At 34.7% G+C, this 251,461-nt stretch overlaps 5 protein-coding genes across 5 annotated transcripts; 4 read left to right on the top strand and 1 right to left on the bottom strand.

Moving 5' to 3' along the window:
* Positions 1-37,228: 37,228 nt before the first annotated feature.
* On the top strand, positions 37,229-62,405 carry LOC123525925 (uncharacterized). Its single transcript, XM_053537810.1, has 30 exons — positions 37,229-37,334; positions 37,962-38,012; positions 38,184-38,344; positions 38,785-39,024; positions 39,194-39,346; positions 39,507-39,705; positions 40,007-40,259; positions 40,433-40,598; positions 40,770-40,949; positions 41,610-41,759; positions 41,885-42,463; positions 42,584-42,915; positions 43,901-44,083; positions 44,258-44,522; positions 44,663-44,810; positions 45,116-45,373; positions 45,776-46,033; positions 46,376-46,616; positions 47,299-47,515; positions 47,790-57,296; positions 57,489-57,827; positions 58,137-58,302; positions 58,591-58,775; positions 58,940-59,169; positions 59,348-59,459; positions 59,604-59,679; positions 59,985-60,214; positions 60,353-60,686; positions 60,914-61,110; positions 61,825-62,405. Exons 1-30 carry the CDS (start codon positions 37,229-37,231, stop codon positions 62,119-62,121), a joined length of 15,813 nt encoding a protein of 5,270 aa, XP_053393785.1. The 3' UTR covers positions 62,122-62,405.
* Positions 62,406-66,762: 4,357 nt separating this feature from the next.
* Positions 66,763-79,736, bottom strand: LOC123525511 (iron-sulfur cluster assembly 1 homolog, mitochondrial-like). Its single transcript, XM_045304610.2, has 4 exons — positions 79,579-79,736; positions 71,554-71,607; positions 70,235-70,340; positions 66,763-68,774 (listed from the first exon to the last, which is right to left on the bottom strand). The coding sequence occupies exons 1-4, from the start codon at positions 79,660-79,662 to the stop codon at positions 68,626-68,628; spliced, it is 393 nt and encodes a 130-aa protein (XP_045160545.1). The 5' UTR covers positions 79,663-79,736; the 3' UTR covers positions 66,763-68,625.
* A 10,176-nt stretch (positions 79,737-89,912) lies between these two features.
* LOC123525513 (tetraspanin-11-like) lies at positions 89,913-125,443 on the top strand. The gene is made up of 9 exons (XM_045304611.2): positions 89,913-89,952; positions 97,956-98,090; positions 98,615-98,815; positions 99,441-99,515; positions 101,923-102,027; positions 103,461-103,557; positions 106,692-106,840; positions 107,742-107,825; positions 111,235-125,443. Exons 2-9 carry the CDS (start codon positions 97,980-97,982, stop codon positions 111,280-111,282), a joined length of 870 nt encoding a protein of 289 aa, XP_045160546.1. The 5' UTR covers positions 89,913-89,952; positions 97,956-97,979; the 3' UTR covers positions 111,283-125,443.
* A 10,435-nt stretch (positions 125,444-135,878) lies between these two features.
* LOC128555477 (rho-associated protein kinase 1-like) lies at positions 135,879-173,863 on the top strand. The gene is made up of 6 exons (XM_053537809.1): positions 135,879-135,946; positions 145,599-145,714; positions 169,755-169,839; positions 172,352-172,452; positions 173,348-173,407; positions 173,764-173,863. Exons 2-6 carry the CDS (start codon positions 145,622-145,624, stop codon positions 173,854-173,856), a joined length of 432 nt encoding a protein of 143 aa, XP_053393784.1. The 5' UTR covers positions 135,879-135,946; positions 145,599-145,621; the 3' UTR covers positions 173,857-173,863.
* Positions 173,864-182,261: 8,398 nt separating this feature from the next.
* On the top strand, positions 182,262-245,132 carry LOC123525514 (rho-associated protein kinase 2-like). The gene is made up of 26 exons (XM_053537807.1): positions 182,262-182,280; positions 189,510-189,533; positions 196,557-196,645; positions 197,203-197,311; positions 197,756-197,914; positions 199,705-199,785; positions 200,532-200,697; positions 201,620-201,726; positions 204,797-204,947; positions 209,273-209,433; positions 209,937-210,059; positions 210,856-210,917; positions 213,094-213,163; positions 213,730-213,833; positions 215,685-215,871; positions 216,379-216,472; positions 219,888-220,114; positions 220,560-220,809; positions 221,290-221,458; positions 222,324-222,402; positions 223,150-223,218; positions 223,925-224,057; positions 229,309-229,374; positions 233,213-233,348; positions 241,361-241,389; positions 244,220-245,132. Coding segments are annotated over exons 3-25 (2,727 nt in total). The 5' UTR covers positions 182,262-182,280; positions 189,510-189,533; positions 196,557-196,643; the 3' UTR covers positions 241,383-241,389; positions 244,220-245,132.
* The last annotated feature ends 6,329 nt before the right edge of the window (positions 245,133-251,461 follow it).

Genomic DNA, 251,461 nt, shown 5'->3' with positions numbered 1-251,461 from the left:
TAGTAAATACAATTCTATTGTGTATTGAGAGCTTGTCCTACTTGTAAGACACATACTTGTCCTTTATGTACCTGTTGTGTCAAAGGTAAATCAAGTGCATTTTTTAAAATGATTATGCGGGAAACCACAAATTCAACCAATCAAAAGCCTGCCATTTTTCTGCCAACTTGGCAGACACTGCCACATTCCTGCCACTTGGCAGAACTTTGGCAAAACTTTGGCAGATTATATTATATTATATTTATTAATAAAATGTAAAGGTGGGTCTACAACCCCCGGAGGCAAAGCCTCTGGTCTTTGATCTTATCTTCAATTAGTAAGTACATTATTAGGGTACACATAGTAATTAAACTTTTAATTAAGCTTTTAATTAAGCTTTTAATTAAACCTTTAATCCAAAAGTCTGTTTATACCATGGGATACAGGTTTATCCGATATGTAGAATCTGATGTGACTACCCATCAAAAGCATAAATGTTAATTCTGTAGATTCCGAATCGTCATAAGGGTGAATATCAAACATTGTTCCTTGTTTTAGATAAATTTTAATTTTTTTCTTATACATAGATATTAACTTATCAGTGTCAAAGTCCTCAGCTGCCTCAGCTGTTATATTTACATTATCAAATATATCAGAAAATAAAGCATCATCCTGGGGCCTTGGATTCCGCCACCTAAATATAAAATGTGATATTGGGCTTTTAGTCGGTTTATACGGTTCACCCGGGGAGCTCGCACCCTTTAATAAAATCTTAATATCTATTATATAAGTTCCGGTTTTTCCGACTATAAACACACCACTCAAAAGCATATCTAGTACATCTATTTTATATTCTTGGTTTGTGTTTATAAAATCTTTATAATCTACGATAATTCCAGGTCTTACTTCAAATTCATTTAAATAATTTAAACCGGCCATATTTTCATATGTTGAATGTATCCAGGCACCGCGGCGGTCAAAATACTTTTTCATTTGTATGTAATCAAAAGTATGATTATAATAGTATTCAAAGAGAAACGCTTCATGTCTCACTTCCTCTACCCTTTTTTTCTATTTTCCTGTCTTTCTTTTTAAGTTTAAGAATTATTTCAGCTAAATCATCAACTCGTTTTGTTGTAGCAACTTCAGAAGCAGATAAATTGTCAACAACGCCTTTTGTTCTAGCTAATTGTGTTTCTTGTTTTAAGAAAGCATCTTTTACTTCTATAATTTTTTCCCAATTATTTGAAATTTTTTCATCATTAGTAGCAATTTCTTCGACATTAGCGGTTATTGCTTTAGTATTAGCAGTAATTACTTGGGTATTAGCAGTGATTGATTCTCCTTGTTTAGCTGATATTTCAACTACAGAGTCCAAATCATTTATTATTTTTTTAATTTTATCATTAAATTTATCATTAAATTCATTAATATCTTTTTGTAATAAACCTTTAAGTTTACTTAACTCTTCGTACTTTATATTGTGACTTGCATCAACATTATTAATCAGGTCTACAAGTTGTTTCTTCAAATTTTCTATCTGATTATTAACTGTGTTAATTGCTTTAGTATTAGCAGTAATTGCTTCAGTATTAGCAGTAATTAACTCTCCTTGTTTAACTGATTTTTCAACTACAAAGTCCAGTTCATTTTTATGTTCTTCAACTTTAGCATTAAGCTGCGTCATATCTTCTTGTAATTTTTTTGTAATATTACTTAAGTCTGCATACTTTAAATTATGACGGTTGTCAACAATACTAATCCAATTTCGAATTTGTTTTTTAAAGTCATCTATTTTAGAATTAATTTCTTCTTTAAAATCCTCTAATGCTGTGTCATGATCATCACCTCTTTGTGAAGCTGCCTTTTCCAATTCAGATTTATATTCTGCAAGTTTATTTGAAATTAATTCTAATAAATCTTTATGCTTTTTTTCAGTTTCAGTATTTAGTTTATTTATTTCTGTTCTGATTTCTAACTGATACATATTTTGTAACTTTTTTTCAGCTTCAATAATCTTGTCTTTTAGTTCTTCATGTTTAATCATACTATCTTTTAATTCTTGAACTTGAGTGTATAACTTTTCAAAATTGGTTCTAAATACTTTTTTATATTGTCATCTGTCAAATCAGATTTCTCTTCAAGTTCTTTAATAGAATCAGTCATAGCTTTCATTTCTTCTTCAATTTTACCTTGTAATTCAACTATTAATAATGAATTCTTTTTAAAATCTTTTGTTAATTCTTCAATATTCTTTACTTCTGCTTCTAATGTCTGTTTTATACTTTTAATATCTTCAAGATTATAGTCATCTATTACACTTTGAACTTTTTTATACACAAACCGTCTTGAAACTACATCGGTGGATTATCTGGATTTCCTAAGTTGATTATTTTATTACCTCCCATATCTAATGCTCTGTTCATTGTGTTATCAAGTTCCTTATTTCTGTGAAGATATGATTCCATGTCCTTTCTAAGCTTTTTATATTGTTTTTTAGTAGCATAATCACTTAAATCAATATCAAATTTAACTTTACTTACACTTTCAGTTTCACTTATTTGTTTTGTATCATTAAAAACACCCATCTATATATTACCAGTAAAGTTTTTTCTTAAAAACTTCCTTGGTTTGTCAATATATAAGAAATCATATTTTTGATTTGTTGCATTAGCAAAAGTATCACGATCTATATTTTGTTCATCACAAATCATATTATTTTCTCGTTTACCTGGACTTTCAAATAAAATATAATGTGAACAGTTAATTCGAATATCTTTTGGTGTTTTATAGTAAGACTGACTTAAATAAATAACACAACAGTTTTTATGTCGTCCTTGAATAAAGTATTTTGTTATTTCATTTTGAACTTTTTTATCTTCACATACAAAATCATCAAATATTACTACTTTTTGTTTTTCTGATTCAAGATTCTCACAAGGTTCAATTTGGTTGGGATCAGCTGAATATTCAAGTATTTCATTTGGATCTACTTTAATTTTTTTTGCAGTTTGGCTTAAATGGTTAATTAAATCTTGATATTTAGATTGTTCTAGGTTTTTAGCATACAAGTATAATTTATCATAATATATAAGAGGTTTTCGAAGTATATGCATTAATGTATTTGTTTTTCCAGATCCAGAAGATCCACATATTAACATTCTAAAACATGAATCTGGCATAAAAGGATAAAATTGTTTAAAGTTATTGGATTTATCACTTTTTGTATCATAATTTGGAATTTCCATTTATATAATTAAAAACTAAAGTTTTAAAACTTTATATTACATTATTTTACATTATTTTACATTATCTTACATTATTTTACATTATTTTACAATATCTTACATTATTATATAAATGCAATCGAAACTTAATGAAATAAGAATAAGAAAAAAATTAGTTGGGCAAAAGATGAGAAATCTTAGAGAAGAAATAATGAGAGAAAAAATAAGAAAAGCTACAAATCGGGATATGTATACTGAAATTTATAAACCAATTACTGAAAAAATAGAAAGTCAAAAAGAACAATTATCAAGTCAGTTAAAAGCATTACCTGGAATTAAGGAGCAATTAGCGTTACTAGGTGATGAAATGAAAGACATACAAACATATCAGGGTTTCCAACAGCTATTCCAAGAACCACCCACCAATTACAGGGTCTCCTGAAGATCATGTGGGTTTGGATACGGATACGGATGATGGTGATGAGTTTGAAGACACTAAAGAATCTCTTGAAGAATCAGAAGAAAAAGAATTGGGAGCAAGACCAAAAGAATTTACAATTGATTTTAATAAAGAAATTGATTTAAAACTTATAGATAAAAAATATAACACACCACAAGAAGTGTTTAACTTTTTTCACAGCAAATCTAAAAATCCTGATAAAAGAATGACTAGAGAAGAAGTAGAGGGTATCATAGAACATGTATCGGATGAAATAAAAAAATTGGCTAGCAAATCTGGTGCAATAACTAGAAAGACAAACAAAACAGATCATGATCTGAAGCAACAGGAAGCAATTATAGCCGAGAAGGAAAATTTAAAAAAATATAGAGAAACGATCAATTATATTCTTAACACAGGTAAATATACAGGAAAAGGAATAAGATATCACAATCCATATAAAGTTTCACCAAATGGACAATATGGTAATTTAATTATTAACTTAAATAAACTTTATGGTCAAAACAAATTAATTGCTAAGGATAGAATAACTGGAAAGGAAGTAATTAACACTAAAGTAGATAATGATTTGATTGATTTGATTAATAAAAGATATAACAATAAGAAAAAGCATTCAATTCATTCAATAAAAATATTCAAAGAATTAACAGAAAAATCAGGATTACCTATCAATAAAAGATCTATGAAATTTAAAAAAGTAATTAGGGGACAAGGTTATGACGTTTGTCCATGTAATCCAAAAGAATTGGTTAATGACTTGGAGTTAATTTGTGGTTCAATTGATGCTGGAAATAATAATGAAGAACTAAAAAATGAAGGTATTAGAATAATTGATGAACTATTAAAAATGAAAACATTGTTACCAGAACAACATGAAATGTTATATAAAAATTATTTTTCTTGAATATATAAATGGAACAAAAAATAGTATTAAGTTCTGAAACAGTTAAAGATAATAAAAATAAACCGAGTGATTTTACAATCAGATTTAGTCGTTCTTTAATTTTAGATAAAAATAAAACTTATGTTGTTGGTTTGGATAGTATTAACACTATGACCTATTCTTGGCATAATATTAGTGATGAATACGACAATAAAAACATTCGTTACAATAATGGTAAAAGAATGGGAAAGATATTATATTTACAAATGGTTCTTACAGTTACACAGATATTAATAATTATATTAGGGAAACATTAATAAGTAATGATGATTTTGAATTTAATAAATCAGAAATTGCTCCAATAAGTTTGGAATTTGATTTAAGTAGTTTTAAGATTTTGATTTCAATTACAGATAATTTTATGTTGGATTTAAGAATGTCAAATTTTCATACATTGCTTGGATTTGAGAAAAAAGCATTGAGAAATACCGAATGGGGAACTACAACACCAAATATAACTAATTCTGTGGATACAATTTACATTCATTGTGATCTTATTGATAAATTCACTTGTTGATGGTAATTTCATGATATTATCTATGCTTTAAGTACTGCAGATTTAACAAGAGCTTATCCATTTACAAAAGAAACCACAAAGAGTTGGATATTCTGAAATTAATAAATATATTATAAATTCAATTAGAATATATATTACAGATGTATTTGTGAGAATAATTAATTTTAAAAGAAGTTGAAACAAGTTTTACACTAATTTTAAAAGAAATTAATTAAAAATAAAGTTTTAAAACTTTAATTATGAAATTATAAATTTTAGTTTTATATAATGTACAAAAAAGTTTATGACAAAAATAAAGGAATATTTATTTATGTTGATGCTCACACAGGAAAAGAAATCATACATGGAATACCTGTGGTCTCCGAGGACGCGGTCCTTGGAACAGGTATCTTTGATACTTTAACGAAATTGTTTTCAAGCGGAGTTGCATCTTCAATTAGCACAGCTGGAAAAAAAGCTTTGGAAACAGCAGGAAAAGCAGCACTTGAAAGTGGAACAAAAAAGGTTGGCACAGAAGTTGGAAATTTAGCTGCTGATAAAATTGTTGAAAAACTTAAAAAGAAACCTGCTCCGGCAGTTGGTAATTTAATTGCTAAGGAATTACAAGAAAAGAATAATAGTAAAAATAGTAAGGAGGAGGAGGATATTCATATGAGAATAAATAGAATATTGTCAGGATCTGGAACACGTAAACGTATTAACAAATTAATTTATAAAAAATAAAGATTTAACTTTAATAAAAAAATAAAATAAAAAATAGAATAAAAAATAAAATAATATATAATATATACATGTTTAGAACAAAACAATATTGTGAAAGATATGAATTAACTCCTATTCAATTAGATACAGCTTTAATATCTGTCCTGGGAAATAATGTTAAGCAACAAAAAAACGGATATCACTTTACAATTAATGATAGAAGCTCATATTTTGATTGGTTTAATGGTTATTTTGAAGTAAGTTTTAAAGTAAATAAGCTTGCTAATGGTAATAATTATGTTGGTGATGATCAAATTGCTCTAATTAATAATGCAGCTTCATTAATTGATCAATTAGTGGTTAAACAAAATGGAAAAATTGTTTATGATTGTAATAATTTATACAAAGTAATAAATGTAAAGGATTTAGTTGAACTATCTGAAGATTATGCAAAATCAACTGGAACAAACGAATATATTTATTTAGATATAAATGATAATGCTGAGAGCAGGAAGGATCAAGCTGGATATAATGAAGGTTTTGCTACTAGGAAGTTATTAATCCAAGGTGGTAAAGAAGTAAATGCTAAAATTCCATTAAATAATTATTCATTTTTTCAGGGTTTAGAAACTAATATTTTACCTCCAAGTCAAATTCAAATAACACTACAGCTGACAGATGATGATGAATTAATTTTTAGAGCTAATGCTGCTGATGCTGGTAGAGTAATTGTAACAAAATTAATTCTATGGGTTCCGCGTTTAATTTTTAATGAATTTGGGTTTGATCTAATTACTACTGAAAGATTTAAAAAAGCAAGATGGTCATACCTTAGGGAAATGGTGACACAATCAACTGATACACAACAAACTAATATAACCTTTAGAATAACAGCTGGTGTAACAAAACCACAACATGTATTTGTTTATTTACAACGACCTGATAAAAGTAATTCACAAGAACATAACCCACATTTATTAGATACATTTAAAATTAATGCAGCAAATAATAATTGCACTTTGAGCTCCTGTCGTCTTGAAGTTGGTAATGGTGTTTTTTATCCAGAAACAGAATACACAAGTATATCAGAATATATGATGATGTAATTAATTATTATTATAAACAAAATAATAAGACTACTGGAAGTCTTTTAAATAGATCAAATTTTCAAGAATTGTTTGGATTTATTCATTTTAACTTGGAATATAAAAAGGAAGTAACTACAGAAGATCCTAAGCATATTACATTAACAGCTAAATTAAATATTCCACCAGCAGCTAATATTCGTGTTTACGCAATTGTATTATATGAGGAAACAGTTGAAATAAATACTATTGGAAATGAACTTGTTATTGTTTAAATGAACTTGTCATTGTTTAAATGAACTTGTCATTGTCATTGTTTAAATAAAATAAATATAAATTAAATAAAATAAATATAAATTATATATAATGACATCAAATTATATTGAATATAAAAGTTAACCTTACAGATGGACAAAAGAAAAATTTAGCCCGAGCCTACAACAACAAAATTCCACATACTTTTAGATTAAAACATGAACAATTACATGGAAACTTCCCTTTACTATTAACAAAAACACAAATTAATCAAATTAAAAAAGCTGTTGCAAATAAGAAGGGATTAGAAATTACAATTTCAAAAAGTCAAATGTCCAGTCAAGGTCAAAATGGTGGATTTTTAGGATGTACTAGAACTACTAATCTTCATTTAAAATTTAAATGAATCTTGCCATAATGCAAACTACATTTAGGTAGCGTGGATATGAAAAAAGACACCCTCTTATACATTACAGGCCTTTTTCTGCCTAAATTTCAGTACCTTTTGCTGCATATTTTTAAATATGTACCTCGTGTTTATTTTTTTTAACAATAATTATAAAACGTGACTGACTCGAGTTGTTGGATTCGCTCATCGTTGATTGAAGGGCATAAATTCGATTCCCGGAACCGACCATGCTTCCTTAATTGAAAAAAAAGTCGGCAATTTCTTACGGAATATGTGAGTCTTTGTCTAACTAATTCGACGCGATCCTAGGAAACAGTTACGAGTAGTTTTTTCCACTCGAAAGAAATTGTCATTGCCAGATTTGGGTTTAAATGCTGATATTGTTGCGAATATAAGATAAATTCAAATAAAACTTACATGTATCAAAAGGTAGTCCAAATAATTTTACTCAAGAATTGAATATCGTTATATTTTTGACTGGTTGATAACAACTATCTATTTACGTCCGATACATTTCCATACACAGGTTTATTTTTAGGTTACACGCCACGCCTATGTCATCGACATTTTTTATTTACTCTTTGTACTTACTATTCGCATTATGGTTAACAATTTCGTTTTTTACTGTATGTTTTTAAATTGATGGCATTTTCTTCTTATTAAAGATTTTTCTATTCTGTTTCTGCCTTTTCTAGCCGGAAGTCCAATTTTATTTTTCGCATTGATTTCAATTTATTTACTTATCAGACATAATAGCTATTTGCGATCGCGCTGTATAAAATTTTACCGGTAAATTTATGAAAATCGGCCGTTTTTATGTAATTTTGATTAGTTTAGCTTGATCTTAATGAAAATGCCCTAATATTCTAGCTACATCTATCTTTTATCGACGTTAAAAGTTTGAAGCAAATCTGTTGGATATTAAAAGCTCCACACGCGTTTCCTGTGTACACACTGGTTATTCGGATACCTACTCGTGTGAGCGATACCGCCCTCGTGAGATTTATGTACATGTTGGTGAACAGGAAATTCGCACCTTTTACAGCTTATTATTCCGTATTTAACTGAAGATTTGAAAAGTTTTAGTATTGAATGTGTAACTTCATACATTAACTATATCCATGTCAAATATCTATCTAATATAATCTGAATAACTGTGAGAAAAGACGTTTTTGCTGCGAAAATGAAGATATTTTAAGGCGATAGTATATATTTTCACGATTGATGGTATTATTTCGGATTATATGAGGAATTTTTTGTTAGGAAAATGAAAAGCATTCATTCTTTGTGTTAACCGTTAACTTCATTTCACAAAAACTGGAATCACAATAAAATTAGATCGGTTTTTTCGAAGACAGTATGTAGAAAAACAGATACCTCTGACGATGTACCATGGTACCATCCTCGTTGTTTCTGTCAGTCGAGCGGATACCGTCCTCGTTATTGAAATGAGAATTACATTGAAGCAGACCCATTTTCTAATTTAGCGATAACATGCAATGACCAGCCAAGATAAAGATAAAACTTTGGTCTTATATGCCCGCCAGCTACTGGAAGCAGCTTATCCGGAGAAAAACTCACATCGCTTCAAATTCGCTATCAACTTAGTATCAAGATCCATCTACATAGACACATTCCTACGTGTATTTTCAGTTGAATATTGCTTCCGTACATTTTGTCTTGTTATTTAAGTTGTTACAGGGTATAAAATGTTCATAGCAAAAATAAAATTAAATTTGTTAAAAAATTCTATGATTTTTGTCAAATATTTTATTGCGATCGACCCATGTTTCTAAGCTTCGTTTTGAGGAATTAAGCCAGTAATTCGGTCGAAAATGTGCTTCGTCAAGAGTAGTCGAAAGAAGGCAGTAGTAAACAGATCCTTATTTCTCCATGTTTTGTTTTTCGAAAATTAGTATGGAACAAGTACTTTAATCACACATTTTACTGCAAAAATACATCATGCACAGGACCAGATCAAGAATTTTTGACTTGAAGACGGGGGGAGGGAGGGTAAGGTATTGGAGGGGGTGCCTTTGTCCATGTTAGACGTTAGGCAGGGTTTCCGGGGTCAGGGGGACTTTTTAGGTTTGTTAGGAAAAACAATTCTTCCAATGGCAGCAAAAATAGCTCCAAAAATATTAGCCCCTCTAGGCATTGGAGCCCTTTCTGGACTGGCCAGTACTGGTGTTAGTAAAATACTTGGAAATGGTATGATTTCAGTAGCTAATGATAAGAGAAATATGATATCACCATATCTTACACCTAATCAAAGAAAGCAACTAGTAGGATCTGGAGTGATTAAATTAACACAAAAACAAAAACAAGACGGTGGGTTTTTAGGTATGTTGGCTGCTAGTCTAGGAATACCTTTGATTACATCTTTGTTAAGTGGAAAAGGACTACAGATTGATTCACAACGGAGACCTTACAGACGAATTCCTATAGTAAAAAAAAATAAAATTTAGTAAAAAAAAAATAAAATTTAGTAAAAAGAAAATAAAATTTAGTAAAAAGAAAATAAAATTTATAAACAAACCTATTTCTAACTTTGAAATTGAACAATGGGTAAAACAATTAAAAATTAAAAACTTTAGGGGTGTATTTAGTAGAAATAATTTACTAAAATTAAAAGAAAAGGACGAGTGTGGAATTATAAATTTGGACGATTCTATTGGTCCTGGAACACATTGGGTTTGTTACTTAAATACTTTGTACTTTGACCCATTTGGACTTCCTCCACCAAAAGAAGTAATTAAGTATATACCAAATGTAAAATACAACAATGTTCAATATCAAGACAAAACAAGTATGCTTTGCGGATATTATTGTTTATTTTTCATTAAAATGTTACAAGACAAAGTACCATTGTATGATTTATTGTATAAAATACTAAAAATTCATAATCAAAGAGTAAATGAACAAACTATTATAAATTATTTTAACTAATAAGGACATTTATTTAACTGGAATAATTAATATAATGGGAATATTTAATAATATAAATGAAAAAGTAAATAAAATAGAAAGACAATTAATAAGAAAACCTCCATTGTTTTTAACATGTTATACTCAAGATACTGATAGTGGATTATTTCAATGGAAAACTGTAAATGCTAGGAACTCTTGTCACGTGACATGGTGTAAAACGACACGGCTAAATTGGCTCGGACAAAATTTGATTATTTTTCCAGTTCCGGAGATTATTTGGATATTTTAAATAACTTAAATCGTGAGATATTAGTAATACGTTGGTAGTGGACTACAGAAATGGAAAAACAATCAGAAAATGTGGAGTTCAATAGGCGTTTTGTGCATGTCCATTCGCGACCACAAGGAAACCATCATGGCGGCGGTGACGTGGACACTGGATTCAGCCCATATGATTGGAAAACTAAACAAAGTTCTAAAAGGCAGAGGCGTTCTACCGATGGGTCATATAATTATCAGGAAACATGTAAGTTCAATTCATTCTCAACCGAAGACTTCAAATCTCTGTCCACGGATGATAAACTTGTCACATTGTTCGAGATGTTAGCATGTACAAATAACTTAAGTGCGCGTGTTGCCAGCGTGGAAGGGAATGTTCAAACCCTAGCTTCAGCCCATGACCAGTTAAATGCGCGTGTGAAAACACTAGAATATAAGAGCATCGATGCTGAGGCTCGAAGCCGAAGGAACAATTTAGTTTTCCGTGGTATCGATGAAATTTACCTGTCGGAAGATTGTATTTCTCTTGTAAAAACATTCCTCCAAGATGAACTAGATATTGACCCCGACAGTATTTGTATACAGCGCGCCCACCGACTCGGAACAGTTAAAACGGACACAATACGACCAATTATAGTCTGTTTCAGAGACCACCAAGATGTTGAGAAGATTTTGTCATGCGCTTTTAAACTGAAAGGTAAATCGAACTTTGGCATAAATCGAGATTATCCCAACGAGATTATGGAGGCAAGGTCGCGCATCTGGCCTAAATACAAAGCGGAAAGATCGAAAAACCCTCCAAAAACTGTCCATATCGGCTATCCAGCGAAACTCATTGTGCAGAAAAAGGTAGTTCAAGACGAATTTCCACAATGGCGCACCGTTATGCAAGGATCGAGACAAGTTGATCGAACGACAGTAAGCTCTTCATATTCAGAAGCGGCGCATAATCACCAGACCCAATCGCACGTGCAGCGTCCGTTGACTCGCAACCACGTGACCACGAGTAACGCGTTCAGTGTTTTGGCGGAAACGCAAGCAAACGACAGTTCTGAAAGTGACACGGAGAGCGATATGTTGGCCGAATCTCCGGCTGATCACGTTGATGCCTACAGCCAGTCGATGCGTGAACTCGAATCCCGGAAGGGAGCAAATCAATTTGTATCAACGGCTTCACTGCGTGTCACACCGACGCGCGGTTCTGCTCCTATTACCACAGACAGTGTAGGAGTTGACCTTTCTACAACCAACAATACTTAGAGTGCTGGGGAGATGCCCTGAACATTTCATTCGAAAATAATACTCAAAAAACTGTTAAACCCAATACAAATGCCCAGAACAGTGCTTATGTGAATAAAAACCAGAAAAACTTCAAAACTGACAAACTCAAAGTAGGATCTCTGAACGTTTGTGGCCTGAAAAGGCGATCGAACTACACTGAATTTAACGATTTAGTTAACCAATATGATATTTTCTTAGTTATTGAAACTAAACTTGATATATATGACCATATTTGTCTAGATGGTTACTCATTTGTGAACATTCCAAGAAAACAAAAGGTTCTGAGGAAGTCAGGTGGACTTGGTGCATTCATTAAGAATGATATATTTCCGTTCATAGAAATTTTGAATACTCAGTGCGACTATTTATTTTGGTTAAAACTTAGCTCTAAATACACAGGTTTGAAAGATGATTTGGTAATTGGTACAGTTTATGTACCACCTATACAGTCACGTTTTTATACAAACGACGAATTTGAAATTTTTGAAAATGAAATATCTGATATGTGTAACAAGTTTGAATATGTATATATTTTTGGCGACTATAACGCCCAAATCGCAGAATTGCCAGAGTTTACTGTAAGCGATGATTTTTTTAATGATCTTTTTGGTCTCGATAGTGACGCAGTTCAATTTTTAGACCAAAAAGCCCGGATGGAATTTTATGGTATACCTGTTCATAGAAAATCTCAGGATAAGAAAAAGAATAATCACGGATATAAATTGATCGATATTTGCAAAAATAATAACCTTGTTGCACTTAATGGTAGATGTGGCCGGGACAGTATTGGAAAAATGACCTTTAGAAATGTATCGGTCATTGATTATGTTTTATCTACGCTGATAGGCTATACATTATTATATGATTTCAGTATTGTTGATTTAGATCCTCTATACTCGGATGGACATGCATTACTAGATTGCGTATTGAATATAAAAAGTAATATTGAAAACAAAAATGACCAACGTATATATAATACGCCCAAATGGGACAGTAGGCTAGATAATGATTTTGTTGTTAATATATCAGATACATGTATTAATGAAATATTGTCTCAAATCACAAATACCGAACAGGATACGTCGCAAAATAAACTAGATAATATAACCGAACAGTTAAATAAAACACTTATAAATAGTGCAAATAAAACATTTAAATCAAATACTCAAGGTCATAAACCGATAAAAGAAAATGGTAAACCATGGTACGGCGTAGAGTGCAAAAAGGCTAGAAAAAATTATAATAAATGTCGTAAAAAATGTAATAAATATCCTTCTGGAGAAAATAGGTTAATATTAAACAATGCAAGTAGAAAATATAAAAAAATAATGAATAAATATATGAATATCTTTAATAAAAGTAAAGAAACAAAACTTAGAGAAATGCAAAGTAAAAGTCCTAAGGACTACTGGAAATATTTAAATAAAATGAAAGTTAAGAAACTATGGAAATGCCAACATTAGATTCTATGCATGATTATTTTAAAGAAGCGAGTAATAATCACACTCACGATAATAATGAAGATGGTATTATTAAATATAGATTTAACGCAGGATAATATTTTAAATTCATGTATAACCAGTGAAGAAATTAAAAAATGCATTAAAACATTAAAAAATGGTAAAGCTGCAGGCATTGATGGTATTTTAAACGAATACATTAAATCATCGGCTGAAAAATTATTACCGTTGTATGTAGCGTTATTTAACCTGGTATTGGAAACTGGTGTTATACCAACTCAGTGGTCCATTGGTGCTATACTGCCAATTTATAAGAATAAAGGCGATTCCCTATTACCTGAGAATTATAGGCCGATAACCTTACTAAGCTGTGTAAGCAAGTTATTCACATCTGTCCTAAATAATAGACTAAATATCTTTCTAGAAGAAAACACTATACTTAAAGAAAACCAAGCAGGCTTTAGGAAACATTATTCTACTGTAGACCATATTTTTACACTAAATTCAATTATAGAGATTCTAAGAAAATCAAATAAGAAGATATTTTGTTTATTTGTAGACTTCTCTAAGGCCTTTGATTCCGTCTGGCGAGTTGGATTGTGGAAAAAACTGTTAGAAAATAACATAAATGGTAAATTTTTTAGATTAGTTAAAAATATGTACTCAATGTTAAGTCTTGTGTCTCACAAAATGGTATAAAATCACAATTCTTTAATGTAATTGCGGAGTTCGTCAAGGTGAAAATCTCTCACCAGTACTTTTTGCATTATTTCTTAATGATCTAGAAGATTATCTAGAACTTAAAGGTCATAATGGTATAGAATTCATGGACCCAGATAATGAATTTGTTAATTATTTGAAAATATTAATTTTACTTTACGCTGACGATACAGTCTTGGTATCTGAAGATCCCAAGAAGTTACAGGAATGCCTGAATGACTTTGTACAATACTGTAATACCTGGGATCTTAACATAAATATTAGTAAAACTAAGGTTCTAGTGCTAGGTTCAAGAAATGATAACAAATTCACATTCAAAATTGGTGATACTCCTCTAGAAATAGTGCGATCTTACAAGTATCTTGGAACATATTTTTCTAAATCTGGAAGTTTTTTAACAACCAGAAAGCATTTGGCTGAACAAGCAAGAAAGGCGTTACATCTAGTATATCAAAGAACTTACAATCTCAATCTACCAATTGACCTAGTGTTTAAGCTGTTTGATCATACCGTCCTGCCAATTCTAATGTACTCAGCTGAAATATGGGGATATGAAAGCACAGCAATAATTGAAAAAGTTCACTGTGAATTTTTAAGGAAAATTCTAAATTTAAAAAAGAGTACCCCATTATACATGTTATATGGTGAAACTGGAAGGTATCCTCTTGATATAATAGTAAAAAGTAGGATGATTGGATTTTGGAATAGGCTTGTAACTGGAAGCCAAAATAAACTTGCATTTAAATTGTATCAGTATATGAGAAGCAAACAAAATTTTGAATCTAAATGGATACTTAAAATTAAAGAAATATTAAATGAAGTAGGCAGATATGATATATGGCTTCAACAGGAAAATATAGAAAGCAAAACTATTAAAAACGCAGTAAAGCAAATTTTAATTGATCAAAATTCACAAAACTGGCATTCCTCTCTTGATAACTCAAGTAAGGGAAGAAATTACTCATTATTCAAAGATTCAATTAAACTTGAAAACTATCTCCTTCAACTTAATAAACAAGAATACTTAAGTCTCTTAAAGTTCAGGACTGGTAATCACTATTTCCCGGCAGAAACTGGTAGATGGATTGGTCAAGAAATACATGAACGTAAATGTTTAGTATGTGGTTCAAATGACATAGGAGATGAACTCCATTACTTGTTGAAATGCTCTTTTTTTGATAATGAACGAAAAAAGTATATCAAACGATACTATTACAATCGACCAAATATTCTGAAATACAAAGAACTATTGACAAGTACATCTCTTATGCAACTAAAGAAAACTTGCAAATTTATAACACTTCTGTTACAAATAATTAAGTAATTCAAAGATTTAAATTATCACATAGGTAGCTGAATTAACACAGAGTCAGTTATACCTATATCTCTTAAATGAATTAGGTGAGCAATTCAGGGTCACTATGACCTTCTTGTAAAATGTTCCTACTATAATACTATTTGTATTATTTAATTCCCTGTGTATATACATGTCAGCTTAGTAGAATGCTGTCTGTGCATTTATTCACTTTTTGAGAAGATATAGAGCTTACTTAGATATTGATATATAACATCATGTACAACATGTATTAGTGTAAACTCTAATTCCCGCCACCCGATTATTATTCTAATTTATAATACTCATACCTTATTTTGATTAGTATTCCATATTACTTTATAGCTTTAATGTATCCATCCAATAGTGTCACTGTATAACGAACGTAATTCCAGATTCGTTTTTTGTTTACAAATATAATATTTCATTCATAATATAGCACGTGTTTCATAATTCACACGCTCTCAAGTCCAGTTACTACACAGACGGTCACGTGACCCAAGATGTTGTGCTTATCCTAGCGTAAAAGGATATGTTTACAAACATTCGATCCGCCCACGCAATTATAAGGTGTCCATACCTATAATCCGTTTCAAAAAATGTTTGTTAGTACCAGTTAAACCTTAGGGCATTTACCCCCTCTCCCTCCTCCAACAACATAAATGAAGTAAAATCTCGTTTATTTATTTAAATAATAATTCAAAAAAAAAAAATAAAATAAAATAAAATTTAAAAAATGTTCTTCTTTATACTATGTCACGTGTAAAAGCATGCTTTGTTTCATTGTATTATGCATTGTATACTCTTGTGTTACTGTAATATGTAACTAGAGTTAATAAAGTGATGTTCTGTTCTGTTCTGTTCTGTTCTGCTAGTCCTGGTTTAGTTCAAAATGGTAATAATGTAACAATTAATTTTAATTGCATTTTAATTATTCTTGTTGATGCAATTAAATTAGATAAAGGAGAAGCTAAATTACAAATAAAAAATAAAGAAAATGTAATTCTTCAAAGTTACAATGCAAAAAATAACAGAAAAAATGAATCTATTTCTATTAATTATGCAAATGAATTTAAAATAAATGATGTTATTTATATTAATTCTTTAAACGTTATGAATATTCAGTTAACAATTTATGGTTCTATAATTTAAGAGTTAATTTAAGTTTTAATTTAAGAGTTAATTTAAGAATTAATTTAAGAATAAGCTAATGTATCAATACCATTATCAAGAATATATCTTTTATCGTCATAACATGATAAAGATGTTTTATTTATAACATAACTGGAAAGATTGTGTTTATTAGAACGAATAACTTTAAAAGTGTGATTACTTTGGGTTGAATTAAACAAAGTATCTTTATAATTTTTATGAACTATTGTTTTCTTAACAACAAGTTTTTTAATTCCTTTACATTTTTTAACATTAACTTCATTTTCTAATAAATATGAATACATTTTACTTCTTAATCCGACAAATTCAACAATTACTACACCGGCAGCTTCATCTTTAAATTTTCCAATTACTTTTTTATTATTATCAAAATAAAATTCTGATTTTGGGTTATAATCACTATTATCAAATAAATCTTTGTCCTTATAAAAATCCTCATATGCATCTTTGGTTTTTATTTCATAACATAATGAATCAGTGTCAGTAAACAATAATTTACAATTACTCTCGTACTTTTCCATAATATAATTATAATGAAAATCATACATTAAATATTTTGATAAATCTAGAATGCACATTCCAACATAACAAGGTCTGTTTAATAACAAACTTTCTTTTATTCTATGAATACCAAACAAATTCTTGTTAAACATCGTTGAACTAACAAATGAAGGTTTGGCTATGTATTTTAATAAAATATTTTCATCATGTGTTAATTTAATATTAACCCTCTTGCGTAAATTCTCCATCGTTTTACCGAATACAGAATTGTTCATTAACTTAAAAAAGTCCTTTTCAAATGAATTTTTTGCTTTAGATCTTTTTTGAGTATTAAAATCAATATATTTTTTTAACCAAGGACTTTCATCAAAAGTTAATATTTTATGTATTTTTGTTACTTTTAACCCTAATTGTGTATATAGTTCAAGATTTTTATAATGAACTACATAATTTTGTTTTTTCATTAAAGTTGGAACTAATTTTTTTACATTACTTTTTCCTATTTCAAATTCTGTTTTAATATTTTTACTATAATCAGAAAGCCATTGATCTGGTATAATAATTTTTTCAGGAGCTAAAGGATAATCATTGTGGGTTTTATGTAATTCTTTCGGATATTCAAGATCACATTCAACTATAAAGTTAGTTTTACCTTTTGCAATTAATTTCTTAAATTGTTTTTCGGATATAAATTTAAAGTTTCCAGAGGGTAAAGGTTGACACATAGCCCAACCGTAAAGGTTATTGGCGTCAAGGTACATAATGTATTTAGATTCTAATTTAGGATTATAATCTTTCATATATTTATTGTTTGCTTTACTGTATCTGTTTGAAATATAACTTATTCCTCCTCTCAGTCCCTTTTCAATAAAAAGATACATATCAATATCAGTTATTAAATCTAACTTAATTTCAAGTCATTTTTAACATTGCATCCCAAGCTAAACCAGGGCTACTAAAATAATGACAAGGATCTAATTTGTAGTACTCTAAACATAATTTTCTAAAATTTTCGAATACATCAGCTAAAAGTAATACATCAGTTTTTAAATATATATCATGATATTCTCCCATTGTTTTAATTTTAAATTTATTCCAAACATTTTTAGCATGTTCGTATTCATTATCAGATATGTGTGTTTCATTTAAAATTGAATAAAAATCTTCTTTAGGAGGTAATTTTGTTTCTTTGAATTTTTTAAATGAATCCATGTAATCATATGGATAAACACCTTTTGTTTTTAATAATTCAACATTTTCACAATTAAATTCAGTTGATGTGTATTTAAATTCTGGAATATTTTTTACTAAGTTATCCAATGATTGAGACATAAATTGGAATGAATCAATAAAGACCAAGTCAGAAATCATAAATGCCATATATCTTTCCATATTGTTAGGAATAACATTAATTTCTTTTTTAAATTTCCCTATTTGTTGCATAATAAAATGACCGTCATAACCTCTTAAATTATGAAAAATAACAGGAATTTTATGTGTTAGTTTAAAATTAATATTACATTCTGAGTGAGCACTTCCTCTAAATTTTCCTGTTATATGACAGTGATCTCGGACAGGATTTTCATTTTCCTTATATTCTTTTTCACAAATATGACAAAACTTTTGTTTTTTAAATTCGCTTTCATCTTTTTTAGACATTCTTAGTTCTTTGTTAAAATTATCTCTAAATATTTCTTTACAATATTCCTCTTCCTCAAACATTTTTTCAATAAACTTACAAACTGCATTAGGACCTCTATAAATCTGGGTTGGTTTAGTATATTTATCGTCATAACAACAAACAACTTTATAGCCGTAACCACAATCTATATGATTTTGATATGGTTCAGTAAATGAAGATTCAGTTGATGGTAAAGCAGTTAAAACTTTTTTAGTTATTGATTCAAAATCAGCATAAATTACAAAAGGTACTGCTAAACCTTTATGATAATTTTTAAATTGTACTTTACTTCCCTCTTTTGGCATTTTTACACCTTGGATACCATTAATAGCTAAACAGTTTGGTATGTGTTCATTTAATATTCTTTCTTGAGAAAAATGTTGTAGACAGCTTTTACAAAAGTGTTTTTTATGTTGATATTTTGTTTTTTGAAACATTAATCTATTAAAGTCTTTTATCCAAACATAATGTTGGACTACAGTTCTTGAGGGCTTACAGTCATCATCAGTTATTTTATCATTTATTTTATCATTTATTTTATCATTAGTAATTAACAACATGTCACAGTGTTCTTCGTATTGATATTTTGATATGTACAATGGATAAATACTATTTTCTTCATAACCAAATATATTAAATGATATTTCATTTAAAACTTCAATTTTAGGTATTTGATTTAATGTAACAGGAAACTTTATTCCAGTATAATCAAGATCGTTTATATGTTTTTTATATTTTGAAATATTTTGAGGATTTTTTTCAACAGGAAATTTGTAAGCTAAATGGCACCATCTAAAACATTCGTTATCATCATTCTTTATATTTATTAATCCTTTCATTGAATTTTGTAATGGTTTTGGTAATTCTAAATAACTTGAAGCAGCCAATGGACTATACTTATATCTATTTATATAATGAGCATCAACTGACTCTATTCTCCAGCCACTTCCTTCAGAAATCCAATTACCAATTCTATTTATTATTTCATCAAAAGCTTGATGTAAAGTTTTTTTTATTTCGTTTGTGTTAATAATTTCTAAAGCCTTTGATTGAAAATAAGCTGATTTATATATTGTATCAGTTTTATCCATTTTTGCAAAAGTTATTTTTAAAACAACGTTTATTTTTATACCTTTTAAAGTTTTAAGTTCAGATTTAAGTATTTCATAAGAGTCGTTTATAGTTAAATATAATTGATTCTTTGGATCTTGTCTATATGTAATTTTAATTTCAAATTTCTTATAATATTGTTTTGTAGATCTCTCGATTTCCATCTATATATTATATTTAGAAAATAAAATTCGTTAAGCAAAAAAGGATTAAAAAAATCATTAAAAAAATAATAAAATAAATAAAGTTTTAAATTATCTTTAAGAAGAAATAAAATATTTAAATTTATATCTTTTTCCATTAACTTTTGATATTCCACATTTTACTCGGTTTTCTCCTTTGCAGCACATTGTTATTAACCCAGAATTAATGCCAAGGTCTTTAGACGCTGCATAATTGCTTTTATATGTTTTTTCTTCATTAGTATCACAGTCGGTTACAATAACTTTTTTAGGATTGTTTCGAATATTATTTGGTCTGGGACAATCACATAACTTTTTAAAACTAGAGGTTTTAGTACTCGAGGGTACAGCATTTTCTTCTTCAGTTAATAGACAACCACAGTTCCATTCAAATAAAGTTCTTTTACGAAGATAAGGATCTATAACATTTTGTAATTTATCAATGACATGGTTTTTATATTCATCGCTAACTATTTGATCAAGTTTTGATTTAATAACATTTCTTCTTTTAAAAACTTTCTTATATGAATTTTTATCTGGATTCATTATTTCTCCTAAAGTGCTAGATAATTTTGGCATAATCATTCTATCTACCTTTCTATTAACCATCTATATAATATACTTATAGAAAAAAAATCTCTAAAAACACACGTAAAATTTAATACAGCTCTTCTTCTTTTTTACTTTTATATCCGTTAAGTTTAAATTCCTTCATATACGTTTCAAAAGGCATTGAATATTTTTTTTCTTTCTGCATTTCTAATAGTATTGTAAAAATATCCTGAATAACTTGTTTCTCTTCTTCTTTATTTACTTTTCCAATCCGTGCTTTTGTTATAAGTTGTTTTATTTTGTGATGATGTGCTTTTAAAATAAATTTCTTGTCGTCAAGTTTTAGTCTGTTAGTAAATATGGTAATTACTGATGGAACAGCGCCAGCAACTGCTACAAATATAGGAATAGCTGGAACAAGTGCTAATGCAGCTGAGCAACCAAAGATACCTGCTGTAATATATAATCCGGTACTTACTCTCCCACAAAATTTATAACTTTTTCTGTAAGCAGCAGCTAGTTTAGTTAAGTGAATAATTAATTGATCTATTGTTTCTATTCCATTATTAGAAATTAAATTTTTATGGACCATTTATATAATATATATTTTAAATTAAATTTCTTTCAATTCACTAAATGGTACCCAACTATTAAATTTTTCATTGTAACCTTTCCATTTTACTAAAGCTTGTTTTTTCTTATAGTCTCGTCTAATAACTTTTTCTATTCTAAAAACTTCTTGTGTAGTAGGTAAAAGTTCTTGTTCATAAAATGAACCTTGAATTATTTCATCATTTAAATCTTTAATAGAGTATGTTCTGGGATTTGTATTATTAATTTTATAAATTATAAATATTTCCTCTGTCCAGTTTGGTGTATATCCTTTTTCAAAATGTCTTTTAAGTTTGCTTAAGCGAACTCGATCACCAATTTTAAATTTTGTTTTACTCTTTGGTATCTTTAAATCACCATATAAATTAAAGTAAACAGTACCTTTATTTAAGTTTTTACTAGCTTCGGTTGGTGTCATTTTTATACTAGAATGTTTTGTTTTGTTATATTTATCAACCATATCCTGCAAATTATCTAAATAAGTATAAGTATTATTTGCTGTAAAATATTTCCACATTATTCTTTTTAAACTTCTATTAAATCTTTCTATTACTACAGCCTTTCCTTCATTAAATGTATGGTACATATTAATCTTATTTTTATTCAAAAATGATTCAAACTTTTTATTATAAAATTCTTTTCCTTCATCTACCCATAAATTTACTGGTAATCGTCCTTCTAATATTATTTTTTCAAATGCTTCAGTAACAGATTCTCCAGTTTTATTCTTTAATGGAATAACCCAAGCATATTTACTAAATATATCAATAACGGTTAACAAGTACTTTACTCCTTTATTATATTTTGAAAAAGCTTGCATGTCAACTAAATCAGCTGACCAAGTATCATCAATATCATTAACTATCACTCTTCGTTTCCTAAATTTTCTTTTAATTGGTTTGTGTAATTCTTCTGCTAATTCATCGCTCCATGTTATTTCGGGGGTATACTCTACCCCCTTTTCCCGTTTTTTGATTTTTGTCCCAACCCAAGTGTGTATTTCGTTTTAATTATAGGTTTCACAACTAAATGTTTTGCAATCTTTTCTCCAAATGTTTTTGATTTAGTTTTATTTAAATTGGAAAGCATTTGCTTATCACATGTACCCTTTTTTACACCACTGTCATAGCAAAAATCATGGTCCATACATACTGCATCCAGTTTATTGACAGGGGGTCCATTATCTAGGGGATTTCCTGGCCCACAATAATTATATCCTGGAAGTGTTAAACCTTTCTTAGGTAATAAAGGTAACATTGCTTTGTGAATATCTAAATTACCCCCTGTACTTTTAACAAACTTTGATTTCATTTTTCCACAAGATGAACAAGTAGCCTTTATCATTTTTCTCCCGTTTTTTGTTATAACATAATGAGGATTTATATTATCAGTAAATCTTCTTTCTTTCAAACAATATATTTTATTCTGTAAACTCATCTATATTATATGTATTTAAAACTTTTTAGTTGGTTTTTACTGGGTTTGAAACCTGTGGATTTTAAATTGTCCAGCATTGGTCAGTTCGGACTAAAGACTAAATCTTTTTTTGGTTAAACCAAAGGTTTTCATTCGGTTTAACTAAAGATTTAAAAGATTTTCAGGGTATCAAGGGTAGCAAGTTAGTATTTTAAGTTTAGGGTAAGATTAAAGTCCACTTATAGAATAGGGACAAGGGGTCAGGGGGGGGGGTTAAAATGCCAAAAACGCTATATTTAATACTACTTGCGTGTCTGCGACATTGCAGGAATACTACGTTAAGGAACGTGGCTTTTCTTGTTTAATATTGATTCTTGCTCCACCTTCCCCCAACATCCGACTTATAAAATCTACACCTTACCACCCAACCCCCATTTTCTGTATTTTGCATAATGTACCTGTTTGATTTTTTAAGCAACCCGTCTACAATATTTTTCCGTTACAGCTTCTTTTGTTGTGGGCCTACTTTGCGATGCATGGCTCTATGGCTGTGTTTTGGGTGCTCTGTGCTTCCGGGAAATCTACCCATTCCTTTTAACGTTTTTGTTTTGGTATAATTATTCATAATGATGTATATATCTGTACAGTTATTGTATGAGGATTAGGCGAATATTTATTGATTTATCTACTTTAGCTCAATTGTATGCCCCTAGCTATACTGGAGTATGTTTTTTATTTAAATGGGATAACTTTATTAGATACTACAGCTGGAGTTATAGTTCTTGGAGACCGCATCTCGTCTTGTACTTATCAGAATGAGTAAACATATTTCAACTGTCTTTGGTAGTCCAAATGCAATGCTCCATTTACGGAAGTAAGGCATCTGGCGGGTGAATGGACAAAGCAATATGCTCACGAGACATTTTCAGTGTAACTGTTCGTTTACGTGATTATACTATTCTAAGCTGTTTCCTTTCACGCGTGATGTTTTGAAACAAATTTCTTCTTTATTGTTGTACCACATATATACATGACTTATGAAAGTTACCACTGACTGAAATAGCCCGTCACATTCAGATATGCAGTGTTTTGATAAAACGGAAAATACAGTAACATTTTTTCACTTGCCTGCTGATACCAACTATCGAACGGTACCAACTCTCGAACTTTATTTTAAACAATTCCTCATCAAAGGCAGGCAGGTATAAGGAAATGCAGATCTTTCACCTACGTAGTGTTTCGGCTCGGTTTCAAAACAGTGGCCTCGCTTTGAATAATTTGGTAGCAGACGAACTTCCCAAACTAAACTGAGTGGCTATTTTCTGTAAGTAAGGTAAGTAAATAAATTCTCTTGATTAGATATTTGATAGAAATTCGAAAAACAAATATTTCTAACGCTTTCTATCCAGTAACAATATGCTTTCACTCTGTTTTCACTTTGTTTACATCGTATGACCTGTCAAAAAAGTTGGCCCTAATACTTGAGGAACTTCTCCGAATATTTAGATTTTACTCAAGCAGGGTGATTATTGTCTAGGTTGTGATAAATATTCCAATTAGTTCAGTTACCAGTGTCTTAACTTTTGATAATCACAGTGTTGTTACTTGGTATTAGTGGTCATGTGGCTTTTGTTTTTTGTGGGTTTAACGTCGCACCGACACAATTTAGGTCATATGACGACTTCCCAGCTTTGATGGTCGAGAAAGACCCCAGGTGCCCCTCCGTGCATTATTTCATCACGAGCGAGCACCTGGGTAGAACCACCGACCTTCCGTAAGCCAGCTGGATGGCTTCCTCACATGAAGAATTCAACGCCCCGAGTGAGACTCGAACTCACATCGATGAGGGGCAAGTGATTCGAAGTCAGCGACTTTAACCACTCGGCCACGGAGGCCCCCAGTGGCGTTTGTTTACTTAAGGTTAAGCTCCTTAAGGGCTTCTTTTCTCAATGAAATGAATTAAAGACATTGATTTCAATTCATTTGTACATTTTATGTGACTTAATGATTACTGGTTTAAAGTAAAAATATATACGTTTACGGCCACTTTTTATTTTTCAAGAGTTGGTTCAAACCAGTCAAATAATTTTCCTAATCAAGTACGAGTGCCACTTTAGGGTCAACTATAGAGGCCATCATGACAATAGATACAAAGTGATGACATAAGTTAATCAACAAACAAGGTATGAAAGTATTTGCTTAAACTGAAACTAACAACTAAATACTGATCGAAAATTTGTCTAACGAGGTTTATCTTAGTGTCAAACAGTATATTAAAAGCAAAAAAGACATTGGTGGAATCAAGCAATTATTTCATTTCTGAACAGTTTCTTGCGTTTTTTATTTTCAAAGTTGGTAAATCAATTGATTTCCATAAGGGATGATTTTTTTTTTTATCCACACTGAATGCTAATAAAGAGGAAAATAACTGAAAAACCTAATTTCTACGAGCTTTGCAACGTTATATGATTAATAACTGATCACATTTTCGCAAAATTTAGACTGATGCAGATGTGTAAAAGCGTCTGTTTGTTAATAGAAAAGAAGGGAGACCTACATATATCAAATAATTACAACCTTCATTAAATATGAACACAGTTTTTATCACCAAACGTCACGCTACAAGACGATCGTCCCTTCTGTTGTTGTTTGCGAACTGTTGACGGATAATAACTATATATGAAATATACCTGTAAAAATATGTCGAGATGAGGGGAAAAAACAGATCTCAGAGACAGGTTTTCATAATTTCAGAACATGATCAAGCATATAAAATAACATTGCATTTATGGGATTGTAACCAAGAACATGTTGCGTCAACATTATAAAAAAAAATTAGAAAATAAATCTGTAGAAGTTTTCATTTCATTTCTGCTAACATTTGACAGATATATAATTGCATTCATTGAGTTGTGTTTTATTGTATTCTCTTTCGATTGATTTTTGAACAATCCTTGCGACCATGTATCGACAATCTTTAAGCACTAAACAAGTTTGCAGACATGTCAATTCCCAACAGATAATATTCAAAGCAAAAACCACCCATCTAGCCGTGAAAATATACTTGGACTTCGTCATTGCGTCTACCATTCAATTACTGAGACAGCACACTATAGAAATACAGTTTATGCGTTTTTATCAGCGAGACGTGACTTGCATTGTAAAACAAGAAACATAATTCTTGTGTAATAGAGCGCTGCTATTTCAAAATCCACAAAATTTAGATTGTTTAAGTGACTGAAAGCACAATTTATTTAAAAGTTTTATTATGTTTAAGCATTACCTTGTGTGTGTAGTTGTAGCATTTGTTCCTTTAACCTTTAGCCTGCTGGCGGCAAGTGATTCTGCCTTTGCGATCAGTGCAGACCAAGATCAGCCTGATCATGGTCTGCATTGTTTGCTGTTCAATCAGTACTTTTCTGTGAACGCCCCTTCGAAAAATAAATGGTTCTGCCCAAATTGAATGATACACCAAACCATTTTAGAAATTAATCAGGGTAATGGTTAAAGAGAATTAGCTAAAGCATTTATGCCTAATTTAGAGTAAACTACTTACTTTACTACGGCTCTCGAACAAAGTTTTTGTACCCGTGGGTACGAAAACCTGATCAAACAACTCTATGGAGATGGCGACATTTCTCTGTCATTATTTCGTGTGAAGACTGTCGAGTTCTTGTGTTGTATAAATATAAATATAAAAAAAAAACAATGCAAACTTTATTTAGTAACATAAAACATGATCTAGAAGCAGCCAGATCGAGCAGCTAGATATCCAGTAAAACACTTTAACTGGGCTTATTTTACCTACAGGTACAACCCCTTTTAATACTTTATGCTTGCAAAGGGAGCTACAAGTACCATTTTTCACGTCTTCAGTAAAACACAGTTTTTGATCGAACCCCCGACCTCCTGCACCCAAAGCCGACTCTACCACTGAGATATTGAGACGGAAGTGTTCACCTTTTATCGTGTGGCCAGCACGTCAGCTCGAGAGGACAGAAACCCAGCCACGACAGCTTTTACACACATGATGAGAGAGGTGATAATTTTTTTTCTATTGAAAGATAATATAATAATAATTATTTCCATATATAGAGGTAAAAATCGACTAATGCACATTCTTCAGCTATGATAGTCTCTTGATGAAATATAATCATATGTAAGTAAGTCAATATGCAGATACCTACGTCTTTTATTCCCATGGCTTCCCTAACTTCATTTCGCCGACCATTTTCAGTCTACATAACATAGAATATAAATCACCAAATTTATTTCTCTAATTCCGACAATAAACTATTCTGTACAGGATATGAAATCTTGAAGTTTGCAATATGTTCCCTTATTTTCTATAAAATAAATAATTAAATTACGTAGCATGCCTACCTTTCTAAAATGCACCTATGCATACCTCTCCTGCCACATTTATGTGTAATGATGACCTCATCAAGATGTTGAAAAACGCGCGGGGCAAAAAGTCGAGATTAAAGCCTTAAAATGGCGGGGGCGCGGAGCGAGGTTGCGTGGAGAGAACTGGTATGTCGGGGGCGCGGGGCGAAAATGCGATAATTAGCGCTGCTTAAATATCGAGTTTTCGCCCGCTCTCCCCCCCCCCCCCCCCCCCCCCCAAACGCCCACTCCCCGACATTCCAGTTACTAAATCTCGACTTTTCGCCCCGCACAAAAGTCTGTAACCACACACCTGAAATAAAGATATTGCAATATTAACATGACTGTATGTCTATCATTGCAAACCATCTGCAAACATGTCTTTTATCTAGTTTTCTGTTTACAAGACCTGAATTCTGTGCACTCCCGGTCGCGAAATCTGATGACGAAGAAAGCTAAATTTGCCAATTTTCAAGCAAGTCGGTGCAAATGATAGCACCAACTGCTACACTGTTTCATACTCCGGTAACACTGTAAAATCTGAAAATAAGCTCAAATATATGTGCCATCCGTACCGTTTTTTCACTATTCCAATTTTCCTGAGGCCCCCGCTAAAATGACAACTCCACTTTAAGCTAGCTCAACGAAGGCATTTATTCGCATCTGCAAGTCACTGCGTCATAATTTCAAGATCAAGGCTACTCAACTAATTCTTTTATCAATAACTGAAACTCAATTCTTGCCACTGAAATTTCAATTCTAGCAATTATTATCATTTTAAAGTACAAATATACACTTCAATCCGTAAATTGTCTCTAATTTGTAAATTTGACCCTGGCCAATTCGGCACTAACAGCTGAAAGCCTCCTGGGGCGAAAACGCGAAATGGCAGAAATCAGCAAACATAAATTTGACACTTTGAGTTCCTCTTAATTGATATTTCACTATTTTAGCTGCTCACTTCTGTTGTAATATTTAATGAAATTTATCACAAATATGTTACAAGTTATTATGAAAATAAAAATTTGCGTTCCAAATGTAGATTAAAGCCGCCAATTGAGGCATGAATGAATCAAGAATGCTAGTCTTGGCTTGTTATCTCAACAGGCGGTGTTAAGGGCTGTGAACCGAGAGGTCTCGAGTTCGACATACGCTTAAGGCGATAAGTTTTCCAAGACGATTTGACATGAAGTAATTAGCCTATAACACCTTATTCATATGATGAAGTTACCAATATGTTGCGGAGAACAGGTCAGTACCGGCACCGGTACAAACTGATTACGTGAGCTAATCATTGTCAAATAGAGTGTGCGCGGCAGGGGAGATTATTATTGTGACAGAATCAATAAAACTTATAAAATCTTATGTATTATTCAGTTATTGTTATGTGTATTAAAATACGATATGAAAACAATATGTAGACGCAAGTTGTATTGCTTACTAAATTCAGTGATCAGGCATATGTTATAACCATTTGCGCTTTCTGTTAACAAATATTACAAATTATACACAGAAAAATAAAATCAGTAGTTCGGGCTTACCTTTGATTAATTGTACTGTTCGTTATGTTGAAAGGCTTACCGTGTGCTGTACGTACTAGACACACAAACAAACACGCACACACACACACACACACACACACACACACACACACACACACACACACACACACACGATGGAAAAAAGATTTGAATCTCCTAAGGCTCGTACCGTACGACAAGTTTCATGGTCAAAAGCTTTCAGAGAAGAAATAGGATTTTTTATTCGCATGATTCCTATTTTCACGAGGCAAATTACTTTCTTCTGTATTTTAAAAATGGCCGTTACAATACATTCGTTTTCCCGTCGTTTTCACTGGAGACTGTGCCAACTTAAAGCCTCGAAATTTGAACAAAATACTTCATGTTTTTGCCATAGCGTTAGTTTAATTCCACTTCAAAAAATTCCGAAAGTATCGTGTAACTTCCGAAAACCGGACCTTCTGAAAACCAGAAACCTTTGAAAACCGCACGAAACTCAAGGTCCCGTTTTTTCTGTTCTTATTTCTATATATTTTTAACCTCTGAAAACCGGAACTTCCGAATTCTGAAAACCGGACGATTTTTGTAGCACCGTTTATATTTTAACACTAAAATTGACTTCTGAAAGCCGAATATTTTGTAACCATGGTGATACTTACCCTAACATTTAGTCAGTATATTATATATATTTTACATTAAATGCATGCGAACATACAATAATTTGCGATTTTTTGCCGTACGCGACATTAGATAATCACTTCCGGGCATGCGCAGAAAACAGCTCCAACCCTGTAGTGAGCTACATCGATTAGAAACACAACCAAATTGGCACGGTGTTGGGGGTAAATATCGACCCGTCCGGAAAAACTGTAGCGAGTGCCTTTAACAAAGATTTCCTTCTGGCGTGTTGGTGCGTGTGCCAAGTAATAAAAATAAATAAAACTAAAAATCTTTCGTTCTGCCGCGTTGTATGTTTCCTTATATCGCTTTTTTAGTTTTATTTTGACAGTATCGTAATACAAGAAGCGTAACTATTGCAAGGCATGAGGTTTTGTACAGATTATATTATTTCGCCTGAATTTCAGTTTGAACAGAAACACGAGCTGTGACAAATTACATGTCCAGTAGCCATGGTGGTTGATTTAGGACCAACGCGACCAAACGAAACCAACAATGCGAAATACCGAAACATAGAACGCGAAAGAATGAAATATTTTATTTCGTGCTGGCGTGCACGTCATCAACAAAAGTTTCATGTTGGGTCGTTGTCGCGCACGCCAAGATGGGATGAAATGTTTCGTTGTTTCGCTATAGCGTTCGCGTTATTAACAAAGATTTCGTTTGGGCGTGTTGGTACGTGCGCCAAGTAATAAAGATGAATAAAAATTAAAAAAAAAAAACCTTCGTTCTGCCGCGTTGTATGTTTTGTTATGTCGCTTTGTTAGTTTCGTTTTGTTGCGTTGGCAAGCCCACAGCGCCAAATCGACACAAAGTTTTCAAATATCGTTTTGGTGCGTTGGTGCGGGCGCCAGAATGACACTACGAAATATGCTACAAAAACCGCGCGAACGCAAAAGCGACATAACTAAATGCCCTAAATCAGATAAGTAGTAGATACTACCTGTGTTTAGTTCATCTCCTGGTACAATCCTTTAAATTCTGAGTGCAAGGGAGCTGTAAGTTTCATTTTTTATGTCTTTGATATGACGCGACTCTTACCACCGAGCTATTGAGTCGGGCTTTACCGATTACCATTTAGTAGAGATGCAATTGAGTTAGAAGGTGACCAAATCATTTTACAGCTGTTCAAATGTTTATAAAGAGTACAGAACGATTCCGTTCAACCAGATACTGGGTAACATTATGTACAGTACTGTTAAATTTTCCTTTGTTTTGCCATCAATATGTATATATGCCAGCCTCCACTAGGTTTGTGAGGTGTAGGGATAGCAATTGGGAGTATCGTACTGGACCCATATATTCTCTGTTATTTTTTGTAGTGTCTTAACTATCAGCATCCAGTTACATTATTGTTCCGAAAAAGTAATTTTGCCTTACATATATGCATGTAACATATACATAATTCATATCTATGCCATTGATGCTAAAATAGTTTAAACTTGTTTACCATTTTTTGGGAGGGCTGATTACTAACGTTGAAACTTGGGTCCAATCTATTTGCTTTTGTTATTTCGAATGTTTTTTTTTTCTGTAAGGTATTTAACTGTATATAGCAATACAATATGATCACAGTGAATGCCGTTAAAATAATTTTTGAATTTTAGCATGCAAATCAGCAGATGGCTAAAATCTGAAAGTAGCGTACGCTACTGGCTTTTTCATCACGAGCGACAGCTGGGTACAACTACCGACCTTTTGTAAACCAGCTGGATGGCTTTCTCACATCGTACGCTACTGCAGCCGTCAGGTACGAACCCGTACGGATGTAAGTTCTCGTCTTGATCATGCATACTTTACTTAAAATACTTAAGCAGCGCTTTAGAAATCATGAACAACTATTGCTTGCGTGACCATCGTATTTTTCACATTAAAAGCAGCATCTGGACAACGATCTTAAGTTTAAAATCGATGAAGCTTTTCCGATGTTACGTAAAAAGAATATACATGTATGAGGAATAATGTTTTAACTTTTGTGATTTCAAATTCCACCAGATCCCCTTTTAAAATTTTTCTTCCTTTTTTATTAATCCTCTTTTAATATTGTTATGCTCTAATCTATTAAACATCTCTATTCTTTCGAAAAAAAAATAATAATAACGAACATCACTAAAAATATAGCCCAGGAATGAAAACTCTGGCAGTGGATTTCTTGAAACGACGTCACTCTTGAAGTAATTTTCTGGTATTAAAATATAACGAAGGTCTTCCACATTACTACAGTTTTTCACAGTAGTACAAACCCTGAAACTCCCCAGAAAAAAATATATATGGTATAGCACTGAATGTATAATAATGTATTATCAATATTTTTATCCAAACGTACACAACCTTACGGTGGTATGTTTAAGACATGCATATATGTTTTTTTAAGATTAAGTTATCTCGTGCACATGATATTTTATCTCGTGCGCACGACATCTTATCTAGAGCGCACGATATCTTATTTCGAGCGCTCGGCATCTTATCTCGTGAGCATGATATCTTATCTCAAGAGCACGATACCTTATCTCGAGAGCACGATATCTTATCTTGCGCGCACGACATCTTATCTTGCGCGCACGACATCTTATCTCGAGCGCACAACATCTTTTTTCGAGCGCTCTTCATCTTATGCGCTCGATATCTTATCTCGAGCGCACGACATCTTATCTACATATATTAAGGCACGCATCTTAAAGCCTTTTGTGTGTATTCAGGTCATCAGTATAAACATACGGCTCCCATAGTTTTTGCTTTTCTTTCGTTTATACTTATAACCGTTTCACGGGTTTGCAGGATAGTAAGTTAGATACACAAACCGATAAAAAAAGGCAGCGAAAATTCAATGTTGACGCAAAGGAATAAATTTAAGTCAAAATAAAGTAAGTATGTAGGCTTCCTCCATATATCAAAGAATTCATGCATTATATCTTTTCTGACAATGTGCGAATTGATACTATCAGTCGAACTGCGATTTGTTGCTATTCTAACAAGCAGTAAGCATCATTAACTATATTCGTTAAATTTAGAAGATAGGATGACCACTTACGTGCACTGCTCTCCCGAATGTTGTGATAAACTTGTACTGGCGGGACCCTAATTATCTACTCATCCTTATGTTTTTACTGATACACACAAAGAACCTTAATATATATAGATAAGATGTCGTGCGCTCGAGAAAAGATGTTGTGCGCTCGAGATAAGATGTCGTGCGCAAGAGATAGGATGTCGAGCGCACGAGATAATATGTTGTGCGCTCGAGATATTATGTCGAGCGCACGAGATAAGATGTCGTGCGCTCGAAATAAGATGGTGTGCGCTCGAGATAAGATGTCGTGCTCTCGAGATAAGGTGATATGCGCAAGAGATAAGATGTCGAGCGCACGAGATAAGATATCGTGCGCTCGAGATAAGATGTCGTGCATTTGAGATAACATGTCGTGCATATGAGATAAGACGTCGTGCGCTCGAGATAAGATGTTATGCGCTCGAGATAAGATGTCGGGCGCACGAAATGATTTAATCTTTAAAAAATTAATGCATGTCCTAAACATACCACCGTACAATCTGATAAAGTATCCTTTTTTGATTTTTTCTTCATTTTCCTTGCTTTTATAATAACATTATGCATTATTGCTTGCCATTAGACGATATAGTTATACATTGCAACTTTCTATATTACTCAGTGTTATTGTTTCGTATGTATACATGTAGTCCAACCCGTAATTATCACTTTAATTTCATTTCAGTCTAATATTACTTGGTCTTTAAAATTTCGTTAAATATTATCCGAAAAGTCCTATTTTTACCGGACGAACCGTCAAGGGAGGTAACTAGGGTCACGCATTGGGACTAGTATACATGCATCATGTAACAAAATGCTAAGTACTTGTACTTTTATATTCGCATTGAATCTCATTATTGATTTGTTATTTGTGAATGGTTACAGATATTTAACAGGAATATTTCTTGCCCCGATAAAGATTTTGAATCAAATCATAAATGACAAATACGACATGTGTCTTCTGTCCTGGTCATGTATTGTGTTTCTCTTGTTGCTCTGCCTTCGACAATGGCAATGAGTAAATGCATATATGTTTTTGATAGGTTTTTGATTTATGTTTACATTTTTTAGTTGTGTTAGATATTTAACTGGCTGAGATTACTTTTATTTACACTGTCGTATAATTTTGGGACACAACAGGCAGTAAGAGGAAAACGCCCAGGAGGGGTTTCTTACTTTTAACTTCCAGCGTTTTGCTTCTTTTTTCTAATTTCTTATTTGATACTCTAATCTCTTACGTTTATGTTGTCACTTGGGTCATAATACGCAACTCAGAAAGTTTCTTTTATTTTTTTATTGAAATAAAAGTTTGTGGTATTTAATCCTAACTATAGATTTAGATCTTGACTATACAGTAAGAGATATTACAACATAGTATAGTAAGTCGTCTTTTGTTTGTACAAGTCAAAAATTAGTCTAGAATATCTATTATTCTGACTAAATAGTTCCGTGAAAGCCGGTAAAATCCGTTATGTTGGACATTATTCCTTTCATTAACTTTTTGACATCTCACACTGTTCATTAAGTATTAACAATCTGTTTACTGTGAATTCTCCATGACAAATCTTTACGTTCTCTTTTATTAACGCTAGAAGAAAGAAGTTGGATGTAAAAGGTCCTTTCTCCGTTTTTCCTAGTTATCCAGTTTAACTCTAAAGTATTGTTGTCACTAGCTGTCCAAGGCGGGTCCCATTAAGTGCCGGCTTGCAATAATTTCACTTTGTCTATGTTTTGTGCATATTTTAATAGTGACACATCAAAACCTACTTACATTTAAACAAGAAATATCTTTAAAAAAGATGGTCGGCGTGATGTAACTGAAGCATAAGTTATATATGGGCAGAAACCTGTATTTTAAATCTTTTGGCAATGTTGAAAGGGGCCTCTGTGAAGTTTTGTATAAAGAGGACAGTAGTTCTGAAGAAGACTGTGTTTAGAAATTGCGGAGGGACACACGACACCAAACAATCACAAAAGCTCACTTTGAGCCTTTGATGCTTTAAAGATGGTAACAGTAAGCAAACAATATTGAAATACTACAAAAAGCTAAAAAAAATTCTATACTTTATTTCTGGAATTGTTGGAAGCAACATGAACCCTTGCCCTACTTCAGCTTATTATCAAATTTGTCTACCATTCAGAATATGTACAGTACTGTTTTCATCGGAAAGATTAATTTAAAATTTAGAGTTTAAAATTTAACAGTATCGGACATGTTGTTGCAGGTTAGTAATGATTTGCACTGGTTAGAAATTGTTGCTGTAATGCAGGGTAAAAGTTAATGACTGTATAAACAAATAACGTTTCTGTAAAAACAAAACTTAAGGAAAGGAAACTTAACGAAACAGAAAGAACTTAACAAGAAAACTTAACAAAACAGAAATATGTCCGTATGAGCAGATGAATATTTGGTTACGCACACCTGTTCAAGTGGTACGCATACAACCCGATGGTGCTGTACTTAGAGAGGTTATAGATGACGAACGCGTTGTCATTTCACTCAGTGTCACACATGACTCAAAGGGAAGCATTTTCAGCCTTTCCTCCAATCAGCGCCACTCTTACATAATCTCTCATTATGGCTGAAAATACCAAGAATACCTTACCAAGCAATCCGATTGGTACATTATTCAGGCGGCATAAGGTCATACGAGGTCATAAAATCGTGCTTAATACGGCACGCCGAAAAAAGGGACCCTAGTATAGGAACATACCTGTTTTCATATTTAGAACAATATGTTGTATTCCAAAAAATTTAAACGGAAAGGATAACTAAAACATAATTTCGTTATGAAGAGAACTTAGTTTTGTCTAATGAGTTAATATTCTAAAAATGTCTACCATAACAAAATCTTAATTTTTTTAAATGTTGACACATCGAAATATGTCTTGTACTTGATTAACGATGCCTTATGCGATTTTTGATTGTTATTTTGACGGGTAAAGATACGTCTTACTAAAATGAATTTAAATTTAAATGTTATAAATTTCGATATACATGCCATCATTCTGAAGTGGAGAAATGCACTATTTTTATCGGTTGAAATTTTATCAAAACGCACACCGTCTGATAACGTTTGAACGTTTTATCCCTGCTATCATATACATGTACTATTTAGACAATGACGTTATACATTGTAACTTTCTATATTGAATGAACAATGAACTTTCATTATTTCACAAAATTACGAAGCTCTCGTTTTTTTTAATTGTGCAATGAATATTGTTTACAACCGGTTAAAAATATCTAAAAGAAGAATGTCTCTAGCCAATACAGAGATAAAATATTTAGTCATAAAAAACAAATTATAACCAAAATAGTGTGCCTGCATGCTTAGAAAGTGCTAGATTCAAGTCTATTATTGCTACATTCTGCAATTTCTCTTTTAATTTTTACCTTAAGTTTAATACCGTTTAATTGGTTGGGAACACAATATTCACTTTTCAGTACCAAATAGCACAAGAAAACAAATTCAATTACAGTATATACATAAGGGTTTTGAAGAAATTAAACGCTGATGAGAAGATCATTAATTGTCATAACATGCATTATGTCTACACCAACATATATGATTTTGAATGAAACATTTTTAACAAAAAGTTTTAACAGTTCAAAAGTAATTATAAATAACGAAAATTTCCACATTATCGTTATCTCATATCTAACACAACATTGTGTTAAAATTTCATCTCTCTGTTATTATCTGTATCATATTTGTTTTGTTCATACTTTAATGTATTTCAAAATAGTAACGTTTTAATTACAGTTTTTAGTATTCAGCGAAACTCATTATAATATAGAACTGAATCAACTGAATTCCAAAGCATCAGAACTGAATCAACTGAATTCCAAAGCATCAGAACTGAATCAACTGAATCCCAAAGCATCAGAACTGAATCCAAGTACGAGGGACTATTATGATAGTCAATAAAATCGATAAAACGAATTTGTGAAAGTATACAGCGCAACCAAGTAGAGTATTTGCAGGCTTGGCTCACGAGTGGCGGTGAAATATATAATACCCCTCACACCATCTAGCACACTGGCTTAAGCGGAACTATTTTACAAAGCTTTTTTTGAAACAATATGTTAGACTAGATGGGGATTGTTGTGGAATTTAGAAATTTAACTGTTTTAAAATACCCTTTTACTTTTTATATCTCCATTCATCTGTTTCTGTTTCATTTGACCGTACCTAGATGTGTCCGAATAATCTCCGTTATCATCATTAAAGTTATAGATATGATATTTTATGACAGTAGATACTTAAAATAAATTTTGACCTCTTTCAATTTCAACGCAATTGCACAATTAAAAATTTGGTTGCAATTATGTTACCGTATCTGTTAAAATAAATCACGCGCAAGTGGGGAATAACTGAAGGACAATAGAAATTAATAAAAAAAAATGAAATTCAATAATCTTACACGTCTCATACGATTGTTAGCTGGGTCTTTGACACTTTTTTAAGACGTCTTGGTACCTGGATAAAACCTATGGTCTTCTAGTAAGGTGGATAGCTTCCTAACAGGATGAAACGGGTTTTCCAACCATAGTCTATGATAGGCCATTGAATTATTGAATGTTAGCAAACGTATAGATCTATATTGCATTTTGTTTCGTATAATATTAAGATCAAGTACAAAATTTGCCCATGGTATGTAAAACAAATTTATTAGTATAAGTATGATAGTGATGCTGAATCAGTAAAGTTTTAGTACAATAACTGGACTTTGTATTATCCATCGGTATATGTTTGATACTGAGATAACGTCGTGTATATAAAGAAATGAAAGGGCAGTTTTCCTCAAACACAACTAAGTTTTACACGCTTAAGCCCAAGATGGGGCTCACACTTATATTCGCCTTGTTACTTTTCACTGGGACGTTTGCAGGTAAGTTCATTTATCTTCATATTATTCAAAATATTTAAAAATCTATATGAAAAATGATTAATTATATCTCAAAACTTTAAATTATAGCGAAATCTGATTTAAAAAAAAAATACTTTCTAAAAAATGTTTGCACTGAAAAAAGTAGCCGCTATTCACAAACTGATTTTAGAATGTATTATTATAATAATAGTATATGGCTTTAATGGCTGTTATGAACATTTATGGAGTATGACGTTCGTTTATTTCTTTTCTTAACTTTAGTTGTAGATTTCTAAAAGATGAAGAAAATAAACACAATAAGTTGTTAAAAGTTTTCTTTTACATGTACATATTACATTTTGCACGACTCCTCCTTTGTGTTAAGTGAATTCTATAATTTAATGTTGAAGCAACTGTAATAGTGTCTAAAATACCGACAGTTCATAACGCATAATGAGCAGCTACCGTAATAAACATGTACTCGTATATTCAAAAGATTACAGATAGCTCCTTGATATCTACTTTAAAGATACCCAAAGGTTTATGTATTTATTTGAAATGTTACAATTTCATGCATTTCTCTCTGGAGATTTATTAACTTTCTCTTTTCTAGTGTCAAATATCTCTATTCAATAATATGAATTTTAGGTCCGATACAAGAAGTAGTTATTGCAGATCAATGCGCAAGACAATGTACAGGTAGGAAAATTAAATTTGATTTTTATCATTATATTAAATTGAAAGTGGATATAAAATGTCATAATTAAAAAGTATTACGAAAATATTATTATTAAGAGAACAGTCACATGTTGAGCATTAATCGAAAGATATATCCTGTCGCTTAATGCTGAGGTTTATATTATTATTCAGTATCAAGCAAATTCAACTATGAAACCGGACAAACCTATGAATTCAACTACGAAACGGAAATTCGAACAGCGATACAAGGTGCATCAGAAGACCAAGCCGGTGTGGATTTATCGGCAAAGGTGTACTTAGATTTCCTCTCAAAATGTGAAATGGTCATGCGGGTATGTTTTTCTTTTAAATACATATTCGTATTTTTTAGATTTTTCCATTTCGGTATTGTGAATATTGTCTCCTTTGGTGTTTCTCTTGCTGCTCTGTTTACTGCAAAGGCATTGGATGCGTATAAGGTTCTTTAGGGTTTCTTTAAAATATGGTAACACGACCATGTTTTGTCTTCTATTTACCTTGTCTTTTATTAATGTATTCATCCGACTGGTATAACTTAAAAAATGAGAGTCTATGTGCTGTCAATAGGTTCATGCTTCTCAGTGTAGTTCCCAGCTTTGTTTATTTGTTTGTTCAGTCCTTGTTTTTCCTAAAAGTTAGTAAAATTAATGCATCTGAAATAAATGAGCATCTTAAAGTGATATGATTTGATACATAATATATACATTAGTAACATTACTGATAAAGACACAATGAACTATTAACTTAATTACAGCTGAGTGATGTCAGACTGACAGAACAAGACCCAGAGACGTCTACCATGAAGTCAGTGACTTCTGACCTTATTTCTGGTCTGGAACAAAATCCTCTAACAGTCTCTTTCCAAGATGGCAACATTGAGGAACTTTGTCTGTCAAAACCAGAAAGTGACAAAATATTGAACATCAAGAGAGGTATACTGTCCCTCATCCAGAACAACATGGATGATATCAACAAAGACCAGAAAGTCACTGAAGTAAGTTTGAGTCTACACACATAAAGTAAAAACATAGAAATATTCAATAACGCCATATAAGTTATAACAATGTACTGTTTCATTATTCCTTAACCCTTGAAATTTTGTATTTTAAATTAATAGCAGATTTTATCTTAGTTAATTCTGATATCTGAATTTATTCTCACAGGTTGATGTGTCTGGTAAATGTGAAACCGAATACACATCTAAAGATAAGGGATGGTACAACAAATTGATCACGAAATCCAAGAATCTTCTGGGATGTACTGGTCGTCAAGGCAGCAACACAGCTATCCAAGGAATTCCTTACTCCTCTAATTCAGTAAGTATGGGATAAAAGAGAAAATTAATTGTTAATGCATTACTGTTACTAGTGTTATTTTTAACTGCTAATTTGGATGTACATACGCTGGAATTGAGTTTAAAACAATACTCATACCATAATATTTTGTTGCTCTGTATTTTGGTTTGGTCATTAATAGGATGTGCAGTCAGTCCCGCTTATCAAGAGCACACACGAGGTCCAACAGGAATTCGCAAAGTCAACCGGCCGACTTCAGTCTGCAACATGTCATGAGGAGCACACATTTGTCCCTTTCTCTAGATCAGGCAGTGGAGCTATCACACACAGTACCCAAACTCTGACATTCGTAAAGGAATACAAGTCTCGTTCTAAGCCAGGTACAGTGCAATTCCTTATAAATAAACAGATTTGTTCCCTGTTCTTTTTTTTTTCTTGTTAATTGACAACTAATCATGAGAATCCTATAATTATAATAATCACAAAAGAATTTCATTTATGGTTAATTTGTGTGACAAGTTTGTAACAATGAAATTTCAAAAGTCATTTTTGTTCATGTCTTTGAAACATAAAGTGCGACCAAGTAGAATAGTAACATACTCGGATTGACTGAGTATGTTCATGAAAGGTAATAACTCGTACAACGTTTGTATGAATCCGTTTTCTTCATTTATTCCACAGAACAAATTTCGGTAAGGGTACCAATCCAGTTCCAACACTCTAGTGGAAATAGCGCTGAGCAGACAAGAAAAGACATGGAACAAAAACTGATGGACATTTGCCGCAACACAAAAGACGGAGTTACACCAGAAACACCTAATCTTTTTACATCGTTGGTTCGCACCATGAAGGCGATGGAGTCGAAAGATCTTGTAGCTATTTACCAGAAAATTAAGAGCAAGGAGATATGCTCCGTAAACAACGACAGAGTAAGGTATAAAACAAAACAAGAACAATTTTAATCTGTGCAGTAAAAACTTAGTAAAGAAAAATATATTCAAATTTTAATATGTTTAAATAATAAATTCAGTTATTCATTTTTCTAAATTTTACAGACTATTCATAATGTAATGAACTAACAGTGACCAACACTTCACTTTTTTGCAGAAAATTCTTCCTCGATGCCATTCCTATGTCTGGAACCATAGAAAGCCTCAAACTCATGGTCAAACTCCTAACCAGCGGTCAGGTGACGGGTTTAGATGCCGACATGTGGATGACATCCCTTGCTTTCATACAGAACCCATCTATTGATATGTTAGCTGAAGCAAAGGTATTTTTCATGGGCTGTTGAGATATAGATAAAATATTTTATTCATGTTTCGTTCTGAAGTATATTTCGTAATTGTAAGATGTAAACATTTTTCACAGAGAGAAAACCACATGCAATATTTTCACGACTTACATAAATTAGTATACATGTATGATGTTTTGTTTTTTCAAGTCACTGCTGTCCATGACAACCAACCAGGAAAAGGCTATGCTGTCAGTTAGCTCTTTGGTACACACTGTTTGCAAGAACAACCCAAGCTGTGATAACTTCCTTGAAGTGAAGAAGATCATTTCCCTTCTGGAAAGCAAAATTGCCCCTTCATGCAAGATATCAGACGACACCTTCCGCACAGTAAGTCTTTTGATATTTTTTTATGAAAGGCATGGAACCAAAGATCATTCTTTACTGCTTAGTTTTTCAGTTTTGTTACAACTTGATATCATTCTGCAGCACAATGTTTGTAAATGGTAAATAATGTAAAAAAGATTGTAAGAATATTTCACTGGTTTTATGTAAGTATTGTTATATCCGGATTCAAGGTTCTTATTACTTCTTTACTATTTTGTATCAAGGCGTATTTTAAAACGAAGCGTGGGAAGTAAATAGAAGGAATCTTATGATGTTTCGAAATAAAGAAAAACATAGACTTCCTTTAAGCTTGTATTTATATAACATATCGCCATAAAGTTAAACATTTTTCTTATGTCTTGAACAGATTCACTCAAATAGAGTCTGCTATTTCTTAGTTTGCTTGCGTTCTATGCTTCCAAAGGATCGTCTGATATATTTTATCACAAATACATAAAATACAATACTAGAATCTATTGTATTACATTGTTTTTTATGTCATATACCGAGCGGGAGTCGCTTTCCCCGTGGTGCAAAACAGAGTATTTAAATCCAACTAAACACCGGAAACTCCTATCCGGTTGGCAAGTTTTGTTTTGTAAAAGAAATTTGAGTTAATGTAGTTTTAAATGAAATATATAAATACTTTTATTATTTCTTCAGAGCCTTTTGGCATTAAGAGCTATTGGTAATGCTGGATATGGTACAAGCGCCATTCCTACCTTGACAAAATGCTTCAAAAGAACTGAAAATCCTATCGAGATTAGACTTTCCGCCATAGAGACATTCCGACGCATTCCATGCAAAGCTGATGTGAGTACAACATAGTTATCATTACTCAGTGTGTAATTTCGAAATTTCTTGACTGATAAATATGTTTCTGTAGTACACTGATGTTAATACACAGTGAAATTACTTTTATTACTTTATATTTCTAGAAGTCGACGGTGTTATCTATTTTCGTCGATACCGAGGAAGATTCTGAAGTCAGAATCGCCGCCTACAAATCATTGATGGAATGTCCTTCTGATTACCTAATCAGCAAAGTAAAGGGTATGCTTGGAAAGGAAGAAGTCAACCAGGTTGGATCCTACGTATGGTCCCATCTAACCAACCTCATGGAAACCTCGAACCCACATAAGCAGGCAGTTAGATCAGTCCTAGAAGATGAAACTTTACAAAAGGAATTTAACATGGACAAAAGGAAATTCTCTAGGAACTATGAAAAATCCCTATTGATAGAAAGGATAAATACTGGAGCCGTTGCTGAGGGCGATATCATTTGGTCTTCAAAGTCTTTTATTCCTAGATCAGCGATGGTGAATCTCACAGTTGACCTGTTTGGAAACGCAATCAACCTCTTTGAGATTGGAGGCCGAATTGAAGGTCTTGAATACTTCATTGAATCTTACTTTGGGCCAAATGGTTACTTCAGTGAAAACGACGTTCAGCAAGCAGTGGAAGAAACGGCAGTAGACGTCGTCAAGTCGGACAAAGTCAAACGTATTGACAAGAGGGTAAGTGTACAAATAAAATGGTATCTTATTAATTTCATGTGTTTCATCCCTTCATCGAAATGGTATTATCATGCTCTAGGAAATGATCATTTTCTTACATAGACGTCTTATTCTTTTCAGAACAACCGTGTCATGGATGAACTTCGTGGATCCCTTTACATGAGAGTATTTGGCAACGAACTCCGGTACATGAATTTCCAGGGACTTGACTCATTATTTTCCCAGAACAGTTTTAACTTCCTCGATATGATGATGAAATTTAGCAAAGAAAACGACTATCAGTACACACACAGTTCAATGTTTATGGATAGTTCAATGATTGTTCCAACTAGCTCAGGTTTCCCATTGAACCTCACAGTTAACGGAACTGCCACCATGGACTTCAAAGCGTCCGGTAAAATGGATGTCATGAAATTCCCAACAATGGACATTCATGGAATAATCAAACCAAGGTATTATTACTATGATATAACTATTGCAAGGCATTGAAAGTTCTTGTAGTACTCTAAAACTGTTCAACTAATTCATTCAGATGTTTCACAATATAAATGCATTCGATATTTTGATAATTTACCTATCAATATCAGCAGTAAATGGATGTAAAATAAGGCGATTTGATTCAAGGCCTTGGCCAAAAGTAGCAGCTTGCAGTATTTTTAGATTGGGTAAAAATTTTATGTAGATTTTCCAACAATATATTAGCATGTTATTTTTTTTGCTAAATCATTTCTTATTATTCTAATTATATCTTTATGCCCCCGAAGGGAGGCATATAGTTTTTGAACCGTCTGTCAGTCTGTCGGTCTGTCCGGTCCATATCTTTGTCATCCATGGATGGATTTTCAAATAACTTGGCATGAATGTGTACCACAGTAAGACGACGTGTCGCGCGCAAGACCCAGGTCCGTAGCTCAAAGGTCAAGGTCACACTTAGACGTTAAAGGTCATTTTTCATGATAGTGCATTCGTGTCCGGTCCATATCTTTGTCATCCATGGATGGATTTTCAAATAACTTGGCACGAATGTGTACCACAGTAAGACGACGTGTCGCGCGCAAGACCCAGGTCCGTAGCTCAAAGGTCAAGGTCACACTTAGACGTTAAAGGTCATATTTCATGATAGTGCATTGATGGGCGTGTCCGGTCCATATCTTTGTCATTCATGCATGGATTTTAAAATTATTAGGCATGAATGTGTGGCACAGTAAGACGACGTGTCGCGCGCAAGACCCAGGGTCCCGTAGGTCAAAGGTCCTAAACTCTAACATCGGCCATAACTATTCATTCAAAGTGCCATCGGGGGCATGTGTCATCCTATGGAGACAGCTCTTGTTCGATTTAATTTCATGATATATTAACAAATTGGTACACTGCCTGTTAGTTTTACCTTAGTTATTACATGGATACATTCTAATGTTACATTGTTGTTATTTTCAGTGCTGCTGTAGTTGTGTCAAGTCAAATGGGAGTTGATGCTCTAGACACACAAGTTGGAATAAAAATGGTATCGACCCTCCATTCAAGTACTTCAGTCCAAGGAAAAGTTTCATTATCAGAAGGAAGCATTGTCAATGTCGAACTTGATCTTCCAGAAGAGAAACAAGAAATTATTAGTGTCAGGTGATAATTTGCTTTCTTTATAAATTCCCGCTAGTTTGGTAATACACAGACATAATTAATGTGTGGTGACTTTTTACCTTCTTTATAATATAGTATCAATTTTGTGGAAAATGTATAAAAAAATCATAGTAAAAACTTGAATTATCTATTCATAGTATCTTTTACAACTTACAGTTCTTCCTTTTACACCATACACCGTCATATGGAGAGAGAACAGAAAATGATAACAGAAAATCGCCAGGAACACAATGCCTGCACTGGAAATAAGCTAGCTAAGATAACTGGCCTGGAACTTTGCGGTGAACTAAGCTTCCCAAACGCATCACTGGTAGAAAATGCACCGTATTTCCCACTAACAGGACCGGTCAAAGCTGGAATTTCTCTCTACAAACGTGACACAAGAATGACTGGATACAAACTCGAGGCAAGGTCAACACATGTAAGTTATTCTTTCATAACTAAGTTAAAGTTCTTTATACTGTATACTAGTACGTCGTAATTCCTGTGAAAAAAAACGCATTCTTTAAATTGAGACAGATACTTTCAGATGTTTATATTAATTTGAAATCTGAATTTCAGAGTGCTGATGAAAACATTATTCGTCTAGCTTTCTCAACTCCAAACTCAAGAACTGATAGGAATTTCGCATTGGACCTAAATCTAAACAAAGTCCAAGGAGCTTTTGATGCAAGCTTCAGTTCACCTTGGAAGACAGCAGACTTTAAAGGTTTGATATATTTTGTATTACATTTAATTTCTCTTTCGTGAAAACCAACATATTTGTCTGCAAACATACTTAATACACGTTCCCTAAATATTAAATATACTTGGTTCGAGTTTCGCATCGGGCGTTTCTTCATGTGTGGAAGTCGTCCAGATGGCTTACGCTACCTAGATGCCCGCTCTTGCTGTAATAATGCACGGAGGGACGGCTCCAGGGCTCTTCCTCCGCCAATAAAAGCTGGAAAATTGTCATAGTACCTATGTGTGTCTGTGAAGTTAAACCCAAGTATTGTATATTATTTCCTTTAGGAACATTTATTAACGATAAAACAAACAAGGGAATCAGCGGGAAAATGAACTGGGATGGATCTGTCCGCTTTGATGTCAAGGCAAACTTACAGTCTGAAAAATCAGGTCCAGGAATGTTGTATTCACCAACCATACAAATTTCTATTCCCGGAATGAACAAAGTTGGTCTCAGTGGAACAATCAAATACGCAGCATGGAAGATCTTTGAAACAGATTTTTCTCTTACTGGAATCAAGTCCACCCCTATCTCTGTAAAAAGTAAGTAGTAATTATCTCTCATTTAGAAATAGAGATGCTTATATATCCAGTCAGATTCAAATGTGTATCAGTTACTGAAGGTTGTTCTGCATAATTATGACCATTCTACATAGCTTCATCTCTTGTGCGCTTTGGTATTCCAAGAGTTATTCTCGCTATAAACAATACAATCAATAAAAGATTTTTCTGTATGATTTAATACAAAAAACATGCTTGAATGATTAGGTTTTGAGAGGCAGCTTATACAGGTTACTGAGGGTTTTCAAACTCAAGAGATTAAATAATCTGTTTGTTGATATTCATATTCAGGGACAGTTTGTACTCAAAATAAATAATGTACTTGCATTATTAGTTTGATCCTGCGCATAATAAAAACGTTTATATTCATTTTCACTGTTCTAGGTTCTATTCAAAACAAAGCAAAGATAATGAGTGCAAGTGCCAGCCTGCAAGTGTCACCCAAACAAGTATATTCGGTAGATTCATCGGTACAGACGACTGAATACAAGCAAAAGATCGTATACAAGTCACAAATCTCCATCCGCTCTCCATCCCAAGAACTTTTAGCATTTGCTGGAACGTATACAAATGTTTATGGAAAGAACATTGAACTAGATATTGTTGTGGACAAACTTGTTGAAAAACCGGTCATGCTTAAGAGTAAGTCGTTATACTGTATCATCCTTTTGATGACTAAACTGCAAATGTTATATTAATCTATAATGTCTTCAAATAAATAAAGGAGAGCGGTTTTCTTGTGATTAAAGCGTCCGCCGCTCAGCCCGCGGGTATTGAGTTCGAGCCCTAATGGGGTCACGACTGTGCCTTTTCATATGACACCTGTACTGGTTTTCTCCTGGACGCTTTCATCACAATCAAGCAAAAATAATTAGTATGAACTAAATAAATAAAATGACACCTTTAAATTGGTTCATAATTTATTTAATTTCCTATGTTCCAAAAACTGATAAAAATTAATTACATTTTATTTGTGTGTTTTAGCAAACCTAATTACCAAATCATTCCGACGAGGACGTTTGCAAAAGATAGTCAGGGTCGATTTCAGATCAAAAGTTATGGATATAAAAATGAAGAACAAATTCGACAATAGAAATGGCAAAACCTTCGCTACAGATACGGATTTGACTTACGTTATCCGTAGATATGCAAGAGATAACATAAAACTGGTCACTAAGGTTATCAATCAGAGCAGCAAATCCCTTATGAAGGCAAGGGCTTCTATGTAAGTTACTGTTCACATTTGTTTCTATCATTTTTGTTGACAGTATTTACACAAATCCCTTTAAGAAAGTTCCACACCTTCGATAAACCGGAGGCAATTGCCTAAAGTCATTAATTCGGAAAGCGTAAAATAAAGCCAAGGCTCGGCCTACGGAATCAAGAATAATTTCTTTTATTAATGGCAGCCAGTGAACTTAATTATTACAACGATAAACTTACTTTTTTCCTAAAATTCAAATATTATCACATTGAATAATTACAAAATATCTTAATTAGCTTGAAATGTGCAGATCACTTAAAGCATGGGTGAACATCACAAAAACAAGTATACGGACCTACATATTGTATTTCACAATACTGGTATTATAAGGTATTGAAAAATGAAGTGAATACTGAGACATTTTATTAAAATCTCGGTCAAGCAAATAATTGAGCAGACGGCCCTACCTTTTAATATGCCAAATTCACTAAGTATGTTTTGAAACTGTAGGGTTTAATCAAATTCAACGTATGATTCTTTTTACTGCAACAAAACTTTATAACAAAAAATTACAAATCAAGATAATAATTTAAATCTCGGGTAATATTTATACTGCCAAATAGTATTTGAATATATTTTATGTTTTATTACGCCTTTCACTTAAATAAAATTATTTATTACATACTTAAAATAATCTTTACAGAAATTTAGCTTCCAAACGTAATCCGGCAGCAAATCTGAAACTAATCGGCAATTTAAATCACAACAAGAGACATTCTGAGATTGAAACTGATATAGCATATGGACCAGATTTTAAAGACGCTAATAAACAAGTCAGTTTTTCCATGTCCATGGACAGAGCAATCAAGAGTTTGTCACAAGTATCCGCTTCCCTCAGTGGAAAACTTCTCGTCGGATCGGTAATTTATCTTGATGACGTTTAGATTTTTTATTTGTTTCTAATGAATTTGTCGACAGTTACATAAAACATTTCCTTTAAGAAGTAACTTGCAGTTTTGTAGAGTTATTTTGTTATGGAATATATGAACATATTTAAAGACTATGGACTTCGAACGTGTCCATACTAATTTTAAAGACAATTATGTTTTATACCCAAATAATTACTCAAACCGCAAAACAAAAATTGCTCATGTATACAATAACAAAATAATACATTTTGTGATTGACTTTTAGGGCTTTAGAATCATTAGCAAACTGGACCACTCGCATGATCCTAAGTCACTGGACTCAAACGTGATGCTCCGTATCAACAAAGATGCCGTTACATCAAGTCTAAGTCTAAAAGATACATCCACAGACCTTAAAAGTCTTTCCGGACAATTCGAGCTGGAACTCCCGGGAAAGAGCATTGTTGTTTCTCAAATCGTCAAAGAAAATGCCCCAAACGATTTCACAAGCACAATGAATGCAAAATATGGAAAGTCCAAGAATACCATTGTAACGTCATGGAAGAAGGTTGCACCATCAGCTCTCACCATTTCCTCTGACATTGATCTCAGTTCGGCTGATCCCATCAAAATAAATGCAGAATATACTCTTGGACCAGAACAGTATAAGTTTGGCGGTTCTTTCCAGAAGGCGACATCTAAATACAGTGCCGTTGTCACATCTCAAGTAGAAATAGGAAAGTCCATTCAGATTTCAACTGACCTTGAATGCCCATCTCGACATGTTATTGGAAATTTTGAAGGCTCAAAATCTAATAACAAATACATTAGCCGAGCAGATGTACGATGGAATGCTGACAGAGATGATGCTCAGCGTATAACTATCAATGGTAATGGGCAAATGTCAAGTCTTGCTGATGTTGATGGATCCTTTACAGTCCAATATCCAGGCAGAACTGTTGCAGTGAACGTGAGAAATAGTATAGGCAAGAAATATGCAACACACGTAGACTTCCAGTGGGAGCCTAAAAAGATCATTTCATTTGACTCTACCTTTGGAGACTACAGCAAATCAGACAGTCGGGAAATAATAAGTACCATCAAACTTGGTACTCCTTTTAATACACTTAAATCTCTTGATATAGCTTTGGACCATCAAATCAATTCTGGCATGTATCAGACAAAATTAGATGCGCAGTGGAATCCAAAACAAACGATATCTGCTACCTTGACTGCAAGAAAACCAATGACACTTAAAAGCATTGATATTGACTTTATTGGTAAAGCTCCTTCCCTGGGATACAGAACAATTCAATCATCACTTAAACATAACATTGGAAATGGTGTGTCAACCATATGGAAAGTTGTTCTCAACAGGCAATCCGTGCAGGTGGACATGTCCCTCCTTAATAACGGCGACGAAAGTACGACCGACATCAAGGGTCAGGTAGATGTTAAAACATCATTCCGTCAGCTAAAAACCGCAACCGTAACATTTTCTCACAGGAACAATGGAAGAAAGATTGATACCAGCGCGCTGTTGAAATACAACAAGAAGCAATATGGCATAGAAAGCTCAATGAAGGGCAAACTTCGTGGCTTAGAAGTGAACACTGATGGTGACATTAAAATACAGCTTCCGTCTGATACGATCAGAGCAACTTGGGGACACAAGAATTCTATGTCTGAAATCATAACAACATCTGAAATTACTTGGGACAATAAACGTGTGTTTGTAAGTTTCAAGGGACTACAAGATCTTAGTCTTCCGACTGGAACACTTTCTGCAGCGTTGGAAATCCAAACACCATTCAACGTCATTAAAGATGTTGTTTTCCAACTGAATCATCTTCACAAAACTGGCAAAATTGATTCAACACTCATGGTCACTAATAACGGTAACAGCTTGGCAACAATTGAAGGTAAATATTTAAATGAAAATGGAAAAATAACATCACGATTCTCTACTTCGAATCCATGGTATGATGGTCTATTAACAGCCGTTCTGAGCGCTGACTATGAAATATACCCAATGACAGGCCGTCTTGAAATGTCAATGACACCACTAAAAACACTCACACTTGACGGATCAATTAATAAAAGTCCAAATGGAGATATAGATACATCACTAACTATTTCAGTTCCTAACAGGCCAGCCATTGAACTTTCAGCATCAAGACAAAAGGAAGGTTCATCAGTTAATTCAGTTATATCACTGAAATACGAAGACGGCAAGGTCATTCGCATTGATAGTCTCCATCGCACTGGTGCAGTAAAACAACTCAAATTAAAGTTTACATCTCCATTTACTACGGAATATTCTGCTGAAGGTGTGTTCCAGGCATCAAGAAATAGCATCAGAGCAAATGCCAATATTGAGGCAGAACCTTTGCTTAGCAGATGGTCGGTTACGGCAAGTTTAGACAGGACTAACGGAATTTCTGGAACCTTGAAGGTAAACACACCATATCCTGCTGTTTCCTACAGCCAGATTTCCATTCTAAGTGAAATAGTAGACGGTTCCAGACAGTCATCAGTTGTAGCTGAATATGTTCCAGGTCGTATTGTAAAACTGACCAGCATGTACCTTTTCAAATCTAATAAAGACATGCAAGTCACCTTGGAATTATCAACACCTTTTGAAATCATATCACATGCGTCTACAGCTTTCAGACACCAAGGTGGTTCGTCAGCTTTCTCAAATTACTGTGAAGTTGAATACAAATCAGAAAAGATTTCTGTTGAGTCTAAATTTTCGATGTCTAATGGTATTCTGAGTTCAGTTCATATCAAATCTCCTTACACACAGGACTTTTCTGGGACTATTCGACATGACGGGACTATGAATAACTTTGCAAGTCATTGTGATGTTACATGGGGAAAGACAGTTTCGGCAGATTTAAAACATCAAGGATCATACAAAAGATTTTCAAGTTCTGCAAAGGTATCTTCTGATAGCTCTAGTTATTCCGGAAATATCAATTTTAATCTTGGGCCAAAAATGTCTACTGACATATCTATTGAAACTCCGATAGAAAATTTTGAAAATGTGCGTATTTCACATGCATTTGAAGGCCATTTCGCAAAATTTACCAACCATGCTGAAATATCATCATCTGGCTTTGGAACCATTTCGTCTGATGTAAATTCTGATATTGAGAATTCTATTTCATTGACAGTTTCAGCACAAACACCATTTACGAATTTCAGGGATATGAAAGCAGTATTTACACATGAAGGCAGCCTTTCTCGCTTTACAACACATGTTGAATTTCAGAACGGATTATCTAAATATTCTGGAGACATGAAACTTAATACAGAACCAGCTGTTAGTTTTGAAACAATATTCAGGACACCATTCAAGAATTTCAAGATGACAAGATTGTCCTTGACTAGCGAAGGATCTCTAAATAACTTCAAACTCCATGTTGAGACACAGCTTAATAAGGATACCTCTGAGGTAGATTTGGTTTGCAACACTCAAAGGAAATACGACATTGATCTGACAATCAGAAGCCCATACACTAACACCATAAAAGCATCTTTGGACCACTGGGGAAATTGGAAAAAGTTCCAAAGTAAACTCAATATACGTTCTGGAAAAGACAAACTACTGTCAAGCATTAAATTTGCAATCAGGCCTACGTTTAATGCAATGATCTCCATTAATTCCCCATTTGCATATCTTAAAAATCAACAACTGTCTCTTAAGCATGCCGGAAGTTTGAACAGTTTCAAATGTAATATGCAATATAATTGCAATGGGAAAACATATGTAGGTGATGCTTCCTTCCAGAACCTTAATTCTCTTAAGGCTGAACTCAATTTGAAGGGCCCTACCTTCCGACCAATCAATGTAGCAGTTTCACATGACGGTACACTCTCTAATTTTAAGTCTGCAGCAGCCATGTCAATGGGAAGGAAATCGATTCAAGCAGATGCCAACGTTAACGTGGTGAAAGGTATTAAAGGCAGTATAGGTCTTGTTACTCCATTTGAAGGCTTTGAATCAATGAACGCCGCTATTTCTCATGCAGGAGAACTAAACAATTTCAAGAGCCATGGTGAAATCCAATTCAATCGCAAATCTGGACAAATAGATGTAACTGTCGATGCAACACATGATCTTTCCGCCACCATCACAATTACAACTCCTTTCAAAGGATACAGAGACATAACTTCCACACTAAAATATACTGGAACCATCGATAACTTCAATACTTTGGCAACGTTTTCAAGAGCGGGCAAATCTATTGAAGGACAAGCATCTTTCCAAACAAGTCCGCTCTTGTCTGGTAGTGCATCTGTTCAATCAAGTTTTGCATCTGTTGGTAATTATGACATGTCTTTCAGTCATGAAGGTACCTTGTCTAAATTCAGTACAAATGGAGAGCTGAATATTGGAGATAAAAGATCAACTGCTGGGGTAGCATTTGATTCTAAAAACGGCTACGAAGGAAGAGTAAGCATTGATTCCCCATTATTGAAGAAGACGGAGGTTCAGATTAGACATACTTCCACAGACAATTCCCTCAACACAAATGCTTTCTTTGCACACAACAATGTGAAACAATATAGCATCCAGTCAGACCTGAGTCGTAAACCAATGAGTGGGATTGTGACAATTACTACTCCGCATGAAGGCTATGAATCAACGGAATTGTCTCTTCATCATGACGGAACTGCAAATGACTTTAGGACAAGTCTTTCACTCGATATTCTAGGAGGCAGATATGAAAGTGAAATTCTGTTTGCACCATTGCCAGATATGCAAGTTTCACTTGCACTTAGATCGCCACTTTCTAAAGATATTGAGGCTAGTATTTCATACCAGGGTAAACCAACAAACTTTAATTCGAGGTTCAATTACCTATTCGGAAGAGAAAGTAAGATGCTTATAGAAACAAATCTTAATGCTGAAGGACCTTATTCTGGAAATATGAAAATCATTTCACCTCTTATGAAAAACATAAAGGCATCATTCAGCCATGACGGTGGATTAAACAACTTCAAATCCGAGGCAGAGATAACGTATGCTGGAAAGAGTACTGAGGCTCGTATCAGTCTTCAAACAAATCCAGATATTGAAACAACCGTTCATTTTACCTCACCTTTAACAAAAGATCTTGATATCAATTTTGCTCATTACGGACCATGGACAAACTGCAAATCTAATGGCGCTATCACCTATGGCGGTCAAAAACATCTTGATATTGATGGCCAGTTTAACTTTGATTCAAATTTGAATGGTGAGCTGAAGATATCTACATCAGCTCCAGGATTTAGTAAAATGTCAACAAAGGTTAGTCATGAAGGCGATCTATCCAGGTTCCAGTGCCACGGTGAATTTGCACTTGAAGACAAAGTCGTAATTGGGGACATTAAATACAGACCAACTGAAGGAAGTGTGAAAATATCTACCCCGTTCATTACAGATTTTGATGGATCGTACAAATACAGTCCAAATGAAGGAAGCATTAGCTTGTCAACACCATTCATGAAAGATGTACAGGGAAATTACAAAGTAAAGGATGCACTTCATAATTCCGTATCTGATGTTGCTTTGTCGTATGGATCGACGAAACTCTTAGGAATTCGTGGAAACATGGATTACCCGAAATCTGGTGAAATTTCTCTTGAGACATCTATACAGGGATATGAAAATACTCGCATTGCTCTGACACGTAGAGGTGACATGGGTGGAAACGCTGAATTTGAACTCAATGGGAAGAGACATCAAGCTGTTCTATTAATCAATTCAAACGAACGAAAGATTTCTGCGTCAGCATCAGTGAATTCCCCCGTGATTCCAAAGATATCTTCAGATATTAGTTTTAGTGGAACACTGTCGAACTTCAAATCGCACACTGACTTTGTTTTCAGAAATGACAAACACGCAATTGACTCACATTTTTCGATGGGAAGAAATATAGAAGGAAGTATGCTCGTGAAGTCTTCGCTTATCCCAGAACTTTCTGTGAATTTCAACACAAACAAAGATCTTTCAAACCTTATTTCCTCAGCTGATATCTCATTTGATTCCAAAAAGATATTCAACACGAGGTCAACACTACAAAACGCTAATAGAAAGGCAATAACCATTGATGTAGTGATTCCTGACAACTCTTTCAACTTTGCATCCACCTTAGATGGGATACTTACAGATTTTAATGGACACGTAGAGACAACTGTGAATAGTGTGAAAACCGAGGCAGATGCCAGTTTCAGTTTGAAACCAGTTTCAGTGAGTGTTTCATTGAAATCGCCATGGACAGGACCAGTCAGTTCAGCTTTCAATCTTAATGGAAATATTGCGGATTTCAAAGGACATGGTGAATTTTCCTACAACCATATCAAGAATGAGGGCGACATTTCATTCGGAATGTCCCCACTGAGATCCGATATTACGTTCAAATCGCCGGTAAAAGATGTAACCGTTTCATTTGCTCACGACGGAAACCTTAGAAATTTCAAAACCCAAGCAGACGTTAGCATTGATGATCAGAAACTTGATGCCGAACTCATCTTCAATATTGAAACAGCTATTGAGGGAAGTGCAAGATTTAATATGCCTAACATGAAACCTATGAAGGCATCATTTGAGCATGCTAATACTTTGAACACCTTGAGAAATCTTATGTCTATGGAGTACGGAGAAAACACTCTGGCAAGCTCAGAGCTTACTCTTTCATACAACCCAGTCAAAGCAACTATTTTGATAAAAACACCTTTTGATGGCTACAAATCTGTGTCTGCTCTCTTCAATCACACCGGAGGAATGTTGGACTTTGACAATCATGCTGAAATAATCATTCAAGGCAGAAAATCTCAGGCAGAAATGACGTTCAACTTTGGCTCAAAACTTGAAGGAAGAATTTCTGCGAGCAGTCCATTTTTCCCTTCATCTGGATTAGGATTTAAATTGTCTGGCAATTTAGCTAAATTTTCAACTGATGCTGATTTGACATTTGGAGATAACAAATATTCTGTAGATGCCTCAATTGACAGCAGGGTAGGCACTGATGCATCAGTAACAGTAAACACTCCAATAAAGGGCTACAAAACTGTTTCAGCAAAACTAAGTCATACAGGTCAATATCCTAGGATGAATTCTTTTGCACAAGTGAAGACAGGTCGTAGAAACTTGTTAACAGGAAGCGCACAAATGGACAATACTGATCGAATTAGTGGCAGACTATCACTTCAGTCTATAATGACGCCTACAATTCAAGCTAACATGGAACATATCGGAAGTTTTTCAGATTTTAACACAAATGCTGACCTTAGCATTAACGGAAAGCCAATTTCGGCAATTGTAGGATTCAAAACAACCCCATCAGTATCAGGCATCTTGTCGCTTACTTCTCCCTTCACTAGTCCAGTGTCTGGATCGTTTGAATTTAAATCTCTAAAGCAAGAGATCTCTCTACATGTAGAAGGAAACCTTGAAGGCAAATCAGTAGTTGGTGATGCATCCGTTGAATATGGCAATACTATTGGCACAAACGTTGCAATCAAAACACCATTCACAGGCTTTGAGGAGATGAAAGGTTCAATTAAATACATTAAAGAATACAAAGGATTTACAAGCAATGCAGATATTGAGTTTTCTGGAAAGAAAATAGAAGCTGAGGCTAAGTCAAGCTGGAGACAAGCAATAACAGGATCCCTTTCAATAAGGACACCGTATGAAACACTTGGAAGCTCCTCTGCAGAATTCACCATGGACGGAGCCTTCCCAAACATTCAGACTGAAATGAGCGTTTCACATTCTGGACAAAAGTACTACTTGAGTGGTGCAATTGATAATGATAATGGTCGATTAATGATAAATACACCTTTCAAGGGTTTTGAAGCCTTAGAATCTTCTTTCAGTTATAAAGGCACCAAAGAAAACATGCAGACTGAAGCAAGGGTAAATTATATGACCGGAAAGGAAATCTTCGTTTCATTCCAAAACGTTCTGACCAATGAAAGTCTTCAGACAAAAGCTAGAATTGAAACACCATATACTGAAGATATATCTTTGGATTTGAACTTCAATGGACAACTAACTGACTTTTCGAATACGTTAACTATTACAATGGGCGAGGTGAACGCAGCTACTTCCACAACAACTTTTAAACTTCAAGGCACTTCTCTTGACCTCGATACATCACTCCGTAGCACGCTTGCTGGATATTCTGATGAACAGAAATTAAGTGTTTCATACGAAGGACTTTTGCCAAACATGAAAGCATCTGCAAATGCCAAATTTCTTGGTAGCTACTTCTCTTTTGATACATCTTTGCAAGTTGATGACACCGTAAATGGTATGGTTGCTCTCAAGACACCTTTTGCTAATCTGAAAGATGTTGCTTTCAATTTTGACCATGCCGGATCGTCTAGACGATTTACGACCAAATCTGAAGTTCAGTACGATACCAACAAAAAGATAGAGGGAACCCTTCAGTATGTTAAATATGGATGGAGGAGACTACAAACTTCATTAGATGTCCGAACACCATTTGCTGGATTTGAAACATCTAAAGCATCTTACCGACATACTGCTTCTGTTGATAGTTTTGAAAGTGACGCTGATGTTAATTTTATGAACAAAGACTTCAATGGAAATATACGTGCGTCTATGACACCCTTGAGTGCATCTATTTCTGCTACAACACCATTTGCTGGATTTGAGCAAATTGGAGCAGACTCAAAGCTGACATACAGCAGTGGGACATTTAATGCTGAAGCTAATGTTCAGTACATGCAGGGCAAAACAATATCTCTTTCATCTAGTGCAGATATAACCTCAACGCCAAAATCAGCAAACATCAAGCTTACAACACCTTTTCAGGGCTTTGAAAACTCCGAAATCATACTGAGTACCAGAGGTGATTTAAGTAACTTTCAGTCTACTATGGCGGTCTCGTCACCCTTTACTCCTGCCCTGCGCGCACGGGCAAGTATGAGATATACTTCATTTAAAAACATAGAAGGCTCCGTTACTTTCACCAGCCAAATCAAAAACTTCGAAAATCTGAGATTTACTTTGAAAAATGAGGCTAACCGTGAAAAATATGACAGCAAAATAGAGATGTCTTGGGCTCCATCAAAATCAGTCACCTTTGATGGATCGTTTACAGTCAAAAGATACGAAATGAGTGCCGATATGACATTATCAACTCCATTCCAAGCTATGAGACAGCTGAATTTGAAATCTGAAACAACTAACCGGTGGTTAATCTCTCAAAAACTTTATGGAAAATACAATGGAAATGTTTTTGCTGATCTGGACCTAAGCGCAAATTATGGGAACAAAAAGTCTGCTTCATTGCTCATGCGTTCACCAAGGACACTACTAGTTGAACTTGAAGGGTCTATGGAAAGCAAATACGAGGCAGGTTTAACCGTGTCAGCTGATATTACCAACGTGAATAACGGTGTTAAAGTCAATGGTGTATTTGACCCAAGAATAAATGCCCTTTCAATAAAACACACATGCCCAATGAACACTATATCTCTCGACGGCACCTTCGGCAAATCTAACACCAAATTTGAGATGATCATGAATGGCAACCGTTATGGCTATGACATGACAATCACTGGCACTGATGGACAGGTCAAAATTATTTTGCCAAGTAGAAGTCTGAAAGTAAGTGGGTCTCAATCAGCTGGTGCAACAGAAGGTTCATTTATGTGGGATGCTGACAAAGATGAGACAAGAAAAATTGGATTTCGATCAGTTCTGAGACCAACCAGTGATTCAGTGAAGGCTGACATCACGCTTATGATGCCAAGCATTGGAAAGGTATGCTTAAAATCAATCCATAATATTAAATCATTACCTTTTTAGACATTTTATTATATATCCAAATTTTTATTTGTTAGATTAATATCTTTTACTCGTTTCGAAGCAGAATTACACCTCCTCGATATAAGTTTATTAATAATTGTTACTGTTATGATATGTTTACGGTTATAGAATATTGTTTGTAAACAGGAAGTCCAGATGGATTCACAAATGAGTTTGAACAAGGGGCGTATTCTCTTTGACGGAAAAACTGAACTGACGTATTCGAGTGACAGCCGGAAGAAGTTCACAATAATGTCCCGCCTAGAGGACATCTCAAACAGCTGGTCAGCTAAAAATTACAGCTTCACTTTCGGCATCAGTCATCCATATACAAGCGTTGATGTCCAGGTGTCATCTCAGTTTGGAAACTCAAACCAGAAAATTACAGGAGGTATCAGTATGAATTACCTAACAGTGAAGAGAGACGTCAGAACATTCTCAGTGAATGGTGAAATTGATAAAGCCCGCAATGCGTTCTCCCTAGATGTAAGTAGTTGAATCAGTTATTTAAAGTAAATAAATGAATAAATAATTATCTTCTTGACTAATTTGATAAATCTCTTCGTATGTACTATAAATTTTGATGATATTTAACGCATATTTTTACTTTCTATTATTATATTCTTAAACTCCCACGTAAAATTGAAATCTGCGAAAAGATCCCTAGGAAGCATAGATATAAAGTAAAACTACAGCAGACACGATTTGATTGATTCATTTAAGGTAAGACCTCCTTACATTGTAATGCTTTAGTACTTCAATTAATACAACTTTTATTTGCCCTATTTCAAACAGATGGACACACCTATGAAAAAGATAGGAATCAATGGTAACGCTCAAACTATTTCTCCATACCGCCTCTCACTAACTAACAAATACGACGCCAAGCGCCCACTGAATACAGTCTTCTCATTTGACCCAAGCAAACGAAGCATTGACTTCCAGATGAACTACGATCTAGGTATGTTATAGAAATAAGCATTTAAAACTGAATTATGTATTTGAAAGTCTAACATTGTTAAGTTTACAAACAAACAATAGATAATAGTTGTATTCCATTTACTTTTAGATCCTTTTTCTTGTTTATTCGGGTGACGATTCTATTAAATCTGAAACTTGTATATATAAACATGCAATAAAGTTTGTCCCTGTGTATAATGCGTCATTGTTTTAACTCTTGATATTTGTACCGTTCATTGTTTAATGTTTTTAGATATTGTTATTAACACTTTTATTTTAATGTGTTTAGATAATCCAAGCAGTGAGTTCCATCTCAGCGCCAAGTATATAAACAGTTCTGCTGTTGCTGCCGAGATGTTTCATGTTGTAAACAGACAGAAAGTCGCTGATGTTCTTCTTGCTCTCAGACTTAACACATCAAGTCTGCTTCATAGCCGTATTCACTGGAGACCAGATATGATCAATGATCTCAAGGTAATTTTATTGATCCATTCCGTAATGCATAACACTTTCACATATACATGTATATTTATTATATCATATAATATGTAACATATTTTTGTAAAATAAATGTACCAGATTGCAAATTTACAATAATCCTGCAAAACATTTATTAAGCATGATGAATTCTTTTTAAGGCCTTGTCCAACAGAAAAATGAATACATATGAACGTCGTCTTAGAAATTTCGCTGATGTAGCCCTAAACCATATGACTTTTGAACTCGAACAAAAGGTTCAGCTGATTGGCAACTCTTTTGCTGAGGAACTAGAGCCAGTTGCCGCCATTGCTGAAGAGAATCTGGAAACGCTATCTAAGATGTACGAGACCAATGAATATTACCTCAGAGATTTAACTGATGCTGTTGTGTAAGTCTTATATCAATTCGATTGGCTTACTTTATAATAAGAAATATAAACCCTAATAGAACAGGTTTACTATAATTCATTTAAAGTTTATATTTAATATACATTTTTAACATGAGACTCAGTAAAATTTCCGTTTGTAATAGCTGTACGAAATTAGGGATATTTATTTTATATTTAGTCTGAACCTAGCACAAATGGAAGAGCTATCGGAAGAATACATCAATCTCCTCAGAGCGAAAATAGAAGAGAGACTTGCTCGCTGTTTGGGAAACTGCAGAGAAAGACTTCAGGTATACTTTCAATATATTGATTTAATCAATACATTTCTTTTTAATTTCTACTTAAATAAACATGTCACATACAAGTGTTTTTCATAAGACTTGACTGTGTATTTGGCTGGTCGTAACAACTGTACAACACATTTTATATTTTAGGATACGCTGACAAAAGTTGAAGAAGCAACTGGATACATAGCGTTGAAGACGGCTTATTATTACAGGAAATATACAGGTAAACATACATTTCAGATGCATTTCAAGACGAAATCTATTTAAAAAGGATTAAGATGAAACTAATGTTAGATGATGATAACAAATTTCATATTTTATCAAACGTTCGTAGAGTTATATAATCTGCTTGATAGATCTCAATGCATGTATACATATAATGACTGGATCATTAAAACATGATAATTTTATAAACATGTCAAATAGCATGTATTAAAATTGAAAATAAAAAAATCAGGGGAAACAGTAAAAATATTTCTTATAGATTTCTAAACAAACAGCTAACCTTTACGTGAAATTTTATTGTAGATCATGCATACAATATCAGCAAACCAATGATTGAAACTGTCAATGACAAATACAACAACTACGTGCAATATATGAACCAAATCAACACTTCTCCTCTTTCAAACATGGCTGATGCATATACCGCTGCCATTTATGCTGCCCATGACGTCATCAGCTCAAAATTGTCACCACTAATGGATCGAGATGATGTCAGATATGTCAAGTCAATTTCCGACAGAGTATATCAACAGGTAATTGATAAGATTAAAGTACCAAAATTGTTAACTATTAATTAAGTAAATAACTGATAATAACAACACTATTACAGGGCATTGCATTTATAAAGAGTCATTTAGCAACCTAATTAACATGTTTCATTTTGCACATAGGGCCACAATGCGTACAAGTACTGGGAGATTCGCGAAAATACAGAGATGGTTGGAAAAGCAGTTGCCGACTGGATAAGAGAGGAAATCGAAAAAGAAATCTCAGATATCAGAGCCACTGTCATGAACCTATTGAAATCAAAAGTTACAGTCTACGATCTCAAAAATGGAGAAATTCAAACGGAATTCCACCTCCCAATTCCTCTTAAATCATTGGACGTAATCCCAAAAGTTGACTTCATGCCATACGTAGCAAAGGCCAAGTCATATATTCCAAATATGCCTTCATTGTCAATGCCATCAACTGACGTCAGAACATGGTTGCCACCTTTTAATGGTAAGGGTGCTTTCTTGTAAACTGTCTTTCAAAATAATATTTATTTTCCATAAAAGAAGTCAGTACACTTTGTATATTTTAAAGATGGTAGTTGACAACCTTATAAAATATTTGATTCCAAAATTACAACTGAGGATAAACGTGTATCTAAATATGTTAATCGTTGACTTAATTAATATCAGTACATTATAAAGAAATAGAGCGAAAGAGACTTATTTCCATTTCAGCCATGGCAACAGTCGAAGGAAACAAAATAACAACATTTGATGGTTTGACATATGACATTGACAGTAGCTGCACATTCATGCTTGCACGAGACTATGTCAATTCCAACTTCTCTGTTATCCTAAACAGGGATGGAAACAACAAAACCATGGTTATCGTCAAAGGGCAAACTTCCATCAACATTTTCTCTAATGGAGAGGTAAATAGTTTTAATCCTGTAAAGTAATATATGCTCCACTATATTTCGACTATATTGTCAAGGTTTTTATGTCAACTTTTAGCGCATTGTCTTCCGAGCAGATCGTATGTTACCCGTCAGTTTAATATGAGTAACAAAGCTTTTAATCATCACAACGATATTATGTTGTCCTCACGTCGACGTGATATTTAGCACAATGTACGCATCGAGAAATAGTGCTTTCAAATTTGATCAAATATTTTACTTAAAACATGTTTAAATCGAAATGTCACATAGCATAACTGTCTTAATTAATTTATACACGCACAGAGTCGGTTATTAACTGTGCAGAATAATTCGCCATTATTTGCGCCCTAATGGAACTATTCCGAAAGACGTATTACCATTTCCAGTCCTGTGTATAAGCAAAGGAGCATGAGGACCTACCATCTGGCGCCATACATGCGCCAATAAACAATTCTATCATATTTTATCTATATTTTACAATAAAAGATATATTAGAATCGAACTAATTTATAGCAAAATCGTGTTTTAACACTATTTATACACTCGGGCGGTTATACGTCGTACAAATAATTTCATTCGGGCTGCGCCCTCGTGAAATTATTACGCCCGACGTATATCGCCCGTCGAGCATAGTGTTAAAACACTGTTTTGCTATGAATTATTTCTTAATTAATATTATTCAAGCATATTTTATCTTTATTTGTGCAGGTCGCTGTAAATAACATGCCAGTTGAACTACCAGCTGTTCTCAAGGACGTTACAGTTACATCTCTTGATGGTCACGTGACAGTAAACGTTGCTGGTCACCTTAATGTTGACTACTACAAAGATCTCGATACATATATGGTCAAACTGAATGGATATTACTACGGCAAGACCAACGGTCTCCTTGGTTCCTATGACAACGAGCCATCCAATGATATGATGACGTCGTTTGGAAAGGTCACTAGCTCTACCGAGAGATTTGCTAAGACCTGGGACGTAGGCACTGAACGTTGCCGTTAAACACAGGACTTAATAAACTGACATAATAAACTGACCAAGAAAACAAACAACATGAGATTATAAAACTTTTGATATAAAATGATTTTATTTGTGATTTTAGCTTCAACTTAAACAGACATCTACAGACTATGTTATAACTCCTGAACCGCAAAACTAGAATCAGATTTTGTTATTCTGATATATTAAACGATAATATTTTCTCGTAGTAAACATATTTGCAAATACAAAATGATGTGTACAAAACTGTTTGTCTAATAAAATCAATAAAATGAAATGAAAGCATACTATCACTTGTGTTTGTTTACTCAAACAACTAGACTGGAAGAAAGTACCTCGTTATCAGAATGAAATCGAAGAAGGTTATGTCTTGTACCAAATTGCAGTACAACTCGTTCACCGAAAGTCCTTTTGATAAGTTTTACCGCATTCAGCGTAAAATAGATAAAATTAATGAAAAATAACGTTATGTCTACAGAAACATTAGGTATAGTATTATCCTTACCTGGTAAACATGTGTTAAACGATTGAAACTTCCGCAATGACGCCAGTTTAGTAAGACCTACGTTCTATATTTCTTTTTAAACCAAAATGCGAATAAAAATGTAAAGACTTAATATTAGACCTGGAACGACTTTTTAATACGTATACTCGTATTAGACCTACCTGCTTAGACTGAAGAATTTGAATTATAGACAAATTTTCTCATAGAACATAAATTTACATTTTACTTTGGAGAAAAAATGCATAAATAACTTCAAAATACAGAAATAAAAAGATGAAAACATACAGCACTTACGTTACACTAATCTGATTAAATAAATAAAATGATATAAAAGTATACTTAATCTTGTATTTTGCTCATATATAGTACTCGAATATGTGGAAGTCGATGAGACGTGGTCCATGGGCCGTTGCGGTCGTTTGGATAAAATCACTGACTCCGAGACACGTGTCCTTCATCGCTTTGTTCTAAACCACAGATAGAAAATAGAATTCTTTCATCCAGCTGGCTTACGGAAGGTCAATTTATTTACCGAGGTGATCGTCTGCGTTTGAAATAATGTTTTGTGCGCCTTGGGTCTTCTGCTGTTAAAAGCTGGCCACGTGGCCTTAACAAAACAGTTTTGAACGAAATTGAAGACATATCAAATTAAGTGGAACTCTACAACTGAAATTCTTTTGATAGTTTTAAGAGTCTCTGCATAGTAATTTTCGTAAACATGTGGAGTAAAATATGTTTTACCAGTAGTGAACGTGGTTTGAGTGATCGAGTTTTAACATTATTTTCAACATGTGACCACATCTCTGTTTGAAGAAAAGAAACCCAGGAAATAATACAGCCTGCTTTCATAAGTACTTACGTTGGCTGCTAGAACTATTTCCAGAAATGATTAAATTTTATCACCGTATCTCGGAATTAGTGGTTAAATACAAAAGTAACATAAACACTCTCCTGCGACAAGGTATTTCACAACTTGATTTTTCTGGAGATGCGATTTAAAAACTTGATAAAATTCTCAGGCATAGCTATTTCTGACCATTATCTATTAAAACTATACAACGTTTTATTGCAAGACGATATGATCCGATCGTATTGTTCTCAGACACGCTGCATGTTTAGCGTTCAGCCCTTTTACAGCTGATCACTAGGCTTTCCGGTTTGATTGTGCTATGACGGGACAGGTGGGGGGTGGGGAACGGATTGGTTTGGAATTTGTCCCATCCTGCTTCGTCGTGCCCTTAGTGATGTTTCCTTTGGTGTTCTTGCTTCTTTAAAGTCATCCAGTACGACAGTATACGGTTCCATAGATTTTATTATACTTTTTTTAAATGAGCGGATTTTGTGTTATACAGTGCGTTCATGTGTGTATGGGATTCACTTGGCGAGGAGTAATTTTATTTACACTGTCTTGTAATATAGGAACATAGTAGGAGTTAAACAAGAGCTGTCGGATGACAGCGCGCTCGACTATTTGAAGAATTGATTGAAGAATGGGGTCAAAATATTTCTACAGATATTCAAACAAAAGAAAAAAATACATTAGACAAACAATGTTCCCGTATTTGTGGATTTCGATAAGTCTTGCACTAAATGGCAATGTGTGAACCAATTTCAAAGTCCAAAAAGGGCCATTATTCAGCCAAAATAGTTGTCAGAGTTCTGTACTCTTGTCTACAGATGGAAATCATGATGATAAACAAGTGTTCAGAGTTTAAAAGCCATATGTTAAATAGTTTTGACAAAACATGGACTTGTATGAAATCAGAACCAATTTCCAAGTCCAAAAAGGGCAATAATTCAGCCAAAATAAATGACAGAGTTATGTACTCTTTCCTACAGAGACTATTATACTGAACAAGTAATAAAAGTTTCAAAGCCATAATTATGTCAAACACTTTACACAAAATATAAACAAGTACGAAAAACTTAACCAAGATTTCTAAGTCCAAAGGGGCGATAATTCAGCCAAAATCCTCGATGAAGTTATGTACTCTTGCCTATAACTGGACATGGTGATAGTAAACAGGTTTTGAAAGTTTCAAAGCTTTATCTTCAAAGACTTTGTCAAAATATGAACTGGTACGAAAAACTTAACCCAGATTTCTATGTCAAAATGGGCCATAATTCAGCCAAAATCCTTGATGGAGTTATGTGCTCTTGCCTATAACTGGATATGGTGATGGTTAACAAGTGCTGAAAGTTTCAAAGCTTTATCTAAAAAGACTTTGTCAAAATATGAACTGGTACGAAAAACTTAACCAAGATTTCTAAGTCCAAAGGGGCCATAATTCAGACAAAATCCTTGACGGAGTTATATACTCCTGCCTATAACTGGACATGGTGATGGTAAACAAGTGTTGAAAGTTTCAAAGCTTTATCTCAAAAGACTTTGTCAAAATATGAACTGGTACAAAAAACTTAACTATGATTTCTAAGTCAAAAGGGGCCATAATTCAGACAAAATCCCTGATGGAGTTATGTGCTCTTGCCTATAACTGGCCATGGTGATGGTAAACAAGTGTTGAAAGTTTCAAAGCTTTATCTCAAAAGACTTTGTCAAAATGTGGACTGGTACGAAAAACTTAACCAAGGTGTGACGTCGACGCCGTGGCGAGTACGATAGCTCTACTTATTCTTCGAATAGTCGAGCTAAACAGTGGAGTCTGGCGCCAGTAAACTAGTTTACTTGCCTAGTGTGTTTTACCACTGACCGTCCCAAAGTGGTACCGTTCATGTTCCTTCTTCAGTTATGTGTGTCCCTTTTTTTCTGTTATTATTGCATTCGTTTGTGTTAATGTGTACATGTGCCAAGCTAATGTGTACGTGTTATACAGTTATATATGCCCTAATTTCCATGTCAAGTACTGTACGGGCGACTGCGTTATTTGAAAGTGGCTTTCCCTGTTGGACTTCTTTCTTTTTTTATATCATTAACCAATATTCAACAAAATCCTATGTGTTACAATGGAACTTGCTGTCATAAATTAATTGGTTCAAAGTAATAATTGCGGACAAATAATTATCTATGTCAATCTATGTCAAAAGGGTGATCTGTAGATTTCAAATTCATCCATCAAGACTCCTTTCAAGAAAAGTTAATTGGTCACTTTTTTAACCTTGATCAACAAAAGCAAAATCACTATGCCTGAATTCAAATTTTGTTAATGATACTAATAAAATATGTTTTAACACGGCCCGAATTTTAACTAAGAACTGACTCTGAGGCCTGATGGCAGACGCTTTGTACAGAGGAAAGTACCCATTTTGCTGTCTTCCACGCACTTTATATTATAAAATCTGTCAACTAATAAGGAAAATATAACCTGAATCCACATGTTTTCACCATGTCATGTCCTACTGCTAAAATGACCATGTTATGATACTGAACAAAGTCTAAGAGACGGTTATATACCTCGCCGCTGGGGGTTTCATCAGTAATTAAAGGGAGCTGAAGTTAGGACTTTAAACTTCCACTCATTTCCATCTATCGATAACACATTTACTTCCCTTCAGTAATTCATATAATAAAGAAGTTAATTCAAGAAGTATTTAAGACAGTTTGCTGGCCGGCATCGTGAACCCAGTACGTTCGTTTTCATAATTTTTTCGAGAGAGACAATAAACCTTTTTCAGGACAAAGAAATGAAAGCGGCCAAACTATTTCTTGCATATGTGTTTAACTAAAATATATTTTCCCTTATACTTGTCTCTTGACACTTCTCAGATTTTCTTCTTTCTTCCGTATGGCATATATACAACACTTTAGAATGGCGAAATCTTAGGTCATATTTTTTTCAAATCAGTCTACCGAAAATCGAACACACGACCCTGCCTTTTTTGACCGAATTTTCTAGCTATATTCTGAAGTTTTGAGAAATCAAATCCTACATTGTAGAAAATAATTTATCTGAACGTGCAGAACTACCTTAAGACTGTTTAGATACTTATATTAAAGACTATCAAGAGCTCTAACATCTAGAACCAATCTATCATCAACTATATAAGATAAACCCATTGCAAAAGCATTGAAAAACTATTACAGAGTAAAACAACGTTTCACCCATGCTTAAGCCCATGATTGTCTTGTTCAAGGAATCCACGGGTAAAGTGTGTATAGGTAAACAGGAATAAAACAAAGATAATCATGTATTTTTGTATTAAAACAAGGCATTAACAACATCAATAAAATCAAATGGCATATCAAAATCTGTGGAATAATAATGAAACATGTACATCTTAAACTACTACAGCCAATGTGTAAAGTAACATACATGTTAAGTCAATTCGAATACCAGCAAGTTAACATTTTCAAGAGAAATATTTTATAGATCTGCGGATTAAAATAAAGTCTCCTCTTAGTAATTAAAATAACAGATAGGATTTTTTTTACTATTAATTTTTACGATATTACAAGGACACTATTTATTTGTAGGAATTAAGAGATTCTAAAATTCAACAGCTGCTGTCTAAATTAATTAAAGTCTGTTTCTTAAAATCCTTTGCTATGTAAAAAGACCATTCCAAATTGAAATTATGTCTTGTAATTTCAAAATAAATGTTGTGAAATTTTCTGAGTAAGTATATCTATGTATTCAAATATTTCTGTGCAGAAACAAAAAGGTATTTTTACACAACTTTATGGATAAAAAAGCTGCTTGACTTTATGGATAAAAAAACTGCTAACTATATTTCCCAATTCAAATTTATGAATCATCCTGGCTAAAATTCCTCTAAATATATTAATGCCTCTTTGAAAAAATAAATTAAGATTCCTCTAGAATGTGTACTAAAATAAGGAACCCGCATAAGATTCTTCAGGTTTAGCAGTATCTCACCAAACCCCGGAAATATTTGATAAATGAACAAGAACCTTATAAACAGTATACCTGTACAATGTATGTATTACCGTACTGTCCCATTTCACTGGATACTTAAAATATTCTCAAATAGTTGTCTCTCTTTATAAATGAGATTTAAAAGTAAACAATTGCTGAAAAGTATGTTAAACCCAGTTAAGGGAACGTTAAGCACTGGGAAATTTTTGCAAAGCATCAAAACAAAGATATAAAATGGTGAGTTCTTAAAGGCTGTACTTATCATATCTAAATAAAAATCTATTTATACAGAAAGGTTATTTCTATGAATAATGATTTAAATGCATCATCTGCTGTTGTGTGGCTAAATATATCTTATTATATGTAACTGAGCTCAAGCTGGCAAGAACAGTTTATTTCTACCATATAATTAACACTTTCTAAATAATCTGCATCATACTTAAAATTGTCAAATATAAACCATTCCATATCTCTGTAATGAGATAAATGTCTATCTGACTATGACCATCCAGCATATCCTGTTTTAGAATAGCTTGGCCCGAAATAAGGTTCTAAATTATCCTGTTTGAACTAAAAAAACATTCAGTTTTAGAATAACTTGTCTGGCAAAGGACCTGAAAAATATCCTGCTATAATGTCCTTCAGTATTTACAGCAATGAAGCTAAAAAATTTATGTTGTATAAAAGCTCATCTTCTGTGTGTCGAAATTACCTTAACTTGCCTGGACACAGACCTGACATAACATCCTGTTTGTGTCCTAGAAGCTTGTGTAGCAATGGAGTTAAAAAAATCTTGTTTTAAATCAGATTGTCATCTGGCAAAGCAATTCTAAATCTTGCCTGACTGAAATTTAATTCTGCAATACTCTTCTTTTTAAACAGCTACGATTAAATGTCTACCATTTTGTTGGCTTTGGCTACAGGCTTCTACAATGCTGATACTGTGTTCAAATTTTGCTTATCTGAGAATCCTAGTTTACTTCGGCATTTATAAAACAAATAAATTATTTTGAAAATGTATCACAATTTATCATTTACACCATATTTTATTTCCATGTATTCATCACACAAAAGGAATCACACTGTTTCTAACAAACTAATTGCCATGCAATACTGACTATTTCACATAATATCTGGAGTACATTTCAACACTATTTTCATATTTTATCATACATTAAAACTTTCACCACAGCCACAAGTTCCTTTTATATTTGGATTATTAAAAACAAACTCTGCAGCAAGTTTATCTTCTAAATAGTCCATTTCAGTCCCTAACAAAGTTAACTGTGCTTTGGAATCTATCACTACTTTCACTCCTGAAATACAAAAAAAACATGCATTTGTATATTTTCATTTATGCCTTTTCCTGTGAAATAAAACTGATATTTTAGCGGTGAAAATATTGTTTTCATTTTTTATCTGGTACAAAACTACACCTAAATGCAAAAAGAATACAATTTATGAACAAGCAGCAATTCTTTGCAAAATATTCTTAATATTTAGTAAAGTTATCATGTATATAAATACCAACACAAACATAAAGGTACACACTCTATCTTTATTGAATATTAAAGAAATCTGGAAAACTTTCATAGAACTAAATGACAACTTTTCAACTTGGTTATTGTGGCATCATGACATTGTGAATGTGATGTCGTTATGCAATGCATATGAAGTTGTGCAGATAAAATGAGAATGCTTTAGTTAAAACCATTGAAAATACATAAAATAAATAGAAAATCTGTTTGTTTCAGTGTAAAATGAATCACTCGTGCACACTATAATTTACATTTTCACTCAAGACTGACTCACGAAAATACTGCATGGTGTTCACTTAGTGAAATATATCTTATTTTTTGGAGCCATTAAAGTCAGGAAAATTAGCCCCCCACCCCCAACATTTCACGTTTAATATGAATTCAGACTGAATAGAAAAAAGCTGTCCATGAGACAGAATGCTTGACACTATAAAAAATTCTATTTTGAATAAGGGCTATAACTTGGTTGGCACAGCTTAGGCAACAGAGTTATTTTATTACGATTTATTCCAAACTATAACCCCTTGCAAGCAAAACTTCAACCAAAGTTAAATAGTGGCTATAATTTGAATTAAGTTCAACCAAGAGCATTTTACTTAATTATTTCATTGGTCTGATACTGTAACTGGGGAGCATTGTATTAAGTTTCAATCCAATACGTATTGCTGTTACAGATATATAGCCTCGTAGTTTAACTAAGAACTTAAACTGAATTTTGTAAGTCCAAATGGGCCATTATTTATACTAAATTCTGCCAAGAGCTATCTTAGTTATTTCAACTTCAACCAAGATGTTTTTAGCCGAAAAACAGTCATACATGTAATCTGTTCTAACTTCAACCAAGACTGGGGAGCTTTGTACATTGCATATAATGTTTCAATTCCATACGAGATGATTTTGCATGCAAACCTTTAACCACGATGTGACACCAATGCCTGGTGAGTAGAATAGCTTTCCCTATTCTGTGAATAGTTAAGCTGAAAACGAGCAATTCTCGCAATTCCTATAATCTTTAAAGATACAATTTTGATGATAAATTGTAAATTAAAACCATTAAAGTAAATTCTTCGAAATGATTTGTAATATACATAAAAACTATCATGAAGTTTGTGGATCAAACATTAGTCTTTTGAAAATTATATCTTCAAAACAAAAATTTTTCATGTATTCAAATCAGGGCCAGTTTGCAATTCATTTTTTTTCTATTTACTCATTTTAATTTAAGTATTAAAAATTACCATCTTGCTCCACAATTTCATCAAACTTTCCCTTATCATTACAGTAATCTAATGTGTATGTTAAACCATTGCATCCTCGTGTCTTCACACCAATTTTCAAACCAATCTGTAACACGGAATATACACATTAGCACGGTCATAATTCTTTAAACAATTTGGTATGCTTTGTGAACATAACTGAAATATTCAAACTAGTTTATCAACAGTCTTCATGTGTATCCCTACAGAATAACCTCTAGACTATTACCAACGTCTTTAAATACTGAAGATCAAATGATGTACTACACTATAGTGAAAATATTTCTCTTTCCAACTAGATCAGTCAGTCACTGAATATTAAACATTGTTTTCACATTTGTGCCGCGCCATGAGAAAACCAACATAGTGCATTTGCGACCAGCATGGATACAGACCAGCCTGCACATCTGCCAACGGTTTCTCTAATTGCAATAGGCTTTGAAAGCGAACAGCGGGTGCGCAGGCTGGTCTGGATCCATGCTGGTCGCAAATGCATTATGTTGATTTTCTCATGGCACAGCTCATTTTATTTATGATTACTGGTACTAACAAGATTGTAGTGCTTTCTCGATTTTGACAAACAAAGTGGGGCTGATCTGGAGGCGAGCTGCTTTAAAGTCATGGACAGAGGTATAAAAAAGTGGTAGAAATATACAAAATATGCTTTCAAAATTGTTTTTATTTTGTTTTAAAGCCACAGCTATGCAATTTTAGATCAATCTTTTAATGATGAAGACCCCTGGCACAACACCAGGCATTATTTTAGGGAAAGGTAGGTACTAAGATAGAACCACCATTTGCCTGCAGCAAATATTGGATGGCTTCCTCACATGAATGAATTCCACCTCCTGATTGGTGTTTCAAAACAGAAGAGGTAAGGGACAAGTGATTCAAAGCTAGTAATCTTAACAACACAGCCACAAAGGCCCCTAGAGCCAGTAATCTTAACAACTCAGCGACAAAGGCCCCTAGAAGTAAACACTATTAAGCTTGATACAAAATAAAAACAGACTCAGTGGTTCAGTGGCAATTAAACTTGAGGATGTGAGTTGTAGTCCTGGCACCTCTAACTAACTTTCTAATTCTACTAAAAAAATTCAGGTAAAAGTTTTTTATACCATAATTAAGGGTTCTTAACACCAGTCCTAGTACTTAAAAGAACCAAGAAAGCTTCTGATAATAAAGCATCTTTTGTACCTTGTATTATCTTACAGCTAATTTTGGACAGTCTTCTGAGGATCTGCCCATACTGATAACAGGTGGAGATAATTTTACACACATACACTGTCACATACACTCACCATGTCAGGTTTCTGTTTCATCAATTCCTTCACTTTCTTTACAGCTGAATTAGTCTGTAATAAAAAAAGTGTTAAATATATAATATATGCCAGGTCTAACTGTAGCATTAAAAGAAAAAATTCTGTTCAGAGTGAAAAACATTCATCCCAAAATATAGACCGTGGCAAGAAAGAAGAAGTCAAGCAAAACCATTTACACAAACCCAATAGGAAGCTTTTTTCTCAAGTTTGCCGACATCCATCAAGCGGTTCATGAGAAGAAAACTGTTTAAAAGTATTCCTTTTGAAGCTTCGACAGCCCCTAAGTGCAGACATGCAAAACAAATTGAACTAACTCGATAAAGGTTCGTCCAGTGATGCTTCATACAAAGTTTTAGCGAAGATCAGTCATGAGAAGCTGTTTAAATAATTTTCTATTTTTAGCTCTAGTGGCCCCTAACATATTTAAGAGAGGTCCATCCAAGGATGATACAGGCAAAGTCTGGTGAAGATCCATCCACTAGCTCATGATAAGAAGACTGTTGTTTAAAGGTTTTTCTTTTTTCAGCTCTGGCTGATCCTAGAATAGGCCAGACAAAACCATAATTTTTTTAATGAAATTTAAGAGATTTCAATTTATGGTATAACAAACAGAAGTTTGAAGAAGATCCATAAACTGCTTCATGAGTGAAGTTCTTGTTAAAAGCTTTTTTTTCTAGCTCTTGCAACCCATCCTTTAGAAAAACTTGAGAAATATGGTTAAATTACTTATAATTAACGAATTTTACAGGACACAATAAAATTCTCAAATCTAGTATTCATTTACACATTTAAAAATTATCAATGAATTAATAATTTAACATGTCTTTAAATGGGAGTTAGTGGTTAACAGGTTGAACTGCAGATCCATATAGAGCCCCAAATTTAGCTGCCCATCTTGGGCCGCAGTCAAATGGCAGCATGTCAATACATGCAATCAGCTGTTTAGATGGAAAATTTATCACGACTAGTTGGACAATAGTGACAATTTACAGTCAACTCATCTCCTAATCAACTCATTCCCATTTTGGTCACTTCATCAATTTCAAATTGTTCATTTTGTCCACTTTTTCAGCAACCACTATTTTTTGCTTATTTTTAGACCAAGTTTGCTAGAATATGAGTAATATACTGGTAATGATATTGTTAAATATATGTACCTCATGCCAAATATTAGAAAATTTTACTTTAAAACAAGATCTTTTGTTTTACAAATAACTGATTTTGAGTAGAAGTTCAGTGTGCATCAGTTTATTGCTCATCCATTTATCTAAGTTTAAAGTGTTATAAGTTTGCTGGAATCATGATTTTTTTAAATATTTATATCTGAATGCCTAAAACTCTACATGTTTTGTTTCTATTGCTTGAAAATGTCAGATTTAAGGTGAAATTACAGACAGTGTATCCATATTTTTTTCGTCTTTACAAGTAAATTCTCATGTATAAAACAAGTATCGTACTTGTGATACCATAAGAATTCCAGTAATTATCTTTTTTCATTTTCATAAACCTCTGAAAAGGTAATTAAACTATCTGTCCCCTCAATCAGCCGAATCAACTTTTAAGGTGATAAATCACCATTAACACCTTTCAATCAGCCAAATCACCGTCTGTTAATTACAAATTTCAAAGTAAAAAGAATATGGAAAGAAATGACAAAATATACATGAAATCAGGGTTTCTTCTGGGTCAATTTTAGTTTGCACTAGCAAATTTGCCAATCAGGAAAAGTATGCGCCAAAGTTTGGGCCGGAACATTTTGTTTTATAATCAATTAACCGACTAGTCCAAATAATAGGACGTTTAGGGACCGTGTGATAACTTCCGACTGTCACTGTCCCGTCACGTCCAAACTTATTCTGCATTTTTCTGTTAGGAAATCCCCAATGAAATCTGTTGGGAACGTTTTCTGGTACATGTACAATGTATTTTTAACGATTACATCTCTGATAATTAATTTATCTCTGATAATTAATTTATGTTGACATTAAAGCATAAAATTGCCTCACTGACATTTTTTGAATGTATATTTATTGGTTTTGTTTCTGCAATTAGTGTCATCAGCAGTCCACTGTGTTTTAAACCGGTGTCAGGGTAGATTTCTCCTAGCACCTGTTTACACATATTTCCGAAGATTTAAGTCTCTATTTTAAAATTATGAGTTATCTTCAACCCATTTGAAGTTTCTTCATGAATATTAATGTTTAACTTATTGGAGCAAGTAAGTTTGACCAGTATTTTATGACCTGGATTTTTTAACGTCTTCGTTTTCCTAACAGTAAAATGCATATCTACGGTTAAGGCTTAGAGGGAGGACAACTATAATTTATAAAATAACAGATCATAAAATAAGTCATCCCAATAAGCCAAATAAGTAAGGCTATTAACCGACATAAGTTGAAGGAAATGTAACAAGAGCTGTCACAGGAGACAGCGCGCTCAACTATTTCGATGCTGGATAGTGAAACTGGGCACATCTGAGGAAACTAGAGCTGTCACTGGAGTGTTTGATGACTCCAATTGTGGATGAAGATATTGCACAGTAGCCTGAGTCTATGTCAAAAATATCAACTTAAAGTAATAAGAGAGGTAAAGATAAAATGTATCAAAACACTATATAAGTATATCCTAAGCAAAAAGGGGCATAATTCATTAAATATTGGTGCCAGAGTTATGCAGCTTGTGTCATATAGTGTGGGTGATGATGCTGAACAACTATTTTAAGTTTGAATAAAATCCATTCAGTAATAACAGAGACAGAGTGAAAGTGCATCAAAACTTTAACCTAAAATTCTAAGTAAAAAGGGGGAATAATTAATGAAAAATTGGTGCCAGAGTGATGCACTTTGCGTCATATGGTGTGGGTGATGATGTTGAACTACTATTTTAAGTTTGAATCAAATCCATTCAGTAATAACAGAGACAGAGTGAAAGTGCATCAAAACTTTAACCTAAAATTCTAAGTAGAAAGGGGAAATAATTCATGAAAAATTGGTCCCAGAGTTATGCACTTTGTGTCATATGATAAGGGTAATGATGCTGAACAACTGTTTAAGTTTGAATCAGATCCATTCAGTAATAACAGAGACAGAGTGAAAGTACATAAAACTTTAACCTGAAATTCTAAGTAAAAAGGGGAATAATTCATGAAAAATTGTGCCAGAGTTAAGCATCTTGTGTCATATGATGTGGGTGATGATGTTGAACAACTATTTTAAGTTTGAATAAAATCCATTCAGTAATAACAGAGGTAGAGTAAAAGTGCACCAAAACTTTAACCTGAAATTCTAAGTAAAAAGGGGGAATAATTCATGAAAAAATGGCACCAGAGTTATGCACCTTGTGTCATATAATGTGGGTGATGATGTTGAACAACTATTTTAAGTTTGAATCAAATCCATTCAGTAATAACAGAGATAGAGTGAAAGTGCATCAAAACTTTAACCTGAAAATCTAAGTGAAAAGGGGGAATAATTCATGAAATATTGATGCCAGAGTTATGACCCTTATGTCAGATGATGTGGATGATGATGAGGAATAAGTATTTCAGGTTTGAATCAAATCCATCAAGTAATTACAGAGATAAGTTGAAAAAAGAGAAAGTGCACCAAAACTTTAACCAAGGTGGGGACGCGGAAAGACGCAGACACCGACGCCGACGCGAGTAGGATAGCTCTCCTTATACTTCGTATAGTCGAGCTAAAAATGTGAAATATTCGCAATGCCAACAGTCACCAAATGTGTGGAAAACATAAATATTTATACTAGATAATCATTATTATTAATGGTATGTCAAAACATAATTCAAGATCTATTCTATTTTGTGCCAGTTCAATTTCTCATTATTTATTTGGTGTTCCTTGGATATTAATGTTAAAAGTCAGGTGAATGCTGGTATATATGAACAATTTAGATTCTAGTTTTAGTTGAATATTGGTTAAATCTTATTTGATTGTTCAGATGCAACAAAATTTCAGGTGTAAATAACACACAACATCTGGAAAAGGAGGGCAATATAGTGTTATTTTTAGAGCTCAAAATGGGCAGGGTGCTGTCTAAAAGGGGCAGGGTGCTGCCAAAAAGGGACAGAGTGCGGTTTTAAACTGGAAAGTTACCGCAGCAGTAGTTACATTTCTAGATGTTTATTGTTATGTAATTCATTACATTTATGATTATTGTGCATACTTTTAAATCACAGATTAAAGTGGTAAAAGATATGTTCCCAAAACCAGCAACAGAGTTTACAAAGGGTTTTACATTACTGGTTGAGAACCATTTTCCGGACACATTTTCATATTTCGGCTCCATTATTCCCTAAAAAAAAAATTGACATAAATGAAGCCCACACTGCACAAACTTCAGCTCCTTACATATCCAATGTTGTAATCAGCATCGCATTGTGACATAAAATTTGGGTTTCATGGGGCCTCAAATGGGGTCACTAAAATGAGTTACTTTTCCCATCAGGTGAACCAGTTTCCGGACAAATATTTTGACAGGGTTTTGTTGCTAATTTGATATCAAAATAAGTAATTAAACTATTTCTACACATTTCTTTATCATTCATCTCTTCAAAATTGCACATGAAACATAACTCGACATTTAACAGCAGCTATGAAAGCAAACCGAGGTTGACTATAAAAGACTCGAAACTCGTCTTATATGAATTCTTGATAATTCCAATAGATATAGAATAAAATTTGTGCAAAAATCGACAGCCCTGCATCTTACGTAACTTTTAGCGTGAAATTAAAAGTAGAACATGTTATCAACAGACAATCATTATATAGTATGATTATTTTTTCCCCACTTGATACCTCGGCATGTGTGAACTAATGCGCATGCGCAATGCTATCTTCATGCCCCGTTAAGACAGAAAGTTGTTTTGTAAACGCAGGTGAGTTATCATCAAAAACCCAAACATTACACAGCCTTATAAAATAGTGGTTTGTTGTAGACATGAAGAACAAACATCTAAATGATCTAGATGAAACAATTACATGAATAACAACGAAATAAAGCGGATATTACATGTGTCCGGAAACTGGTCCTGTCCGGAAAATGGTTCCCAACCAGTACTATATTTTTTGTCAAAACATTCATTGAAGCCTTTTTCTTGAAAAATGTCACCAAGCATATGAATATGATATAGTGGAGGGCTTTTATATGTTATGTGTATATAATAAGCTTGAAGCCAAGATCATGTTACAACATAATAAAAAGAATAGTTTCAGGTCACATTGTAAACTAATATGTATCAAAATTAATGTCATATTAATAAGGTCTTTCATCAATATTTCATAAACAGAAAAGTGCTATAAAAGTTTGTAAAAAGAATGTATCCAAAATGTACTATCCGGATACTGGTACACTTTCGGAATAATCACGTGAAAGTGGTTTTTGCACAGTTTACTTGACTTATCATGCTTATTAAGGTAAACCAGAGATAATTCCTCAAATTATGATGTTTATCATAAAAAATAACACTGATAGTCAGCTTTTTTGAAGGAATTATGGAAAATTTGCATGTGTGTGTAGATGTATTCCGCTTTTGTTGTAGCGATGACCGCTTCTGTGCTGTATCGTTGTCACCTCTGGTTACTGTTACGCTTATTGTGCTTATTCTCTGTTGCATACGACATCGGGTAATTAGAATCGTGAATGGATATTCTAAACTTATTTTTGCTTTCAAAATTCATTTAAATTTGTGGATTTTCTAGTTGAAATTAAGGTAGGATCAGACTGCAAAGATATATATGCCTGTTTCTCGCCGATTCGAGCTTTCTCAACGATTCGAGCCCTTGTGTTTTAGTAAAATTCATTCTCATGTAGCATGTTCTTCCATCAGAAACTTGTGTCATTTTAAAATGCCTTGGTAAATATCAGTCATGAAACCACTGGAAAATTGAGTAAATACCTCTTTTAATATTTTACATCAAAAATTGCTTATTTCAAAAGGAAATTACACAGTGGGCAATATTGTGACCCGAAATTTCAAATTAAAAGCATCATGAGCATATTTTGACTGTTGTAACAATTAAACAAGAAGTCAATCTTTCTAGAAATTTGCTTCATGGAAATAGACTGTGCAAACATTAACACTTATTGACCTACCAAACAAAGGGCTCGAATCGATGAGAAGGTTTTAAAATGATGTGGAGTTTGACCTCCTTCAGTCTCTGCAAAAAAGTTCATATAAAAGAAGATAACATTGTAATTCTTATTGTCCATTGTTAAATCCAAATATTTTTGTACCAAAATACCAAAAAATATTTAACTGAACAGGTTTACAAAAATATGCACAACCCTAAAAGATTTAAGAGGCTCGAATCAAGGAGAAAGCAGCATACTTATAAATACTAAACAATGGTCTAATTTAAAGCTTGCATGAAGAAATTTTACAGGGCACTTTTCACGTGCTCGATCAGCTGGCCGCTTACGGATAATTTATTAATTGGCGCGTTTTTGACAGCAGAGTGGTGGAACCTATGCTCGCGCTATTCCTATGCTCGCGCTATTTCGATAAATATGCTCTCTGCAGAAGCACTAATAAAAATATTTCATCATGCTATGTTCAACACCGACCAGTGGTGAAATGCCTTTACAACAAACGTAGCGATAGTCACGCGTGCCGCTCACGTGACGGATACAGCAGCCGATACATTTTACGTAATCTGTATCCGTCGCACAAATCTCACACATATATGTCAAAATCACTAAACTAAAGTTAGTTTTTTAGAAATCATGCATTACAGTCAGATATAAGATATATTTAAGAGCAAGATGTGATGAATGTGATGCCTGGCTACACTACGAGTGCCTTTCGAACCATGAAAAGATCGATGTTGATCTTAGTATTTTGACAAAGTCCAAATGGTTCTTTCTGAGATGTAGGGAGGAGTAAATTTCCTACACACAAAAGAAGTGTAGAAAACATTAGCGAGTTAATCACTGTCGTTGTTTGAATCTTTAATACTTGAATATTCTGTTTTTAAACAACATTATTATAAGTTTTTAAGCTTTGTTCTAATAGTGACTCCATTTCGGAAAGGGAAATATACACATAGAGGCACATACTAAATTTTATCCCCATTTATTTTGTTTTTCACATAATAAATGAGTAATGTTCTAAATATTATATTCGCATATGCTTGTTTGTTCACTTTTAGCCTGCTGATTTTTTTTTCGTCCTTAGTTTAATCGATATTACATACCGCCAGCATAGGTTCCCTTCAGGACGAATTTTCACCTTTTCACTTATGCCGTGTCGATAGCTCACTAGACGACTAAATCACGTGATGACGCACATCAACAATATGTTTCGATAAAAAGGAGGATAACTTTATGTTTTTGCATAGGCAAATCGAAATAATAATTTTTTCTTGCTTCTTAAAAAGATTATATATGTACAAAAAACCGCGAGCATAGGCTCTACAGATAATCAATACTCTATCAATTAATCATAACACCTCACTGATTCTCGTTACCTGTGTGCACTCACCATAACGTAATTTGCTGATCAAAAAATCGGCGAGGCACGTCTACAGGATAAAGGGCGGGATTTAGCAGACGATCAAAGGCAGCGTGGCGGCAGTTAAAATTAAAAAGGGCAGGGCGCAGCGCCCTGCTGCGTCGCTCTAGAGATAACACTAGCAATACCTCTTGACAATAGCTAACAGGATTGTCTAGATTCTAGAGGTACGGATCTGTACCCCGAGACCTTCCTAAATAGTTTCATTACTTCCAACTTGGGACTTCAATTGACCTTATCTCAAGGACTTCATTGTTTTCAAAAAGTCATAATTAGTTGATTACCCTATCAGACCTGTGAAAACTCATCTACTAATGTAATTTCTTGAACTCGACAGAACTCGAATTCACCGTCCCCCACCCACATTCTAAACACTGTCATTGATAATTACGCAAGAGCTAATCGACGTTCCAGCACTGTCGTCTATATGAAAAATCTGATCAGTAATCTTTTCGTAACTATTCAGTTATACAAACCAGAACAAGTGGTGCTTTAGTTGGTATAATGGTTCTTTTGCGAGCAACTGCCCGAACAGTAGCACCAACAACTTTAGTTGCCATTTCACATAGTTTTGTTTTATTTTTCGAAGGTCAAGGTCCCCGGTTAATATCGAAATTAAATATGAGACGCGGAAAAAACTGATACATGCGAAAAGGGACCATGTGAATAAGAAAAAGGAGGAAAATACCACTTGACAACATATGAGGCGACGTCGTTGTCTATAACGGCCCTATATCGGCTTCAGTTTAGGCTGCAAATAGGAATGATGTCGGCCCGACGTCGGCAGACGGTATCAGGCCAACATCATAATGACATTGGTCCGATATTGGCAAACGATATTTGGCCAACATCGAAATGATATCGGTCCGATATCGGCAGATCATATCGTGGCGGCAAAATAGTGTGACACGCAGTGCTTTATCATAGTTTTCTTTCAATATATACTTTATAAATTCTCAGAGTAATTTTTTTGACAATTGATGTGTCTCGCATCATGTTTTTGATGCTTATTTGATTTTATTGATATAATATTTTTCACAACTATATACTGTACTGCATGTTTTATAGTAGTAACACCCTCAGATTTATAAAAAAAAAATGTACAATGTAATAACCGTAATATCAAAGAAACTGCCTACAAAACATACGTTCGCACACAATTAGAATATTGTAACACCATATGGCATCCGTGGCAGAAAAACTTAACATATTCATAACTTTATCATGACATCGCTGTACATTAGGGGTTCTAACTGACCAATCAGAGAGCTGCATTTTCGAGTACCTGCCAGTTTCCACTTGGGTACAATGAAGTATATTTACAATGAACATATAGTGACTTTAGAAATAAATATCACACTATTTCAGAAATCAAATAAAGTTTTTTCACTGCACATGCCCCAGATGATGCTGCAAACAACAAAACTTTGAAGTTTCATTGAATTATTATATCGATTAAATACCTTTATTTTAATTAAAAGTTTGAGATTTTACACAGGGAGTCTATGATAAAGATAGAAAAGATTCAAAGAGCTGCAGCCAGATATGTTATGAATGACTACTCATACCAAAGCAGCGTAACATCAATGCTTGAAACTCTTAAATGGCAGACATTAGAACAAAGAAGAATACATGCATCTTTAATTATGTTTTAAGATATCACACAACCACGTCTCTGTAGATCATTACCACCTGACAACCTCTAGAAATTTAAACTTTATTATTCCATCTTCAAGAACACAATATCATATGAACTCCTTCTTCCCCAGCGGAATTGTCTTGGTATGTCTGCGCTGTTTTATCACATTGACGTCATTTCCGTTTGAATTATCCGTTTTGGGACCATGATACATTTACGCTTTGCATCAGAACGAGCTATATGAAAAGGTGTTTTAACGGCACATGAGAATACATGTGTTAACACGTTAACCACCATTTGAAGGTCCTGGGTGCAGTGGTTTGCGAGTAAAGTGCATTCATGCAAAAAGTTAACGTTGTGACTGACGAACGAACGAATGAACGAACGGACAGTTGAAAACTAATATGCCTCCCTAAAAAGTAGGTTTGTACATATTCGTTATAATACCTTAAAAGAAATTGTGATTGTCTACCTATAGTGTTCAACTTTACTGATTGCCGAACAGAATTGTGGAAGGTCTAGATGTCTAGTGGTAAGACGTTTCACTGTACAATTGACCAGGTATAAAATGAAGATTGATGGAAATCAATTTTTGTTTAAATTTGCCGGAAAGCAAGAAGATGTGATGTTAGATCTGTTTGTTCGGATATTTGGTTAATATCTTAAATTTGGCAAAGGAATAACCACCGACTTATGCAATATTTTATAAAACATGATAAGCCTTTGATCAATAAGTCAGAGGTCAAGTCCAGTTATGTTTATTGATCACAATAGTGACACTTACTGAACGACTTTCATTGTGTTTCGTCCAGCGGCCAGACCGTCTTTTGACAACCTCTGTGAATCAGGGACAACCCGGAACCTTTGACAACACGAACTAAACAACCAGAACAATATTATGGACAACCCGGACCATGTTTCTAAAAAGTCTATACCACATTTATCCCAAATATATGCTTTTTTTAAAGAATGACTAATAGAGTCAAAGATGAACATTGTAATTCATTGTCAATTACCTTTAGTTACCGCCCAACCTTATGGACGACCATACCAATCATGGACGACCCAGACCATATTTTAATAAACAGCTTTAATCCTTTTGTTGTGCCCCCCATGAGTGGTGGGGGCATATAGATTTGGTCTTGTCCGTGCATCCGTGCATCCGTGCGTGCGTCCGTCCGTGCATGCGTCCGTCCGTCCGAAGTTCGTGACGCGCCTAGCTCAAAAAGTGTTTGATATAAATTGATGAAACCTTGCACGAGTCTTTATCATGATATGAACTTGCGCACCTCCTATTTTTTGTCTGGCTCTGTCCCCTTTTTTTAGAGTTATGGCCCCTGAAATAGAAAAAAATGCACATTTTCACCTTGTGACACGCCTAGCTCAAAAAGTATTCGATATAGATTCATGAAACCTTGTGCACCTCCTATTTTTCATTTTGGCCTGCCCCCTATTTTTAGAGTTATGGCCTCTGAAATAGGCAAAAATGCCCATTGTCACCTTGTGACGCGCCTACCTCAAAAATATTTCATATAAATTGATTAAACCTTGTATGAGTCTTTATCATGATATGAACTTGTGCACCTCCTATTTTGTGTCTGGATCCGCCCCCTATTTTCAGAGTTATGGCCCCTGAAATAGTCAAAAATGCCCATTGTCACCTTGTGACGCGCCTAGCTCAAAAAGTATTTCATATAAATTAATTAAACCTTGTATGAGTCTTTATCATGATATCAACTTGTGCACCTCCTATTTTGTGTCTGGCTCCGCCCCCTATTTTCAGAGTTATGGCCCCTGAATTAGTCAAAAATGCACATTTTCACCTTGTGACACGCCTAGCTCAAAAAGTATTCGATATAGATTCATGAAACCTTGCGCACCTCCTATTTTTCATTTTGGTCTGCCCCCTATTTTTACAGTTATGGCCCCTGAAGTAGGCAAAAATGCCCATTGTCACCTTGTGACGCGCCTAGCTCAAAAGTCTTTCATATAAATTAATTAAACCTTGTATGAGTATTTATCATGATATGAACTTGTGCACCTCCTATTTTGTGTCTGGCTCTGCCCCTTATTTTCAGAGTTATGGCCCCTGAAATAGTCAAAAATGCACATTTTACCTTGTGACGTGCCTAGCTTAAAAAGTATCTCATATAAATTGATTAAACCTTGTATGAGTCTTTTTCATGATATGAACCTACCTACCTCCTATTTTTTGTCTGGCTCCGCCCGCTATTTTTAGAGTTATGGCCCCTGAAATAATCAAAATTGCACATTTTCACCTTTTGACGCACCTAGCTCAAAACGTATTTAATATAATTGGTTGAAACCTTGCTTAAGTCTTTATCATGATATAAACTTGCACACCTTTTATTTTTTGGCCGACTCTATCCCCTATTTTTAAAGTTATGGCTCCTGAAATAGTAAAATGCATTCTTCTTGAGAATCTTTGTGCTTATTACAGAGTTATGGCCCTTGAAATAGCCAAAATAGTGGATTTTTTGTTTGTGATGCTCATAGCTCGAAAATATATGGCCTAGAATAATAAATCCTTTTCATAAAATGTTTGTTTAGGCTAAACCCCATTAACACTGCAAACATTTGAATTATTGCCCCTTATTTGTGACAAATGTACCAATGGGGGCGGGGGTGGGGGGCACACCCTCTGTCCTACAGACACATTCTAGTTGTAATTAACAACGTGAAAATTAGTGATTGTTATGAATATGACTATTAGAAATTGTTAAAACACCTTTTTTTCCCATGTCTTAACGTTGTTTCTAACAAACAGTTATACAACACTAAAAAAAAAAAAAAAGTCTGTTCCATTCCAAAGGTTTACCCCAACTTTGGAGTCATATGACAAAACTACGACACTTACCGGCAAAGTAAACATGGTTTGATAAACTAAAAAAATGTCACCCTCGAGAAATTTAACGATTTTTTTTCTGCTTTGCCAAATATCCAAATAAATGACAAATTTATATTTTCAACGGCAGTCTCCCATTGTAATTTCTTGTCGCCATTGGAGTTTGCTCTCTAAATTTGAAGTATTGCGGGAAAATTCTCGTGAATTTTATCGGGAGCGACTCAAAACTCATTTCGTTCACAATTCCCTACAAGTGAATGCATGATTGAAATGAATTTTTGTGTTTAAAAAACATATTATTTAGATCTAGAAAAAATGTAAATTGACTCACTTTTAACCTATCAAAGTTGTAAACACTCCAAAATTCTTCCAAGTCTTCAATAGCTCTATCCAATCCTCAATGAATCAGTTGTAAACAACATTGTAAGCTCTTTTACACATCGATGAAATTCAGGCATCAATCGCACCATGCCCTTGAAACGATGACTTGTTCAATTTAACATCATTTCCAAACGCATGGTTCAAAGATAACCTGTATTTTAGCATCCTTAATGAAGTATTTACAGTCCGCCACATATCCAATTTCTTTCACAATGAACATCGAGTCCCGGTTGTGTATGCTTCTTTTTCTTTGAAAGAAACTTATGACGTATGAGATAAATGACGTAGTATTGCTGGCACTATGCAGATTTATATGAGGCGCACAAGGGAAAATTTACATAGGTGTACAATCAGCCGATAGAAGATAGAAATCTTGACGTGTGTCATGCTATAATCATATTTTACTTTTTGAAATTTATAGATCTATTTAAACAATGATTAATTCTTTATCATTTCGTCAACCTATCTGTTTTATTTTTTTTTTATAATGTTGCTGTTTATATGGAAGCATCTCCTTTTTTAAAAGCGAAATCGGATCGTGAACCCATTCTCTGTTTTTATTAAACTATTATTATTATCTTTATTATGCCAGATTTACATTTGACTTAAATAACTGGTAAAAAGTCCAGAGAGCAGTCATAGAAAGTAAAATATTGTTATACATAACCGCCGATTTCAATTTTAAAAAAATATCCCCGAACTATCATTTATCAACTTTTATTGTCCATCAGAGCTACGATGTCCAGAAACAGATTTAAACATTTACAAACTATTTTCAAATCATTCATGAATAATTAACGCTAATGCGAGCTGAAACTTGTTTTCTTTCCGTTAAAGTTTTGCTTTAGTCTTACATTACTCCAGTCAGGGTTTTTTTAACAAAGGGTTGATATTTTCTTTTTGTTTCTAATCATTATTTTTATATATCCTATATTCCTGTTGAATTTGCAGTCTGGAGTATGCTTTTAAATTCCACAAAGGTATGAGCGCAATCGTCGCAAGTGTTACGTAACTTCAGATTTTTTTTCTGGATTTAACGAGCACAGAATAATTATTGTCTCTGGCACAGTCTTGTTAATAAGGTCCACGGAGACAGATTGATAATTCTTTTCTTTTCAGTCGGTGCTCACACGTGTAAATTTTGGCACGTGACGAGGCGCGCGATCGAAGAAAATATGATAGAATGATCAAAATGATAAGCAAAAAGTGTAACATAGGCGTAGGAGCAGCGGGACCTGAAGGACACCCGGTGTACAGCATGTATTTTGCCCCCCCCCCCCCCCCCCGTCGTTTCCCGCACTTTTAATTAAAACAAGAGTTTTTTTCCTAGAATTAACAGAAAAAGCCCATTTGAGAGAGCATTTATATAAAAATTTAGACTAAATTCAGGGGTGTAAAAAAAAATTTCACACCAATCGCCCTGCAGGACTTATAGCCAGTAATATCTACTCGCCCTTAGTGAACAGCCACTCGCCCTAATAATTGACACTTTTAATACTGTCACTTTTATGAAAGGAGTATTATGTACAATAGTATTATTTCCCGAAAAATATTTATTTTGAAAGTGTCTAAAAAATTTGGACACAATAACCATCGTCCATCCACCCGTGTTGAAAGAGATGAAAAAAAAACGTTAAAGATTATCGGTAATTATTCAGTTGATAAACTAAGTAATTGACCTTGTTTTCATGATCAATTTACACCCCCTCAAAGAGCTAAAAGAAGTGTGTCAGTATCTTGACATCTGAAGTGGAGATCAAAGCGGTATTTTTGCTCGAGATTGTCATGGCATTACGTCATGTTTTTTCGCGCCATGTGACACATCACTGTCTGATCGTACCGCATCGGTTCTTAAAGGTAGTCAATCACATTAATTTTGAGGAACATTTTCTGACATTTTTCAGTATTTATATATTCTGTTAGAGATTTATTTAAGGAACGAAAAGACCCATTACATAAAGTTAGATACCTATTGGAAATGTATGATTTATTACTTCTTAAGAAATTTTGTAATTATCTCCCTTTAATACAAAAGTGTTTAAAACGTGGAATATTTCTTTTAATTTCAATATAATTTCTAGTTTTACATTTGCATTTGATATATATTGGAATATTACAACTATCTGAAACAAAAGGCAAGTTTTGAAACAAAGTGTAGCTTTGGAATTGATTTATTTTAAATCTATCTGGGTTGCGCAACCAAGATAGACAAAGGGAGGTAATAATAATTTTATAAACTTGCATTTCTAATGAATTTGGCAAGATATGTTCTTGTCAATGCAAATCTTTTACAACTCTAATACAGTAGTGCTTATATTCATAACATTCCTTAGGCAATGTATGTTGGTTGGGCAACCAGGATAGAAAAATCATAGTTTAAAAATTCTTCCAGTGAAAATCTGATGTGTATTAAGAACTTGATAAACACAAATAAGTGTAAATTATCAGTTGGTAAAGTTTTTAAAAAATCTGAAAGTTGACCAAAATCTGATTAACCACCTTTAAAATTGCTGAGAAATAGAAATCAATAAAAAGTTTCTTCTTTAATTTGTTATCAAAAGCGAATGTGATATCCCGTATAAAAGGTAAATGTCTCAAACGATAGTTACTATAGCGGATATCCTACCTTGGGGCCTATTGCCCTCAAGGAATTTACATTATTGTTTGACAAAAAAAAACTTTTAAATTGTTGGTAAAAAATACATGTACAAAGATTCATTTAAAACTTAATAAAAACCGCAATGACATCACATTGCTTTATTTTAAAATCGCATTTCTATTTACGTTCACGAGGTCACGTAACCTATTCTGCCGCACTAACAGAAATCTGTTTGCCAAAAATCGTTTTACTCTATGTATTGTAATTGCTGCCGCTTTTTCATTATTTAAGATTTTTTTATTCTGTTTTTTTTTTCTTTCTGGTCAAAAGTCTGAATTTTATGCCCAGAGTATTCATCATTTATTTACTTTTCGAAAGAAATAAGTAACTAAGATCGCGCTGTTTGAATTTTTACAAATGATTATATGAAAATTCGACCGTTTTTATAGAATTTTGCCTACATTTCTGTCGATATCTTATTAAAATCATTATAGAATTCAAATAGTATTATTTCTCAAGAGGTGTTGAAAACTTGAAGTGAAAATGTTAAAAAATGAACGCACTACGCACGGTTTTTGTGTACGTGTCGATGTAAATTAGATATTTAATACGACAGGTCGTACGTGCTTGTGGAATGGAAAATTACCGGCATGACGTTTTGATATCTTTACGATTCGCGGGTAAATTCCAGTCAATCCAGGTAGCGACTGAACCATCTCAAAGTTTGTTGAGGTTTTGGAGTTGTAATTTCTGAATTTTGGCCCGATCGGTCGAGTATACAGCGAGGTCCACTCGTCCTACTCAGACTTTAACTCGCCAATGCGAGCGGGCGAGTGGAATTTTACACCCTGTCAGTAAAACGTTAAATTGTTACCTTTGAAAAAGAGGCCATTGTCCGTTCTACATTTTTTATCCACAGTGGTGACTAAAGGAGTTTACATGCAACATAAATATGGAGTCTTAAAGAAAAATTTGTTTACGTTATTACTTTTCTGTATGTTTTCCGTCACTGGTCCAATATAAAAATTTGGCCTTTCAGTGGAACATTTACATAAACTGATATTTCTTTATAAATTAGATCTGGGTCCTAAATATAACTAAAAAATACAGAAATGTTAACAAAATTATTTAGGAAAACCCAATATTTCTATTTCTAAACGGTCAAGATAGTTTTTGTAACTATGAACGTATTTCAACGCAAATATTTCGAGTAGTAGACATCTAACCATTTTATGTTTAAAACATTTTTTTCCTTGTCCTGTCCGTTCAGATTAATGTGACGTGATTGAAAGGGAATATCCTGACGGACTGCGAAGTTTAGTTTCCACTTTTATTAATTAAACCCATAAAAATACTTCCGGGAGGTAATATCTATCTAGGTCACATCCACAGAAGTCAAGTTATATTATAATTTTCCGGTCTAACAACAGAAAACATAATATAAGAAGAATACCCATGTGTTATTAAAATATCGAGACGCTCGCACGCACATTTGTTTTTAGAATGCCATTGATTTTTGTGTTTGTTTCTTTCTATTTTCTTATTTATTTATTTATTTATTCATGTTGAGGTGGCCTGACATGAATTCCCCAAGAATTAGCATAATACGATAACAAACACAGTATTTTCAAATATTAACTCGGGCGTTTTAATTTTGAGTTGACCCCTAGTTTGTTGCGCTACGGACGCCGCCATATAGGAAGATCGCCGTGACGCACGCGTAACACTGTTATCTGTGTTGCAAACAAATGATTTACACGTTGCGTATGAATCAGAATTTATTTAAAACTTTTGCTCATTTATGGTTTCAAATTCAAAAGATTGAATACAACAATCTCATATTTTTGAACCAAAATTTTTTCAATGAAAAACCGTTTTAAATGACATATATTTAAAGCGGCGTAGTGATTTTCACAACCATTAGAAAAACAGTGTAAGTTAAGCGTTCATAATTAACATTTTATTTCGAAATAACAATTAAAAGAACAATAATTGCTTGTTTTATAACTTCCATGATCAAAATTATTTATGTAATTGTGTTTAGAAAGTTAGACGTTAGAAAAAAATCCTGTTTACAAAAAACATGGACGTCGGCTTCTGCCCACCCGATCACTGTCTTATCATTCTAAAAATAGAATTTGTATACAAACACGATCTCTCCTATTGGAAAGTCGACGTAACGTCATATAGCATAACGGCCTATGGGGAAAAAGAAAAATCCAAGATTATATCTTTAAGGTAGTTCTGCACGTTTGATAAACCGGAAGTGATGGCGTAACGTCATTTATCCGGAAAACGTAGAATAAAGCCTGGGTTCGACGTACGGAAATGAAAATAATTTTATGATTTAATCGAAACCTGTGAGTAAATTTATTACAATGACACTGTTGCTATATTTCTAAAGTCAAAATATCATATCAAAACATATGACACGTTAAAAAATTCAAAAATGTCTTAAAATTAGCGTGAAATGTCCGGTTCACTTTAATCTTGGTCAAATATCTCAAAAATAAGCACACGGACCTATAAATTTTATTTCACCAAAATAAAGGCCATGTGTTTATTTACAACTGTGAGAAGTTTCATCAAAATCTACATTGTAGAAAAATTTCCATTCGCGAAAATGTTATGAAAGTTATAATTTTCCCATAGACTCCCATTATGAAATATTGCGTGAGGTCCATTTTTTTCAAATCAGTCTATCAAAAAATCAAGCACGCGACCCTATCCTTTTTATTAGCTGTATTTTCTAGGGATATTCTGAAGTTTTGAAAAATCAGTGTTTAATCAAATTCTACATTGTAGAAAAAATTTCGATCCAAACGTGCAGAACTACCTTAAAATACACTTTATTGAAAAAATGAAAAAAAGGTCTAGAGATATTGATGTATGGTATACTGTATAAATATGTTTTTTGGACGATTTTATCGATACTGATAATTCAGAAACGAAGTAAACGTAATAGGTGGAACAGACTTTACCAATAAGAATGGTTATGTTGCGAAGGCTAGCATATTTTTTTCAATATTGCAATTTCTGAACATTTAAATATGCTTACAAAATATTAATCTAGAACTTCCATAAACATGGTCCGGGTAGTCCTGAAACGTGGTTGATATTGACCATTTTGTGGTTCGGGCCATCCAATGGTCTGGGCTGTGCCGGTATTCCCTCTATCTGGTCAATTTTTGAATAAGTGTATGGTGACAAACTTGCGAGCAGTACTCCAGCTTGTATATCCGATCTTGCTAACATCACCTTTTTCGGGAAAAGATACCCTTTACGTTTTTTAATTTTGCATGATAATTGCACGTAGAACTTTTTACCTGGTAACCGTCTTACAACAACAACAGTAAAAAATTCAGGTAAACAAAACTTTCAAAATCCCAGCTAGATTTTGTCTACACATTCGTATATGTTTGTATAATATTGTATACTTAATTGAAGTGAAGCGTTAATGTCTTCATTATTTAGTTTAAGACCATGCTAGTTGGTAAAAGTCTGGAATTCCAGTAGGAAGTAGTCCAAATAATCAAATTATTATGGAAGTGTTTATCGGGGTTGGCAGACTTTTCATCCCCAAGATAATTAGATTGTTCCTCCTAAGACATTTCAACCTCCAAAATGGGGATAAAAAGTCTGTTGTTTTATAGCATATGAAGACTTTTCACCCCCATTATGTTTTTATTAGTAATTTAAATAGGAGATATCGCCCTGACGTCACGCATCAACACCTGCTTATCTGGCGGTGGGCAAAACAAAATGTTTTTACATTGTTTGTGTATGGATCAGAATTTTCAATTTTAGATAACTTTTTCGTTCATATATGGATTTTTAAAATTTAAAAAGTTTTGAATTGCTTACGATTTTCATATTTTCTTATTCAAATATTTTTTGAAAATGAATAACCGTTTTAAATGACATTTGATTTTAATAGCGGCGTAGCGATGCTCCAAACTTTTAGAAAAAACACTGTAAGTTAAGCGTTCATAATTAATCCATTTTATATCAAAATAATATTTAAAAGTTATCAATAAATTGCTTGTTTTATATTCTTTCCATTGATCAAAAAATTATTGATATCATTTGTGTTTTAAGAAAGTTTAAGCAGTTAGAAAAACACCACTGTTAACAGAAAAACATGGACGCTCGGCGTCTGACCACCCAATCTTTGTCTTATCAGTTCTAAAAATAGAATATACAACGGATTTGTATACAAACACGATCTCTCCTATATGATATTGATGTTATCTTTGGGGGGAAATTTATAATTATGAATAATTTTAAATGTATTATAATGAGTTTTAAATACATTTTAAAATGATTTTTTTATTGTTGTTTATTAGTAGTTATGACCATAAACATGGATTTTGTTATTTACAAGGTATCTTTTAATCTATTTGTTTATTCACAGGAGCCTGAAATTCTATCCAAAAGCCACGAAAAGTCTATATATGAAAAAAGACCCCCCTTCTATATAATAAAAACACCAGGAATGAAACGCATTCACACCCCACCCACCAGAAGAAAATTTCAAAGTAAGCAGAGCGAGTGTTCTCGGGTGGCGTAATTATCTAAAGGCAACTAAAATACATGCGGGACTGTGCTTAGTGGTTGCTTCACCGTATTAACTAACATGAAATCAACGACATTTCGTTCATCGTCCAAACCATTGTGTGACGTCACACCTTCCATTTCATGTACTCTTATTTCGGTCATTCACATAAGCGAAAAATATTTCAGTAAGATTGTAAAGTTATAATCTCGTATACAGAAATAACTTTTATTAATTTTCTCTCAATTTTATTCATTTATGTTAACTCTGATTGATTAGGGTTGTACATCTTACAAAAATGATAAAAAGTTTTTTACATTAGAGAAGTTTAGCACATGGAAATTCATTCTTGAATGCGCAAATTTCCTGTGCACTCGCCGAATTTCAATCTTGTATAAAAACGATTTGCACAAACATATTTTATTTTCCTATTGTAAATTAATTATTTATATTATATACGAATGAATTCTGCCATAAACCCTACAAAAATACCATTTATTAAAAGATACGGCTGCATTTCTGTTATGGAAACTTCCTGTGGGCCATAAAACTGTTTTGCGTGAACATATTTTATTTTCCTTTCATATGTTAATTATCTGTGTTATATATGATTGAATTCTGTCAAAACCCCTTCAAAAATACCAGTAATTAAAGAAATGCAGGTGTATTCAGGTTATGGAAAGTGTATTCTGGTTTATAGGTGGATTCCGGTTATAGAACAGAACAGAACAGAACATATAATTTATTTCAACTTGTACATACGTACATCGTTGTAACGTATACATAGTATACACACATATAACATTTTAATAGTCACGTGAACTATATATGGTACTACTTCTAGTTGATAAATAAACCTATATCAATCAAAGTTACCACCATTACATAAATAGTCAGGAAAAAAAACAGTCTAACTGAAACAGTAGTCGTTTCATCAGCGATTTATGAGGATGAACTTTGATAACCGTGTGGGTACTTATTTCATCCATTACATTTATATACATGTACAAATTTCATAAAAGTGGTATTATGCGCATTTTTAAGCATTAATCCAGCTACTGCATTTAGGAAAATGAACTGCATGCAAGAGTTACTTCCCTTCCCACTATAGTAATCTCAATCTACATAAACACAACACAAGGGAGATCACTGCAAAAACAATAACAACAGCAAAATAACATAATGTTATTTCATTAGTCCAATTTCTTTGTTTCTAGGACATGCGGCATTTGCATAATGTAATACCTTTAATGCAAAGCGACTGAAAATTGCTTCAATAGAACTTTAAGATGCGCATAATGTCACTTTAAATTAGTATTAAAATATGCAATACTAACTAAATATAAAATATTCACTGTATTTAACTATGGGCTTCGCCAACTATATAGCTCACATGTATTATTGCAAAAATTTAAGCACTTAATATTGAGGTTCTTAAAGCTAATGCATTTTTCATATACTTTGCTAGCAATGTTAACTTATTTTTATTTTCCGTTTGGATTAGTTCGATAAATTTATACATACTTGGCCTAGTGTAATAATATCTTTTTATAAACTTTTTGCGAATTTCTTCAAAACAAGGACAGATTAAAACAAAATGATATTCATCTTCTAAATCTAGCCTATTGCAACATAAACAGTATCTTTCATTTCTTGGAATTCTGTTTCTTGAATATCTACCTGTATGAATTCTCAAACAATGGGCCGAAATTCTAATGCGTGTTAGGTACATTCTTAAAGAAGGTGGTACGAGGTCTAAATACGATTCATAAGCAAATGTTGTTTTACAATAATTATACAACTCTAGTACACCACTATTTTCCTTACTAACAGTCCACCCTTGGATAAAACTATCTATCACTCTTTGCTTAAATGCGTAAACAAATGTATTTAGGTTAACTGAGTAAGGATCATTCCAGACGTTTGTAAAACCATAATCATTTAATAATTTTCTAACTTGTGATGCCCAATTTTTATAACCTTTATTGCAATCGTTCACTGCCTGTTTATATACTGTACTCATGACAATGTTGTCTGTATTCAAAACTTTACACCAGTACTTAATAATACGTACATAACGATTAACAAACAATGGGTATCTGCCAAGTTCTCCATATATACCTACTGAACAAGAAGTACGTCTTACTTTAAGTATCCATTTGCAAAATTTTAAATGAATACGCTCTATTTCCTTTGATTTAGTGTTTCCCCATATTTCTGATGCATAATTTAAAATAGACCCAACAAATGAATCAAACAATTGACATAAAATTTTTGGTTTAAGTCTTATTTTTCGACATATAGTTAATAAAATATTCAATGCCTTTAAAGCTTTCCCAGCAAGATGTTCCTGATTTAATGCAAATGTACCTGTATAATTGAATATCGTGCCTAGATAATTAAAATCATTTACAACTTCTAACTGTTTACCATTATATTCCCATGTTTCACTTTGTCTTAACGCCCCCCTTTTTCGAAATACCATTATCTTAGTTTTTTCAGTATTTACTTCTAGACTCCATTTATTACAATATTCATGTAAGAGGTTTAAATTTTTTTGCAACTCTTCAGGAGATTTAGCTAACACAACCATATCATCAGCAAAAAGAAGTAATACAAGCACAATATCATCTAATTGTAATCCAGAATCAACATCTGTTTGTAAAAACAGTTCTAAATCTTCCACGAAAAGGGAGAATAAAATAGGCGACATTATTTCTCCTTGTCTTAAGCCTACAGCATACTCAAAAAAATCAGAGTACGAATTACAATACTTAACACAGGACTTCACTTTCTGGTACATATCCTTAATTATTCTTAACATTTTCCCTTGAATTCCAGTTTTATGTAATTTGAACCAAAGACCATTTCTATATATTGTATCAAAACATTTCTTTAAATCTACAAAAACGCAATATAGTCTTTTGTTTTCATTTAAATAATTTTGGACAATATTCGATAATACAAATAAAGCATCAATGGTAGACCTTCCCTTCCTAAACCCGAACTGAGCATCAGTAATAACATTATTTTCTTCACAGAAATTCATTATACGTTTATTCATAACAGTTGTAAAAAGTTTTGACATGCAACTAACTAAGGTGATACCTCTGTAATTGTTAACATTATTTAATTCACCCTTTTTATGTACTGGTATTATAATCCCTTCCGTCCAAATATCAGGGAAATAACCCGACTCAAAAATTACATTAAACAAATTGCATAAATGTGATGATATGATATCAATACTTTCTATAAAATATTCGTTTAATATAGCATCGGTTCCAACCGATTTCTCACGTTTTAAAACTTTAACTGCATCCACTATTTCCTGAACCGAGATATTTCGGTCTAATTCTTCAAAACGACAATCAAGCTCATTAAAATCATTTTCGCTGCAAAAATTTTCTGCGTCTACATTTGTATTTTGAAAAATATCACTTCCGATGCTTTCGAAATACTTTTTGAAATCTTCAATTTGTATATCACTTTTTACATTCTTTTTCTGTTTCCGAAAATAATTCCAGAATTGTTTTGGATTTTTATATTTTAAGTTTTCAACCTCATTTAATTTTTTCAACTCAAAAGCGTTACGCTTCCTACGACACAAGCTTTTATATTCTGCTTTAAAGGTACAAAATTGTTTTCTACTATAATCTGACTTGAGCCTATTAAATACACTCAAGGCTTCAAAATAAATACGCCTTGCCCGGACACATTCCTCATCAAACCAGTCTGCTTGTTTAACAAAGTCACTTTCACTGAAAATGGGCGATTCATTTGACCTTTCATACGACCTTTTACATAAAGGGTCACCTACCTCTCGTAAAATATCGGTAAAATTACGTATACTAACATTTATTGACTCTCTATTTTGTTTATTTATATTTTCCACTAATCTGTTCATTTCTGGCAATTTTGAGATTATACCCGATCTGAAGACGTCTCTGAGTTCAAAATTCCATTTAAATTTAACCTCTTTATCTGGCTGCAATAATTCCTGTTTTATATTACACTTTAATGAAAAGAATATAGGCGCATGATCACTCCATTCATTGAAGGATTTAATACTAAAATCATTCAACTGCCAGAAATCACTCTCTTTCGCCAACAATAGGTCAATCACGGATGCCCCGTGCATACCTGCGTAAGTAAACATTCCACAGCTAAAATCGTCACCAATTCGACCGTTAATTATACGTAATCCCGTTGCTTTACATAGATCTAATAACCGTGTCCCAAATGCGTTACAATGTTTATCTTGAGAGGCCCGGCAGATGTATGAATCCGGAATATAATCATCATCGTCAAAAAATCTGTTACATTTATCTGAAATAATAAAGTCATGTTTCGTTCCAACTCGACTATTCCAGTCGCCCACCAGATACAGTTTACCCATATTTACAAAATCAGAAACATCTTCTTGTATTGTATCAAATAGATCTACATTTATACATGTGACATATTGTTTAATTAGAGAATAATAAACTACAGGTTAGCAAATTAATCCATTTATATTTTATCACTATTCTATTTCTGTCAATCAAAAGGTGTTGATTAAATCACAACACCTGTGACGAGTTTAAAAAATTAACACAAGTCTATTTCTGTCAATCAAAAGGTGTTGATTAAATCAACACCTGTGAAGAGTTTAAAATATTGACTTACAATGAAACTAATGACTTTTTCTCAAAATATAATAATAAATATAGAGAAAAGTTTAATCATTAAGAAGTCACAGAACAAATTGAAGTTTAAAAAGATCAATTGATTAAGTTGACTATATTACCCTGAATTCAGGGTACCATAATTTATAGAATTATGGTCAGTAAAATGACATAAATGCCCTAACAACCTATAAGAAATTTAAAAAAAATAGATTTTAAATCTCAAATAACAAAATATTTCACAATATCTTCACTTATTCTTCAGTATATTAAAAATTGGGGGTGAAAAGTCTTGGGAGGAAAGGTCTCGGGGTGAAAAGTCTGGAATTCGTCTATCTGCCGATTATTTTTCTTATTGTTTTGGTAGCATTTCTATTTTTGGCGTAAGGTATATCTTAGTTGAAAATACTAGCTGTTATAGCATCATGTTCATTGTTTAAGATATCAAATCAGTAGACTTTAATTGGATATTAAAACAACCATTATTAGACCTTTTTGGCTTCCAATACATTGATATAGTGGCTCCGTTTTATAAATGATAAGTATGTTTACAGCTGTAGATCTCAATTTACAGCTGTAAAATGACTGTAAAACAGTTCGAATTATGCAGTATAAAACCTTACACCTGTAAAAATGAGAAGGTTACAGCTGTAAATATGCCTAAAAGTTACAGCTGTAGAAATGTTACAAGTTTTGAAAAAGAGGACGTTATGCTGTGGTACTAAAAGTTAAAGTCAAATATCTCGGTTTTACTTCACCAGATACATCATTTTATTTTATGCTAGATGGTGAAATACTGAAAATTGTTGGTGAGATATTGCTCTATATATTTCTGTGCCAAACGTTTTTTCAGTATTTAATGAAACTTCACACAAGTGATCAGTATCAACTCTAGTTGTGCATGGTGCATGTTATGTTCTTTAAGATAAATATTCTGCAGAGTTATTGGACTTTTTTTGTTACTATGCTATATACATAGAATCTGCATAATCATGCAATCTTATGCGCGCCTAATCTTGCGAACCTAATGATACTTCACACAAGTGATCAGTACCAACTTTACTTGTGCATGGTGCATGTATATTCTTTCAGAAAAATATTCTGCAGAATTATGGGACTTTGTTTTTTGGTTACTACCTGTATACTATATACATAGAGTCTATATACATGCAATCCACATAATTATGCAATCTTGTGTGCGTCATATTGCAGTGTACTGTATCAGTGCATGACAGGGTTCATTCATCACCTTCAGTGATAGCTGTAGTTTCACTCAAGCTCCACCTTCATGAAACTATTGAATTGTCTCCCTTATCTGTGATAATATATTTCGATATTACACTCAGAAAACAAACTAATATCCTCATTCTGTGTCGTGTTATTCTAACATGTCAAAAATACATCTACACTTGTTTAGAAAAAAATTGGCCTTAATTCATACCTTCGCTGCTGTCCCAGCTGTGTGGAGGAAGTACATAATTATTATACACATATTGATTCTGACATCTGTTCAATAATGGAAAAACAAAGCAGCTAGAGGTGTGTAAAATACTTGGTTGCCCTTGTATAAAAATTGCAAAATGAGAAATATGAATGTTTATGGGTAAAATGTAAAGTCGGTATAATTTGCAAGTAGGTAAATGTAAAGCTGAGAGTTTTGTTAAGTTATAAGTTACAAATATTAATCCATACAAGTATTTTCTCTGTAACCCATTGCATTGCTCAAACTTGATTTTCTGCCTTTATCAATTTAGATTTTTTTTTTAAAAATTCAGTAATACAATGACATATTATATTAACTTGCCACACCTGTAACATGTTCACATTAAACCAAAGATTATGTTGAAATGTCATTTCTGATAATCAGTTTTTAGAAGCCTTTACATAAATGTCAATATTGTTATTAAAATCTGTAATTAAGAAATGAATAATTGATACAAACATTACAGGAAAAGCATTGTTTGTTGTTTAACAGAAATAAAATCTATATAAAAATATGTTTATTGAATAGATTTGTGATAACATTATATACCTTATATTAAAATGACTTGTGTGCATGCTTTCTGCTTCGAAATATGCAAATCTGCAAGGAAAATTAATTTTCTGTCTTATTAAAATTAATTAACTTATATAATTATATTTTCAGAGGATGTTATGAAATAATTGTAACATGTGGTCCAAAGAAATTGATGAATTAGGGATGATAAATCAGTCTGAAAAGGGCTCAACATGTTCTCGCATCTTCAAGATCCTCCTTATAACATTCATGGCAGGACTCTTGGTAAGTTCCTCAAGATATCTAACATAACTTAGGAAGTTAGTGGTTACTGTGTTTTAAAGTTGTTGCAAGTCTTTGAGGTCTGCCTTATATCATTCATGCCTTGGTAAGTGTCTGGATTTCTGTGCTTTAAGGTTATGATTTTAATTATTAACAATTATTGCTGCAACTTGAAATATGGTTGCAACTTTTCAAGATCCTGATAATAATATTTATTTCAATACTCTTGGTAAGTTATTACACTTAAAGGTCCTAATAACATTTATGACAGGGTCCTTGCCTTTGTAAGTTACTGCACTTCAAGATCCTCATGATGACATTTATTGCAGCACTTTCAACAACCTTCAAATTGAAGAACATGTTATTTGAACTATTCTACCAAAAATATAAATAACATGATGAAGAGATAACTATTTACTTTTTTTTTTCTTTTGAAAAAAAAATTAACAGTCAGATGTTTTAGTTCACAGTAAATTCTATAAAGTTATTAGACATTTGAACACTGAACTCCTGTTTTCTAATTGTAGGTGGGCGGAATAGCTGTCCTGGGTATTGGTATTTGGGCTCATGAATCAGAGTATGGAAGCAAGGCAGTTGGTGGTCTCATTGGAGTTGCACTGTACAGTATAGACTCAACACTGTTTATTGCATGTGGATCAGTCACAATTTTCATCATGGCTGTAGGACTTGTTGGGTATCTGCTACCACAGAAATGTCTCCTGGGATTAGTATGTACCATTAATCACTACAATTATTGTTCTATAAATGGCCGAGTTTAAGTAAAGGTGTTTGCTAAATGTTACATTTATTATGTCTTAACCCCAAGTGGTTAAGGTCACTGACTTCAAATCACTTGCCTCTCACTGATGTGGGTTAGAAACCTCACTTGTGGTGTATAAATAAACTTATTCATGTGAGGAAGTCAGCCAGCTGGATTGTGGGAGGTTGATGGTTTTGACCAGGAGGTGTAGCAAGATTTCCAATCTCGCGTCTTTCTAATCTGGTTTATCTTACAGATTTCTGTTGTAATCAGTTGTATAATCAGATGTTTCCTAAATCGACATGTCTTTAATAATTTTTTTAAAGGTCATCTATCAAACTTTTCCTCTATTTAATATGGGCCTGGCATTTTTTACCTGTATTTCTTTTGGTCATTGAATCTTACAACAAAACATGGCTATGACATCAATATTATATATAAAAAAAAATCCAATATACATCAAAAAACACTGTTAACGTCTTTACTTTAGTGACTAATAGGATGTACAAATTGGATGTATAATTATACATATACATGTCAACAGATAAGCTGACATAGCTATTTACTTTATGGTTTACCATTTTGCATTTCAGCACTTATGTGTTATGACCTTCCTTGCGTTTACACTGTTTGCTGCTGGAATCTTGGGCTATGTGTTTGTAGGGGAGGTAAGTTATGCAAGCATCTCTGTCTATATATTGCTGAGGGAGAAAACTACTACTAGATTCAGGAATCTTGCGCTGTGCATTTTGTAGGAGAGGTATGTTATGCAGGCATAATTTTGTTTTCCTAGGAAGAAAACTTCTTAAATGTTGGGCTGTGTGTTAGTAGAAAAGGAAAGTTATGCAAGCATCACTATCTGTATAAATTCTATTCCTTAGGCGAAAACTACTGCTGGACTCTTCAGTAGAGGTAATTTATCCGGCAAAACCAGTTTTCGACCGCTTAACAAGTTTTCTGTGCAGTTTTGTACAAATGCAAGTCCAAATCTTTGGTTTAATGTCTAACACGTTCTATCAGCATAAGTGCTATAAAGCATACCATTTAAGTTTCAAGTTTCTTAACGATCAAATCCCTGGCATGATGGTTTTGAAAGCCATCAGTAGGAAGTCATGCTGAAAATTTACAACATAAATTCGACCACAGGTGGTATTTTCCTTCCAGCAAAATGAAACAGCACTAAACATTTACTGTAGTTTCATTACAACATGGCAAACATATAACACCCAAAATTCAAGTCTGGCAACAAACACCAAAACCAACATGGCAGATCAATATACTGTAGGTACACTTGCCTAAATTGGCACCTAAATTACAGGGGTTAGGGTAAAGTAAATGGCAGCCAAAATTTGGTGCATTATCTAAAGAACTATATCATGTGCTCAATTACTCTAGAGAACCAGTGTGTCACATCTGCTACTTTGATAGCTGTCACAGATGACAATGTATTATACTGCTAAGCTTTTGACACTCTGAATATTTCAAATTGCTTAGAAAATGAAGGAAACTGTTGCAAGGACAGGCATCATGATTGCATTGTCAAAATAATTTAATAGAAGTATGCTTCACAAGTCTGGCAGTAAGCATGTGTTAAGCAATAAACATTTAGTGCAAAAGATATATAAATACTGAAATTGACTTAAGCAAGAATAGTTAGTAGATAAGGAAAGATGCAGGTTTTTTAGTAATAAGAAAAACCTCATGAAAACATAGTACTGCTACATAAATGGAATTTATATAATTTTCCAAGTACCTTAACTGAAGGAGAATAGGTTCCTAACATGTTCTGTCTCTGCTGTAAACAGTTAAACAATCACAACTGATAAACTTGACTTGTACAGATTTTTATCATACAAAGTCCTAGGCGGTCGAAAATAGGTGGTGTGGGGATACTGTAAAAGCAGAAATGTTAGCGAGGGTTTAATTTTTGCTTTATTCGCGATGCCCTTCATCTTGTGAAAATTAATCCTCACATAAATATTTATCGTTAGTATAATTCATATTCAAGTAGGATACCATTTTAGCAATCTTGTGAATATTAAACCTCGTGAACATACTCACAATTTCAAATTCGCGAAATTTTGATCCAGCGAAAGTAAGTGCTTTTACAGTATGTTGGCATCTCTTTTCCATAGCTGGAATCTTGGGCTATGTGTTTGTAGGGGAGATCAGTGGTAAAGACATCTTTTGTTACAATGTTTCCACATATATATTTCCCCAGTTTATAAATATCTTTTAAGCTGACATGAACCAAAGGTTCAGGATGAGCTATTAGTATAGGTGGATGATCCCATTGTCCGCATTTATACTTAAACATCTTCTCCTGTAAAACTACTGGTCAGAATTACACCACACTTGAGTAGTATCCTGGCATGGTCCTCTATCAAGTTTGTTCAGTTTGCTCACCTTGCCCCCTTTAGGGGGCCTCCAGAGGTAAAAATAGAAAAAAAACTTCTTCTCATGAACCACTTGATGGATCTGCATCAAACTGTAGCATCATTGTAAGGTCCTGTCACAATCTTGTTCAAATAGGGCTGCCAGAGCCAAAATTAGAAATACTTTTAAACAACTTCTCATGAACCGCTTGAATGATTTTCATCAGACTTGGGTTTGTAGGATCATTATAAGATCCTCTCAAATTTATTCAAATTGCACCTTTTAGGGGTTGCTAGGGCTAAAAGTAAAGATACATTATAATGGCTACTTTAATCATGAACCACTCAGTAGATCTTCATCAAACCTGGTCTGTGACATCAATACAAGGTCCTCTCATAAATTTGTTCAGTTTGGGATGTTTGGCCCCTTTAAGGGTCAGATGGTTTTGTCTTCTTCAGGTGAGCCACTTAGGCCCATTTTGGCCTCTTGTTTGAAGTATACTAGTATTTTGCAAACATTTTCCAATTATTTATAATTTATATTTTTTCTCATTCAAGTGTAGTTCAGTAACAGTGAAACATAAGTGATATTTTCACTGTTTTGTAACAAGAAATTTCAGTTTTATTTCACTGATATAGTCCAGTATATTACAGAAAAGCATAAAATAAAATGCTTGTTTGTTGTTTTATACATCTGTAGCTTGAAGACACTGTGCGAGGGTCATTAAAGAAAAGTGTTACAGAAAACTATGGTACACCAGGAAAAGATTCAATCACTAGGGCTTGGGATGATATTCAACAATCAGTAAGAAATGTTTCAATTTTAAGTTATTATGCCCCCCCCCCCCCCCCCCCCCCTCCCCCCAAATATTTTTGTGGAGCTCTTAGAGTTGCCCTTGTCCGTCGGTCAGTCAGTCCTTATGTTCATCTCTCTGTACAAATTCGTGTTGTTCATATCTCAAAAAGTATTTGACCCAGTATCTTCAACCATCACAGGATTGTTATTCAGCAAGGAAAGTTGTGCACCAGGAGTTTTAATTTAACACAGCCAGTCCAGAGTTATGGCCCTTGACTTAGTCAAAAGTATGAAGTTTGTATCGCATGTGTCTCAAAAATTAGTTGATTCTGGATTATTACAGGAATATTATTTAGCATGTGAAATTGTGCATCTGGGGTTTTGTTTGAGATATCACTCAACCAAACCACAGTTTTGGCCCTTCACTTAGTCAAAAATATGTATATAAAGGCATGAAAGTTGTGTTGCACATGTCTTAAAAAGTATTAGAATAAAAGGTATTTGATCTAGGTTCATGAAACATAATAGGAATATAATTCAGCATGTGAAGCTGTGCACCTGCAATTTTGTTTTAGATTTCTGTCAGTCAGGCTAGAGTTATGGTCCTTGATTGTCAAAAAATATGCATATGTGGGATACAAGTTTGGTGTTGCATGTATCTCTAAAAGTGTTGAACTTAGAGTCATAAAACTTTAGGGGATTATTATATAGCATATGAAGTTGCACACCTGGTTTTCTCTTTGGGATTTTAGTCATTCAGACTGAGTTATGGTCCTTGACTTAGTGAAAAATACACACAGTGCTTAAAAGTTAGTGTTTTTTGGGGGATTTCACTCAGCTAGGCCGGAGTTATGGTCCTTGACTAAGTGAAAAAAACCCATTAAGTTTGTGAAGGTTTGTGTCGCAATCTTCTTAAAATTATTTCACCTAGAGACATGAAACCATATACAGTGACAGGAATGGTGGGCACCTATGTCCAGTGGGCACATATCTTGTTACATATGGTGTCCCTATGTAAAAAGAATCCAATTGAAACAGTATTTCAGAACTAAAATAGTGTCTTTTAAATTCAAATTATGCAGTTCTTAGGTAACTTGACTTATAACGTAGTGAGTGCATAGTCTACATTAAAGTGGCTGAATTTATCAGGAATGCCTGAATGAACAGTGGCACTATAAATATATATACCATTTACAAGTATGCTTATTATTTACCAGATGGAAGCAATACAACGTGGTAGCTAACATAGCCAAAATAGTTTTGTATTGGAAAAAGAAACAAAATGTTATGTGTAACAATTTTAGTCCTCAAAGTTCTATGATAAGATACTTGACTGTATTAGAAAGATACACTGAAAGATATGCAGTCTCTCCATGGAAGCCCACTCCTTGTTGTATGTAAACAGTAGCATAAAATTATAGAGTTATTTTCATATTTTTCAGTTTGATTGTTGTGGAGCGTCTGGAGGAGCAAATACAACAACATCCTGGTACTTGTATCAGCATGAGAGTTTTTGGTTCAAGGATGGCTATAACAAGAGTATGTATGTCATTTGTATCAAACACAGTGATGTATGAATGTTGTGCTGTGACTGATACCTTTTTTGAAAATGTAACATTGTGACCTGTCCTTTTTAGAAAATTGTAAATTGTGACATGTACCATTTGCAAAATGTAACGTTGTGACATGTACCTTTTGGAAAATGTAACATTGAACATTGTGACAAGTATCTTTTGGAAAATGTAACATTGAACTTTGTGACCTGTACCTTTTGGAAAATGTAACATTATGACAAGTACCTTTGGCAAATGTAACATTGTGACAAGTACCTTTTGGAAAATGTGACATTGAACTTTGTGACCTATACCTTTTGGAAAATGTAACATTATGACAAGTACCTTTGGCAAATGTAACATTGTGACAAGTACCTTTTGGAAAATGTAACATGGAACTTTGTGACCTGTACCTTTTGGAAAATGTAACATTATGACAAGTACCTTTGGCAAATGTAACATTGTGACAAGTACCTTTTGGAAAATGTAACATTGAACTTTGTGACCTGTACCTTTTGGAAAATGTAACATTATGACAGGTACCTTTTGGAAAATGTAAATTGAACTTTGTGACCTGTACTTTTTGGAAAATGTAACATTGAACCTTTTGGAAAATGTAACATTGAACTTTGTGACAAGTACCTTTTGGAAAATGTAACATTGAACTTTGTGACCTGTACCTTTTGGAAAATGTAACATTATGACAAGTACCTTTGGCAAATGTAACATTGTGACAAGTACCTTTTGGAAAATGTAACATTAAACTTTGTGACATGTACCTTTTCGAAAATGTAACATTATGACAGGTACCTTTGGCAAATGTAACATTGTGACAAGTACCTTTTGGAAAATGTAACATTGAACTTTGTGACTTGTACCTTTTGGAAAATGTAACATTGAACTTTGTGACCTGTACCTTTTGGAAAATGTAACATTATGACAGGTACCTTTGGCAAATGTAACATTGAACTTTAAGACCTGTACCTTTTTGAAAATATAACATTGAACATTGTGACAAGTACCTTTTGGAAAATGTAACATTGAACTTTGTGGCCTATACCTTTTGGAAAATGTAACATTGAACTTTGTGACCTGTACCTTTTGGAAGATGTAACATTGAACTTTGTGACCTGTACCTTTTGGAAAATGTAACATTGTGACAAGTACCTTTGGAAAATGTAACATTGAACTTTGTGACCTGTACCTTTTGGAAAATGTAACATTGTGACAAGTACCTTTTGGAAAATGTAACATTGAACTTTGTGACCTGTACCTTTTGGAAAATGTAACATTATGACAAGTACCTTTTGGAAAATGTAACATTGAACATTGTGACCTGTACCTTTTGGAAAATGTAACATTATGACAAGTACCTTTGGCAAATATAACATTGTGACAAGTACCTTTTGGAAAATGTAACATTGAACTTTGTGACCTGTACCTTTTGGAAAATGTAACATTATGACAAGTACCTTTGGCAAATATAACATTGTGACAAGTACCTTTTGGAAAATGTAACATTGAACTTTGTGACCTATACCTTTTGGAAAATGTAACATTATGACAAGTACCTTTGGCAAATATAACATTGTGACAAGTACCTTTTGGAAAATGTAACATTGAACTTTGTGACCTGTACCTTTTGGAAAATGTAACATTATGACAAGTACCTTTGGCAAATATAACATTGAACTTTGTGACCTGTACCTTTTGGAAAATGTAACATTGTGACAAGTACCTTTTGGAAAATGTAACAATAAACTTTGTGACCTGTACCTTTTGGAAAATGTAACATTATGACAGGTACCTTTGGCAAATGTAACATTGTGACAAGTACCTTTTGGAAAATGTAACATTGAACTTTGTGACCTGTACCTTTTGGAAAATGTAACATTGAACTTTGTGACCTGTACCTTTTGGAAAATGTAACATTGTGACAAGTACCTTTGGCAAATGTAACATTGAACTTTGTGACATGTACCTTTTGGAAAATGTAACATTGTGACAAGTAGTTTGGCAAATGTAACATTGAACTTTGTGACCTGTACCTTTTGGAAAATGTAACATTGTGACAAGTACCTTTGGCAAATGTAACATTGTGACAAGTACCTTTTGGAAAATGTAACATTGAACTTTGTGACCTGTACCTTTTGGAAAATGTAACATTATGACAAGTACCTTTGGCAAATATAACATTGTGACAAGTACCTTTTGGAAAATGTAACATTAAACATTGTGACCTGTACCTTTTTGGAAAATGTTACATTGCTACAAGTATAAATGGACTCCCTGATCCCAAAGGACCAGAAAATGTAACACTTGAGTTCAGTACAGGAAAACGTTTTACAGCCACCACCTTGCAGTTTCAATAAGGACTACTGTTGTGAAAGTTAACAAAATGTTTTATTAAAAAGATCCTTAGGAAGCGTAGAGCACAACCAAACAAAATAAAGTAACAGCCGATTCCAGCATCTAGTCTGTCAAACAAAATAACAGCCGATTCCAGCGTCTAGTCTGTCAAACAAAATAACAGCCGATTCCAGCGTCTAGTCTGTCAAACAAAATAACAGCCGATTCCAGCGTCTAGTCTGTCAAACAAAATAACAGCCGATTCCAGCGTCTAGTCGGTCAAACAAAATAACAGCCGATTCCAGCGTCTAGTCGGTCAAACAAAATAACAGCCGATTCCAGTGTCTAGTCGATCAAATTTATATTTTTACTGCTGCTATGTTTATACAGGAATAACTCTGTTTTAAGTGTTCCTAGCTTGTATATAATGGGGAAGGGATTCTGAAGGTGCCCCTGTGACAATTTTTTTCAACACAGCTGGGTAGAAGACCACAAACCAACTTGATAGCTGCCATAGAATTTAGTGTTTGGTATCCATACAATAGAAATGAATGTTTCATTCAGTTTTAAATGTAGCAAGATGATAACCACCAAAACTAACAGAAAAGTCATGATAACAAACTTACCTGCTTAACCATGATAAGATTTTATTTGTAAGGTCAAATCAGGTAGGAAATAGGACAGGAAATACTTGAAACTATTTTAGAAAATTGTCTGAGATGTTGTATTTTCCACAGATTGGAATGATTTTGTTTTAAATGTTTTACCTAGATGCAAGTGTGCCACAGAGTTGTTGTCAGAGTGATGGAAATGTACAGCAGTGTATGGGTCTGCTTCTAAGTAATGAGACCAAGTCCTGGCCACCATACCATGCTCCACCTGTCACAACTTACCCAACCAATTATACTTTATACATGGAGGTAAAACATTAATATTTCCACCATTCTATATTCCCAATGTTGATATGATATGATAAGAAATCAATATACTGGTATTATTCATAATTTATACAGATGACTTTCGATTTGAATTGTATTAGATTCCTTGTTCTTTTGATGTTTAGAAATAATTTACTTCAAAGATTAGACAGTTATGTACATTTTTATCAGTTTTTGTATTTTTGTTTACTCATGATACAAGTTTGACTTAAACACACCAGCTTTTTCAAAAGTTAGGCTTTTCTGACTGTCCAATTCAGACACGAATCAAATTTGATACAATTTACACATATTTGTAGAACTGAATTGTTCTAATGATTTCAAAGGACATCTTCCAAAAATACACACATTTGTATATATTTCATCTCAGCACCTTCTTCCAGTGATATCTGTAAATGACTTGTAGATATCACATTTAACTTTATTATACTTCACTTTTGTCTACAATGTTAAAATCCCATTACCCAAGAAAGAGATTAATCAGAGATTCAATATTTTAGCCAAATAATTGCCTCCATTATACATATAGTAGTGACGTCATTATTCACTGTGTACACAGGTGATTACTGCACTAAAGATGAAACTGTTGAATTAAATGAATTAATAAAAACATTTTTTAACTTTTTTATGTCAAAATTTTGTTCGGTATAATAAAATAAATATCATATGGCAGCGTGTGTGACATTGATATTGTTAGCCCTTGAAACAGAATGTAAACACTCAGCTTTCGCCTCGGGTAACATTCTGCCCTCGGGTTGACAATATCAGTGTCACACACGCTGCCATATGATATTTATTTAATGTCTGTCACTATTTGGCATCACTTATAGCTCAAATAAATCGTTCACTGGAAAGAATGTTTTATGCAAAAGGGATATTTCAGGGTTGTTATGACAAACTGGAGAAGTATCTAGAACAGAATGGAATACTGATTGGAACTACTGCTGTGGTCATTGGAGTGTTCATGGTGAGTTAGTCGAGTAATCAAGGCTTCATACTGCACACTGTAGAGATGGTACCTACCCAAATAAATCAAAGGGGGACAACTCTGAATTGATCAATAAACTGAAGCCAACATTAAACATTGATCAAAAGTGAAAGAAAAATCGGATAGGTCCTTTTTCAAACAACTTATCAGGCAGACAAAATATGACCTACATTTGTTTAAATCCCTTTGTATTCAATATACAAAATGCACGCTTTTCTCATGACTTACACTGACAGTTATTTTGTAAGTTGTAGTGAGGCCCTGATAGAAAGTTTAGTAATGCATGAAGATTATATAGAATAATGCATACATTCCTTTGAAGAAAATTAACGACATTAAGAAACGTTATTAAGTTTTGATCTTTTAGCCAAAGTTGTTTTATTTATTGTTCTCAATGGTGATACATTGGTTTACACAACATTTATATATCAAAATGTAAAATGTATATATCCAACGAGAAATAACAAAAAAAGTTAAATTGGTAACACAAAAATTCATTGTCGTCAAATATTATTACAATGTTTTAAGGTAGTGGTTGTAATTACTACATGTTAAGGTAGCTGACAGGTAATGACTCTTATGTAATGTATTTTAAGCAATTCTCAATTTAAACATTCTCTGGAGGGAACTAGCACATCATTTGCTTTCCTTGAAAAACGAATAAGTGCTGAAAAAGCATATGGAGATTACTCTATTTGATGATTTTCGTTACAGGTCAACTACCCTAAACAAACTAAAAGGTGTTTTATTTATTGTTGAAAACAAAGTAATCGGATAATTTCAGATATCAACATTAATTTAAAACTTATACTGTTTACACAACTTGAAAAAAGGTTTTTGTTGGGGCCTCTCATTTACAAATATATCAACAATTATCACCTGAATTGAGTGTATTCATGAGTGGAAAATATTGATGGTAAAATGATATAGGGGTTTGTTTACAATATAAAATCTTTAATAACTTCTTTAAGGTACATTTTTGGTATGGTTTTGGTAAGCTTATAATAAAGAGCATGTCGTTCTCTTTCACTCAGAATTTTTTTCAAGCGTTTTAGACTCTCGGCTAGTCTTGGAATTTGACTTTATTAAAAGACAAAAGGAAGTTCAGTATAGGCTCTTTCAAAATGTTGAAAGTAGAGTAAACTTACCTTATACTCTATTGAATTTATTTAGCTGTGGGAGCATTTGATATAGACTATAATTGGGGAAGTCCTAAAATCTTTGAAAAACGATCAATACAAGAGTTGTCCATTTTGCTTCAGATATTTTGAGAAAGTCATTTTTTAGATATCAAATATTTATATTTTTGACATGGAGAAGAGGAAAACCATAAATATATTTAGAAAATTGGTGCACTTAGCTGTCATTTCACTCTGAAAAAAACCTATAAAGATGAATTTGAATTTTTTAGGTACCATCTCTACACACTGCACTACATTGCAGGGCTTTTTTTCCCTATAAATCTACCTCCGGTAAAAGGAAGTAATCCCAATGCCAAAAAGTATGTTTTTTTCCCAAAGTTGAATTTAAAATTCCCAAATGATTATACCTTTTAGGGTTTTTGCTGTTTTAAGATAGTTTTGCTAATTTGTATGTATATTTAGGTAAATTATAATACTGTTGAACAATTACTGAAATGCAATTCATTAATTTTTCACACAAAAACACATTTATGTAGATTTTGGTAATTTGCAAATTGTCCCAATTAAGATAATTTCCGAGAGCATTTTCCCAATTCCACTGGTGTCGGTGGCATTCCCAAATTGATGAAAAAAAGGCCTGCATTGTCACTCTCTGTTTGATTCATAGTATGAATGTCACTCTCACATATATATGTCTTGGGGGCACTTTTATCATAGCTCAGAACTTTTGACATAATCTGTTTTTGTTACTCTCATTTGTGTCAAAGTGATAGTCCCGCTGTAACAGCCCAGTTTTTCCCCAGAGAAAAAAACAACCGGTTGATTTCCCACCCCCCTTCATTTCTGTACACAAAAGGTACATGACTATTTTGATGCTGTCTGAAGCTGGGCATATTAAATAAGATTGCACTGTCCGTCCGTACATCCATGCGTGCGTATGTGTTAATTCTTGTCTGGGCTGTAACTCTGCTATCCGTAAAGGGATTTTAAAATAAAATTGGCATAAATGTTCACTATAATGAGATGATGTGTCATGAACAGGCCACATTTATGACCCTATCTTCTTGAAACTTGATCAGAATGTTTATCTTAATGATTTCTAGGCCAAGTTTGAAACTGGGACATCTGGGGTCAAAAATTAGGTCACTCGATCAAATCAAAGGAAAAGCTTTTTAACACTTTTGTTCATTTGATGTGCATGAAACTTGGTCAAAATGTTTGTCTGCATGAAATATCCAAAGAATTTTTATCTGGGTCATGTGGGGTCAAAAATTAGGTCACCAGGTCAAATCAAGAATAAGCTTATTTACACCCTAGGGGCAATCTAAAATACAAGATCTCCCAAATGAAAATCTGAGGATGACCCATTCACATTCCTCTTCTGTATATTTTGGATTTTCAATATTGCTATTTTTATTTTCGCAAATCTATTTTTATTTGAACCAGTCAGACGACTTTTTCTTATGTCAAAGAGTAAGAAAAATGTGCAGTCAGTCCAGGGCGTGAACGCAGGACCCCTCGCTTACTAAGCAAGTGACCTTCCGACTGAGCTAACCTGCTGTGTGACATTTTACGACATAAGAATTGTTATTATCAAAAACCAAGGCTAAATATAGACTTGCAAAATGTTGTAAGTAAGCCTTTGATTGGCTAGTGGAAGGGTCGTCAGAATGAGGCTATCAATAGCTCAACTTCAGATCCTAAGCATAGCGTAATAGGAGATGTTCTTTAGTCAGATTGACCCTAGGGGGCACATTGTTTATTCTATCTTCATGAAACTTGGTCAGAATGTTTATCATGAAGTCTTGGAACATTTTAAATCTGGGTCACGTGGGGTCAAAAACTAGGTCACTAGGTCAAATCAAAGGAAAAGATTGTATTCATTCTATAGGCCACATTTTTGCTCCAATCTTCCGGAAACTTTGTCAGAATGTTTTTCATGAAATTTTAGACAAGTTCCAATCAGGGTCATGTGGGATAAAAACAAGGTCACAAGGTCAATTAAAAGAAAATGCTTGCTTACACTCAAGAGGCCCCATTTTTTGTTCAATCTTAATGAAAATTGGTCAGAATATTTGTCTCCATGAAATCACAGGTAAAACATGTTAATACACTGTTATGGTGTGTCACTCAAGTGAGCGACCTAGGGCCTTCTTGGCCCTTTTGTTTTGTTATTTTTTTACATTATAATTTATATATAATATGTATTTATATTGATGTCTGTTGTTGTTGTTTTTTTTTTTCAGATTATTGAGATCGCCATGACAATATTTGTGTACCGCTCGCTTCATTAGAACAGTTGCTAGGATACCAAGATCACCATACTTGATCAAATTTCAAGTTTGTTTGTTCTTTTTATATACATAGGATTTATTATTTGAATGTGTTTAATTTATAATCATCAGAGTTTGTTTTTTTTTTTTCCTTAGAAATTGTGTTAAACAGCAGTATGAAAAAAAAAAATAGGAGGACTAAAACATACTTTTTGAATAGAGTTAAAAGTGTGTCGACTGTTTTATTGTATAACAGTTGTAATTGTGATATACATTGTGTCTAGAGTTTAAAACATTATTTGGTTCATAGAACAAATACTTGTATGGTAATAGTTATGTATTTCAAATTTGTAAAATGAATACAGAAAATTTTGCAGGCAATTTAAAATGCTGTTAGTCCTATTTTCTGGGTATTCTTATTTTTTTTCTGTCTAAATTTTTTTATATTCAGGTGTAGGGTAATATTTCATAAAGATCTGAATATTTTCATTTTTTAAAAGATCGTGTTTTTGTTGTTATCATTGTTAATTTACACACACTTTAGACAATTTAACGTTGGCTGTTTTGGGTAGTAAGCAGTCTAGGTATTGCAGTTGGTAAGCAGATCTGATTTTTGATAGTTTTGTATTTTGAAGTGGTTTTTTTTATTTATTAACTACACTGAATGCATATATTTGCTGAAAATTATACCAACATAGATTCTATCCAGTTTGTATGAGGTCATTCCTGTTAATGTTTTGAAGAGTTTAAATATAAGCAATGAGTTGATTCATTGTAACAACTTAGTGCATATGTTACATGCTTGTGCTGAAAGTTGTTAATATTTTATTTTTAATTGAATATTTTCAGTCATAAGATATACTCATTCTATAGGTGTATGATTGATATGACTTATGAGTAAATGAGAAAGTTATATTTAAGTTATTTAACATTTACCCTAAAAAATTTTAAAATGAACTGTTTCATCATTCAATTTGGGCAGTACCACTTTTTATTCAAAGGGGTGTTCACTGAAAATTTACTGACTGAATAGGGAATAGTGCAGACCATGATCAGCCGGCACAGATGTGCAGGCACTGGTCACAAAGGCAGAGTCTCTTGCTGCCACAAGGCTAAAGTAGACTGAGATTCTGCATGTTTTAAAGATATATCAAGTTCAAGTTTTTATGCCCCCGAAGGGAGGCATATAGTTTTTGAACCGTCTGTCAGTCTGTCCGCAATTTTCGTGTCCGGTCCATATCTTTGTCATCTATGGATGGATTTTCAAATAACTTGGCATGAATGTGTACCACAGTAAGACGACGTGTCACATGCAAGACCCAGGTCCGTAGCTCAAAGGTCAAGGTCACACTTAGACGTTAAAGGTCATTTTTCATGATAGTGCATTCGTGTCTGGTCCTTATCTTTGTCATCCATGGATGGATTTTTAGCTTGACTATTCATAGAATAGTAGAGCTATTGGACTCGCCCATGCGTCAGCGTCCGCGTCGGCGTCCGCGTCCGCATCGGCCTCCGCGTCCCGATTTGGTTAAGTTTTTGTATGTAAGCTGGTGTCTCAGCAACCACTTGTGGGAATGGATTGAAACTTCACACACTTATTCACTGTGATAAACTCACTTACATTTTACAGGTTCCATAACTCTGTTTTGCTTTTTTACAAAATTATGCCCCTTTTTTGAACTAAAAATTTTTGGTAAAGGTTTTGTATGTAAGCTGGTATCTCAGTAACCACTTGTGGGAATGGATTGAAACTTCACACACTTATTTACTGTGATAAACTGACTTACATTGCACAGGTTCCATAACTCTATTTTGCTTTTTTACAAAATTATGCCCCTTTTTCGACTTAGAATTTTTTGGTTAAGGTTTTGTATGTAAGCTGGTATCTCAGTACTCACTAATGGGAATGGATTGAAACTTCACACACTTGTTCACTGTCATGATCTGACATGCACAAAGCAGGTCCCATAACTTTATTTTGCTTTTTTACAAAATTATGCCCCTTTTTCAGCATAGAAATTTTTGGTTAAGTTTTTGTATGTAAGCTGGTATCTCAGTATCCACTAATGGGAAAGGATTGAAACTTCACACACTAGATTGTCATGATATGACATGCAGTGCAAAGGGTCAATAACTCAACTTTGCATTTAACAAAATTATGCCCCTTTTTGAACTTAGGAGTTTTTGGGTTAAATTCTTATATGTAAGCTGGTATCTCAGTACCCACTAATGGGAATGGATTGAAATTTCATAGACTTGTCCACTGTCTTGAGCTGATAAGCACTATGCAGGTTCCATAACCCTATTTTACTTTTTTACTAAATTATGCCCCTTTTTCGACTTTCTTATTCATTCAAGCGACAAGGCTGTTAAATAGTCGAGCGTTGCTGTCCTCAGACAGCTCTTGTTAAATAACTTGGCATGAATGTGAACCACAGTAAGACGACGTGTCGCACGCAAGACCCAGGTCCGTAGCTCAAAGGTCAAGGTCACACGGTCCATATCTTTGTCATTCATGCATGGATTTTAAAATTATTGGGCATGAATGTGTACCACAGTAAGACGACGTGTCGCGCGCAAGACCCAGGTCCGTAGGTCAAAGGTCCTAAACTCTAACATCGGCCATAACTATTCATTCAAAGTGCCATCGGGGGCATGTGTCATCCTATGGAGACAGCTCTTGTTTTATTTGAAAAATGAACAATTACTCCACACTATCTATATAAAGTTTGTAAACATAAAGTAAACGTGTATGTGTATAAACAGCATGGATCCAGACCAGCCTGCACATCCACGCAGTCTCGCCAGGATCCATACTGTTCGCTTTCAAACCCTATTGCAATTAGAGAAACTGTTAGCGAACAGTATGGATCCTGACCAGACAGCATGGATGCACAGGCTGGTCTGGATCCAAGCTGGTCACAAATGCACTATGTTTGTTTTTTCATGGTACGGCTCATTTTTATTAAGAAAACCAGGGTACAGTTTGTTATAAAAGAATCGTGTTCTAACAGAAAACCACTTGGATATTTTCTTTTATTGAACACTTAAATAACTCATTTTTGAAGTTAAAAACTGTGTGTATTAAAGTTAAAAGTTTGTGCGGGAATTGCTTTTTGCTGTAAACAGATATTTTCAACAAAATACACATACTTATTAAAATCTCAGCCTGTATATCAAATTCAAAAACTTTTAAATCTACAACACTTTTAAAACACTGATAAGTTGTAAGCAGTTACAGAGTATACACAGAAGATCAGGGTAGTATGTGTAGGAAGTGTGATATAACATAGTATGCTGTCTAAAAGTGTGACTAAAACTGACTGATACTCATCAAAAAACCATTTCAGTTTTAAATACTTATATCTGTGATATTTTATTTAGAGCAACCTTATAATATTTTTTTTTTTGTATTATTTAATAGTGCATGGCCAAAACCACTGGTATCAAGGGTTAATTGAGAAACTATTGTGCAATTTTCATTAGTTTCTTACATATACAATTGTTTCAAAATTTAACCTTTGACAAATACCAAGAGATTGGGTATATATTAGGACTGGGATGATTACTCGGTTAATCAGATCCGATTCGATTACTAGGTGAAACCGGTTTCAGTTTTGCAAAACCGCTAATCGCTCTCAAACAATAAACATCACGAATTGTACTTTATATTTATACATTTCTTTGACCAGAACATAGATCCACAATATATTTCCACTATAACACATCAACTTGAACATAATCAGTAGTCTCGGATTTGCCTGTCTTGATATATTTAAAATAAAATACACCAAAATACGACTTATTAATTATTACACTGCTTCCAAACGATAAAGTCCATAAGTTCCTAATGAAGTCAGCTGCTGGAAGTACCTTTATAAGGTCGTCAGGAAAGAAAACAGGATTTCAAATATGATGGCCGATTAACCGGTTTGATTCGATTTCATACAAATGATTAACCGGTTTCAAAATTTAAAAATCGTCCCAGCCCTAGTATATATTTGTATTTTAGTGAGTTATTGTATTACAGAGGACCAGTCACATGTGTAGTTAATTTCTGTGCTTCAGTGTAACCAAAGGATAAATTCCTACATTTAAAAATAAACATTAAAAGTTATTTATACTTGTTGGTCCTGTTTAATGTGATGACTTGCAAATATATGAAATTATATGACATAAGTACATGTATAATTTATGAATCTGGCTGCCAACCAGTTCTTTAGTTCTCAGATATTTATCATACATTTTTTGTTTGGGGGAGGGACATATATATATAACCTATATTTTGAATAATGTTATTTATTTATGGATACAGAACATTTTAAATTTGATTTTATGGATGGGTTTTAGTTATGTTCAACTAATTTTCATATATATTTATTTAGCTGTTGGAATAAAAAAAAATGTTTATATGTTTTATTTTATGCTTGTTTATTCCTGCCTTTTAGATTTTTTTGCTAGAATCTTTTATTGCCTTATTTTCTTGAACAAAATTTACTTAACAATTTTGAACAAATGAATACATTTTGCAATTGAAAAATATAATTAGAAAAGAGTATACTGTTTCCAGCTAAATTATCACCTTACTCTGACCTTAGTTCATCAGAAAGGCAACTATCAAAGCTGCTAAGAATATATCTCCCATTTTGTTTTTTATTCTTTATATTTGGATTTTACTGCTGATGTTTTTGTTGTTACATTTTTCTTTATAAATTGAGCCATGCCATAAGAAAACCAACATAGTGCATTTGTGACCAGCATGGATCCAGACCAGCCTGCACATCCGCGCAGTCTGGTCAGAATCCATGGTGTTCACTTTCAAAGTCTATTGCAATTAGAGAAACTGTAAGCGAACAGCATGGATCCTGACCAGACTGTGCGGATGCGCAGGGTGGTCTGGATCCATGCTGGTCGCAAATGCACTATGTTGGTTTTCTCATGGCGTGGCTCAATCGGCAATTTGGCACACCAATATAAAAATATAGCCAAACAACTGCTAAGAAGATAGATCTGGTATAGTTTGATATGACAGTTTTTAGCTCATCTGATTTTTTGAAAAAAAATGATGAGTTATTGTCATCACTTGAGCGGTTGTCGGCGTCGGCGTCGGTGTCGGCGTCGGCGTCGGCGTCTGCGTCGGCGTTGCCTGGTTAAGTTTTATGTTTAGGTCAGCTTTTCTCCTAAACTATCAAAGCTATTGCTTTGAAACTTGGAATACTTGTTCACCATCATAAGCTGACCCTGTATAGCAAGAAACATAACTCCATCTTGCTTTTTGCAAGATTTATGGCCCCTTTTGTACTTAGAAAATATCAGATTTCTTGGTTAAGTTTTATGTTTAGGTCAACTTTTTTCCTAAACTATCAAAGCTATTGCTTTGAAACTTGGAATACTTGTTCACCATCATAAGCAGACCCTGTACATCAAGAAACATAACTCCATCTTCCTTTTTGCAAGATTTATTGCCCCTTTTGGACTTAGAAAATCAGTTTTCTTGGTTAAGTTTTATGTTTAGGTCAGCTTTTATCCAAAACTATCAAAGCTATTGCTTTAAAACTTGCAACACTTGTTCACCATCATAAGTTGACCCTGTACAGCAAGAAACATAACTCTGTCCTGCTGTTTGCAAGATTTATGGCCCCTTTTGGACTTAGAAAATATCAGATTTCTTGGTTAAGTTTTATGTTTAGGTCAACTTTTTCTCTTAAACTATCAAAGCTATTGCTTTGAAACTTGCAACACTTCTTCACCATCATAAGCTGACCCTGTACAGCAAGCAACATAACTCCATCCTGCTTTTTGCAATAATTATTGCCCCTTTTGGACTTAGAAAATCATTTTCTTGGTTGAGTATTATGTTTAAGTCAACTTTTCTCATAAACTATCAAAGCTATTGCTTTAAAACTTGCAACAGTTTTTCACCATCATAAGTGGACACTGTACATCAAGAAACATAACTCTATCCTGCTTTTTGCAAGAATGATGGCCCTTTTTAGACTTAGAAAATCATGGGTAGGACAATATTTCTATTACACAAAAAAAATCAGATGAGCGTCAGCACCCGCAAGGCGGTGCTCTTGTTCAAACAACTTATCAGGCAGACAAAATATGACCTACATTTGTTTAAATCCCTTTGTATTCAATATACAATATGCACGCTTTTCTCATGACTTACACTGATAGTTATTTTGTAAGTTGTAGTGAGGCCCTGATAGAAAGTTTAGTAATGCATGAAGATTATATAGAATAATGCATACATTCCTTTGAAGAAAATTAACGACATTAAGAAACGTTATTAAGTTTTGATCTTTTAGCCAAAGTTGTTTATTTATTGTTCTCAATGGTGATACATTGGCTTACACAACATTTATATATCAAAATGTAAAATGTATATATCCAACAATGAGAAATAACGAAAAAAGTTAAATTGGTAACACAAAAATTCATTGTCGTCAAATATAATTACAATGTTTTAAGGTAGTGGTTGTAATTACTTCATGTTAAGGTAGCTGACAGGTAATGATGACTCTATGTAATGTATTTTAAGCAATTCTCAATTTAAACATTCTCTGGAGGGAACTAGCACGATCATTTGCTTTCCTTGAAAAACGAATAAATGCTGAAAAAGCATATGGAGATTACTCTATTTGATGATTTTCGTTACATGTCAGCTACCCTAAACAAACTAAAAGGTGTTTTATTTATTGTTGAAAACAAAGTAATCGGATAATTTCAGATATCAACATTAATTTAAAACTTATACTGTTTACACAACTTGAAAAAAAGGTTTTTGTTGGGGCCTCTCATTTACAAATATATCAACAATTATCCCCTGAATTGAGTGCATTCATGAGTGGAAAATAGTGATGGTAAAATGGTGTAGGGGTTTGTTTACAATATAAAATCTTTAATAACTTCTTTAAGGTACATTTTTGGTATGGTTTTGGTAAGCTTATAATAAAGAACATGTCATTCTCTTCCACTCAGCATTTTTTCAAGTGTTTCAGACTCTTGGCTAGTCTTGGAATTTGACTTTATTAAAAGACAAAAGGAAGTTCAATATAGGCTCTTTCAAAATGTTGAAAGTAGAGTAAACTTACCTTATACTCTATTGAATTTATTTGGCTTTGGGAGCTTTTGATATAGACTATAATTGGGGAAGTCCTAAAATCTTTGAAAAACGGTCAATACAAGAGTTGTCCATTTTGCTTCAGATATTTTGAGAAAGTCATTTTTTAGATATCAAATATTTCTATTTTTGACATGGAGAAGAGGAAAACCATAAATATATTTAGAAAATTGGTGCACTTAGCTATCATTTCACTCTAAAAAAAACTATAAAGATGAATTTGAATTTTTTAGGTACCATCTCTAAATGAACGCCTTTTGTCAGTTCTAATCCTCAGGACCTGTCCGTGTTATATCAGTGCAATGGAAAAGTAAGCTATCAATGTTACCTGCTTAGTGCTATACATGATAACACATTAGGCCCCTAATGCATCTAACAGTCATGAAATTGTTTTCTTTGACTTTCTTATATTTTTTTTAGCTCATCTGATTTTTTGAAAAAAAATGATGAGTTATTGTCATCACTTGAGCGGTTGTCGGCGTCGGCGTTGGCGTCGGCGTTGCCTGGTTAAGTTTTATGTTTAGGTCAGCTTTTCTCCTAAACTATCAAAGCTATTGCTTTGAAACTTGGAATACTTGTTCACCATCATAAGCTGACCCTGTATAGCAAGAAACATAACTCCATCTTGCTTTTTGCAAGATTTATGGCCCCTTTTGTACTTAGAAAATATCAGATTTCTTGGTTAAGTTTTATGTTTAGGTCAACTTTTCTCCCAAACTATCAAAGCTATTGCTTTGAAACTTGGAATACTTGTTCACCATCATAAGCAGACCCTGTACATCAAGAAACATAACTCCATTTTGCTTTTTGCAAGATTTATTGCCCCTTTTGGACTTAGAAAATCAGTTTTCTTGGTTAAGTTTTATGTTTAGGTCAGCTTTTATCCTAAACTATCAAAGCTATCGCCTTTAAACTTGCAACACTTGTTCACCATCATAAGTTGACCCTGTACAGCAAGAAACATAACTCTGTCCTGCTTTTTGCAAGATTTATGGCCCCTTTTGGACTTAGAAAATATCAGATTTCTTGGTTAAGTTTTATGTTTAGGTCAACTTTTTCTCTTAAACTATCAAAGCTATTGCTTTGAAACTTGCAACACTTCTTCACCATCATAAGCTGACCCTGTACAGCAAGCAGCGTAACTCCATCCTGCTTTTTGCAATAATTATTGCCCCTTTTGGACTTAGAAAATCATTTTCTTGGTTGAGTATTATGTTTAAGTCAACTTTTCTCATAAACTATCAAAGCTATTTCTTTAAAACTTGCAACAGTTTTTCACCATCATAAGTGGACACTGAACATCAAGAAACATAACTCTATCCTGCTTTTTGCAAGAATGATGGCCCTTTTTAGACTTAGAAAATCATGGGTAGGACAATATTTCTATTACACAAAAAAAATCAGATGAGCGTCAGCACCCGCAAGGCGGTGCTCTTGTTTTAGAAATGCTTGACTAGTATTTTTTGTAAACGTTAAGTAAGAATAATGTTTTTGTCAGGAGCGTAGCAGCATCCAAAAAATAAGTGTTGTAACTGGTGTTTGAAATTTGAGCTGTGGAATCTCCTGAAAAAAAATACATATTACAGTGGGTGAGATTATAAGATTTTAAAACGAAGGGATGGGAAGTTTAAAAGCCTGACTATTGTTGGGCATACCAAGGCAGTTTTGAGACTGTCAAACCTGATACGCAAACCTTTTGTTGTTTACTTGCTTTGGTAAATTATAGTGAATAACCACCATGAATGGTTTCATAATTAGGCCATACCAAGTTTATCTTATGTTTAGTGTCACAATTACAACCTTCTAGGGAAAAACAGACTTTTGATAGTCATGGTGATTTTCTCAAACAGCTTTAATTTTATTCTAAATTATGGACATTGGTAATTGAGGATTTTATACATCATTTAAATGTTTGTAGATATAATGCATTAGTGAAATGTAGTTTTTGAACGTCAATATTATGATTATTAAACTTGTTACAAGACAGATATTTTGGATAGTTTTCACCAATTATTACCTTTATTGAAACACCATAAGCATAATGATATAGTTGGTGTGGCCTTACCTTATTGTTGTCTCACTAGTTGTCATCTTTTGTGATGTTTTCATTAGTCAGTGTTTTGTAATATTCATTGTTCATAAAGATATTGCTCATTTTCATGTTAAAGTTTTATAAAAAAAACCAATGTTATTTTATTTTCATTTAGATTCCTTTTATACAATAACATATCACACTTTTACAATAACATATCACTTGTTTTTACAATAACATATCATTTTGTGGCATTGTATATAGATCTATAAATGTATTTTTTGTCATTCCATAGAATGGTGTGAACATTAAAGTTACTTTTGATTGTTCTAAATGTAAGTTTTTCATTAAGACATTTTTCATTATACGCTCTCTTCTGAGCACAAAATGCTCGGGATGAGCTGTTGCGACCACTCAGCTTCTGGTGTCTGGGCATCAGATAACTATTTTCTTCAAACAACTTCCTTTGAAACCATATGATAGAAGTTGATGAAGCTTGGCATGGATGTTCCTTAGGGTGGTCCTATTCTAAAGTTTGTTCAGGTGGCTCAAAAAACTCTTTACAAAAATTGTTACCTATTTGAGGTGTGAATCTTGGGGGAACAATCTGGGGCCATGACTCTCTTGTATTCTATTTCTTCATGTATCTAAGTTTTCCTCCTGTGTATTTTGTTTTTTCCTAGATTTTTTCATCATTGGTATTTTGAAATATTTAATTGTTCTATGTTTTATGGCAGACATTTTGAAATGCTATAAAATTATTTTATTGGGCATAAAAGCTAGTGGATTTGCCCAATGGGTCTATTTTGTGGGGACATTTATTCTTGAATCTCAGATTTTCAAGATAGTAATTAGGATTTTGTTTGTTTGGTGAAATTTAATTTATTTGATCTGTCAACCATAAAATCCACAAAAAATTGTCTAACCAAAATGGTTTCGATATATGGTCTTGAATAAGGTGTGAGGTGGCCTCTTTCACTTAAATGTGCAGTCTGTGTTACATTTTGGTTAAGGTAACCTATAACATATCAGTTGTTCCTCACAAATGCTTATTTTATCTGCATAGTATCAAAGTTATTCATGTGAGGAAACCATCCAAGTGTGGTTTTGGGAGATCTTTACTTTTAACCAGTTATTCCATAACTGAAGTAATTCCCAGACAAGAACCTACAATATACATTAAAATCCATTAAAGCTTGCAAGTTACCATATGACTCCAGTGTTAGAAAACTATTATTTGAGACCAGTCTTAGATCCATTTCAAAATTATGCTCAGAAACAACCGGTGAGATTGAGGAGTTTGAGACTAGAGGGTGGTGGATGTGTGCACCTGGAGTGCGCCTCCTCTATAATAGATTACTTTAACATTTAACAAGGCCTCAGAATGAAGATTTAATCCATTTTTCTAGAAGAATTATATGCTTGCAAACTGTTTTATACATTTAGTAATAGCATTATTATCATGGAACCAAGACAAGGGAGTTGCCAATGTATTCAATGACATAAGGTTGCGTCTGCTTATTTTTTTCTATGGAGATTTTATTATGTATATGTACAATGTACCCTGTAAAGTACAAAAAAGAATGTTGTGAGTTATAAGCATCTGGATGCTTTTAAAATGATGGACAGGTTTTAAAAAAGTGTTACAAATTGAATTTTTTGTAATTATAACTTTTTCTCTCAAAATGTGAACAAACACAAGAAATTTTTGTGACATTATTGGACTTTCTAAATATGCTTTCACTCTGTAAGTGTTAAAAGGGAAAAAAATTCTCCTGAGTTTTCTCTTCTTCAACAATTACACTCTCTGCATGTATTACCTTGCCTGGTGGATCTGCATTGTCTCCCCTGGTAGATCTGCATTGTCTCCCCTGATAGTTCAGTAATTTTTGTATTGTTGCTCAGAATACTCAAGTTACAGTGTACTTATAAACAGAGTTTTATTTATAGCATTGTGTAGTATTTTATAGATGTTTTAAACATTGTATATATTATTTTTATCTTGTTTGTTAGATATGTTTTTAATGTATAAAAAGTGTTAGATATTTGTTGAAACATTTATCATCACAATGGACAGATATTATGTTTGGGAACTGGGTCTTAAGGGTTACAATATTTGAATGTACATGTATCTGGTTTCAGTTCTACAACACTACTCATAAAGAGTAAGACTGTGATTACATCATAAGAACTTGGGTGTTTTTCAGAGACTCTCTGAGGAGAATGTCTGATGGTGTGAGGATGTTAACAGGGTGGGGTCGAGTTATCCAGTGACTAAAAGAATCTATTTACTGCTAACGCCTGACAGTGTTGTAAAAATATATTTTATTTTGAATAATTGTATTTTGTTATAAAATTGTTACTAATTTGTTAATACTTTATTACTTATTGGAAGCTCACAGTAAAGAAATATATTTGTACTAAATTGTTTTGATACTCAGACATGTACATGTTCAAGTTACCAGAACCAGACATAATATGAAATATTTTGGATATTCTGAATTATGTAACTGCTGACATTCTTGATATATTGTCCGTCCTTGATTATCTAAGTCAAGATCTGATATATCACCTGTTTTTGCTCTGTTGTGTGATCAATTAAAATGGTTGTTTTTATCTTCTCTGAAGCTATTGGTACACCAGTATTTACACCAAAGTTCCTGGATTTTCAGTGGAAAAACATGCAAAATGCCCACATTCCTTTTAGGCAAGTAATTGAGGCTGTGATTGAAATTTTAAATTATCAATTTAGATAGTTAGAAATCGTAATGGTGCTAAAAAGGTATTGTAAAATTGTTTATACATATGTATTGTGGGTCTCAAAACTTTAAGTTTCTTTGTTCTAACTGTGAAATTTACAAGAATTCTAGTAAGAAGGAAAGCATGAATAACTACTTCCATGGGATTTGAATATGCCTGTACCAGTATCTTTAATGGCTAAATAATGTTTATATGCCACCTGTCACAATGAAAGACACAGGAGGCGTATAGTGTTTGAACAGTTGTCTGTCTGTCAGTCCGTCTACACACAAAGGTAAGTAGTAAAATGGTTATGTGTACAATATATATTGGTAAATGCTACTGCTGTATTCATTCTGTTGATTTTAAGTGGCTGAAGTCTAAGTGACTAAAGTCTAAATGGCTATAATTCACAAAGTAAAGAAACAAAAACAAAATATTAGCCAAATAACAACTCTCCTATAAAGATGTCCTACATACAATCTGGTGAACAAACTTGATGAAGTGGAAATGCTCACATTGAAGGAACTTTCATGTCTGATTATTTTCTTTCTGGTGTTTTGGCCCTTTCTGGGCTGTGAAATGTTACTACTATGTCTGTAGCTTGTCTGTCCAGTGTGATACCATTTGTAACCCATTCAAATGATATTATAAATGTCAACAATATCAATTAGCAATGTGCATTTAGTCTCGAGTTTTATGTCCAATACTTTTTTAGCTATGCTTCTTTATTATGTCTCCCCCAGGAGACATATTGTTTTTGCCCTGTCCGTCCGTCCGTCCGTACGTCACACTTCATTTCCGAGCAATAACTGGAGAACCATTTGACCTAGAACCTTCAAACTTCATAGGATTGTAGGGCTGCTGGAGTAGACGACCCCTATTTTTTTGGGGTCACTCCGTCAAAGTTCAAGGTCACAGGGGCCTGAACATTGAAAACCATTTCCGATCAATAACTAGAGAACCACTTGTCCCAGAATGTTGAAACTTCACAGGATGATTGGTCATAAAGAGTAGATGACCCCTATTGATTTTGGGGTCAATCCATCAAAGGTCAAGGTCACAGGGGCCTGAACATGGAAAACCATTTCCGATCAATAGCTAGAGAACCACTTGACCCAGAATGTTGAAACTTCATAGGATGATTGGTCAGGAAGAGTAGATGACCCCTATTGATTTTGGGGTCACTCCATCAAAGGTCAAGGTCACAGGGACCTGAACATGTAAAACCATTTCCGATCAATAACTAGAGAACCACTTGACCCAGAATGTTGAAACTTCATAGGATGATTGTACTTGCAAATTAGATGACCCCAATATAGGTATGGGTCAGTCCATTAAAGGTCAAGGTCACAGGGGCCTGACGATTGAAAACCATTTCCGGTCAGTAACTTGAGAACCACTTGACCCAGAATGTTGAAACTTAATAGGATGATTGGTCATGCAGAGTAGATGACCCCTAACAATTTTGGGGTCACTCTGTGAAAGGTCAAGGTCACAGGGGCCTGAACATTGAAAACCATTTCTGGTCAGTAACTTGAGAACCACTTGACCCAGAATGATGAAACTTCATAGGATGATTAGTCATGCAGAGTAGATGACCCCTGTTGTTTTTGGGGTCACTCTGTTAAAGGTCAAGGTCACAGGGGCCTGAACATTGATAACCTGTTCCGATCAATAACTTGAGAACCACTTGACCCAGAAGGTTGAAACTTCATAGGATGATTGAACATGCAGAGTAGATGACCCCTGTTGATTTTGGGGTCAGTTTATTAAAGATCAAGGTCACAGTGGCCTGTTCATGTAAAATCATTTTTTGGAAATAACTTGAGAACCACTTGACCTACAATGTTGAAACTCAATAGGATGATTGGACATGCAGAGTAGATGACCCCTATTTATTTTGAGGTCACTTGATCAAAGGTCAAGGTCACAGAAGCATGAACAGTGACTTGAGAACCACTAGGCCAAGAGTGTTGAAATTTAGCGGGATGACTGGACATGCCAAGTAGATAATCCCTATTGCAGCCAACCATCAGTGTCTCTTTGACTTTTGCTCCTGACCCCTTTTGACTTCTTGCCTATAGGACTTTGCATTGGGGGAGACATGCACTTTTTTACAAAAGCATTTTCTAGTTTCTGATACTTTTATTCTATCAGACATTTTCAGGGAGCATGCGTTATACAATGTTGACATCATTCTTGTTTGCAAAGTGTTTTTGTCTTTATAATTTTTCAGTGTTTTGTACAATACACATTGCAATAAATGTAGTTTTGTTTCATTTTCTGTTGTTATGTTTTACCTCAATAATGAATCGATCAGCCAGAATGACTGACAATATTGATTTTTGTTTCTTCCTGGCACCTTTTAATATTAATCCCCCGCCACAATTGGTGGGGGCTTATAGGAATGGTCTCCATCCGTCCTTACGTCGGTCCATAAACACTTGTGTCCGCTCCGTATTTCCTAAACCCCTTGAAGGATTTTCATGAAACTTGAGTCAAATGATCACCTCATCAAGACGGTGTGCAGAACTCATGAGTCAGCCTTGTCGGCTCAAGGTCAAGGTCACAACTCAAGGTCAAAGGTTTTAGCCTTCCATTTTATGTCTGCTCTATATCTCCTGAACCCCTTGAAGGAATTGTATAAAACTTGGGTCGAATGATCCCCTCATCAAGACAATGTGCAGAACCCATGAGTCAGCCATGCCGGCCCAAGGTCAAGGTCACAACTTAGGGTGAAAGGTTTGAGCCTTCTATTTTGTGTCCACTCTATATCTTCTAAACCCCTTGAAGGATTTTCATCAAACTTGGGTCAAATTATCACCTCATCAAGGCGATGTGGAGAACTTGTGAGTCAGCCATGCAGGCTCAAGGTCAAGGTCACAAATGAAGGTCAAAGGTTTGAGCCTTCGATTTTGTGTCTGCTCTGTATCTCCTAATTCCCTTGAAGGATTCATATGAAACTTGGGTCAAATGATGACCTTATCAAGGTGATGTGCAGAACTCATGAGTCGGCCATGCCGGCTCAACTTCAAGGTCACAGCTCAAGGTCAAAGATTTTAGCCTTCCATTTCGTGTCCGCTCTCTATCCCCTAAAGCCCTTGAAGGAATTTTATAAAACTTGGGTCAATTGAACAAAACGATGTGCAGAACTTAGAGTCAGCCATGCCAGCTTGAGGTCAAGGTCACGACTTAGGGTCAAAGGTTTCAGCCTTCCATTTTGTGTCCACTCTGTATCACCTAAAGCCCTTGAAGGATTTTCATCATATGATGCCTCATCAAGAACTCATGAGTCAGCCATGTCAACTCAAGGTCAAGGTCACAACTCAAGGTCAAAAGTTTGAGCTCTGTATCTCCTAAACCCCTTGAAGGATTTTCAAGAAACTTTGGTCAAATGATCACCTCATCAAGACATTGTGCAGAAATCATGAGTCAGCCATGTCAGTTCAAGGTCAAGGTCACAGCTGAAGGTCAAGGATTTACCCTTTCACTATCCATAGCAGTGGCAGGGGATTTAGCTCTCGGACTGCCTTGTTTTGAAGATAATATACAGGTACAACTTCTTGGTCCAGGCTGACATTTACAGCAACAGTTACTGTTTTGATAATTTTCTTTGGTATGCCTCTTTCTCATAATTCCAAGCCTTCTTATTAATCTGAACCTTTTGAAACTTTGCAATTGCATCTATTTCTTGTTTGTCAAATATTAATTATATTGTGGCAAACTATATGAAAATTGAGAAGGAGTTAAAAGGAACTAGTATTAATTACAGTAATGTAGAAATAATGCACAAATGAAACTTCTGGCATTTAATCTGCTTATTTAAAGGCACTGGTGTAATAAATTGCCTTTTTACAGGAAATAGTAACCACTTACTGTGAAACATTTTGATGTGCAAGCACAATTATATGCCTATTCTTATTTTTTCAGAAAGTTAGTTGTTGCAGAAGGTGAGGGTCATAAAGTTAAAGATTTGATTGTTCAATGACAAAACTAGTCTGTTCCTTGTCTGTAAGTGCAAGCATCTGTCTCAATGTTTTTTTCATATCAGATCCAAGAAATAGTCTTGCTAATGACTTTAAAAAGTATGAAAATATAGTGCTGTTTTAACTGCTTTTTAGCTCGACTTTACGAAGTATGTAGAGCTACCCTACTCGACCTGGCGTCGGCATCCTTCCGCGTCCGCACTTTGGTTAAAATGTTGATGCACTTTCTCTTTATCTTTGTTATAATTTGATGGATTTGCTTCAAACTTAAAATAGTTGTTCCTCATCACCACCCACATCATATGGCACAAGGGTCATAACTCTGGCACCAATATTTTCATGAATTATGCCCGCTTTTTACTGAGAATTTCAGGTTAAAGTTTTGGTGCACTTTCATTTTATCTCAGTTATTACTGAATGGATTTGATTCAAACTTAAAATAGGTGTTCTACATCATCACCCACATCATATGACATACGGTCCATAACTCTGGCACCAAGTTTTCATGAATTATGCCCCCTTTTTACTTAGAATTTTATGTTAATTTTGATGCATTTTCACTATATCTTTGTTATTTCACAAGGGGTTTGATTCAAAATTAAATAATTGTTCATCATCACCACCTACATCATTTGACACAAGGGCCATAACTGTGACACCTGTATTTTATGAGTTATCCCACTTTTGTACTTAAAATTTCAGGTTAAAATTTTGATGTACATTCACTTTATCTCAGCTACACAATAAAAATAAAAACTAGAAGATGCTTTTGTAGAAAAGGGCATGTCTCCCCCAATGCATAGTCATATAGGCAGGAAGTCAATAGGGGACAGGAGCAAAAGTCAAATCAACACTGATGGTTGGCTGCAATATGAATCATCTACTTGGCATGTTCAATCATTCCACAAAGTTTCAACATTCTGGACTTAGCGGTTCTCAAGTTATGAATTGAAAACTGTTTTCCATGTTCAGGCCCCTGTGACCTTGACCTTTGATCAAATGAACCCAAAATCAGTAGGGGTCATCTATTCTGCATGTCCAACCATCCTATTAAGTATCAACATTCTGGGTCAAGTGGTTCTCAAGTTATTAATTGAAAAGGGTTTTCTATGTTCAGCCCCCTGTGACCTTGAATTTTGATGATGTGACCCCAAAAACAATATGGGTCATCTACTCTGTAACTCCTATCACCCTATGAAATTTGAAGGTTCTTGGTCAAATGGTTCTCAAGTTACTGACTGGAAATGGATGTCTATGTTCTGTTCGTTACTACCTTGACCTTTTATAGAGTAACCCCAAAAACAATACGAGTCAACTACTCTGTAAGTCTTATCACCCTGTGAAGTTTCAACATTCTGGGTCAAGTAGTTCTCAAGTTATTGATCGGAAATGGTTTTCCATGTTCAGGCCCCTGTGACCTTGACCTGTTCTAGAGTGACCCTAAAAGCAATAGGGGTCATCTACTCTGCATGACCAATCATCCTATGAAGTTTCAACATTCTGGGTCAAGTGTTTCTCAAGTTATTGATCAGAAATGGTTTTCCATGTTCAGGCCCCTGTGACCTTGACCTTTATTAGAGTGACCCCAAAATCAATAGGGGGTCTTCTACTCTGAATGACCAATCAACCTATGAAGTTTCAACGTTCTGGGTCAAGTGGTTCTCAAGTTACTGACCTGAAATGGATTTCCATGTTCTGTTTACTGTGACCTTGACCTTTAATAGAGTGCCCCAAAATCAATAGGGGTCATCTACTGTGCATGTCCAATCATCCTATGAAGTTTCAACATTCTGAGTCAAGTGGTTCTCAAGTTACTGATCGGAAATGGTTTTCCATGTTCAGGCCCCTGTGACCTTGACCTGTTCTAGAGTGACCCCAAAAGCAATAGGGGTCATCTACTCTGCATGACCAATCATCCTATGAAGTTTCAACATTCTGGGTCGTGTTTCTCAAGTTATTGATCAGAAATGGTTTTCCATGTTCAGGCCCCTGTGACCTTGACCTTTATTAGAGTGACCCCAAAAGCAATAGGGGTCATCTACTCTGTATGACCAATCATCCTATGAAGTTTCAACATTCTGGGTCGTGTTTCTCAAGTTATTGATCGGAAATGGTTTTCCATGTTCACGCCCCTGTGACCTTGACCTTTGACGGAGTGACCCTAGAAACAATAGGGGTCGTCTACTCCATAAGCCCTGCCATCCTATGAAGTTTGAAGGTTCTAGGTCAAATGGTTCTCCAGTTATTGATCGGAAATGAAGTGTGACGTGCGGACGGACGGACGGACAGGGCAAAAACAATATGTCTCCCCCAGAGAGACATGATAATGCAAAGCAATAGTAATGGGTTGTTCACCAAAAGGTAAACAGAAATAATGTCTTTATTGCTTTTCCTTTGAAATACAAAACATTATTTGGTCATGTACTTTACACCAACGTAGTTGTTTTTTGTTTGTTTTGTTTTTTTTCACTTTAGTACCCAAGCATTAGTTTGATCATGGACTGTATACCAACAGGTGAAAAGACATGCTGTTTTAATTACATTTCCTTTGATATCCAAGCTGTTTTCAGACCATGGGCTGCACATTAAAAGGTAAAAAACATGATGTCCCATTCGCTTTTTCCTTTAATATCCAAACAATAGCCTGGTCATGAGTTTCACAATTATAGGCAAGATACATGATGCCTTAACTGTGTACCCATCAAGATCCAATTTTTGGCTTGGCCATGGACGTCACACCAAATGGTGGAAAATTATGCCGTGCTGTTGTGTTTCCATTGATATCCAAGCAACAGTCTGGCCATGGACTGTACACTTAGTAGTGAAAAGACATGCTGTCTCGGTTTCTTTTTTCTTTGAGACCAAAGCAAGGATCTGGCAATGGAATTGGCTGTACACTTAAATGTGAAAGATATGCTGTCGCTATTGCATTTGAGATCCAAGCAACAGTCGGGTCGTAATATGGAAAGACATGCTGTCTTAATTTATTGTGCATCCAGCGAAATCCAAGAAGTATTCATCATGGGTGCAAATGATGCATACACAGGGAGTGAATATTTATATTTTCACGTTATAGATCTTATATCAAATTTACTTAACTATGAAAAACTGAAGGCAAAAAGTAAGTAACTAGGATTGTGTCCATTGACACGGATCCCTGTACATACTGTGCCATCCTCTAAATAGGAAAGTGTTTAGTATTAACCATCTTCACATGAAGGATGTTCGACTAAAAGTTTGTATTCAGATGAGGTTGTGCATCTGAGCAACATAGAATCCATTCCTTCAAAAAGTGTATGAGGAGTTGAACACAACAAATTTCTTCACTATGACCTATTTTGTGAATTCAAGAAAGGGCCAAAATTCCAGAAAAACAAACACAGAAAAAGTCCATTATTTGAAGGTCCTTCATCTGTGAAACTTTCAATCATATCCTTTCAATAGTGTTTGAGGAGTTGGACACACAAGATATTTCTCTGTATTCTATAAAGCAAAACTATCAAAGGCCCATAATTGGTAAAAATAGTCACAGCAAAAGTTCTTCCCTTTATGGTCATCTGCAGATAAAGCTAGTCTGTGAAAGTTTGAAGCAAATCAGGATAAAGTGTGGGAGGAGTTGGACACACCAAATTTCGAGACGTACGGACGGTAGCAACACTATATGCCCCCAGATAAATGTGGGAGCATAAGAAAGTCACTGCATTCATTTTTTAAGTGTAGGATGTATATACTTTAAGAGGTAGATGTAAATGTGTAACTATACGCGACTACAACGCACTTTTTTCGGCGAACGCCGTCTAAATTCGTTTTCGTTACCTATGCCACGTGACTTCAGTTTGCAAATCAAACTACTTGATAACGCATTATAGATAATTTATCAAAATGGAAGATTTATGCAACACTCTGCCTGATTGGACAAGAGTGTCAATTTCTTTCACTCTGTTGATTGTCCTACACTGAGTGAAATGTAGACAAAGCGTTTATCCTAAACTACGCTGTTCACAGTTTTAAAGCTTACTTTGGCTCAGTATATTTAGCAAGAATATTGATATATCTCAAAAATGATAAGTAAGTTTAATAAATATGATAAAAACCTGTTCAAATACCAACATAAATCAAATTAAAGAAAGAGCTGAATACGGTCTGCGTATCACATGAATAAGGGTGTGATAAGAGTCTTTTATGTAGAGAAGTGCTTTTTAAAAGATTTTCCTTGTTACAATTGCCGTCTGTATATGAAAAGGTTTCTTGCTTTTGTGACTTATTCAGATTGCATATTAAAATGAGTACTTGTTTGCTTTGATATATTTGTTATAAATTATCTAACTGATTTATTATACAAATGTATATGAATATTTTTCTTTAGTATGGTATGCAAATATTGAACTCAGCTGATGTCTGTTTTGTTATGAATATGCTATATAATGACTGAATCTCATTACACTGAAATGAAGGTACGCTGCATACAGTTTATCTATGTGATATGACTACGGTCAAACTTTGCTTATAAAACAGAAATATTGAAATAATTACAATTGTATGTTTTGCTTGACCTTCACTTGTTTTAGGTGTGACGTCATTGTCCAAAGATTCATGAATAGCGAATATGCATTTGTTAAAGCGGGATCAGTTGGCCTATTTTAGAAATAAACAAAAATAATAAATAAAAAAATCCTTTAATTGATTTTTCTCATGTATTCTAATCAAACTTGATTTGTAGCATCTTTATTAGGCCCGCAGCCAACTCTGTTCAGCTGGGACATTTAACCCCTTTTAGGGGCTGCTAGAGCTAAAACTAGAAATGCCTTTATACAGCGTCTCATGCACAGCTTGGTGGATCTTTGTCATACTTGGTCTGGAGCATCATTATAAGGTCCTCTTCCAAATTTATTTATATAAGAACTTGGGCCCTATTAGGGACCACTATAGCTAAAAGTAGATATGCCTTTCTTCGCATTAACCACTAAAATGTAATGGATTTTTATCAAACTCGATATGTAACAATATCGTAAGGTCTCCTGCTATTTTGTTACAAATGGGGATAGGGGCCAATTTAGCTAAAAATATAAACACGTTTAATGACCTCTTCTCATGAACCGCTTCATGAATCTTCATCAAACTACTGCTGTAATTATTCGTCTAAGGATACACGAAACAAAACTGCAACCCTACGAAACCTTTGCGAAAAATTAAAACAGAACAATTAAAATTGTTAAAGTGCGGTGTTTAGTTTTGCAATTTGAAAAATGTTAGATGAAAGATGAATGTTAGATGAAAAATTCATAAACTTCTTTCCTTATTACAATTCGCCGACCATCATTTTTAAAGATATTTCTTGTTTTGACGTAGTGTAACTGTTTGACCGCATTACAGTATAACAGGGGACTGTATTTAAGACATATATCTATTATATGACGGAATCCTGGTCAGTATAAACCTGAACAAAAAAGACGTCGAGGCATTTTTTTCTTGGAAGGATGGGAAGGGACGAGGGTATTGGGGCTGAAGAACAAATTTAGATTAACGTTGAACATTCGTCTATAGATATAAAATTATATAGGGTATGCTTCCAGGCTTAGCTTTAGAAGCATAGAAAGCCCGTTGTGATAGCACTGATCTACGAATCGCGGAGTCGAGGCGAGGCGTATACGTATGTTGATAAAAAAAACAGCAACATTGCGTCTGAAATCATTTGTCCGCAACAACGATTCCTGTGGAGAACTTTGTCAGTTACTCGCGGAGAACAGGATAGTAGTGACACAAATCCAGGAACATTTGTGCGGTAACTGACTGACCGCCATTAGATAACTGAAATACTGTTGATAAAACGCCTTAAAAAGGAAGCAGAGAAGATTGTTATGTATGCTCATTTGGGGTTCGTGGATACTCCCGAAAAAAATCTCTTTAGCAAAGTGTTGCACTTTGAGCCATTTCGGACAAAAACATCAACAAATTAGTTTTAAAAATGCATAGTACTAGCCTGGATATTTGCAATACAACTGTATATGTGTGGGATTGAAGGGTCTTCCCTAGAATTTTTCAAATTCTACGAGAGAAAATCATTGTGCGTTTTAAGTCATTTCAGGAAGAGAATCCAGCAAATCAGACTGAAAGTACTCGCTACTTGTCTGTATAATTACAAGTAGGGTGTGGGTGGAGTATTCTTATAAAAATCATCTCGATAGTATTGAAGTCGTAGCGGTTGATCTGATATCAATGGGGTTGTGGTTCCGAGTATCTGCCTGAGAAAATCTACAAAACGGAATTATACCTTTAAAGTAATTTCAGACCAAAATCAGCAAATTTAAATTGATATCTTACACACTAATAGTCTAGAGAACAGATATAGCGGTCGGTGTCCTTCCTGGAGAATTTTAGAAATTCTACAAGACAAATGGTGCAGTTTTAAGCCATTTTAGACAAAAATTGCGAAAAACTAACTAGTACACACTATCAGTGATAATAGGTGTTTAGGCTAAAAATAAACAAATGAGCGGCAGTATTCTGGAAATTAGCTATAGGCTACCGTTGACAATGCCACAATACAACAAAGTCTCTAAGTCAGTGAGACATTTAAGTCTAACTACATATCATTTTCATGGAGATATACACGTATGTTTTAGCATTTCGCAATGCGACACCTCAACAATTGAGTTTTCAATCATATTCTAAAATGGGCAAAGAAAGTTTTGAACAAATGCTTACCACATCGATTCAGTTAAAAAAAAAGTATTAGGACTAGGTCTAGCAAGGTATTTCATGATCACCATATACAATTGTCCGGAGTTTGTATAAGAAAACGGCTATCTTGACAATAATTTCATTTTTTTGTTCTTAAAAAAGATAGGGTACGCTAAGAGCAATATGTTGCTGATAATTCTTCAAAATTTTAACAAAATCGAGCTATTGCATCATATAAATTTATTCAGTTTACTATTCAGCCAGGAACGTACCTCCCGCCGTTACATAACTGGAATGCTGTTGAAAAATGGCGTTAAACCCAAAACAAAAACAAAAAAGAACGTACCTGGGCATATGCTTATACGCATGTTCGTACGATTCAAATTCGGCACTGTGAAAATAGAAAGCATTACTACTAGATCAGTAAAATGCTGAAAATGTTATCAAATATAAAGCCTGAAGGGGATTATTTAAACTTCTTCATATGAATTATCAAATGTCGTTTTTGAAATATTAGACTTAATTCTGTTGTTTTTTTAAATAGTCGTGAATATAGCAAAACATAAAAGGTAAATATAGATTTATTTCATGGAAGCATAGAGCACAGCAAAAACAGCAAGCCACATACCGCCAAATAGTCCTGCTGCAAATAGAAGCACGCACGCACATGTGCACAAACTGACAGCGAGGACAAAACGAACGGATAAAGGAACGCATTGAGCACTGTCCAGGAAGGGCCATTAGCAACACCTTCGAAAGATACATCTTTTTTTATATCTTTCTTAATTCTAAATCATATAATGCTTACCTTAAAATTACAAAGAAGCGATTTTACAGATGAAAGCCGGTCTTACAGATATAGATCTATCACATTTATCTTCTTCGCTGTTAGCAGTTCTCGATCATGATCATCATTTTTTATCAGTGAAAGTGAACAAATCTCAAATAGTGAGTACGGACATACCGACTTGTGTTGATCATAGTATGTTAATCATTTTAAATACTGGTATCGTATATTTTAATTGAACGTATAAAGGTTTTTACAACCATGTCATACATATATGTGCACACTGGGCATCGATTTGGTTAAAATTCTATAGAAGAAATTTTGCATAGATATGTCTCACAAGAACTATCCAGCTTTTAACAGTGTTGGGAGGAAGACCTCGGGTGCCTTCTACGGACATACCTTTAGGCATAAACTGGTACCTGGATAAAGCCATAAATTGTTCACAAAGCCAGCTTGATGGCTTACTCACATTAAAAAATAGACACCTCGTGCGGGGTTTCGAACATACAAAGATACGAGCGGATACAAGCGACAGACCAGATTTTCAAGGGTAGGCCCCAAACTCCCAGTCCGCCAGGAGATGGAGACCCCCTCCCTCACTTACCCAACACTCGCAGCATCGCTGCTTGGTTCGTAGCCAGGCTGCTCGTATCTGGTGTACAGTTCAAAATCATCCAGGTACGCCCCTGTCAGCTCATTTTTCAAAAGTCGCAAATATACACTTAATTAACAAACTAAAGTTTTTATCTTGAATAGTTAAATATCAAATGGAACGTTAGCTGTTTAGTTTAGTACATATACAAGCTATTTCAGTGGCCTTTCTTTAGATTAATCTTTCTGCTTGTTGTTCCACATGCATTTGGCACATTGCTTTTTGAAAAATATCAAAAATGTTATTTGTTTAAAAAACATCGAGGCTGCCTCGGTGTGATTATGCCTTCAAAAACAGACTGTTCGAGGTTCGATCATGCCTTCCATTAATAATTTTCATTATCTTCATGGCATGGTCAATTCTACGGCAGTAATTTGTAAATGGTATCTGCTAGGCCTAAAGTTAGACTCTTCCATGCGTTAAATACTACATATACAATGTATTTGCTAAGACAGATCAGTGTAACAGACTAGGCCTAAAGTGTGTAAATGAATTAGACGCGACAGTGTTGCAATTAACTGTAGTGCACATTTATGGATGGATGCTCGATTCCGGTTAATTTAAATTATAGGTATTCGTACAAAAATTAGCCAATTCCAACTTTTAGTAGAGTTATCTCCCATAGATTTTTACGTCACACCCGAGATTTGTGAACAGCAAATATGCGAAATATGTAGGTATTTCTCTAACAACTGGACATCACGATTATTTTGAATGATCTCTCATTTAATTCCGCAAAACCCTAAGATTTTAGCAGTTTTTTATCTACCTGTCAAACGCCAAGAATGCAAAATAAAGCATAACTTTCTGATGCTTGTGTGAAAGCAAAACAATTTCCGCCATTTGTTGAAGCGGTCGAGTGACCCAGAAATTCAATGTTTACAAACTTTATTTCAAATAATCACATGCCAGAAATATTGTAATAAGTCCAAATGGTGAAAATTGGTGAACTGCATTATCATTCACACTGTTTCTTAATTTTTGTTATTTTTTTTTCTTCATAAAATAACATTTTCTGTGTGAATTAAAACCTTTAAAAAGTTTCAAGTGAGTCACTAGACTCAGTGCCAGGTAGTAACACGTTGTACTTAGACTTTATGCTAACAACGTCACCTTTCCACATATCCATCTAAATTACGCAGAAACAGAGTGGTAGGACCTAGCTAAAAATGGTGTTACAGAAACATTAGAATAGAAAATCTAAACGATAACAATATTTGAGCCAGTGGACGTAACCATCTTTGAGCCGGTAGACGTTTTAAAATTCAATCGCACAGTTATAATGATTAACAGGTGCAAGCTAGACTGTGATTATTATTATCGATGCATTTATTACAGTAAAGCATATTTATTCCGAGTTAACAGTGATTATTTTACTTTTTTTGGCAACAGCCCATGCCTTTTAAATTGGGAAATTTAAACTTCAAAATTGGGTAAAATTTAACAAAACTTAATAAAGAATCATTTTGAAAAGTTTTATTTTAAGGTAAATTTATTTCATTCAAATATGCACTGAGGTTGAACAGACAGGACAGACAAGTTATTTTCTGATGTCACAGGATCTGATGGCTCAGATAGCTTAGGGTCACCATGAGCTTCTGTTGATTTCTGAGGGTCATTTTGTGGGGACTCAGATTTCTTGGACAGATCACTTTGCTTTTCTGATGTTTGATTTGAATTTGATTTCTCTTTAACTTTACCAAAATATGTTCGAATGTCCGGAGTATCGATGGCGTGTTTAAGTTTTATTTTCTTATTATAATATTTGGAATTATGCAGCATTTTTCGATAAGTTAGGTAATTTTCTAATAAAATTTTTTCCGTCACATTTTGAGGCATGAAAAAGTGTTTAGCGACCGTGATGAAAGTCATACTAAATGCCGTACTATGCCGTGACCCGTTTTATGTAAACAACACGCTTTGAATTGGCAACAAAATTCTGCGAATAAACCATAATTAGAGTCGGAATTTTTATGATTACAATGACTTTGCATCGTTTTAGTTCAACTTTCACAAGAAATCAATCTAACTGGGAAAAATCATCTCATTTTTGGGAATTTTTAAGCATTTTTTGTGAATTTTGACCATTTTTGACGCCAAATTTCGGAGTCAAATCGGCGCAAAAAAAATCACTGGTTAATGTTATCATCATCACCGTTTATTTTCCTGTACTTTGTCAAAGCACGTCTTCAATGTCTAAACAAACAAACATACGTAGTTTATTTGGAAATTGACAGGCTTGCAGCGTTGACAGAAAAAACAGGAGAAAGAAAAAGAAAAACGTTACTGCAAGAGAAAAGGAAATTTAAGCAAAATGAATACAATTAATTAAACAAAAAGGAAACATAATAAACAAGAAAATATTTTTTGTTTACTGTTTGTTATGTTTTCAGTTTCTTTGTAGTTCATAATACTTCTTTTATAAAAGTGACAGTATTAAAAAGAAATCATTAAGATACTTGTAATTTTATTGCGACAAGTGACTGTTCACTCGGCAAGTAGATTTTAGTGGCTATTAGTCCTGCAGGGCGAGTGGTAAGAAAAAATATTTTACACCCCTTGGGTAGATTGTCATGATACTTGCATTAGTTCAAAAATAGTTCTCTCACTAAAAATGTAACAAGATGCTAAGTGTCAATTTGCCTTATAAATCTGTGTCATCATTTTATGTTATATCATCAACTTGATGTGAGTTTTACGCTTAGTAAAGGCCTCTGCATAGAGCTCCAGATAGTTGTGTATTTGCAAATTTTACGCTTGAGATGTACTGAAATACGCACAGTTATTCTGTTTGTATTATGTATTATATACATGTAGTATTATGTTTGATTACAATTTATCAGTGTGCTTCAGAAGTTACACAAAGCACTAAGATATATTGAGCATACTTTTAATTTCAGTAAAACCTAAGCATGTATATTTATTTGGCAATATGTCTGTTAATAACCATAAATGCTGTCTTTACCAACTGTCTTGAGCATGTCATGTAAAGGTTTTATTTTCAGCCATTGTTATGAAATTTTAGAGGTGCTTAGATCTTTTATGATGTAATTAGGATGATGCCGACCACTAATATTATCTGGCTCCATACCATAGTAGGATAGATATCATGAATTTATGAAACTATTTTCTTTTTATGCCCCCGAAGGTGGGCATATTAAAATTGCACTGTCCGTGTATGCGTCTGGGATGTAACTCTTCCGTCCATTAAGGGATTTTGAAATAACTTGGCATGAATGTTCACCATGTGTCATGCGTAAGACCCAGATCCATAGCTCCAAGGTCAAGGTCACACTTAGAGGTCAGAGGTTAACATGGTCTGTTTCGTGTCTGTCCATAACTCTGCCATCCATGAAGGGATTTTGAAATAACTTGGCATGAATGTTCACCATAATGAGACGATGTGTCTTGCATAAGACCCAGATCCATAGCTCCAAGGTCAAGGTCACACTTAGAGGTCAGAGGTTAACATGGTGTTTCATGTCCGTCCATAACTCTGCCATCCATGAAGGGATTTTGAAATTACTTGGCATAAATGTTAACCATAATGAGACGCTGTGTCATGTGCAAGACCCAGACCACTAGCTCCAAGGTCAAGGTCACAGAAGTCAAAGGTTAACAGGGTCTGTTTCGTGTCCGGTCCATAACTCTGCCAATATTCTTCAAGGGATTTTGAGGTTAAAGGTTAACATGGTCTGTTTCTTGTCCGGTCCATAACTCTGCCATTGATGAAGGGATTTTGAAATTACTTGGCATAAATGTTCCCTATAATGAGATGAGATGTCATGCACAAGACCCAGACCCCTAGCTCCAAGGTCAAGGTCACACTTAGAAGTCGAAGGTGTTTCTTGTCCAATCCATAACTCTGCCATTTATCAAGAGATTTGAAAATAATTTGATACAAATGTTAACCATATTTAGGTGTGTCACGCTTTTGACCCGAGCCTCTTAGGTCAAGGTCACGAAATGATGTGTGATTTTTTTTGAGCATACAACTGCAGCATTCTTGGGCATGCTTCGGGGGAATTTGTCACCAATAGTGACAGCGCTTGTCAGGGCTTTCGGTAGCTTCTGAAACTCAAGAGTCACTGACTCTTCAGCCTAAATTTTCAAGAGTCAAAATCAGATTTTCAAGAGTCAAGATCAGCTTTTCATGGGTCAAGCTACATGTATACTGTTATTAATGCAACTCCCACAGACTTTATCCAAAACAAGTACATTAGTCATAACAGATTTTTTTAAGCAATTCATATTTTAGTTGTCTTATTTTGCACATTGCCTGAAAAGTGGGTGGGGTTTGGTGCTTTGCATGATTTTATTCTCAGCAAATTCTTCTAAATAAGAGCTGCTTTGGCAACAGTGAGCATATTTTCTCTTAAATGCAGACGTTTTATTGGCTTTTTATTCAGATTATACTAGAAAAATCTTGTAAGAAATGATAAAAATGTCCGAAAATGGCGGTCTCGAAAACGAGTGACAAATACGGAAAACGAAAGTAACATTTGAAATTCTTGAAAAAAATAACTGTTTTAAATTTCATTTTCTCATCTTACCACGTATAATGTCTGCTTATTTAATTTGTTTTGGCCCAAACAAAGCCTCGGCAATGATAATAAATTTGCTATAGACCGTGACGGCCGACCGGCTCATGTAATCGTATCTAGCACACAAAATAATTAACAAGTGGTACAAACACGTTAATCTAAGGCTGCATTGTTTATCAATTAACTTTTACACATTGATCAATAAACACTTTTGATAATGACAAGGCATATTGTACTAAATACAATGTATTACAAACCGCGAGATAATCAGGTGTCATTTGGCGCGTGGCGTGACTGACATCTGTCGGTAGCTAATTAACATACGACGCTCCGCCTACTGCCATATTTCCGCTTGTGTCGGCGAACAATATTGAAATTCACTGGGATTTTGATTGACAGGGGGCAGAACTATCGGACTTGAGACGCATCAAAGTAAATTACCGCGAGTCAAGCCGACGCACGTGGCGTAATTTATGCGGGTCAAATACGAGTTTTTCTCGATTTTTGCGGGTCAAAACCCGGGACCTCGGGTCAACCGAACGCCCTGTTGTTTAGTAAAAGTTTGTTTAGTTGAATATGATCTCAGTTCTATCTTTTATTGTTGTTTCTGTGATGGTTATGCAGCCGTAGTTGTAGACATGAGAATAATGCATTATATAAAAATAGATTTATTTAGTTTCAGGGTTCTCCCCAGGATTTTGTTATAGCTGGGCTCTGTGGAATTATAGCCGGGTACGCGTTTTAGCGGTTTGTCCTGATAAACATATTATTCATTTAAGTACTAAATTGAGGTGATGAATTATAAGAATGATATGAAACAGCTTCTGAAACTGTAACATAAATTAACATATTTATCAAAGGTAGCTAAGTAAATAAATTAAGAAGAAATCAATGCAAGAGTCATTATTTAATATTTTCTACTTTATTATGTCTCCCCCAGGAGACATATTGTTTTTGCCCCGTCCGTCCGTCCGTACGTCACACTTCATTTCCGAGCAATATCTGGAGAACCATTTGACCTAGAACCTTCAAACTTCATAGGGTTGTAGGGCTGCTGGAGTAGACGACCCCTATTGTTTTTGGGGTCACTCCGTCAAAGGTCAAGGTCACAGGGGCCCGAACATTGAAAACCATTTCCGATCAATAACTAGAGAACCACTTGACCCAGAATGTTGAAACTTCATAGGATGATTGGTCATAAAGAGTAGATGACCCCTATTGATTTTGGGGTCACTCCATCAAAGGTCAAGGTCACAGGGGCCTGAACATGGAAAACCATTTCCGATCAATAACTAGAGAACCACTTGACCCAGAATGTTGAAACTTCATAGGATGATTGTACATGCAAAGTAGATGACCCCTATCGATTTTGGGGTCACTCCATTAAAGGTCAAGGTCACAGGGGCTCGAACATTGAAAACCATTTCTGGTCAGTAACTTGAGAACCACTTGACCCAGAATGTTGAAACTTCATAGGATGATTGGTCATGAAGAGTAGATGACCCCTATTGATTTTGGGGTCACTCCGTTAAAGGTCAAGGTCACAGGGGCCTGAACATTGATAACCAGTTCCGATCAATAACTTGAGAACCACTTGACCCAGAATGTTGAAACTTTATAGGATGATTGAACATGCAGAGTAGATGACCCCTATTGATTTTGGGGTCAGTCTGTTAAAGGTCAAGGTCACAGTGGCCTGTTCATGTAAAATCATTTTTGGGAAATAACTTGAGAACCACTTGACCTACAATGTTGAAACTTAATAGGATGATTGGACATGCAGAGTAGATGACCCCTATTTATTTTGAGGTCACTTGATCAAAGGTCAAGGTCACAGAAGCCTGAACAGTAACTTGAGAATCACTAGGCCAAGAGTGTTGAAATTTAGCGGGATGATTGGACATGCCAAGTAGATGATCCCTATTGCAGCCAACCATCAATGTCTCTTTGACTTTCGCTCCTGACCCCTATTGACTTCTTGCCTATAGGACTTTGCATTGGGGGAGACATGCGCTTTTTTACAAAAGCATTTTCTAGTTTTCTTTGAAGCCGAGTTTAAAAGGAAATATGCATTGTGATTTTTTTTGCATTATTTATAGCCTGAGTTTTTACAGAAACATAGAAGTTTTGAGAGGAAATAATGTGGATCTATTTGGTCCTTACAGTGTCAAACACTATCTTTTAAACCTACCAATAATTCTATGTTTCGTATTTTAGTTGAATATGCAGTTCATTTCATGAAAGAATATTTAAAGTAAAAGTAATTTAATCCAATCTTTTGTATTCTACCTTCTCGGACATTATGTATTGACTTCTCCGAATTTGTGTCGTCCGAAATACCCTGCAGTTTCAGATACGATTTTCCTCGATTTTCGCCAATAGCAGTTGCAATTTTGCAAGTTTTGCAGGTAGTTTTTATTGAAATAGCCTAGCTATTACCTGCTGGCTATTGAAAATACAATATTAATGGTTTGGCATGTTCTAGTACTTCTACCAGCATCCGTTTTATTTGGTTGCAAATAAACAGATTCGCCAATTTCTGCCGACCGGTTTCATTTTAAATAATGCCAAAATTGATTACATTCAGTATCAAAATTTGTTTGATATATACAAGTATTTGAACCCAATGTATTTCAAATTAAAATGTGGTTTGCAAAAAAAAAATTGTCGTGCACGAAAACGAAAGTACAATTTGACAGTTGGCGGTAAAATAAGCTGATTGTTTTTAACACTGTCTGTGATGACTTCCACGACTATAATATTATCGATTTTGCCTCTGGGCATGATCAAAACAGGTATAGTGCATGCAAATTGACCCCGATGGTTGACCTTTGCATTATAATACATAATGAGGCACAACCTATTATTGAAAAGGAGTGTACGTAAAACACAAGCTGCATGAGAAAAAGGAAAATAAGTTTGTGTAAATATAAATTAGTGTATTGGAAAGTTTTAACGTAAGTATATATACTTTGATACTCCACTGTATACAAACTTATTCCGTATAAATATACACGGCTACCCTAAGCACCCTTGATTTCTGTAATGAAATAACCGATATGAATAATCAACCTAAGGTCAACCATCGGGGTCAAGTTGCGTCCACTATAATTATCGGCTGGTTATGTTTACAGCCGGGCACTAAGATATTAAAGCCGGGCGCAGCGCCTGGCTGAAAGCGCCTGGGGAGGACCCTGCAGTTTTATGAAAAAAGAAAAATTACAAGTTTAACATGTATTATGAATAATGCCAGGGGATTTTTCATCACTGAAATGGTTTCAGAATGGTTGATGCATGTTAAAGTAACAACATTGGTCTAGAGTCACTTTGGATGCTTAGACTGGTTTATTTGAATTCTAGAACTTTGTGTAGTCACATTCTGAAATTGTCACTGCTATGAAAATGAAGTTACCTTGATGGGTTAGTTTGGACCTCCTGCATGGTGATTTAAGAAGGCCTACAACTTTGAATTACTTGCTTATCATCCTGTTTGGTACAAAATCTGCTGGAGTCATAATGTGAGAAAGCCATCTAGTTGATATCTGGAAAGTGTTTTTCAGACTGAAATTCAGCCCAGTTCCGCTATCCAAAATGTATGTTCTTTTTCTCCCATTTTTGACCCCCCCCCCCAATACACACACACTCACTTACTAAATGAATATCTTGCCACACTCCCATCTTATTAGATGGCTTTTTAAGCCAAAATTGTGAAATGGCCTGGGCCTGGTCATTTTGGGAAAAATAGCACAACATTTGGGAAAATTGTAAAAAAAATGCACCATTCTAAAAACTTGTGAATTTAACAAAATTTAAAGCCCCGATAATTTGTGGAATCTGCATGAAATTGTTAATTTTTCCGCCTCTTTGTGAAAAAAAAAGTGCAATTTTTAGCTCGACTATACGAAGTATAAGGAGAGCTATCCTTCTCGCCCCGGCGTCGGCGTCGGCGTCTTTCCGCGTCCCACCTTGGTTAAAGTTTTGGTGCACTTTCTCTTTTTTCAACTTATCTCTGTAATTTACTTGATGGATTTGATTCAAACTTGAAATACTTATTCCTCATCATCATCCACATCATCTGACATAAGGGCCATAACTCTGGCACCAATATTTCATGAATTATCCCCCTTTTCACTTAGATTTTCAGGTTAAAGTTTTGATGCACTTTCACTCTATCTCTGTTATTACTGAATGGATTTGATTCAAACTAAAATAGTTGTTCAACATCATCACCCACATCATATGACACAAGGTGCATTAACTCTGGCACCATTTTTTCATGAATTATTCCCCCTTTTTACTTAGAATTTCAGGTTAAAGTTTTGGTGCACTTTCACTCTACCTCTGTTATTACTGAATGGATTTGATTCAAACTTAAAACAGTTGTTCAGCATCATCACCCACATCATATGACACAAGGTGCATAACTCTGGCACCATTTTTTCATGAATTATTCCCCCTTTTTACTTAGAATTTCAGGTTAAAGTTTTGGTGCACTTTCACTCTACCTCTGTTATTACTGAATGGATTTGATTCAAACTTAAAATAGTTGTTCAGCATCATCACCCACATCATATGACACAAGGTGCATAACTCTGGCACCATTTTTTCATGAATTATTCCCCCTTTTACTTAGAATTTCAGGTTAAAGTTTTGGTGCACTTTCACTCTACCTCTGTTATTACTGAATGGATTTGATTCAAACTTAAAATAGTTGTTCAACATCATCATCCACATCATATGACACAAGATGCATAACTCTGGCACAATTTTTCATGAATTATTCCCCTTTTTTACTTAGAATTTCAGGTTAAAGTTTTGGTGCACTTTCACTCTATCTCTGTTATTACTGAATGGATCTGATTCAAACTTAAACAATTGTTCAACATCATTACCCTTATCATATGATGCAAGGTGCATAACTCTGGCACCAATCTTTTATTAATTATTCCCTCTTTTTACTTAGAATTTTAGGTTAAAGTTTTGATGCACTTTCACTCTGTCTTTGTTATAACTGAATGGATTTGATTCAAACTTAAAACATTTGTTCAACATCATCACCCACACTATATGACACAAGCTGCATAACTCTGGCACCAATGATTAATGAATTATGCCCCTTTTTGCTTAGGATATACTTATATAGTGTTTTGATACATTTTATCTTTACCTCTCTTATTACTTTAAGTTGATATTTTTGACATAGACTCAGGCTATTGTGTAATATCTTCATCCACAATTGGAGTCATTAAACACTCCAGTGATAGCTCTAGTTTCCTCAGATATGCCCAGTTTCATTATCCAGCATCGAAATAGTCGAGCACGCTGTCTCCTGTGACAGCTCTTGTTTATTGTGAAGTGGCTGGAAGTGGCCCGTTTCTAAGAAAGAAAAAATCCCTGTAATTATAGAAACAATACCATTTAAAACGCAATATGCTTTTTATGTCATTTTATCTGTAACATATTTATGAAAATGTTTTTTTGCGATATGATTTTTCATCTATTTCAGTTGTTGTGGTGCCATTTTCCTCTCCAATGCCCTGAGTGGTGCCAGGGATCTTCTTTCACCATAAAAAACTGGAAAGTCTCCTTATGACTTGAATTGTGCCGCAGCGACTTAAACCCCAATAAAACTAACTAACAAAATGATGGGTTAAACTTTTTCTGTTAAATCCAAAACAACATAGCCTGCTAATAGAAATTAATGTTTCGAATACCGTCTTTCTCACTCAGACATGTCAGTATTGATATGATCTTTATTTTTAATTTGTATTTTTTTTTCAGACTGAGGATAACTTGACGTCACAATGAGTCATATACCGCCTTCACATCAACGGCTGAAGGCCATTGAAGAACGGCTGCGAAATCCGAATTCGGAACTTAACATAGACAGCTTATTGGTGAGTTTTGATATTGATTATCCCCCGCCGATGAAATCGAGAGGAGGGTATTGAAATGGCGTTGTCCGTCCTTCCGTGCGTGCCTCCGTCCACAGCCATTTCTCAGTAACTAGCTCGTAGAATTTCATGAAACTTGAAATAAACATGAACCAACATACTGCGATGATGCCCGTCAAGTTTTTTTTTTGATTGGTCAATTTCCCTTAGAGTTATTGCCCTTGACTTAATGAAAAATGTCCGTCCGCAGCCATTTCTCAGTAACTATAAGGTAGAATTTCACAAAACTTGACATAAACATGCACCAGCATAATGCGATGATGCCCGTCAAATTTTTTATCGGATTGGTAAATTTCCCTTAGAGTTATTGCCCTTGATTTAATGAAAAATCTATATCTGCAGGCATTTCTCAGTAACAAGCTGGTAGAATTTTATGAAACTTGAAATAAATATGAACCAATATACTTCGATGATGCCTGTCATTTTTTTTTCAATTGGTTGATTTTCCTTAGAGTTATTGCCCTTTAATTGTTTAAAAATCTACAGATTTGTACATAACAAACCAACCCATTGGTAGAATTTCATTAAACTTCTTTCATTCTTTTCCATGAACATTTAGTATAAACATGTGAAGTTTTGTACCCACACCTGGTCACCACCCTACCCCTCTTCCCCCCCCCCCCACCCCCCACAAAAAAAAATCATTCCTTTTTAAAAAAAAATTCAAACCTTCCATGAATATTTATTTGATATTAGCATGCAGAGTTGTACCATTCCCCCACCTCACTCTCCACTCGGTCTTGCCCACCACCCCGATCATGCATCCCCATCCCCCACCCTTTTTTTTAGCTCACCTGAGCAATGCTCAGGTGAGTTTTTCTGATCGCTCGATGTCCGGCGTCCGTCGTCCGTCGTCTGTCGTCTGGCGTCTGTCGTCTGTCGTCTGTCGTCCGTCGTCTGTCAACATTTAGCTTGTGTATGCGATAGAGGCTGTATTTTTCAATTAATCTTCATGAATATTGGTCAGAATGATAACCTTGATGAAATCTAGGCCGAGTTCGAAAATGGGTCATCTGGGGTCAAAAACTAGGTCACTAGGTCAAATCAAAGAAAAACCTTGTGAATGCGATAGAGACTGTATTTTTCATTTCTTCTTCATGAATATTGGTCAGAATGATAACTTTGATGAAATCTAGGCCGAGTTCGAAAATGGGTCATCTCGGGTCAAAAACTAGGTCACTAGGTCAAATCAAAGAAAAACCTTGTGTATGCGATAGAGGTGGTATTTTTCAATTAATCTTCATGAATATTGGTCAGAATGATAACCTTGATAAAATCTAAGCCGAGTTCGAAAATGGGTCATCTCGGGTCAAAAACTAGGTCACTAGGTCAAATCAAAGAAAAACCTTGTGTATGCAATAGAGGCTGTATTTTTCAATTCTTCTTCATGAATATTGGTCAGAATGATAACTTTGATGAAATCTAGGCCGAGTTCGAAAATGGGTCATCTCGGGTCAAAAACTAGGTCACTAGGTCAAATCAAAGAAAAACCTTGTGTATGCGATAGAGGCTGTATTTTTCAATTGATCTTCATGAATTTTGGTCAGAATGATTGCCTTGATGAAATCTAGGCCGAGTTCGAAAATGGGTCATCTCGGGTCAAAAACTAGGTCACTAGGTCAAATCAAAGAAAAACCTTGTGTATGCGATAGAGGCAGTATTTTTCAATTGATCTTCATGAATTTTGGTCAGAATGATAACCTTGATGAAATCTAGGCCGAGTTCGAAAATGGTCATCTGGGTCAAAAACTAGGTCACTAGGTCATATCACGTAAAAACCTTGTGTATGCGATAGAGGCTGTATTTTTCAATTGATCTTCATGAATTTTGGTCAGAGTGATTGCCTTGATGAAATTTAGACCAAGTTCGAAAATGGGTCATCTGGGGTCAAAAACTAGATCACTAGGTCAAATCAAAGAAAAACCTTGTGTATGCAATAGAGGCTGTATTTTTCAACTGATCTTTATGAAATTTAGCCAGAATGATTACCTTGATAAAATCTAGGCTGATTTCGAAAATGGGTCATCTGGGGTCAAAAACTAGGTCACTAGGTCAAATCGAAGAAAAACATTGTGTATGCATTAGAGGATGTATTTTTCAATTGATCTTCATGAAATTTGGTCAGAGCGATTGCCTTGATGAAAACTAGGTCGGTTTTGAATATGGGTTATCTGAGGTCAAAAACTAGGTCACTAGGTCAAATTAAAGAAAAATCTTGTGTATACGATAGAGACTGTTTTTTTTCAGTTGAAATTTATGAAATTTGGTCAGGTTGATTGCCTTAATGAAATCTAGGTCGAATTTGAATATGGATCATCTGAGGTCAAAAACTAGGTCACTTGGTCAAATCAAAGAAAAAACTTCTGTATGTGATAGAGGCTGTATTTTTCATTGATCTTCATGAATTTTGGTCAGAATGATTGCCTTGATAAAATCTAGGTCGAGTTTGAACATGGGTCATCTAGGGTCAAAAACTAGGTCATATCTAAGAAAATGCTTGTTTTATCGCAAGAGACCAATTTTTTGGTCCAATCTTAATGAAAATTGGTCAGAATATTTGTTTCCATGAAATCACTAGGTCAAACATGTTTTACACTGTTATGGAGTGTTTCTTAGGTGAGCGACCTAGGGCCATCTTGGCCCTCTTGTATGTTACTATAAATAGCTTATTAGTAACTTTTTAGCTCACCTGTCACAAAGTGACAAGGTGAGCTTTTGTGATCGCGCGGTGTCCGTCGTCCGTCGTCCGTCCGTGCGTCCGTCCGTAAACTTTTGCTTGTGACCACTCTAGAGGTCACATTTTTCATGGGATCTTTATGAAATTTGGTCAGAATGTTCATCTTGATGATATCTAGGTCAAGTTTGAAACTGGGTCACGTGCCATCAAAAACTAGGTCAGTAGATCTAAAAATAGAAAAACCTTGTGACCTCTCTAGAGGCCATATATTTCACAAGATCTTCATGAAAATTGGTCAGAATGTTCACCTTGATGATATCTAGGTCAAGTTCGAAACTGGGTCACGTGGGGTCAAAAACTAGGTCAGTAGGTCTAAAAATAGAAAAACCTTGTGACCTCTCTAGAGGCCATATTTTTCATGAGATCTTCATGAAAATTGGTCAGAATGTTTACCTTGATGATATCTAGGTCAAGTTCGAAACTGGGTCACGTAGGGTCAAAAACTAGGTCATTAGGTCTAAAAATAGAAAAACCTTGTGACCTCTCTAGAGGCCATATTTCTCAATGCATCTTCATGAAAATTGGTCAGAATGTTCATCTTGATGATATCTAGGTCAAGTTCGAAACTAGGTCACGTGGGGTTAAAAACTAGGTCAGTAGATCTAAAAATAGAAAAACCTTGTGACCTCTCTAGAGGCCATATTTTTCATGAGATCTTCATGAATATTGGTCAGAATGTTCACCTTGATGATATCTAGGTCAAGTTCGAAACTGGGTCATGTGGATCAAAAACTAGGTCAGTAGATCTAAAAATAGAAAAACTTTGTGACCTCTCTAGTGGCCATATTTCTCAATGGATCTTCATGAAAATTGGTCAGAATGTTCACCTTGATGATATCTAGGTCAAGTTCCAAACTGGGTCATGTGCAGTCAAAAACTAGGTCAGTAGGTCTAAAAATAGGAAAACCTTGTGACCTCTCTAGAGGCGATATTTTTCAATGGATCTTCATGAAAATTGGTCAGAATGTTTACCTTGAAGATATCTAGGTCAAGTTCGAAACTGGGTCACATGGGGTTAAAAACTAGGTCAGTAGATCTAAAAATAGAAAAACCTTGTGACCTCTCTAGAGGCCATATTTTTCATGACATCTTCATGAATATTGGTCAGAATGTTCATCTTGATGATATCTAAATCAGATTCGAAACTGGGTCACGTGGGGTCAAAAACTAGGTCAGTAGGTCTAAAAATAGAAAAAACCTTGTGACCTCTCTAGAGGCCATATTTCTCAATGGATCATCATGAAAATTGGTGAGAATGTTCAGCTTGATGATATCTAGGTCAGGTTCTTAACTGGGTCATGTGCGGTCAAAAACTAGGTCAGTAGGTCGAAAAATAGAAAAACCTTGTAACCTCTCTAGAGGCCATATTTTTCACGAGATCTTCATGAAAATTGGTCAGAATGTGCACCTTGATGATATCTAGGTCAGGTTTAAAAGTGGGTCACGTGCCTTCAAAAACTAGGTCATTAGGTCAAATAATAGAAAAACCTTGTGACCTCTCTAGAGGCCATATTTTTCAATGGATCTTCATGAAAATTGGTCAGAATTTTTTATCTTGATGATATCTAGGTCACATGTGCTCAAAAACTAGGTCACTATGTCAAATAATAGAAATAACGATGTCATACTCAGTTGAACACTGGGTCATGTGGAGATAGGTGAGCGATTCAGGACCATCATGGTCCTCTTGTTTAATTTTCCATCAATATTTATAATCAACAGGTACCCTCACCCGGTCACCCCAGCTTCGCCCCCCCCCCCCCCCCCCAAAAAAAAAAGCATTCATTTTCTGTTAAAATGATTTTGACTAATGAAATTATTTGCTCCTTAGTAACATCCTTAACTTCTAGCCCGAAATATTTTTTGCCAGTCTTCCCTTCAAGCCCTTTCGGCGGGGGATACCAATTCATCGAATTTGCTTGTTTGTTTCGAAACATCTATGTAGTGGTAACAGTACTTTCCTTTCAGAAATGAAATAATACCAGGGCTTTTTCCACCTGTCTCACGGGGCCCAATTATCAATTATCGGCCCAATTCCCAATGCCAAATATGTTCCATTTTTCACAATCTGAAGCAAAAAATACCCAATCCAAAGAAAAAATTCCCAACTGAAATCAGTTCTTTGAGTATTCAAAGATAATTTTTGCATAGTAAGTTTTTTTTTGCTAAGGAAATCGCACAAAATGTTGGAAAAACCAAGTCGTTCCTGTTTTTAGTAACATGACAGTGAGCAACCTCGGCAAAAATTAAATACATGATTTAGGGAACAAATTGTATTATTTGTAAGGAAAAACCTCGCAAAATGCATAAATACATTAACATTTATTGAATAAAGTACCCAGAATGTGTTGTCAGATCTTCCACCATTAAAATCAAATGTCACATATTTTCGCGACCCAGTTATTTCACTCAAACACACACTCACTCTACTCTTTGGAAAATTTAGTTGTAATTGTGGTGGAAACAAACTGCGTATAAACAAAAAAGTTTAAACATGACAAATGAAGAGTTACTGTATTTTATTTTTGCAATATAGTATCCGCAACTTGGAAAAAATCCTGAAAAAATAAAAACTAGGGAATACTTTAAATTTGTAAAATCATTTGAATGTCTACCAGTAAAACTTGAAACTGAACTAATAAAATAAAATGTTAACAACTTGCTTTCTTTGTCGATACATTTTCCCAATTTTGACAATTTACCGCGTAAAAAATTCCCAATTTGACCAGGGGCCTTTTTCCCAAAAACCTTAGAAAAAGCCCTGAATACATGATTAGGAATACTGTCATAAAAATTTTCAGAAGTTATAGATCATGTTCTTCAGTGTTCTAAGTATTTGTTAATCAGAATATATAAATTTTATGTTGACATTAAAGAAATTGTTGGTAAAATGTGGCTTAAAAATTTATTGAAAAGTAATAAATCTCATCTTTAAAGAAGAAAACAGATCTGATTTCCCCAGAATCTGCCATCTGTGACAAATGTTAAGTCTGTAGCATTGTAACATTTATTCTACTGCCTATTAAAAGGTGTCCCCAAAGTTTAAATATTGGATAATTTTCTTACTACCAGTCAAGTTGGTATTTGTTGATTTTTGAACTATTTCTGCTATATGTGCAATGGATTGTTCTCTCATAATGGGTGTCCAAGGCTAGAATTTGAGACTTGCTTGAAAATTAGTTTTAAATGTTTCTGCTTTTTGGATATTGACATTTTGTTGGTCACCAATTACATTACCTTAGTACCTGATCTTCCCACAGAATACACATTTTTGTTACATTAATGATAAAAATGCTATACAATTAAATTGGTAATTTGTTAAAAAAAATGTAACTGAAATGAGAGACTTTGTTAGTTTTGTAAGTTTTTGTATTCAGAAATATGACATTTAAGAAGATTGTCTAATCTGCTTGTCAGATATACCAAAAAAAAATGTACATGTACCAGATACATGTATACAAGAAACTTTCCTTTATTTGTAAGGGTTAGATCAGAAGAAAATGGTATATTTTGCAGATCACAGTCACAACTCGCATCACACATTCTGCAAAAATACACTTGAAATCAGAAGTCTTGACAATTCCTGTGCACAGAGAATGTTCTCCTCAATGTTTTAAATATTAAAAGTTCTAAGACAATATAAAAGACAATAATTAAGTCAGCTGTTATTTGCCCTCTGCCTCTGAATCATGTGGGGAAGTTGTTACTTATTTTACAGAGATCAGGTTTACATGGAATCCAGAACGGTGTTTAGGTGAACTGAAATATTGTTGAAAAATTAGCATGAAACTTGTAAATAAGAGTACAGTCTAACCTGTAGGAAACGAAATATGTAGTCTTTGTTGACATGTGATCCCACATCACAGGTTTATTTACACTACAATTAATTGGGAAGAGAGAATAATGGCCTTAGAACACAAGTTTTATAGTAGTGGCCTTTATTATTTGGTGGTCTTCAGCACAGGTTTGACTGTCAAAATGTTGTGTTTTTTTTTGTAATACAGTGGTTATTCATCATTTAACCATAATACCACTACTAAGGAGATTAAAGTACATCTTGTTTGACAAGGCCGAGGTGAAGATGAGTCAGGGTTGAGGTTGTAACAAGTTGGAAGTTTTGTGTCATGTTGATTGCTTTGAGGTAAACAGGTCTGTGACCTTTGACCTGTTGTGGTTTCTTTTATGGTTGAATGAGCCATTTTATATAATTTTATTGAAGGGAAATGCAAATAATTGTAGATAATTCTGTGATTAGTAATGAATTAAGGCTATGTAAGAAACATAATTATACAGTATTAGTAGTAGTAATTAAAATGATCAACATACACTACCAAAATTTAAAGCAAATACCAAACAAAATACTAGTAAAGGAATTTATCTAAGCTGATGATGTTCAATTTTCTGAATCTTTTAGTTGCTTGCTCAGAATGTGAAGATTTTCAAATTATTTTGTGGCTGTAAGGTAGTTCTGCACATTTGATTAACCGGAAGAGAGGTCACATTAAACATCAGTTTATCCGGAAAACCTAGGATAATGCCTTGTAGCCATTATATCTAGGTAGCATAAATGCTGATGGGAATCTATCATGTTACATGTAGTAATCGTTAAACAGTCAATACCACTGTCTTTCTTAACCCTTACCCTGCTAAATTTCTGTAATGAACTTGTCCATCTTCCACTTTGGACAGTACCATTAACTGTTAAAAGGGGTGCATAGCAAAAAAATACTGGCTGAATAGCGAACAGTGCAGATAATGATCAGACTGCATGGATGTGCAGGCTGATCATGATCTACACTGGTTGCAAAGGCAGAACCAATCGTGTCCAGCATGGTAAGGGTTAAGTTGATTTTGACAACAGAACAATATCTGTCATATAGAAATTTGTTTGAAGATGCAGAAACCTTTTCATTGTTTACCGGATGACTCTACACTGAGCTTTGAATCATGTATCATGTATTGTGAGTTTTGGAGTCAGTGATTTATCATTTCCTGCAGAATAGCATTAATAATCTGTAGAACTACTTCTATTCTTTGGAAAATAATTAGAAGGATTTATTCACTGGCTTCTCCCCAGAAATTATAAACAAAAGAAAGATCTTGCTTTGTTTGAAGACAAATCCCCACTACAATGTTGAAGCTTATTGATACAGACATAAGTCTCAAGGGCATCTGATTTTCTCCTATTTATCTGTCAGGTCAAGTAATGTGTGTTTGTCTGATGCATATTCCTAACAAGTTTAGTCATTAATGAGTTACTGGTAATTACTGGTATTTATTATGTTATATCACCATGTCACATCAAACCACAATTGGTATGAAGATATAAGATTATTAGCACTGGTTCTGTTTCATATTAAGGTAGTTCTTCATGTTCAGATCAAATAATTTATTCAATTAAACCCTGATTTTTCAAAACTAAAGAAAATATAAAAATAGGAAGATCATAATTTTAATTTTTGACATTTTCATTACTATAATTTTTTTACCTTTAGAAAAACAGTAATGTTGCAGTAGTTATATACATACACACTGGATGATATTTATACATATTTCCTTGTACCAGTTTTAGTCTGTTATCCTGAGAAAATTTAATGACATTCCAGTTTATTTGAGGTGCAGAACTACCTTAATAGGGTGTATCCAAAGTAAAATTTTTATAATGATTATCAGTTGTCTGTGGACTGTGCCTGAAGCCTTTGGCCTAAAAAAGAGACTGAATTTGCAAAGATCTCTTGATTAGTAAGGACAGTCATGTAGTTACCTCCCTTGATTTCTTTTTTTTAGCTCACCTGTCACAAAGTGACAAGGTGAGCTTTTGTGATCACGCGGTGTCCGTCGTCTGTCCGTGCGTCCGTAAACTTTTGCTTGTGACCACTCTAGAGGTCACATTTTTCATGGGATCTTTATGAAAGTTGGTCAGAATGTTCATCTTGATGATATCTAGGTCAAGTTCGAAACTGGGTCATGTGCCGTCAAAAACTAGGTCAGTAGGTCTAAAAATAGAAAAACCTTGTGACCTCTCTAGAGGCCATATATTTCAGAAGATCTTCATGAAAATTGGTCAGAATGTTCACCTTGATGATATCTAGGTCAAGTTCGAAACTGGGTCACGTGGGTTCAAAAACTAGGTCAGTAGGTCTAAAAATAGAAAAACCTTGTGACCTCTCTAGAGGCCATATTTTTCATGAGATCTTCATGAATATTGGTCAGAATGTTTACCTTGATGATATCTAGGTCAAGTTCGAAACTCGGTCACGTAGGGTCAAAAACTAGGTCATTAGGTCTAAAAATAGAAAAACCTTGTGACCTCTCTAGAGGCCATATTTCTCAATGGATCTTCATGAAAATTGGCCAGAATGTTCACCTTGATGATATCTAGGTCAAGTTCGAAATTGGGTCACGTGGGGTTAAAAACTAGGTCAGTAGATCTAAAAATAGAAAAACCTTGTGACCTCTCTAGAGGCCATATTTTTCATGAGATCTTCATGAATATTGGTCAGAATGTTCACCTTGATGATATCTAGGTCAAGTTCGAAACTGGGTCATGTGGGGTCAAAAACTAGGTCAGTAGATCTAAAAATAGAAAAACCTTGTGACCTCTCTAGAGGCCATATTTCTCAATGGATCTTCATGAAAATTGGTCAGAATGTTCACCTTGATGATATCTAGGTCAAGTTCGAAACTTGGTCACGTGCGGTCAAAAACTAGGTCAGTAGGTCTAAAAATAGGAAAACCTTGTGACCTCTCTAGAGGCGATATTTTTCAATAGATCTTCATGAAAATTGGTCAGAGTATTTACCTTGAAGATATCTAGGTCAAGTTCGAAACTGGGTCACGTGGGGTTTAAAACTAGGTCAGTAGATCTAAAAATAGAAAACCTTGTGACCTCTCTAGAGGCCATATTTTTCATGAGATCTTCATGAATATTGGTCAGAATGTTCACCTTGATGATATCTAAGTCAAGTTCGAAACTGGGTCACGTGGGGTCAAAAACAAGGTCATTAGGTCGAAAAATAGAAAAAACATTGTGACCTCTCTAGAGGCCATATTTCTCAACGGATCTTCATGAAAATTGGTGAGAATGTTCAGCTTGATGATATCTAGATCAGATTCGTAACTGGGTCATGTGCGGTCAAAAACTAGGTCAGTAGGTCGAAAAATAGAAAAACCTTGTGACCTCTCTAGAGGCCATATTTTTCACGAGATCTTCATGAAAATTGATGAGAATGTTCACCTTGATGATATCTAGGTCAAGTTTAAAAGTGGGTCACGTGCCTTCAAAAACTAGGTCATTAGGTCAAATAATAGAAAAACCTTGTGACCTCTCTAGAGGCCATATTTTTAAATGGATCTTCATGAAAATTGGTCAGAATTTTTTATTTTGATGATATCTAGGTCACATGTGCTCAAAAACTAGGTCACTATGTCAAATAACGACGTCATACTCAGTTCAACACTGGGTCATGTGGGGATAGGTGAGCGATTCAGGACCATCATGGTCCTCTTGTTTAATTTTAAACAAATGTAGAAATACTCATGCGTGGTTAAACATCAGTCAGTGGATACTACATTATTCCACAGAGACTCGTTCAAATGTTGATTTTTGCAGAAAAAAAATCTTCATCATTTAAATGTCTTGTATAAGGGATGAAGTTGTTACCAAAATGAAGAGTTTTCAGTATTTTGCTGTTGTGAACACTACCATTCACTGACTTTGAAATGTAACCTATTGACATGTGGTAATGAAAAAGACACAAATGTAAATAAAACTGTCTTTGTTTGCTAGTCATTTTAATGTTAAAACTACCAAAGATGAAAGATCATCAGTTTTATTCAACATTTTTAGCTCACCTGTCACAAAGTGACAAGGTGAGCTTTTGTGATCACGCGGTGTCCGTCGTCTGTCCGTGCGTCCGTAAACTTTTGCTTGTGACCACTCTAGAGGTCACATTTTTCATGGGATCTTTATGAAAGTTGGTCAGAATGTTCATCTTGATGATATCTAGGTCAACTTCGAAAGTGGGTCACGTGCCTTCAAAAACTAGGTCAGTAGGTCTAAAAATAGAAAAACCTTGTGACCTCTCTAGAGGCCATATATTTCACAAGATCTTCATGAAAATTGGTCGGAATGTTCACCTTGATGATATCTAGGTCAAGTTCGAAACTGGGTCACGTGCCGTCAAAAACTAGGTCAGTAGGTCTAAAAATAGAAAAACTTTGTGACCTCTCTAGAGGCCATATATTTCATAAGATCTTCATGAAATTTGGTCAGAACGTTCACCTTGATGATATGTAGGTCAAGTTCGAAAGTGGGTCACGTGCCGTCAAAAACTAGGTCAGCAGAGCCCACGCTGTCGTTCGCCACTCGAGCCATTTGGCGAATCTGCGATGAAAGTGGCGAAGAAAAATCGCGAGTGGCGAAAATGAAAAAATGTTCGTAATTTGGACCGCCATTTTGTTTCAGACGTTCTAAATCGTAACCTCCGAGAAATTATTTTAAAAAAACAGTTGACTGGTTCCGATAATTTTACCTTATAAAATTAACTTACTTCGGGATAGTACTACCCAGTCTGCGTTTACTTTACAATGTGTAATAAGCATCTTGACACGCGAGAAGATGCAATTTGCAATCAATTAGCAACCGATTATCGGGTTAAAATAATCTTTTTGTTTTGTTGTCATTACGGCAGATTAAATGATTGATGCCTTTAATTTCCATGGATCAAATAATTAATAAATAAATCTGCAAAATAATGAATGGTTTGATGAATTTTTAACGTTGTCGCCACCGTCAGACAGTATCTTAGTCACAGGCACGGGTCCAGTGTATTTTTTGTTTAATATAAAAATCCATTTTTTTCACACAAATATACTTTTTATATGTTAGTCAAATGAAAAAAAAATGATGACAAAAAATCCGGTCACAATATCATACACGACACTGACCGGATTTTTGTCATCATTTATTTTTTCATTTTTTTTTCATTTGACTAACGTATAGAAAGCATATTTGTGTGAAAAAAGGTTGTTTTTTTATATTAATCAAAAAAAAAAAAAAAAAATACACTGGACCCGTGTCTGTGATCTTAGTAAGTAATTAGTAAAAGTGTTTGCCAAGCTTTTTGAATGTATTTAAAAGTTAGGAATGGATTTGAAATGTAATCCTGTATCAGGGTAGATTTCTCGGAAGCACAGAGCACCAAAAACACAGCCCCGGGCCATGCATTTACATAGTAGGCCCACAACAAAAAGAAGCTGTAATGGAAAAATATTTCAGACAGGTTGCTTCAAACATCCAACAACATTTTAAAATACAAAACTTGCTTAAGAGTTATACCCACTTTCATTCAAAAGTCCCCCTATATAGCTAGAATATCACCATTTGCTTATGGGAAGTAACAAAAATTTTCAACGCGCCGCGGGAAGGGAAACCTCTCCAGCATCCTCCCTACCGTTCCCGAGAAAAAAGGTGGCTCCAACTTTTTTCAGCCCAGTGTGGGCCCTGGGTCAGTAGGTCAAATAATAGAAAAACCTTGTGACCTCTCTAAAGGCCATATTTTCATGGGATCTGTATGAAAGTTGGTCGGAATGTTCATCTTGATGATATCTAGGTCAAGTTCCAAACTGGGTCACGTGCCGTCAAAAACTAGGTCAGTAGGTCTTGAAATAGAAAAACCTTGTGACCTCTCTAGAGGCCATATATTTCATGAGATCTTCTTGAAAATTGGTTTGAATGTTCATCTTTATGATATCTAGGTCAACTTCGAAACTGGGTCACGTGCCCTCAAAAACTAGGTCAGAAGGTCAAATAATAGAAAAACCTTGTGACCTCTCTAGAGGCCATATTTTTCATGGGATCTGTATGAAAGTTGGTCTGAATGTTCATCTTGGTGATATCTAGGTCAAGTTTGAAAGTGGGTCACGTGCCTTCAAAAAGTAGGTCAGTAGGTCAAATAACGAAAAAACGTTGTGACCTCTCTAGAGGCCATATTTTTCATGGGATCTGTATGAAAGTTGGTCTGACTGTTTTTCTTGATGATATATAGGTCAAGTTTGAAACTGGGTCAACTGCGATCAAAACCTAGGACAGTAGGTCTTAAAACAGAAAAACCTTGTGACCTCTCTGGAGGCCATACCCTTGAATTGATCTTCATGAAAATTGGTCAGAATGTTCATCTTGATGATATCTAGGTCAAGTTTGAAACTGGGTCACCTGCCTTAAAAAACTAGGTCAGTAGGTCAAATAATAAAAAAACCTTATGACCTCTCTAGAGGCCATACTTTTCATGGGATCTGTATGAAAGTTGGTCTGAATGTTCATCTTGATGATATCTAGGTCAAGTTTGAAAGTGGGTCAACTGCGGTTAAAAACTAGGTCAGTAGGTCTAAAATAATTAAAATCTTTTGACCTCTCTAGAGGCCATATTTTTCAATGGATCTTCATGAAAATTGATCTGAATGTTCACCTTGATGATATCTAGGTCATTTTCGAAACTGGGTCACGTGGGGTCAAAAACTAGGTCAGTAGGTATAAAAATAAAAAAACCTTGTGACCTCTCTAGAGGCCATATTTTTCATGAGATCTTCATGAAAATTAGTGAGAATGTTCACCTTGTTAATATCTAGATAAAGTTGAAAACAGGGTCAGGTACCTTCGAAAACTAGGTCCATAGGTCAAATAATAGAAAAACCTTGTGACCTCTCTAGAGACCATATTTTTCAATGGATCTTCATGAAAATTGGTCAGAATTTTTATCTTGATAATATCTAGGTCAAGTTCAAAACTGGGTCACATGAGCTCAAAAACTAGGTCACTATGTCAAATAATAGAAAAAACGACGTCATACTCAAAACTGGGTCAAACTGGGTCATGTGGGAAGAGGTGAGTAATTCAGGACCATCATGGTCCTCTTGTTATGTCAGGGACACTTTGGGGACATCTCTTGGTGGCATCCCTCTAGAATTTTGAAATTAGAGTGTAGTTTCAGGTAATTGCATTTGTTGGGTAAAGAAAAAGTGAGTCAGTGAGTGCTATCATAAAAAAAACTCTGAGTCTATTAAGTATGAAGTGTAAGTAAGGCTGTAAAACAGAAGGCATTTAGTGCTATGTTATAGATAGAGTTTATGAAGTGAATTCTTTGTGAAAAAGAAATCGATAGGAAGGGAAACGGAAAAGAAACCAATAGGAAGGGAAATGGAAAAGAAACCAATAGGAAGGGAAAAGGAGTGTAGCGGAGTGACTGACCAAGGTTTCTTTTTCTCGAAGAATTCTTTTCATGGACTCTATCTGACAGTGTGAAATCTGTGTTTGACCAATCAGAATTGTTGAGTCATGTGTCGACGCTCTTCAGTATGTAGAGATGTTCTTCGAAAATTATTGCTATAGTCACATTGATCTTCAGGGACAAGAAGCCACATTTTTAGCTCACCTGTCACAAAGTGACAAAGTGAGCTATTGTGACCGCTTGATGTCCGCCGTGCGTCGCCCGTCAACAATTTCTAAAAAATCTTTTCTTGAAAACCACTGGGCAGAATTACACCAAACTTCACAGGAATGATCCTTGGGTGGCCCCCTTTCAAAATTATTCAAAGAATTGAATTCCATGCAGAACTCTGGTTGCCATGGCAACCAAAAGGAAAAACTTAAAAAAATCTTCTTCTCAAAAACCAGAAGCCCTAGAGCTTAGATATTTGGTTTGAAGCATTTCCTAGTGGACCTCTACCAAATTTGTTCAAATCATGACCCTGGGGTCAAAATTGACCCCGCCCCATGGGGTTACTTGATTTTACATAGGAAAATCTTAAAAAATCTTCTTTTCAAAAACCAGAAGCCCTAGAGCTTAGATATTTGACATGTAGCATTGCCTAGTGGACCTCTACTAAAGTTATTCAAATCATGACCCGGGGTCAAAATTGACCCTGTCCAGGGGGTCACTTGATTTTACATAGGAAAATCTTCAAAATTTTTAAAAGTAAACCAGAAGGCCTAGAGCTTAGATATTTCACATGTAGCATTGCCTAGTGGACCTCTACAACATTTGTTCAAATCATGACCCCTGGGGTCAAAATTGATCCCGCCCCATGGGGTTACTTGATTTTACATAGGAAAATCTTCAAAAAATTTCTAAAAATAAACCAGAAGGCCTAGATCTTAGGTATTTGACATATAGCATTACCTAGTAGACTTCTACAAAATTTGTTCAAATCATGACCCCCGCCTCATGGGGTTACTTGATTGTACATAGAAAAATCTTCAAAATTTTCTAAAAATAAACCAGAAGGCCTAGAGCTTAGATATTTGACATGAAGCATTGCCTAGTGGACCCCTACAAAATTTGTTCAAGCTTGACCCCCAAGGGTCAAAATGACCCAGCCCCAGGGGTTACTTGATTGTACATAGGGAAATCTTCATAAATTTCTAAAAATAAACCAGAAGGCCTAGGTCTTAGATATTTGATATGTAACATTGCCTAGTAGACTTCTAAAAACTTTGTTCAGATCATGACCTCCGGGGTCAAATTGGCCCCGCCCCATGGGGTTACTTGATTTTACATAGGAAAATCTTCAAATTTTTTAAAAGTAAACCAGAAGGCCTAGAGCTTAGATATTTCACATGTAGCATTGCCTAGTGGACCTCTACAACATTTGTTCAAATCATGACCCCTGGGGTCAAAATTGATCCCGCCCCATGGGGCTACTTGATTTTACATAGGAAAATCTTCAAAAAATTTCTAAAAATAAACCAGAAGGCCTAGATCTTAGGTATTTGACATATAGCATTACCTAGTAGACTTCTACAAAATTTGTTCAAATCATGACCCCCGCCTCATGGGGTTACTTGATTGTACATAGAAAAATCTTCAAAATTTTCTAAAAATAAACCAGAAGGCCTAGAGCTTAGATATTTGACATGAAGCATTGCCTAGTGGACCCCTACAAAATTTGTTCAAGCTTGACCCCCAAGGGTCAAAATGACCCAGCCCCAGGGGTTACTTGATTGTACATAGGGAAATCTTCATAAATTTCTAAAAATAAACCAGAAGGCCTAGGTCTTAGATATTTGATATGTAACATTGCCTAGTAGACTTCTAAAAACTTTGTTCAGATCATGACCTCCGGGGTCAAATTGGCCCCGCCCCATGGGGTTACTTGATTGTACATAGAAAAATCTTCAAAATTTTCTAAGAATAAACCAGAAGGCCTAGAGCTTAGATATTTGACATTTTAGCATTGCCTAGTGGACCTCTACAAAATTTGTTCAAATCTTGACCCAACAGGGTCAAATTGACCCAGCCCCAGGGGTTACTTGATTGTACATAGGGAAATCTTCATAAATTTGCTAAAAATAAACCAGAAGGCCTAGATCTTAGATTTGATATGTAACATTGCCTTGTAGACTTCTAAAAACTTTGTTCAAATCATGACCCCCGGGGTAAAATTGGCATTTGAAACATATAGCTCATATTACTCAGGTGAGCGATCCAGGGTCATCATGACCCTCTTGTTCGAAAAATAACTTACTCTGATTGGTCAAAAAAGTATGTTGCACACTATGTTATATTAATCATCCAAAATAAATAGCTTGTAAAATAATATGATTTATAATTTAGTATATTCTTCATAATACATGTTGTCATGTGTTTTAAAGAAATTGATTTTGCAATGAACAAATGGATGCTCTATTAAATAACATAAAAGAAATATATCTTAGATGTCAAAATGCCAATTCTGAAAAACTGCCAATTCTGAAAAACCTGAATCTTAATTTGAAAGCACTCTGAAGAAATATTATTTATTGTATTGATGTATTTTTATGTAATTATTTAGACAGGGACGGAAAAATTTAATTTTAAACAAAATAATTTTATGTAGTAGGTGTGTCACTGTCTCAGGAAAATTTCACAATTTAATGTGATGTTTATATATATCAGTGCTGATATATCACTAATTTAATTTCTGAACTATGTTGTAATCTGCCCTTAATCTCCCTGGGTTTAAATTTTTATCTAGGTATTTCATTCATAAAACAATTTATATAGGCTTCACCAATGTATACACCGGTAGTTATTCTGATGGAAAAGTATGCCGACTGTACTTTTATCAGTAAAATTTTAAAGTTTCTACTGCTATTGAGAACTCAGATTTTAGGGTAACAACTCCCGTCATTCTTTCATTTTCTTTTTAGTTCAATTTTTGCAAGAAATAGTATGTTAGTAAAAACAGAGGAATAACAGCGAATAATTTTTTGAAAAAGCCCAATGAAATTAAAAATATTTTACTTACAAAATCTTAAAGAACTCTTGCAAATAACTTTCTTTTTAAAGCTTGACTTTGAAAAATCGGCATAAAGAAATAAGATCTTTCTCTAATTATTAGCATTTTAATATATGTGCATTCTATACACAATACTGGAATGTCAGTCTGTTTAAATGTTTATAACAGATCTCGGTTTACCATTATTTTACCTTCAGAAATCTCCACTAAGTAGACTAGGTATTCATGATTCATGTTTTTTTTTTGTTGTCTTTCTATATTTACCTGTTCTGTTTGTATATTTGTACCTGTAATTACAAAAACACTTGTAAATAAAATTGATTGTTGTGTCTTGATCTGTCTGGAAAGTGCACAGTTTTAGTATGTTATTAAGAGGTTCGACATCTTGCAGCTTCATCTATGGTTTGTTTCAATTATTCCATTACGAAGGTCTCTCCTTGATTGCTCTTTATATACAAGACAGTACAATTTTTTGTAAGGAAGTCTATGGTTCGAAGTAGGAATTTTTAGGTCACCAGAGCACGAAGTGCTCAAGGAGAGCTATTATGACCAGTTATTGTATGGCATCCGGCATCATCCGTCAACATTTGCCTTGATAACAATCTAGAGGCCACCTTTGTGACCCAATCTTTATTAAACTTGGTTAGAATGTTTGTCTTGATGACCTCTAGGTCAAGTTCAAATCTTGGTCAAGTCGGGTTCAAAAACCAGGTCATCTGGTCAAATCAATGGAAAAGCTTGTTAACACTATAGAGGCCACAGTTGTAACCCAATCTTTATGAAACTAAGTCAAAATGTTTGTATAGATGATCTCTAGGTCAAGCTTGAAACTGGGTCATGTGGGGTCAAAAACTAGGGCAGTAGGTTCCTGATCAAAGGAAAATCTTGTTAACACTCTAGAGTCCACGGTTTAAGTTTGAAACTCATGAGACTTTGTCATGAGAATTTGTCAGAATGTTTGTCTTGATGATCTCTAGGTCAAATTCGAATCTGGGTCATGTGGGGTCAAAAACTAGGTCACATGGTCAAATCAAAGGAAAAACTTGTTAACACTCTAGAGGCCACAGTTGTGACCCGATCTTTATGAAACTTAGTCAGAATGTTTGTCTTGATGATCTCTAGATCATTTGTGAAACTGGGTCATGTGGGTCAAAAACTAGGTCAGTAGGCCAGATCAAAGGAAAATCTTGTTAACACTCAAAAGTCCAGAGTTTAAGCTAGAAACTCATGAGAATTTATCAGAATGTTTGTCTTGATGACCAGTTTATGTCAAGTTCAAATTTGGGTCATGTTGGGTCAAAAACTAGGTCACACGGTCATATCAAAGGAAAAACTTGTTAACACTCTAGAGGCCACAGTTGTGAACTAATCTGTATGAAACTTGGTTAGCATGTTTGTCTTGATGATCTCTAGGTCTCAGGTTTGAAACTGGATCATGTGGGGTCAAAAACTAGGTCAGTAGGCCAGATCAACTCTGGTGAGCGATATAGGGTCATCATGGCCCTCTTGTTTATGCTTCTGATGGGAGGCTATATTATAATGATTGTAATGGCTTTCGTGTTAGTAAGTTAGTTTGTTACTCAGTAGAAATCGACAGGTTGTGAATTTGATCCTTGCTTGCAGCACATGTTCTCTGTGACAGTTTTAGGCAAGACTGTGTGTCTGAAGTATTGGTCAATCTCGCAGCGATATAGAGAAAATGTCAGTTACTTGTGGAGAACATGTCAGTACTGGTGCAGAATCCTGGAACATTGTTTGAATAAGTTTAACAAATTGCAGTACTGTTGAAAAATGTGGTTAAAACTCAGTCAAACAAACAAATAAATCTAATGTTAAATAACATTTGTCTTGTTGGTTTTAAAAAAAATTAACACAGAAAAAAACTGGTCTTGAAGTAGCAACAACAAGAAATGTAGCAAGTTCTGTGTGTAAACTCTTAGGACAGAATGGTTAAAAAATGAAAATCCTGGCTTTTTTGTGTTCAAATAAATAAAAAAAAAATCATGCATACTTAAATATTCAAAAATCCCAGTCACTAAAAATTTATGCCATAGAATATTAATTACCAGCATTCATCTTAACTTGTTTCTTGTCAGTTTATGATAGTAATTTTGCCATGCATTGAGTACACTGCTGATATACTTGTGAATTTGGCACCAACAGAAATCTGCCAATCATAGAGACCACAAACAACCTGTCTTTGGAACAAATCTCATCTGTTATCTTTTTTTTGTCTTGTTTTCATTCCTTGTTAGTTTTAACTGCTGGTTGGTATTCCTCATGTTTTGTATGTTATATGGGTTGCTTTAAGAAGAAAGATGTGTGTGTAGGGTGGCTGGAGAGAGTTAGGGAGAAGTATCATAAAGAACCCCACATGGATATCTTTCTAGTAAGACCACACAGCTGCCAGTTCCCAGGTTTTAAGTTAGATTATTGAGCAGACTCTTTGACTATCTGAATCCAACTAGCTTATGGAAGACTAATGATCATACCTTGGTACCCTCCTATGCAGAAACAGTACCCATTGGAGCATCTCAGGTCTTTCTCCATTGAAGCTGGAAAAGGTGCAGTTACATGCACATGACCTAAATCATGTTAGTGTGGCTCTAAACAAACTCATTGACTACCTTACTATAGTCAAAACATCTGAAACTTATTTTACTCCACCTTAGATTTTCGAGGAGAAGTTGTCAAAATGCTAACAATGGATGAGCAAATTCATCCTATGGTTTAAATCAGCAGCATTAGAGTAGATGTAGAAATTACTAGTACTTATATCGTTTGTACATTAAGTACTAGGAAGTAATTAATTGACAACAACTAAAATTAGACCACATTTAACAGTTTGTGTAAGTTAGGACTTAAAGAAATTTACATACTTTTAATGATAAGATATAGTCAAGTTGAACTTGATGTTTTATTCATTCATCAATCTGAATCATCTTTCCCACCACCTGCCAGTAGTAAACATACTTGTTATTTAATAAATATTAGTGTAAAAAGATTGTTACAGGGCCGAGATACCTGCTGTTATCTTAAGTCATCTGGATTTAGCATCTAGGTTAACTGGTATGAAAAGTTCTCTTCTTTAATGAAAGCAATTATATGTAGGGATGTTTTTGAAAAGTTTCCTGAAATAGATGTTTGAGAAAATATGATAAGATAATTAGATCTGTGTGGAAAAATTGATGCTATTAACTTTGGCAATGTTACTGTTATGTTGATGAAGACATTTTTATTTCCTTGAAGGTGTGTCATTCATACAAATTTTCAAAAAGTGGCACATCCACTTCTCTGAATTATGTCTCCCCGCCACTGGGGGAGACATATTGTTTTTGCCCTGTCCGTCCGTCACGCTTCATTTTCGATGGAGAACCATTAGACCTAGAACCTTCAAACTTCATAGGGTGGCAGGGCTTATGGAGTAGACAACTCCTATTGATTCTGGGGTTACTCCATCAAAGGTCAATGTCAAGAGGCCTGAACATGGTAAACCATTTTCGATCAATAACTTGAGAACCACTTGACCCAGAATGTTGAAACTTCATGGGATTATTGGACATGCAGAGTAGTTGATCCCTATTGATTTTGGGGTCACTCTATTAAAGGTCAAGGTTACAGCAGACAGAACATGGAAATCTATTTCAAGTCAGTAACTTGAGAACCATTTGACCTAGGTAGGGTGGCAGGGCTTATGGAGTAGATGACCCCTATGGATTTTGGGGTCACTCTGTTAAAGGTCAAGGTCACAGGGGCCTGAACATGGAAAACCATTTCCGATCAATGACTTGAGAACCACTTGACCCAGAATGTTGAACTTTCGTAGGATGATTGGACATGCAGAGTAGATGACCCCTATCGATTTTGGGGTCGCTGTTAAAGGCCAAGGTCAAAACGGAAAGAACATGGAAATCCATTTCCAGTCAGTAACTTGAGAACCATTTGACCTAGAACTTTCAAACTTCATAGGATGATAGGACTTACAGAGTAGATGACCCCTATTGATTCTGGGGTCACTCCATCAAAGGTCAAGGTCACAGGGGCTTTATGCCTGTCACACTTCATTTTCGATCAATAACTGGAGAACCATTTGACCTACAGATTTCATAGGGTGATAGGGCTTATAGAGAAGATGACCCGTTTTATTTTTGCGGGTACTAGATCAAAGGTCAAGGTCAGGGGCCTGAACATGGAAAACTGTTTCTGATCAATAATTTCAGAACCACTTGACCCAGAATGTTGGAACTTAATAGGATGATTAAACCTGTAGAGTAGATGACCCCTATTGCTTTTTGGGTCACTTGATCAAAAGTCAAGGTCACAGGGAACAGAACGTGGAAAACGGTTTCGGATCATACGGAAATCTATTTCCAGTCAGTAACTTGAGAACCATTTGACCTAGATAGGGTGGCAGGGCTAATGTAGTAGATGACCCCTTTGGATTTTGGGGTCACTCTGTTAAAGGTCAAGGTCACAGGGGCCTGAACATGGAAAACCATTCCTGATCAATGACTTGAGAACCATTTGACCAGAACCTTCAAATTTCATTGGATGATAGGACTTAAAAGGGTAGATGATCCATCTTGTTTTGGGGTCTCACTGGGGCCTGAAATTGGAAAACTCTCTTCTGATCAATAACTTGAGAATCACTTGACCCAGAATGTTGATACTTAGTAGGATGATTGGACATGCAGGGTAGATGACCCCTACAGATTTTGGGGTCACTCGATCAAAGGTCAAGGTCACAGGGGCCTGAACCGTTTCCAATTCATAACTTGAGAATCACTGGGCCCAGAATGTTGAAACTTTGTGGGATGATTGGACATGCCAAGTAGATGATCCCTATTGCAGCCAACCATCAGTGTCTCTTTGACTTTCGTTCCTGTCCCCTGTTGACTTCTTGCCTATACGACTATGCATTGGGGGAGACATGCGCTTTTCTACAAAAGCATCTTCTAGTTTTCTTCTGGTCTTTTAGTTCATCATTATGTCTCCCACCACACAGTGGTGTGGGAGACATATTGATTTACTCCAGTCTGTGTGTGTCTGTGTGTCTGTCACAAAGCTTGTCCGCACTCTAAGTCGAACATTTCTCATCCGATTTTCACCAAACTTGAACAAAATGTGTTTGACCATAAGACCTCGGCCAAGTTCGATAACTAGCCAAATCGGTCCAGGCGTCTTGGAGTTATGGCCCTTGAATTATCGAAAAATTGGCCTTTTTACTCATGTCCACACTCTTAATCAAACATTTCTCATCCGATCTTCACCAAACTTGAACAAAATGTGTTTGACCATGAGACCTCGGCCAAGTTCGATAACTAGCCAAATCGGGTCCAGGCATTTTAGAGTTACGGCCCTTGAATTACCGAAAAAATCCATCTGTTTACTCTTGTCCTCTCTCTTAAGTCGAACATTTCTCATCCGATCTTCACCAAATGTGTTTGGCCATAAGACCTTACCCAAGTTCGATAACTAGCCAAATCCGCCCAGGCACTTTTCATTTATGGCCCTTGAATTACTGTTTGGATCCACTCATCCAGACCATCTAATTGGATCCACTCGTCTAAAACATCTAGAGAAACTAACATTTTTCATAGGGGCAGTTGTAGGAGACATGCGCTTTTCTCAAAAGCATCTCTTAGACTAGTTAATTCTGACACTGAGGGGCTCAGTGGCAAAATGGTGCTATTTTATGCCCCCTGCATCTACTGATGCGGGAGGCATATAGTGATTGTCCTATCCGTTCGTTCAACCTGTAACCTGTGACCATACCTCATCTTAAGACATCACCTGACCTTAGTTTGATCTTGACCTTGACCTCATTTTGGACTTTGGTTGCTTTATATAGGCCATCTCTCGGTTAACCAAATGGGACTGTTTCGTCTAGCATCAATACTGCTTACAAGAATGAATTGATACTAATACAGATGTAACCTGTGACCATTCCTCATCTTCAAACATCACTTGACCTCAGTTTGAACATGACCTCATTTTGGACTTAGGTTGCTTTATATGGGCCATCTCTTGGTTAACCAAATGGGAATGTTTCGTCTAGCATCAATACCGCTTACAAGAATGAATTGATACTAATGCAGATGTAACCTGTGACCATTCCTCATCTTCAAACATCACCTGACCTCAGTTTGACCTTGACCTCATTTTGGACTTAGGTTGCTTTATATGGGCCATCTCTTGGTTAACCAAATGGGACTGTTTTGTCTAGCATCAATACCGCTTACAAGAATGAATTGATACTTATACAGATGTAACCTGTGACCATTCTCATCTTCAAACATCACCTGAACTGAGTTTGACCTTGACCTCGTTTTGGACTTAGGTTGCTTTGTATCGACATGGATGCCACCAGGGGCATCACGCGTTTATTGAACGAAGCTCCTTGTTTTATATTAAATAACTTGCCTTTCAAAGTCAGTTCCAAACCCAGTTTTGGACGTAGAATAGTGTTTAGCTGGCTTATAGAATGCTGGTGTTATACACAGGTGCCTACCTGTGCTTAAAGTGATGCCTGGAGTGGCACCTAGATGGTCTCCCTAGTGAAAGTAACCGTATAACAGTTAAACCTGAATTATGTCCATGTGACTTAAGCCTGACAAACAAACCTATTAAGGTGGCAGCAAATGGCAAGTGTCTTTATTCCATGTATTTCCTGATACAAAGTAAGGGAGTATAGAGGGGATAAAATTTACCATGGCTTCAGAAAATGATTGTGGGTCAGTCTCCTTACGCATTGTGATGTAGAATGGTTGTCAGATCAAATATTTTTAAAGAAGGTTGTAGTAATAACTAGAGTTGTAGCCCATTATTAATTTGTTATACTTCAGATTATTGCAGATACTTTAGTTTGTACATGTACAAAATGTCGCATTCTATACATTGAAGGACTGTTATTTAAGTACAGTACTTATACAACATAATTATAATAGGGATGTATTTGTCTCATTTCAGGATGGAGTTGTTGCGCTGGTGCGCGACCTTGACCATCAGGCAATCCGCAGCCGAAATAAAAGTGTGGAACAGTTCCTTAATAAATGTAAGTTCCATTCATTTGTCTCAGTATTCAAACTGCTGTACAGTTAAAGTTTTAGGAAAATGAATAATATATTATATTAGTATACAACCATAAGGAATTTAATCTGGTTTGTTTTGTCATCTTCTAAATGTTTTTTTTATAGATACATATTACAAGTATAAATAATGATAGAAGGATTAACTTCCTGCTGTGTTTTGTTTGAAATATGTCACATCCCATACTGTGAAATCATTAATATTGGTGGGGGACTAATTTTCGTGGATTTCATGGTTGACAGAATCCACAAAATATAATTCCAACGAACAAGTAAAATTCCCATTCATTTTATGTTCAAAAGTTGAAATCCAAAAATTCATATCCCCCCGAAATTGCCGTTCTGACCAAAACCACGAAATTTCATGCCCATGAAATTTAATGATCTTACAGTATTAATGGTAGTCATCTGATTCTGTGACATTTATTAAAACAATGGTTGAGGAAATTGTGCCATTTGAGGGGAACAAACTCTTGATGTGGCCAATTTTGTTGAATATTTAAAAATTTTAGTATTGGTAATCATATAAAGTTACAACGTAAGCTATACATAGATTTCTACGAACATCAGTTTCTGGTTAGCTTAGTATTTTATGTTATCATTCTCACCTGGTTGTGCAGAAAATGACAAAAATTATTATGTCTCCCCCGTGAGACATTTTGTTTTTGCCCTGTCCGTCCGTCCTTCCGTCTGTCCGTCCGTCCGTACGTCACACTTCATTTCTGAGCAATAACTGGAGAACCATTTGACCTAGAACCTTCAAACTTTATAGGATTGTAGGGCTGCTGGAGTAGACGACCCCTATTGTTTTTGGGGTCACTCTTTCAAAGGTCAAGGTCACAGGGGCCTGAACATTAAAAACCATTTCCGATCAATAACTAGAGAACCACTTGACCCAGAATGTTGAAACTTCATAGGATGATTGGTCATGAAGAGTAGATGACCCCTATTGATTTTGGGGTCACTCCGTGAAAGGTCAAGGTCACAGGGGCCTGAACATTGAAAATCATTTCCGATCAATAACTAGAGAACCATTTGACCCAGAATGTTGAAACTTCATAGGATGATTGGTCATGAAGAGTAGATGACCCCTATTGATTTTGGGCTCACTCCGTCAAAGGTCAAGGTCACAGGGGCCTGAACATTGAAAACCATTTCCGATCAATAACTAGAGAACCACTTGACCCAGAATGTTGAAACTTCATAGGATGATTGGTCATGAAGAGAAGATGACCCCTATTGATTTTGGGGTCACTTTCGGGGTCACTCCATCAAAGGTCAAGGTCACAGGGGCCTGAACATGGAAAACCATTCTGATCAATAACTGGAGAACCACTTCACCCGGAATGTTGAAACTTCATAGGATGATTCTACATGCAAAGTAGATGACCCCTATCGATTTTGGGGTCACTCCATTAAAGGTCAAGGTCACAGGGCCTGAACATTGAAAAACCATTTCCGGTCCAGTAACTTGAGAACCACTTGACCCAGAATGTTGAAACTTCATAGGATGATTGGTCATGCAGAGTAGATGACCCTTAACGATTTTGGGGTCACTCTGTGAAAGGTCAAGGCCACAGGGGCCTGAACATTGATAACCATTTCCGGTCAGTAACTTGAGAACCACTTGACCCAGAATGATGAAACTTCATAGGATGATTGGTCATGCAGAGTAGATGACCCCTAACGATTTTGGGGTCACTCTGTTAAAGGTCGAGGCCACAGGGGCCTGAACATGGAAAACCATTTCCAATCAATAACTTGAGAACCTCTCGACCCAGAATGTTGAAACTTCATAGGATGATTGTTCATACAGAGTAAATGTCCCCTATTGTTTTTGGGGTCACTCCGTTAAAGGTCAAGGTCACAGGGGCCTGAACATTGATAACCAGTTCCGATCAATAACTTGAGAACCACTTGACCCAGATTGTTGAAACTTCATAGGATGATTGAACATGCAGAGTATGTGACCCCTATTGATTTTGGAGTCAGTCAATTAAAGGTCAAGGTCACAGTGGCCTGTTCATGTAAAATCATTTTTTGGAAATAACTTGAGAACCACTTGACCTACAACGTTGAAACTTAATAGGATGATTGGACATGCAGAGTAGATGACCCCTATTTATTTGAGGTCACTTGATCAAAGGTCAAGGTCACAGGAGCCTGAACAGTGACTTGAGAACCACTAGGCCAAGAGTGTTGAAATTTAGCGGGATGACTGGACATGCCAAGTAGACGATCCCTATTGCAGTCAACCATCAGTGTCTCTGACTTTCGCTCCTGACCCCTATTGACTTCTTGCCTATAGGACTTTGCATTCGGGGAGACATGCGCTTTTTTACAGAAGCATTTTCTAGTTTCATTTGCTATGACCATCAAACAGACAAGATCTTCCATTGATTTTGCTGAATGCATTTAGCAGTTTTTGATTTGGAGGCTTTGAAAAGTTCAGTGTAATCAGTCTTTATCATATTTCAGATAAACAATCATTTGATATGATTACAAAGAATCGAATGCAACACAATGATTTTAATGTCATCAAAGTTATCGGAAGAGGGGCGTTCGGAGAAGTACAGTTGGTAAGATAGCTTCTTACTTTTTCTAAAAATAAAGTGAAAGTGTTATGTCTGTTTTACATGGATTCATCCCATTTAGTTCATATTTAAGGTGACAAATGGTTACAAAATTTCGTTGGATGGAATTAGCTGAAGAGACATTGTGTTGCCCATTTCACGTAGAAATTAAGAGTCAGTCATTCTCTGTTGATGCCATCTGATGTATATAGTACTAAATATTTGATCAAGGCCAAAGTTTTTCAAAGTTGGCAACAATAGAAGCTGATTCAGATTGGCCTAACAGGGCTAGAATTTTACCTTTTTGCTATTAGCATAGGATATTTAAACTAGCAAAATATCAGCTTTGCTTGCAGGGTTGCCACATACCTTGAAAAGTCAGGAAAAATGATTTTTTTCCAAGGTCAGTGAATTGTCAGGGAAATCTTGATAATGGTCAGTGAAAAATAAAATTTTAGAAAAGTCAGAGGAAAATGAAATTCTAGGTCGATGTTTAAAATGCTTCATTTTTTGCACTCACAGAAATTTGCTAACATATCAAAAGACTACTGTCATTTTTCATTGGTATTTTTACAAGTTTGCAAGACAGTGTTAACTATGAGCTCTGTTAATTACTAATGTTTAACTTGACCAAAAATGGCAAAAACTAGGTTCATTATATTCATCTCCATAAAGTCTGAAAATTGGACTCAATAGAAACAGTAAACATTTGGTTTTGTTTAACGTTGTTTATACTATATATTTTACACTGAAATTTTGTGGAGCTGTTTGTGGTCTGTATTGATAAATGGCTCACTGAAGCAAAATTTCACATGAGACTGTGTGCTAATTTAACAATTGCAATAGAACAACTGAATTTGCTGGTTTTATAATCTATTAATAATGTTTATGCCAACTCTAGGTACGTCACAAGATCTCAAAAAAAGTTTATGCCATGAAGCTTCTCAGCAAGTATGAAATGGTACGTATATTATTTGATGACGTGTTTCCAGATTATAGTTTTGAAAACAAAACAAGAAGTTTTAATAACATTGCTCTTGATCTCTGTATGTTGCTGAATTTCCCCTTTTATTTCAGAAGCCGTTTGATAAGCCACTGTTAGGGTTGGCAAATTAGGAAGAATTTTTTATACATCATCCAACTTCCATTATTCTTATATTAAAGTTTGCATGTTGTTGATGTACAGTTTGTTCCAAGATTTATTTGATAAAATGCCTTGCCATAGTGGGGGGTAATCTCAAAGCAAATTTAAGCAGATTTATATCAAATTTGAGAAATGATTGCAGATTTGTGTTGAAACATTAAAAATGATTTCAGATAAAAAGAGCTGATACAGCTTTTTTCTGGGAGGAGAGAGAGATCATGGCAAATGCAAACAGTGAGTGGATTGTACAGGTACATACATATTGATTTTTATTACATGATTATTGTATATTAGTTGTAAAATGAATTCTGATTGGCCAAATGGCCTCTCATTGCACACAAAGTACAACATAATATTGGACAGTGTCACTCCTAATATTGGACAGTTTTACTCCTTTGCCTTAAATCATGACATTGCTCAGTTAGTAGAAAAAGAGCAGACGCAGTGGTAACACTGTCAGACTACGAAACCAGGGGTTGTGAGTTCGAGCCCCCGCTCCTCCAAATAAAAACTATTAACATTGGGATGAGTCCCATGTATGGGTGCTTTACACCTGGCATGCTTAAGAACCAGGGAAGCTTTTGGAGTTGGAGCATCTTCTGTATATTGCACTATCCGCCCACTAACATTATTAACAGTCTTTTGGAGGAGTTGCCCATATGGGTTACTGGTAGTGATTATAAATAAGCTTACATACAAACAAATTGGTAGAAAAAGACAGTCAAACTGGCTACCACCTCATTGGGGTATATATCAGATTCTGTTACACAGCTGAAATGTTTACATACCATTTACATATGATGTTTTCAAACTTCTGCAATAGAAAAGAAATTGGTCCTTATATCGCTTAAAAAATTGTTAAAATTCTTATTTGTAATGAAGTGCAATTTAAATATAATAAATCAGTTACATAAGTCTTGCCAGTTTATGGTCCCTGTTTGATTTGGAAAGTTTTTGAGTTTTTTTGCGATGTTTATGGTCAGTCTTGTTAGAAAAAACCTATGTTTTTGTGCATTTCAGACACTAGATAAAACGCCCAAAACAAAGTAAAAATATATTAAAATAAGATCAAGCTTTCTTCGAAGAAAGCTTAAAAAAATTTTGTAAAATCCCATTATCATAAAAAAAGGGGCTTAATAAATCGGTATGATAAATAAAATGACATTACTGCGTCATAAAGGGAGGTAGCAGCGACCCAATTGAACCGTGCCTTTGAGTTGGCCCAAAAAATTTACTTTTAAAAACAGCTTTCACTTTTTTTTCAGTTTTTTTTTCTTTCCCAAACAAAAATATCATATAGGGTGGGGACACATGCCCGGGGTGTCCGTTAACTGATGTAATTATGATTTTCCGGAAAAGGGCAAAGTTTTACTGTTTTAAGTGGGCACCCCCTTGATGCAATCATTCCAGGGTTTTATACAAGGTCAGAAATTTGTTCCCTTTTATGAAATTTTTTATTTTTTAAATCTGTAGATGATCCCCTTGGTTATGGGATCATAGCTCAAGGTCCAGTTTATGTGTACTCTTTTTCATGAGTCAAACCCTCATGTTGATCAAATCATTAACAAAACGTTTCTTTTTATTTGTTGGAACATGAAACGAGCAGTTGACTATGAACAAGGATAGACATTTTTTAGTTTATACTGGTGTGTTTATATTAGTTCTAAGTCTGATTCCTGAAAAAAAAAACAGCACTGATGTCTAATGGGGAAGTCTGTCATTACTGTAGTGGAAGTTAACCTCTGCGTCTAGCATCCATCACCTCATCCAAAATGTTACAGCTCTCTGACTTTATCTCGTTCTCTCTTCCTGTAAATTATCCATTACCTAGTAAATGTGTATGTATATTTCAGAGATGTAAAACCAGACAATATGTTACTGGACAGAGCTGGTCACTTAAAATTGGCTGACTTTGGAACATGTATGAGGATGGACCGGGTAAGTTGGAGAAATTTGACTACAGTATCATTAAAGGGACAAACACAGTTTATTATGTCTGAAAAAACCCTTTTCTAAAATCTTTGTTTCATACTGGTTATCTAAGAAATCATTAATTTTTTTAAAAGTAAGTTTCACACAAGGTTGATACCACGACTTTTTAGTTTTTTTTACCAGATGTTGGTTATAATTTTTTAATTTTTTCACAAAAACATTTTAGCAAAATATTCTTTTTTTTAAAGTGAAATTTTGATGTTTTTTGTTTTTTTTCTAAAGTTGAAAAAAAAAATTAACATGCGGGAAAACTGACAGTTTTTAATTAAAATGATTAATTACTTATGTAAACAGGATGGTATGGTACGGTCTGACACTGCTGTAGGAACTCCTGATTATATCTCCCCCGAGGTTCTGAAATCCCAGGGTGGAGATGGTCACTATGGCAGAGAGTGTGACTGGTGGTCTGTTGGTGTATTTATTTTTGAAATGCTAGTTGGTGAGTACAATAATTGTTCATACAAGGCAGTAGCTATTTTAAATCAAAAATTTTTTTTTATTAAATCATGTATTTTAACCCTTAGCCCGCTAAATTTCTAAAAGGGAAAATGGACCATAATTTCTTTTTGGGTCATTAAAATTTTGACAGTACCACTTGTTTATTAAAGGTGTATCACGAAATTTACTGACTAAAATAGGGAACAAAACAGGCTGCTTGGTCTGCACGGTTGAAAAGGGAAAAAACCAAATTTGGCCGCCAGGGGCTTAATGTTAGGGGACTGAAAATTGTTTGGGCTTTTGCTAGGCACGTTAAAGGTCTTTGGTTAAAATTCACTTCTAAAAATGGTTTTTCCCCCCACCCAAGCCGGGTTTAAAAAAAAAACATTTTCCCCGAGGAGGCTAGTCAGGATCTTTAAATTGGGGGGGTACAACCTTAATTCCAAAGTATTTCAAGGGGGTTTCTTTCACTAAAAAAGTTGAGGTCTGCCCAAAACAAGGAGGGTGTGAAAAAAAAAAAAACGAGTTTTCGGGTTCTAATACAAGTCTTATTTCATATTTTTATTGATTTAGATTTTTTTTTCCCTTTTCAGGTATACTCCGTTTTTAGGGGAATCTCTGTTTACTAGGTAAAATTTGGCCACAAAAATCTTTTAAATTTCCCAATATATTAATTCCAAAATGATCCCAAACTTAATTTTTTGCTTTTCCTTAGGGGATAGGGAAAAATTGACATGGAGTGAAAAAGAAACCCATAATTTTGCCTTGTTACCTGAGTTGCTTAATGCAGTTTTTTAAAATTTGGAATAAAAATAACTTGAAAAAAATTAATTTTTATTTTTACGTAGAGAAACAAACCGACTCAATCCTTTTGTTAATTACCTTGCATTTTAAATATTTCACTTTGATTAAAATGATTTGTAGTTACTTTTAATTCTAACCACCAGCAAAAAAAAAACCTACTACAAAGTAAAAAGAAAAAATTTTTGGGTTTTTCTGCAGAAACCCCACGCGCGTCCAATGTTCCCTTCGATCCGTGTGTAGCAGGGTCAAAAAAGTAGTTCCATTTTTGCTCGACATTCAAAGAATGGGGGACTATCCTACTCACGTCGGGCGTGGGAGGAGCGTAACATAGCGTCACCAAACGTTAAAGTTTGCGAACCCCCCCAAGTATTTTAAAAAGCCTTGAGATTTTGCTTTTCATATTTTCATACTTTTTTTACCCAGACCCCAGTCCTGAAAACAGACAGAAAACAAAAGCATTTTTGACAAAATTAGGGCCCCCTTTTCGACTTAGAATATGCCATTGTAATTTTAAAATTTGGGGTCCCCCCCCCAAATTTTTTCAAAGTAAATTTGAATATTGTTCATATTTTTGCATACTTTTTTTACCCAGACCCCGTCTGTAAAAAGAGAGACCTTCTACATGCAGTTGACTGAATTATGGCCCCTTTTCTTTTTGGGAATATGCCATTGTAATTTTAAAAGTTTGGTCCACCCCAAATATTTCCAAAGTCCATTGAGATATTGCTTTCATATTTTGCATACTTTTTTTACAATCATGACCCCAGTCTGTAAAAAGGGGGAAACATTTCTATCATGCATTTTACGAAAGGGCCCCTTTTCGATTTAGAATATGCTTTTTGTAATTTTAAAGTTTTACTCTTCTTTATTAACTACAAGCACAAAATAGTCACCGTTCCCACTGCAGCTCTTGTTTATAACACTTTTAAAACTGTATCCGTTAGAATTGAAATAAAATTTTCCAAGGGATTTATCATGAAAAAACCCCGGGTTTTTTCTTTTTATGCAAACTTATTCACTTACATTCTTACCCAAGAACTCAAAACAGGGTTATTCTACGAAAAACCACGATGGGAACTTTTTTATTTCTTAAAAAATGCAGATTTATTCAGATAAAGAATAAACTTTAAATTAACTCCTAAAACTGTGATTAAAAGTTTATTTTAAATTAAATGTTTGTCAAATTGTTCTTCCAAGTGAACATGCAATTTTGGTAACTTCCAAATCACAAAAAAAAGCGGGGAAGAAAAACTTAAATGTACATTACCTATTTTGCTTCAAAAAAGCAAAAAAAGAATTTACCAGGTCTAGCAGATGAGACTTTTTAAATGCTGTTAAAATTGGGATTAAACCCATTAAAACAAACTCCATTTTACCATTTGTCCTGATTGTTGGCCAGAAACCTCCCTATCCCCTCCACATTCAACGATTAATTACCATGCAAGAACAACCCTGTATTTTAACTCTTTTTTTCCCCTGGGCCCTTTCCTAAGGGAATTCTCCCCAAACAGAAGCCGTCAGTTACAGTAAAAATTCCCTTTTAAAAAATCTTTAAATGTTGACAGAACTAAAATGCCTCAACTCCTCTATTATGGAGTCGACCTCCATAAAAGAAGTGTTGAGGCATCGACTGCTCTCAAATTCTTCTCACACACTTCCAACAAATGTATTCACTTTTCTCATTTATTTCAGAAGAACATTGTTTTTTTCTCCACAAATTTTTGTTTCTCGTTGACACAGTCACATTTCTTCTTTTTTTTGTCCGTTTTAAACCCCCCAAGAAGAACAAAAAATTTAAAACTTTTTGCCCCAATTTTTCTTTTGATTTCACTGTCAAAGGAGACATCTCGAAAGACTTTAAAACTAAAAAATGATACTTAATGCAGTTTTTTGGTTATGATCATAGTAAATTTTTTTCGTTAGATATATTCTTCCCAACGGGCTAGTAAAATTTTCATTTTTTGGTTTTTCAAAAGGTCAAATTTTTTTTTTTTTTTCCTATATACTCTCTTCGATAAGTCTGGAACCCTAAATTTTCCCAAGATTTTTTTTTTTAAATATTTAATTGTTCAAGATCTACAAATTTGTCTCATTCCCTTTATACATACATGCACATAAGTTTGCTTACTTCTTTTATCTTCTATTTCCTCCAAAAAACCATTTTAGTTATTTTTTTCTACTTATATTTATTTAATTTTAAAAAAAAATTTTTAAAAATCCTTTTAAAGAATTTAAATCATTACCCCCCAAAAAGTTAATATATTGTTATAAGGGGGGGAACTATATAAGTTTTCTTTTTTTCTAATCCCTTTTTTTTTTGTGTAATATATATATCCCTTTTAAAAAATGATTTTTATTTGATTTTGAAAATAAATATGTTTAAAAAATAAAAAAAACTGAATTTGGTTGGATTTTGGGAGAACACTGAGTCTGTCCAATGCAGCATTGAGAATTAGGGTGTCGTATTTTATCACTGTAATCATTACTTGCTCAGCTAATAGCAGAAGTAGTAGGTTTCACAAAATAACCACTGAGTCGGGTTTTAAACAAGAAAATTCTCCTTTTACTTTAAAAAAATTCTAAAAATCTTTGTAATGCTTTTTTAAAGGTATTGTTTGGAGAAATGTGATAACATTTTGAAATAAGGAGTTCAGTTTTGACTCTCTTGTTGCTCACCTAGCAATGTCAGGTGATTTTTTTTGATCGCTGGTCTGTCGTCTTTAACATTTTTTTGTGTATGGATAGAGGCGTATTTTTCAACGATCTTATGAAATTTGGGCAAAATGATCACCTTTTAAATCAGGGCCGAGTTTGAAAATGGGGTCTGGTTCAAAAACTAGTAGTAGGTCAAATCAAAAAAAAACCTTTTGTATGGCGATAGAGGGGTATTTTTCAATTTAACTTATGAAATTTTTGGGCAAATGATTAGTTAAAAATAGGCCCCAGTTTTAAAAAAGGGTCATCTGGGGGCAAAAACATGTCATGGTTAAAAAAAAGAAAAACCTTGTGTAGCGTAGAGGCTGTATTTTTCAAATTTAAACTTTAGAATTTTGGTCAGAAGATTATCTTGATGAATCAGCAGTTTGAAAATGGTCTAGGGGTCAAAAACTAGTCACTGGTCAAATAAAGAAAAACCTTGTGTATCCGATAGAGGTGTATTTTTCAATTTTATTTCTGAATTTTTTTCAAATGATTACCTTTATGAAATCTAGGCCGATTTGAAAACGGGTCATCTTTGGGTCAAAAAACTAGGGCCTAGGGCAAATCAAAAAAAAAGCTTGTATAGCAATAGAGGCTGTATTTTTCGTTTTATTTTCCCGAAATTGAGTCAAATGATAACCTTTATGAAATCTAGGGGCAGTTTGAAAAAGGGGCATCTGGGCCAAAAAGTAGGGCACTAGGTCAAACAAAGAAAAAAATTGTGAGCAAAAGAGGCTAATTTTCCAATTTATCTTCTTTAAAATTTAAATCAAATGATTTTCCTTGATGAAATCAGGTCAAAAATTGATATGGGGCATCTTGGGGCAAAAGTAGGTCACTGGGTCAAATCAAAGAAAAATCTTGTGTATGCGATAGACCTTTTTTTTCATTGATCTTCATAAATTTGGGCAAATATTGCTTGTAAAAAATTTCATTTAAATTTGATTTGGTCATCTTGGATCAAAAAGTAGGGACTAGGGCAAAAAAAGAAAACCCTTCGTATGCAAAAGAGGCGTATTTTCAAATTTATCTTCAGAAATTTGGTCAGAATGATATTTGATGGAACTATCCAATTCGAAAATGGGTCATCTGGGGCAAAAACTAGGTCATGTTTTAAATTTAAAAAAAACCCTTTTGTATTTATAGAGGTAAAATTTTTTTTGAAACTTCAGAAATTTTTTCAGAATTTTGGTTTCCCCTTTATGAAACTAGGTCAAGTTCAATATGGTAGTCGGGGGCAAAAACTAGGGCACAGGCAAATCAAAAAAAAAAAAAAAATTGTGTAGCGATAGAGGGGTATTTTTTAATTGATTTTTTATGAAAAATTTGGGCAGAAGATAGCCTTGATGAAATCTAGGGCAATTCGAAATTCATCTGGGGTCAAAAAAATAGGTCACTAGGGAAAACAAAGAAAATACTTATTTATACTCAAGATTTTTTCTCCAATTTTAATGATAAATTTGGGCAAATATTTTTTTCCATGAAATCCTATCAAACATGTTTACCTGTTAAAGGGGTTTCTCAGTGACGACTAGGCCCTCTTGACCCTCTTATCTTCATTCTTTATAAAGGTGCAGACAGTTAACATGCTTCTAGTACGCATTTTTTTGCTGGAAAAAAGGATACATTTAGATAAAAATCAGGTTTTTAGTAATACCTTTGAAAAATTTTAAAAAAAAAGAACTTTCTTTAAAAATACTTCTTTTTTTAGAAATGATCGGCTTGGTAAAAATGGTGTAGAAGAAATCAAAGCACATAGATTCTTCAAGAATGACCAGTGGAACTGGAGCAATATACGACAAAGTTAGTTACATCACAGTTTGTTTGAACAGTCTTTTTATAGAAATTACCTGGTTTTTGCAATGAGAGCAGCATGTTTCTTTTTTACCATTTGAAACTATTTTCTCCTTTGAAATACAAGTCAGGTAATTGGGTTTTTACTTTTGGCTCCTTTGGGCTAATTTCTTACGTTCTTGTAAGGTATTTAATGAAGTCTTTTTTTCTTTTACCTGTTTATATAAAATACACATCAAGCCATGATATACTTTTAAAAGGTTTTCAACAAGACTTTAAAAAAAAAAACTTTTTTTTTCACGTACCCCCATGTCCGAATTGGTTTGGGGATGATGACACCCGCATTTTTTAAGACGTGGAGAAAGACACGCCCCAAAGGGCCGTTTGAGGTGCCAAAGCCTATGGGGAAACCCCTACCATTTATGGCTTTTCCCACAATAAAAAATCAGTAAGTTGGAAAAAAAAAGATTTTTTTAATGCATTCATTTAAGGCTCCATTTAAATTCCCCGATAACATGTACATTTAAAACTTACATGGGAGTTTGTGTAGCGAAAAAATATTACGCGCAATTTGAAAATTCAGACCCTCCCATAGCAATTATATACTGTTCCCCTGTAATTAGGGCCCCATCCCGCTTGTTCATGATCTTTGTCTTATTTATTAAAAAAACTACAGGAAAAAGAACTTGCGGGAAAGATAAACTGTCCATGAAAAAAAAAAGTCAAATAACGCACATTCCTTAGGAATGGTAACTATAAAGAGTGCAGTCTTTTTTTAGACCATAAAATGTTGAATAAGTATGTAGCTTATAAACTTTCGAAGCAAAATCCTAAAGTCTTCGGGGGTGGGGTGTGGGGGGGATAAAGTTGCGTAAGGGGGTTTTATGTTCGAAGGTGTCTATAATAGGGGGTTAATTGATTGTAGGGTTTTGTCGGCTGGGTCAAGTGCAATACCTACAAATTAAAATACTTACAATATCTGTACCGCCGGGTTCGTTCCCAAACCCCCCACAACAATTTTTTTGGTTCTCAAACTTTAATTAGAAATGAGAATTTGTGACAAGGGTTTAAAAGTGATTTTTGAAAAACTCTGCATCTCAAAGTAAATTTTTTTAAAGTTTTAAAAGTGTTTTCAAAAAATTTTTTGTAAAAAACACTGACCGAACATTAAAATTACATTAAAGTGATAAAATAGATTCAGAAATTTGAGGTTAATGAAAGCCAAGATGAAAATTTAAAATTTTTGCACTTAAGAAAAAATTTCTTTTCACATATTTTTCCCGCTCTACGTGCAGGCTTTTAAAATGCAAGAAGGAAAACTTGTTGAATTCTGTTTAAACCTTTTGAATGTTTGCTTTATGAAATAGGAAATTTTTTTCAAGAGAGTTTGATGGGCCAAGAAAATTTTACCTGGTCTAAAAATGGTTCTGGGATTTACAGCTAAGGAGTTGAAAAAAGGGGTAGGTATTGCAGGGGTTCAGAAATTTTCTGTGTTTGTGAAGTTATATTAAACTACTGCCTTTTCCGACAGAAATATAATTTTTAGTCGTCAGTCAATGTAAAGGGGAAAACTCAAATTTTGAGAACATTTAGGGGAAAAGGGCCCGCTTTTTCATAAAATATTTTGTAAGTTAGTTAGAAGATATTTTTTTCCCCGATTTAGATTATTCTGTACTTCACAAAGTTGAAACAAAAAAGAGACAATCCAATCCAGATTTATTTTCAAAAAATTTTAACGGAAATTTTATGTGGTCTTTATAAAAATATGGAGAAAACTTACCCGTTTCACTAATGTCAGCAAAAAGCATCTTCATGTATTAAAATGAATTGTGGGTATCACAATTTTTTTATATACATGTTAACCCCTTCCCTGCTAAAATTTTAAATGACTTTTCCATCTTTCAATTTTGGGCAGTACCATTAAAAGTTAAAAGGGGTGCTTTCCAAAAGATAATGACTGAATGGTGAAAAGTGCTGATCATGTCTACACTGGCCAAAGGCGGAATCAGTCGTACCAGCATGATAAGGTTAAATTGTGTTTTAACCTCACTTTTTTTTTTACAATGGTAAATCCCATTCCCGAAAAGGGGAATTTTGACGTCAGAAACATTTTTAATCTTTTAAAAACCCTACCAAGCGAAAGTGACTGTCAGGTCATGTGACCGCGTGAAATTTTTAATGTCATAAAGGGCAAATAACTACTTTCTTTTTTAGCCGATTTCCTCCCTTTTACGAATATAATTTTTAATGTAAGACGTCGCGTTCAATGTGTACACAAAGATTTCCGCGCTAAGATGAACCTATGAATTTAAAAGAATCAAAAACATATTTTTTTTTTTTGTGTTTATTTTTTTTTTGGTTAAAAAAAAAAAATACCATTGGCAGGTGTGTGACATTAATTGTCAACCCCGGAAAAGAATGTCACCACTTGGCTTTCCCTGGGGAATTCTGCCCCCGGGGTTTACAAAACAATGTCACACACCGCCAATGGGGATTTATATAATTGTGTATATAGCAAAGTTATATCCTTGACCTTTATTGGGGACAGAATTTTAAGGGTTTGGCTAAAAGGGTTATTTAATTAGGATATGAGTATGTTGATCTCAACTTTTGTACATAAAATGAATGGGAATTTAACTTTTTCATTAGTATTTAATAGCATGGATTGATTGCAGCACATGATATTAATAATTTAACAGTTTATGTAAAGATAGTGAAACATACTTCCTTTTTCCATGGATGTTGGGCAGTAGTTACAAAAAAAACATGTATTACAGTGAAAACTGGATTGCTAGACTTCTTTGGTCCAAAAAAGCTTGCTAGATTTAAATCTGATCTATGTCTGTTGCACAACGTTCAACTATAAGTGTATATATGATTTACTATCAGTTTACACATTTCTTTTGATTAATTAATAAATTTTCAAAGGTAATTAGCTTTAACAATCTTTCATTTAGTCTAATATATTATCTTAATATGTTAAGTAAAGCACTATTCTATTTCATATGTCACCGTAATCAATTATAGATAATTACTACCTCATGTATAATATATACACAATGTTAACAGTTAAAGCTTAAGTTATAGACTTGAGGTAAAGCTTGATTTGTAAAATTTGAAGAAAATTATAACCTTTTCCATTTCCCTGCTTGCTGATTGTTTCTGCTGGGTTTTACAGGGAGATTTTGTGGATGTAAGTTTTTCTTTCCCCCACCCACCTGGGAGAAGGTGCATGATTCTATATCCATATACCATTACTGTCTTATAATAGATGTTCTTGATTCTTGTAATGATTATCTCCCTTTGAAATAGGAACGGGCATTTGGTAGGGTTGAAATATCATACAACCAGTTTTGTTAAAAAAAAGAAATATTAATACTCAATGATTCTTTAGTTATTTAGCATAAATAGGTCTCATGCACTTCATTTACACAGGAGAGCCTAGTATTTTTATTTGGTATATAATACTTTTCAACATAATAATTATTTTAGCCCATATATGGCAGAGAAGGGTTGGAGTAATGACCCTCAAAATGCCCATCAAAAGGGGAGATAATTTATGCTTCACGAAAAGCATTTATTATAATATGTAACATAATTGATTTTAGTGTTTTTAGCTCACCTGAGCAATGCTCAGGTGAGTTTTTCTGATCACTCAATGTCCGGCGTCTGTCGTCTGTCTGTCTGTCGTCTGTCGTCTGTCGTCTGTCAACATTTAGCTTGTGTATGCGATAGAGGCTGTATTTTTCAATTAATCTTCATGAATATTGGTCAGAATGATAACCTTGATGAAATCTAGGCCGAGTTCGAAAATGGGTCATCTCGGGTCAAAAACTAGGTCACTAGGTCAAATCAAAGAAAAGCCTTGTGTATGCGATAGAGGCTGTATTTTTCAATTGATCTTCATGAATATTGGTCAGAATGATAACCTTGATGAAATCTAGGCCGAGTTCGAAAATGGGTCATCTCGGGTCAAAAACTAGGTCACTAGGTCAAATCAAAGAAAAACCTTGTGTATGCGATAAGGGCTGTATTTTTCAGTTGATCTTCATGAATATTGGTCAGAATGATAACCTTGATGAAATCTAGGCTGAGTTCGAAAATGGGTCATCTCGGGTCAGAAACTAGGTCACTAGGTCAAATCAAAGAAAAACCTTGTGTATGCGATAGAGGCTGTATTTTTAATTGATCTTCATGAATATTGGTCAGAATGATTGCCTTGATGAAATCTAGGCGGGTTCGAAAATGGGTCATCTGCAGTCAAAAACTAGGTCACTAGGTCAAATCAAAGAAAAACCTTGTGTATGCGATAGAGGCTGTATTTTTCATTTGATCTTCATGAATGTTGGTCAGAATGATTGCCTTGATGAAATCTAGGCCGAGTTCGAAAATGGGTCATCTTGGGTCAAAAACTAGGTCACTAGGTCAAATCAAAGAAAAACCTTGTGTATGGATAGAGGCGGTATTTTTCAATTGATCTTCATGAATTTTGGTCAGAATGATGACCTTGATGAAATCTAGGCCGAGTTCGAAAATGGGTCATCTCGGGTCAAAACTAGGTCACTAGGTCAAATCAAGGAAAAACCTTGTGTATGCGATAGAGGCTGTATTTTTCAACTGATCTCATGAAATTTAGCCAGAATGATTACCTTGATAAAATCTAGTTCGAATTCGAAAATGGGTCATCTGGGGTCAAAAACTAGGTCACTAGGTCAAATCGAAGAAAAACATTGTGTATGCAATAGAGGATGTAGTTTTCAATTGATCTTCATGAAATTTGGTCAGAGTGATTGCCTTGATGAAATCTAGGTCGAGTTTGAATATGGGTTATCTGAGGTCAAAAACTAGGTCACTAGGTCAAATTAAAGAAAAATCTTGTGTATGCGATAGAGACTGTTTTTTTCAATTGATTTTTATGAAATTTGGTCAGGATGATTGCCTTAATGAAATCTAGGTAGAATTTTAATATGGGTCATCTGAGGTCAAAAACTAGGTCATTTGGTCAAATCAAAGAAAAAACTTGTGTATGTGATAGAGGCTGTATTTTTCAATTGATCTTCATGAATTTTGGTCAGAATGATTGCCTTGATAAAATCTAGGTCGAATTTGAACATGGGTTGTCTAGGGTCAAAAACTAGGTCATATCTAAGAAAATGCTTGTTTTATCGCAAGAGACCAATTTTTTGGTCCAATCTTAATGAAAATTGGTCAGAATATTTGTTTCCATGAAATCACTAGGTCAGACATGTTTTACACTGTTATGGTGTGTTTCTTAGGTGAGCGACCTAGGGCCATCTTGGCCCTCTTGTTTATGTCACTGTTAGAATTATGTCACAGGCTGTCACAGAGATTTCACAAATTGTACTCCAGTTTTTAGAGTATTTGCTTGTTCTTATTTCATTTTATCACTTTCAGCCTAAGGCTTTCAAATATCTTGGCCCGGGGTTATAAAACCGAGTTTGAAGATTGGTCTCTAAAGGTTACTTTGCCATTTGACAATTTCATAACTATGCTCAGAAACAAATAGATGCTAGAGTTTAAAACGGGTTTACAAACTCAATAACCTTGGGCCTAGTACACCAATATTTAAAGGATGCTTCCCTGAATGATGATTTATACTTACAAACTCTAAAAAATGTTTAATATGAAAAGTTGTCAGTAACTTGTAGAGAAATTAGTATCATCAAAAATCCTTTTCATCACTTTTTCTGTAGATATTAGATTTCTAATGTCATAATTTTCATTTAGACCATGAAACCTGAGTTGTATAGGATGAAACTAAAGTTATGTTGTCTGTATATATGTTAACCTGTTGACCAGCATGTTCTTTTAACCCTCTGTGACCTTCACATCTTGTTGATATTTTAGTGGGTAAGTCTATTGTCAGGGTGGTCAACAAGAACTGGGAGCCAGGACATGGCAACTGTTTAGGTTAAGGGTCACTCATTCATCGTTCAACTAGGGCAATTTCTTATTAGTTTAGCTTTGTAGAACATCACTTTTTCCTACACCTAGTTTTTATAAAGATCAGAAAATATGCTTCTTGCCGAAATGCCAGCTAGTAGTGGTCTTATATCTTAAAATAGATGCATAGTGGCATTTGTCCACACAAATCCCCTACTTCCCATTTTGATCTACACAGCTTTCTACTGATGGCATATATGCATGAAAACTTTTTTATTTCTTGCAGAATGTTTTCTGATGAAACTGCAAAAAAGAACATTGAAAAATTATTGCCTTTTTACTTGGAACTTCTTTTGACTACATCAGAGAAGCATGACTTTGACCAAATTACTGACCTTTTCCCGGTAACTATTGAAAAAAACTTCCTTTGAGAGAATACGTACATGCCTACTTGCTCACTCGAACTGTATCCCACCTGCTTAGCTCAATAAGGAGGGTGCAGATCTATGGATGATAGGGTCATGAGTTTGATCCCTGGGTGTGGCAAGTTCTCCATGACAATTTGATAAAAGACATTGTGTTATAATTCTTTTGAGAAGTTGGCAGTTACTTGCAGAGAACAGTATGGAATCCAGGAACACTGGTTAGATAAACTGCCTGCTGTTACATGACTGAAATACAGTTGAAAAACTGTGCTTAACCCCAAAGAAACAAGTCACTCAAACTGTCTCACTCGAACATTATTGACCACCCTGCTTTACTTTGTATTATAATTAATGGTGAATAAGTGTTTAGTTTCTGTATATATATAGTTGTTTGCATGAATAAGAATGGAAACTGAAGTTTGACGTTGTCTTACTTACTTCATGCCTTGACTGTCTACAGATTTTAATCAGAATTTACATTATGCATGTCTCAAATAAGAGTTGTAATATACCATCGTATAAATAGTAACAAAAATGCCTTTGATAGCAGTTGTTATGATCACGGATGCTTTGAAGTACCATTTATGGCTAGGTGCGTCTCGTATGCCATTTTGATAAAGGCACTGGGTAACTGGAAAATCTGTGTTTTCTGACATAACTGTCAAATAACAGCAACAATATTGCTGTTGACTGTGTGCTGAAATGTTGTAAAATACATATTTATTGTTTGGTAGATTTGAATGGCATTACAGATGAAAAATACAATGAAGCAGATACATATCAGTTTGTTGAATATATGAAAAATGAAAATACATGAAATTGAGGTGTAGGTACATAACGAAAGGTTATTAAAGAGCTGGTGTGTGCTTTGCCCAAAATGGCACTACTTGTTTCATGCAAGAGTCCTCAGACAGTATACCCTAGCCATATATTAACCTCCTAATAAGAAAAATTAAGAAAACTAAAATGCAGATAATAAGGTCTAAAAAAGTTTAAACAGAAAAAGGCTTCATTACATTTTAACTGCACACTGATTAATAAGTGCAAATAGAACGAAAATTCTTAATACTCCAAGACATTGCTGCAAATGCATTGTAAAGGACAAACTCATTTTGATATTTCCAATAGTCTTTTCTACAACTGAGCTTTTAAAAGATGACTTTTTGCAAATGGAGCATTGATGTCATCCATTGTTTTACATTTATTGTACAGTGATATAATAATTACATTTTATATTTTTGCTGCTTTAAAATGATAGTGATATCTGTTTGCCTGCTTTGTGTTTGACACACACATTTTGGTCTTGCTTATGCCCAAGTATCTTCTTGATATTTAGAAAGAAAAAAATGCTTTAGGACCAGTGCCTCCAGATTTATGGTTGTGGGGTGAGAGGGGGCAGGGGTAATAGAGAAAATACTTTCTTTTTCCTCCAGTTCTTAAAACAGAAGCAAGCAGTGAATGTCAGGCAGAATCTTTTTATGAATCCCACATGTATGCTGTAAGATATGAAGAAAAGCTGTCTTTGTGTTAGCCCTACAGATATTTAGAAGATGTTGAAATCATATCTGTCTTTTGTCTTTAAAAGTTTGTTATTATGGCATACATCTGGAGGCAGGTCAGTTTTCATTTGATAGAGTGTGAAATTTTGTAGCATCATACAAACCCTGTGTGCTCAAATAGTGATATTTGTCTTAGATGAAATAAGTAAACAGTCAGGATGTCTTGCAATTGTAAACATTGGCCATATTTTCATGATATGAACTGGTTCTATTGTTTAAGTCATTTGATAACTCTTTATCATATATCATTTTAATGTGAGTTAAATCATATATGAAATTTTTAAAAAAATGTTTTTTTTTCAGGGCTGTGTCATATCTCACCCTAAGGTAAGATAAAAATAGAATTAGGACTGCAAGAGCAATAGCAACGTTATATTTGGATGATTGAAATGTGTTGGTAAAGATTTTTTGATAAAAGTACAGACTTTGAAAACTTTAACTTGTTATTCGTTCCACAAAGGAAAGTTTTTATTTACTACAATGGTTCCAGTTTAATCCTTCGGAAATTGCTCATCTGTATTGTAGTAAACCCCAGTCCCTGGGTTAAATTGTTCGACGAGGACCTAAAATGTGGTTGTTGGCAATGTTCTTATTGCTCGAGTTTTGGGGGTAAATGTTCAGGATGACCGACACCACTGGCTTAATTAATTTAAGGAAAAGCCAGATTCCTTATAAAGCCACTTTCTGGGCTATTTTAAAGTTAATATAATGCCAAGTGCTGTAATAATAAGTTTAATTATTATAACACCACTTAGATTATAAATTGGAGAAAATCAACACATGCAGAATTAAATGAAAACACAAGAGTAAGTCCAATTTTATAAATCTATTAAATCTAAAGTCCTCTCATAACCACACATTCACATTTACAAAGATCTAAATTATGTCTACAATTAAACTTCTGCTTTTAATATATACACCAGTTATGCAATTAAGTTAAAATTATCAGAAAAGTCCAAATAAAATTAATGCATGTAAATTCCAGTAATTTTCTTAAGCAAATAAATTAAACTCCAAATTTCTAGTTATTCCCCAATAAAAAACAAAGTCCAAAGTTCCTAAAATTGGCTCCAAATTTTCAATATTTTCTTAACAAAGTGAAGTGTTTAATCCAAAAGTGTAAACTAGAAGAGCCAAGAAGTAACTGATAAGCCCATATTTATAGAGAAGCACCAAAAATGCTGCAATCTGATTGGTCAATGACATTTTCCCAAATATGTAAAACTTTTCTCACCAAATGCAAGAAACAGAATAAATGTCATCAAAACCAATTACATAAACACAAACTAGAAGAAAAACTGCACCTTATCAGTATATTTCAAAATACAAATAAGGCTTTAAAAGCACTTAAATCAAGTGTCAAAGAGTGGACACACAAATTCTCCCAAAGATATCCAATATGGCTGCCAAAATCAGTCTTCACATCTAAGGGCCATTTTTAAAGGATTGCAACAGAACAGGGCTTCTAAAAAATCTACAAAATTTCACATAACTAAAAATTAATATCCCTGACATGACAGTTAAGTTTCAGACCTGAACAATATCTCTAAATATTTTTAATAAATAATTTTCATTGGCCAGCTCTAGTCACATAAGAAATGGACTAGCAAAATGTAAGCAAAGTAGATTTTTCAAGATTGCTTTAAAGCTACATAATGTCATGTCCTCAAACTTTACATAAATATTAAGACATATATTTACAATACATTGAAAGTGGAAATACCATGGCAAAATATAAAATATGTATTTAGGAGCATTTAATGGTTTCTGCTGATAAACTTTCTCGAAGTCGGGAGTTTTTTAGGTATATTTTTGGGAATAACTCGACCAATATTTACTCAATAAGGGTCAAACTTTCAGCAAAGCTCTGTCATAATGTATTCTTTAATGTACGGTAAAAGAACATGGTAACTAAAACTATTTATTTAGATATTTACAAAAAGCAAAATATTTCTGAGCCAAAACCCAGGTTTACCACACAGCTCCCCCCTTTGGAAAGAATGCATTTGACCAAAATGCATTCCATTCCGGCCTCGGAATGTCACATACAACATTTATGTAATACTGAGGTTTTGGCAAAAATACAATATTAATTAAAATTGCATGAAACTAGCAATAATCAACATCACACAAATATTAGCAATATGCTATCAGCTGGTTCAATTCTATATCAGCTGAAATAATTCTTACTCTTTATTCCAGTATCTCACAAAACAAATGACACTATTGCCAATATGACACCTTAAAATGCACTTGTACTGAATAATTTGTGATTCACAATAAAAATCATTAAATCTCAAACCAAAATAATGAACAATTGAACATAATCAGGTATAAATGTACTTTCACCATATGTAACATAATGAGCACCTGCAGACTTGCAAAGTATTACCAATCTACTGACAAACTTCAAACAATATAGAGACAGGTAAGTGTTCAACCTGGCAATTTAAATATTGAATGAACAGTCACAAACTTGACATACACAGAAATGCATAACTTTTGAATGCATTAATTTAAGTGACATCAAAAATACCAAACAGTAATATCTTTAAGAATCACATCTCTAACCATATTGCATCAGAAGTATTTATATTTTACACAGTATATAACTGTTGGATACACTATGAATGTAAGATAGAAATACTCAAAATAGCCTTTCATACAAATCAGAAGTAATCCAGTCCACCAGTGAACGGTGCAATGGTAAATCCTAGCTCAATTCCTTTGAACGGTACCATGCTAAATCCAGAATCAGCAGGCAGGCGGTCTTCTCAACAAATCCCAGCAAAACCTACAAACTCATTAACAAGAAAGTTAATAACAGTCGGCTAGACAGTCTTTAAAAATTGACACACCCAATCCATCACAAATAGAAATAGCACAAAATACTCAATAAAGTTCAAAGTCCTATAAAACCATAGATGAACTTTATAAAGAGTCTTACAAGTTAATTAGTCTGATTGATCTGAAAAGTTCGGTTCAATTTTCAACACAAAATTAAACTTCTGATGTCCGCCACTTCACGATCAATAGTTCTCAAAGTCATCTATTACTCTTCTTGAAGTTTACGGATTCCAGCCATCAAATCTATTGATGTTTTTCTTACAAGGAAACATCATATAAAATGTTACATTGTCTTAGCTGTCTAAATAGCACACATTTGAATAGACAGCACAGTTCTGCAATTCTGGTCCTATAGCATCAAGTTTATATTTACAGATATTTACAAAAGAAGTCACTGTCTTCAGCAAAATTCATCATATATGGCTATAATGAAATAGTCAAATATAGATGGAAACATGTTAAATTAACATTTATAGTCACAAAGTCTTTTTGATGAGTTGGTCAAAAGTTGTCTCCTCTGCTTGTCACGATCCTTATTAGATGGTGACCTATACTTCATTGTTGGTATGCTTGAGCTTGAAGTTTTGTTCTTTTCACTTTCCTCGATTCTTGAAAGGGAAGTTGTTAAGTCTGTGCAAAATGTTGATAACACACTTTTGCATTGATTGTACTCCGTCATAAAGTCCTCTCCCTGGCGCCCAACATGAGTACTTTTCCCCATGAAACGAGTTGTATTTTTCTTACAGGTCTCAAACCATGTAATCATCTCTACAGCTTGATAAATGTCCCTAGGTTTCTTTGTAAGGACATCGTAAGCCAGTCTTTGGTCTGGAAGTCCTCTTAGAAAGTGTTCCACAGTAAGTTGTTTGTATATTTGAAATCCAATCATCCCTGGATATGCCCTTGCCATAAGCTGATTTACCCTTGCACTGTATTGTTGAAGTGTCTCAGAAGGGTGTTTTTGAATACTGTACAAATTAATCCTATGGATTTCTGACACCGCACTCTGCCCAAAACGAGTTGTTAGAGCCTCAATGAGTGTCTGTGTGTTTTCACGTGTATCTGGGGATAAGGTAGAGGCAAATTTCACAGCATCACCTTTCAAGGCCAATCTAACTGTAATCTATATTGTTCATCTGTCCATGCATAGTATTTAGAAAACCGTTGTAGCTGCCATAAGAAAGCCTCAAAATAACCTTGCTTCCCATTGTAGGTAGGTAGTCTGTATCTGGGTTCATAAAAGTCTCCTTCATACTGGTTCAGGTAGCTAAGAGTGTGATTCCAATCTTGGTCACAATTTCTCATTTTGGAATTAATTCCTACATACATTCCAGAATTAAAGTCAGTATTCATTCTAGAATCCATCCTAATGTCACTTATTAAATCCATTTTAGAATCACCATGTCTACAGATTCTACTCCAAAGCCTTAACTTTTTATTACTTGTCTCAGAATTGTGGAAATATTCTGGAGTGTGATTCCTATCTTAAGTCACAATTTCCTATACTGGTATCAGTTTCAACATAACATCCCAGAATAACTGTTAAAATCCATTCTAGAATCAACTTTAAATCACTTTATTACATACTTTCATGAATCACTTTGTCTACTCCATTAAATGATATATAGCTTTTCTGTACATTAGATACAGATTTTTAGCCTTTGTCACAAAATTTTGGTTTTAAATCCTCTTTTGATGTAAGTATCCCACAATTATGATAATCCACTTTAGAAAGCTGAAGAAAGAGCATCTATGGGATTAATTATAACATTTAACTTAGTAAAATACATGGAAAAATGTAGCAGGCGCACCGATGCTGTGCTCCCCTGCCCTTAACTCTAAGATTTAAAGAAAATGTAGCAGGCGCACTGATGCCGTGCTCCCCTGCACTTAACACTAGATTAGTAATGATCGCAGGTGCACTGATAACGTGCTCCCCTGCTCTTAACACTAAAGTTAGGAAAAAATGTTGCAGGAGCAAAGACTAAGAGCTCAACTGCATCTACAACAAAAGTTATGAAAGAAATGTACAGGCGCACCGATGCCGTGCTCCCCTGCCCTTAACTCTAAGGTTTTAAAAAGGTTGCAGGCGCACCGATGCCGTGCTCCCCTGCTCTTAACTCTAAGGTTTAAAGTATGTGGCAGGCGCACCGATGCCGTGCTCCCCTGCCCGTAACCCTAAGATTAAAAAATGTAGCAGGCGCACCGATGCCGTGCTCCCCTGCTCTTAACACTAAGGTTAGGAAAAAATGTTGCAGGAGCAAAGACTAAAGGCTCAACTGCATTTACAACTAAAGTTAGGAAAAATTGTAGCAGGCGCACCGATGCTGTGCTCCCCTGCCCTTAACTCTAAGGTTTAAAAAATGTAGCAGGCGCACCAATGCCGTGCTCCCCTTCTCTTAACTCTAAAGTTTAAAAAATGTTGCAGGCGCACCGATGCCGTGCTCCCCTGCTCTTAACTCTAAGGTTTAAAAAATGTTGCAGGCGCACCGATGCCGCGCTCCCCTGCACTTAACACTAAGTCTGAAAAATTGTGGCAGGCGCACCGATGCCGTGCTCCCCTGCCCTTAACACTATGATAGGATTTGGAAATTCAGAAAAAGTGAATGACCTGATTTAATAATCACAGGCCCAATCACCCAACTGAAGATTTGTATAGCAATAGAGGAAAGCCTAGTTCATTCACAGGCCTTTCACACTATCACCACAAGAAAGAAGGAGTTGTGATGCAATAAACGATAGAAGAAAGCCTAGTGTATAATACAGGTCTTCCCTACTATCACCTATGTTTCAAAGATAAGAGTATAATCCAGAGGTCCTGTTGAACTGCTGAGGTCCGATTCTTAAAAATGATTCCTGCAGTATAAATTATTTCCAAATAATATTCCTGTATGAAATCCCCGCTTCTGACGCCAATTTTGTAGTAAACCCCAGTCCCTGGGTTAAATTGTTCGACGAGGACCTAAAATGTGGTTGTTGGCAATGTTCTTATTGCTCGAGTTTTGGGGGTAAATGTTCAGGATGACCGACACCACTGGCTTAATTAATTTAAGGAAAAGCCAGATTCCTTATAAAGCCACTTTCTGGGCTATTTTAAAGTTAATATAATGCCAAGTGCTGTAATAATAAGTTTAATTATTATAACACCACTTAGATTATAAATTGGAGAAAATCAACACATGTAGAATTAAATGAAAACACAAGAGTAAGTCCAATTTTATAAATCTATTAAATCTAAAGTCCTCTCATAACCACACATTCACATTTACAAAGATCTAAATTATGTCTACAATTAAACTTCTGCTTTTAATATATACACCAGTTATGCAATTAAGTTAAAATTATCAGAAAAGTCCAAATAAAATTAATGCATGTAAATTCCAGTAATTTTCTTAAGCAAATAAATTAAACTCCAAATTTCTAGTTATTCCCCAATAAAAAATAAAGTCCAAAGTTCCTAAAATTGGCTCCAAATTTTCAATATTTTCTTAACAAAGTGAAGTGTTTAATCCAAAAGTGTAAACTAGAAGAGCCAAGAAGTAACTGATAAGCCCATATTTATAGAGAAGCACCAAAAATGCTGCAATCTGATTGGTCAATGACATTTTCCCAAATATGTAAAACTTTTCTCACCAAATGCAAGAAACAGAATAAATGTCATCAAAAACCAATTACATAAACACAAACTAGAAGAAAAACTGCACCTTATCAGTATATTTCAAAATACAAATAAGGCTTTAAAAGCACTTAAATCAAGTGTCAAAGAGTGGACACACAAATTCTCCCAAAGATATCCAATATGGCTGCCAAATCAGTCTTCACATCTAAGGGCCATTTTTAAAGGATTGCAACAGAACAGGGCTTCTAAAAAATCTACAAAATTTCACATAACTAAAAATTAATATCCCTGACATGACAGTTAAGTTTCAGACCTGAACAATATCTCTAAATATTTTTAAAATAATTTTCATTGGCCAGCTCTAGTCACATAAGAAATGGACTAGCAAAATGTAAGCAAAGTAGATTTTTCAAGATTGCTTTAAAGCTACATAATGTCATGTCCTCAAACTTTACATAAATATTAAGACATATATTTACAATATATTGAAAGTGGAAATACCATGGCAAAATATAAAATATGTATTTAGGAGCATTTAATGGTTTCTGCTGATAAACTTTCTCGAAGTCGGGAGTTTTTTAGGTATATTTTTGGGAATAACTCGACCAATATTTACTCAATAAGGGTCAAACTTTCAGCAAAGCTCTGTCATAATGTATTCTTTAATGTACGGTAAAAGAACATGGTAACTAAAACTATTTATTTAGATATTTACAAAAAGCAAAATATTTCTGAGCCAAAACCCAGGTTTACCACAGTATCTTGAAAAGAATACGAAAATGTTTGATTTCATTGGCAGATGAAAATGTATTTTTATTTTTCACAAGATTTTGTTTATTTTGTTTTTTTACAAGATTCTAAATGTTTATTTTGAATGTTAACAGGACTCAGACCTAGAACCAAAGTTGCGGAATCTTGAAGATCAGTTGCGGGCTGCCAAATCTAACAGTACTGAGTGGGAGAAAAAATTCATGTATGTAACCATGGTGTTTATTTTGCTGATACGAGAAGCTGAAAAGTAGCATAACTATGATAAATCTTTTAAAAGCAGCTAAATAGATTTGGTCAACCCCTCTCCCATACTCCCCAAGTGTCAGGTCTCCAGGACCTGATTGCTTCTGAACTGACCAATACCCTTTTTGCATTTTGGACTGATCTACAAGTAACTGTTTTATAAATCAAAAGTCTTGAACTTTTGAGACACCAGTGAGCACTTTGTATTTTGTAAGTGAATGCATGAAAAGTAGTAAAAGCTGATTGACCTTTGATACTAGTATCATAGTAATTTTGATTTTGTAAAGTTTCAGTATAATAAAATGGGAGTTGGAGTTGTTTTGCACAAAATAGCTGTAATTGCACCCCACTATGACCCTTAGTTATATATCCTTGAAAACTATTCCTGTATTTGACTCGGGAGCCAGTAATTGAAATTTATTAGGCCTAGCTTCAAATACTGCATCTTTTCTTGCAACATATGTGTTCCTAAATTTTATGAAATCTCAAGAACCATTTTGTTGTTCATTTATTCAGGTCATTGAAGAACGAATGTGATAGAATTCAAACAGAAGAAGGACAGTTGAGGCGGGAATGTCGGGACCTGGAAAAAAATATGGCATTGACTAAACATGACCTCAAAGAGGTAATATACAGATCAGCTCAGTATTTGTAGTAATAGCTTGATTCTCTTTTCATAAATAAGAAAATGCTGAATTTAGTAAAGTCAGTTAAGTCTTTATGTGAAATTTTAGATGTAAACATAGCCAGAGTGGTTACAAAAATAATACCTAAAGCTGATGTGTATATATTTCACAAGATTGTCGCTTGAGAAGTTGGATCCCCAGGTGATGTGTGTTCTTCCATAACAATTTAACAGAAGAGAGTGTGTGTGTCTGCTCATATTTCCTCCATCTCATTCATATGTAGAAATAGCTAGTTAAGTTCTTGAGAACGGGTCAGTACTTTTCCATTAGAACTGGTTAATAAATTGTGTAAACCTACATGACAACTTCTGCACAGAGAAAAATAATTGAAAGTGAGATCAATGGAAAGACTACATCTGTTAAAATTCAGTTTTCTGTTTCAGTATCAACGAAAGTTTGAGTTTGAAGCTGAGACGAAGCGTAAACTAGAAATGATGATAAAGGAGAGAGAAAGACAACTTGACAATGAGATTTCTAGAAATAGAGATAACGAGGCCAACAAAATGAATATAAATGAAAGAGTTTCAACCCTGGAGAAAATGGTAGGAAATCTCTTTCTTTTCATACTTGTTGGCAAGATCGTCCCATAGGTACAGTCGCCACTTGTTCATAAAATTGACTAGTTTGTTTTCTTAAAATGAAGTTCACTAATGGCTAGAAATATTCAGTCTCTACAGCTAATGAAAATCCTGAAAAAAATCAGTAAAGTCTTAGGTAATATATTACTAAAAATCACTGTTGGAATATCCAGGACATTCTGCTGCTATGTGTATTCAAAAGGCTGTTTTGTAAAGGATCCCAAAGGTTTCTAAAATAATTGTGCTTCAAAGTTGGCAAGAAGCCATCCAGCATGGAGTGGTCAGAAACAAAGCCTGTCATAATTAAATAACTGGGGAAAAAATCAGATGCAGATTTTGACTATTGCAATGCATTCTTGGCCTCTTGATTGAAAGTGTCCCATTTCTAAATATAATGTTAATGGAAAAGCGACAAGCTGAAGTTTGCTATCATGTACTGTATTTTGCTGAACTGTGAAACATTTACTCAGAAGAATAAAAAAAGTGCCAGAAAATAGCGATTATTGTTGAGTTTATCACACCAACCAGTAAAGAAATTGATGTTGATTACAACCATTGACAGATAACTTTTATGTAGAATTTTATTGGAATCATTTAAATGAGTCTATTTCTCAGCAACTGAATTTGAAATATTATGGTAATTAATATCCATTGATTTTATATTAGATTCCCATTTTTGAGTCGGCTAAAGGCTGAAAGCCTTTTGACGAGTCCGTGCTGTTCAGCGATTTCTAAATGGACCGAATAACACGTGAAGGGATGTAGTTCCATTAAATTTCTCAAACTTCAAACAGTTCACTGAATGAATGAAGTTAAGTTGTGTCAATTCCCTTTGCTATGACCAATATACGATGTAATCTGTCATATTTATGACTTGTAATTGTGCAATACTCGAATGTAACTCATTAAGCATAAATGTGCATTTTAAGAATTGCGCAGGCTTACAAAGCTTGGGTAACATCCAGCGAAAGACAAAAAATAGTTCCACAGGGCTCCAGATAAGATGCGTATTAGCGTAAATTACGTATAGAAATAATGCAAATACGCATGTCTAATAATTTCTAAGCATATAAAAACGTATATAAAATTACAGAAACGCACACAATGCTTTTTTAAAAACAAAATCTGAATCGTCTGGATGCGTTAGGTAACATAGCCGATCAGCCTTAATTCTCCCACATTGAACGTAAACACGCATCGTATGATTTGTATAAACTTTGCGTGGGTTGAATTTTGCAGTCAGTAAACGGATAAATTATCGGAAGAAGAAGCTCTTACTGGTTTGTTTAGTTACTACTGATATTAAAAATGATTTTAATTCTTATTTTTCGAGAAATAAACAAATCGGCGAAACATTAAATTGTATTTTCTTGTAGTTTTTGAAATCGAAAGTAGATCGTCTATGTTTGGCTGCTTTCACGAAACGAAACAACTTTTTTATGAAAAGATTTAAATAAGAGGTAATTTAACCGTAAACTTCAATGTCAGATACTGCCAATTGCTGCTAAATGTCTTCGTATCATCAAAATTTGTAAAATATATTGTTGAAACTGGAGAAAAGTGTAATCGTATCCGGTTATAATATTTTGGGTTAATATCGAGCTGTGTTATGAAATTTTAAGAAAAAAACTAAAAACAAACTGAACTGGTAGACTATACTGTCAGTACATCAATCATTAGCCGACTCGGGCCCTTCAGGCCTTTGATTTTAATCCTTTTTGATGTATGAATGTTTGTATTTCATTCCCTTTCAGTTAAATGATAGCAAAGAAAAATTCAGACAGGAACAAGAAAATGCTAACAAAGCCAAGAAACAACTTACAGAGATTCAGCAGGTATGTTACAATTTGAAGGTAATAGTAATAGACTTCAGATTGCGGTGTTTTCTAATAGTGATTCCATATCAAAGGTTGGAAGTAATTGCAGCGCATTATTTCAGAAATACAGTTTTATTTTAAAAGAAAATTTCAAAATTGAAACCTGTTTATACAAGCCTATGATGTGATTGGTCGAAATGTTTGGAAAATAAAGTAAGTTAAATTTTCTTTCTATGCAGTGTCTGTGATTCTGACTTCTTGAAATGTGTCGTAATTAGTATGTAGAGCACAAGAGAGTGAATCAAAAGATAAGTTGGATCACAGGGCGAGGTGATCACAAGGCAAGGTGATCATAGGGAAGGTTGATCATAGGGCAAGGTGATCGTAGTGCAAGGTGATCACAGGGCAAGGTGGTCATAGGGCAAGGCAATCACAGGGCAAGGTGATCACAGGGCGAGGCAATCATAGTACAAGGCGATCACGGAGCAAGGTGATCACAGGGCGAGACAATCGTAGTACAAGGCGATCACGGAGCAAGGTGATCACAGGACAAACTATCATTTTGATTGCTATTAATTAATTAAAATACTGTTGGAGTATCAGTATCAGAACAAAATCATACAAAATGTTTTTCTAGTTTCAATTACTTTGGGTTCAGAATGTCATCAGTGCCATCTTTCTTTGATTTATTCACTGATGGGAAGAAAGATTTGTTTTGGTTGTGAACAGTTTGCCTGCTATACATAAAGGTTTATGTTTTACAGAGAATGACAGTAGCAGAGCACAGCTACCAGGAACTGAACAGTAAATACAGTGATCTACAGAGTGCCAAATCAATGGTAGAAAAAGAATTGAGAGATCTTAGACTCGCACTAGAGAGTGAAACATTAAATAGAAACCAGGCTTCGGAACAGTCAGCTGAACTTCATGGTAAGCTTAACTTACAGGCAATACAAGATCTGTCTGTATTAAGAAAAAATGCAGAACAATTTAGTTGAAGAAGAAAATAATATGACACAGTTATATGTGTTTTAGAGCATTGTATCATTATATGAATTTAGGTATAATTACTTAACCTGAAATTCTGACTATGAGCATGTAGTATGTTGTCACCAGTGCTCAGCATATTTTACTGATTGGCATAATCTTAAAAACTGCTTTTTTTTCTGTTGTGATAAACGTAATTTAATATCTACTTTTATGGGAATATTGAATAACACTAGTTTGAATTTTAAATGATAGATGAAAAAAATCTTATGATGGAAAAAGTTTTAAATGCAGACTGCCATTTTGCATTATGTCAAAAATAGTGCTGAGACAAAAAATATGAGAATATGTGTGTAAATTTACCTACTCTGTGTCGTCAGTTTAAAGGTATATCAGTAACTTAAATGTGATTTTTACACGTAACTCTATTTGCATCTTATCTCTTACCCATAAACAAATTGAGCTGCACCATGAGAAAACCGACATAGTGCATTTGCAACTAGCATAGATCCAGACAGCCTGCATCTGCACAGTCTGGTCTGGATCCATGCTGTTCACGAACGGTTTAATTGCAATAGGCTTTGAATGGCTTTTTCATGGTGCAGCTCAATTGCCTGACACTCCATCATATATTTTTATTACACAGGACAGTAGTTCCCTTTCCATTTGTAAACAGAAGGTATACATGTTCCAAAAAAGACTAAATTTAGAGCAAGTTTAAATTGATTTAGTTTCTTATGTTCAAGATATGTAAAATTAGTTTATAAATAATGTTTAATGTTCAAAGGAAAATTCTGTGTAAGATTATTTGTTATAAAGAATCATTTACAACATTTCATTGTTAAAATATTATATATATTTTCAGATCGTATCCGCTACCTACAGACAGAACTAGATAAAGCAAAGGACAGAGACAGATATAACGCCAGTGAAATTCATAAACTCCAAGACAGTATCAATACATTAGAAAAGGTTTGAAATCATGTGAACATGTAGCCTGGAACCCCACTGTATCGATCTAGTTAAAGTTTACCGCTTAGTGCAATGAAGAAAATAAAGCTTACCTTTATATTTCACCAATATGAAATCATTTAATCCCTCGCCTTTCTAATCATTCAAAGAATCCCCAGGAAATGTCCTTTTATCTGGCAAAAACCGTCAAAAACAAGTAGCCGTGTAGAAACTGGGTAAAAAATAGATCACTCCATTATAACGTGCTACTGTGAAAATCACTCATCTTTTTTCAAACTATGGAAAGCCAGCAGTGTCATATCTTAGTAAAGTTGTGTATAGGCACTATGTCATAAGTATATGGAATGTTAACAATTTTAACTACAGTTCTGGAAAATTTAACACCAAAACATGACGACCAACTATTAATTGCAACAAATAAACAATATTTACAATTTTTGTGTTTTTGGATTTCACTTTAGTTATCACTTGGCAGGCAGTGCGGACACATGAACTCACTGTCTCGGCGTAGAACACGTACACTGGAACAGAATTTTAAATGTGTCCAGTGGGAACACTTGTCACATTGACCAATTTTTGTGTTTTTGGATTTCACTTTAGTTATCACTTGGCAGGCAGTGCGGACACATGAACTCACTGTCTCGGCGTAGAACACGTACACTGGAACAGAATTTTAAATGTGTCCAGTGGGAACACTTGTCACATTGACCCCATGACACTATAGTAACAAAGGGGTATTTGTCTATATCTGCTGGCTCCCATCTGTTGCACATACAACATTTCTCCTCATCTGTTGTTTCATCCTCTGTGTCATCAGATTCTGTGTCCTCTGCCACTAGATTAATTGGACCTCCACTTCTGTTCAAGCCTGATGTTCCAGGTCTAGGTTCACTAGGTTTGACAGGAACTTTTTTCTCAGTGACCTGTAGTTTTGAAGACTTGTCTTTCTCAGACAGCAGTTCTATGTTCTTTTCTTGTAAAAGGTTTCCCGACACTTTAAATGGTGGCACAAATTTCCTTTTCTTTGGTTGTACTGGCACTGCCTTTGTTATTTTCCTCTTTGAGAAAAAATCAGTGGCACCTTTTTCAGATGATTCAACAGAAAGGGTGTCTGTATTTGCACACCCAGTTTCTTCATGGCTCTCTGTAAAAATTGTTGATGGAGCCACTTGTGAATCACTTATTAAAAACTTGTTGAATGGGAATATACCGGTACGTCTGAAAGCAGATATAAGATTCTCAGGTGTCAATGCTTTTAGATATGGCTTTGATGTGAGTTCAGCAATATTGTACTTTGTAATGTTAATTCCAGGATTTAGTTTCATGTATTTCTGACATTCTTGGGAATACATTTTCTTGAAGGGTCCAAAAATTCCCACATCAAGAGGTTGGGTTAAATGGCTTGAGTGAGGTGGTAACACAAATAGAATAATGTTGTGCTCTTTGGCCCAATCTGTCAAAGTAAGAGAAATATGCGATCTGTGGCCATCATACAGAATTAAGGTAGGACAATCTGTATCACTGGTTGTCACAAATGAAATGAAATGTTTTGTTAGGTAGTTCAAAAATACAGCAGAGTTCGACCATCCGGACTTTGACATCGCACCAGCAGAACCCGGACAGGAACCACACATGAAATCATTATTCTACCTCTGGCCTGGAAATACATAATAAGGTGGGATACTCTGGCCTACTGCATTCCCAGCTGCTATCACTGTGACTGTTGATGACCTCACAGAGGTTACATTCTGGGCAATAGTATCCTTCTTACATACAATTTTCGGAGGTGCATGCTCAGTGTTTACACCAGTTTCATCGATGTTGAATATTTTATGAGGTTTGTCTTTAATATTGTGTGAGGTCAACACTGCATCAAGCTCCTCATAGTATTTGTCAAGTGTTTCCCTCGATGCAGATTTTGCTCTTGCAATAGATAATTTCTGAGGTTTCACTGTCTTGAGATCAGGCCATCGTTTTGTAAATCCATAAAACCAGTTATCACTCAGAGATTTTTCAGCCCTTACAGATTTACCAAGTGATTCAGCATAATCCTTTGCCATGTACTGTATGGATGTCTTGTTGTAACCAAATCCAATCCCAGCCATGTAAGTAATGTGGTTATACAACTTCTCCTCCTCTAGCCTTGTAAAAATTGTTTCATGACCAACATTGGAGTCAACATCTACCCGTCCACTTATGCGATCTCCGAGTGTGGTAGGTGGTACAGAGTACAACTTTGCAGCTCTATATGCTGAGACACCTTTCTGAGTTGCTTCAAGGGCTCTTTGAAGGTTAGACCGGTCATACTGAAGTCGTCTTCGTTTAACTTGTGGTTCCTGCAAAATATGAAACAGTTTTATTTTATTGATGATACAAGTTAAGCTACACAAAAACTAATTTCAGGGAAAAAATGCTAAAATTTGACTTTTAATTATGACGGGAACGGCGTTCCATAGTTGAAAATTTTGACAGGAAGTGGTCACGTGACTTCTTGTTTTGCAGACGGACATGAAATCAGGAAAATATTTTCATTTTAAGTGACAAGCCAGCACAGTACAGTAAGATTTTGTTAAAAACTATTGTAAAACTTTGAATTATGATACTTACCACTGCTCTGAACATGTTTTTCATGTAAAACTCCGCCAAACAGAAACTGAAAGTAACCCGTGACACAGTTGTGAATGTAATTAATCGGTAGAGGGCGCTCGTTACAAAATATCGCTAGATTCGTAAATAGATTGATACAATGAATGGATCGATACAATGGGGTTCGAGTATACTATAACACTGTTACTGGTATAGGGGAGTAGTTCAACAAACTAAGAGATTGTTAAAACTCATATTAATTTTGTGAAATAGCATTAATTCACTGTCATATTTAACAAGCAATATTTTAAGGACATTAACTAAGATGATTATTGTCATTTTAAGTTCCTGGTGTAAATAAGTTATTTATAAGAGCATTATTTATTCCAGTTTAAAATGACCAAATAATTTAGAGATATAATCTGTATGTTATGTAAAATGTCATTGTAAAATGCCCTAATTAATTGATATGTCCATTGTATAGGGTAAAAAGCATGCTGAATTGGAGTTGCAGAACTTTGCAAAAAAGTTGGAGACTGAACGTGGTTCACATAAAGAAACCGTGGCAAAGTTCAATCTTGACAAAAAAAATATCCTTATGTCTACAGAAGAGGCAAACATGGAAGCCATCAGAGGTTTTTATAAACATTCACTATTTCTTTGAAAGAGGAATTTATTTTTACTTTATTTGCTAACTGTTTAGACCCGCGGAAATTAATACAAAATTTAATGTGTTATCATTGTTACAAATAGGCCTATATGTCTCGTAAGTTTGTCATATAATGCAAATACTCTTTAATGCAAACCATTTGTAATGTTAAATATAGTTAATATTTGGCATTGCAAAAATATCTATATTCTGTAATTTAGTCAAAGTTTACTTAAATAAATAGCTGCTCTTGTTTTCTTCTTGTTAGAGTATGATTTAAGGTAAAGGATGAATTAAATGATTCTATTTTTAGCTCACCTGAGCAATGCTCAGGTGAGTTTTTCTGATCGCTCGATGTCCGTCGTCTTTCGTCCGTCGTCTGTCAATATTTAGCTTGTGTATGCGATAGAGGCTGTATTTTTCAATTAATCTTCATGAATATTGGTCAGAATGATAACCTTGATGAAATCTAGGCCGAGTTCGAAAATGGGTCATCTCGGGTCAAAAACTAGGTCACTAGGTCAAATCAAAGAAAAACCTTGTGTATGCGATAGAGGCTGTATTTTTCATTTAATCTTCATGAATATTGGTCAGAATGATAACTTTGATGAAATCTAGGCCGAGTTCGAAAATGGGTCATCTGGGGTCAAAAACTAGGTCACTAGGTCAAATCAAAGAAAAACCTTGTGTATGCGATAGAGGCGGTATTTTTCAATTAATCTTCATGAATATTGGTCAGAATGATAACCTTGATGAAATCTAAGCCGAGTTCGAAAATGGGTCATCTCGGGTCAAAAACTAGGTCACTAGGTCATATCACCTAAAAACCTTGTGTATGCCATAGAGGCTGTATTTTTCAATTGATCTTCATGAATTTTGGTCAGAATGATTACCTTGATGAAATTTAGACCAAGTTTGAAAATAGGTCATCTTGGGTCAAAAACTAGGTCACTAAGTCAAATCAAAGAAAAACCTTGTGTATGCGATAGAGGCTGTATTTTTCAATTGATCTTCATGAATTTTGGTCAGAATGATTGCCTTGATGAAATCTAGGCCGAGTTCGAAAATGGGTCATCTAGGGTCAAAAACTAGGTCACTAGGTCAAATCAAAGAAAAACCTTGTGTATTTGATAGAGGCGGTATTTTTCAATTGATCTTCATGAATTTTGGTCAGAATGATATCCTTGATGAAATCTAGGCCGAGTTCGAAAATGGGTCATCTTGGGTCAAAAACTAGGTAACTAGGTCATATCACCTAAAAACCTTGTGTATGCCATAGAGGCTGTATTTTTCAATTGATCTTCATGAATTTTGGTCAGAATGATTACCTTGATGAAATTTAGACCAAGTTCGAAAAAGGTCATCTTGGGTCAAAAACTAGGTCACTAGGTCAAATCGAAGAAAAACATTGTGTATGCAATAGAGGATGTATTTTTCAATTGATCTGTATGAAATTTGGTCAGAATGATTGTCTTGATGAAATCTAGGTCGATTTTGAATATGGGTTATCTGAGGTCAAAAACTAGGTCACTAGGTCAAATTAAAGAAAAATCTTGTGTATGCGATAGAGACTTTTTTTTTTCCATTGATTTTTAGCTCGACTATTCATAGAATAGTGAGCTATTGCACTCGCCCATGCGTCGGCGCCGCGTCCGCGTCGGCGTCCGCGTCCCGATTTTGGTTAAGGTTTTGTATGTAAGCTGGTATCTCAGTAACCACTTGTGGGAATGGATTGAAACTTCACACACTTATTCACTGTGACAAACTGACTTACATTGCACAGGTTCCATAACTCTATTTTGCTTTTTTACAAAATTATGCCCCTTTTTCGACTTAGAAATTTTTGGTTAAGGTTTTGTATGTAAGCTGGTATCTCAGTACTTACTAATGGGAATGGATTGAAACTTCACATACTTGTTCACTATCATGATCTGACATGCACTAAGCAAGTCCCATAACTCTGCTCTCTTTTTTTTCAAAATTATGCCCCTTTTTTGACTTAGCAGTTTTTGGTTAAATTTTTGTATGTAATCTGATATCTCAGTATCCACTAATTGGAATGGATTGAAACTTCACACACTTGTTCACTGTCATGATCTAACATGCACTGTGAAGGTCCCATAACTCTACTTGGCATTTTTACAAAATTATGCCCCTTTGACTTAGCAGTTTTTTGTTAAGTTTTTGTATGTAAGCTGGTATCTCAGTATCTACAAATCGGAAAGGATTGAAACTTCACACACTTGTTCACTGTCATGATATGACATGCAGTACAGAGGTTCAATACCTCTACTTTGCATTTTACAAAATTATGCCCCTTTTTCAACATTTGTATTCATTCAATTGACAAGGCTGTTGAATAGTCGAGCGTTGCTGTCCTCCGACAGCTCTTGTTATGAAATTTGGTCAGGTTGATTGCCTTAATGAAATCTAGGTCGAATTTGAATATGGGTCATCTGAGGTCAAAAACTAGGTCACTTGGTCAAATCAAAGAAAAAACTTCTGTATGTGATAGAGGCTGTATTTTTCAGTTGATCTTCATGAATTTTGGTCAGAATGATTGCCTTGATAAAATCTAGGTCGAGTTTGAACATGGGTCATCTAGGGTCAAAAACTAGGTCATATCTAAGAAAATGCTTGTTTTATCGCAAGAGACCAATTTTTTGGTCCAATCTTAATGAAAATTGGTCAGAATATTTGTTTCCTTGAAATCACTAGGTCATACATGTTTTACACTGTTATGGAGTGTTTCTTAGGTGAGCGACCTAGGGCCATCTTGGCCCTCTTGTTTAATTCAGTTTGAATTGATTGTAAACTCAGAAGTTGATGTTTTTTACACAAAAAAAGATTTTCTTAATATTCAGAATACTTTTATAAACATTCTAATTGAATATTTATTTACTCAACTTTTTTGTTGTAAAGAAAGTTTTGAGAATATTTGATATGTGATTCATGCCAAGGAAATCCCCTTTTCTTGTCTTTAATGCTCAAACAGGGCAAACTTCTATTTTTTTGTTAGTTTACCTGTCACGAAGTGACAAGGTGAGCTGTTGTGACCGCTTGATGTCCGTCGTGCATTGTGCGTCAACAATTTCTAAAAAAACCTTCTTGAAAACCACTGGGCAGAATTACACCAAACTTCACAGGAATGATCCTTGGGTGACCCCCTTTCAAAATTGTTCAAAGAATTGAATTCCATGCAGAACTCTGGTTGCCATGGCAACCGAAAGGAAAAACTTAAAAAATCTCCTTGTCCAAAACCACAGGGCCTAGGGCTTTGATATCTGGTGTGTAGCATCATCTAGTGGTCGTCTACCAAAATTGTTCAAATTATCCCCCCAGGGTCAAATATGGCCCCGCCCCGGGGGTCACATGGTTTATATAGACTTACTTAGGGAAAACTTTGAAAATCTTCTTGTACAAAACCTCATGGCCTAGGGCTTTGATATTTGGTATGTAGCATCATCTAGTGGTCCTCTACCAAGATTGTTCAAATTATCCCCCTAGGGTCAAATATGGCCCCGCCCCGGGGGTCCCAAGTTTTACATAGACCTATATAGGAAAAAAAGTTTAAAAATCTTCTTGTCTGAAACCACAACACTTAGACCTTTGATATTTGGTTTGTAGCATTGTCTTATGGTCCTCAACCAAAATTGTTCAAATTGTACCCCTTGGGTGAAAAGAGGCCCTGCCCTGGGGGTCCCAAGTTTTATATAGACTTATATAGGAAAAAGCTTTAAAAATCTTCTTGTCTGAAACCATACGACCTAGGATTTTTGCATTGTCTAGTAGTCCTCTACCAAAATTGTTCAAATTATGCCCCCAGGATTAAAAGAGGCCCCGCCCTGGGGTCACTTAGTTATTGTGTGAGTTATATAGGAAAAATACTTAAAAAATCATCTGATCCTATTTCCAAGACTGTTTAATTATAATTACCTGATGATCCCAAGTAATATGATGTCACTTGACTGTGACCTTGACCTACTTTCTTGTGTTTTGAGATACAGCCTTGAAATTTTGATGACATACTCAGTTTTGCACACAAAACGTAAAACTGAATTTCATTGACCATGAATGTGACCTACTGACTTTCTTAATATTTTATCATCAGTTTGACATTTGAAACATGTAGCTCATATTACTCAGGTAAGTGATCTAGGGTCATCTTGTTTGTTTTTTTGCTTGTTAAAAAGTGATGCAGGCTGGCCAGCATTTGTCAGAAATGTTTTTGCTTTGTAGCCATTTGATTGTCTGAAGTCAATTTGCATTAGAAAATCAGTTGAGCTAATAAAACTTAGTTGTACTTCACAGATATGCAGCGCAAGCTAGAGCAGGAACAACAACAACGAAAAATGACAGAGGAGCGCTTGTTGAATGTTGAGAAGGAGAAAAGTGGATACACTGTAGATTTACAGCAGTTACGCAATCAAGTTCAATCTCTACAGACTGAACTGAGAAATGAAGCTGATAAGGTGAGCCATGTTCAGAACATTCGGGAAAACATCCTGCTGGCTTCTGGAAGGACAGCCAATTTGCTTCAGATTTCATCTGATCAGGACCCTTTGGGTGTTTCTTAAAAAAAAATTTTTTTTGGACACAAGAATGATAAAAGAAATTCTGCTTTTGACTGCATAAAGGAAAATCTACATTGGTATTGCAAAATGGAACAGGGGCTTGCTAGTAATGTCCTAATAATGCTAATTAAATTGAATTTAAAAGTAAAATGAAGCTGATGCGTACTTAGAATTTAGATTATCATTGGACTAGAAAATGGATTTGGAATTTACTTTGAAAACGTTGATTTGCAATTGTCTTGGAGTCAGATGAAATTTAAATAGAAAGTATTCAGCTTTCGCACAATGTGATTGCTTTCAAAATGAAATTCAGATGTATTTGATCCAAACAAAGGTGCTGCATTTCGTGTGTGGAATATTGTTCACATGAAGATTCATTTTTTTTTGCCTATAAATTTCAGTCACGGAACTTGTCGCTTCAAGTGGAGCAGGAGATACAACGAAGGTCATTAATGCAGTCAGATTACAAGAACCAGTCAGCAGAAGTAAACAAACTCAAATCAAAAGATAAACTTCTCCAGTCGGTATGTTTTGTTCATTTATAGTAGAGATAAGCAGATGTTTTCATAATGGCATTGTAATAGATCCAGAGTCTGTCATACTGGCCTGAGGCATGTGACAGATAAAGGATTTATTATGAGGCCGCTAGGAAAATTTATCTTTCACATGGTAACATTTCAATATTATTAAATATGTCAGTAATGTAATCTCCAACATTTGCACACTGCAGCATTTTTAGTCAGCAATGCCTGCTTGTGGTCAGTAGAGACCTGTTGTACAAAGTACATGCTGATATACTGTGAAATCATTAATATTCGTGGGGGGCTAATTTTCGTGGATTTCGTGGTTGAGCCAATCCACGAAATTTAATCCCAACGAACATGTAAAAGTCCCATTCATTTTATGTTCAAAAATTGAAATCCACAAAATCATATCCCCACAAAATTGCTGTTTTGACAAAAACCACGAAATTTCATGCCCACAAAATTAAATGATTTCACAGTATTGTATCATCGGCTGAAATGACTGCCTAGGGCCTGTTTGTGGTATTCATGTAATAATTGTACATTTGTAACATGTTATTTCAGACTAGATAAATGCTTTTAGCTTACAAATTAAAGCTAGATCAGCAAAAGATGTTCAGTAAAGTGATGAAAGAACTGAAATTGAAACACAAAGTGTCAGCCATGAATTTACAGCTTAATTTTGTATAAATGAGTTCTTGTAAGCACCGTCTTTGATACATTTGTGATGTCCCCTTTCACATTTGATATCATGATAAAAATTGTACCGCTATATAATGTAACCTTTCTCTTGCAGGACATAGAGGAAATTCAGAAGGAGAAAAACTCCCTGGAAGAAGAAATCAGAAAATTGAGAGAGTGAGTTATATAATTGATATACTGTTTATTCCATTATTAACCCCAGCCCTCTAAGCGCCCCTCCCTCTCATTTATGGAAAACAAAATTTTCGAAGATACAGGTTTGACGGAATACTGCTGTTAGTCCAGCAAAGTTAGTAAATAAATGCACAAATTCACAAGACATTACTGTCAGAAACTCTTAATCAGTTGAAATTTCGGTTCACAGTTGTTCAAGTTATTAAATGTCTGTGGCTATAATTACTATAATTTTCCACAACAATTTTGAGACTTGAGATTATCAGTCCAGAACTTGTTCTGATGAATATTGTCACAACAAATCAATTATTGTGTATACCATAGTTGTAGTAAAGTGACAAGTTTGGTGTAACAGTTTTTGAAAGGAGAAAAATGAAGGTTTGAAATCATTTTTATGCCCCCGGCATCTACTGATGCGGGAGGCATATAGTGATTGTCCTGTCCGTTCGTCCATCCGTACGAGGTTAACCAAATGGGACGGTTTTGTCTAGCATCAATACCCCTAACTAGAATGACTTGATACTAATGCAGATGTAACCTATGACCATTCCTCATCTTCAGACATCACCTGACCTCAGTTTGACCTTGACCTTGAACTTGACCTCGTTTTGGACTTAGGTTGTTTTGTATCGGCAAGGCTGCCACTGAACGCAGCTCCTTGTTTTTTGCTCTGTAATAAACACCCCGTCTTTTAAATTTGTAACATTCTTTTGGCATTGATATTGGAATGTATGGTAATTATGATACTGTATGTGCTATATATATCTATGAATTCAGGTAGATAGATGTCTTTCTCATAATACATGTTGGATCTTCATACACTCGAAACCCGTTATAAAGCTACTTGATATACCGCAGTATTCGTTATAACATGGTAGGCTCTTGGCTCCAGAATATTCGGGGGTTAAAAAAAAACAAAAAACAAAAAAACGAGTCTGCGGATGTTATTTAATTTGATCATAACCAGCATTAAAACTACATGTACCTGTACTTTAACACCTTTGCCATGAATGACAACTGTGACAAAAATCAATAATTGTCTGCTAGCTTACTTGTTTTCGTATCGCCTTTGTTAAAGTTTGAATACATGTAGACATGTGACAATTAGGCAATCAGTACCGTGTCAAAATTAGATTGTTTGCATAACAAGCGTGTAACATTGGTCAGTCAACTATCAAACCGTTTAATTTTGCACCAATTAAGCGGATGACATGAACATTTGAGTGAATAAAAATCAAACAACAGGCTCAGTTTTGTAAAAAAAAATGCAGCGGTTTTTCGTAATCATCACACTCAGTTCATCAGAATTAACGAAGATTCGACGCACTGAAAGCCATATTGAGAATGTTCTCCCTTTTAAATATCGTATATTTACGACGGTGATTTAATAATTTTCTATATTATATATCGATTTTCTTCATGTTTTCAAGACTGTCCGCGTTTTTTATCTTTTAGTAACATAAACCCCCAGTGCAGTTGCAGTGCACATGTAATTCTCACGACCGCGCACTCCTCACACAGCGTTATATATGTTTACTTCCGGGATACACAATTCCAACTTTCTTTTAGAATCACGACAAAATGAGAAGATGACACAGCATTATAATTCTTTTAATGTAATTTTCAGTAGCATTTAAGGTAAATAAATGTCCCGTTTATACGATTCTTATTTCTTATTAACATAAAACAGCGTCCAAAATACATCTAATGCATTACCGGTGGGTGGGGTATTGCATATACCGCTGATACGATCAACCTGCATTCTAAATTTAACCCCGCTAGATCTGGGGTCTCGAGCCTTGGACCCCGACAACAGCGTTATAACGGGGTCCCAGTGTATTATCCTTATGCTATATACATTTTTTGAATTCATGGAGATTTTATAAACTTGAAAGAAAGCATGAACATGTTATAAATTCAGGGAGATTTAGTAAAGACTCCACATGCTTTACATGTATATTTATGAATTCAGTGAAATCTGGTTAACTTTTAGAGTAGTCATGCTATAATATATATGTATTTATGAATTCAGAGAAATTTGGTTAACTTTTAGACTTGTTATGCTATATATATGTATTTATGAATTCGGGGAGATATTGTTAAATATTAGACTACATGCTATATATATATATATATAATTATGGATTTATGAATTCAGGGATATGTCATTAAATGATCTACAGATGAAGGAATTACAGGATCAACTTGAAGCTGAACAGTATTTCTCAGTGAGTACACTAAATACTTCTCTCTAAGCAACAACTACTGTTTGGTCATTAGAACATTTCTTTTTTGGCTTAAGCTTGCTTTGCAATTACAGTTTTGTAACAACAGTCATTTCCTTGATAACAAACCAGTTCATTACATGTGCACAGCTTGTACACGTGCAGTCCACAGCTTGAGGTCAGACTTCTTGCATAGTAAACAGTCGGATGAATTATTTGATGATTAGAATGGGATTCTCCTTGGCCAAATGGTTGTGGTTTTCACACCTCATTTCTTAAGGTTTGAGCTGCATTCAGATTGATATCATAGGAAGCCATCCAACTGGTTTTGCAGAGTGTTGGTTTTACCAAGTAGCTGCCACATGTCTTAAACTATACCCAGATTTGCATCTAGGTTCTTCCACCACAAAAGCTGCAAACATGATACATGATACTTGAAAGTGCTAGAAATACTGACGTAAAATGACCAGCAATATTCTCAACATAATTGAATATTTCATGTACAATATTCTGACATCATTTTAACTTGATTTTAGTGGAGAACTAACAAATACTATGATTATTTCCAGTCGTTGTACAGAAATCAAGTAAAGGAATTGAAGGATGAAATTGAGACGAAAAATAACAAACTGCAAGACGCACATGCTGATCTCAAGAGTGTAGACCAAGAAAAGTAAGATCTGATTATGTTAACAGCTGTCATATCATACACATGCATTTTACCTTGTTCTCTAAATTTCACCTTTCTTGGGGGCCTCTGTACAAGTGGTTATGATCACCAACTTGAAATTTCTTGCTCTTCATCGATGTGGGTTTAAAATGTTGCTAAGGGTGTAGAATTCTTCCATGTGAAGGCTGGTGGTTCTACGCAGGTGCACACCAGGCCTGAAATAATACCACCGGGAGAGTAATACTACTAGCTCCGCCTCCACCATCAACGTTAGAAAGTAGACATATGATCTATAGTTGTATTGTTAAACTAAACAAAAGACATTTTATATAGGCAATTATTAATAAATTGAACCAGTTAGTATTCATGTTAATGATAGATTTTATAATAATGTTAAGTTTTAATGCCCCCGAAGGGAGGCATATTAGTTTTCAACTGTCCGTCCATCGTTAGTTCGTTCGTTAGTCACAACGTGCATGAAGGCACTTTACTCGCGAACCACTGCACGCATGACCTTCAAACTTCACTTGCTGATAGTACTTATTGAGTACACCACCCCTACTGACTTTGGGGTCACCAGGTGAAAGGTCAAGACCTTCAAACTTCACCTGCTGATAGTACTTATTGAGTACACCACCCCTACTGACTTTGGGTCACCAGGTCAAAGGTCAGGGTCACAGGGGCCAACGTTAACTTTTTGCATGAAGGCACTTTACTCGCGAACCACTGCACCCAGGACCTTCAAACTTCACATGCTGATAGTACTTATTGAGTACACCACCCCAACTGACTTTGGGGTCACCAGGTCAAAGGTCAAAGTCACAGGGGCCATCGTAAACTTTTTGCATGAAGGCACTTTACTTGGAACCACTGCACCCAGGACCTTCAAACTTTACATGCTGATAGTACTTTATGAATACACCAACCCTACTGACTTTGGGGTCACCAGGTCAAAGGTCAAGGTCACAGGGGCAACGTTAACTTTTTGCATAGTCACAACGTGCATGAAGGCACTTTACTCGCGAACCACTGCACGCATGACCTTCAAACTTCACTTGCTGATAGTACTTATTGAGTACACCACCCCTACTGACTTTGGGGTCACCAGGTGAAAGGTCAAGACCTTCAAACTTCACCTGCTGATAGTACTTATTGAGTACACCACCCCTACTGACTTTGGGTCACCAGGTCAAAGGTCAGGGTCACAGGGGCCAACGTTAACTTTTTGCATGAAGGCACTTTACTCGCGAACCACTGCACCCAGGACCTTCAAACTTCACATGCTGATAGTACTTATTGAGTACACCACCCCAACTGACTTTGGGGTCACCAGGTCAAAGGTCAAAGTCACAGGGGCCATCGTAAACTTTTTGCATGAAGGCACTTTACTTGGAACCACTGCACCCAGGACCTTCAAACTTTACATGCTGATAGTACTTTATGAATACACCAACCCTACTGACTTTGGGGTCACCAGGTCAAAGGTCAAGGTCACAGGGGCAACGTTAACTTTTTGCATGAAGGCACTTTACTCGCGAACCACTTCACCCAGGACCTTCAAACTTCGCATGCTGATAGTACTTTTTGAGTACACCACCCCTACTGACTTTGGGGTCACCAGGTCAAAGGTCAAGGTGCTGTGGGGGCATTTGTCACCATTAGTGACAGCTCTTGTTGAAATTATGGCCCAAATTGTTATAGAAAAATCAGAATGATTTTTTGTTTCTTACTTTGTGTCTCGCTACATTTTACATTTTGTCAGGGGGCAGAATTCATATGAAGTTGTTTTTTTTCTTGCTGCTGATCTCCTATCAAAAGTTATAATCTATGTTTATGTCGCATTTCATATTACAGAGATTCCTTGGGAGGCCAATTGCAGTTAGCCATGGCCAAGGCAGATTCTGAGCAACTGGCTAGAACTATTGCGGAGGAACAATTATCAGATGTTGAGAAAGAAAAGACAATGTTAGAACTAGAAATTAAAGAAATTCTCTCAAGACATAAAAGTGAACTTGCGAAAAAGGATAGTGTTATAGGCATGGTAAGTGGTGTTTCTAAGCAGTAGTTGTACATAGTTAAAATGTGGCGTTTAATAGGAAGTTAATTGCCCATTTGTGGTTTTCATGTGGATATGAAATATGTGGGCACCTAATAATGTATGCTATCTTGAAATGAAAGTCAGTTCCTCTGTGATTCATATCTGAACTTCAAGTTTTTCTTTTCCCTTTCATTTCCACTGTTTTATTGTATTTAGTGTTGCATACTTTTGAAGTAACAAAACCCCTGTAAGGAGTTGGACAACAGGAAAATTTGATAAAATGATAAAAGACTTTGTATCTGAAATAATTGCGTCCTCCACCTCTGATTCATGTAAGGAATGGGCAGTTTCTTTTGGAGAACAAGTGAGTACTGGTACAGAGTCCAGGAATACTAAATGAAATGCTGTTTAAATAACAGCAATCCAGAACAAACAAACGAGTTTGCCAGATTAAACATACTGCAGTCTGTACAGATTAACAAAAAGTTGTTTCTCTATATCCATTTACAGTTAGAAGAAACTAAAAGGGAGTATGTGAAAAGTGTGGAATCTTTACAAAATGAGAAAGATGACTTAAATAACAGATTTAAAAAAATAGCAGAAGGTAAGACATAATAAACTTATTATTTAGCACAAATGTTTTCATTTGCCGTAAGCTGACATAGGCATAGTGATTTCAAATGATATTTAGGCCAGAGGTCATGTATGTAGAATTCATGTCCATTCAGTATCCTTTATAACTCGCTGGAAATATTGTTTAATTTCATGGCGTAACTTTATGCTATAGTTTGATGATGTATAGAGTGCAATGTTCAGTCATATGATTAAGGTCATACTTAACAGGTCAAATTGGTCCTTTTTGAGTTACTGTATACAGTTATAGGGAAGATGTGCCTTGTGTTTAGTGAAAACAGCCATCTAGTTTTTTAGCTCACCTGTGCTCAAGGTGAGGTATTGTGATCAAGCTCTGTCCATCGTCCGTGCCTGCGTCAAGTTTTCCCTCGTCAACAATTATGTTTAAACGACATCTCCTCCAAAACCACTGAATGGATTTTGATTAAACTTGGCCTAGATGTTGCTTGGGTGGTCCTCTACAAAAGTTGTTAAAACGGTTCCGCTTGGTTGCTTATAGGGGCCACCAAAGCTAAAAATAGAAAAATCTTCAAACCACATCTCCTAAACCGATTGTCCGATTTTGAAATAATTTCACAAAAATGGTCCTTATGTCAACCTCTACCAAGACTATTCAGATTACGTATACTGATTCGTCAAAAACATGGCCGTCAGGGGGCATGGTCACTTTTCCCTGTATGTATATAGTGGAAACTTTAAGAATCTTGTGGGAAACTGCTAGCCCAATTTTAACATAATTTTACACAAATGGTCCTTGTGTGACCCTCTGCCAAGATTGTTCAAATTATTTTGATTCGTCAAAAAAATATGGCGGCCAGAGGGTGTGGTCACTTTCCCTATATGTATATAGTGGAAACTTTAAAAATCTTCTTATGTGAAAGTGCTGGCCTGACTTTAGAACAATTTTACACAAATGGTCTTTGTGCGACCCTCTACCAAGATTGTTCAAATTATTTTGATTCGTCAAAAAAAAATGACTGCCAAAGGGCATGGTCACTTTTCCCTATATGTATATTGTGGAAACTTTAGAACTCTTCTTGTGTGAAACTGCTGACCCGATTTTATAATAATTTTACACAGATGGTCCTTGTTTGACCCTCTACCAAAATTGTTTAAATTATACCAGTTTGTCAAAAAACATGGCCGCCAGAGGGCGTGGTCACTTTTTAGCTCACCTGTCACGAAGTGACAAGGTGAGCTATTGTGACCGCTTGATGTCTGTCGTGCATCGTGCGTCAGCAATTTCTAAAAAAAAACCCTTCTTCTTGAAAACCACTGGGCAGAATTACACCAACCTTCACAGGAATGATCCTTGGGTGGCCCCCTTTCAAAATTGTTCAAAGAATTGAATTGCATGCAGAACTCTGGTTGCCATGGCAACTGAAAGGAAAAACTTAAAAAATCTTCTGGTCCAAAACCACAGGGCCTAGGGCTTTGATATCTGATGTGTAGCATCATCTAGTGGTCCTCTACCAAAATTGTTTAAATTATCCCCCTAGGGTCAAATATGGCCCCGCCCCGGGGGTCACATGGTTTATATAGACTTATTTAGGGAAAACTTTGAAAATCTTCTTGTACAAAACCACATGGCCTAGGGCTTTGATATTTGGTATGTAGCATCATCTAGTGGTCCTCTACAAAGATTGTTCAAATTATCCCCCTAGGGTCAAATATGGCCCCACCCCGGGGGTCCCAAGTTTTACATAGACTTATATAGAGAAAAAAGTTTAAAAATTTTCTTGTCTGAAACCACAACACTTGATATTTGGTTTGTAGCATTGTCTTATGGTCCTCAACCAAAATTGTTCAAATTGTACCCCTTGGGTGAAAAGAGGCCCTGCCCTTGGGGTCCCAAGTTTTATATAGATTTATATAAGAAAAAGCTTTTAAAATCTTCTTGTCTGAAACCATACAGCCTAGGCTTTTGATATTTTAGGCATAGGAAAAAGAGATCAATATAATTGCACCTTTACTAATCCTATCAGGTGTTCTGTATTACAAAAGTGCTTCTGTTGTGACATTTCGATACAAGCAAAACTGTATTATCTGCACTATAAAATACTTACTGGTATTTCATTTTATTATCGGCTTGTTAAAAGTTATTTTTTGCCATAAGTAAGTTGACAAAATCATAGGAACCAGTGGTTCAGGGTTAAATCAAACACATATTAATAAATCCTAAACGATTTTGTTGTGCAAAAATGTATATTATTGTGTTTTAAACCGTTTTCGTTTTCTACTCTATTGTGTAATTGCAAGGGAAGTAAACTAATAAATATCTCTGCTTTAAAGTACTAGCCCAAGGCAAGAGTTGACATTTTTTGCGGATCACAACTTTGAATTAAATATTAAAATTTCTGTTATTGATATTAGCAAAACTATCATACATTGCACATTTGTGAAATCATTTTTGTTGATTTCAAGGACTTGGAAATCAATTTCTTGACTTTATTTAATGTATTTCTATCAATGAAAATGTTAGGGTCTATCTCTAGATATTTGGTATGATGCATTGTCTAGTAGTCCTCTACCAAAATTATTCAAATTATGCCCCCAGGATTAAAAGAGGCCCCGCCCTGGGGTCACTTAGTTATTATGTGAGTTATATAGGAAAAATACTTAAAAAATCATCTGATCCTATTTCCAAGACTGTTTAATTACAATTACCTTAGGACCCCAAGTAATATGATGTCATTTGACTTTTTTGGTTAAAAATAGGTTTTTAGCTATCAAATTTTAAAAATCTTTTTCTCTAGGGCTTTGGTATTTGGCATGTGATATAAGGATTTGACTCTCTAGCATGCTTGTCTGAATTATTACCCTAAGATAAAAAAGAAGTGGCCATGCACCTGTAATTGACAGGTACTTCCTATAGGCTTTTATATAAGAAACATTGAAAATCTTCTTCTCTGAATCAACAATAGCTAGAGCCTTAATATTTTTCATGTGATATCAGATCTGTAATTTCTGTTGTAATTATTCAAATTACTGCCCTAGGTTCAAAAATGTGTGTGACATGTATATAATATAGGCAAACATAAAAGAAACCTAACTCTGACTTTTACATACACAACGTGAAGCCTTGTACACAGGTGAGCGCTTTAGGGTCAATGACCCTCTTGTACTAAATTATGCAATAATCAGGCATAGCCTGTAGTCAGATATCAAGTGGTGAAACTTTAGATGTTGGAGAGAGAACAAATTGTGCTATGGAACTGATATTGTGTATAATACTTTAAAGAAAACTCATTTCTACTAGAACATGAATGGCAGTGAATGAAGTAATGAAATTAAAGAAAATTGTGATGGAGGAAAACAAAAACACATGTTTTTTGTTCTTATGAAACCTACATTATATTGTATTGGTATACATTTTTTTCATACAGATTTACGCAACATGCAGGCTAAGCCTGTAGTTACAGATGATTTAGACAAATTGAAGAAGAATCTGATTGAGGAGAAGATGAAGAAAGAACAAGCAGTGAACAAACTGGCTGAGATTATGAACAGGAAAGGATTTAATAACCAGGGAACCAAGAAGAACCACGCCTCGGCACAGGAACTGAAGAAGAAAGAGAAAGAGTGCAGGAAGTTACAGCAGGAACTCAGCATGGTGAGTTTATTAGTTTGTATTGATTTTTTATTAGATTGATTGTGAAACAAGTTTTACAACTTTGAATCATTCTTGACACCTCAATTCCTGAAGGAATTTATCACCATGAGGGTTTGAGAGGTTTATTATATTTTTCTCCACCAATGAGGGGTGATGTTTTTGCTTGAGTTGGCAAGATATCTCTCTGTCTGCCTTACACCTCATTTCAAGATAAGTTAAACGTTCTCTGAATAAGTTCAGACTTGCAAGAACAATGGGTATCAGGCTGCCTCATGAGTATTAATAGGAACTGTCTGAACAGAAACATTTGACAAGTTGTATGGAAACCTACTCAAGTTTAGTTTTGACTATGCTCAAATTTATTACCAAATTCAAAATTTATTGTACTGTTCTTCTTTTAGCCAAATTCTGAAAGTAATAACAGCATCTACATGTATATTTATAGGAACGAGAAAAATACAGTAAAATGGTAGAGAAATACCAGCGAGATCTGAGTGAAACCCAAGCTGCATTGTATGAAGAAGGTCAATCACGCAATAAACTTCAAATGGAGCTGGACTCTAAAGATAGTGAGATTGAACTGCTACAGCAGAAACTGGTCGTCACAAATCTTGACACAGCGTCTATTCACAGCGGTAGTTTAGAAGATGGGGATATGTCACTTAGCATACACAATTCAAGCATATCATCTACAGGTATGTACTGTCTGATAAATTTTGATAAACACTGACTGAGGTTTACATGGTTGAGTTATTAAGGTCACTGGTTTCAAATCACTTGCCCATTACTGTTGCAGGTGTGTAAGCTTGCTCAAAGTATAAAATGTGTACCTTCCATGTGAGTGAGCCATCCGGCTGGCTTATAAAAGGTAAATGATCCATGCCTAGGTCCCTGCCTCTTACTGTACTGAAGAAAAAAATACTGAGAAAAGAAAAAGGAACAAACATAAAAAAGGTGAACCTTTTAAAATACCTGTGAATTATTTCAAGAATAACCACTAAGTTGTTATGGTTACTGACTGAATCACTGTTGTGGCCCTAATGTGTGTCTGATGCCTGTTAATAGTTCTTCTTCCACCATTTAAAGCTGAGAAGTTGTGAGATGACCTGAACTGTAGCAGTACAACTTGAAACAAACAATAAATGTTTTAATGAAAAGATGTTATTTACATTTAGCACCAGGAGACAGTCATATGGAAGGATGGTTATCGGTCCCTAACAAACAGAATATCAAAAAGTATGGCTGGAGGAAACAGTATGTAGTTGTCAGTTCACGGAAAGTTCTCTTCTACAATAATGAAACAGAGAAGCAGAAAGCAGCACCAGTGCTTGTCCTTGACATCGAGTATGTTTGATTTTGTATTTCTCCGTATGGAATATGAAATTTTGAGGGTCTTTTCATCTGTTTTACCAGTACAAAGAAATGAGATAATGGATGAGTGCAGTCTTTTTATGCCTTTGAAGTAGATGGTGTATATTCTGTTTTTGTCAGAAGATTATTATCTTGGCTGGTGGGGTGGTAGACATTTGGTTTCCAATCAGTAACAGTACTGTAGAGCCATTAGGCCTTCAGTACTTAAATCTTTATATAGGATGATTGCCTGTGGTTTGTAGATGATTCTATAGGTTTAGTTATCAGTAGATCAAAGATTGAGGTCACGATGCCTTTGAGACTGGAAATGGTTTCTGTTCAATAACTCAGTAACATGATGTTTAGCAGTACCACTATGAGGCTTCATGGGATGATTGCCTGTTGTGAGTACATGTTTTTGGGGTCATTTGGTCAAAGGTCAAACTCTCAACAAACTGAAGACTGAAAATAGACTATTACTGGACAGGCAGTCATGGATGGTGGCATGTCACTTATACAAAAAACTTGTGTTTTAGATGTTAAGTTAATGTGAAATACTGATATTTGGCGATAGAATATCTTCATTATATACTAGCAAAAGACTACTTTACATCAGATCAAAAAGAATCAAATTATTAAAGCAGATTCAATGAAAAAAAGGTCAAATTTTGTAAAATTAATGTCTTGAGGGACACCTTAGGATTTCCTCTAATGATGGAAATCACAAAAAAATGCATCAATTCATGTATAAATAGAGCCTCTTCTTTGGACAAATTGGATACAAATGACTGCTTTCAAGAGAAAAAAAATGACATAGATGATTGCTCTTGCGATTGAATCAAGCTTTTTTTATTTCCAGGAAATTATACCATGTGAGGTCAGTAACACAAGGAGATGTTTATAGAGCAGATGCGAAAGATATTCCAAGAATATTCCAGGTAATGCAATATTCACTCTATTTCAAGAATATGTAAAATGTGGGAAAATAATATTTATCATCAGTTTCATATGATTTAGAAGTTAATGATGACATGTAAAATAAGTTGCTATTATAACATTGATATCTAACCTAATAAAAAGTATATCTAATAAAGCATGAATATGTTGATAGCAGTTGCATAAATCATTGCTGAACTACTTGGGTATAAGCATAATTACCATTTTTTGCACACAAAAAGAAAGTAGGGGCATGCTTGGCCAAGTGGTTAGGGTAGCTGAGTTTGAGTCACTGGCCCCCTCACTGATCAGTGTTGGAAACATTGCTTGGAATGTAAAAATCTAATTACAGAAGCCATTCAGCTGAAGGTCGATAGTTCTACCCAGGTGCTTCTGTGCCTAAAATAATGCTCAAAGGGAATGGAAAGTGGTCATATGGCCTATAATTGTGTTGATGTAATGTTAAACCAACAGAAAAACATTTGAAATACTGGGCACAAGATAAGAAAACTGAATTTGGAGACCAGTTTCATGTTTAATTTGTTGAATTTTCGCACCAATCAGATGTTTTGATACTTGCCTTAAAAGTCAGTTATGAATTTGGGATTTGTGTTTTATATCTACCCCTTTATTTGCAGGGTCAGAAAAATCAAGGTTTTACATGTCAATGAAAACAACTAGACATAAAATTTTGTATTGTTTAGAAATAATGGTTTTAATGCAGCTATTTTATATGTTTTAATCTTCAGGTGCTCTATGCAACAGAGGGTGAGAATAGAAAATCAGAGGAAAATCCTCTAGATATAAGTTTGCAACAGGTAATTATGTTTTTGATGTACAAATTAATTTGCATTAATGTGATAAGTGGATAGTTGTTGCTTGTTAGAATATTGTGATTTTTTAGCTCAACTATTCGAAGAATAGGGGAGCTATCCTACTAACCCCGGCGTCGGCATGAGCATTAGCGTGAGCGTCACACAAATGTTAAAGTTTGCGTACCACCCAAAATATTTTCAAAGTCCATCGAGATATTGCTTTCATATTTTGCATACTTGTTTACCATCATTACCTCAGTCTGTAAAAAGGAGGAGGCAACTCTATCAAGCATTTTGACTGAATTATGGCCCCTTTTCGACTTAGAATAAATGTTGTGATATTTTTTCTTTTTGCATAAAATTTTGTGTCTTTAGCCAAAATTGTTTGTACTTAGGGACAATGGGACATGAATTAGAGGACTTCAGATTTTAAAATTTACATATTATATTATCAATATAAGTTAATTCATTGCTAACAAGAAATAAACGAAAATCTCTCATGGCTAGTATACCAATACATGAATTCATAGATTTCACATCTTAAAAAAGAAATAAGTCTTTATTGGGATTTTATTTCATTAATGGACACAACCACCAAAAAAAAACCATAAAAATAGTTCCATCCCCCACAATTTATACTGATTTTAATGTATATTTATTTATAGTGAGAACTTCTTCATTAAAACTTAATATACCATTTTATTTCTAGTCAAAAGCTGGTACTATAGAGTACAAAGGTCATGAGTTTCTGGAGTTGCATTTCCGTACGCCCACCACCTGTGATTCCTGTAACAAGCCTATGTGGCATATGTTACACCCTCCACCAGCAATGGAATGTAGACGTAAGTACTGTGCAGACATTTTCATTAATTTGTATTGTATAGTTACATGACCGCTTATATGAATCACTGGTCAATAGTTTGTACTATTGCCCAGTTTGTAGTTCCGCACTAAATTTTGCTTGGCTAAAGTGAAAATATTACAGTACTCTTTATATACATGGCACATCAATAATTACACAATTTACAGGCCTGTAATAGTAAGAGTATTTCTTAAATTGTTTGCTGGTTTATCGTTTTGACTCTGAAAATATTCTGTGCTTTTGTCGAGTCCACTTGCAGTGAGCTGGACATAGTTGTTAGAATGGCTGTTTTTATCTCAAAGGTCAAGGTCACATTTAGTTGTCAAAGGTCATTTTAGAGCTTGTTTGACATGCATTGAGTAATCTTTTTATGACCCCGAAGGGATGCATATTAGTTTTCAACTGTCCGTCTGTTCATTTGTTAGTTTGTCACAATGTTAACTTTTTGCATGAAGGCACTTTACTTGCGAACCACTGCACCCAGGACCTTCAAACTTCACTTGCTGATAGTACTTATTGAGTACACCACCCCTACTGGATTTGGGGTCACCAGGTCAAAGGACAAGGTCACAGGGGCCAACGTTAACTTTTTGCATGAAGGCACTTTACTCGCGAACCACTGAACCAGGACCTTCAAACTTCACATGCTGATAGTACTTATTGAGTACACCACCCCTACTGGATTTGGGGTCACCAGGTCAAAGGACAAGGTCACAGGGGCCAACGTTAACTTTTTGCATGAAGGCACTTTACTCGCGAACCACTGCACCCAGGACCTTCAAACTTCACATGCTGATAGTACTTACCAAGTACACCACCCCTACTGACTTTGGGGTCACCAGGTTAAAGGTCAAGGTCACAGGGGCCAACGTTAACTTTTTGCATGAAGGCACTTTACTCGCGAACCACTGCACCCAGGACCTTCAAACTTCACATGCTGATAGTACTTACTGAGTACACCACCCCTACTGACTTTGGGGTCACCAAGTCACAGTCATAGGGGCCAATGTTAACCTTTTGCATGAAGGCACTTTACTCGCAAACCACTTCACCCAGGACCTTCAAACTTCACATGCTGATAGTACTTATCGAGTACACCACCCCTACTGACTTTGGGGTCACCATATCAAAGGTCAAGGTGCTGCAGGGGCATTTGTCACCATTAGTGACAGCTCTTGTTTATTTGGCAGAGATAATTACCTCAGTGAATCAGTTTTGCCATAGGACACAGGTCCTGATCACAAAAGTCAAGGTCACACTGAGGGGTCAAAGATCATGTCAGATCAACTTTGACTTGTATGGAGCTTTTGTTTTTAATTGAATGAAATGTTGTGAGATTGAGGCGGTGTTACAAGAAATAACAGGCTTGACATTGTTGCCTTTGGCCATCAACGTTCTAGTTTTAAGCCTTTGATTTATTATCACACTGGCAAAAACTTCTGCTATGAACAAATAATTTTCAGTTTTAAGATAATTTTGTTCTCTCATTTCACATATGTTCATTTTTAGCTCATCTGATTTTTTGAAAAAAAATGATGAGTTATTGTCATCACTTGAGCGGTTGTCAGCGTCGGCGTTGCCTGGTTAAGTTTTATGTTTAGGTCAGCTTTTCTCCTAAACTATGAAAGCTATTGTTTTGAAACTTGGAATGCTTGTTCACCATCATAAGCTGACCCTGTATAGCAAGAAACATAACTCCATCTTGCTTTTTGCAAGATTTATGGCCCCTTTTGTACTTAGAAAATATCAGATTTCTTGGTTAAGTTTTATGTTTAGGTCAACTTTTCTCCTTAACTATCAAAGCTATTGCTTTGAAACTTGGAATACTTGTTCACTATCATAAGCAGACCCTGTACATCAAGAAACATAACTCCATCTTGCTTTTTGCAAGAATTATTGCCCCTTTTGGACTTAGAAAATCAGTTTTCTTGGTTAAGTTTTATGTTTAGGTCAGCTTTTCTCCTAAACTATCAAAGCTATTGCTTTAAAACTTGCAACACTTGTTCACCATCATAAGCTGACCCTGTACAGCAAGAAACATAACTCCATCCTGCTTTTTGCAAGATTTATGGCCCCTTTTGGACTTAGAAAATATCAGATTTCTTGGTTAAGTTTTATGTTTAGGTCAACTTTTTGTACCCCCCGACAACAAAGTTGTAAGGGGGGGTATACTGGTTTCAGGTTGTCTGTCTGTCCATCTGTCTGTCTGTCCGTCTGTCCGTAGGCGCAATCTTGTGCGCACCATCTCTCCTTATCCCCTTGACAGAATTTAATGAAACTTCACACAAGTGATCAGTAACAACAGTAGTTGTGCATGGGGCATGTTAGGTTCTTTTAGAAAAAAAATTTGCAGAGTTATGGGACTTTGTTTTTTTGTTACTATACTATATACATAGACACAATCTTGTGTGCACCATCTCTCCTCATCCCCTTGACACAATTTAATGAAACTTCACACAAGTGATCAGTAACAACAGTAGTTGTGCATGGGGCATGTTAGGTTCTTTCAGAAAAAAAATTTCCAGAGTTATGGGACTTTGTTTTTTTGTTACTATACTATAGACATAGACACAATCTTGTGGGCACCATCTCTCCTCATCCCCTTGACACAATTTAATGAAACTTCACACAACTGATCAGTAACAACAGTAGTTGTGCATGGGGCATGTTAGGTTCTTTCAGCGACAAAAATTGCAGAGTTATGGGACTTTGTTTCTTGTTAACATACTATGTACATACAGTCTGCATATGCAATCTTGTGCGTGCCTAATCTACCAAACCCTTGCACACAATTTAATGAAACTTCACACAAGTGATCAGTACCAACCCTAGTTGTGCATGGTGCATGTTACATTCTTTTAGATAAATATTCTGCATAGTTATGGGACTTTGTTTTTAGCTCGACTATTCGAAGAATAGTCTAGCTATTCTACTCACCCTGGCGTCGGCGTCGGCGTCACACCTTGGTTAAGTTTTTGCATGCAAGTACATACAGCTATCATTTAAAGGCATATAGCTTTGAAACTTATTTATTCTTTTTCTAGGTCAATTACCAACCTCTCTGGATCAAGTCCCATAACTCTGACATGTATTTTGAGCAAATTATGCCCCCTTTTGGACTTAGAAAATTTTGGTTAAAGTTTTACATGCAAGTTACTATCTCCAAAACTAATGCAGATATTGAATTGAAACTTCACATGTGTCTTCGGGGTTATAAAACTAGTTGATAGCACCAAGTCCCATAACTCTGACCTTCATTTTGGCCAAATTATGCCCCCTTTTGGACTTAGAAAATTCTGGTTAAAGTTTTGCGTGCAAGTACATACAGCTATTACTAAAAGGCATATAGATTTGAAACTTATTTTTTCTTTTTCTAGATCAATTACCTACCTCACTGGGTCAAGTCCCTTAACTCTGACATGTATTTTGAGCAAATTATGCCCCCTTTTGGACTTAGAAAATTCTGGTTAAAGTTTTACATGCAAGTTACTATCTCCAAAACTAATGCAGATATTGAATTGAAACTTCACATGTGTCTTCGGGGTTATAAAACTAGTTGATAGCACCAAGTCTCATAACTCTGACCTTCATTTTGGCCAAATTATGCCCCCTTTTGGACTTAGAAAATTCTGGTTAAAGTTTTGCGTGCAAGTACATACAGCTATTACTAAAAGGCATATAGATTTGAAACTTATTTTTTCTTTTTCTAGATCAATTACCTACCTCACTGGGTCAAGCCCCATAACTCTGACATGTATTTTGGCCAAATTATGCCCCCTTTTGGACTTAGAAAATTCTGGTTAAAGTTTTGCGTGCAAGTACATACAGCTATTACTAAAAGGCATATAGATTTGAAACTTATTTTTTCTTTTTTCTAGGTCAATTACCTACCTCACTGGGTCAAGTTCCATAACTCTGACACGTATTTGGGGCAAATTATACCCCCTTTTGGACTTAGAAAATTCTGGTTAAAGTTTTACATGCAAGTAACTATCTCCAAAACTACTACAGATATTAAATTGAAACTTCACATGTGTCTTCGGGGTTATAAAACTAGTTGATAGCACCAAGTCCCATAACTCTGACATGTATTTTGGGCAAATTATGCCCCCTTTTGGACTTAGAAAATCCTGGTTAAAGTTTTGCGTGCAAGTACATACAGCTATTACCAAAAGGCATATAGCTTTGAAACTTATTTATTCTTTTTCAAGGTCAATTACCAACCTCACTGGATCAAGTTCCATAACTCTTAACATGTATTTTGAGCAAATTATGCCCCCTTTTGGACTTAGAAAATTCTGGTTAAAGTTTAACATGCAAGTTACTATCCCCAAAACTAATGCAGATATTGAATTGAAACTTAACATGTTTCTTCGGGGTTATAAAACTAGTTGATAACATCAAGTCCCATAACTCTGATATGTATTTTGGTCAAATTATGTCCCCTTTCGAACTTAAAACTCTTTTGATATTTAACATTTTGGGTAATAATTTCCTGCTTCTGTGACAATATTTCGAATAGTCGAGCTTGGCTGTCTTACGGACAGCTCTTGTTTGTTACTATACTGTATACATACAGTCTATATACATACAGTCCACATAATTATGCAGTCTTGTGTGTGTCAAATTGCAATGTACTGTGTCAGTGCATGTGGGGGATACATTCATCACCTTTAGTGATAGCTCTAGTTCTCTTAAACTATCAAAGCTATTGCTTTGAAACTTGCAACACTTGTTCACCATCATAAGCTGACCCTGTACAGCAAGCAACATAACTCCATCCTGCTTTTTGCAATAATTATTGCCCCTTTTGGACTTGGAAAATCATTTTCTTGGTTGAGTATTATGTTTAAGGCAACTTTTCTCATAAACTATCAAAGCTATTGCTTTAAAACTTGCAACTGTTTTTCACCATCATAAGTGGACACTGTACATCAAGAAACATAACTATATCCTGCTTTTTACAAGAATGATGACCCTTTTTAGACTTAGAAAATCATGGGTAGGACAATATTTCTATTATACAAAAAAAATCAGATGAGCGTCAGCACCCGCAAGGCGGTGGTCTTGTTTTAAATTATTTTCAAGAACTTTTTGCATGTAATTCCAGGTCCAACATTTGCACCTCATATCTACAGTTTACATGTTGTATTATAGCAAAGAGTCATGTATGAGGCTTCAGATTTCTTGATGAAATAAATGAATAATACAAAATTTGATGTTTATTTCAGGATGTCATACAAAAGTACATAAAGATCATTTTGACAAAAAAGAAGAATTTGTAGCGTATTGTAAAGGTATGTACATTTTGGAAACTATGGGTTAAACTAGAGTTTGAAAATCCAAGTGAGAATTTATTAATTCTAAAAGATATATTAAAATATTCCAGCAAATCCAATTTGGACTCTAGTAAAAGATTGATGGTTGTTAGTTCCCTGCTGGTGCCTCACCGGAGGGGACTTGTGACTTGTCCTAGTTTGTCAGTACACAAGTTCAATACTGCATTAACCTGAAAAGTGCAAGGTATTTCTTTATGAAACTGTTAAGTGAATAGATGACGATGTGGAGAATATGCAGGTCCTTCAATTTAGGTCCAGTATAAAAAACACTTGTTCCTGTGACTGCAGATGTGACAAATGTCCCTCCTGGTAGGGAACTTACTACTGGGAAAATAGTCTTATTTTTGTGATCGCTCGATGTCCGGCATCTGTCAACATTTAGCTTGTGTATGCAATAGAGGCTGTATTTCTCAACTGATCTTCATGAAATTTGGTCAGAATGATAACCTTGATGAAATCTAGACCAAGTTCGAAAATGGGTCATCTGGGGTCAAAAACTAGGTCACCAGGTCAAATCAAAGAAAAACCTTGTGTATGCGATAGAGGCTGTATTTTTCAATTAATCTTCATGAATTTTGGTCAGAATGATATCTTGATGAAATCTAGGCCCAGTTTGAAAATTGATCATCTGGGGTCAAAAACTATGTCACTAGGTCAAATCAAAGAAAAACATCGTGTAGGTGATAGAGGGTGTATTTTTCAATTAATCTTCATGAATTTTGGTCAGAATGAAGGCCTTGATGAAATTTAGGTCAAGTTCGAATATGGGTCATCTGGGGTCAAAAAGTAGATCACTAGGTCAAATCAAAGGAAAACCTTGTGTATGCGATAGAGGCTGTATTTTTCAATTGATCTTCATGAAATTAAGTCGAATGATTGCATTGATGAAGTCTAGGTCAAGTTTAAATATGGGTCATCTGGGGTCAAAAAGTAGGTCACTAGGTCAAATCAAAGAAAAACTTTGTGTATGTGATAGAGGCTATATTTATGTCTCCCCCAGGAGACATATTGTTTTTGCCCTGTCCATCCGTCCGTCCTTCCGTCCGTCTGTCCGTACGTCACACTTCATTTCCGTGCAATAACTGGAGAACCATTTGACCTAGAACCTTCAAACTTCATAGGGTTGTAGGGCTGCTGGAGTAGACGACCCCTATTGTTTTTGGGGTCACTCCGTCAAAGGTCAAGGTCACAGGGGCCTGAACATTGAAAACCATTTCCGATCAATAACTAGAGAACCACTTGACCCTGAATGTCGAAACTTCATAGGATGATTGGTCATGAAGAGTAGATGACCCCTATTGATTTTGGGGTCACTCCGTGAAAGGTCAAGGTCACAGGGGCCTGAACATTGAAAACCATTTCCGATCAATAACTAGAGAACCACTTGACCCAGAATGTTGAAACTTCATAGGATGATTGATCATGAAGAGTAGATGACCCCTATTGATTTTGGGGTCACTCTGTGAAAGGTCAAGGTCACAGGGGCCTGAACATTGAAAACCATTTCCGATCAATAACTAGAGAACCACTTGACCTCGAATGTTGAAACTTCATAGGATGATTGGTCATGAAGAGTAGATGACCCCTATTGATTTTGGGGTCACTCCGTGAAAGGTCAAAGTCACAGGGGCCTGAACATTGAAAACCATTTCCAATCAATAACTAGAGAACCACTTGACCCAGAATGTTGAAACTTCATAGGATGATTGGTCATAAAGAGTAATTGACCCCTATTGATTTAGGGGTCACTCCATCAAAGGTCAAGGTCACAGGGGACTGAACATGGAAAACCATTTCTGATCAATAACTAGAGAACCACTTGACCCAGAATGTTGAAACTTAATAGGATGATTGGTCATAAAGAGTAGATGACCCCTAACGATTTTGGGGTCACTCTGTGAAAGGTCAAGGTCACAGGGGCCCGAACATTGAAAACCATTTCCGGTCAGTAACTTGAGAACCACTTGACCCAGAATGATGAAACTTCATAGGATGATTGGTCATGCAGAGTAGATGCCCCCTAACGATTTTAGGGTCACTCTGTTAAAGGTCAAGGCCACAGGGGCCTGAACATGGAAAACCATTTCCAGTTAATAACTTGAGAACCTCTCGACCCAGAATGTTGAAACTTCATAGGATGATTGTTCATGCAGAGTAAATGACCCCTATTGTTTTTGGGGTCACTCATTAAAGGTCAAGGTCACAGGGGCCTGAACATTGATAACCAGTTCCGATCAATAACTTGAGAACCACTTGACCCAGAATGTTGAAACTTCATAGGATGATTGAACATGCAGAGTAGATGACCCCTATTGATTTTGGGGTCAGTCTATTAAAGATCAAGGTAACAGTGGCCTGTTCATGTAAAATAATTTTTTGGAAATAACTTGAGAACCACTTGACCTACAATGTTGAAACTTAATAGGATGATTGGACATGCAGAGTAGATGACCCCTATTTATTTTGAGGTCACTTGATTAAAGGTCAAGGTCACAGGAGCCTGAACATTGACTTGAGAACCACTAGGCCAAGAGTGTTGAAATTTAGCGGGATGACTGGACATGCCAAGTAGATGATCCCTATTGCAGCCAACCATCAGTGTCTCTTTGACTTTCGCTCCTGACCCCTATTGACTTCATGCCTATAGGACTTTGCATTGGGGTAGACATGCGCTTTTTTACAAAAGCATTTTCTAGTTTTCAATTGATCATCCTGAAATTAAGTCAGACTGATTGCCTTGATGAAATCTAGCTCAAGTTTGAATATGGGTCATCTGGGGTAAAAAAAGTAGGTCACTAGGTTAAATCTAAGGAAAACCTTGTGAATGTGATAGAGGCTGTATTTTTCAATTGATCTTGCTGAAATTAAGTCAGAAAGATTGCCTTGATAAAATCCAGGTAGGATTGGAATATGGGTCATCTAATTTCAAAAAGTAGGTCCCTACGTAAAATCAAAGAAAACCTCGTGTATGCGATAGAGGCTGTATTTTTCAACTGATCTTCATGAAATTTTGTCAGAATGGTAACCTTGATGAAATCTAGGTCAAGTTCGAATATGGGTCATCTGGGTTTAAAAAGTAGGTCACTAGGACAAATCAAGTAAAATAAATGTGTATGCGAATGGGGCTGCATTTTACACTGGATTTTCATAAAATTTTGTCAGGTTGGTTGCCTTGATGAAATCTAGGTCAAGTTTGAATATGGGTAGTCTGGGGTCAAAAACTAGGTCACTAGATCAAATCAAAGAAAAACCTTGTGTATGCAATAGAGGCTGTATTTTTCAATTGATCTTCATGAAATTTGGTCAGAATGATATTCTTGATGGAATCTATGCCAAGTTCGAAAATGGGTCATCTGGGGTCAAAAACTAGGTCACCAGGTCAAATCAAAGAAAATACTTGTTTATACTCAAGATTTTTGCTCCAATTTTAATGATAATTGGTCAGAATAATTTTTTTCATTAAATCACAAGATCAAACATGTTTACACTGTTATGATGTGTTATGGCGTGCTTCTCAGGTGAGCGACCTAGGGCCATCTTGGCCCTCTTGTTTCTAATATTTGTTGACTTCAGTATGCAGGAAAAGAATCTATGTCTAGATTTAGATGAGGATTGAAATATATTGGACTCTTGACTTTACAGTTCCAGCAGTAACTCTACACACCTTCATGAACACTTGGAACTGGTTATTCCTCTGTGCAGGTGCAACCAGTAAATTATTCTTAGTGTCTTTCTGAAACTTTTGTTTATTTCAAGAACCTTGAACCTTTAGAAAGACAAATGTTTTAAATTTCAGTAAACTTCGATCAAAACATTCAAGCGAAGGAACTATTACTGCTTGCTGAGTCGTCAGATCTTCAGAAACAGTGGGTACTACACCTTAGTAAGAAAATATCCAAGAAAGGAATCGTCAGTTCTGGTGGAACATTAGGGTAAGTGTTCTATATCTGAGGATATTTTATCTACGTTTCTCCGTAATATTCAATTGCATGTGTTTGCATGACTAGTCAATCAAGAAATAGATTTGTTGTTAAAGCATTACAAATAGAAGAAAACAATATGTTCACATTTATGATCTTTATTTCCAGTGTCTATTAATTGAGCTGAAACACAAACTCTTTATTCATTAGCTAGACTATTCAAAGAATAGGTAGAGCTATTGGACTCGCCCATGCGTCCGCATCTTCGTCCACGTCTCGATTTGGTTAAGTTTTTGTATGTAAGCTGGTATCACAGTAACCACTTGTGGGAATGGATTGAAACTTCACACACTTACTTACTGCGATAAACTGACTTGCATTGCACAGGTTCCATAACTCTATTTTGCTCTTTTACAAAATTATGCCCCTTTTTATACGCCCGTTTGAAAAACGGGACGTATTATGGGAACGCCCCTGGCGGGCGGCGTCCACAGACCTTGTCCGGAGCATATCTTCTACATGCATGAAGGGATTTTGATGAAACTTGGCACAGTTGTTCACCATCATGAGACGGAGTGTCATGCGTAAGAACCAGGTCCCTAGGTCTAAGGTCAAGGTCACACTTAGAGGTCAAAGGTCAAATTCAAGAATGACCTTGTCCGGAGCATATCTTCTACATGCATAGAGGGATTTTGATATAACTTGGCACAAATGTTCACCACCATGAGGCGGAGTGTCATGCGCAAGAACCAGGTCTCAAGGTCTAAGGTCAAGGTCACACTTAGAGGTCAAAGGATACAAGAATGAAAACCTTGTCCGGAGCATGTCTTCATCATGCATAGAGGGATTTTGATATAACTTGGCACAAATGTTCACCACCACGAGACGTAGTGTCATGCGCAAGAACCAGGTCCCTAGGTCTAAGGTCAAGGTCACACTTAGAGGCCAAAGGTCAGATACAAGAATGACTTTGTCCGAAGCATTTCTTCTTCATGCATGGAGGAATTTTGATGTAACTTAACACAATTATACACCATCATGAGACGAAGTGTCATGCACAGTTCCCTTCTTTCGAATTACTTCCCTTTGTTGTTACTATAAATAGCTTATATTGTAACTTTTTCATTACTAGTCATAGGGAAAAATCGAGACCACTTTTCTGTAGTACAATATGCATGCTACATCCAATTTTGAGGTGTATTTTGACCAGTCTCTTCCTGTTAAAGATTTTTGTGAGGACTTACAATTTTTTTTTTGATGTTTTTTTTTTTTTTTTTTTTTTTTTTTTTTTTTTTAATATTAACTTCCCTTAGTTGTTACTATAAATAACTTATATTGTAACTTTTTTATAATTGACCGTAGGGAAAAACCAAGACCACTTTTCTGTGGTACAACATAGATGTTAATTTCCAATTTTAGGTGTATTTTAAGGTATCTCTACCTGGTACGGAGTTTTTTTGTGGACTTACAAAAACAAAACACTTAGTTATTACTAAACAACCACAAAGTTAAAATTCCATTTGCAAATACAGGTGCTAGAGTAAAGAAATTTGCTGTGACGGGCGTATATTGTGACATTCTTGCACTCTTGTTCGACTTAGAAATGTTTGGTTAAGGTTTTATATGTAAGCTGGTATCACAGTACCCATTAATAGGAATGAATTGAAACATCACACACTTGTTCACTGTGATGATCTGATATGCAGTGCACAGGTTCCATCACACTACTTTGCATTTTTACAAAATTATGCCCCTTTTTCAGCCTAGTAGTTTTTGGTTAAGTTTTTGTATGTAAGCTTGTATCTCAGTACCCAGTAATGGGAATGGATTGAAACTTCGTTTAGATCAACTTTTCGCCTTAATGGTCAAAGCTATTGCTTTAAAACCTGGAGCAGTTATTCGCCATTAAAAGCTGACTTTGCACATCAAGTACCGTAACTCCATCCTGCTTTTTGCAAGAATTATGGCCCCTTTTGGACTTCATGGGTAGGACAATATTTCTATTATACAGACACAAAAAACTCTGCATCTGCACCCACAAGGCAGTGCTCTTGTTTGGCTTTGCTGTTTTTGGTTAAGTTTTTGTATGTAAGCTGATATCTCAGTACCTACTCATGGGAAAGGATTGAAACTTCACACACATGTCCATTGTCATGAGCTGATATGCATTATACAGGTTCCATAACCCTGTTTTGCAATTTTACAAAATTATGCCCCTTTCTCGACTTTTATATTCATTCAGTTTACAAGGCTGTTGAATAGTCTGGCCTTGCTGTCCTCCGACAACTCTTGTTTTATAAATTATTTTGCCCATTAATACTAAAGCTTTCTAAAACAATAAAGATCAAAGTCCGCTTCTTGGAGGTAAAACTAATGATGGGGAACTCTTTGACTGCCGAGTGTAACCACTTATCGAGGTTAAAATGAACTAAAAATGAACAGGGGGAAATAAAACTGTTGTTGTGAGGAGTTAGCTGCACATCAGAGGTGTTTTACTGTATAGAAAAGACATGTGGTAATTCAATAAGGTCATGTGACAACTGCCAAATTTGTTTTCTGTGTGGATTTAAGGGTAATTATCTAGTGAGGCACTTAGTATGCAAATTTGAAGCAGTGCAGCTCGGCATAAATGAAACTTTAAAATGGACAGGCAAATATGCTGCTTTATATATAATGCAGAGTAGGTAAGTAACTTTGATAAGTCATCAGATATTAGGAATATTCAGGTAAAGGAATGGGTACCACAGCAGAACCACATGATATTGAAAAAATGATAAATCGAATCACAATTTATCAAGATTGCAGTCTTGTTTGTTTTCCAGCTTTGTTTGATTTGATGATGTTTTCAGTTACTTGCATTGAACAGGTTAGCTTGGAGCTGCAGTAGAGTAATAACAGTCGGTAACAAAGAAAGTGTTAAAGTCTGAACCAAAGAAAGAATCATTGATATAGTGTGCTTGTTTCTGAGATAACAATTATAAGTTTGATTTTATTTCACAAAATGACATATTGAGTTTTTGATACTGATGTATATGTTCTGTACTATCAAATACTTCAGTGATATATGGGACAAGTTCGAAAGTATTCAGTGGAGTGTGTGTGTGGGTGGATGGGCCTTGGTTATTCTTCTACTGGTGAAGCATGAACTGAAAATTAAAGAAAACAAAAAATATGTGTCACTTATGCTGACTCTAGAATGTCTTTCACAAGTTATGTCTCCCACCACACAGTGGTGTGGGAGACATATTGATTTACTCCAGTCTGTGTGTGTGTGTCTGTCTGTCACAAAGCTTGTCCGCACTCTTAAGTCAAACATTTCTCATCCGATCTTCACCAGACTTGAACAAAATGTGTTTGACTATAAGACCTCAGCCAAGTTCGATAACTAGCCAAATGGGTTCAGGCATTTTGGAGTTACGGCCCTTGAATTACCGAAAAATTGGCCTTTTTACTCCTGTCCGCACTCTAAGTCGAACATTCCTCATCCGATCTTCACTAAATTTGAACAAAATGTGTTTGACCATAAGACCTCGAACATAATCGAAAATGAGCCAAATCGATCCAGGCATTTTGAAGTTCTGGCCCTTGAATTGTAGTGAGTAAACAGTATATAAAGACTGACCTGCTATTTAGATGAATCAGGCAGTTGTGGGAGACATTCGCTTTTCTCAAAAGCAGCTCAAGTTTGAAATCCAATGTCCAAGTCGTGCAGTTACTGACTTTAGAGTTATTATACCCCCACCAAACATGTTCGGGGCGGCTGTGTAGAAGTCAGTTTTATCCCGTCATGTCACGTCGCGTCCCGAAATCTATATCTCAGTTATTACTAAATAAATTTGATTCAATCTTGAAATAGGTGTTCCACCTTCTTAAAATAGATGTTCCACCTTATCATCCACATCATGTGACACAAGGTGCATAACTCTGACACTAATTTTTCATGAATTATGCCCCCTTTTACTTAGAATTTAAGGTTAATTTTGATGCATTTGGTACACATGTGTAACATCATAAAGTACAGGTCAAGTTCGATTTAAATTGCACCTTCTTGTGGCCATGTCTTTCATATGTTTGCCATTCTTCTGTGACAAGACCGTATTGTGGGGGTATTCGTCACTCCTTTGACAGTTCTAGTTTTTTTGCCACTCATTCCAAGCCTGGGTAAAATTTGAAATGAGAAAGTCATCCAGCTGGCAAGTGAAAGGTCAGTGGTTCTACTCAGAAGTTAGCATGGAAATGAAATGTGGGCCTCCAGTAAAACTGGAAAAATAATAACTCTGGTATATTCCTCACTCCCAAATACATTTTATCAATTTGAAGCGTGTTCTACTGAGTGTTTTTCTCTACAAAAAAGCAAATGTTTTTTTTAAAATAAGGATTGTGTTGTTTTTCATGGTAAATTTTCCCACAGTGTGACAAATTGGGAGACAGTATATTTTGATGATGCTGATGAGAAGTTGTTCAGCTTCTAAAGGGAGTAATCACTTTGTATGCATTCATTCTAAAATGATTTTAGTAGCATCTTATAAAACTTATTACTGGAAATGGCTTTGAGCTAACTCTTTTTATATGCCCGAAGGGACGTATTATGTTATGACGCCGGTGTCCGTCTGTCCGTAAGCAATTTCTTGTCAGCTCTGTAATTTTGAATCCCTTGAAGGATTTCAAAGAAATTTGACACAATGTTCATCACATCAAGACAATTTGCAGAGCGCATGTTTTGGATGGCTCCCTTAAAGGTCAAGGTCCCACTTAGGGTCAAAGGTCATACAACTTTGTTTCGTGTCCGCTCTGTAACTCTTGAACTGCTTGAAGGATTTAAAAGAAACTTGGCACAAATGTTCACCACATCGAAAGGAAGTACAGAGCGCATGTTTCGGATGGCTCACTTCAAGGTCAAGGTCACACTTAGGGGTCAAAGGGCATACCTTCGGGCGTATATTGCTCTGCATTGCGGTGCTCTTGTTTAAAAAGAACTATAGTATCTAATGGTAGAGATGTTGCAGTCACTCTTAATGTCAGAAAATTATAAAAAGTTTATTTGTATGCTTGTATTTTTAGAAGTGGAAAAATAGCATTTTTGGAGTTTTTTGGGTAGGCAACAATTCTTAAATATCAGATTTCTTTGCTAGTTTAGTTTTCCTGATATAGATTTGGTCTTAGTAGAATGTTGACGAGTTATTTTTTATGCTTAATAGAGGAGAGTTTGGAAACACCACGGCATGCCATGCACTGTGATACTGATAGAAGCTGTGATTGTTACCAAGTAAAACAGTATATGAAACAGTAGAGAGTTATGCAGTGACATGTTAGAGCTACTTGTTCACATTTTTATGATAAAAAATAGAAAGTCTGCGTAGAATTTTAAGAAAAGATTTATGTGGAAGTGGCTTTCCATAGAAACTAGTATTTCTGAAGAAAAAAAACACTTCAGTTAGAAGGTCATCATTAAGGTTGTTTTCGTTTCAAAGGATTCTAGCTATACGATCAGACGTAAATTTTTCAAAATATTCCTGTAAAATATAAAACGCTGTTTCGAAATTATTATCAAAATGTACATTTTGCATACTTTTTACAAATATATAATGCAGCATTTTCTGTCTCGTTACTTTTTAGTGTTTGATGAAACTTGATGTAAATGAAGATACTCTAGTTTTTCATACCTCCTAACAACAAGCCGCTTTTAAAATGAACTTTATACCATTTTCAGTATGCATTTCTGAACAATTCACCAGCTGGATGGGTAGATATTTTATATGCACAGTCATGTATACACTGGTCTGGTCACTGTAATGTTGTGTTGATAAAGCAAATTCCTTTCCCATGTATATTATACAAGATGATTTGGGAGCTTTGTGTATTGAGAAATTTGATTTACTCCATTGCAGTAGAATTTTTGTGTTTTTAAACCTAGTAAAAAGGCACTAGTTTGTTTTATGCCCTCACCATGATACTGGTGTGGGCATATAGTGTTACCTTTGTCAGTGTGTTTTTACTTGGCACATATGTCCACCTGAACATAACAGCGTGTTGTGTTAAGAACAATGTTGGTAACTCAAAGATTACGGTCGAACTTTGCCCATTTTGTTTTTAGCTCACTTGTCACAAAGTGACAAGGTGAGCTTTTGTGATCGTGCGGTGTCCGTCGTCTGTCGTCCGTCCGTGCGTCCGTCCGTGCGTAAACTTTTGCTTGTGACCACTCTAGAGGTCACATTTTTCATGGGATCTTTATGAAAGTTGGTCAGAATGTTCATCTTGATGATATCTAGGTCAAGTTCGAAACTGGGTCACGTGCCGTCAAAAACTAGGTCAGTAGGTCTTAAAATAGAAAAACCTTGTGACCTCTCTAGAGGCCATATATTTCACAAGATCTTCATGAAAATTGGTCAGAATGTTCACCTTGATGATATCTAGGTCAAGTTCGAAACTGGGTCACGTTCCATCAAAAACTAGGTCAGTAGGTCTAAAAATAGAAAAACCTTGTGACCTCTCTAGAGGCCATATATTTCACAAGATCTTCATGAAAATTGGTCAGAATGTTCACCTTGATAATATCTAGGTCAAGTTCGAAACTGGGTCACGTGCCATCAAAAACTAGGTCAGTAGGTCAAATAATAGAAAAACCTTGTGACCTCTCTAAAGGCCATATTTTTCATGGGATCTGTATGAAAGTTGGTCTGAATGTTCATCTTGATGATATCTAGGTCAAGTTCGAAACTGGGTCACGTGCGGTCAAAAACTAGGTCAGTAGGGCTAAAAATAGAAAAACCTTGTGACCTCTCTAGAGGCCATATATTTCATGAGATCTTCATGAAAATTGGTCAGAATGTTCATCTTGATGATATCTAGGTCAAGTTCGAAAGTGGGTCACGTGCCATCAAAAACTAGGTCAGTAGGTCAAATAATAGAAAAACCTTGTGACCTCTCTAAAGGCCATATTTTTCATGGGATCTGTATGAAAATTGGTCTGAATGTTCATCTTGATGATATCTAGGTCAAGTTCGAAACAGGGTCATGTGCGGTCAAAAACTAGGTCAGTAGGTCTAAAAATAGAAAAACCTTGTGACCTCTCTAGAGGCCATACTTGTGAATGGATCTCCATAAAAATTGGTCAGAATGTTCACCTTGATGATATCTAGGTCAAGTTTGAAACTGGGTCATGTGCCTTAAAAAACTAGGTCAGTAGGTCAAATAATAAAAAAACCTTGTGACCTCTCTAGAGGCCATACTTTTTATTGGATCTGTATGAAAGTTGGTCTGAATGTTCATCTTGATGATATCTAGGTCAAGTTTGAAACTGGGTCAACTGCTATCAAAAACTAGGTCAGTAGGTCTAAAATTATTAAAATCTTTTGACCTCTCTAGAGGCCATATTTTTCAATGGATCTTCATGAAAATTGATCTGAATATTCACCTTGATGATATCTAGGTCAGTTTCGAAACTGGGTCACGTGCGGTCAAAAACTAGGCCAGTAGGTATAAAAATAGAAAAACCTTGTGACCTCTCTAGAGGCCATATTTTTCATGAGATCTTCATGAAAATTAGTGAGAATGTTCACCTTGATGATATCTATGTAAAGTTCAAAACAGGGTCAGGTACCTTCGAAAACTAGGTCAATAGGTCAAATAATAGAAAAACCTTGTGACCTCTCTAGAGACCATATTTTTCAATGGATCTTCATGAAAATTGGTCAGAATTTTTATCTTGATAATATCTAGGTCAAGTTCAAAACTGGGTCACATGAGCTCAAAAACTAGGTCACTATGTCAAATAATAGAAAAAACGACGTCATACTCAAAACTGGGTCATGTGGGAAGAGGTGAGCGATTCAGGACCATCATGGTCCTCTTGTTTTTTAGTGCCATTGTTCAAATTTCTGTATCTTTACATCACATAGCAGGGACATTTGTGTACTCTGGACACACTTCTAGTTTTACATACTGTTGGAGTGTTTTTTTTTACTTCACTGGGTTTTTTGCTTACATTTGGTTGTGTTGTAGCAGATTTGATTTTGCTTTAAAAGGCTGTTGCAGAAAAGAAAATGAAGGAGTGGTGAGATATACATTATACCAGTACACAGATTACTTTGAAAGTTAACCAGTATATAAGCTAATAGAATGAAGAATTAATACAGTAACCAGTTCATTCGAAAATTATCAAACTGCATGGAAATTCAATTTTATGTGTACTTGAAGTAAAACTAACATAATTTGTTATGCAGATAATTAAAAGAGAAACTTTCTTAGAGGCTTTTTGGGATTGCTGAATATCCTTTATCCATCCATTGTTTGCAAATCCTTAAAAAATCACCTAAACCACCCAGTCAGTTTCAGAATAACTTCACAGGATTGTTCCTTGGGTAGTCCCCTTTCAGATTCCTTTAAATATCGGTCATCCATGTAGAATTCTGGTTGCCATGGTAACCAAAAGAAAAATTTCCCCTAACTACTGGCCAGATTTCAAAATAATTTCACAGCAATGTTCCTTGGTTGACCGTCTACCAAAATTGTTCCAGGTGTGAAACTCAGATGAGCATTGTGGGTCAACATGGCCCTCTTGCTGGTTTTTATTCCCCGCCATGAGTGGTGGGGGGTTATAGGAATGGTCTCTGTCCATCTGTAACATTTTGTGTCTGCTCTGTATCTCCTAAACCCCTTGAAGGATTTTCATGAACTTGGGTCAAATGATCACCTCGTCAAGACGATGTGCATAACTCATGAGTAAGTCATGCCTGCTCAAGGTCAAGGTCTCAACTCTAGATCAAAGGTTTGAGCCTTCTATTTTGTGTCTGCTCTGTATCTGCTAAACCCCTTGAAGGATTTTCATGAAACTTGGGTCAAATGATCACCTCATCAAGACAATGCGCAGAACACATGAGTCAGCCATGTCAGCACAAGGTCACAACGCGAGGTCAAAGGTTTGAGCCTTCCATTTTGTGTCGACTCTGTATCTCCTAAACCTCTTGAAGGATTTTCATGAAACTTCGGTCAAATGATCATCTCATCAAGACAATGTGCAGAACTCATGAGTCAGCCATGTTGGCTCAAGGTCAAGGTCACTGCTCAAGGTCAAAGGTTTGAGCCTTCCATATTGTGTCCGCTTTGTATCCCTTAAAGCCCGCAAGGGATTTTCAAATTCATTGATGTTATCATACATGGACTATAAAATATACTTAACAATGTCAATGCTTCCACCCAATACTATCAACCCTTACACTATCCCTAACAGTGGCGGGGGATATAACTGTCTTCCAGACTGCCTTGTTCAGTTGGCATCAATTGCAAAACATGAGTCTATTTAGCATGCTATAAATTGTAACATGTAACACTCTAAGAAAAAGAGAAGGGGCCTGCATGGCTTAATAAAATCAGTTGCTGACTTTCAGCTGGTTAGCAGAAGAGTCTATCCAGGTATCTGCCTTTTCCAGATTTACTGCCTGGAGATGCCCTTAGGGTCTTCCTTTGCTGCTAAAGCTAGAAAGTTTACCTTTGATCTTAAGTTGTGTCCATGTGATAAAAAAGTAAAATTGTGTCTGAAATCATTAGTCCTCCACCTCTGATTCATGTGGGGAAGTTGGCAGTTACTTGCGGAGAACAGGTTTGTACTGGTACAGAATCCAGGAACACTGGTTAGGTTAACTGCCCGCCGTTACATGACTGAAATACTGTTGAAAAACGGCGTTAAACCCAAAACAAACAAAACAAAAAAGTAAGACCCACTCAGCGCAGTAGATTGAGCTAGGACTAGGAACCAAGTCACAAGTTTGATTCCAGGGCCAGGCATTATGTTCTTCATTATGGTTATGTTGAAGACAAATTGTCTGAAGTCATACATCCTCCAGTTCATCATCCTCCAGTTCATGTGGGGAATTTAAAAACAAGTCATTACAACTACAGAATCCAGGAACACTAGTTACTGAATACATTTCTTAAATACTGTTGAAAAATAATGTTAACTTAAACCCAGAATTTACAAACATTCAAACAGAAACAGATATATAATGTAATCATTTTTCTTTCATCATTTTCCAGAAGGTACTTTACCAACATAACTTTCATATGAAATACTTTCATGCAGTGTTTTATATTTCACTATTATGCCGGTATTTATTTTTGGTGACAGTTTTTGACAGAAGTGTTTTTACCAATCAGCATATGCACCTTTCATAGAATGGCTGTCTTAAGAGTTTTTGCCCTTTATAGCATTAATATACTTTAATGCTTATACCTCAGTATTACCAGTTATTATGGAAAAAAAAGGATTTCCCCTTTCAAGACTTTAGAAAGTCTAACATAAGGAGGGTACAAATTACTTTCATTGAAAAGTAGTATTTTTTTCATTATTTAGTTTAAGGGTTTGTGTAGTTCTGGTGTCATTGATTTTATTTCATATACCGGTAATAACACTTAATTGCATTAAAAGATTTAAAACTAACTTAGTAATGAATGTAATGCCACTTGGAAGAGAACTTGTATCTGTCAGAATTATTCATGAAAAATATAAGAACTAGTCGTAATTAATTTGAAAAGCGGTTGTAGTAGCCAGTCAGAATGATTTATAAGAGCCATTTAAAATGTTTATGAGAATCAGGGTAAATTAAGGTTTGTAATTAAGAATCAGGAAAAAAAATCTGATAACCTTTATTTTATTGTTATTGGTAATATTTTATAACAAAATGGTGTTAATGTAGAACTACAGTGTTTAAATTTTTCATCTGTTATAAAAGTTTGATTTTTCCATAGCAAACCAAAGTGTTTGGTTTAAAGTGCCACAAAACTAAATTTAACACAGACATTTGAATTGTAGGAATCTGATAGACTGTATTAGTTATGTGGTATCTTGATATTTTTTAATTGTATGTTATTATATTTTGTGATTTCAGGCCATCAAATAGGAACACAAAGCAGTATTCGTCATTTGGGGCCGCCAACCGTGCTGTAAGATCTGGTTCATCAGCAACTCTACCTCCAAACTCGAGACCTAACTGACATTGATGCTTACACTAACGCAACTTTTATAAGTTCAGTGGAAATATATTAACATTATCTTTGACATGAAATATTTGTCATTCAATGCTTCAGTTTGCACCATTAGATCGGACTCATTTGCAACAATAACCACAAGAATGCAAGTCCGTATCTCTGCATGATGTACGCCTTTCATCAAAATGGCTGTATTTTCAAACATGTATGAAGCGAATATGGAATAATATGCAGCTGTTCTGAAACACTGTTATTGGAGGACTTTGGAAAAATTGAAACTTATAAAAAAAAAAATTGATAACCTTTGTAATCTGAATGAGCAAGGATGATCTTTGAAGGTCCATAACTTTCAGAAAAAAGTCTTACAAGGAAAAATTAGTTACTTTAAAATCCAAGCTTAAAGATCTTATTTTATTGTTCACAGTAGCAGAAATGTTTTTGACCTGATAAAAAAGATGGGCATTGATTCATATTGAACATTTAGATTGTCCGGGCATTCTCTCATTACTCAATAATTTTTCATGATATATGTGGTAAACTGTTCAATACTTTCATCACAAGAATAGTAACAGTAAATGGAATTATTTGCATTCAAACTGATTATGCAATTTAAAATGGAAGCACAAATACATACTGCATTCATGAATGTTTGAATATATCCCATGTTGTTGGTGTATTTATGTTAATCTGCACATCACCATAGAAACAAGTGTTACACCGATTTTCAGAAAATTTAACCGTAATAAAAAATGTTCAAACATCATCTCACAGTATCCAAATACATTCCAGTAGTTTTACACAATCAATTGTGCTATATTTGATGCGCTAGATTTAGGACCAATCATAACTTACAACTGTAATCATACAATGGCTTGCTTTAAATGTTGCCTAGCTTTTTACTTTTCAAATGGTGCTTTTGATACTCACATCCTGTGTGGCAATTAGGAAAATATGATATTGTTATTTCTTATTAAGCAGAAGATCTCACATGTTAGTTCAATGCATGTGTCACCGGACTCTTAAGGGAATTTGGTTACCCCTTTTAAATTGAATATTTTAATATATTGGAAAAGAAAGTTGATTAAATTCACAGTCCAACTGAAACCAGAAATGTTTTGTCAGCTATTAGTTGATATAAATAAATTATTTTTTAAAGGTCCATTTTCACAGGAATAGGTCATTTTTGAAACTTAATTATTTAGCATTGAAAAATGGGTACCAAACAATTTTTATTTTAATGCAAAAATTATGTCATATGCAATTTGTATTTGAGATGGTCCCTGTATAACTTATTTGACCTTTATAATCTTGATTTTGGAACTGCTGATAGTCTAGGTGTTACGTAAGGAGCACTTGTTTTCTACTTTTAAAGACGTACTTTCCAAGTATGCATGGTACATTAAGAATTTTGACTTTATATGATTCAATTTCCATGATGTGTCAGAAATGAGTCGAAAATTTTTGTTTTGTTAAAAGAAACCACCAAAGCCTGATTTTGCATTTTAAAACTAGATATTTTTTGTTAAGCAATGCATTTTTATACAGTTAATTATGGGTATTTGCGAAACATTGAATATATTTTCAAAGAGTTAGAGGATTAACTTCAGAAGTGTTGATTGGACCAAAGGCAGCAGCTGTAAATGTTGTTTGTGATACTGACTTTAAATCTTGACCTCTGGTAATTATTTATAAAATTCTTTCCATCTTACATACTTAAGGATTTACTAACGTTGAAAAATTTAAATCATGCACATGTGTTTCTGCTAAATTTTAAACTTTACCGATTTTATGAATTATTTTCAAAAGACAGTACGAGGTTTTGGCTTTCATCTGTATTTCAGATATTCTTATAGCAGTGTAAATTTTGTGACATTTACATGCACACATTTCAGTGAACTATTTTTTGGTCATTCAAGGTGGGGCATCCATATTTCGTGTCTTCTTAACCTGGTGATAGTGCAATTTGTGATAACTTTTATACTGTTTACCTTAAATCATGGATATTTGCAGCTTTATATATTTTTCTCTTCACTGTACATGTTCTGTTTTGTGGCTGTCATCAATATGCAGCATTTTTATTACGTATATAAGGGATATGGCCATGCATACAGAATTAAGATTTTTATGGATATAGTGAAAAAGGGAGGTATTTACTTTTCATTTAAAGAAAGTTAAAGAAATAAATGATGTTATTGAAAAGAAAAGGCAGATAACTTGGACATTTGAAATTCTTTGTTAGTTATACAAGGTGCATTTGCACTTAGTACATTCAGCTGGCAGTACCCTGTGAAGTATCTGCTGTAGGCTTGCAATGAAACTGTATTAACTGTTTAAATTTTGCATTAGAAGGTGTAGATATATTGATATATTATCAATATTTATCAGCAAAAATATTATAAACTAATTATTTTAAATCAATTACAGCTAGTTGGTTTTTATGCCCCTGGTATCTACTGATGCGGGAGGCATATAGTGATTGTCCTGTCCGTCCGTTCGTCTACTGTCCGTCCATATGAGGTTAACCAAATGGGACCGTTTCGTCTAGCATCAATACCCCTTACTAGAATGACTGGATACTAATGCAGATGTAACCTGTGACCATTCCTCATCTTCAAACATCACCTGACCTCAGTTTGACCTTGACCTTGACCTCGCTTTGGACTTAGGTTGCTTTGTATGGGCCCTCTCTTGGTTAACTAAATGGGACCGTTTCGTCTAGCATCAATACCCCTTACTAGAATGACTTGATACTAATGCAGATGTAACCTGTGACCATTTCTCATCTTCAAACATCACCTGACCTCAGTTTGACCTTGACCTCGCTTTGGACTTAGGTTGCTTTGTATCAACAAGGATGCCACCGAGGGCATCAAGCGTTTATTGAACGCAGCTTCTTGTTTTTACTAGTAGGGTTTATGGCCCTTTTAAGATAATAGAAATATTTTCAGAAGATTGTTTAAGTGTTTGTTTAACAATGATCAAGTTAACATGCATAATTAGATGTCTCAATCCCGTATATCCAGTAAAATATATCGCATATTTTGATAGATAGAATATAGCCACTGTAATTTTTGTTAAAGGATGTAGGAACATTGTTATTAACTGGTAGATTGTGTAACTAATCAATGCTTAACTATATGTTAGCATATTTTATGTGTTCAGTTGTTTGTTTTTTCCTACTATTTGATCCGTCAAATCCGTAACACGTTTTCTTTTGTTAATCTAGCCATTAGTTTTTAAGACCAATATTACACAGCATTCTGCAGATCTCCAGGAGTGATAGAGGGACCTCCACGGCCAAGTGGTTATGGTCACTTACTTTGAATTGCTTGCCATTCCCGGATGTGGGTTCAAGCCCCACTCGTGGGGGGGTAGGGGGTTGAATTAATCATGTGAGGAAGCCATCCAGCTGGCTTACGGAAGGTCGGTGGTTCTACCCAGGTGCCTGCCTGTGATGAAATAACGCACGGAAGGATACCTTGGGTCTTCCTCCACTATCAAAGCTGTAAAGTCACCATATGACCTACAATTGTTTAGGTGTGACAATGTTACCCCCCCCCCCCCCCCAAAAAAAAAAAAAAAAATGCACACGAAAAGGATGATAGTAAAAGCATAAGTTTAGTAAGAATTCAGCCAAATATTTGGTCATATACACAATTTTTTTTTATTTTATGGCTCAAATATAAACAATTACATTTCTTAAGAAATTTGTCTCAGTTACCACCTTTATAGTGATGTACTGGTATTGTATATTTAAACAGAATTCGAGTTACGGAGTAGGTGGAGAAAATAGTAGGTTATTTTTAGAATAATGGCATATTTTTTTATACTTTTTGTGTGAAAAGAAAAAAAAACTTGAGTCTTTCATGTTGCTATATCATTGTGTGTGTAATCAAGTTAAAATTGTGGAATGAAACATTGAGGATATATTATTCTGATATTGGGTTACGAAGAACAGTGCTTATTGAATTTTTGCTATGATTAATGTTTTATCAATGAATTTTGAAAAGATAAAAACAGCAAAGATTATGTTTCAAATAGTGCTAATGATAGACATATATCTTAGATTTGTGAAGGTCTGTTTGTACAGATTAATAATACAGATATAGGTAAGAAAATAGTGCTGTGAAAGATCTGCTGTAAAGATGAATGTTAGCTATTGTATTGTTTTGAAGTTTTATTTGGTGTTACATATTCCAACCAAATTAGAAATATTTTACAAACGGAATATTTCTCTTGTAACTGTATACTAAATTTTGAGGTATTTTCAGTCAAGCAGTTATTTACTCATGCACACAGGGATCTTTTACCACTATTTAAACTAAAAAGTAACCACATGACCCACATTTTGTCAATGTGTCTGAAAAACCAACAAAACAAACAAGATGAAAAATGTTAATCAAGAACGTGCAGACACCAGGAGTGAATTTTGCTTCTATATATAGTGATCATTTTGTTCAAAATATCACAATTTGTTCAAAGTTTTGTATAGCTAAATAGTGCTGAAATTTGTTGTACTGTGAAATTAGCAAATTTGTGAAAATGTATACCTTGTTTATGTCTTTGTACATATGTAAATATATGTACATAAATAACTGGATATACTTATATATATTGTAACCTTAATGTATATTTATGTATACACTATAGATATGGAATCATCATTATAGGTCAGTGCATATTCATAGATGTCATAAATACAGTGTGTGAGGTCTTAGCTTGCTGCTGCAGACTGATAGAATTTTAATGGTTAGCGGCAAGATTTTAAATGAGTATTTAGTTCTTGTCCTTTAATTCAATTTACATTACATTAGAAGATGTATGAGATAATTTTGTTTTCATGAATGTTGATGAACAACTGAAATGAGAAGTGAACTGTTTCAAAACTGTACATTATCCTTGAAAATATTACAGAATAAAAGATGCTATGAGCATAAATATTTCCATCAGTGATAAGCCTTTGATTTAAAAGAAGTGATAACCTTAAACATGTAGTTGTATGAAGAGAACTTTAATTGGCAATTGATTGGCAGGTGCTGCACTTTTGAAAATATTTGTTTTTAAAAATCTGAGAAGTACCGGTCAACAAAACTTTAGATGAATTCTAGTGTAATGTTTGTCTTTTGTTAAATGCTATTCAGTTTAAATTTAACTGAAGAATGTTACATTAAACTTGTATTAAGTGTGATACAAGTTTCTATCTAGTAAAGGTAAGTGTGATTGATCGTATACAATTGATAAATTGCTTCTAATATATCTGGCGCCACAGCTGTCTGTGTGATAGACACCAAACTGAGATTGTAAGATAGATCTGCTATAGTGTGATAGTATACTAAACTTAATGAACAAAACAGAACCTATCTGGGTAGTATATTAGGTAAATCACAAGACTAGGAATCTAAAGGTTAGAAATTCAGTTCCCATGGCATGGCATTGCAATATTCATGGTTGTGATTTTATGGCAGTATGGCTGAATTCATTCTTGCAACAACTCTGATTTATGTTGGGAAGTTGGCATCTGCGTGCAGAGAACCAGTTAAATACTGCATGGGTATCAAGGAACACTGGTTGGTTTACCTAAGTAAAACCGTAATAAAAAAGTTATGTAATACCCATTTTATATATACACATTGTGATTGTAAATATACCGTTATGTAGTCAACACACATGATTTAAGTACAGTGTTCTATCACATAAAATACATACAGTCAGGCCTGTTTTAAAAGCCACCTGTGAAAGACCACCTAAAGATCTAAAAGTTACTTGTTTTGTTTCCGACAAACTTTTCCGGTGTATTTTAACCCTGAAGAGACACCACCTGCATATATAGACCACTTTTTGCCTCTAACAGATATGGTCTTTGTAGACAGGTTTGACTGTATGTTATGTTCACAACTACCTTGTTTAATGTGAAATTTTTATTCGTTTCCATTAACTTAATTATTATTATATGCAGTATTATGGGAATTGGTTTGGGTGTTCAAAGTGTTCTTTTAACATCTGTTTCTGTCATACATTTCTGTGGGTTTTGTGTTTGTGTTTTTACTAAGCACCTTGTGGGAAAAACATTTTTTTTTTTGCACATAAACAGTTTGAACAAAAAAATGGATTTCTAAAAACAAAAATGTAGAAATAATAAGCCAACTGTTTGCCAGAAAAGTTTCCATTACCAGTTTATTGTGATAAATAAGTCTTCCATAGGATTGAATAGACATAAAGGGTATTTTAAACAATTATAGATCACAGTCTACCTTAGTTCTGTTGTTGACCTCTGTTGTGTACCCTCCCAAACGGAACTCTACCATAGTTCTGTTGTTGACCTCTGGTGTAAGCTCTCCCAAACTGAGATCTACCATAGTTTTGTTGTTGAACATCTATTGTGAACATTTTTTACACGCAAGAGATTACCTGCAGTTACCTTCCTGGGAATGATGGGTGAGAATGAGTGTATAACTATGGTTTTGCATAGAATTCTAGCTTGAACCATTTTAAATGCTTTTAAATGTAACTGCTGCAATTCTGTCCATGTCTGTTTCAAGGAAATAAGAAAAGTATAATTTCTAAACATACTGAGTTTGCTTTTTTCAATTCTTATGCTTACAAGCCTGAAATATTAGTAAACACACATCAAATAATCATGTTATTTTCCTGTTTATGTATTGTTTTATTAACTTGTTTTGTTGTGTACAGTTATTTTTTGTATGACTGTAGATGTATACACATTTATTTTGTAATTCCAGCCTATATTACTAGGCCATGTTAATACTAGCATGTAAATTTGCCCAACTAAAATATTACCAAATAAATTTAATGCAAAATAGAACTGTTTTACTTGTATTTTACTCCCAGCTTTTTTAAAGGCTTAGCAAGAGCTGTTACTTTACCGCCATCACTGCAACGTTTATATATAACAAGAGCTTGTAGAACACGAAATGCCTCCTTGATCTATGCACAAAGAACAGAAACTTTTTGGTCACAGTGCACTGGAAGCTTGACGTACTGACATCAAATCAATAATTATGAGTCATTTACCAGTCACAAGTGACTTCTGTATCAAATGTGATCTTAGACCAAAGCCTTCTCTAGTTATTTGGCAAAAAAATTCAATTATGGGTCCGTGACCTTTGACCTACTGACCTCAA

Source organism: Mercenaria mercenaria, chromosome 3 (genome assembly GCF_021730395.1).
Source record: "Mercenaria mercenaria strain notata chromosome 3, MADL_Memer_1, whole genome shotgun sequence".
Taxonomy (NCBI): Eukaryota; Metazoa; Mollusca; class Bivalvia; order Venerida; family Veneridae; genus Mercenaria; species Mercenaria mercenaria.
Note: the sequence above shows the minus strand (reverse complement) of the source record. Positions and strands in the feature narration are given on the sequence as shown.

Bases quoted from the DNA above. Each gene is read 5' to 3' on its own strand.
- LOC123525925 (XM_053537810.1), top strand. From the start codon at position 37,229: ATGAAAGGGCAGTTTTCCTCAAACACAACTAAGTTTTACACGCTTAAG. The intron at 60,215-60,352 runs GTAATTGATAAG...TTTTGCACATAG, and splicing joins CCGACAGAGTATATCAACAG to GGCCACAATGCGTACAAGTA. The intron at 61,111-61,824 runs GTAAATAGTTTT...TTATTTGTGCAG, and splicing joins ACATTTTCTCTAATGGAGAG to GTCGCTGTAAATAACATGCC.
- LOC123525511 (XM_045304610.2), bottom strand. From the start codon at position 79,662: ATGGCAACTAAAGTTGTTGGTGCTACTGTTCGGGCAGTTGCTCGCAAA. The intron at 71,608-79,578 runs GTTTGTATAACT...TTTTTATTACAG, and splicing joins CTAAAGCACCACTTGTTCTG to ACTAATTCAGCTGTAAAGAA. The intron at 70,341-71,553 runs GTGAGTGTATGT...TCCGTGTTACAG, and splicing joins TGAAACAGAAACCTGACATG to ATTGGTTTGAAAATTGGTGT.
- LOC123525513 (XM_045304611.2), top strand. From the start codon at position 97,980: ATGTGGTCCAAAGAAATTGATGAATTAGGGATGATAAATCAGTCTGAA. The intron at 103,558-106,691 runs GTATGTATGTCA...TGTTTTACCTAG, and splicing joins CAAGGATGGCTATAACAAGA to ATGCAAGTGTGCCACAGAGT. The intron at 106,841-107,741 runs GTAAAACATTAA...GGGATATTTCAG, and splicing joins ATTATACTTTATACATGGAG to GGTTGTTATGACAAACTGGA.
- LOC128555477 (XM_053537809.1), top strand. From the start codon at position 145,622: ATGAGTCATATACCGCCTTCACATCAACGGCTGAAGGCCATTGAAGAA. The intron at 145,715-169,754 runs GTGAGTTTTGAT...GTCTCATTTCAG, and splicing joins TTAACATAGACAGCTTATTG to GATGGAGTTGTTGCGCTGGT. The intron at 169,840-172,351 runs GTAAGTTCCATT...ATCATATTTCAG, and splicing joins GGAACAGTTCCTTAATAAAT to ATAAACAATCATTTGATATG.
- LOC123525514 (XM_053537807.1), top strand. The intron at 215,872-216,378 runs GTAAGTGGTGTT...ATCCATTTACAG, and splicing joins AGGATAGTGTTATAGGCATG to TTAGAAGAAACTAAAAGGGA. The intron at 220,115-220,559 runs GTGAGTTTATTA...GTATATTTATAG, and splicing joins TACAGCAGGAACTCAGCATG to GAACGAGAAAAATACAGTAA.